The following is a 253343-nucleotide window of genomic DNA, read 5'->3' as shown; positions in this document are numbered from 1 at the left end:
GCTGATTTATCAAGAAGACATAACAATTACAAGGCCAGGTGTAGTTGCTTATGCCTGTAATCCCAGCACTTTGGGAGGCCAAGGCAGGTGGATCACTTGAGGCCACTTAGAGATCAGCCTGGCCAACATTGTGAAACCCCATCTCTACTAAAAATATAAAAATTACCCAGGCATGGTGGCATGAGCCTGTAGTCCCAGCTACTTGGGAGGCTGAGGCGGTAGAATCTCTTATACCCAAGAGGTGGAGGCTGCAATTAGCTGAGATTGCACCATTGCACTCCAGCCTGGGTGACAGAGCAAGGCTCTATCACAAAAAGAAAAAGATATAACAATTATAAACATTTATACACAGCTAACAACAAAGACCCTATGTCCATGAAGTGACAGAATTAAAGAAAGAAACAGAACATTCAATAACAATAGTTGAAAACTCCAATATCTCACTTTCAATAATGGATAGAACCACTAGGCAGAAGATCAAGAAGGAAACTGAAGACTGGAATAATACTATAAACCAACTAGACTAAGAAACATCTATATAATGTTCACCTAACCACAGCATTATAGACTTTCTTCCAGAGTGCATATTGATCATTTTCCAGGAAAGACCATATGCTTGACCATAAAACAACACTTAAATTTAAAAGGGTAGAAATCATACAAATTATGTTCAACTTTTAATAGATTGAAACTAGAAACCTGTGACAAAGAAATTTGGGACATTTATAAATATGTAAAAATTAAACAACACAATCCCAAATAATAAGTAATCCAAAAATGAAATCACAAGGGAAATTAGAAAATACCTTGAAATAAATGAAATGAAAATACAACATACCAATACTTACGAGATGCAGGTAAAACAGTAGTTAGAGAGAAATTTATAGCTGTAAGTGACTATGTTAGAAAGAAAGAAAAATCTCAAATCAATAGTTTTTTTCCACTTGAAAAAAAACTAGAAAAAGAAGAGTAAACCAGGTTGGTTATTTTAAAAAGATCAATAAAATCAACAAACCTTTAGCTAGAATGACCAAGAAGAAAAGGGAGAAGACTCAAGATACAAAAATTAAAAAATGAAAGAGGGGACATCACTATTGATATTATAGAAATACAAAGTATTCTAAGGGAATACTGTGAATAACTGTATATCAACAAGTTAGACAGCCTAAATCAAATGGACCAATTTCTAGAAAGACAAAAACTATCAAAATTGGCTCAACAAGAATAGACCTATAATGATTAAAGAGATTGAATTAGTAATCAAAAAAAAAAAAAACTTCCTAGAAAGAAAAGTTCAGGATCAGATGGCTTCACATGGGAATTCTACCAAATGATTAAAAAACAATAGCAGAAGAATAAAATAAAGAACAAAACCATTTTCTTGGTGTTGTTGTTGCTGTTTTTCCAAGATGAAGGAATGGAGGCAATGTGTGCATGCTTCCCTGACTCAGAAAGACAAAATCGTGTGTAGATATTTACATTGTGAACTTTTTTTCCAAGAAGCAACACAGGCACTAAACAGGAAAACTGAAATCCACAGATCCTTTGAAAGGAGGAGGCTGCAGCCTACATTGTAAGCCAGGCAAAAAACTGTTAAGTCCCCAGAGAGTGACAGAGTGATATACAGCCCCACAAGGGAACCTGGAAATACAGCTCACAAGGGAAAGCCTTAACCCTGCCCAGTGCTGGAACTGGTTTAGTGAGTGGTAAAGAATTTAAAAGTAGAAGTGGCAGTGAGAAATACCTTGCATGTGTTCCCAGTCTCCAGCACTAACCAAGAGAAGCCATTCCTTATTCTGCCTCACAGGGGACTTCATAGAAGTCTCCCAACTAACTAACTCAGGCAGTGGTTGCAGGTTAAAAGAAACTCCCAACTGAATTTCATGACATAATCTTGAGTAGAGAAGAACTCCCTTGGCCAAAACCAGGGAGTAAGTGGGAAGTGTGCTGCAGCCACAAGTGTAGGAGCTGAGTGTCTGGGAGGGGTGTGGTCTGAAAGCTTTGGTTGCTATCTCTGTGGGGGAAAGTTTATGGCCTGAGGTAGTTGTGAGTTCTGAGCGTAGACAACCTGGAACTTAGCTCACTGCTACTAGTGGAAAACTGCGGGTGTGAGACTTGCCTTGCCAAGTGTGTAGGAGCATGGTAGGGCTTACTGACACCTGCTACTCCCAACTCCCTGTGCAAACTCTTCTGCGCAGCAGAAGCAGCTAGGCTCTTGGAACATTACCCCAGCGGCCAGAAAACCTCCCCCCAACTCCAACAGGAACCACTGCTTGTCACAGAGCATGAACCTGACTGACCCAGCCCCAACCTGGCTTTGCCCCTCCACACACTCTGGTAGCTTAACACAAAGAAAACTAACTTTTGAGAGCTCTATGGCCCCACCCATTGCCTGAGAAACCAGAGTACCTTCCCGGGGTACTCTTATGTCCCTGGGTAACATAAGGCAAGCACAAATCTCACCACTACTACCATAGTTGGTGCTGTTTTGCAAGTGCCACCTCTTGGCTGGAAGCCAACCAACGCAATCCATTATAGTATCTCCAGGTATAACAACACAGCACCCAGGAGGCAGAAAACTTGTGTGTGACCTCAGCTATCACCTTTGCCTGCACCACCCTGGCTAACCAGGAGGTCCTGAGTCTGTCCATATGACCAGTTCATCACATCTACAACTGGCATTTGAGAAAGCCAACACATCAAGGCTATCTATAACAAAAGAATCTTGCAGAGTCTATGTCACTCCCCTGCCACCCCCAACAGAGCTGGTGCTGGTATCTGCTGCTGGGAGACTTGAGGACAGGTCACATCTCTGGGTCCCTTGTGGACATTCCCCAACACCAGCCTGGAATGTGGCAGCCCCACTGGGTGGCTGGACCTAGAAGAGCAACAACATTTACAGTAATCTGGTTCTCAGGGACTCCCACACCTAGGGGAAGGGAGAGGGCACCACATCAAGGAAATACCCCATGGGACAAAATAACCTGGATGGCAGGACTTAAGTCCCAGATCTTTCTGCTTCTGGGAAGTTTCTTTCAGTAGAAGCACAGTTGCAGTGCTGGGTTTAACAGGGAAAGCCTGAAAGTCTACCCCAACACTCAGGCAGCCCTGGTGCTCATTAAGGATCTTGGAGAAGGAAACTTCTTTTCCCCCTCATATACCACTGCAGACACAGCTGGGGCTTTTCCCAGAGGAGACGGGTGTGTGCACCTAGAGGCAGCCTTTCTGGAATACTACAGAGTAACTGCATCCCCACAGGAGGAGTATCCTCCAAGTACAGGTTTACATGAGAGGTAGAGTCACAATTCTTCTCTACTTGAAACATCAACATTCCTGCATATGCAAAAAGGTGTCTGTCTGATCTGAATAGTTGAAACACTGGGTCAGGTGTGTGTCTGGGTGTGGGATGGCGTTCCTGCTGGCCTAGTAGGGGAGCTGAGGTAGATCCAGTCCTTCCTTATGATACGACTTCAGTTTGTTTCACTGAGAGCTCCCCCAGCTATCTCTGTCAAGGCTGGGACCTCTGCCCACCATTGAATTTACCCACCTGCTTTAACTACAGCTAGCTTTTATCCATGGACACCTCCCCTATTGGCATAAACTGAACTGTTCAACCCAGTAAGTAAAACACTGGGAAAAAAATAAATAAATAAGAAAGTACACACCACAGGGGAATGAGATAAGCTTCAAGTGACCTCTGCCATTCCAGTGTGATAGGAGATAGTGAACTTGCTCACACACTGATCACATCGCTACTACAATCAGCATCTGAGGAAGACTCTCCATAACCAAGGAACAAAGACTCTCTGTAGCCAAGGAACTCATACAGAGTCTTCACCCCAAAAGCACCAAGAGTTGATTTAGGCTATAATAAACTATAAGCATTAAAGTTACATCCTTAAGGGGAAAAAAGAAATTTTTAAAAAGTCAAATCAAAATTAAACTCAAAAATAATTATTAGAAATAGCCTAACTAAATGAGAAGGAACCAGAAAAATAATTCTAGTAATATGACATAACACAGTTCTATAACACCCCCAAAAGATCACACTAGCCCTCTAGCAATGGATCTAAACCAAGATGAAATCTTTGAAATATCAGATAAATAATTCAAAAAATTGATTATTAAGCTACTCAAGGAGATACCAGAGAAATGTGAAAACCAACATAAAGAAATTTAAAAAACAATTCAGGATATGAATGAAAAATTTCTAAAGCGATAGATATCATAAAAAACAGTCAGAACTTCTGGAAATGAAAGATGCACTTAGGGAATTACAAAATGCAGTGGAACATTTCAACAATAGACTAGAACAAGTAGAAGAAAGAATTTCAGAGCTCGAAGATAAGGCTTTCAAATTAATCCAACTAGACAAAAAAAAAGAAAGAAAAGAAAAAAGAATCAACATAAATGAACAGTCTCCAAAAAATATGGGATTATGTAAAACACTTAAACCTAAGAATAACTGGTGTTCCTGAGGGAGAAGAGAAAGCAAAAAAGTTTGGAAAACTTATTTGAGGGAGTAACTGAGGAAAACTTCCCTGGCCTTGCTAGAGATTTAGATATCCAAATACAAGTAGCTCAAGGAACTTCTAGGAGATTCACTGTAAAAGATCATTACAAAGACATATAGTCATCAGGCTATCTAAACTCAACATGAAGGAAAGAATTCTAAGATCAATGAGACAAAAGCATTAGGTAACCTATAAAGGGAAACCCATCAGGCTAACAGCATACTTCTCGGCAGAAACCTTTCAAGGCAGAAGAGATTGAGGTCCTATCTTTGGCCACCTTAAATAGAATAACTCAGCCAACAATTTTGCATCCAGCAAAACTAAGTTTCATAAATGAAGGCAAAATGAAGTCATTTTCAGATAAACAAATGCTAAGGGAATTTGTTACTACCTGACCAGCCCTATAAAGAAATGATAAAAGGAGTTCTAAATCTTGGAGCAAAAGCTTGATATGCACAAAAGTAGAACCTCTTGAAAACATAACATTCACAGGGCCTATAAAACAATAACATAATGCAAAAAGAAAAAAAACCAAAGTAGGTAACAACTAACATGATGAATTGAATAGTACCTTATGTCTCAATATTAATATTGAACATAAATGGCCTAAATACTTCACTTAAAAGATACAGATTGACAGAATGGATAAAGAATCACAAACCAAATATCTGTTGTCTTCAAGAGACTTATCTAACATGTAAGGATGCCTATGAACTCAAGGTAAAGGTGTGGAAAATGATATCCCATGCAAATGGAAACTAAAAGTGAGGAAGAGTAGCTATTCTTATATCAAATAAAATAGACTTTAAAGCAACAACAGTAAAAAGAAAAGAAGGTCATTATATAATGATAAAAGGATCAATCCAGCAAGAAGATAGTACAATCCTAAATATATATGCACCCAACCCTTGAGCTCCCAGATTCATAAACCAATTACTAATAGACCTAATAAATGAGTTAGATAGCAACAAAATAATAGAGGGGGACTTCTATACTCCACTGGCAAGCACTAGACAGATCATTGAGACAGAAATTCGACAAAGAAACGATGGGCTTAGACTATATGCTAGGACAAATAGACCTAAGATATTTCCAGAACATTCTGCCCAAGAACTACAGAATATACACTCTTCTCACCAGCACATGAGACATTCTCCAAGATAGGCCACAAGTCTCAATAAATTTTTAAAAATTGAAATCATATCAAGTGTCTTCTCAGAACACAGTGGAATAAAACTAGAAGTGAACTCTAAAAGGAAACCCCAAAACTATACAAATACATGAAAATTAAATAATTTGCTCCTGAATGATGTTTAGATTAACAATGAAATCAAGATGGAAATGAAAACATTCTTTGAAATGAATGATAATAGTGACACAAGTTATCAAAACCTCTGGACTACAGCAAAAGTAGTGCTAACAGGAAAGTTTATAGTGCTAAATGCCAACATAAAAAAGTCTGAAAGATCAAAAATTGACAATCTAATGTCACACCTCAAGGAACTAGAGAAATAAGAACAAACTGAACCCAAAGCTAGCAGAAGAAAAGAAATAGCAAAGATCAGAGCAGAACTAAATGAAATTGAAACACAAAATACAAGAGATCAATGAAACAAAAAGTGGTTCTTCGAAAAGGTGAACAAAATTGATAGAACATTAGCTAGATTAACCAAGAAGAGTGAAGGTTCAAATAAGCTCAATTAGAAATGAAACTGGATTACAACTGACACCACAGAAACACAAAAGATCATCTGAGAGCACTATGAACCCTTCTATGCACACAAACTAGAAAACCCAGAGGAAATGGATTCATTCCTGAAAACAGACAATTCTCTTAGATTAAATCAGGAAAAAATAGAAACCCCAAACAGACAACAAGCAGTGAGATTAAATTAGTAATAATAAAAAAATTTTCCAACTTAAAAAAAAAAGAAAAAAAAAGTCCAGACTAAATAGATTTATAGCTGAATTCTACTAGACATTCAAAGAAGAATTGGTACCAATCCTATTTAAATTACCCCTAAAGACTAAGAAAGAGGGAACCCTCCCTAAATCATTCTATGAAGCCAGTATCATGCTGATACCAAAACCAGGAAGTTACGTAACAACAACAACAACAACCAAAAAAACTACAGACCAATTCCTGATGAACATATCTATGTTCATCTATGCAAAAATTCTCAACCAAATACTAGCTAACCAAATCCAACAACACGTTAAAAAAGATAATACACCATGATTAAGTGGGTTTCATACCAAGGATGCAGGAATGGTTTCATCCCAGGGATGGTTTAACATACACAAGTCAATAAATGTGATACATCACATAAACAGAAATAAAAACAAAAACCATATGATCATCTCAAAGGATGCAGAAAAAGCATTCAATAAAATCCAGCATCCCTTTATTATAAAAAGTCTCAACACACTAGGCATAGAAGGGACTCAAATTAATAAAAGCCATGTATGACAAACCCACAGCCCACACCATACTGAGTGGGGAAAAGTTGAAAGCATACCCTGTGAGAACTGGAACAAGATGAGGATACCCACTTTCACCCCTTCTATCCAACATAGTACTGGAAGTCCTAGCCAGAATAATCAGGCAAGAGAAAGAAAGGGCATCCATAATGGAAAAGAGGAAGTCAAATTTTTACTGTTCACTGATGATATGATTATATGCCTGGAAACCCCTAAAGACTCCACCAAAGACTTCTAGATTTGATAAATGAATTCAGTAAAGTTTTAGGTTACAAAATCAAGGTACACAAATCAGTAACACTGCTATACACCAACAAAAACCAAGCTGAGAATCAAATAAAAAACTTAATCCCTTTTACAACAGCTGCAAAATAAAATAAAATGTCTAGGAATATATTTAACCAAAGAGGTGGAAGACCGCAACAAGGAGAACTACAAAACACCACTGAAAGAAATCATAGATGACACAAACAAATGAAAACACATCCCATACTCATGGATTGGAAGAATCAATATTGTGAAAATGACCATACTGCCGAAAGCAATCTACAGATTCAATGCAATTCCCATCAAAATACTCACATTGTTTTCACAGAACTAGAAAAAAAATCCTAAAATTCATATGGAGCCAAAAAAGAGCTCAAGTAGCCAAAAAGAATCCTAAGCAAAACAAACAAAAAAAACACACACAAAACAAAACAAAACAAACAAACATCTGGAGGCATCACATTGCTGGACTTCAAGTTATACCACAAGGCTATAGTTACCAAAACAGCATAGCACTGGTATAAAAGTAGGCACACAGACCAATGGAACAGAATAGAGAATGCAGAAAGAAAGCCAGATACTTACAACCAACTAATCTTCAGCAAAGCATACAAAAACATAAATTGGGGAAGGAACACCCTACTTAATACATGGTGCTGGGAAAACTGGCTAGCCGCCTGCTGAAGAATGAAACTAGATTTCTATCTCACCCTATACAAAAATCGACTTAAGATGGATCAAAAATTTTAAGACCTGAAATCATGAAAAGTCTAGAAGATAACCTTGGAAAAAGTCTTCTGGCCAATGGCCTAGGCAAAGATTCTTGACTAACACCCCAAAAGAAAATGGAACAAAAATAAAAATAAATAAATGGTACCTGATTAAACTAAAAAGTTTCTGCATAGCAAAAGAAATAATCATCAGAGTAAACAGACAACCCACAAAATGGGAGAAAATATTTACAAACTATGCATTCAACAAAGGACTATTATCCAGAATCTATAAGAAACTCAAATCATCAAGAAAAAAAAATAACCCATTTGCAAGTGTGCAAATGACATGAATAGACATTTATCAAGAGAAGATACGCAAATGGGGAAGAAAAATGTGAAAAAAAAAAGCTCAACATCACTAATCACCAGATAAATGCAAAATAAAACTGCAATGAGATACCACCTTACTCCTGCAAGAATAGCCATTATTAAAAAGTCAAAAAACAACAGATGTTGGTGTGGATGTGGGTGAAAGGAGAATGCTTACACACTGCTGGTAGGAATGTAAATTTGTATAACCTCTATGAAAAGCAGTATGAAGATTCCATAAAGAACTAAAAGTAGATCTACCATTCAATCCAGCAATTGCACTAGATCCACTCAAAGGAAAAGAAGTCATTATATGAAAATGACACATGCACATGTATGTTTATTGCAGCACAATTCACAATTGCAAAGATAGGGAACCAATTTAAGTGCACCAACACCAATGAGGGGATGAAGAAAATGTAGTATAGGCCAGGCGCGGTGGCTCACACCTTTAAACAGAGCACTTTGGAAGGCTGAGGTGGGCAGATCACGAGGTCAGGAGATCGAGATCATCCTGGCTAACATGGTGAAACCCCATCTCTACTAAAAATACAAAAAATTAGCCGGGCATGGTGGCACACACTGTAGTCCCAGCTACTTGAGAGGCTGAGGCAGGAGAATGGTGTGAACCCAGGAGGTGGAGGTTGCTGTAAGCCAAGAACACACCACTGCACTCCAGCCTGGGTGACAGAGCAAGGCTCCATCTAAAAAAAAAAAAAAAAGCAAACAAACAAAAAAACCCGAAAATGTATTACATATACACCACGGAATACTACTCTGCCATAAAAAGGGGCAAATAATGTCTTTTGCAGCAATTTGGATGGAGCTGGAGGCCATTATTCTAAGTGAAGTAACTCAGGAATGGAAAACCAAATACCATATGTTCTCACTTACAAGTGGGAGCTAAGCTATGAATACACAAAGACATACAGTCAGGAGTCTGTATGTCTGAAATAATGGACTTTGGAGACTCAGAAGGGGGACAGTGGGATAGGGGTGTGGGATTTAAAAACTCCATACCAGAGTACAATGTACACTACTCTGGTGACAGGTGTACTAAAATTTCAGAATTCATCACTATATAATTCATCCATGTAACCAAAAACCACTTGTACCCCAAAAGCTATTGGAGTGAAAAAAAAAACAACTAAGAAAAGAACAAAACCAGCCAGGTGCAATGAATGGCTCATGCCTGTAATCCCTGCACTTCGGGAGGCCAAGGTGGTAGGATTGCTTGAGGCCAGGAGATCAAGACAGGACTGCACAAGCAAGAGACCATGTCTACAAAAAAATTTTAAAAAAATAGCTGGGTATGGTGGTACATGCTTGCAGTCTCAGCTACTCAGGAGGCTGAGGCAGAGAGATCATTTAAGCCCAGGAGTTCGAGGCTGCAGTGAGCTATGATTGCACCACTGCATCCCAGCCTAGATGACAAAAATTCATATGATCCACTCAGTAGATGTTTCTGTTTTCTATTCACATTGGACCAAAGGTGCCATACTATCCTTATGTCACAAATGGCAAGTGAATACAAATTGGAAGACTGAGAGCCAGTTATCCATAATCATAAAGTGAAGATGGGATATGTTTTACAGTAAGTAGATATGGGTTCTGCCAAAACCCATTAATATTCCCTAATTTGGAAAGAGAGGGTAGGATCCAGCCAGAGGAGAGGCATTTCACCTCTCTCAATTCACAGTTCATAGTTGGTGGCCACCAACCTCAGAAGTTGTTGCACTGGAAATTCCTAGACGAGATAAAGCCCAGACAGACAGTGATCCTTCTAGAACTGGGGAGAATAAATTAGTAAGAACCTAAATGTAGTCACATCAACCATTGGTATGGCAGCCAGGCCAAATAGAAAATTATGTTCTGCAAACCAGAGCCTGGTTCAGAAGCTTCTTCAAGCCTGAAGGAGATGAAGTTCCCCTGCTGACACAGCCTGCAGCCTCAGCCCTGCACCCACTCCCTTCAAGTCCTGGGACATTGAATTAGTCAGGTAAACTTTTATCAACAATCTACCAAAGTTAAAATCCAGGGAATAAGATTCTAGTATTCCAGGTGAGGGGTTTCAACAAGACTCCAACAAATTTTCTTGGAAGCATTAGGGTTGGATTTGTCATTTTGGTTCACAAATCAGTTAACAATTAACATGAAATTATGAAAATATTATATACCCTAAAAACATGGTGGAAAAAACCTCATTCAAAAGGTGGAGCATGAGGATACTTATGAAAGATTCACTCTAAGATTTAGGCAGCTTCCACTTCATGGTGTATATCAAAGCCAAGAAAACATGGAACTGATTAAATAAAAGGTGAATGATAACGTTCTATCTAAGGCAACAAAGAGAAACTTGGCTGAACTGAACTAAAGGAGTGTAAGGAAAGTAAAAATAATCAAAATGAATTTAAAGCAGAATTAAAAACAGAAGAAGAATCTATATTACTAAAATCATGTGGAAGTCACACTTGAGAAACCTCCGCTAATATAAAAGAACAAAAATATTACATTTATGAGATGATGAATATGAAGAACATCAGATGGAGACCTAGCAGAGAAAATTGTTGCAACAAACAGAGCAGAATCAATACTTATTTAAATAAGTAACAGAAGAAAGCTTTTTTCAGTGAAAAAAGACCTGAATCCACTGAATGATGACTTACATGTTCCATACAACATAAATGAAGAGACAATATTAGTTAGACATGTCCAAGCAATTCTTTAACATTCAAATGATAAGCAAAGAATTTTACAAATATGTAGGATGGAGAAAAATAAATAACCTAAAAAAGAACAAAAATTGGGCTGGCCTCAGTCTTCTCTATGGCAATAAATGATAGCCTACAATTAAGCAAGTTGACAACATTTTAGGAAAAAATGGTCTTTTGCATTTGTGAAGACAGCAAAAATATTATCAGCTATAAGAATTCAGAAAGCATATAACTACATACCCATCCTCCAAATTTTACTCAAATTCATGATGGGACAACTGGATTTCCACATGTAAAAGAATGAAGTTGGACCCCTACACCATCTACAAAAATTAATTCAAAATGAAAGAATGACTTAAATATATGTACTAACACCACAGAACTCTTAGCAGAAAACATAGGGGCAAAGCTTCATGACACTGGATTTGGCAATGATTTCTTGGATATGACATCAAAAGCACAGGCAACAAAAGTCAAAATAGATAAACCAGACTACATCAAAATTAAAAACTTGTGCATCAAAAGACGTTATCAAGAAAGTAAAAAGACAATCTACAGAATGGGAGAAAACATTTGCAAATCATATAACTGATAGGGCATTAAAATACAAAATATATAAAGAACTCTACAACTCGCCAATTAAAAAATGGGGAAAGGACTTGAATAGACATGTTTCTAAAGAAGATCTATAAATAGGCAATAAGCATATGAAAAGATGCTCAACATCACTAATCATTAGGGAAATGCAAATCAAAACCACAATGAGATATCACTTCACACCTGTTAGGATGGCTATAATTAAAAAATTGGAAACTAACAACTGTTGGGGAAGATGTGGGAAAATTTGAACACTTGTGCACTACTAGGAGGAATGTAAAATGGTGGTGCCACTGTGGAAACTGGTATGGCAATTCCTCAAAAATATTTAAACATAATTATCATATGATCCAGCAATTCCACCTAGATATCTGTACACCCATATTTATAGCAGCATTATTCACAATATCCAAAAGGTGGGAGTGACCACGTCTGTTGAAGATGATTGAAGAAATAAAATGTGATATATACATATAATGAAACATTATGTAGCCTTAAAAAGGAAGGAAATTCTAACATATGCTATAATATGAGTGAAACTTGAAAGACATTATACAAGTGAAATCAGCCAGTCACAAAAGGACAAATATTGTATGATTTCACTTACATTAGGTATTTAGAGTAGTCAAATTCAGAGTCAGAACATAGAATGGTGGTTCCCAAGAGCTGTGGGGAGGGAGAGTGGGGATTTAGTGTTAAACAGGCATAGAGGCCAGGCGCAGTGGCTCATGCCTGTCATCCCAGCACTTTAGGAGGCCGAGGTGGGCAGATCACGAGGTCAAGAGATCGAGACCATCCTGGCCAACATGGTGAAACCCTGTCTCTACTAAAAATACAAAGAATTAGCTGGGCCTGGTGGCGCACACCTGTAGTTCCAGCTACTCGGGAGGCTGAAGCAGGAGAATCACTTGAACCCAGGAGGTAGAGGTTGCAGTGAGCTGAGATCGTGCCACTGCACTCCAGCCTGGTGACAGAGCGAGACTCCATCTAAAAAAAATAAAATAAAAATAAATAAATAGGCATAGAATTTCAGTTTTGGAGAATGAAAAAAGTTCTGAAGATGGATGGTGGTGATGGTTGCACGACAGTGTGAATGTATCTAATGCCACAGAATTGTATACTTGAAAATGGTTAAAATGATCAATTTTGTTATGTGTATTTTATCACAATAAAAAATCCCACAATCCATACAGAAACAGAAAGCACATAATATGGCAAGGAACATACAAGCCAGAAAACATAAGAGGACAGAGGCCCAAAATATCAATCATAACAATAAAGGCCAATGGGTTAAACCCCATTATAGACTTTAAGATGGAACAAGATTATTACAATTTTCTGCTATCTATAATAAAGATTATGAGGTATATTAGTCAAGCCAAAATTGTTATATACCGTTACTAACATTAAGAATAATCACATTAAGCATAAATTACTAGAAGTACTAAAAGAAGTTGGCAAGAATACAATGGTCAGAGGAAGTTTTAATACATCCCTTTCAGTCCTTGACAGATCAAGTAGGCAAAAAATTATTAAACTAGAGACATGGACAATGGTATCAAGTGCTAATAAGTAATGTGGAAAAACCACAGCAAAGAGAACCTTATTCTTTAAAAAAAAAATGTACTTGCCACATCCTTTGGCCAGAGAGCAAAACAATTTTTAAAAATGATGATTATATATAAAATAATTCCAACTACTTGAAAAATTTTAAAGTTAATTGAAAAACAACAACAAAGACACTCAAAGACATTTTGGCTGATCTAATCAGGTAAAAAGAAAATGACAAAATACACAATAGGAATCAAAAAGATATAGTCACAGATAGAGAGCTATTACTCTGCTAAACCTTATGTCAATCTATTTAAAATCAGAATAAAGTGAATGATATCACAGAAGAAAGTTAATTAGGAAAATTGACTCAAAAGAAATAAGAATATTTTAAGGGAAACCACTATAGAAGAAATTATAAAATTGTTAAAGCATTGCCTCTTTAGAAGATTCTGGGCTCATTTGACTGGTGATTCTTTTAAGCTCCCAGGGAATACAGTTCCCATGTATGTATATATATTTTTTTAGAGCACCAGAGAAACACAGAAAATACTCCTGGGTGGCTCACGCCTGGAATCCCAGCACTTCGGAAGGCCAAGGCAGGCGGGTTGCTTGAGCCCAGCAGTTCAAGACCAGCCTGGGCAACATGAGGAAACCTCATCTCTATAAGATATACAAAAATTAGCTGGGTGTGGTGGTGTGTGCCTGTGTACCTAGTTGCTTGGCAGGCTGAGGTAGAAGGATCACCTGAGTTCAGAGAGTTTGAGGTTGCAGTAAGCTATCAGAGGGAAACCCTGAGAAAGAAAGAGAGAAAGAGAGAGCGAAAGAAAGAAGGAAGGAAAGAAGGAAGGAAAGACAGAGAGAGAGAGAGAGAGAAAGAAAGAAAGAAAGAAAGAAAGAAAGAAAGAAAGAAAGAAAGAAAGAAAGAAAGGAAGGAAATGGAAAGAAAGGGAAAGAGAAAGAAAGGAAGGAAGGAAAACAAAGGGGAAGAGAAGAGAAGACAAAGTAAAAGGAAAGGAAGGAGGGAAGGAAGGAAGGAAAGAAGGAAGGAAGGAAGGAAGGAAGGAAGGAAGGAAGGAAGGAAGGAAGGAAGGAAGGAAGGAAAAGAAAATACTCCTGGGCTCATATGGCCAGATTTCACAATGAAAACATTTGTCATTTTTGCTGTTGATCTTTTTTTTAAGTAAAACATAAAATGCTACTCATAAAGTTGAAGTCTCCTTATTGCCTCATTTCCTTCCAACCACTCCCCTTCTCCTGCCTAAACAATCATGGCCATCCCTGGATCCTTAAGGTTCTGAGATAAAGATGGCATTTTTAATTGGTGGGGACAAGATAAATGATGAAGCAAATGGTGGAAAGGAAAATGCTCTGCTGGTAGGAAAAAAGTAAAGCCAGGCCCCTATGTCATTCCACACACCAAAATAAATTCCATGTAAATTAAGAAGTTAAATATAAAAACAAATCATAAAAGAAACCAGAAGTAAAAGGAAGTGAACGTTTATCTCCACTTGTGTACATGAGGAACTTATGTTGAAGGTACTGAAAATGTTAGCTAAGTAAAAACTTTACACTTCAAGATTAGAAAACATAATTTTGTAACAGGATGAGGCAGAGAATCTGAAAAGGCAATTCACAAAAGAAGAAATACAAATGGCTAACAAGCATAAAACTATTACATCTCTAGTTACCAAAAACATGCAAATGAAGCCCTAATAATGAGATATCCCTTTCATTCAACCCTCTCACCCCCCATATTTTGATGATTTGGCAAAGATAAGGAAAAGGACACTGTGGGGAATCTGGTCCTATATATTAGCAATGACAGTCTAAACTGATATGAATATTTTCATTAAAATTGTCAAAATCATGCTCATTGACCCCATGAATCTGTATCTTAAAATTTAACTGAAGGAAACATGGGAAGTACGCTAACTCCCTGTATGCCTGATTTACAAGAGGGATAATTGGACACAAACTAAATATCCAATAAGTAAACATTGGGTAAATACATTATTATACAGCCATATAATACAAGGCTTTGCAGCCTTTAAAATAATAAGGAAAAATAATAATATCAGGAAAATATTTGTAACATATCAACAAATGGGAAAAAAGCAGGTCACAAAACATTACCCACAGATGGTGAAAAGGTTAGGTGTGGTTATCGCGGGGTGGCAGAATTGCATTTAAGTTTTCTTTTCCATGTTAGTCTTTCTTGTATTGTCTTTTTTTTTTTTTTACAACTGAAGCAGTATTATTTTTATAATAAAAAATAAATAATATACAAAATAAAGCTCAATATTCAGAGAAGATAGCATTAAAGTAGCTCAGGGAGAATATATAAAGTAGAAAGGAAAGAGGGCAAAGGATAGAATCTTTATGTGAACAACTAGGTAGAACTGAGTCTGGTAAAATTTATTTGTCCTTAAAACAATGAGACTTTCCCATCCACCTAAAGGGTGGTGTATATAATGTGCAATTCAATTTGCTTTCTGTTCATTCACCTAAGTTTTCCTTAGGTTTCCATAATTTAAACACAAATGTCACTCTGGACAGATCGCACTCTTTCCCTGAAGGCACCCTTAGCCAGAATCCTCAGGATCCTTCTCTCCCTAGATAATGGTGCAGCCAGCGCTCCTGGTTTCTCTCCTAGGTTCCCTTGTAGAGCTCTAGATGGAATACACAGACAGACAGACAGACAGACAGACACACACACACACACACACACACACACACACGAGTCCCCAGTTACCTTTCTCCCATACTCACCCCTGCAAAAAGATTCCAAAAACAGAAGAGAGAAGGTCTTTCGTTTAGGGTCAGAAAGTTGTTTTTTCATGTAGTCCCTCCAATTCCTCCCACAAGGAGGCTATGGCCTCCTCCCCAGTTTTGCTCGAGGTATTCTTCAGAAAAGTGGGAGGAGAAGGCAGATTACAGGCATTCCTCTATAGGAAATGAAAGATCGAAAGATCTTCAAGGACAATAACAAGAGAAATAATCTTACAAAAGTCACATTTCTTCAGTTATATTATTAGTTGGCAAATGAAGTGGATCAAGTGAAAATGTTTTCTTGAAACATTTCATGTCGATTTCATTTTTTGGAAAAAGTACAGCAATATGAGATGTCCCTTTAAAAAACAACACTTTAAAAATGTTTTTTTAAAATAAAAGGGACCTCTCTCATTGCTATTTACAAATACATAAATGCTACGCTTCTTCCAAATACATAAATGTGCATTAAATTCTTATTTTAAAATCTTTGACAGTTCCTAAGGGGTATAATTTATTGAAGCCCTATTACATAGCAGTTGGCATTTTACATACATGTCACTTAGTAATCATCACAGCAGTTATAATAAAGATGGTATTATTAACATTTCATGTTACATATGAGGAAAATGAGAATGTTTCTGATTCTAAAATTAATTTACATGATATTATGAAAACTTCAGAGAGTACTTACAATATATTTGGGGAATATTTTGAACTATTTCAAAGCTAAAAGTTATTAAGCATCAAATAAATTTAATGAGGAAAATGCAAAAGAAAAATTGGTGGTGATTGGGAAGCCCTGTTTGTTTACTCTGGGCTTTGAAACGTGGCTGATCTGATAATGGGCCTACTGTGTGTCAGGTAAGAGGATATGTATATGCATCCCTTTCCTGACAGCAGCAAGCCTACTCTCAGGTAACAGGTTTTAGCTAGTGACATAATTAAAGCGTGGGGTGAAGAATAATTTAGAAGTTGTGACTTGGATTTCCATGAAACTCTAGCAGAAATCCCAGCCTGAGATATCATTTCTTAAGAAATTCTTCCTTAAAAGAAATTATTTTCTGTTACTAGCTAGTTTCCAAAACTTGGATATCTGAGGTTCCCTCTAATTTCACTAAGGCTTTTACCTTTGAGATACTTCAAACCCCTCCCCCAATCCCTCCTACTTCCTATTCCCTATATCCTATTCAGGTCAGACTCTGGAAAGGCTCAGGCTTGAGGAACCCAGCTCACTGATCTTCGACAGCACCAAGCCTACTATGGTGCCTGAGACACAGGAGGCCCTCAGTGAATATTTCTTGAATGTACTTGGCAGAATGTCAGGGTAATATTTTCCCCAAAGCAAATAAAGTGATCTCAAATGGCACCCTAGAGATACGGAGAAGAATTTTGCCATCTTCTCTATGAGATCTTAACTGGATTCAGCCCATTAATGAATCTTGACAAACTTCTCAATTCATATTATTGACTGGCAAATATATTCCTCCACTAATTCTGGAGAAAAAAACTCAAATGTTTATAAAATACAGGGAGAATCCTTAACTAATTAGAATCCTTCTTTAAAAGGCCTTCGTCCAGAAGGAGCCTAATCAAAATGTCCAAGCCTTGGCTTCATGAGGATTCCACCAGTGTCTGTTCTCAACTTGCATTCTTGTCCTGAAAACTAGGGAGGGGTTGGAACAATTTCTAATTATCTTTGAAAAATAAGTGACACTATTTCTCTTGAATTAACTCTTTCACAGGAAGCAGGGCAGAAGGGGCAGATAAGTGCTAGGCTTTAACACATGAAAGATAGGGTCTAGACCTAGCACTGCCACTTACTGTGACCTTGAGAAAGTTATGTAATGTCTCTTAGCTTCATTGTTCTCATCAATAAAGTAGGGATTATAAAACCACCTAATAGAGCTGTGAGAATTAAATGACATAATAACCATGGAATGCATTTAACATGATGACTTGGTGCATGTACTCAATGGATGGTAGTGATGACCATCATGTCATCATCACCACCATTAAACAGAGCCTGAGGAAAAATAAGACATGTTATCTATTTTATTTTTTTAACTTTTTTTTTTAAGAAAGAGTCTCACTCTGTCGCCCAAGCTAGAGTGCAGTGACACAATCTCGGCTCACTGCAACCTCCACCTCCCGGGTTCAGGTGATTTCCGGCTAATTTTTGTATTTTTAGTAGAGACAGGGTTTCAACACATTGGCCAGGCTGGTCTCAAACTTCTGATCTCAAGTGATCCGCCCATCTCGGCCTCCCAAAGTGCTAGGATTACAGGCGTGAGCCATTTCTCTCTTTTAATCCAGCACCTAGAATACTTACCAAAATATCTAATGAATAAATAAATGTGATTTTTCCCTTAAATAATATCTTGAATACTAGAAAGTAGTTGAAGAAATCTTTTGTACACATCTACCTAAGGATAAACTTGAAGCTAATTGGGGAGGTTTGAAATGCTTGAAAGGAAACTGAAGATATACAAAGTCTAGGTTAGCACTCTGTTTCTCATTGGTGTGATTTTATGACGCCTTTGCTAACCAATTTTATTAGTGATTTTATTCCTCTACTTAATTCACTCTAATATTCCACATAACCAAAATAACACTAACTTTACTCTTTGGTGAAATTTCTTTTCCAAAATTCTTTGCTGTTGCTCTGGGTCTTCAATCTTGGCAATTCTTCTCCTTATCATCTAAATCCTTATCAAGGCCTTCCCTCTCCTGGTGGACTGGATTGGGAAAATCATAAATTCTTTCATGATGACATTAGTGAATCAATAACTAAGGAATTCAACAGCCCAGTGGCGTCCGAAGGCATTTTCTGGTCTTGAAGATGTTTTTGAACCTACTTAACAATAAATACCTTTTTCGAGGATGTGGCAGGATGAATACATAAATACAACCAGCCTGTCAAACTTTCCCCTTAGGCTTTACTCTCTGTTGTTTTCAGCTATTTATTCGTTCCTCTAGCAAAGCATTCCTCTGACAAAGGTGACCTATATTTAGTCAACATATGAGAGCCATCTTCTGAGTTATCTAGCAAACAGAAAAACCTAAACATTGATCAAACACCTAATGATTTTTTTCTTAATGTGTTTGATGATCCTCAAATGCCCAGAACCAAATAGATATCATTTCTCAACCTTTTATATGGTGTTTCCATTAGATGAATTATTTTAAAAGACCTGACTATTACAATATTGATGACTATGTCAAAAATTCATCCAAAGAATACCATCATAGGATAGACTGCCTCTCTGTTGAGACAGGGAGATATCTCAATTTTTAAAAATCACCAAATTCATTCATTCTACAAATCAGTAGGCTGAATGGTACTATGGTAATAAGTCTATAGGTACACGGACAAGATTATTATTTAATAATTAATCTTTCTTTGCCTACCTCCTTTCTCAAGGTAGACATCATTAACCCTATAAAAAAGGGATCAGTTCTCTCTTGAATGTATTCTCATCCTAACTACAACTTTAAACAAAATTGTGAGATTAGATAATGAGAAGGTTAAGGTGAAATGAAGGTTTTTCTAGTATCTATAAGCAGCTTTCTCAGACATAAATAATCAAAAGTCCTTTTCTCAAATTGATTTTGGGGAAGAGTATCCCTTTTGAGTACATTGCTGAATAGACTAGTTAAACTAATCGTGATTGCCTTGTGTCTGGGCACCCACTCATTCAGAAATGTAGTGACTACTGTGTCCCAGATACCATGCTAGTTTTTAGGGTTACTAAGATGAATAAGATAAGGTCCTTGCTTGCCTTTGAGTTCAATGTAACAATAGAGCTCATATGAAAGAGTGGTGAATATCTGAATGCCCATGATACATTGGGCCCAGAGCTATGGGTTGGAAAAAAGAAAGACATGTACCCTGTTTTTGTAGAGCTTATGGCCTAGTAGGGAAGACATCATCATTTATTAAATGACACAATAAGACTTTAATGGAAGGCTGAGGGCAATGGCTCATACCGGTAATCTCAGTACTTTGGGAGGCTGAGGCTGTCACATCACTTGAGCTCAGGAGTTCAAGACCAGCCTGGGCAACATGGCAAAACCTCATCTCTACAAAAAAATTAGCCCTGCATGGTGGCGCATGCCTTTAGTCCCAGCTGCTTGGGAGGTTGAGGCAGGAGGATCACTTGAGCCTGGGAGGCGGAGGTTGCAGTGAGCCAGGATCGTGCCACTGTACTCCAGCCTGGGCAACAGAGCGAGACCCTGTCTCAAAACAAACCAAACAAAGAGTTTAATGGAAAAGTATAGGTTGATTACAGAGAACATAACAAAAGTATAAGTAATAACAGAACTGATTAACTGATTTTGATAACTGCTAAAACACTGTTAAGATACAGCAACAAATGAAACTCAAAAACACTTATGAGTTTTAAATTATTTTGTAAGCAGTGTATTCTTTCAAACAACAAGTGACAAAATGTCTCAGTGGGAGACCTCAGGCTTAAATAGTTAGAAAAGATCAACAATAAATGCAGATTTGGGGCTGTTACCCATGATTTCTGTCTAGCTTCTCCAGGTGATGACTGAATTATTCATTAAATTAATAACATACACCGATGACTCCACTAGGTCTTGTCTACCTATGATCTTTTGACACACACTTTAAGACACCTGTGACAGGCTGAATAATGTTCCTCCCCAAAGCTATCCATATTTAAATCCCCAGAACCTGTGGATGTTACCTTTTATTGCAAAAAAAGAATCCAGAAACCAGCTCTGCTGACATCTTCATTCAAGCCCCTTAGGACTCATTTCGTAGTCTGACTTTCAGAGCTGTCATAAAATAAATTCATCTTGTCCAAATTACCACTAAGTTTGTGGTAATTTGTTATAGCATCAATAGAAAACCAATGCAAGACCCCATTACTTACGAAAACTGAGAAGGCCTTTGGGAGTATTCTTTAAAGAAAAGTTGGTTTGATTGGCATTTCCTAACCACTGGTCTTTTTGGCTGCCATTCTTCCTCTAAAAGCAAAATACTCTTCATCTTCTTGCTCTTCCTTTGTTATAGTACCCACTCAGAGGAAACTATCATGGAAAAATTAATTACAACAAATAATTTGGAAAGAATATTATTTGAAAGTAAATTGCTGCTCTTTGCCAATATTCTTCCCTGTCAACTTCGGAATTAAGTTTTCCAATCTAACTATGTTGCATCAGAGACAGGCATATTATAGCTATTACAATTTATTTCAGGTCACTGTTTTACTATTTTATATTATCAAGGAAATGGGGGGGGGTGTGTGTGTAAGTGTGAGGCCTTAAGGCATCTGCTGATCATAGTTGATCTTTGTTTTCCTCAAAAAGAATCACGAGTGTGGTGAGATGTAGTATTTGATGTAGTCCTCAGGTCATTCAGTACCCACTGAAAGCATCAGAGGGCAAAGGGAGTTGTTTGGCAAACCACACCCTAGTTGTAGACAGTGTAAGGCATGTTGTAGTCCTTCTTCTTTTACACTGATATGGTGACATGCATCTATAAAAGTGACTCCAGGAAGCAAATTAATCTGTTGTATTATCATCACCAAGAACTGCTTAGCTTGAACGCTTCTAAAGCTGTAATCATCTGATGTGACAGATATTCACCAATTTTTAAGGGTTTCCCAGTGGTGAGTGAATATCTTCTGTTTGCCTCTGCCTCTCTGGATCCACTCCTCCTGTGGTGCCGTGCTCCACAAGGCTGACCTTTACAGACTCTATTAATGGCTTCCTTTTGTATAATGCTTTATCTTCCATGGTTTCTAGAAGCTCTGCACACATACTGGTAAATCACTCATTAATTAAAGTCCTCCAAGTTGACTGTGTGCTTTTACATTCATGCACAATCATTTTATTCCATTTCTTAAAGTTATATTTTGAAGCAAAGCAACTCTATCAATCAATTCTATTCAAAATCAATTGTTCTGCAGAGTCTAGACTGAAGTTCTTTTAATACTAATTTAGCTACATCTGCCCTTCACATTTTTCAATAAATATGTAATCTTTTCTAAGCTTTATAAGACAGCTCTAGAGTCTTGGCTGAAAAGTTGTCTAAATGTTTCCACAAATGCAAAGCTCTTTTTCAAGAGAAATTGAGACTTGCAGGTGGGCAAGTTTATAGACTTTCTCCATAGGGAAGAGGGATAATTCTTCATCTGGGAGGAATAAGAGTGAGATTTCTATATTTTTGTAACAGAATATCAATAGTCTTGACTTTAAAGTATGACATGAAAAGCATTTAAATCCCTTTAATTAGCAAGTACTCCAATCATTTACTGGAAAATTTAAACATGAAAGGACTTTGATCCAATAAAAATTTGCCAACATTTTGTTCAACATTATTGAGATCCAACCACCTAAATCATAGAACTATGTTTTTACTTCATCCTATGCATATGAAATTATATACATACATTTCCCTACTGAAGGTATTTACCTCCATTGTTTTATTACAACTAACAATGCTGCAATGAACATTCTGTAAAAATCTCTTGTACACATGTATATCAGGCAAGTACCAAGGCAAATATTAAGGGTAGTATGTTTCACTTTTTCCAACTGCATGTTTTGATCCATTCAAAACTGTGAAATCATTTTTGTGTGTCTTCACTAGTATTCCTTATGAAATGAAATAAAACAGAAAATATAATGCAGTGCATATATTAAGTGAAGGTATTGTTTTATAACACCATTTCAATTATATATATGCACACACACACGTGGGTATGTATGTAGGTGTGTGTACTGTGTGTCACAGTATAAAACATTTTCTTTACAGTGGGTTATAGTAAAATTTTCTGAAAATACTCTTTCATGATACATACATAGAAGCAGAATTTCTGAATCCTAGACTATGTACATTTTCAGCCTTACTTGCTAATGACAACCTAGTTGATGAATAAATTTATGCTTCTATCAGGATGTCACTAAATTCCTTTTTCTTCATAGCTTTAACATTTGATATTCTCTTATTTTCCCAATCTAATGGATTTTTAAAGATATCTTCATGTGGTTTCAGTTTGCATTTCCCTGATCCTGTAGTGAGGTTGAGCATCTTTTCATCTGTGAATCGTGAATTGCCTAATCACAGTTTTTGTAAACTTTATTACTTTTATCTCTGATTTGCAGTAAATCTTTATATAGTCTGGATATTAATCCTTATTGCTTATAAATGTTGCCCTAATCTATTGCTTTCTTTTTTTTTTTTAAGATGGAGTCTTGCTTTGTTGCCCAGGCTATAGTGCAGCAGTGTGATCTTGGCTCACTGCAACCTCCGCCTCCCGGGTTGAAGCGATTCTCTGGCCACAGCCTCTTGAGTAGCTGGGATTACAGGTACATGCCACCACACCTGGCTAACTTTTTTTTTGTATTTTTAGTAGAGATGGGGTTTCACCACGTTGGCCAGGCTGGTCTCAAACTCCTGACCTCAGGTGATTTGCCCATGTTGGTCTCCCAAAGTGCTGGGATTACAGGCATGAGCCACTGCGCCCAGGCTGCTTTCCTTTTAACTTTGTAGCATGTTCAGTCATACAGAAACAAGTTTTAAATTTAGATCAAGTCAAATATATCAATTAAAAAATAATTTATAATTTTCAGTTCTTGTCTGATAAATCTATCCATCCTCCAAGGTCATAAGAATATTCTATAATTTTCAAATAGTTTTAAAGTTTTGCTGTTTTTCATTGAGGCCTTCAATCTATTTGGAATTTATTTTTATTATGGGGAGAAGATTTAGTATCAATAATTGTTCACTTTTTCCTCTAATGTGTCATGCTATCTTTAACAAATCTGTTATGTTCTATTGATCTATTTGTCTACTGCTGACCAATAATACAGCTTCATAAGTTTTTATATCTAGAAAGTCAAGTCCCTTCTGTTTGTTCTTCTTTATCAGAATTGTCTTGAATATTTTTGGATCTTTGCTTTTCCATTTGAATACCAGAAGTATTATTCCAGGTTTATTAAAAAATCTTGTTAAGATTTTAATCAGTATTGCCCAACTGACAACATCTCTGGCTGATACTGCCTCAGAGAAACCAAACGGCTCCAGCACTGTGAATCTGAGCAGAAAAAAGCATACTCATCAAAAGTATGGCCTCCACCTTGCTTCTACCTTCCAAGCTCCATTTGTATCTGATTGAAGGAAACCAAACTGCACCTGGCTGCAAGGGGTAAACTTATCTGCAAGAAATTCAGAAAATGTACATTTTAGCTTTAAAGCTTCTGTAGTATAAGAAGATAGAGTAGAGCAGTGGATTTCAAACTATGGGTTGCAACCTATTAGCGAGTCATGATATCCATTTATTGAGTTATAAATGGCATTTTGAAAAGTGAAATAGAACATAAGTTATCAGTATGCCTAGCAAGATTAAGTATTATTGCATAAAATATATACATTTTTATGATTCATAGATATTTTATATATACATATATATTTGTAGGTGGGGAAGTATGACACGATGAATATGTAAAATGCATTTCTTACTGTGGGTTATGATAAAAAAAAAAAGGCTGAAGGCCAAGGTACCAGGAAGGTGAAGAGATGCTGTGTGCCAGTTTACCATATCTACTATAGTATCTCTTATTTTATTAAGGAAGCATCCTTTTATTCCTACTCTGCTAATAGCTTTTATTTTGAATGGATGTTGAATTTCATCAAATAATGTTTATTTTTCTATTGAGGTAATCATAAGCTCTTTCTCCTTTGATGTACTACATTGATGGATTTTCCACAATGCATTGTCTTTGCATATTCCTCATTCTAAAAGTATTTTGATAGTTAACTTTTGTGTCCATCAGTCTACAACTTTCCTACAACCCCTGTCCCACATATTACTTAACTTTACTAGCAGGTTCTGCATTTGCCCAACTTGTCAAAGCTACTACTGTAGATTTTGAGACATTCTGGGAGAACAAAAAAAAGGTCTATGTTTTATGATTCTTTATTACATTCACAAGAAGCCAAAATATCTGCATTTTATTTAGCTTAAAAATGTAATCATTTATAGATATTTTTCCAATTTAAGAACCAATGATAAAGCATTTGTATGGAGAAGTCCTAATGTGAAGCTGGTTTTTAATTCTGATACAGTAGTGACAATTATTTCAATATGTATTTGTTATGAATATAAATCACCTACTAAAAGTATCTTCATCAATTTGCCCACCATAAAAATATCTGTCTGATTTATGGTTACCTAAACAGTGTCTCAGAAACTCATTTTCTTCATTTATTTGCCTCATTTTGTTTATTTGCTCATTTTTAAATACTAAAGAATATCTGCATTGCTTGAAAGTAGCCAAATAACAAGTATTGGTTTTACTGGGCTGTGGTTGTAACTCACAAAATCAGAAAATTTCAACATGGTTTCTTTCAAAATATTTGTGAGGTGTAAATATTTTGGACAAGCTGCTAATGTGAACTTTCACCCTGGAAACTCTGGGGTTTCTTATATATCTTACATTTATTTTTCTTGCTTTATTTTAGGAAAAAAAATTTTTAATTTTGAATAGAATTAAAAAAACAGGATACTTTTTACAAACCATCCGCACAACCAAAATACATTACCTGTCAATGAAAAGTTTTCCAATAATTTAATCAATGCAAATATACACATATACACATTCTCTACATCAATAGTATTCAACAGTTTTTATCAAAAGGAGAAAATTTTGATTTTATAAAGGCAGTGGAAATAAAAAACAGTAATTATTAAGTTTTGCTCAAGGACCATCTAGAAGGAAAATTTAGTGACACATCTGAAATAAGCAACTGATGGCCAGCCTAGCCTTATTAAGTAACACATATTCAAATTGTAGATCTCCCCCTCCTATCTTCCACCCCATAGCTAAGAAAGGAAACCCAGGGATAGAACTAATTGAACTCTATTAGCCAGAGGCAATCGAACCCAGTGCCAATAGAGAGATGGACTCCCAATTAGTCTTCAAATGGAACAAAGTCATAACACTGGTTTTCTTTCGATGTTGGACGTATGGGTGATACGTTTCTAAATTTATAGTTTCCAAATTTTCTGTAATGAGATATATTACTCTTATAATACAAAGAAAGCTCCAACTAATCAAAAATTATATATATGTTAGTTCACTGTTTTAAATGCCCAACCACCATTTAAGAATAACTTTTAAGTGTCTTTGTAAGTTCTTCCTCTCTTCCTATTCTGATGTTGAGAAGGGGTCTATTTTCCAGAGAAAGTTAAGCAGGACTTGACAATTTGGGAGTTTGGGTCAGATTTGCTTGGAGTTTGTAAAAATTATACTGGGAGGAGTTCCACAATCTCCCTGATGGCTAGAAACAGTAATATTTACTAGGTTCTTACTGTGTCTACGCCAATGTTCTGGGCACAGCAGGGAAAAATAAACAGTAGTAGAGATGGCCTCTGTTTATGAAGAGCCCAACTAATAATCAAGGGCATAAAAGACATAAAAATAACAATTACAAAGGTACATACTGATACAGTGGAAACCAGAAGTCAGTGTGCAAGAAAACATGACAGTATTTGGAGCCAATTGGGGTGATGCTTCCAGCACTTCCAGAAGCAGCCACAGTGACGTCTTCTATTTACCTCTAATTCAATTTCTTTTTCTCCAAGAGGTTAGTAGAAATGGAAATTCTGAAAACACAGAAATTTTCCTCACTGGGAAAGTGACCTAAATCAATGCTGCCTAAGCTTGTTGACTCCAGGTTTATATTCCTATTTGAGATAGTATTCAAGTTTCATGAGAAAACATGTTTTCAAGACATGATTTTAGGAAATCAAATACAAGATTCACTTGAAAGTTGGTAGCACTTAATGAAAAACCAAGGTTTCCCATGAAATTACTGAACCTTCCATTTTGATTAAACAGATTGGGGCTGATCTAGGACAAGAAGTTCTTAAATATTGTCCAAATCCCTCATGGCACAATGCTGAAAGCAAAACAAACAAAAATTTATCAAAGATAATTTCATTTTCTCTCTTATTAAAAACTGCACCTTTTTTTTCCTCCAGGTGCTCAACATGTCACTGTTTAACTGCCCTCTACTTAAAGCTTTCTCATTTACTATGCATGATTTTGAAGTACTAGAATCTCAGATGGAAATTTTTCTGGATGTGCATATTAGTGGGAAAGGAAGAAATCATACAATATAGTATCCAAGGGAGCTGACAGGCAGCCAGAGCTACACCCCTGACTCTGAGTAAACCGCTTTGGTATATCTGGCTTTTCCTAATGAATCATCTGTGGGACTCAAGGCACCAGCAGCCCAAGTCAATCAGCAGGCTGGGAACCAAGCTGAGGACTCATATTTCATCAGCTAAGAAAAAGCTGGAGGGTCTCGGGACACACAGATGACCTCTGGGTGCTTTTCCCTGGACACAAAATGAAAATGCTGATGTTAACCTGTACCAGAAGATTCCTGAGGAGCAACTGATAGGGGCAAATGTCCAACATGGTATAAGGATTAAATCTTAATAATAGCTTATCTTACCCCACCAAAATGGTGAGAAATTTTACATATCTGCCTTTATTTAGATCATGATGAAGGAAAAGCGACATGATGAAATCTCTAGAAACAAATGAGCCTACCACTTTGGAATGTGGGTTTGGGCTGTTCTGCCAGATGTTATGATTCTGAGTAGAACTTAAATTCTAAACAAATTAACAACTATTCTCTCAATGCAGTGATGTTGTCTTTCATGAAATCTCTTCTCCAACTTCTGTGCCTAAAAACATCAGTCCATGCCAGGTACCATCTATGTACATTCAAGCCAAGCCTCTATTTTTACAACTCTCTTAGGAGTCATGGAAGAACCTGCCTTAGCCAGAGGCATAAAAGACGATCCTTTGCTTCTTAGGGGGAATCTGGGGCTCTTCACTTGATCATCTGAGTCTCTTCATCTGCATCATAAAATTCTTCCTCTTCCTCACTCTCACTCCCTAAAGAGCTCTCCTTGTCCACACACTGAAACAGGAAAGAAGAAAAGGGCAGTGAAATGATGTTATGACATTTCTGAAATGGAAACTACCATCTAGCTATTCAACTGACAAATGTATTTATATGACATTCATTCCCCCAAGAAATAGCCCCTAAAATATTCTAGGAAAGCTAATGAATCATCGATCATCCTTATTTCTCTGAAAATCAGCTGCTGTTAGATCCCACTTTTGTTTTCCAGCAGTTTTACTCAGTTCTATTTAATTTAACGCAAACCTTCTTTTTTTCATTAACTGCCACTATCCAAGCGGTATAATAATTAAGAAAAATATCACACCTGTTGGGGGTCCAAAGCCTGTAAAGATAATGCTTCTTCTCCCAGCCTGCGATACGAATACACCTGAAGGTCGGAGAATGTTTCTAGCAGCGGACTGTTAAGGGTCTCCGGCAATAACAAACTCAGGAGGCCGGAGGTCAGACCCGTGGCTCCGAAGACAATGAATGGTAAAGACCATTGCACATATTTCTGCAGAGGCGGGGAGTGGAATGAAAATAAACCAGAGAATTAGTTTCCTTAGCATGTAATACAAGCAGTCTCATGACTGAAAAACTGTCATGTTTACCACCTAGTTCATGACCTCGCACTAGACAACACTATAAGCCACTTCTTTCCACATAAAGAATTATCCTGGGAAATCAGAGAATGATTCCTCAGGCATGTAGAGATGGGAGTGAGTAAATAAAAGGACAGCACTAGTCTGTACATTAGAAGCAGCAATTTCATGTCCGGGGTGGGTACTGTAGGAGAAGAGGCCAGGCTGCCTCTGAGCAGGCAGGCCTATATGGCCAGAGCTGACAGGACATCTTGTAGTTCAGCTTCCATTCCAGGTGAGCACACTTTGCACAGAGGCATCCCAAAATACTTGCTGATGATGAACTTTAAAGTTCTTAATCCTGGAATTGGCCAAACCATCCTATATACCTTAAGACCGTAACTGAGAGTTCCAGGGATTAAAGGTGTAAAAACTCTTTTAAAAAACCAACCCTACGACATACATATGGCTTATAAACTTCTAAACTGAACATGGTTAAGGGCTGGTGATACAAGCAATTGTTTCAGAGATCCAAAACATATTCTCAGGAAAACGGAAACATTTCATCACAAAGAGATTCAAAGAAAACATGAAAAACAGTTGCTTCCAGGGTGTTTCTCTGGGGCTTTTCTGAGCTGATCAACATTTTAGAATTCCTGCTAAGCTTTATGATCTTCTGGTTTAGGCTTCCAAATTTCGTGGGTAGGTCCACTACTAATTAGGATTTCCCCTCAGACAATTTTTTCCTGATTTTTCAAAGTGAAGAGATGATGGAGAAGGAGGTGGAAAAGGGAGAAGGGGGAGGAGAAGGGAGAGATGGAGAGAACCGAGCAGAAGACAGGGATGAGGAGGAAGAGGGAGGAGGAGAATCTCTCATCTCTAGCCATCTACACTCAAACATATGTCCAGCACTGTGGGCCTGTTGTTGAAACAAGGGGAACACACACTTTCCCTTCTTCTAACCTTGTAGGAAGCAACAGAGACACAGTGCTGGGTATTATAATGTTGTAGGATAGCTATCCAAAGTCAGATATCTCTAACAGTACCTATATTTTGCAGAATAAAACACAGACCTACATGACTCCTTTAGGAGAAGGGTCTTGTGAACTAAAATTAATCATGAGACATGGAGAGAGATACTCTGAGAAGGGAAATGTACTGCACCTCAGAAAATGAAAAGGTTATAATGGCATTTCAGAGACCTGCCTAAGTAATGAACAGTTGTCTACAGAACAGGTCCACAAGTCCCACATCAAATCTAGTTGCTTTCAAAAAGTCTTGGCTGTGGAAAGTCACAAATCAAACCAAGGAGAGACTTGCGTAGGGGTCCCCTGGGTTCTTTCACAGAATCTGAGCATTTTAAGATGAAGGATTTTAGGGCTGTCATTTAATCTGGTTCCCTTTCTTTGACTATACAAGTTAGAAAGTTTCAAAAAAAAAATATTAACAGACACAGTGAGAGACATATTTCTCCTCTAATGTTATTTTCCAGGAGGTGTGTTCTTGGGGGAAGGTATTTAACCTCTCTGTAGCATGTCTCATATTTAATACAGGGGTAACAACAATGCCTTCCTCTTATGGTTACTATGAGGACTGCATGTGATGATATGTAGAAAGTGCTTGGCATAGAGCCCAGCACACAGCAGAAGTGTCATACATACTTATTAGTTGACTAACTTTTTCATGGGGACAGGAATGGGGCACACTGGCATTAGCAGACCCTCCAACAAATCCAGATGAACAAAAAATCAGACCCACTGGAGGCAAATGAATCCTCGATAAGAGTCCATCTGCCCTGACGGAATACTATCTAAAAGGGCCAAGGTTCACATTTGTGTCAGCTGATCTTAAATGACATCTGTTCATCACCTCTTTCTACTAAAAAGCATAAGCATTTCCAAAGCAGAGAATCAAGAAAAACAAAACTAGAAGGTACAAACCAACCAGTGAGGGGATGAAGGGAGCAATAATCCCACCAACTCGGGAGAACATGGAACAAGTTCCAAGCCCAACATTCCTGAAAAGCATAAGTAAAAATACATCAGTAAGTTCTAGCGGAGGAATTAAGAGACCCTTGGGGGGCAGCAGCGGGCCTTGAATAACATGTCCTGAAGTGGAAGCACAGGATCCTAGAGAACAGTGGGTTCTAGAGCTGCCTACTAGATGTTCCTGAGATGCTAGGAATGTTCTATAATTACCCAGTCCAATGTGGAAGCCACTAGACACAAGCACTACTGAGTGCTTGAAATGCAGCCAGGAAGGATGAAGAACTGAATGTTTAATTTATTTAATTTTAATTAATTTACACTTAAATAGCTACATGAAGCCAGTAACTACCATATTGGACAGTGGATCCACAAAGGATGATATAGAAATGAGCATTTGAATATTTTTAAGTTAAAAGTTCTCATGGATTTTCATGCCTTAGATCTCCTACAGACTGCCAGGGTTTTATGATCTGAAAAGGCTGCTCATTTATTTAAACTCAACTAACTAATTAACAATTAACAGGTCAATCATATAAATAGAAATTGACTAAGCGTGTACTGTCAGGAAACCAAGAACACCTTTATGGGGAGTGCAGGCATAAAAAAGATAGGAAGGAGAGAGGGAGGGAGGGAGAGAGAATGATAATTAATGGTTTTGGGTAGAGGGATACAGCACTCTGTAATCCCAGCTGAAAAGTTCATACCCACATTTGCTCTCAAAATTGTCCCAGAGTGGACAAAATCATCATCCTAGTTTTATAGCCAGTAGCCAGGTAAAGTAGGTTATAGGACCAGCTAGGAAATTACTAGCCAATTGCAGACACTCTGCTCTCTTACTAGGAAAAATAATTTTAAATTAACAGGCAGAAAGAACCATGAAGCTTCTTGCATGGATAAGGGAAGGAGAAGGATTGTTTGGAATGATCCTCTAAAAGACTGAGAAAGAGCTGGCTGAGCGAATACCTGCCCAGGCCACAGAAGCAGTTCTGCAAAGCCTCAGCTGCACCCCCATCCTTCAAATTTGGGTGTGTTTCTTGCTTTCAGACTTATTTTATGAAGGGAAATTTAGGCTGGATATTTATTCTTTTCAATATAAACATATCCTATTCATTAAGAACCCAGTTTTAACAATTGCTGTTTAACTCTGATATTCACTTATTACTATATGAAATTATCTTCTAAAAATGTGTGTATTTTGTGTTAAAATGTAGGCTCTGTGAGAATAGGGAGCTTGTCCCCATGTCTGTGATGTGTGATGCAGGATGGGTGACTGAATAAATAAAATTCACCAAAATAATAATAGCATCTGTGCACTGTTTGGGTGACAGAATATGCCTAGCATAGAGTACTTCTCTTACAACTTACACTAAGGAATTCAGTCCACCATAAAGTGACATTTTCCTAGCAGAGCAGGCAGAGAGCAGTCTGCCAAGGCAAGCTCTCACCCTAAACTGCTTGCTGAATTACTGCTGCCCCAAACTAACTCCAGAAGCAGATGAAATGAGTACCACACCTCTGTTGGTGCAAGAATGGATGACAAAGTGTAGAATGTGTGAAGAATGAGGCTGTGTGAGACACGTACCTGATGACTGTAGGGTAAAGCTCAGAGGTGTAGATATAAACAATGTTAAAGGCAGCACTGATGGTCAGCTTCCCCAGCAAGGACAAGGAATGGCTGTTCACCACTGCAAACACACCTGTGTCTGAGGAGGACAAGGGCAATGCCTGTGAGACCCACAGTTGAAACAATTCCTCTAAATGGCACATTTCATTTTGATGGAGCAGGTGGCATTCATGTTGATCTCAAAGAGCAAAGAGATAGTGTAACCAAATACACATTCAGAAGGTTTAGTAATCACACAACACATGCATCTATTTTCTCAGTGTTTTGGCTCTACCCTTGGAAACTTACATAGTGGTGTCATTAAGTGTGATAAACTTTCACTCACTCCTGAATGACAGAGTACCCTGAAAACTTCTGTACTGTCATAAAGTAAGCTTCATGGAAATTATAAGTTTCATCTTCCAAGGGTGTAACTTGACTCTCCTTTCTTCCCTCTTACTCACATAATCAATGACGTAAAACAGTGGTCTGCACAACAAGCCCTGATAAGTACATGAGACAGAGGTAAGCTCCAGAAAAGCTCTTATATGCAGTTTGCATTCTCTGGTGTTTCATTGAGAAGGTAAGGAACAATGCCATTCAATTACTATCAGAAGATCAAAGACATTAATGTTCTTTCTTTCTGTTTTTTGAGACAGAGTCTTGCTCTTGTCTCCCAGGCTGGAGTGCCACAGCGCGATCTCACCTCACTGCAACCTCCGCCTCCTGGGCTCAAGCGATTCTCCTGCCTCAGTCTCCCGAGTAGCTGGAATTACAGGCACCCACCATTACGCCCAGCTAATTTTTGTATTTTTGGTAGAGACAGTGTTTCCCCATGTTGGCCAGGCTGGTCTTGACCTCCTGACCTCAGGTGATCCACCTGCCTCAGCCTTCCAAAGTGCTGAGATTACAGGTGTGAGCCACCACGCCCAGCCGATGTTCTTTAAATAACAAGAATCTAAATATGAAATTACTTTTACTCCTCAACTTCTCACTTGAATTACTAATCAATAGTAATATTTTAGTTTCTTAATGTAATGCTTTTATTTAAAATGCAAAAAATATATTTTATGTCAGTTCATTTCTTTACCAAAAATGCTAACAATTATCTTATTTTTTTTCCTTTATTAACATTATACTTTCTGGGATTCTACAATTTAATGATTTTTTTTTTTTAGAAAAGTTTAACCTCTCCCCTTCAATAATCATTTGCCTCTACCTTCAAAATAACAATTTACTTCTTATGAGGCAAAAAAGTTCTCACTGACTCTGTTGTACTTCCTGCCATTCCCTATCAAACGTCCCAGTGAATGACCACCACTCCATTTTCTCCAATGCACCTGTCCTGGCAACTTACTACAATCTGGCTTCCATACCATCCTCTCCTGAAATTCCTACTCTTGAAGGTCAGCAGCAATGTCCTCATCACCAAATGTAATTGCCTCTCATTCTCCTTGACATTTCTGCCAAAGAGAACACTCTCGTTCCTTCCTTTGGAATGTATGGCTCACAGAAACCACTCTTCCCCTAAGCAGCTCAAATGAAATATGCTCTCTTTCCTTCAACCTCCACTGCCCCTACTTTCCAATCCATTCAACTGGCGTGCCTCAGACACTGCCTTGTGGCTGCTTACTTTTCCATCTTGCCTGTCCAAATTGGGATTTCGAGTTCTCTCAGACCCAGGTTGGTAACTTCCTTGTATTCGTGTTCCTCAAGGCACCTCCCATAGCACTATGTACACTGGTGCTCATTAAATATCTGCTGAACTAATAAGTGGAAGGACTACAAGAGGGATTAATTTAGTGAATAGAACCTGTGTTCATGCTCTCTCAACTTGAAAGGAGGGAGGCATAGACATGCCCCAGTCCAAAAAATAAGTTTCACCTTCCCTGCTTAACTATAAAATAAATCTTCTTTAAAGAGTGTGTCTTGAACAGAGTAGTCCAGACTCTGCCAGACTCCACCTTCTGGAGCTGCTTTCTCAAACTCTTCTGCCAGGCTATTTGGAAGACGATGTTAGCTCTTCTAAGTCCTGGATATATATTTTTAAGCCACAAGGTGCTTCTGATAAAGAATCATGTCTTTCAGCATTTACCCTGAGATATGTTTCTCAACTTTTGAGATCTAACAACATTTTCACTTAAACCAATAATGAGGGCAAATTAAATTCATCAATTATTTTCCAGGAAACAGAATGAGTTGGGAAAAGGTATTGGGAGGCATTGAACCAAACAGAAATACGCACATATGCTTGATTGCAAATGATCTCTGGGACTGTTTTCAACCCATACAGAATGGTATCTTTCAGAACTGTATGGAGGCACTATACATCTTTAACAACAGGCTAAAGAACTGCCATCCTTGAAATCTGGATTCCAAGGGTGTGTCACAGAAAGTGTATCTTCTTAATACCCACAAGATCCAAAGCTAGATGAAGTTTTCCATGATAGGGTCAGGATAGCTCCAGCTGTAGCCCATTTGGGAAGCCTGGCTCCAGCTACATGTCCACAGAATGCGTGCATTAGTCCAATACCCCATCTGATGCTTAAAACTTCTCTCGTATGTGCCTGCCAATGGGGTCTGCAGTTGCCATTTAAACCAGGGTAATTCACTTTTTCCTCAAAATAGCCCATGTCCATTTCAGACAGTTTTGGTTATGAGAAAATTATTTCTTTTTCTTTCTGGGACTCCTGCCTGTGGGGCTGCTGGGCTGTTTGTCCTGGCAAATACTCAGGAAGGCTTTGCAGCCGTTAGACTGGTTCCCTGGATTCTTTATCTGAAAATCAGATATTATTGGCTGTTACCAATGAATGTCCAAAGTGATGGTCGAGAAAAAAGAGCGATTTAAAAGACATAAGCAAAACTAAACTATCTTTTTAAAAAAGGAAATCTCAAAAAACACTTGTATACTTCAAATACTAACTCAAGGAGGTTATACATTTATTCCAATGATGCGACTACTACAGACATCATTTTCAGAACTATTTTTCTGGAAGGTTTTCCAGATACCATTTGGGATCACCAGCAAAAAATGTCTTAGTATGATATAGTCACATTTCACTGACCCAAAATGGCAAAAAATTCAACTTTCACATCCACTCATTCACTGTGTGATTACAAGAAAATTGTTCATTTTGATTGTTCACATGTTAAAAATCTTTAAGACAGGTACAGGTCCTCTGCTATGATACATAAATGGGGTAAGAATCACAATGCATTTTGCTTCCCTCTGGCTTTTTATAAAAAGCATATACACACAAACTTCTGTCACCATAGTTTCACCTTTTCAAGGATTTCACAATAATATAATACTGTTTGTAGACTTTTGTGTGTGGTTTCTTTCACTCAGCACAGTAGGACATAGTTCTTTCCTTTTTTGTTGTTGACTAATATTCCATTATATTGATATACCACAATTTGTTTATCCATTCATCAGCTGAAGGGCATTTGAGTTCCATCCAGTTTGGGGCTATTATTAATAAATCCACTATGAACATTTGCATCAAAGTCTTTGTGTGGATCTAGGTTTCCACTTCTCATGAGTAAAGCTGGGTCATATAGTAAGTGTATATTTCACTTTAAAATAAGCTGCTAAACATTTTCTGAAGTGTCTATACCATTTTGTATTTTTACTAGCAATGTATATGAGTTACAGTTCCTCTTTATCACCAACACTTGCGGTCTCTGTAATTTTTGTCATTTTAATCAGTGTCCTGTGGCATCCCACTGTGGTTTCATTTTTATTTTTATTTTAGTTTCCATAATTTATTGAGGTACAGGTGGTATTTGGTTACATGAGTAAGTTCTTTAGTGGTGATTTATGAGATTTTGTTGCACCCATCACCCGAGCAGTATACAGTGCACCCTATTTGTAGTCTTTTATTCCTTGCCCCGCTTCCCTCCAAGTCCCCAAAGTCCACTGTATCATTCTTATGCTTTTGCGTCCTCATAGCTTAGCTCCCACATATCAGTGAGAACATACGATGTTTGGTTTTCCATTCCGAGTTACTTCACTTAGAATAATAGTCTCCAATCTCATCCAGGTCACTGCAAATGCCATTAATTAATTCCTTTTTATGGCTGAGTAGTATTCCATTGTATATATACCATGGTGTCTTTATCCACTCGTTAACTGATAAGCATTTGAGTTGGTTCCACGATTTTGTAATTGGGATTTGTGCTGCTATAAACATGCATGTGCAAGTATCTTTTTTGAATAATGATTTCTTTTCCTCTGGGTAGATACCCAGTAGTGGGATTGCTGGATCAAATGGTAGTTTTACTTTTAATTCTTTAAGGAATCTTCACACGGTTTTCCATAGTGGCTGTACTAGTTTATATTCCCACCAGCAGTGTGGAAGTGTTCCCTGATCACCCGCATCCATGCCAACATCTACTGTTTTTTGATTTTTTGATTATGGCCAGTCTTGCAGGAGTAAGATGGTATCGCACTGTGGCTTTCATTTGCATTTCCCTGATCATTAGTGATGTTGAGCATTTTTTCATGTTTTTTGGACATCTGTATATCTTCTTTTGAGAATTGTCTATTCATGTTCTTCGCCCACTTTTTGATGGGATTGTTTGTTTTTCCTTACTGATTTGTTTGAGTTTGTTGTAGATTCTGAATATTAGTCCTTTGTCAGATGTACAGATTGTGAAGATTTTCTCCCACTCTGTGGGTTGTCTGTTTACTCTGCTGACTGTGCCTTTTGCTATGTAGAAGCTCTTTAGTTTAATTAAGTCCCAACTATTTTTTTTATGTATTAGTCTGTTTTCTTTTTTTTTCAGTATTATTATTATTATTATTATACTTTAAGTTTTAGGGTACATGTGCACAATGTGCAGGTTAGTTACATATGTATACATGTGCCATGTTGGTGTGCTGCACCCATTAACTCGTCATTTAGCATTAGGTATATCTCCTAATGCTATCCTTCTCCCCTCTCCCCACCCAACAACAGTCCCCAGAGTGTGATGTTCCCCTTCCTGTGTCCATGTGTTCTCATTGTTCAATTCCCATCTATGAGTGAGGACATGTGGTGTTTGGTTTTTTGTCCTTGCGATAGTTTACTGAGAATGATGATTTCCAATTTCACCCATGTCCCTACAAAGGACATGAACTCATCATTTTTTATGGCTGTATAGTATTCCATGGTGTATATGTGCCACATTTTCTTAATCCACTCTATCGTTGTTGGATATTTGGGTTGGTTCCAAGTCTTTGCTATTGTGAATAGTGCCGCAATAAACATACGTGTGCATGTGTCTTTATAGCAGCATGATTTATAGTCCTTTGGGTATATACCCAGTAATGGGATGGCTGGATCAAATGGTATTTCTGGTTCTAGATCCCTGAGGAATCGCCACACTGACTTCCACAATGGTTGAACTAGTTTACAGTCCCACCAACAGTGTAAAAGTGTTCCTATTTCTCCACATCCTCTCCAGCACCTGTTGTTTCCTGACTTTTTAATGATCACCATTCTAACTGGTGTGAGATGGTATCTCATTGTGGTTTTGATTTGCATTTCTCTGATGGCGAGTGATGATGAGCATTTTTTCATGTGTCTGTTGGCTACATAAATGTCTTCTTTTGAGAAGTGTCTGTTCATATCCTTTGCCCACTTTTTGATGGGGTTGTTTGTTTTTTTCTTGTAAATTTGTTTGAGTTCATTGTAGATTCTGGATATTAGCCCTTTGTCAGATGAGTAGGTTGCGAAAATTTTCTCCCATTTTGTAGGTTGCCTCTTCACTCTGATGGTAGTTTCCTTTGCTGTGCAGAAGCTCTTTAGTTTAATTAGATCCCATTTGTCAATTTTGGCTTTTGTTGCCATTGCTTTTGGTGTTTTAGACATGAAGTCCTTGCCCATGCCTATGTCCTGAATGGTAATGCCTAGGTTTTCTTCTAGCGTTTTTATGGTTTTAGGTCTAACGTTTAAGTCTTTAATCCATCTTGAATTAATTTTTGTATAAGGTGTAAGGAAGGGATCCAGTTTCAGCTTTGTACCTATGGCTAGCCAGTTTTCCCAGCACCATTTATTAAATAGGGAATCCTTTCCCCATGTCTTGTTTTTCTCAGCTTTGTCAAAGATCCGATAGTTGTAGATATGCGGCGTTACATCTGAGGGCTTTGTTCTGTTCCATTGATCTATATCTCTGTTTTGGTACCAGTACCATGCTGTTTTGGTTACTGTAGCCTTGTAGTATAGTTTGAAGTCAGGTAGCGTGATGCCTCCAGCTTTGTTCTTTTGGCTTAGGATTGACTTGGCGATGTGGGCTCTTTTTTGGTTCCATATGAACTTTAAAGTAGTTTTTTCCAATTGTGTGAAGAAAGTCATTGGTAGCTTGATGGGGATGGCATTGAATCTATAAATTACCTTGGGCAGTATGGCCATTTTCATGATATTGATTCTTCCTACCCATGAGCATGGAATGTTCTTCCATTTGTTTGTATCCTCTTTTATTTCATTGAGCAGTGGTTTGTAGTTCTCCTTGAAGAGGTCCTTCACGTCCCTTGTAAGTTGGATTCCTAAGTATTTTATTCTCTTTAAGCAATTGTGAATGGGAGTTCACTCATGATTTGGCTCTCTGATTGTCTGTTATTGGTGTATAAGAATGCTTGTGATTTTTGTACTTTGATTTGGTATCCTGAGACTTTGCTGAAGTTGTTTATCAGCTTAAGGAGATTTTGGGCTGAGACAATGGGATTTTCTAGATATACAATCATGTCATCTGCAAACAGGGACAATTTGACTTCCTCTTTTCCTAATTGAATATCCTTTATTTCCTTCTCCTGCATAATTGCCCTGGCCAGAACTTCCAACACTATGTTGAATAGGAGTGGTGAGAGAGGGCATCGCTGTCTTGTGCCAGTTTTCAAAGGGAATGCTTCCAGTTTTTGCCCATTCAGTATGATATTGCCTGTGGGTTTGTCATAGATAGCTCTTATTATTTTGAGATACGTCCCATCAATACCTAATTTATTGAGAGTTTTTAGCATGAAGTGTTGTTGAATTTTGTCAAAGGCCTTTTCTGCATCTATTGAGATAATCATGTGGTTTTTGTCTTTGGTTCTGTTTATATGCTGGATTACATTTATTGATTTGCCTATATTGAACCAGCCTTGCATCCCAGGGATGAAACCCACTTGATCATGGTGGATAAGCTTTTTGCTGTGCTGCTGGATTCAGTTTGCCAGTATTTTACTGAGGATTTTTGCATCAATGTTCATCAAGGATATTGGTCTAAAATTCTCTTTTTTGGTTGTGTCTCTGCCCGGCTTTGGTATCAGGATGATGCTGGCCTCATAAAATGACTTAAGGAGGATTCCCTCTTTTTCTATTGATTGGAATAGTTTCAGAAGGAATGGTACCAGTTCCTCCTTGTACCTCTGGTAGAATTTGGCTGTGAATCCATCTGGTCCTGGACTCTTTTTGGTTGGTAAGCTATTGATTATTGCCACAATTTCAGATCCTGTTATTGGTCTATTCAGAGATTCAACTTCTTCCTGGTTTAGTCTTGGGAGGGTGTATGTGTAGAGGAATTTATCCATTTCTTCTAGATTTTCTAGTTTATTTGCGTAGAGGTGTTTGTAGTATCCTCTGATGGTAGTTTGTATTTCTGTGGGATAGGTGGTGATATCCCCTTTATCATTTTTTATTGCGTCTATTTGATTCTTCTCTCTTTTTTTCTTTATTAGTCTTGCTAGCGGTCTATCAATTTTGTTGATCCTTTCAAAAAACCAGCTCCTGGATTCATTAATTTTTTGAAGGGTTTTTTGTGTCTCTATTTCCTTCAGTTCTGCTCTGATTTTAGTTATTTCTTGCCTTCTGCTAGCTTTTGAATGTGTTTGCTCTTTCTTTTCTAGTTCTTTTAATTGTGATGTTAGGGTGTCAATTTTGGATCTTTCCTGCTTTCTCTCGTGGGCATTTAGTGCTATAAATTTCCCTCTACACACTATTTTGAATGTGTCCCAGAGATTCTGGTATGTTGTGTCTTTGTTCTCGTTGGTTTCAAAGAACATCTTTATTTCTGCCTTCATTTCGTTATGTACCCAGTAGTCATTCGGGAGCAGGTTGCTCAGTTTCCATGTAGTTGAGCAGTTTTGAGTGAGTTTCTTAATCCTGAGTTCTAGTTTGATTGCACTGTGGTCTGAGGCAGTTTGTTATAATTTCTGTTCTCTTACATTTGCTGAGGAGAGCTTTATTTCCAACTATGTGGTCAATTTTGGAATAGGTGTGGTGTGGTGCTCAAAAAAATGTATATTCTGTTGATTTGGGGTGGAGAGTTCTGTAGATGTCTATTAGGTCAGCTTGGTGCAGAGCTGAGTTCAATTCCTGGGTATCCTTGTTTAACTTTCTGTCTCGTTGATCTGTCTAATGTTGACAGTGGGGTGTTAAAGTCTCCCATTATTATTGTGTGGGAGTCTAAGTCTCTTTGTAGGTCACTCAGGACTTGCTTTATGAATCTGGGTGCTCCTGTATTGGGTGCATATATATTTAGGATAGTTAGCTCTTCTTGTTGAATTGATCCCTTTACCATTATGTAATGGCCTTCTTTGTCTCTTTTGATCTTTGTTGCTTTATAGTCTGTTTTATCAGAGACTAGGATTGCAACCCATGCCTTTTTTTGTTTTCCATTTGCTTGGTAGATCTTCCTCCATCCTTTTATTTTGAGCCTATGTGTGTCTCTGCATGTGAGATGGGCTTCCTGAATATAGCACACTGATGGGTCTTGACTCTTTATCCAATTTGCCAGTCTGTGTCTTTTAATTGGAGCATTTAGTCCATTTACATTTAAAGTTAATATTGTTATGTGTAAATTTGATCCTGTCATTATGATGTTAGCTGGTTATTTTGCTCATTAGTTGATTCAGTTTCTTCCTAGTCTCGATGGTCTTTACATTTTGGCATGATTTTGCAGCGGCTGGTACCGGTTGTTCCTTTCCATGTTTAGTGCTTCCTTCAGGAGCTCTTTTAGGGCAGGCCTGGTGGTGACAAAATCTCTCAGCATTTGCTTGTCTGTAAAGTATTTTATTTCTCCTTCACTTATGAAGCTTAGTTTGGCTGGATATGAAATTCTGGGTTGAAAATTCTTTTCTTTAAGAATGTTGAATATTCGCCCCCACTCTCTTCTGGCTTGTAGAGTTTCTGCCAAGAGATCCGCTGTTAGTCTGATGGGCTTCCCTTTGTGGGTAACCCAACCTTTCTCTCTGGCTGCCCTTAACATTTTTTCCTTCATTTCAACTTTGGTGAATCTGACAATTACGTGTCTTGGAGTTGCTCTTCTCGAGGAGTATTTTAGTGGCGTTCTCTGTATTTCCTGAATCTGAATGTTGGCCTGCCTTGCTAGATTGGGGAAGTTCTCCTGGATAATATCCTGCAGAGTGTTTTCCAACTTGGTTCCATTCTCCCCGTCACTTTCAGGTACACCAATCGGACATAGATTTGGTTTTTTCACATAGTCCCATATTTCTTGGAGGCTTTGTTCGTTTCTTTTTATTCTTTTTTCTCTAAACTTCCCTTCTCACTTCATTTCATTCATTTCATCTTCCATCACTGATACCCTTTCTTCCAGTTGATCACATCAGCTCCTGAGGCTTCTGCATTCTTCATGTGGTTCTCGAGCCTTGGCCTTCAGCTCCATCAGCTCCTTTAAGCACTTCTCTGTATTGGTTATTCTAGTTATAAATTCGTCTAAATTTTTTTCAAAGTTTTCAACTTCTTTGCCTTTGGTTTGAATTTCCTCCTGTAGCTCAGAGTAGTTTGATCGTCTAAAGCCTTCTCTCAACTCATCAAAGTCATTCTCCGTCCAGCTTTGTTCTGTTGCTGGTGAGGAACTGCGTTCCTTTGGAGGAGGAGAGGCACTCTGCTTTTTAGAGTTTCCAGTTTTTCTGCTCTGTTTTTTCCCCATCTTTGTGGTTTTATCTACTTTTGGTCTTTGATGATGGTGATGTACAGATGGGTTTTTGGTGTGGATGTCCTTTCTGTTTGTTAGTTTTCCTTCTAACAGACAGGACCCTCAGCTGCAGGTCTGTTGGAGTTTGCTAGAGGTCCACTCCAGACCCTGTTTGCCTGGGTATCAGCAGTGGTGTCTGCAGAACAGTAGATTTTCGTGAACCGCGAATGCTGCTGTCTGATCATTCCTCTGGAAGTTTTGTCTCAGAGGAGTAGCCCGCCGTGTGAGGTGTCAGTCTGCCCCCACTGGGAGGTGCCTCCCAGTTAGGCTGCTCGGGGGTCAGGGGTCAGGGACCCACTTGAAGAGGCAGTCTGCCTGTTCTCAGATCTCCAGCTGCGTGCTGGGAGAACCACTGCTCTCCTCAAAGCTCTCTTCAAAATGACAGGGACATTTAAGTTTGCAGAGGTTGCTGCTGTCTTTTTGTTTGTCTGTGCCCTGCCCCCAGAGGTGGAGCCTACAGAAGGAGGCAGGCCTCCTTGAGCTGTGGTGGGCTCCACCCAGTTCGAGCTTCCCGGCTGCTTTGTTTACCTAAGCAAGCCTGGGCAATGGCGGGCGCCCCTCCCCCAGCCTCGCTGCCACCTTGCAGTTGGATCTCAGACTGCTGTGCTAGCAATCAGTGAGACTCCGTGGGCGTAGGACCCTCCGAGCCAGGTGCGGGATATAATCTCCTGGTTTCCTAAGCCCGTCAGAAAAGCACAGTATTCGGGTGGGAGTGACCCGATTTTCCAGGTGCCATCTGTCACCCCTTTCCTTGACCAGGAAAGGGAACTCCCTGACCCCTTGCACTTCCCGAGTGAGGCAATGCCTAGCCATGCTTCGGCTCGCGCATGGTGCACTGCACCCACTGTCCTGCGCCCACTGTCTGGCACTCCCTAGTGAGATAAACCCAGTACCTCAGATGGAAATGCAGAAATCACCCATCTTCTGCGTCGCTCACGCTGGGAGCTGTAGACCAGAGCTGTTCCTATTCGGCCATCTTGGCTCCTCCTTCTTAGTCTGTTTTCATGCCGCTGATAAAGACATACCCAGGACTGTAAACAAAGCTACTGTTTGATCCCAGAAAACTCCCAGTTAAATCACAAATCTGCTGTTTTTCTGCAGTCTGTGAAGAGGATGTATCACCGCGGTGTGGACCTCGAGCAGCTGCTGGACATGTCCTACGAGCAGCTGATACAGTTGTACAGTCAGTCCCAACTATTTATCTTTGTTTTTATTGCATTTGTTTTTGAGTTCTTGGTCATGAAATCCTTGCCTAAGCCAATATCTAGAAGGGTTTTTCCAAGGTTATCTTCTAGTATTTTTATAGTTTCCGGTCTTAGATTTAAGTCCTTAATCCATCTTGAGCTGATTTTTGTATAGGTGAGAAATGAGTATGCAATTTCATTCTCCTACATGTGGCTAGCCAATTATCCCAGCACCATATGTTGAAAAGGGTGTCCTTTCCCCACTTTATGTTTTTGTTTGCTTTCTTGAAGATCAGTTGGCTGTAAGTATTTGGATTTATTTCTGAGTTCTCTATTCTGTTCCACTGGTCTATATGCCTATTTTTATACCACTATCATGCTGTTTTGGTGACTATGGCCCTATAGTATAGTTAGAAATCAGGTAGTGAGATGCCTCCAGATTTGTTCTTTTTGCTTAGTCTTGCTTTGGCTATGTGGGCCCTTTTTTGGTTCCATATGAATTTTAGAATTGTTTTTTCTAATTCTGTGAGGAATGATGGTGGTATTTTAATGAGGATTGCATTGAATTTGTAGATTGTTTTTGGCAATTTTCACAATATTGATTCTACCCATCCATGAACATGGAATGTTTTTCTATTTATTTGTGTAATCTATGATTTCTTTCAGCAGTGTTTTGTAGTTTTCCTTGTAGAGGTTTTTTGACTCCTTGGTTAGGTATATTTCTAAGTATTTTATTTTTTGGCAGCTACCATAAAGGGGTTGAGTTCTTGATTTGATTTTCTGCTTGGCTGCCATTGGTGTATAGAAGAGCTACTGATTTCTGTACATTAATCTTGTATCCAGAAACTTTGCTGAATTCTTTTATCAGTTCTAGGAGCTTTCTGGAGGAGTCTTTAGGATTTCTGAGGTAAACAATCATATCATCAGCAAACGGTGACAGTTTGACTTCCTCTTTACTGATTTGGATGCCCTTTATTTCTTTCTCTTGTCTGATTGCTCTGGTTAGGACTTCCAGTACTATGTCGAAGAGGAGTGGTGAGAGTGGGCATTCTTGTCTTGTTCCAGTTCTCAGAGGGAATGCTTTCAACTTTTCAGTATTATGTTGGCTGTGGGTTTGTCATAGATGGCTTTTGTTACATTGAGGTATGTCCCTCGTATGCCGAGTTATAATCATAAAGGGATGCTGGGTTTTGTCTAATGCTTTTTCTGCATCTATTGAGATGATCATGTGATTTTTGTTTTTAATTCTGTTTATATGGTGTATCACATTGACTTGCATGTGTTAAACCATCCCTGCTTCCCTGGTATGAAACCCACTTGATCATGGTGGATTATCTTTTTGATATGTTGTTGGATTTGGTTAGCTAGTATTTTGTTAAGGATTTTAGCAACTATGTTCATCAAGGATATCAGTCTGTAGTTTTCTTTTTTGGTTATGTCCTTTCCTGGTTTTGGTATTAGGGTGATGCTGGCTTCATAGAATGAGTTAGGGAAGGTTCCTTCTTTCTCTGTCTCATGGAATAGTGTCAAAAGGATTGGTATCAGTTTGTTAAATGTCTGGTAGAATTCTGCTGTAAATCTGTCTGGTCCTGGACTTTTTTTTGTTGGTAATTTTTAAATTACCATTTCAATCTCGTTGCTTGTTATTGGTCTGTTCAGGGTATCTAATTATTCCTTATTTAAACTAGGAGGGTTGTATTTTTCCATGAACTTATCCATCTCTTCCTAGGTTTTCTAGTTTATGTGTGTGAAGGTGTTCATAGTAGCCTTGAATGATCTTTTGTATTTCAGTGGTGTCAGTTGTAATGTCTCCTGTATCATTTCTTAATGAGGTTATTTGGATTTTCTCTCTTTTCTTGGTTAATCTTGCTAATGATCTATCAATTATATTTATCTTTTCAAAGAACTGGCTTTTTGTTTCATTTATCTTTCATATTTGTTTGTTTGTTTGTTTCATTTAGTTCTGCTCTGATCTTGGTTATTTCCTTTCTTCTGCTGGGTTTGGGTTTGGTTTGTTCTTGTTTCTCTAGTTCCTTGAGGTGTGACCTTAGAATGCCACTTTGTACTCTTTCAGTCTTTTTGATGTAGGTGTTTAGGGGTATGAACTTTCCTCTTAGCACTGCCTTTGCTGTATCACAGAGGTTTTGATAGGTTGTGCCATTACTGTCATTCAGTTCGAAGAATTTTTTAATTTCCATCTTGATTTTGTTTTTGACCTGATGCTCATTCAGGAGCAGGTTATTTAATTTCCATGTATTTGCGTGGGTTTGAAGGTTCCTTTTGGAGTTGATTTCCAGTTTTATTCCACTGTGGTCTGAGAGAGTGCTTGATATAATTTCAAATTTCTTAAATTTATTGAGGCTCATTTTAGGGCTTATCATATAGTCTATCTTGGAGAAAGTTCCATGTGCTGTTGAATAGAATGTGTATTCTGTGGTTGTTGCATGAAATGTTCTGTATATATCTGTTAAGTCCATTTGTTCCAAGGTATAGTTTAAATCCATTATTTCTTTGTTGATTTTGTCTTGATGACCTGTCTAGTGCTGTCAGTGGAGTACTGAAAGTCCCCCATTATTATTATGTTGCTGTCTATCTCATTTCCTAGATCTATTAGTAATTGTTTTATAAATTTGAGAGCTCTAGTGTTAGGTGCATATGTGTTTAGGATTGTGATATTTTCCTGTTGGACAAGGGCTTTTGCCGTTATATAATGTCCCTCTTTGTCTCTTTTAACCACTGTTGCTTTAGTTTGTTTTGTCTGATATAAGAATAGCTACCCTGCTCACTTTTTGTGTCCATTTGCATGAAATGCCTTTTTCCACCCCTTTACCTTAAGTTTATGTGAGTCCTTAATGTGTTAGGTGAGTCTCCTAAGGCAGCAGATAGTTGCTTGGTGAGTTCTTATCCATTTTGCAGTTCTGTATCTTTTAAGTGGAGCAGTTAGGCCATTTACATTCAATGTTAGTATTGAGACATGAGGTACCCTTGCATTCATTGTGCTATTTTTTGCCTGTCTACCTTGGGTTTTTTGTTGTTTTTGCTTTTTAACTCGTATTTTGTTTTATAGGTCCTGTGTGATTTATGCTTTAAAGAGTTTCTGTTTTGATGTGTTTCCAGGATTTGTTTCAAGATTTAGAGCTCCTTTTAGCAGTTCTTGTAGTGGTAGTTTGGTAGTGGCGAATTCTCTCAGCATTTATTTGTCTGAAAAAGACTATCTTTCCTTCATATATGATGCTTAATTTCACTGGATACAAAATTCTTGGCTGATAATTGTTCGGTTTGAGGAGGCTGAAGACAGGGCCCCAATCCCTTCTAGCTTGTAGCGTTTCTGCTGAGAAATCTGCCGTTAATCTGAGAAGTTTTCCTTTATGGGTTACCTGCTGCTTCTGTCTCACAGTTTCTTAAGATTGTTTCCTTTGTCTTAACTTTAGATAACCTGATGACAATGGGCCTAGGTGATGATCTTTTTGTGATGAACTTCCCAGGTGTTCTTTGTACTTCTTGTATTTGGATGTCTAGGTCTCTAGCAAGGCCAGGGAAGTTTTCCTTGATTAATCCCCCAAATATGTTTTCCAAACTTTCAGATTTCTCTTCTTCCTCAGGAACACCAATTATTCTTTGGTTTGGTCATTTAACATAACCCCAGACTTCTTGGAGGCTTTGTTCATATTTTCTTATTCTTTTTTCTTTGTCTTTGTTGGATTGGGTTAATTCAAAAACCTTGTCTTAGAGCTTTGAATTTCTTTCTTCTGCTTGTTCAATTCTATAGCTGAGACTTTCCCGAGCATTTTGCATTTCTATAAGTGTGTCCAATGTTTCCTGAAGTTTTCACTGTTTTTTATTTAAGCTATCTATTTCCTTGAATATTTCTCCCTTCACTTCTTGTATCATTTTTTGGAGTTCCTTGCATTGGGCTTTGCCTTTTCCTGGTGCCTCAATTTAATAACTAACCTTTTATCTGTCAGAGGGAAGGTCTAGGCTGAAGGCTGCTGTTCAGATTCTTTTGTCTCACGGGGTATTCCTTTGATGTAGTACTCTCCCCCTTTTCCTATGGATGTGGCTTCCTGTGAACCAAACTGCAGTGATTGTTGTCTCTCTTCTGGGTCTAGCCACCCAGTGAGTCTACCTGGCTCTGGGCTGGAACTGGGGGTTGTCTCTATAGAGTCCTGTGATGTGAACTGTCTATGGGTCTCTCAGCCGTGGATAACAGTGCCTGTTCTGGTGGAGGTGCCAGGAGGGTGCAATGGACTCCGTGAGGGTTCTTAGCTTTTGTGGGGATTTTTGTTTGTTTTTTGAGACGGAGTCTCGCTCTGTCGCCCAGGCTGGAGTGCAGTGGCACGATCTTGGTTCATGACAATCTCCGCCTCCCGGGTTCAAGCGATTCTTCTGCCTCAGCCTCCCGAGTAGCTGGGACTACAGCTGCGTGCCACCATGCCTGGCTAATTTTTATATTTTTAGGAGAGACGGTGTTTCACCATCTTGGCCAGGCTGGTCTCGAACTCCTGACCTTGTGATCTGCCCGCCTCAGCCTCCCATAGTGCTGGGATTACAGGTGTAAGCCACTGTGCGCGGCCAGTTTTTGTGATTTAATGCTCTATTGTTGTGCTAGTTGGCTTCCTGCTGGGAGGTGGCACCTATCCAGAGAGCACCAGCTATGGTAGTATGGAGAGGAACCAGCAGTGGGTGGGGCCCTAGAACTCCCAGGATTTTATGTCTTTTGCCTTCAGCTACCAGGGTGGGGAGGGAAGGCTGTCAGGTCGGGTCAGGTCTAGGCCACCCTCCCAAGGGATCCCTGTGGTGCCAGGCAGGAATGGCTTCCTTAGGGAACCAGCGAGCTCCCAGGGCCTTCCCTGCTGCTTCCTCCACCCCTGTATTTTGCTGGCTGTCTTAATTGACTCAGCTCCAGGTAAGGTGGGAAACTTCTCCTGCAGTTTCTCCAGTGGGGGTATGTGTTCAGGAGAGGAGGATCTCCCTTTCCCACTTCCGAAATTGGGGCACTCAGTATTTGGAATGTCTCCGGGTCCTGCAGGAGCAGTCAGCTTCCTTCAGAGGGACTGTGGGTCCTCTCGGGATTGCTGGTTTGTTCTTGCTGTCAATCTGGAGCTAAAGTTCATGATGCGAGCCTCCACACAGCGCTCTGTTCATCTGAGTCAGAGCAGCAATCTACTCCTGCTTTCTGTCCGCCATGATGATCCTGATATTGTGGTTTCAATTTCCATTTCCCTAATGTCTGATGATGTTGAACAACTTTCCCCATATTTATTTGCCATTTTTATATCTTTTTGGAGAAGCATCCATTCAAATCTTTTGCCTATTTTTTCCTTATTATTAGAGTCCTTTCTATATTCTGGATACAAGTCTTTTATCAGATACATGTTTTACAGATATTTTCTCCCAGTTTGTGTCTTACTTTTCATTTCTGTAATAGAGTCTTTTAAAAAGCAAAAGTTTTTAACTTTATGAAGTCTAGGTCATGAATTTTTTTTCTTTTTGTGCTTTTGGTGTCCTAGTTAAGAAATATTTGCCTAACTCAAAGTCACTAAGATTTTTCTCCTATGTTCTCTTCTAGTAGTTGTACAACACAGTTTTAGCATTTACATTTCAGTTAAACAACCATTTCAAGTTTATTACTGCATATAATGTGATTTACAGGTTGAAGTTATATTTTTTGTATATGGAGATCCAGTTATTTCAGCACCGTTTTTTAAAAAGGTTATGTTTTCCTCATTGAATTAACATGTCATTTTCATCAAAAATTAATTGACCATGAGCATTTTTCTGTATGTATATTATGACTGAGTAAAATATTTTTAAAAGGTGAATGAAACCTCAGCTCTGTCAAAAAAAAAATCAATTGACCATATATGTGGTTCTATTTCATACTCAATTCTGTTCCATTATCTATAGAGACATTCCTATGCCAATACTGTACTGTCTTGATTAATGTAACTTCATTATAAGTCTTTTTTTTTTTTTTTTTTTGAGATGGAGTCTCACTCTGTAGCCCAGGCTGGAGTGCAGTAGCACGATCTTGGCTCACTGCAACCTCTACCCCCCGGGTTCAAGCAATTCTCCTGCCTCAGCCTCCGGAGTAGCTGGGATTACAGAGGTGCACCACCACGCCCAGCTAATTTTTGTATTTTTAGTAGAGACGGGGTTTCACCATGTTGGCCAAGCTGGTCTCAAACTCCTGACCTCAGGAGACCCACCCACCTCAGCCTCCCAAAGTGCTGGGATTACATGCATGAGCCACCATGCCCAGCCTATTGTAAGTCTTATAATCAGGTAAGTTAAGTTCTTCAACTTTGTTTTTCCTTGATAAAATTATTTTGGATAGTCCAGATCCTTTGAATTTCCATAAAAATTTTAGTATTGGCCAGGCGTGGTGGCTCACACCTGTAATCCCAGCACTTTGGGAGGCCGAGGTGGGCAGATCACCTGAGATCAGGAGTTCGAGACCAGCCTGACCAACATGGTGAAACTCCGTCTCTACTAAAACAATACAAAAAATTAGCTGGGCATGATGGTGGGCGCCTGTAATCCCAGCTACTTGGGAGGCTGAGGCAGGAGAATCCCTTGAATCCTGGAGGCAGAGGTTGCAGTGAGCCGAGATCACGCCACTGCACTCCAGCCTGGGCATGACAGAGCAAGATTCCATCTCAAAAGAAAAAAAGTTTTAGTATTAACTTGTCAATTTCTATCACCAAAAGAAGACTGATGGAAATTTTACTGATATCACACTGAATGAAGATAAATCAGTTTGGGGAGTGCTGATATCTTAATATCTTCTGGTCCATAAGCATGGTAATCTATTTATTTATTATTATTGCTATTACCAATTCACTTAGTTCATCTTCTTTAATTTTTCTCATCAGCATTTTAAAGTTTTTTGTAGTCATATACATATTTCATAAAATTTATCCCTAAATTTTTCATATTTTTTATTTTATTATAAATGGCATTGGTTTATTTCAGTTTTAACTGTTTGTTGCTAATATGTAGAAAGAAAATTGTTTATACATGACTCTGCTAAGCTCATCTATTAATTCTTACAGATTTCTTTTTTGTATATTCCTTAGGACTTTCTATGAAGGTGATCATAATGTAGTCTGGTGAATAAAGACAGTTTTACTTCTGTTCCAATTTAAATCCCTTTAATTTCTTTTTATTGCTTTATTATATTCACTAGTACTTTTTGTACAATGTTCCATAGAAATGGTAAGAATGGACATCCTGGCCTTTCTCCTGACCTTAGAATATAAGTATTCAGTCTTTCACCAGTAAATGTGATGTTTACTGTAGGTTTTCCCTTAATACTCTTTATCAAGTTAAGAAAATTCCTGACCGCCTGCCTCGGCCTCCCAAAGTGCTAGGATTACAGGCGTAAGCCAAAGCACCTGGCCACTAATTGGCTTTTAAATGTTAAACCAACCTTGCATTTGTGGGATAAAACTTGCTTAGTCATTATGTATTGCCTTTTTTATGCAGTGCTGGACTCAATTTGCTAATATTTTGTTTAAGATTTTTACATCCATATTAATAAGAGAGATTGATCTGTAGTTTTCTCTTCTTATAATGCCTTTATTTTGTTTGGTTTAGGTACCAAAGTAATTGCAGGCCCTTAGAGGCTAAGCCGGGAGAGTTATTCTCTCCTCTTTATTTTCTGGAAAAGTGTGTACAATTGATGCTATTTCTTTTGCGTTTCATAGAATTTACCAGTAAAGCCATCTGGGCCTAGAATTCTTTTTGTGGGAATGTTTTTAACTACAAATTCAATTTTTTTAGTAGATATGGTGCTATTCAGGTTATCTATATGTTTTTAAGTAAGCTTTGGTAGTTTATAATCTTTCAAGAAATTTGCCCATTTTACCTAAGTTGAATTTATTGACATAAAAATGTTCATAATATTCCCTTATTAAATGCCTATAGGTTCTATAGTGATGTCCCCTCTTTCATTCCACATATTGGTAATGTGTGTCTTCTTCCTTTTCTCTTTATTATCTTGGTTAGAGGTTTAATAATTGTATTGGTCTTAAGGATTTTTCTCCATTGTTTGTTTTCATTCCATTGATTTTTTTGCTTTTATATTTATTATTTTCTTCCTGTGCTTGCATTGTGCTTAATTAGCTCTTCTTTTTTAAAATTTGTTATCTACTTTCTTAAGTTGGAAGCTTAGATCATTAATTTGAAAACTTTCTTTTTTTCTGATACTTAAAAGAATTATATAAATTTCCCTCTAAGCATTACTTTATTTGCCTCCCATAAACTATGATACAGTATACTTTATATTTTTTTGAGACACAGTCTCACTCTTTCACCCAGGCTAGAGTGCAGTGGTGCAATCTCGGCTCACTGCAACCTCCACCTCCCGGGTTCAAGGGATTCTCCTGCCTCAGCCTCCCAAATAGCTGGGATTACAGGTGCACACCACCATGACTGGCTAATATTTTTGTATTTTTATTAGAGACAGGGTTTCACCATGTTGGCCAGGCTGATCTTGAACTCCTGACCTCAAGTGATCCACCCACCTTGGCCTCCCAAAGTGCTGGGATTACAGGCATGAACCACTGTGCCGGGCTGATACAGTATATTTTACTGTTCAATTGAAAATATTTTCCAGTTTTCCTTGTGATTTTTTTCTTCAATCCACATGTTTTTAGAAGGATGTTGTTCCATATCCATATATTTGAGGATCTTCCATATATCTTTCTGTTGGTGATTTTTAGTTTAATTCTAGTCTGGTCAACTAACTTGTTTTTGTAAATTTTCAATTCTTCTAAACTTATTGAAACTTGTTTTATGGCCTAGAATATGGTCTCTCTTGGCAAATGTTCTGTGTGCACTTCAAATGGAATACATATTCTATTGGTTTAGGGTAAAGTGACCTATAAATCAGGTCCTATTGGTTGTTCAAGTCTATATTTTCTGTTTACCTTTTTATCAATCATTGAGAAAGTGATAGTGAAGTATTGTGTTTCTTGGATTTGTCTATTTCGCCTTTCAATTCTGTATGTTTTTGCTTTGTGTACTATAAATTTATTACAAGTATACACAAACACAGTTAGGACTGCTCTATCCTCTTGATGAACTGACCACTTTCTTATTATGTGTTTATAGTTTTTATCAAATTTGCAAAGCATTTGAGCATTTCTGCAAATACTTTTTCTTTATCCCCTCCTTCTAAGACTAATATTACACTTATGTAGGTCACTTAATATTGTCCCACAATTCACTGATGTTTTGTTAGTTTTTTATTCAATTTTTTTGTTTCATGTTGTATAGTTTTTTTATGTCTTTAACTGATCTTTTCTTCTGTTTAGTGTTTAACCTGTTGCTAATCTCATCTACTGTATTTTTTTCATATATTATATGTTTCATCTCTAGATGAAAGTGTCTTTTTCTTTCTTTTGGCCTCTCTGCTTGTATTCTGCTTGTATTCTTAAGCACATGGAGTACATTTATAATAGCTGTTTTAATATTCTTGTCTCTTAATTCTATCATCTGTGCATTTTTGGTTTTGTTTCTATTGATTTTTCTTCTACTTGTGGGAGGTATTTTCCTGCTTATTTGCATGCCTGGTGATTTTGAGTGGAGGCTACACACTCAATGTTTTTTTTTTTTGTTAATGTTATTTTTTGGGGTGCTGGACTTTATTGTTCCTTTAAGTCTTGTTGGTCTTTGTTCCGTGATGCAGTTAAGTTACTTGGAATCAACTGATCTTTCTGAGTTTTGTTTTTAAGCACTTTTATGGCAAAACAAACAAACAAACAAACAAACAAACCAGGGTTTTCCTAAAATGACTTTGACCTAGGATGTCTCTATCCAATGCTCTGCAACTGGCTGAAGAGAACACAAACCATTCATGGATTCAACAATCCAAGGATTGTTCTGCCTGCCACTTTCTGGTGGTCTCCCCCTGGCCTCAGTAGTTTCTTCAAATGCATGCTCAAATCAAAGACTAGGAGGTTTCTTCTGCAGACCTCTGGAGTTCTCCCTCTGTGTATCTTACTACTCTCCAGTATTTTGCTCAACAAATTCCAGACATCTTGGCTTCCCCAAGCTTCAATTTCTGTTTCTTCAATTTAGTAAGAATGCTATGATTTGTTGGGCTTCCCTTCCCTGCACTGTGGTTTGGCAACCATGTGCTAGGGCATTTTCAGAGCCTACTTTGTTTATTTTCTCCTCTCAGGGATCATTGCCTGTCCTATGCAGTCTGTTGTCCAATGTCTGAAAATCAATATTTCTTATATGTATATATTTTGTCTGGTTCTATTGTTGTTTAAAGCAAGTCAGCTGGTCTTCATCACTATCATGGCCTGAGCTTAAAGTTCCCATAGCATTTTGTTGTCAATTCTCATATAGTACTGATTTTTATTATTATTTTTGAATCCCTAATTACTCTCATTAGATTGTAAATTCTTTGAGACCAGGAACTAGATTTTGTTTATGAATAGTATCTTTTGTATCATAGACACTAGAGAAGTCAAATAAAGAAATGTGCAGACCAACATTAGGAAAAGAAATGAGATATGAAGGTTCCACTAGGGCTGAGTCTAAGGACACTCCTTCACTAAGAACCGTGTTTATCATGCCATGATCTCCTACTGTTCAGATTCTCTGGCAGGACCACAACTGCCATAATCCTCATCAATGAGAGCCCAATGCCACTCTGATAACCCAGGTTCTTCAACACTGGCCAAGTCCTATCAGGCCTGCACACTAAAGAGTTAAGAACTGGGTTTAATCAGGCAGCATTAATCCTCTGACTTCAGCTTCATTATTTACAACGAATACTTTGGTTCTAAAACTCTTATCTGGCCAGGCATGATGGTCATGCCTATAATCCCAGCACTTTGGGAGGCCAAGGCAGGAGAATCACTTGAGACCAGGAGCTCCCGACCACCCTACAAAAATAATTTTCTTTTTAATTTAAAAATTAGCCTGGCATGGCTGGCACATGCCTGTAGTCCCAGCTACTCAGGAGACTGAGGTGGTAAGACTGCTTGAGCCCAAGAGGTCAAGGCTGCAGTGAGCTATGACCACACCATTGCAGTCCAGCCTGGGAAACAGAGTGAGACCCTGTCTCAAAACAAACCATACAAAAAAATCTCTCTAAGAGTTTGAGAAAACAGCATACCCAAAAGAGGACTGACTTTAGAGTTGGAAAGAATCTGAATCCCGGATGTGCTACTTACTTGCTATGCAACCTTGGACGTGTTGCTTGACCAATCTGAGATTTTGCTTCCTTATAAAATGGGGATAATATATAATACCTTCTGCATATAAAGAGAATCCAGCACTTGATTAACACTTAATAAATGGTAGCAAGTGTTCTAAGGTTAATTAGAATCCTCCAGGCAAGCACAGAGTTCAGGTAAAATGTCTGATTACTAATCTGGGAAAAACATTAGTGGCCACCTGCTAATATTACTCCCAGAGGAGAACATTTACTTCAATGCCAACCAGCATGCAAATATATACTGGGCAGGACACTTCTGTCTAACAATTATAAACCAAAGGCTGAGGAATGCCAAACAATCTATTTTCTGGCTTACTGGCTATCTCTTCTAGAGATACATTGTCACAGTCTCCACGAATGCTTCTGACACAGAGAACCACAATCAAATACAGGTGCTAAAAAATAATGGTGGGTAGAGGGTCACCTGAGTTGGCAGAAAGGCAAGACTGAAGGCATGTTTGGTAAGGAAAAGTGAGGGCAAAGGAACACAAAATGCAAACAGAAAATGAGTAATCTCCAAACTAACACAAGATGCTACAGAATTTTTCAAACAGCTAGGTCATTTTCTTTATATGTACTTATTAGAACTTTTATAAATGTAGCCTAAAGCTTTGAAAAACTTGAGATAAAAAAAAGTCAACAAAATATTTTAAAGAGTAAATACAAAAGGTTTAAAGAAAGTTTAAAGAACAATTACTATTTATCTGAAAGAAGAGAAAATTCAGGCATAGCTGGAAGACTTTGCAAGCATAGAAAGGATTATACAAAAAAGGTGACCATATATTCTCTCTCTAGTGATGAATTAAATGAAAGACAATGGCTCAGTGGTAGTGGAAGAGGATAATTTTAATAGTAATGGTTATTAATTATAGAAATTATTTATTAAAATTAAATAGTAGAAATATTAAAAATAGAAATAATTTCCCTGGAAATCTTTTTTTTTAAATTGAGACAGAATTTTGCTCTTGTCACCCAGACTGGAATACAATGGCACCATCTAGGCTCACTGCAACCTCCAGCTCCTGGGTTCAAGCAATTCTCCTGCCTCAGCCTCCCTAGTAGCTAGGATTACAGGCACCCGCCACCATGCCCAACTAATTTTTGTATTTTTAGTAGAGATGGGGTTTCACCATGTTGGCCAGGCTGGTCTCGAACTCCTGACCTTAGGTGATCCACCCACCTCAGCCTCCAAAGTGCTGGGATTACAGGTGTGAGCCACCATGCCCAGCTAAGAAATCGTTAAAAATAGACAATACATCCACGTTTTCTAAGTATAACAGAGGCAACATGCTCCTGAGGCACATTTGTGGAGTGCCAAAGATACTCTGCTACGCTGTTTCTTATTCAGTGTCCATAAAGGGGCACAATCAACAAAGGTCCAAGCTGCTCTCTTAAAACAGATTGTAATTAAATAGAGTGGTACTTGCTGGTCTGGAGGGGAGACCATACATCTGCCTTCACCATGGATTTTTGTCTTGTTATTTATAAGGAGAGATCATTTCAAGAAAGGGCCACATGTAGAGTCCTAGGGGATAGGTTACCTGGAGTGTGCAAATAAGTGGGAGGGAAGGAAAGATATTAATTGGCCTGGCTTATGAAGGTGTGATAGGTTACACGTGTGTATATAGGACTAGTGACAAGTTTTTCTCTATGAGGCAATAAACAGAAAGCTGGACTATTATTGCAGCTTAAAAAAAAAATGAAACTGAATTCTCAAGGTACCTGTGCAAAACAAAATCTGCTGAATATAAAACTACAACGATTTGAAGTCCATCACAGTCTTACCAGAAGACAAACAAAACTGAGCACCTAGTTCTACAAGTCTATGTCAGGGCAATAGCTGGGGAGTTCCTCCTCTACTTAGCATTAGCAGGAGCACCCATTTGCTCAGAGAATAAAAAATGGGCAAATTTATTCAATTCTCTAGTTTCCATGATTCTATGAAAATCATTTTAAAGCTGTTCTAAGTATTGGGTAAACTCTAAGTAGTGAGCAAATTACACTCGAGGCTCAAGGTATAGAACTCAGGGGGCAATCAACAGCAGAGTAGATATACTGGAGGGTTATAAAACAGGGAGAACACATGGCCTTGGGGTCTTTAATGAGACACGCAGAAATGAACCACAAGAAGCAATTTACAAAAGGAGTATTTAATACCTGATATACTCTGACAAAAAATGAATTCTTCATGCATTTCCAGTAGTTATCAAAACTTTACGTCAAATCGTCTCACAATGATTGCCTACTGGAGTGCAAGCTCCATAACAGAACCCTATCAAAATCCAAAAGCCCCTAAGACAGGGCTCTTGTTATATCACATGCTCCAGCATGAGAGAGTTGTTGTGACTCACTCCTCCTTCTAGAAAATCACGGCCAAAAACACAGTTCCCAAGGCAATCACTGTCATACCTCAGGTGTGCTAGTGAAAAAAGAGATTGAAAACCAGCAATAGCTACAGAATGTCTACACAGGGGCAGTAATCAGGTTATATTAGAATGCTAAAGGGATCCTTCTTGAAGCTGTGTTTGCATAGAAAAGCTACACATATATAAAAATATCAGTTTCCTAACTAGGTGTTTTCACATTTATATAAGACTAAGAGACTATCCATTGTCACCAACAGTGAATACCATCCCCATTATTCTTGTTGTCGGAGTTCCTTGAGAGTCATGGTGGAGATTTGAGGGGTACCAAAGCCACCTTTGAGAACCAGTGGCTCTGCTCTGCAATCTTGTGGTTGGCTGTAATGACGAGTGCAATTTGCAACCTTGGATGAAGTTTCTTTCTGTGAAGAACTAATCAGTCCTCCTCATCATCAAATAAACAACTCTAACATCACCAATACTACATCTCAGTCACCCCAGATGGTAGCTTAATAGCCTGAAAGAATTAATAGTGCACCTCTACACACATTATTCACCCAGAGAATAGCTGAAGCAAAGGAAAGAATCTGGCCCATTATATCCCACACAATTGCTAAACAATATGCAATCACAGAAATGAAGCATGCCATATGGTCATCTCTCCACTATATTATGATTCATTGTAATGAAAGTACTGTTCAAAACCCTTGTAGAAATTTGAAAGGCATACCTTTCTTTTCTGGAAGAAACATTACAATAAGACAAGCCAGTCCTCCTAGGCACAGAAATGCTGATAATGTTCGCTTCCGACCAAACCTAAACAATAGAAAGAAATTACACAGTTCTCTTAAGAACCTTATAAATTCATCTGTTTCTTCCCAACCTTCTTATTTAAAAATCTTCAGTTTCATTATATATGTTCATCTCCTCTTAAGGCTAAGTGGCAAATGTGACTGATAGGAAACTGACTAGGACTCAAAATAAATAACCACTATAAAACAAAGGGAAAGTTGCTGGATGGCAGGATTAAGTGATTTGTGTGAGAAAAGGGCATAGTATCATTCTATCTATTTCCATAAATCCTAAGTTTCAGACACTGTTTTAAATGTTTACCATCTATTATCTTATTTAATCCTAATAAAATTCCTGTAGGCATGTACTATTATATTCTCCATCTTTTAGAGAATGAAACTGAAACAAGGAGAATATTCTAACAGCTCCCTTTATTTTCTGGTTACCTTTTCTGGTTTTATGCAGTTTAAAGTTTTGGCATTTTTCTTAAGTCTCTCTCTCTTAAAAATACACACAGAAAAAAATTTGTCAGTGGGTTAGAAATAAGTGAAATGCTATTTCATACTTTGTTGAAAGAAGCAATTTTCAAATAAAAGCCTTAGACTTGGAAGAAAGATATTAACATTAGAAAGTCTCCCTTTTCTAGGGGCTTACAACATGCTAGGTACTTTTACTAGGAACCTCAATAATTTTGATAATTTTGCCAGTGAATTTTACAATCCCTGGTTTGGGGATAAGTACGAAGGGAGGCTTAGTGAAGAAACTTGTCAAAGTCATAAAACGAACACATGGCAAAGACTAGATCTGAATTCAGGTCTGCCTGGTCACAAAGGTAGCATTCCTTCCCTCTGCTTCAGATTTCAATCCTAACTCTGGGGGGCGCTAAGAAGGTCTTGAGTGTTCTTTTCCAGGTCATTTTGCTTAATTTAACAGTCAATATGGAAGGCCTTTCAAGTAACACACACCATGCTAGGCAAGCACCAGGGATACAAAGACACATAAGATACCCCCATGGACGGCTTCCTTATAACACTTTTAAGTGGCCCCAGAGGTATGCACAGGGTGCTAGAGCAGCACAGAGGAAAGGCATCTGGCACAACTGGGGGTGCTGGGAAAGATTTCTGAATACAATACCTGATCCAGCTCTTGGATCATGATGAGAGTAAGCTGTAGCCTCTATCACAGGGATCAGCAGAGGCAACTGGGAACACTCCCTGGGAGACAAGCCTTCAATTTAACAGAATCCAAACCTGCCCTTCAAAACACTCTAGACTAAAACCTCATGACAAGGGCATTAAGCACAACACCAAAGAAATTCTGAGTTTGGCTGGAATGATGATTTTTGGAGAAAAAGAAATGGCATAATCCAACTGATTCCCAGCTCATACAGAATGGGATTTTTAAGTGGCCTGGTCAGGCACTAAGTAACAGAAGCAATCTCAAAAACTGAGGAAAGGGTGCTCTATAAAATAACGTTTAAAATCTATCTCAAAACTGTGCCCACTGACAATGAGTAGCAAAAGAAGGTTTTATCTTCTGCCTCCTCAACAAAGTAAGATGGGCCACAGAAGATAAGAAAAGTCTTTCTAGTTCCTTCAATTATTTGTCTTCTTGTAAGAACTTCTAAATATTTATTGCTAATTGGGTTTATAGAGTTTCATCTACACAGAACTAATAATCTCATCTCTGGAGACTAACAAATTACATACAGACTACTCATAAACCCTCTGATGGTAATATTCAATACTATCTTGGATTTCGATATTCAATATTGAATTGAAATCTATATAAAAACTCGTAAACATGAAACTCAAGAAATCCTGCACTAAGAAATGAATTCTAACTGTTTTTAGATGGAAAGAAACTCTAATCACCACAGAGCAATCAGCTGATACTGCATACAAAGACAACACCATATAGATATGCATGTGTATCAGAGGGCATATGTGTATGTGTGCATTCTCTACGGTGCACTTCATATTCATCCACACTTACTCACCATTTTTGGTTAATCAAGTAGATACAGAGAGGGTAAGATGGAATCTCTATGAGGCCAGACAGGGCCAGGTTGGCATAAATACTTCCACCTAGATCACCCGCACTCAGAGTTAGGCCATAATACACCAAGCTGCACACAAACCTGCAATTGGGAGTCAAAGGACCAGGAGGTAAAAGACAAGAAGGACAACAGAAAAGTACATAAGAATTTGCCAGAGGAGATTCAAATATTGGTTCAATATAATTGCTTGATCTGCTGTAAGCAATAAGCTTGTCTCTCCTACTAATTTTTCTATTTTAATCTAAATTTCAACACTAGGAAAAAACAAAAAAATTATGGGGGTTTGGAAATAATTTGAGCTATGTCTATATGTTATATAAATCAAATGGATGGCCAGCCCCTTAAAGAGGAAAGACATTGCATGTGCTTTCAGCAAGCATTTCTGCAATTAATAGAACACAATGACCCTATTCTTTATTTAAGGCAACAATTTATGGAACACTTGTTATAGATAGTTGTAATATTATTGAAATGATTCTAGAAAAGAACTCCCATGGAGAAAGCCAACAGAAGATGGCCTTAAGAACATGAGCTGAGAAGTGACTGGATCTTCAGTGGGTCACCTGCAGGCCCAAAATGACTGGCACTCCAATCCCCAATGATCCAGACACTTCCCATTGCAGGTTTTAACCCCATCCTGCATTCAGCAGGTGCACATGATACAGACTCCCAGAACAGGAAAGAAAAATTAAAGGTCACAGCAAAGGCAGGATCTTCTAGGAGGAACAACCGAGGAAGGGTCACTTAAAAAGCCATTAATTTATTTATGTACACCGTTCCTGAAACAAACAGGGAGCTCCTCTTGGGTGGCAGGCATAGTGCTAGGCACCAAGCCTCTCTCCTACAATCCAAGAACTAAAGAGCTGAGGAAGCCAAGTGCCAACCTAAAGATCCAAATCAGGGCTTCCTCAAACACAGTAATGGTGGTAGTAGGAACTTCTATGCCTAGGAAACTGCATTATTAAAATAAAACAAAACAAAATAGAATAGAATGAACAAAAATAAAACCCTGAAACTGGGCTTTACAAAAATATGAATATGTTTGGTAAACCACAAATTTCTATACAAGCAGTAAAACACCGAAGCTTTGTTAAGTTCATCAGGTTTTATGCTTTTGCAACACAGTTTGATCAGTGTTTATTAAGGGGACATTCTCATTTGCTTCCCTTTAGTTTTCCTTAGAGAAACTCTAATGAGCTGTGGCTATAATGAGATCAGTCAGGAAAGGGAAAGTTTTATTTCCATCTCTGCTTAATCTCAGAAGTGGGCCAAGTACCCCAGGCTGTAGTAATGTAAGAAGAGAGAGATGTAAAGAGAAGGGACCCTCAAGCTGGAGTGGTTAGTAGTCCAGCCCTCCCTAGCAAATGAGCCAGAAGTATTATGCATGATTTCTTACTGAGATGAAGTGTTATTCATATACCAAGGACAACGGGCAGGATTGTAGCCAGGACATCACATGTAAGGATGCAAGGTGACACTGCATTGTCTGTTCTCACTGTCTCCCAGGTATCTTGCATGAAAGCAGAAGGCAAAATAAATTTAAATCCATGCAGTTTTCTAAAACGTTTTTAAAATCCCTTACACCTGCAGAAACAGCATTTACATAATGCTGTTTCCCAGTTGGTTTTCTGTGTCTGTTCTGCATTTACAATAGAAATTCCAGCCACACACACACACATACACACACACACACACACACACACACACACAGAGACACCCCTATTTAAATCAAGCTGTGACAGTATCAAGTCAGGGCAAGAATAGACAAGCCAGTTCAGGACAATAGTGGAATTTAGTTCCCAGCTGGTGGTGAGAGAGAACGGGGAGAGCATGAAGCATGGAAGGCCCATTGTCCCCAGGGCTGGGCCTCTGCTCTGCAAGTTGCCTTCGTCATAGAGTTGGTCATTGGGATCCATAATTACAGCTATTAAAATCATTTCAATCCTCTTTATGTCCCCCAAACAAAATCTAAAATGCTTGCATAATATTTAACAGTATATTTAGAGCATCAAATAATTATTTAAAAAGGCACTATTGTGGAAAATAACTAAAGGAACAGATGTTTAACACAGAGGTATAATTTGAATCCCCAGTTAAGGCTTTCTTGAATGACAGATCCACAGAGAAGATTTTAGAATTTTATAGCATCTTCAAAAAGAACGGCAATATGTGGAGTGACTGTCTCTATTATCACATGTTTTAACATTCTCAGCCTCAGGGAAGAAGTTTATTTGGCTGTGTAAGAAATAAAATGAACAGGGACAGTTTCCCTGGCCCTAAGTCTAGGGTTTGTTTGTTTGTTTATCCATTGAAGGCCAGAACCCAGAAGTTAATATACATGGGGGAAAAAATAAAAATAGTGAATAATCTGCAACAAGTAGGTGGTTCCTCCAAGGCAGAGGTTGACTGACTGTCTATGTGATACACAAATGTAAAGTTTTATGGAGCCCTAAGTACCTGAACATACTTTGTAAGTATTTGCTTTTGAATGGGTAGAACCTCAAATTAGCAGCTCCTATGTTGTGTTGTCAGGTTTGGCTTTCAACGGTTTTCTTAATCTCCATGCCTCCAAGCCTCAACATTTATTATGCATCTGTGATATTCCTAGTGCTGTGATGGTTCTGTGGGGGAAAGCAGCAGTTGGTTAACATGGCCCCCAACCATACAGGTGGCAGCCACTGCTTGGGTAGAAAAAGAGTATATGATATAGAAAAATATCTTTGCAGCTTCTTATTCTAAAGCTACTATTCTTTGTAGCTTTATACATAAGATCACTTTCATATAAAATCACTTTCCTTTATCCCTGCATGAAATGTAGGGCTCCATGCAGGCTTCATGGCAAATACATATAAGCCACAGCACAACTGTCCTTTAGGCTAGTAGGTATGATTTTGCCCAGATAACACTTATGGCACATTAGCAGTATGTACAATATCAAAACACATGTGCAATCCACAAATTGTATGCACCCATCCATTTCTCCTCTTTCTACAACTTCATTCTTTAAATGAAACCATCTTGAACCGCTGAATGCAACTTACACTCACGCTGAGAGCATTTTGAAAGGTAGGTGGGAATAAGCTAAACAACCAGAAAAATCAGGTTCAGAAAGTGCTCATCAGTTCAATCACTGATTTACATATGTGGCTTAGGGTTCATCACTTCAAACTCCTGGGGTCCCATCTGTACAAGGGATCATATTTAGCCCACCTCAGTGAGTTAGTGAGTGGGAGTGCCACAGAAAATGCAGCATGGAGCACCGCAATCAGAATGTGCTAGCAAACTGCTTGATGCCAGTGCCAAAGGTAAGTATTTTTAAAGTCCTATTTAAAAACTCATCTATTTCTACCATGCTTATTTGCTTTCTTTCCTTTTTTGCAGGGGAAGGGGCAGGAAGGCTTAAATATTTATGATAAATACCTCAAAAGCAAAGATGTGCTTCTGATGTCTACTTACTCAAGCTCAGTGGACCTGCCCATCAGGCACTATCATCTGCTACTTGAGAAAGACGGGGCTGCGCAAGCAGAAAACCAGGCGCTAAGGATCAGGAGACTTGCTGTTGAGAAAACAACCTCAAGCTAACAAAAGAGGTAAAATTCCCTGTACCCTGAAGAAGGAGCAGGATATCAAGAGAAGCTCGAGCAACCTTAGTTAAAGAGCAACAGAACACGCCTTAGTATAATTACCAGATGAACATCAGGATCAAAGTGTGTCCTAACAGGACCCGGTAACGAAAGAGATCCAGGAAACTTCCAGTCTCCCTGCAGCTCCTGTTGGCTGGGTGTGTTAGTGAGAACGTGCACTTGAGTTTGCGGTTCCTCTTGGCAATGAGGTACAGCGCCTCTTCAGCCTCACTCAGTCGACCCTGGGAGTATAACCAACGAGGTGATTCAGGAATGAATCTGAAAGAGATGTCATTAAAGCCTGTATATTCATATAGGTACACGTGCACAGGAAGGAGACAAATCACCTACTCAGTACGTGGATTCCTGCACCACAAATGGGATTCCATGTTAGACTTAAAGTTTGACTCTCCCAATAACATATGAAAGGGCTACTTTCAACAGCATGCTAACATTAAATGGTAGTCTACTTTATCACTGAAAACCAAGAACATGCTTTACAATTGCAGTTTAAAAAGCAAACAGTATGCATTTATTTTTAAATAAATTTTAATATGTGAATTTTAATATGTTAAATATTAACATATTATTCAGTCTATAGGACTGAATAATGAAAATTCTTCATAAAGCACAGGTCAAAGATATGGCTCTAAATCCTAGCCAAGTGTTGTTTGAAAATACTGTAGAGACAATGGGTTTTTTTAAGTTCTAAAAAAGCCTGACAAGATAGAAATCTTTATTATCTCATCAGGAAAAAAAAATTTAAACTGAAATATTTTTAACATAGTGACATGTAGGAGGTAGAGATTATCTTAAGACTACACATAAAGATGAAACCAAGTTTACCAAAGCTACTTTTGAGTGTTTACTGCTTCAAAATACTCAAATCACCTGACACACTGGCTTTAATATGTCCTGAGGATATTTCCTGATCCCCCAAGACCTTAAAGAATAGAAGTTATTTCCTGACCAACTTCTAGTTACAAAACAACAGTTATTTTCTAATGTAACTACAAAGTGTTGGATAATTATATTGCCATTGATATATTCAAAGAGTTTCAAAACTTAAATATTATGTATCTTTTTGCCTCTTCCCCATTTTACCTACACTTTCAGAGGACTTTCCAAAGACAAAACCAAGGCAGGAATATGGAAGCCTTGTTTACAAGACACAAATCAAGGTTGTTTTTTTTTTAAATCTAATTTGACATTATCTGCCTAAAATGAAACTTAGATGAATAAAACTGGCTATTTACGGTGCTTTATAGAATTCACTGTGCCTTCTAATAAGGATAGTGAATTAGGAACAAACACTACAGGATTTGGAAACTTAATGGACAGCCAGTCTGTCAACAGCCATTTATTGAGCATTTCAATTTTGTACAGAGTAATGTAATGGTGCTGAAAGGAAAGATGCTGGAAACCAAAAGGCAGGAGTTTTCCCAGGAGCTTTGCTACTGAGGAAAGGAATATTCACGCACAATATTTGACTGTCAGCAAAAGCAGGAACAAAGGCCATCTATAACATCCTGAAAAATCCTTCCATTTACTTCTTCATTGCCATTTGATTATTATTACGGACAAACAAATAAATAATCAAGTAAAACATTGTTCTGTTGAAGTTAGGTCTGCAGGTTATGAGTAGGATTTATTGGCCCTATCCATAGGGGCATATAGGAGCTATTACGTAAAACCACTTGATTATGTCTAAATGAAAGAGGACTACTGTGATAAATATTGAGAGAAAATATATGATAATAAAAATTATTTTGGGGAGGATTGGGAGGAATAAAAAAGAAACAACAGAAAATACGCCAAAATATTCACAGTCATTATCTTTGGGTTATATGTCATTTTCTCCTACCCTTAGCCTCTCTGTGTTTTCAAAATTGTTTATAAGCAATAAAAATTACTTTTAAAACTTTATAAATCATTTTAAAGCTGGTATTTGAGAGACACGAAGGCTTTAGAAATTCGGCTCTGAGTTAATAAAACTATTTCTACCTGGCAAAGGGTTTATCTTGATCATGAAAACTTACGGTCTTATATTTCTTTGCATTTTGAGAGGCCAATAAGCTTGCTTCTAAAGAGGGTCACCTAGTTGCCAGTGGACAGATTTGGAAACAGAGTTCCAACACACGCAGATTATACGTACAAAACAGTAAGACACGTTTTTAAAAGAAAGAGCAGGCCTTTGAACATGCCGTCCTCTACATAGCAGCAGGGTCATCTGTGCCGTGGGCTCCTTTGAAAGCTAAAATGCTAATTTAACAATGTTGCCCAACTCAAAACCGCTCCATGAATATCATTAAAGGTGGCAAATCTTTGTAAATTAAGGGGACCCTGGTTTTCAGAAAAAAAGTAAATCTACTGAAATTGAAGTATTGTGAAAATAAGGAATTTTTAAGCTAGGTAAAAATGTTTCTGGTAAACAAATAAGGTATATAATGTGGCTTCTTATGTTGCTGATTACAAATTCTAAAGGTGATTCCAAATGTTTTTGTGCCAACATTTGTGCAATGTCCAAGGATCTACTGTGTGGAAACCCCTGGCTTTGGTACTGGGGAAAATGTTATCATGGAGCAAAGAGCCTGCTACTGTTGGAGAGCTCTCAGTTTAGAAAGAGAGAACATGGCTCCATTATGAGGCAGAAACATAAGGGCCACTCAAAGGGTATGGGTGAATGCCGTGGAATTCAAAAAAGAAAGACAATGACTTGTAGCTGAAGCTATGATCAGGAAAAGATGGGGTGGACGGCATTTGAGAAAATCAGGACAGTGGTGTACTTATCAAATAAGAAGATCTGGGCAGAAGATTGTTGAAAAAGCAGACACAGCACTGAGTAGCAGCATGGAGCAGAAAAGCATAAGGAACAAGTAGTGCAGTGTGCCTGAACATAGGATGGGAAATTAGGAAAGATAAATGGAGGCTGACTGTGGGAAGCCTTACATTCCAGGCTTAGTGGAATAAGTAAATATTTAAATCTCATGAGTTCTTTTCTCTCTGCTTTCTATTTTTCACGACCTGAACTCACCTCCCAGTGAGGAGATGTTTCCACCTAGCACTAAACAGTAACTAGTTCAGACTATATATTTTAAAAAAAAAAAAAAAAAAAAAAAAAGCAGAACAGCTCAGATCATCCAGTGAAGTGGTGCTACTATTATACTATTAACGGGGAGATGAAAGCCAGATAAGATGGAGAAGTAGGAAATTTACGAAACATTTTAAAAGAAAATTTATTTATTCATCAATATTTACATAAATGTTTATTAATTCTAAGTACTATAGTAGGCACCCATTTATTACTTTCAAAAATTGACAATATACAAGTTAATAAAATCATATTAGTTTCCTCTTCTAATAAAATTATCTCACTCAAATTCATATAACTAAAAATACATTTAATAAATTTTATTTTTAAAATATAGGCCACTTCTACTCTATTCATTTTTGCACTTAACATTCTCTTGCTTTCAAAAATGTATGAAAAATTTCAGTTTAGTCCCCACCAAATCTCAATTTAGACCCCGGATAAAGAGTAAATAAATTAAAGAGCTGTCAGAATTAAAACACTACTACAGGTCTCCTTCACTTTATGGCATAGATGAAGGCAGGAAATACTGGCTGAAAATTTTGTTTATGTCAAAGATTTTGATGATTACCATCAGAGATCTGATATCTCAGGGAAGAAAAGCCTTTCATATACCACTTAAAAAATTCTGCCAGGCGCGGTGGCTCACGCCTGTAATCCCAGCACTTTGGGAGGCTGAGGTGGGCAGATCACCTGAGGTCAGAAGTTCGAGACCAGCCTGACCAACATGGAGAAACCCTGTCTCTACTAAAAATACAAAATCAGTCGGGCGTGGTGGCGCATGCCTGTGATCCCAGCTACTTGGGAGGCTGAGGCAGGAGAATCACTTGAACCCAGGAGGCAGAGGTTGCGGTGAGCCGAGATCACACCATTGCACTCCAGCCTGGGCAACAAGGGCGAAACTCCGTCTCAAAAAAAAAAAAACTTCTGGGGAAATGGTGGCCTGCCTTGTAACATCTATGTGTCTTAGAGGGCCATGGTATGACACCCTTGGGCAGTCATTTATAGAGTCCTTCCCTGACCAGGGAATCATCCTGCCACTGCTATGAGGCCGTGCACCCTAAGGATTTCTCCTATATCTAAGACTCTTCCAGAGTCAATGTTTAGAGGCCCTGAAATGACACTAATCTGTAGGATGAACAGTTGTCACTACATATCCAATATGAATACACTGTTCTACAAAATCATACCTCAGTCACACACCTAGCACATAATGTGATCCAGTCTGAAGACCTTTAAGGTTGAGGTATTAGGTTAAAAAAGCAATTGGTTGCCTATGCCAACAATGTGAAGGTTACAATGCAGTGTATTGAGAGGTTACTTTAAACAAGGGATACCTGCATTCTGAATTAATTAAGCATCTCTCTTCCCAGGAGCTGCCAAGAATTGGAGCACTTGCAGAATTTAGTTCTTCACCAAAGTCAGTGCAGGCAAGCTCCTGAAAGGGAATAATGCTGCTCATTGACCCACATCCTCTTAAGACATTGCTTTGGCTTTTTAAATTAAAACTCTAAGAGGAAAAACTACTTACAAAGATAAGAGAAAGACCACCGTTCCCTGCAGGTTAACCAGAATGGCTAGGGTCCTCCAGGAGCGGATGAAGTATCCTAACAGGGCATATTGGGCAATGCCAACTGCAAAGAACAGGCCGCCAATCGATCCTAATTCAGGGAAAAGAGAACTGTCACTGGAGAAAGCACCATCTGCAGCACCATTTCCAACCCCAAGTTACAGAGCCAATTTCTTCCTGGTGAGATGTCAGCCCTATGCTGGCAACTATAAGAGGCACACCAGAAAAGAAAAAAAAATCTACACTAAGTTGAACATCAGAGAATGAAAGTATCATAGAGGCCAGAAAATTAGTGGAAATAAAGGGAAGATAGACAAAAAATACAAACTATATGGGGATATATAAATTTTAAGAATTTGTCTAAATGCTTTCTGCATTGCCTGTTGTACTGACATTTGCCTGAACCTCTGGCTGAGGCTTGGAAATATTTTTGCCATATGGGTAATACGCTTTTCAGGTCATGAGGTTATTGCAATACCAGAAACTTAATCTTTATCACACAGGCTGCCCTTGAAGTTTCTTTCTTTTCTTTTCTTTCCTTCCTTCCCTTTTTTTTTTGAGACAGAATCTCGCTCTGTCGCCCAGGCTGGAGTGCAGTGGCAAGATCTTGGCTCATTACAACCTCCACCTCCCAGGCTCCCGGGTTCAAGCAATTCTCTGCCTCAGCCTCCCAAGTAGCTGGGATTACAGGCGCCCGCCACCATGCCTGGCTAATTTTTTTTTTTTGTATTTTTATTAGAGATGGGGTTTCGCCATCTTGGCCAGGCTAGCCTTTAACTCCTGACCTTGTGACCCACCTGCCTCAGCCTCCCAAAGTGCTGGGATTACAGGCGTGAGCCACCTTGCCCAGCCGAAGTTTCTTAAATCACAACTCACTCTCCCAATTCTCCCTACTGCCTTCTCTACTTAATGTATTACTATAGGATACATGACATTTTGTATTTATTTGTTTCCTGTCTTTCCCAAGTAGAAAATAAGCTCCCTTAAGCATGGATTTTTGTCAGCACAATGATGGAAAAATATCAACCATGGAATTGTAAAGAACCTTACGCTTTTTGAAATAAATATTGAGATGGGTATTAAACCCACAGGCTTGCCCAATATTCTTGCAAATTCTATACCTCTGACACACTTTCTATAAGTGCCACTACTGCTATTAGTGGTAGTAATAGCTATTATTTATTAAGCATAATGGTTTCACATACATTGTCCTATGAAGTAAGTACCATTATCAACCATATACTGAAGTGGAAAATAGCTCAGAGCGGTTAAATGAAGCTGCCTAAGGACACAGAGCTGTAAGTAGCAGGGCCAGGACTTGTGCCCAGGTTCTGTACCATTCCTCTCTTCTATCTCCCCTCTATGGAAAGGCAATTTCTGTGGGCATTCCACAGTGACAAAACTTTGTTGATCTTGTTACAAAAATAATAATCTTGTAACACATGTGTTTTCTTTGATTCCTATCCATTGCTTATTACTTTATAACAAATAAGTGATGGCTTGTATACTGTTTGACCTAGTGAGGAAAGGGAGAGCTAGAAAGGAAAGCTGATGTGACAGCATGTTCAGAATATGTGGTCCAATGAGTAGTGGGATGAGGACAGTGTGAGTTTCCTGGAAATTTAAGACAGTCAATAGCTACTACTGGTTCACTGCTGTAGATCAAACAGCACCTGGCTTCCAAGAATAAGACTTCTTGTCTATCATTGCTCAGAATAGTCCTGAGCACTCAGTATCCCTTGACAACAATGTAGGCAAAACCAAGAAAGCCCAGAGGAGGGATGGTTTCAGAGGAACCAAGTTCAGATCCTAGTTCTGTTACATACTACTCTGACCTTAGGCAAATCACTAAATATCCCCGAGCCTCAGTTTTCTTATTGGTGAAACAGAAATAACAGTGCCTACCTCATGTTATACAAATGTTCGATATTGTCCTAATGTAATCTGGATTTAGCCCTTCTATTTATTAACCTCAAAAAAAAAAGCCATCTGAAAGCCTCCTGTTGAATCTATCACAGAATATTTGCTACCTGGTTCTCCTTCCTAATTCCAAGAATGTCCCACCCACTGTTGGAGAACCGACTTCCCTGACTTCATCTCTGTGGTTCAAATGGGGCCTGCCAAGTATAGTTCCTCTAACTGCAGGGTGACCCCAATCAGCTGAGCCGATCAGAGGCCTTACCCAAGACTTTAAATACTAGACTTGGAGCTGCTGGGCCCTGTCTGTGACTATGCAGAGGAAGCTTCTCAGAGAGGATGGGGAGCTGAAATGAGAAGCATCTGACTTCTGGTTCTGGGCATCTTCAACGCCTGGTTCTTCATGGTCTAGTTATCCTAACCAAATGATTTTCCCTTATATATGAGCTCATTAGAATGACAACAGGGAGAAGGCGTAGAGATGAATATAATAAGGCTCTATGTTACTTGGTTTAAAAAATTAATAAAAAATAAACATTTCAAGTCATCTTTTCTGGAGTATCATAGGTGGCTTTATAACCATGTATATGCCTTTAAGTACTATGCCTATTTTAAAATTTATTCTCTGCTTATTTTTAATTAATTTCAACTTCGCTATTCCTGCTCAGTTTGCACTAGTAAAAGCTAAACTTCAGCAGGTTAGAAAAGAGTATATAGTTATGACTTCATTTTTGTAAACGGTACCAGTAATCCATCTTCAAATACAGACCATGAAGTCTCCTTGAGTTATTTTGCTCTCCCCATCTCTACTGGTCCTTTAGCAAGTCACTTTCCCACCAAAATCCAGCTCAGACACATCCTCTTTCTTCTCCACTGCTTCCATCCTGTCTAACCCACCACTGGTTTCATGTGGCCAACTATAGCAGCCTACTAAATGATCCCTCAATTTCTGTACCTACCAGAGTAATCTTTCTGTATATGAGACCCTATCACTCCTGTATTTAATATGCCCCACTGGCTTCCCACTGTACTTCAAGTAAAAAACAAATTCCTCATTTGGCCCATCACAGGCCCTGTATCATCTGGTCCCTCTCAGTTACTTCACTCTTTCCTTAACTCTCTACCCTGTAGTCATGAGAACGTTTTCAAAACTTTTCAAAGAAGTTCCTTCCTGCTTCAAGGCCTGGGTCTTTGCCATTCCATCTAGCTAGAATATACTTCTCCCAGAATTTCACAGGCCTGGGTCTTCCTAATCATTCATGTCTTAGATCAAACACCCACATCGAGGTTTTCTCTAACTATCCTATTTAATATAGTTACTCCCCACAATTACTATCTAGCCCATTACCCTGCTTCATTTTCTTCATTGTACTTCTAATTTTCAGAAATTATCAATTTGTTCCACTTTTCCTAAGTAAAGCATCAGTTCCATGAGAGCAAGAACCTCCCCCAAATCATCCCTGTCTTTTCCACCTTTTTATCTAAAAAAAGCAGTGTCTGGTACATGGCAGAATCCGTTTAATAAATGAATGCTGTGGAATAGACATGCAAAGGAAAAGCTCTGGAAGCATACATAGCAATATGTTAACCATGGTCGTCTCTAGGGGAATAGGACTACATGTATTCTTTAGTTTGATGACGTGTGCATATATTTCTTAATTATTTTCTACAATGAACATGAATTGTTATATGAAGACATTAATATAAGAAAACAAATAATAAATATATTAATATGGAATTTTTCACAGCTTCAGTATTTTTTGTTTTTCACTTCTTAATAATTTTCAGTCAATTAGCCAGAAATCCTTTTTGTTAAGTACTACAATGCAAACTGGTCAAAAATGGATGCTTGCAGTTCGTACTTGTGTTTTTTGGTATATGTTTACATATTGTTTTTTACATATTGCAAATATTATTTTGTAATAAGCATAATTTTTCAAACTAATTTTCATTGCCAAATAATCAGGCTATTTCCAGCAAATCCCCTATTGCTGAACATTTAGGGTTTTCTCTGACTTCTTGCAATTCATAAGCATATTTGAAGCCACAGGTGTAGATAAAATCATTCTGGAAAGAAATCAGCTTGAAAAGAAAGACCAAGGACAAAACCCTGGGGAAGACCTCGGTTCATGAGAGAGGGAAGGAAGCTACTCAAAAAAAGTTCCAGGTGCTATCAGAGCCTTACTTTGTCCTGGGTGCAGGGCTGTGTACTGGTCTTCAGGGAACTCTCATACATGCTCTCAATTTCACATTGAATTTGGCAACCATGTGGTTTCACTGTTACAGTTTTTCTTCCTCTCTCCCTTTTCACTTTGCTACAGAAATTTTGATAGTCTCATCTTAACCCAGCATCAAGGATAAGAATGAGAGGTCAAAACACTCCAAGGGGACTCTTTTCACTGGCTTTAGGCAACTAGCAAGAGAGCAAGAGACCAGGGTTGGTCCTTTCCCCTAACACATGCAATATGACAGGAAAAATACTTAGATAATCTGGCAGGGTGGGAGTGGTATACGTTTTTTATAAAACAGCATCTTCATGCAACGACTAAAATCAAATATAAATACTATAATGGAGAAATGTTAAGAGGTACAAGAAAAATATGTATTCATGGTGCTCTACATGAGCACAATTTTGGACCTCAGGAAAACTGAAATCAAAGGAGAGAGTGCCTTTTTCCCTTCCCTGGATACAGGGAGCAGGCATGATCACCATCATTACCAACTTCTTAGAAAGTCCCAGGAAATTGGCCATACTATTCAGAAAAATGACCCTAAAGTCTCAATGCAAATTGAAGACTCAGAGGAAGCTTTTTCACTCATCCCAGCTTAGGACCAGTTCCAAAAAGGCTTTCGAAGTTGCTACAGACAAGGTGAATCCTAAGGCAACACTGTTTGAGACCAGCAGGAAGCCTGTCTGGAGAGGATGGAGCTGGTGTCTCTTCCTCTCCAGCCTAGTTCTAACTGGTCCAACCCTATGGATCCTTCCACTCGACAGCTGTTTAGTGGAGATGCAAACAGACCACAAGTCTACTTTATTTAGCCTTGTGTCTTCCAGCTCGATACAATAGCCCATACACTTCAAAAACAACACCAGTTAGAAATAACAGGTTGACCAGGCCAGCACTCACATGAGGTGACATGCTGAAGTTCCAAGAGGAGAGTCTTTGGGGAACAGTGGAAGATGACCTGGGTGTCATCAAGACCCAGGTTGCAGTTCTGGCCCTGTCAGTTATCAGCTGCTGAAAACAGGCATGTCACCTCATCTCTCAAAGGCTCAATTTCATCATCCATAAAATGAAGGTAGGAATCCTTAACTTGTAAGCTCCGGGAATATTACAGATGGATGTCAAATGCCTAGCATGGTAGCTGGTACATAAGAGATGGCTGGCACTGTGTATCAGGTTCTAAGAAATGGCCTTCTCATATAGATCCTCCCAAAGACACATTTCCATCAGTCACACGGTCAACCTGTTTCCCATATCCATATAAGAACATCCATGGGAAACATTCAACCATTGTCAAGTGAATGAAAGTAAAAGAAACAAAAAGTTATCATTGCAAACCTAAGTCTATAAAGTCTTAGACACAGTTACTTCTCTTATGACAATATTTGAAATTAAATAACCTTTTAAAATCATTTATTTTACTATCTATGTAGTTCTTGAGAAAATAATGGGATAGTCAAAAATAATTCAGAATACAGTCTCAATTTTGGAAATTAAATATCAATAAAGAAATGCTACAATAGTACTATGTTGACTTGAGAGCAGTAAAAACAAAAAAGGGCTGTGAAACAAAAATTTAATAAACTAGAATAAAAAGGCTGTAAGAAAGGAGTTTCTAATATTTCCTATGTCTGCACTATTTTTCAGTTTAAGTTGTAAAAATTTGCTAGTGTCCTTCCGAGGAAATCAATAGTCTCCACAGTAATCTGTAGGCAGTCCATGAGGCGGATGGCAAGCTCACATGTGAGGCAGGCCCCCAGGAAGACTGTCTACAGAGGAATATTAATAAAATGACTTGTTCAGGGTCATACAGAACCAAATCAGAAAAGCAAATCTAATAGTTGGATAAAGTACCTCAAGTCCAAATGCATTTCCAGACTCTAGGATTAAACTGGGTCCCTATAAAATTTTCTGGAGCTGCTCACCCAGTCCAGAGCTGCATGATTTAAGTAGTACCTGCAAGTGCCCAGTAGGCGGTGCCCACACATTCATTAAGCAAGACAAAGGCCACCAGCGACATCCCTCCATTCATCATGCCCACCAGGAAGCGAGTTACTGCAAAGAACTCATATGAGGGGGAAAATCCATTTGCAATTGCAAATAAGATGTCAAGAGCAAAACCTAGAAAGAGAAAACAATATTCAATAATCCAGAGGCAAAATAGCATTTGATGAAAGTAATAAATTATATTCATTAGCTTATAAAATAAATGTTTGTAAACTTAAATTTTCTGAGCTGTTTTTGTGGGTTTCTTTTTGTTTTTTTTTGTTTTTTTGTTTTTTTTTTGAGATGGAGTCTCGCTCTGTCACCCAGGCTGGAGTGCAGTGGCACAATCTCGGCTCGCTGCAAGCTCCGCCTCCCGGGTTCACACCAATCTCCTGCCTCAGCCTCCCGGGTAGCTGGGACTACAGGCGCCCGCCACCATGCCTGGTTAAATTTTTTTTGTATTTTTTAGTAGAGACGGGGTTTCACCGTGTTAGCCAGGATGGTCTCAATCTCCTGACCTCGTGATCCACCCACCTCGGCCTCCCAAAGTGCTGGGATTACAGGCGTGAGCCACCGCGCCCAGCCAGCTGTGTGTTTTTTTTTTTTTTTAACAGCTTCTCTTGGAAACTATTTTTTTAAAAAACCATAAGGTTTACTTTATTACATGATTTCTGTCAATCACAGACAGTTTTCAATTATTCACAATAATGCTGGAAAATGAAAAACCCTTGCTCATACTCAGCTTGTCAAGAGCACTATGCCAAGTCCTGTAGAGCTCATTTGAAATGAATCAACACAGAGAGATATAAGGAAATGGGCCTAGTACACTGTCACAGTCTTTTACTTCTCTCCTTAGCAACATGGCATAAACTAAAATTTGGGGGTTGCAGAAAGCACCATCACCTATGAACGGTTTAGAACACAAATATCTGACTTTAACTAGGTGGGCTAGTAACTTAAAGGTGCCTGGCCAGAAGCACTCAAGCTGCAGTTTGGCCTCTTGCCAGGATAATAAAGATCAGTTCTGTGTCCATATGCCAATTCCCGGAGAACCTTAAGGAAATAGTCCCCTTATTATTTCCCTAAGAATCTTAGAGAAATAAGCCCTCTCATCCAGTTTATGAATACTCTAATAGATTACCTGTGAGATAGACTTTTTTCCTTCCGAAGCGATCTGAAAGCTGACCAAAAGAGATAACTCCAACAAATACACCACTGAAGAAAAAAGAGCTTGCTGCACTGACTTTGTAGGATCTGTTGGCAATTAAAAACCACTAGAGGAAGATAAAACAAAAGAGAGACATGTAGGATTCAGTTAGCTATTAAAAAACCAAATGTGCAACAAAAACTTGTACACCAGAATTTCTATACTGCATGATCCACTATTAACCAGAATTCAGTAGAATTTGTCTATCTCAGACAACGTCCAATCAGATTTTATCTTCAGAAACACTAGAAATCACTATTATTATGATGCACTCCCACAGTACTCTATACATATCTTATTACAGAATTGAACACAATGTATAATAGCTAATTACTTATGCATCTATTGACTATGTCCCACATCCTAAGGCTCTGTGTTTCTTGAGAGGAGCCTTGTCCCATTTATTTCCATTCTCTGATGCCTAATACACTATATGACATATATGAAGCAATAAATACATGAACTTTTTGTCCAATTGGCTTATGGGTTTAAAATCTCTTGAGTATTTCCCTCAAAAAGATTAAACACAGAATTACCATATGATCTGGCAATTCCATTTCCAGGCATATACCCAAAAGAACTAAAAGCAGGGACACGAAAAGATATTTGTACACCCATGTTCATAGCACCTGTATTTGCAATAGCTAAAGGTGGAAACAACCTGTGTCTATCGATGGATGAAGGAATAAACAAAATGTTGTATGCACATACAGTGGAATATTACTCAGCTTTAAGAAGGAATGAGAGAATAGCCAGAGATTTGTTAAAGGATACAAAATTACAGCTAGATAGGAAGAATAAGTTCTAGTATCCATATCACTGTAGGATGACTATAGCTAACAATAATATACAGCTTCAAATAGCTAGAAGGAGGATATCAAATGTTCCCAATACAAATGATAAATATTTGAGATGACAGAAATGCTAATTACCCTTATTTGATCACTATACATTGTATGTATTAAAACATCACCATGTAGCCCATAAATATAATTATGTCAATAAAATTAAAAAAATAAAAAGGAAGAGGCTGAGGGGGGCAGATCACAAGGTTAGGAGATCAAGACCATCCTGGCTAACATGGTGAAACCCTGTATCTACTGAAAAATACAAAAAATTAGCCGGGCGTGGTGGTGGACGCCTGTAGTCCCAGCTACTTGGGAGGCTGAGGCAGGAGAATGGTGTGAACCCGGGAGGCGGAGCTTGCACTGAGCTGAGATCGCGCCACTGCACTCCAGCCTGGGAGACAGAGCGAGACTCCGTCTCAAAAATAAAAAATAAAATAAAATAAAATAAAAAGGAAAAAAATTCTGATTCATGCTACAACCTAAACTCTGAAGACATTATACTGTATGAAATAAGCCAGACACAGAAACACAAATATAGCATGATTCTATTTATATGAGGTACCTGGAATAGTCAACTTCATAGAGGCAGAAAATAGAATGGGTGGTTACCAGGCGCCAGAAGGAGGGGGGAACAGGGAATTATTGCATAATGGAACAGAGTTTCAGTTTGGAATGTTGAAAGCGTCCTGGAGATGAATAGTGGCAATGGTAACACAGCAATTTGAATGTATGCAATGCATCTGAAACTACACACTTAAATGTGAATAAAATGGTAAATTTTATATCACGTATATTTATGACAAAAGAAACTCCTTTAGTATCTTCTACTTTAGGGAAACTTAGGAACTTAAAGAGAAAGCAACCATTCTCTGGTTAAAACACCACTATCTCAAGTCTTGTCTAGTGATGTGTTAAAGATGATATTTGGTTATAAGAATAAAAGTGAACCCATGTCACAGAATAACCTCAGAGAACCAAGAGACCACTCATCCTTCCTCTTCCTGGTCCCCTTCGCTAGAATCAGTGCTGACAGGTGTGTGAAGGGCTCCTCCTCCTCGAGAACTTGCAATAAAGAATCTTCAGTTGCTCTCTCCACTTTTCAGATCACTCCCTTCTGATGCTTCCACAACCAGTCATCATGGCTCAAAGTACATCTAACTTCTCTCCTTCCCTCCTAGTCTTGTAAGACTGGATTGATAAAGGTCTTGACAAGACAGCTTCTGGACATCTCTATGCAAAACCACCCACCAAAAGGCTCAGGAATTGGGAAAAACAGATGAGAATAATGTCCCCTTACTAATGTATGCTTTACTTCTGAATTCCATTCTTCACATGCAATTCTTAACAAGGTAAATTAGCTGGTTTTCCTAGCCATTCTTGGATTTACTATTTCTTTCTTTCCTTTTTTTTCTTTTCTTTTTTTTTTTTTTTTGGCAGGGTTTCACTCTGTTGCTCAGGCTGGAGTGCTGTGGTGCCATCACAGCTCATTGTAGCCTTGACTCCCCAGCCTCAAACAATCTTCTTGCCTCAGCCTCCCAAGTAGCTGGGACTGGAGGGAGCCACTTTAAATACGTGGTTCAGGGGAGGATTCTGGGCGGAGGTGACATTTGTGACCTGGATGATGACAAGTAACCAACCACAAAAAAACTCTTCGGGGAAAATAATTGCAATGGCCCCAGGTGAAAACACACCAGTGTATCTCTAGTGGAGGTGGTATGAAATTAGGCCAGTGAAGCAGGTGGGCATCAGATCATGCAAGGTTAGGCCACAGTAAGGAGCTGAGAGATTTTATTCTAGTGCAAAGAACGAATATTGAATTACTAGGTTTATGTTTCTAAAGATCACTCTGGCCACTTTATGAGAATGCAATATGATAGCAAAGAGTGGAAGCAGGGGAGTTACAGTAATCATTTAGGAGATAATGATGGCTTGGATGAAGGTGGAAACAGTGGTGATGGAGAGAACTGAATGGACTTGGGATGTATTTTGAAGGCAGGACTGTCAGATGTTGTGATGGAGATGCAGTAGGAGTAGGAACGAATGGAAGAGTCACCTAAATTGTTCATTTTAGCCACTCTCTGGGTGGTTGTGACATTTATCAAGACAGAGAAGGCTGCAAGGGGTGTTAGGTACATGGTGGGAATTCAAGAGTTCTGTGTGAAGAAGCTCAGACAGAGCACGCATATAAAACATCTAAGTAGAGAAGTCAAGCAGGCATTTGGCTGGGAGTCAAGCTCATGGGAGAGGTTATGAAGGTTTATGAAACTACAGATACAGGCTGGGTGCAGTGGCTACGCCTGTATCCCAGCACTTTGGGAAGCTGAGGCCGGTGGATTGCTTGAGCCCAGGAGTTCAAGAGCAGCCTGGGCAACATGGCGAAAACATGTCTATACAAAACACACAAAAATTAGCTGGGTGTGGTGGTGCACACCTGTAGTCCCAGCTACTCTGGAGGCTGAGGTGGCAGAACTGATTGAGCCTGGGAGGTTGGGGCTACAGTGAGCCATTACAGTGAGCCTGGGAGGTTGGGGCTACAGAGTGCCATTGCACTCCAGCCTGGACAACAGAGTGAGACCCTGTCAAAAGAGAGGTGAGAAGAGGGGAGGGGAGGGGAAAGGAGGGGAGGGGAACAGAGAGAAGAGAGGGATAGAAGAGAAGAGGAGAGAAGGAGAGAAGAAAAGAGAGAAAGAAGGAGAGAAAGAGAGAAAGAAAAGAAAAGAAAAAGAAAGAGAAAGAAAGTTTCATATAAAAGAGATTAAAAGAGCTCCAGCATTTGAAGAAAAAATTTTGTTTTGTAAAAAATTAATTTATTTTGAAACATGGATAGTTCTGTGGTAGGATTTTTGACTCATGAGGAATGCTTACGGTAACATTTTACCAGGTCTAAAAATAAATCAATATGAGATATCAGGTTGTCCTAGAAAAGACAGGACTGTATCTGTCACAGGGAGATCCCTTCTTTTACAGTGGCCAATGTACACAGCTTAATTGTACTTGTTCTTAATACCTTGAAATTCAAACACTTGCTTTTTTTAAAATTTATGTTCTTAGTGTTTGTTTTAGTCTCTTCATGCTTTCAAAATCTGGCCTGCAACTTTAGTCTTCATTAACCTGCACCTCAAGTTTTGCTAGTCTGTTTACACGGCCAAGATACTGATCTTGGCCTGTTTTATTGATTAAACACGAAACTGATCTGTTTTGTGCTTAATCATTAAAAAATGGCTAATTTGAAAACTCCATAATCAACTATTCTGTTGCCTCATTTGCTGAACTTCTCAGATCCATGGAAAAGGCTACAATACTATCCTTTTAAGTGGATAGCTGTCAACTTTTGTGGCAATTTTAGGAAGAAGTAGCCCAAGGGATGTTTGAGCAGCAAATTCCAAATTCTGATTCTCAGGTTGCCATTTCCAAGTGTCAAAGTAACTGCTAGTAATTTTTCTTCATGTCAATGCTAGTTGAGCTCATGTGTCTCTCTATTACTCTTGGAATACATGCAGGAACTGACAGAAAAATGGAAAGACAGATTTTTCAAAAGCAAATTAGAGAATGTGAAGCTGGAACCCAGATCTCCCTGACAGATCCTAGTGAACTGGGGATGGTTGACACAGGGATGCCAACTCACAGATTCAGAACAATGGGTTGACAACCAGCCCTCTGCATCCTTCATCTCCCAACATGTGAGATATTGGTTTAAATGTTTTGTTTTGCCCAATTTTAAAAACTTTTCAAGTATTGTTGATATACGTATCACATACCTACTATGTGATCTAAGGAGTTTTATTTTGTCAAAGCCCAGAGAAGATACACTAGGATATTGATCCCTATAGTATTTGAGAAAATGTACTGGCGTAATCTATACTTAAAGTTTTGGAAGGAGCTCACTCAGCAGACTAGACTCAATTGCTAGCTCATTTTCTTCCCCCTTTGGTCAATACTTAGTACTAGGATAAAACCCAAACCAGGATATTACCAGGTCATTTTAAGTTAAACTATAATAAACCTAAATATGATAAGTGTGGCTCTCAAGAAATGTGTTTTTTATGAGTCTTTAGATTTTAAAAATCACTAATTTATAAGTCATTCAAATGCTGTTGAGTAGAGATTATTAAGGTGATGAATTTCGTATTATCTTTTGTTAATAATAGGCCAAATTCTAAAGCCACAGAATGAATGTTCTTTTTATGTTAAGGTACTTCAAATTGAAAAATCATTTGCAAATTGAAAAAGCAGGAAATCTACTTTTCTTTTCCCATATATTAATAGAAAAGGAGGACTATAAAGACAAAATATTTTCAGTCTCTCAGGCTGACTTACATCTGTTTTATAACCAGCATCTGTATTTTTGTTCTTATACACTAAATTGAGTTGAGCATTCAATATACTCTATTTTCAAAAAGGATTTGAGGGGCACAGCACTAAAAGCACTCGTATAATCATTCACTGATCTAAAGAAAGTGGACCTGAGAGAAAATCAGGCACAACTGGGGGCAGAACCAATAGCAGGTGCCTCTAACATAAAAGATGAAAGGAACATAAATATGGCAAATACAGGTGTGAGCACAGAGCCAGGGCTATGCAGTGCCTTCCAGTTCCTAAAGAGGAAAAAAGCTAGGTGAACAGAAGTGAAGGGGGTTGAGACAGAGACACTCTTGGCTGGGTACTAATGAAACATTTGGAGGTTTCTTTTTTTGATATTTATATTCTTACTGCTTAGATGCTGAGAATAAATGGCATGTCCTGATAAGGGATAAAGTACTGGCGTACATCAAGAAAAGCTGCTTTAGCTGCAATACAGAGAACAGAATGGAGGTAGCAAGCATGTGAGCGGGAAGATCCATCAAAGGCCATTACAACCGTGCAGGCCAGAACTGGAGACTTCCAGAAGAGAAAGGATTCATGCTGGATATAGATGCCTGGAGTTCAGAGGTGAGATCTGGGGCGAGTCATCCATGAACAGGTATTATTTGAAGCCACCAGGATGGATTAGGCCAACCACAGACTGAGTGGAGCTTGAAGATAAATTTTAAAGGAAGCAACCAAATGTATCTTTAGCATCTCTCTTAAAATCATAAAACCTTAAGCTTTATGGACATGTCACAAATCAAATAAATCATTTTCCTGAAATACAAATATAATCTGAAAAAACAAAATATTGCTTTAAAATGGACCACATGCTTATGTAATCCCCAAAACAAAATTAACATCTGAGTAATGAAACAATGTATATCAAAGATATGTCAAAGAGGAACGCTGCCATATCTTATAACCAGATAATAACCAACGAACTTTCACGTAATACTCTCCCCTCATCCCCAAGAGCCAGCCTTTGGTATGTAAATTACAATATATTGGCTAAGACTTTCTATTTTTTCACCCTCAGCATGTGTTCCATTCAGGAAGCTATGGAAAAAGTCAACTGAGTACTAGAGGGAATACTAGAAATAAGGGGTCCTTTTGACTTAGACAGGGTAACAGAATCAGATGTCACTAAAAAGGAGCGGGAAGGAAGAAAAGGAAGGTTGCATGTCAAGCATGAAGTGAGGGTTATGGCCTGTGTGCTTGGGGAACAACAGGGAGAAGGCTGGGGATGAGGGAGAAGAGAATATAGATGCCCCTCGACTTACGACTGGGCTGCCCCCAACCCATGGTAAGCTGAAAATATGGTAAGTTGAAAATGCATTTAATGCACCTAACCTACCGAACATCATACCTCATAGCCTACATTAAATGTGCTCCAAACACATTATCCTACAGTTGGACCAAGTCATCTAACACAAAGCTGACTTTATAATAAAGTGCGGACTACCTCATGTAATTTACTGAATACAGGAGAGCACTGTAGAGAATAATATCACTTGTTTGCCCTCAAGGTCACATGGCTGACTGGGAGCTGCTGCTGATGGGGAGCTGCCCAGCATCATGAAAGAGGATCCTTCCACACTTACTACTAGCCCAGGAAATGATCAAAATTCAAAATTGGAAGTACAGTTTCCACTGAATACTTTTCACTTTTGCACCATCATAAAGTCAACAAATCATATGTCAAGCCATCCTAAGTTGAGGACCACCTATAATGTGTTTTAAAATCAACTTCCAAAGTGGTTATTTTCATATTTGGCTGATCTTTTGTTTCAGCGTGTATCTTACTCCACAGTGTGTGTTTTAAATACAAATACCTAATAAATTTCCATTTTTTAATTGACTTGTATCATTTACACTTACTGTCTATCTGACATCCTAGTGTACCCATATGACACAAACAAGCCATCTCCAGGTTTCTTTCTTTTCCTTCCTCCACCGAATAGCCCTGTGCTGTTATTATTATCCTTCCCTACTGTATTAGAGCACAGGGATCAGGAGATATTTCTTTTTTTTCTTTTTAAGGGACAGGGTCTTATTTTGTTGCCCAGGCTAATCCATGAACTAGGAGATATTTCTTAAGTTGATCATGAATATTAGGAAGACCAAAGAGCAAGAAGGACCTCTGTCATACTGACTCCGAGAACTGAGACACATATCCAGCCTCTACTCTGAGCAACTTCTCCTTGGCTCTGCAAATGTGATAAATTTGTCTGCTTCCGTTTTTTCCTGTGACCTAAACAACCCATTGTAGGTTTTTTATTTCTTCTTCTAATTTATAGTGACATTTCATGGAATAATAGTTGAAAAACATGCTATAATCACAAACCACTCTAATGAAGGGAGAAGTGAATGGTAAAGAAAAAAATCATTTACTCCAAGCTTTTACAAGCAGTGGGTCATTTCCCTCCCACAAGTGGGCTTTGCCCTTTCTTGCCCTCCCTGTTTTGGCTCAGGGCAGGTGACTGACTCTGCATCTCCCACAGATGAATAATGTAGGACCACTGTCGTGCAGAAGTCTAGGTAAGGGTATGGTTACCCAAAGAAAGGCAAACAGATTTCTCATTCCACTTTTGCCATGAAGCATGACACCTGCCAAAAAGACCACTCTCAGTATGCACTGTGCCCTCCTCTCCCCACTCCCCACTTGCATCCCCACCTCCTCCCCCGTGAACTATTCATTCTCCATGACACACCTTAAGTCTCGTCTGACTTACCCCAGCAGAGCTTACCACTCTCTCCTTTCTGCCACATCACCCTATTTTTGCTTTACAATGATGCATGGTGAAGTGTGTCCATTTGTCTCTCCCCTATGATGCTGTGAGATTCTTAAGGGCATATTTGTATCCCCCATGCTAAACTTACAGTGTCTGTCAGCACTAATTAATTATTTGCTGAATTATTTATGTAAGAAGAGCAAGTGCCATCGTCTTATAGGCATCTTCACACACAATATCTCCAGGTCATGACTTCAAGCATCAGGTTGTGGGTTTACGGGCATACAGGGAACTACCTAATTGGTCACCATTTCCTTGGAGCCACCGAATGCCATTCTCTTGAAAAGGAGTGTAGACAGATTTAGAATTTGAGGGGGTTTCCTTCTTCCTATAGCCAATCTGACAGCTAGAATACTTGATTTTATCTTTAGCCCCTGAAAGCACTTTAGCTGGTCCACAAATATCCCCACTGAGAGAAGGATATACAATCATGCAGGGATAAGAAATGTGCCATGGATGATTCACAGTATATCAAGGAACCTGCAAGCCAGGCAGGGGCTGTGGCAGTTTAGACAGTAGTACCTAGCCCCTCAGCTGGCTGCTGTATCCCTTCTAAAAGGCAGACTTTTTCAGGGACCCACATAGTTCACTAGTCCCAACACAGCCTTCTCTGAAAGGAGGACGCACCACATGACTGTTCAGGGCATAGCCCACCTAATCATAAAGGAAAGGAAGACAAAGGGCAGGTCACCCTGGTTGTCCAAGCAGGTCAACCAAAATGGGCAAACAAGACTGGGCCCGTGCCTATTGATCGAGCCTCTTGTTGCTGGAGGTCATGCTTTGATGAAAACCAAGTCATATTATAACTGCCACAGCCCTACCCAGACTCCTAGCTTGTCAGTATTTCAAGGCTGCGGGGATGAAGCCAATAGCAGCTTCCTAGGATCCCTGCAGCACATCCATGAGGGCTCTACGCAATCAGAGAGTCGCTATGGTCTCCTGTGAAAAATTCTGAATGGCTCTGATAACAATTCCAACCAAACTTCAGCCCTCCCCTGGCCTGTATTTAAAATAAAAATAATTACAACTTTGTACATGAAAATCTAACTTCAGGAGAAAATCAGGTAATCAGAGGCCTCCTGTGACTAGGGAGTACTTGGACAGGGTATTTCAGGAACAGTTTCATGGTGATTAACTAACTTGCTTCATTTCAATGTAGTTGTCACTCTGAATTACCACTTAATGGGTGAAGTCTGCAGGCTATAACAGTCAGTAGTACAGGCGTAAGGAAGCAAGACATTAAAAAAAATTAGCCCCTAAAGCAATTAATTGCAGTGAATTTTTCAAATAGTTTTAATACTCTGTCTTTTGACCCCAGGGTATGGCTTGGGGAAAATATATTAATCTCAAGATAACAGTCAGTCAATTTCAGCTCTTCAATATCCACAGTGATATTAAGAATTCCAACCTTACACTTTTTGGTTGCAAACATTAATTAAGCATGATAATTGTGTGTCTCCGTGATATTTGGTGCTTTCTGAATGAGTCAGAGCTCAGGGAATAATCTGAATACAGCAGACAGCAATTTGCTACATAAATTCGCTCCAATAGCTATTAGCTCATTTTAGAATAGTCAAGACTCCTAGATTAGAGTTTTGCATTAAATACCAAGTTAATCACATCCACCTAACCTTTTATTTGCCCTTCCCAAAAACTCTTCTAAAGAAACTTCTGCAAGGCCTGACCCAAGTGTAATAAGGTGCAGGGTAGACGTTAAAAATGTGTGTTTTTAACACAGTATCTTTAAACTATAGAGTTTCGTAGAATCTCTCTTAATATTTATCTTCCAAAATTTTATGTGACGGGTCAACAGGGCTTCATATTTGTTTTTTAACTTTGATTTCAAACAAGATTATTTCAATATGAACCAAACATTACCTATATACCACAGATTATATATTAAGGATATTCACCAACTTAGTGACATGTTTAGGTACCAATTTCAATACTCCTTTAGAGATTTGCAGGAGCAAGTGAGAGTCTAGTGAAGTCATTGAAATTGACTTAATGCTAAGAAATTAAGTGGAGGTTTTAGTTTGGCACTGCACTTCATTGTAATAAGGATGAACTCAACACAGTGCAGAGACTAGTGGTTCCTCAAGAACACCGGCTAAAGTGTAACTGATGCCAACATGCTGCCTGGTGCTGCTGGCCTTGGCTGCCCCTTGATCACCATTCACATTATTCTCCATTCTGCTGCTGTCTCTCCTTGATTCTTATCATTTTGTTAGCAGCAGCAGGAAACTTTCAAGCTACCTATACCACACCAGCACTTGGAACAGCACCCAGACAGGCCTCTAAAGCACAAAGCAGAAGTACAGTGCGTGAACTAACATATAATTCACACTCTGAACGGTGGGACGGGAGCACACAGCACAGACACTTCATTGGTACCTCAATATAAAGGACTTCAGGAAAAACAAGAGATTCTGTGTTAAACATGTGAAACAGAGGAGGCCTTTGTTAGGTCTCCCTGAATCTATTCAGAGAGGAGAGACATAGTGAATGTTGTCACTGGGGCAGGTGGTTGCGGGGCTCTGAGAATACAGTGAACTGCTGAGAGTATGAGACTTAACTATTGTTCATTCTATTTAATTCTCCTTTGTTATTTTTTGTTCTGTTAGGAAACATGTACATTTATTTGAGCTTGACCAGCAATAAAGCTTAATGTAATCATTACTACTTCCACCGTACTTGAGTGGGTTTTGTGGGGGTGGAACACTGGCCAGGCTCCTCATGAGTCTGACACACATGCCCCAGGTCACATCACCTTGTAGAAGGCAGACGCTGACACCACTCACAGATGGGCTGCCTGCCTGGCCTCCTTCTTTCTGCTGGGCCCATGCCACAGTGGCCAGGCTTGTTTACTAACTGTGGGGCACTGAGGAGGTCACCCAGCTACTCTGAGCCCATGTCTTCTTCCCTTTTTAATTAGCAGACTAGTATTATTGCTTTCCCTTCTCCCCTAGAATTCACTCTGCCCAAAGCACTCTCAAGCAGGTGACTGCGAGCATCTTATTTAGCTTTCAGCCTAATGTGTTGGGGAAGAAATGAAACTTTTTATATGAGGAATGTGAGCTCTGCCTAAATTATTGGGCCCAGAGAGGCACTGGAATGAAGCAGCAGTCATGTCCCCATCTCCCCTTGAGCCAAGTATCATCTCTTGAAGCTGCTTGCTATGTGGACTCTAGATTGATGCCACTGGTAGCTATACATTAACCTAACAATGCTACACACTGGACACCATAACCCCTACTCTATAGTTCAACAATATAAAGCCAATTACTGATCAATGTTATTTATGTAAACTAATGAAAACTCCTAACAAACAATCTTGTATCCACCCACTCCTTGTTCCTCTTTTTGCCTTTAAAAGATTACTTGCCACAAAGATTGAAAAGAGCGCTTCCTACAGTAACCGGGAAGTGTTTCCTGGGCAGCTGTGCTCACCCTGGCTCAAAGAAACTCTTTAAAATTATATTTTGTGCCTCAGTTTCTTCCTTTAGGTTGATATTTCATGCCCCATACACTATCTCCCCACGGTCACTGTGCTAACTGTTCTCAAATCCGCCAAGGCATACTCCCATTGGCTCTTCCTGTCCCTTCACTGCCAGTGAGCCAAGGGGCCCAGGCAGAGTCGATCTTCACCCTGTTCTCATGGACATGTTTCTGGGGCTGCCACAAATGGCTGGCGGTGGCAGAGGTGCTGAGGCCCTGGACCCTACTCCTCTGCAATGACAACAGCAAAGTATCTAGCTCTTCTAAATACTGAAATGCCAACTAAGATACCATTTAAAACTAAAGGCTTCTATTCTTTTTTGTTTTTTAAAAAAGCTTGAAAATCACTAGTGAAGTGGAAAGAATATGAGCTCATTGAATCCCAGACTAGCAGCTTATTAGGTGTATGATTTAGGGAAAATTCTTTAAATTCTCTTCATCTGTTATTTCACTAATAGAGTGGGGTTGTTGGTAGGACTAAATACATAGCATCTATGGAAGGCCTCTGGCAGAGAGACTCCCATCCCAGAGTGCATTTTTAAAAAGTGGTTAGCTGCCTCTTCCCTCTCTCCTATACCTACCAGACCTTATATAAACTTATCTTCTTACCCACAAACTCAGTGCAAAGTATGGAATGATCTTGTCACAGCTGAGGATCCCATGGAGGTTGTGGAGTTCTGTCCTGTTGTGTGGGTCAGTGATGCCAACTGTACTCCTCCAACAAGTAGGCAGGCCACAGCCACCCTTGCAAAGCATCATGAACCCACTCAGGCTGAAGCAGCCAGTTCAGCATCTGGAATGCTTAAAAGATAATTGATCCCAAATCATGACCCCAGAGTTCCCAAAGAGCCCTGAGGGAGGGTGGAGGTGCCACGGGGTGGCAGTATGAGGATCTCATCTAACTGTGCAGCAGGGACAGTCCATGCCCTGCTCCCCATGTTGTTCTGGATACATCTTGGAGCACCTGCTGGAGACTGAGGGTCACTATTTGCACAGGTAATTTGTACCTTGAAATAAACCTCTGAGGGTGGATAATTTTTTGACACCCTGGTGGGATGAGGAATATAATGTGTACCTCTATATCATGGGAAGAAAGTACCAAGTATTTAGAAACGTATAATTATCAATAACTATAATCAAGGTGGATAATAACATATACATCCCAGTCTACGCATCTCAGTGGCTACACATGATGGGAATGAGAAAGAGGACAGATGAATAACACAGGAAGAGGGAGGGAGACAGGGTGAGGAAGCGAGGGTGAGAAACAGAAACAGAAAGGCACACAGAGGCAGAAATGATAAAGACAGACAGAGGGAAAGGCAAGACAGAGAGTGAATGCAATGGATACAGAAAGAGAAAGAGAAACAGAAACAGAGAGGTAAATACAGACAGACTGAGATGAAGAGACATGGGAACAAGCAGAAACAGACACAAACAAAATGACAGAGACAAGAAAGAGCAATAAGGACAGAAGGTGGGGAGAAGAGAAGGAAAGGAGGGAGGGAGGGGACACAGAGATACAGATTGACAAAGACAGGTGGCAAGGGAGACAGCGATTCTTAGATGCACCCCAGTGGGCTAAGATTTAGGTAACAGGAAGGAAAAGACGTAGCTACTATCACAGGTGGCAAGGTGAAGGCTGTCTCAGCCCTTAATTCTTTTCCTCTCAGAGCTGCTTTAAAGATCTTCAGCACTTGCCAAGGAAGCCATTTCATTCAATTTCTCCTGTTTCTAACACTCTTTATCTTGAGAGTAGTAGTTCCCTGGGTTCCCTTTAACTAATTCACCCTTCCTTCTGTCTTCCACCTTCAGTCGGGCACTGTTTATTGTGAGATCCTAGAAGTCAGCATAGGAGATACAGTGGGGACCAGGGTGCCTCATCCCTGTTGTCCTGGAGTGCAGGATCTAAGAGCTCTCTCTTTATAGCAAGCCTTCTCTAACATAAGGCAGGTAACAATTGCTCAGTGAACACTTGTTAATAATGGTATCCCTCTGGAAATATCTAAAAGGGCTCCTAATTATAGATTAGGATACATACAGTGGGATATTCTACATAAATGTTGCTTAGGTCAAGCTGTCACCCTGGTACCACAAGCATTCTAATCAAGATTGCATTGTCCAGTGGTGGTCAGCTGTCCTTCTCTTCAGAGAGCCCATTCGCCAGCAGGAGCTACTATAAGGGGTTGTCAGAAATGAGTGCTTTGCTTATTCTTGATTAAAATAGCAGCCTATTGACTAGTAATAATGAATACCAAAAGTGGTCTAACACTGTGAAATTGAAGGCATTCAAGATACATGGATTATGTCAATATATTAGGGGTACTCCCCACCCTTGCAGGAATTTGTGAGATAATCCAATGTGTAGGTACTCTACCTACAGGGTTATGCTCTCAGCTAAAACTCCTCCTTGGTCCTGAGCCAACATGGACTCTGGAAGCTTCTTTCTCCCTGATGCTGGCTGAGGAGTGGAGGTTGGGAGTAGGAGTGGTGGTATCAGTACCCTGCCTATGGAAAATTGGAGTTTACCTATAGTGACCTACCATGGAATCAGTGTTCAAAACATCTAGGAGACTAAAGAGCTAGGACTTCTCAAGCCTGCAAGACAGTTTTTTATGTGCTACTTTGATTACAAGAATTTAGTTAATAAATGTATATACTGTATATGTGGCAGAATTTGGTCTGGGATTTGCTTTCATTATAATGTAGTAATAGATTTATTGGAGAGCAGACCTATAGTTCTCACCCATTTCAAAATCCTATGGAGATCAATCCTAAGTAAAACCAGGGCTTTTTGGAGAAATGACTAATTTCATGCTTCAGGGGTGAGAGGTACAAGATGAACTTGGAATATCTTGTTATGCCAAAAATTTCTGATAGGCATATCAGAAATGATAGGCATGTCAAAAGGACACAAGAGGGATCCCACTTCCAAGAAGACTAAGTAGGCATGCTTTTCCTTATTCCTTCCACTAAAGAACAGAAACCAATAAAATTCAAAACAGAAAAACGATAGAGAAAAATCAATCAAACAAAATGCTCATTCTTTAAAAAGATCAGTAATATTGACAAATCTCTATAATGACTGAGAAGTAATTAAATAAGAAAAAAAGACACAAATGCCCAATACCAGGTAATAAAAGAAGGGAAATCATTTCAGACCCTGAAAATATCAAAACAATGATAAGGTAATACTATGAACAATTCTACACACATAGATTTGACAACTTAGATAAAATGGACCAATTCCTGGAAAAGTACAAACAACCACAACTCATCCAATACAAAATAGATCATTTGACAAAATAGCCCCAGAAAATTGAATTCATAATTTTAAAACTCCCCAAAAGGAAATCTACAGGTACAGATAATTTCACTGGAGAATTCTATCAAAGGCTTAAGGAATTAATACCAACTCTACACAATCTCTTCCATAAAATATAAAAGAAGGGAACACTTTCCAATTCATTTTATAAAGCTAGTACTACTTCGATACCAAAACCAAAGATAGTATCAAAAAAGAAAACTACAGAGCAATACTCCTCACAAATATAGAGGCATTAATCCTTATCAAAATGTTAGCAAATAGAAATCAGTAATATATAAAAAGAAGCATGTACCCAAAGATGCAAGGCTGGTTCAATATTTGAAAAACAATCTCTGTAATCCATCATATTACAAGATAAAGAAGAAAAATTACACAGTCATTGCAATTGATGTAGAAAAAGTATTTGACAAAATTCAATATACATTCATAATAAAAATTCTCAAAAATATTGGAATGGGGAGGAGAAAGAGCAAGATGGCCGACTAGAACACTCCAGCAGTCATCCTCCCCACAGGAACACCAAATTGAACAACTATCCACAAAAGAAAGTATTACCAAAACACCAGGGGCTTGCTCTAGGTCCTGCTGCTTGCCACACAGAAAACCAATCACTGAGACAACACGTATTGCCAGGGAAGAAGGCTTTATTGGGTGCTGCAGCCAAAGAGATGGGAGATCAGTCTCAAATCTGTCTCTCTGACCAACTAAAACTGAGGACTTATATAACAAGGAAGTAATAAGCTACATGCAGGAAAACAGGAATTAAGGAGAGGTAAGGAAGCAGTCATGATAAATGAGGGGTCTGGCCTTTCACTGTCTGGATGCAGTGATCTGCTGAGTTTCAGTTCCTTGATAATATCTGGGAGGCCTAAGGTTCAGTTTCCTGAGGAAGGAACTCCAATAAGACAAATATAACTTTCTCTAGTTTTAAGAATAGAAGGGTCAATTTCTATGTTTATTCAAAAGAAACCATAAACATCAGCTCTTTGGGACAATTGGGTGAGTTTCAAAAGGACCTTCTTAAGAACCACAAATCAGGACTGATCACAGTACCTAGTTTTAACATCACATCAAGGAAAGAGGCACCTAAGAGGGTAGGAAAGACAGTCTTGAATTGCTGACACTACCCTTCCCCCAACCCACAGAAATACCACACGGCACAGGAAGAGAGAATCTGTGTGCTTGGGAAGCAGAGAGCACAGTGATAATGGAACTTTGCATTGGAACTCAGTGAGTCCCTTCACACCACAAGCAACACAGGGCAGAATTCAGCTGGTGCCCACAGAAGGAGCATTTAGATGAGCCCTAGCCAGAGAGGAATCGCCCATCCCAGTGGTCAGAACCTGAGTTCTGGCTAGTCCCACCACTGCAAGCTAAAGAGCTCTAGGGTCTTCAATAAACTAGTTCTTGTGGCCTAGACTGCAATTACTGGGCAAGTCCTGGTGCTGGGCTGGGCTCAGAGTCAGTGGACTTGGGATGCACATGATCCAGTGGGACACCAGCTTGGGTAGCCAAGGGAGTGCTTGTACTGCCCCTTCTGCAATCCCAGGCAGCACAGCTCACAGCTCCAGGAAAAGAGGGAAGAGTGAATAAAGAGGGCTTTGTCTTGCAATTTGCATACCAGCTCAGCCACAGTAAAATAAAGCACCAAGCAGAGTCCTAATGCACCCATTCTAGGCCATAACTCCTGGATGACATTTCTAGACCAACCCTGGGCCAGAAGGGAACCTGCTGCCCTGAAAGGAAGGACCCAATCCTGCCAGAATTTACCACCTGCTGGTTAAACAGCCCTTAGACCTTGAATAGAATAAATACCAGTGGTAGCCAGGCAGCAGTCACCATAAGCCTTGGACAAGACCCAGTTTTATGTTGGCTTCAGGTGTGATCCAGCACATTCCCAGCTGTGGTTGCCATGGGGAGAGACTCCTTCGCTAGAAGAAAGGAGAGGGAAGAGTAAAAAGGACTTTATAACTTGGGTACCAGCTCAGCCACAGTAAAATAAAGAACCAAGCCAACTCTTAAAGTCCCTGATTACAGGCCTTGGCTCCTACATGGAATTTCTAAACCCATCCTGGGACAGAAGGGAACCCATTCCCCTGAAAGAAAAGACCCATGCCTGTCAGCTCACCACTTGCTAAGTAAAGAGCTCCTGGGCCTTGAATAAACATCAGTGGTAGCCAGGCAATAGTTACCACAGGCCTGGGGCAGTGTTGGCCATGGGCAAAGGCTCCTTCTGCTTGAGGAAAGGAGAGGGAAAAGTAAAGGGGACTTTGTCTTGCAATCTCGGTACCAGCTCAGCCCCAGTAAAATAAAGCATGAAGCAGATTTTTAAAGCCCCTGATCTCAGGCCCTACTGCCTGGATGGCATTTCCAGACCCACCCTGGTCCAGAAGGGAACCTGCTGCTCTTATGGGAAAAGATCAAGTCCTAGTAGGAGTAATCACCCACTGACTAAAGAGCCTTTGGGCCTTGAATAAACATCAGCAATAGCCAGGAAATAGTTGTCACAGGCCTTGGGCAGGACCTGGTACTATGCCAACTTCATGTGTGACCCAGTACAGTCCCAGTGGTAGTGACCAAAAGAGTGCTTATGTCATCCTTCCCCTAACTCCAGGGAGCTCAGCATGGAGAGAGATGCTGTTTGTTTGGAAAACAGTAAGGGAAGAGAACAAGAGGCTCTGCCTGGTAATCCAGGAAATTCTCCCAGATCTTAACCAAGACCACCATTGTATCTCTACGAGTTTGTAAGAGTCACAGTGCTACTAGGCTTGAGGTGCTATCTCATGCACTTATGGCTGCAGTGACCAAAAACTTAGATCATAACACTCAATTAGTTTTGAATATTTTGAAAGCCTTCTCAAGAAAGACAAGTACAAACAAGCCCAGACTGCAAAGATTAGAATAAGTACCTAACTCTTCAATGTTCAGGCATTGACGAACATCCACAGGCATCGAGACCATTCAGGAAGACATGATCTCATCAAACAAACTAAATAAGGCACCAGTGACCAATTCTGGAGTGACAGAGATATGTGACCTTTCAGAGAGAATTCAAAATAGATGTTTTGAGAAAGCTCAGTGAAATCCAAGATAACTCAGAGAAGGAATTCAGAATCCTGTCAGATAAATTTAACAAGGAGATTGAAATAAAAGGAATCAAGCAGAAATTCTGGAGCTGAAAAATTTGACTGACAAAATGAAGAACGCACCAGAATCTCTCAAGAGCAGAACTGATCAAGCAGAAGAAAGAATTAATGAGCGCTTAAAGACAGGCTATTGAAAATACACAGAGGAATCAAAAGAAAAAAGAATAAAAAATAATAAAGCATGCCTACAGGATCTAGAAAACAGTTTCAAAAGAGCAAATACAGAGTTATTTCCCTTAAAGAGGAAGAAGAGAAAGACATCAGGACAGAAAGTTTATTCAAAGAGATAATAACAGAACTTTCCATACCTAGAGAGAAAGATATCAATAGTAAAGTACAAGAAGGTTATAGAACACCAAGCACATTTAACTCAAATAAGACTACTTCAAGACATTTAATAATCAAACTCTCAAAGGTCAAGGATAAAGAAATGGTTCTAAAAGCAGCAAGAGAAAAGAAAAAAAAATTACATATAAAGGAGCTCCAATATGTCTGATAGCAAATTTCTCAGTGGAAACCTAACAGATCAGGAGAGAAAGATATGATATATTTAAACTACTGAAGGAAAAAGACTTTTATCCTAGACTAGTATATCCAGTAAAAGTATCCTTGAAACATAAAAGAGAAATAAAGACATTCTCAGACAAAAGCTGAGGGATTTTGTCAACACCAGACCTGTCCTACAAGAAATGCTAAAGAGAGTTCTTCAATCTGAAAAAAAAGGACATTAATGAGCAATAAGAAATTACAGGAAGGTCGGCCGGGCATGGTGGCTCACGCCTGTAATCCCAGCACTTTGGGAGGCCAAGGCAGGCAGATCATGAGGTCAGGAGATCAAGACCATCCTGGCTAACACAGTGAAACCCCGTCTCTACTAAAAAAATACAAAAAATTAGCTGGGCATGGTGGCGGGTGCCTGCAGTCCCAGCTACTCGGGAGCCTGAGGCAGGAGAATCGAAGGAACCTGGAAGGCAGAGTTTGCAGTGAGCCGGGATCAAGCCACTGCACTCCAGCCTGGGCGACAGAGTGAGACTCCATCTCAAAAAAAAAAAAAAAAAAAAAAAGGAAAAAAAAGAAATTACATGAAGATACAAAACTCACTAGTTATAGTTAAGTACACAGACAAATACAGAATATTATAACATTGTAATTGTCGTGTATAAACTATGCATATCTTGAATAGGAAGACTAAGAGACGAACCAATCAAAAATAATAATTAGAACAACTTTGTAAGAAATAGACAGTATAAGAAGTTATAAATAGAAACAACAAAAAGTTAAAAAGCAAGGGGATGAAGCTAAAGTGTAGACTTTTTATTAGTTTTCTCTTTGTTTGCTTGTTTTTGCAGAGTTAAATTGTCATCAGTTTAGAATAATGGGTTATAAGATGTCATTTGTAAGCTTCATGGTAACATAAAATAACAAAACCTACAACAGATACACGAAAAATTTCAGCAAGAAATTAAAATATACCACCAGAGAAAATCATTTTCACAAAAAAGAAAAAAGGAAGAGAAAACCACAAAACAACCAGAAAACAAATAACAAAAGGGCAGTAGTAAGTCCTTAATTATCAACAATAACATTGAATGTAAATGGACTAAACTCCAATCGAAAGATACAGAATGGCTGAATGGATAAAAAAACCAAGACCCAATGATCTGTTGCCTATAAGAAACACACTTCACCTATAAAGATACACATAGACTGAAAATAAAGGGATGGAAAAAGATATTCCATGCCAACGGAAACCAAAAAAGGGCAGGAATAGCTATATGTATATCAGACAAAATAGATTTCAAGACAAAAATTTTAAAAAGAGACAAGATAATTATATAATAATAAAGGGGTCAATTCAGCAAGTGGATATAAGAATTAAGAATATAGGCCAGATGTGATGGTACATGCCTGTAATCCTAGCACTTTGCGGGGTGGAGGCAGGCAGACTGCCTGAGCTCAAGAGTTCAAGACCAGCCTGGGCAACCCCATGAAACACCATCACTACTAAAATACAGAAAATTAGCTGGGCATGGTAGCACACACCTTTAGTCCCAGCTACTCGGGAGGCTGAGGCATGAGAATGAATTGAACCCAGGAGGTGGAGGTTGCAGTAAGCTGAGATCATGCCACTGCACTCCAGCCTGGGTGACAGAGCAAGACTCTGTCTCCAGAAAAAAAAAAAAAAAAGAACAAAAATATATATGCACCCAACACTGGAGCACCCAAATATATGAAGTAAATATTATTAGGACTAAAAAGAGAGATAAACCCCAATACAATAGTTGCTGGAGACTTCAGCACATCACTTTCAGCACTAGATAGGTCATCCAGGGAGAAAAATCAACAAACATTAGACTTAATCTTCACTATAGACCAAATGGACCTGCATTATAGATCAAATAAATATTTACAAAACATTTCATCCAATAGCTGCAGAATATGCATTCTTCCATTCTTCTCCTCAGCAAATGGATCATGCTGAAAGATAGACCACATGTTAGCCACAAAACAAGTCTTAAAAATTTCAAAAATATTAAAATCATTTCAAATATCTTCTCCAATCACAATGGAACAAAACTAGAAATCAGTAACTAGTGGAACTTTGAAAACGATACAAACACAAGGAAATGAAACAATATGCTTCTGAATGACCAGTGGGTCAAAGAAGAAATTAAGAAGAAAATTTAAAAATTCCTTGAAACAAATGAAAATAGAAATACAATATACCAAAATCCATGGAATACAGCAGTAATAAGAGGAGAGTTTACTGCAATAAGCATCTACATCAAAACAGTAGAAAAACTTCAAATAAATAACCTAATGATGCAGATTAAAGAATTAGAAAGCAAGAGCAAACCAAACCCAAAATTAGTAGAAGAAAAGAAATAATAAAGATGAGAGAAGAAATAAATGAAATTGAAATTTTAAAAAAGTACACAAGATCAACAAAATGAAAAGTTGTTTTTTTGAAAAGATAAAACCAATAAACCTTTAGCTAAACTAAGAAAAAAAGAGAGAAGACCCAAATAAATAAAATCAGAGATGAAAAAGGGGACATTAAAACTGACACAACAGAAATTCAAAGGATCATTACAGGCTACTATGAGCAACTATATGCCAATAAGTTGGAAAACCTAGAAGAAATGCATAAATTCCTAGACACATACAACTTTCCAAGATTGAGCCATGAAGAACTCCAAAGCCTAAATAGATCAATAACAAGTAACCAGATCAAAGACATAATAAAAAGTCTCCCAGAAAAGAAATGCCAGAGACCCATTGGCTTTACTGCTGAATTCTACCAAACATTTAAAGAAGAACTAATACCAATCCTACTCAAAGTACTCCAAAAAATAGAGGAAGAGAGCTGATTCTACTTCCAAAATGATCCTTCGAGGCCAGTATTACCCTGACACCAAAACCAGACAAAGACACACCAAAAAAAAGAAAACCTAGAGGCCAATACATCTGATGAATATTGATGCAAAAATTCTCAACAAAATACTAGCAAACCAAATTCAACAATACATTAAAAGGTCATCCATCATGAGCAAGTGGGATTCATCCCAGGAATGCAAGGATGGTTCAACATATGTAAATTGATGTGATACATCATATCAACAGAATGAAGAACAAAAACCATACAATCATTTCAATTCATGCTGAAAAAGCATTTGATAAAATTCAACATCCTTCATAAAAATCTGCAAAAAAACTGGGTATAGAAGGAACATGCCTCAACATAATAAAAGCCATATATGACAGACTCACAGCTAGTATCACACTGGACACAGAAAACAAAGTCTTTCCTCTAAGATCTAGAACAAGACAAGGATGTCTATTTTCACCCCATTTTTCAACTTAGTACTGTTAGTCCTAGCTACAGCAATCAGACAAGAGAAAGAAATAAAGAGTATCCAAATTGGAAAGGAAGAAGTCAAATTACCCTTGTTTGCAGATGATATGATCTGAAAAAAAACTAAAGACTCCATCAAAAAATTATTAGAATAGAAACAAATTCAGTAAACTTGCAGGATACAAAATGAACATATAAAATCAGGGGCATTTCTATATGCTAATAGTGAACAATCTGAAAGAGAAATCAAGAAAGTAATCCCATTTACAAAAGCTACAAATAAAATAAAATACTAAAAAATAAACCTCGCTAAAGAAGTGAAAGATCTCCAAAGTGAAAGCTATAAAATATTGATGCAAGAAATTGAAAAGGACACAAAAAAATGGCAAGATATTTCATGTTAATGGATTGGAAGAATCAATATTGTTAAAATGTCCATTCTACCCAAAGCAATCTACAGATTCAATGCTATCTCTATCAAAATACTGATGACACCTTCACAGAAACAGAAAAAAATCATTCTAAAATTTATATGGAACCACCAAAGACCCAGAATAGCCAAAGCCATCCTGAGCAACAACAACAACAACAACAACAAAACTGGAGCAATCACATTATTTGACTTCAAATTATGCTACAGAGCTATAGTAACCAAAGCAGCATGGTATTGGCATAAAAAATGTTGGAATTATGGGAGGCTTCCTCGATTTGATAAAGAGTATCTATAAAAACCTATAGCTAAAACTGCACTTAATGGTGAAAGACGGAGTGTATCCCTTCTAAGATCAGAATCAAGGCAAGGATGTCCACTCTTACCATTTTATTCAGCACAGTGCTAGACATGCTAGCCAGAGGAATAAGGTAAAACAAAAGGCATACAGATTGGAAATGGAAAAAAAAAAACTGTCCTTACTTTTTATATGACTGTCAAGAAAATCCCAAAGAATCGTCAAAAAGCACCTAGAATTAATAAGCGACAACTTAGATGAAATGGACTAACTCCTTGAAAAGCACAAGCTACACAACTCATACAATACAAAATATATCATTTGAATCACGCTATAACTATTAAAGAAATTAAATTCATAATTTTAAAATTTCCCAAAAGAAATAATACAAGATTAAGATCAAAGGATACAAGATTAACATATAAAAATGAATTGTACAATATTTATCTATACTAGCAATAAACATGTAGAAACAGAAATTTAAAATACAGTACCATTTATAATCCCTCAAAAAAAAAAAAGAAAAAGAAATATTTAGATGTGAATCTAATGAATGAATCTAAAACCTAATGAATCTAAAAACATGTTCAGGGTTTGCATAGTAAAGATATGAAACATTGATGAAAGAAATCAAAGACACTCAAAATAACACATAGTGTTGATGTATTGGAAGACTCAGCATAGTAAAGACGTTGATTCTCCCCAAATTGATATGCAGGTTTAACACAACTTCTATCAAAATCTCATAAATATTTTTCGGTAGATATATACAAAATTATTCTAAAACTTATATGGAAAGGCAAAGGAACTGAAATAGCTAAAATACTTTTGAAAAAGAATAAAGCGGCAATCTATCCCATTCCAAATCTGCTTATATAACTACAGTAATAAAACTAAGCCTAGATGAATCTGCAGATAATTATGCTGAATAAAAAAAGCCAATCTCAAAAGGCTTCTACAATATGATTCCATTTTTACAACATCCTTAAAATGAAAGACTCATAGTATAAGAAGGCAGATCAGTGGTTACTAGCGATTAAGAAAAGGGTAAGGGATGGGAGGAAAGTGGGTGTGGCTCTAAAAGGCCAACATGAAGGATCCTTGTGGTGATGGAAATGTTTTGTGTCTTAGCAGTGTCAGTGTTAATATCTCAGTTATGATATTATACTATGGTTTTCCCCATTGGAAGAAACTAGGTAAAGAGTACACAAAATTTCTCTGTATTATTTCTTGCAACTGCATGCAAATCCACAATTATTTCAAAATAAAAATTTTAATTAAAAATAAAAGGACACAAGAGGCAGCTTGAAGAGGTTCCCACTGGTAAATTAGGAAAAATTTGAGTTCCAAAATAATTCAGAGCTGTAATAAATTACAAATCATTGAAAAGAATAGGAATCCAAGATTATGTACATATGGTTGATAAATATATAGGCAAATAGGCAGACAGAGACAGACAGACAGACAAGGGAGAGAAAGGGCTCTTGTTTACAGTAGAAAGTATGCAAGCTAGTAAATGTGATGGAAGTGCTGGAGTTAAGAAATAACCATTTTGGGCTGGGCACAGTAGCTCACACCTATAATCCCAGCACTTTGGGAGGCTAAGGAGGGGAGATCACCTGCGGTCAGGAGTTCGAGACCAGCCTGGCCAACATGGTGAAACCCTGTCTCTATTAAAATACAAAAATTAGTGGGCATTGGTTGCAGGTGCCTGTAATCCCAGCTACTTGGGAGGGTGAGGCAGAAGAATTGCTTGAACATAGGAGGCAAAGGTTGCAGTGATAAGAAATAGCAAATTTATATAACCTGAAAGGGATTCCCCATAGTTTTCTATTCCTCGAAATGAAAGAAAGATAGTAACTGACAGGGACAGGGGAGAATATCAGACAATACCTGGAATGGCTAATCAAAATTAACATCACCACTAAGGGCAGATGGATATAGTGTGTCTTTTGATATGATACCCTGAGAGGGATACATTATTTATGTACTATTCTGACTTGGGATGCAAAACCAAACCGAATGAGGAATCATCAGACAGATCCAAAATGAAGAACATTCTTATTTTGAAAAAGAGAAAAGGTATAGATGCTTAAAAATATCAATGTTATAAAAGAAAAAAAAAGGCTGAAGGTCAAAAGATACTAAAGAACTATGACAACTAAATGTCATGTGTGATCCTGAATTGGATTCAATACATGAGAGGAAAATACAATGCTATCAAGGATGTTATTGGGTTAAGTGACAAAATTAGGTATGGATGGCATACAACTAGGTATAGTTTAAATAAAACTATAGTATCAATGTTGAATTTCTTGACATTGATAACTGTGGTGTGGTTATGAAGAGAACATCCTTGTTTTTAGTAAATACACGCTGAAGTATCTGGGCATAAAAGAGCACTAATATATGCAACTTTCAAATGGCTTAGGAAAAAACAGAGAGACAATAATAATGCTAATGAGGCAAACTAGTAACAATAGATGAAACTAAAAGAGATAAGGGGATTCTTTGTACTATTCTCGCAATTTCTTTCATTTGAAATTATTTCCAAATAAAAAAGGTTTTAAAAAGTATTTGGCTATAATTACTCACCAAAAAGAACCTAAGAGATATATATGCCAATTTGGATTGGATATATTCCTAAAAAGCACAATAATTAAGAGCACAGGCTTCTGAGTTAAGACAAATTTAGCTTCAAATCTCAGCTCTGCCATTATTAGCTAACACTGACCTCAAGGGGTCTCCATTTTTTAAATCTGTAAAATGGGGGAAATGATTCCTACCTCATAGAATTACTTTGATAATTAAATTTTACATATATCACAATCCCTGGCATATCATAATCATTAAACAAAGCTGTTTGTTATTTTCATAGGTTAGGAGTGGTAGCAATGGTGGTGGTAGTGGTGGTGGTGGTGGTGGTGGGGCTGGTGGTTGCTATAGGCCACGGAAATACAAAGATGACCAAAACATGGTTTCTGACCTCAAAGAACTTTTAGAGCTGAACCACAAACAACAGTCTGTAACATACGTGCAAATAAATTAGTACTGGAACAGGAACAAAAGCGTATTTTCTCCTGGGGAGTTGGCTGGGAAGACTCACGGGGAAGGTGACACTGAAAGTGAGCCTTAGAGGGTAGATAAGGATTTCACCAGGTGGAAGCCAGGGCAAGCGGTGAGGGCTTTCCTGACAATAATAGGTTATGCTGAGAGCTTGGGTCATGTGTGGGAAATAGTAAATATTTCCATAGGGGTGAGAGCAGGGTAAAGTGCAGAGTGGGGCTGGAAAAGTACACCTGGACCAAGCTACGAAGTGTGAGAGGTCCTGAATGTAACTCATAGGGTCTCTACTGTGTTCTGTGTGCTGTGGGAGAATCATTGGAGGTTTCTAAGTGAAGAGTAACGTCAGGAATTGCAATCAGAAATGCTGCTTTGGTGGTCCCTCAAAAAGTTAGTATAGTAACTTTTAGGAGTGGGGCACTCCACGGAGGACTCCTAAGAAAAGGCCAAGAAAACATCATCCTTGGCATGTCTCCCCTTTTTTTAGTATGCCTCATCCAAAGCAGGATTATCAAAATAGTCAGCAACAGGTAAGGCTGGCTAGGCCATGGTGCAGACATATATACAGACAGACAGACAGACAGACACACACACACACACACACACACACACACTCTCACACACTCACACACACAGGAGAGTGGCTTCCAGGAAGGAGTGGTTAAGGAATTTTGGGAGAGCTAACTAGCATGGCAACCAGAAGTGAGAGCTGGCAAGGGTCCCAGAGGCCCCCTGTTGTACCACCCATTTACCCCATTAACTGGATCACAGGGTCCAAGGATGGGGCCAGGGTGTCAACAGTGTCAACAGACACATGGGTAGCTTCAGAGGAGCAGGCAAAGGAAAGGAGAGTATTTCTACATTTTAACAACCAACACCAGTGCCTTCCAGCTGACCATGAGATCTGCCCCCATCCAGGGTTTCTCTTCACCAGACCATCTACCCTCAGATTCTTTACCTCTGGCTGGCTCAGAAGGACCAGAAACTTCTCTCTGGCCAGCAAAGCCCCCTTGAAAGTAAGGCTTCCTGACCATACTAAGTGGTACTGTCTTTTACATTGTATAGTCAAGGTGCCCCATATGGTCTACACACAGGACTTGACTTAAAAATGAACTATAGGCCAGGCGCGGTGGCTCATGCCTGTAATCCCAGCACTTTGGGAGGCCGAGGTGGGTGGATCACCTGAGTCAGGAGTCCAAGAGCAGCCTGGTCAACATGGTGAAATCCCGTCTCTATTAAAACTACAAAAAAAAATTAGCCAGGCATGGTGGTGGGTGCCTGTAATCTCAGCTACTCGGGAGGCTGAGGCAGGAAAATTGCTTGAACCCGGGAGGCAGAGGTTGCAGTGAGCCGAGATTGCGCCACTGCACTCCAGCTTGGGCAACAAAGCAAGACTCCGTCTCAAAAAAAAAAAAAAAGAAAAGAAAAAAAGAACTATGGGTGTTATATATGAATCGTTACATTTCCCTGTGTTAATTTTTGCATATTTAATAAAGAGAGATTAAAGTTTTAATTCACTTTTTAAAAGGACATCATAATCAACATACTGTTCTTTTGGAGTTTGTATCTTTTCATCTAACTAGTTTGGAAAGATTCAAGCTTCTCCCACGTGTAGTAAGAGGAAAAGGAATGTGTTCTCATAGAATGTTCTCCTTTGATACATTAAAACCTTTAACTTTTAAATTTACTAGAAAGTTATTTGAAAATGTGGCTGATATTTAAATCAGCAAGACAAAAAGAGTAGCTCTATGTGGACAAAGAGAGACATTTATTTAGTGATTGAAACAGCCTGTTGTTACCTCCGAGGCGATGGAGGTGAAGCTGCTGCTGAAATGCACGTGCTTATGGATCTCACTGCCGTTGGCTGTCAGGAGCCAGTCCCCAAAGGCCTGGTCTTCACCAGCTGACTGGTTACCGTGGCTCTGATTTGGCAGGAGCTCTGCCAGGTCCCAGTGGTAGGATGGCGTGGCCCCAACCAGTGCAATGAGGATGGCCTCCGTGGCCACGTAGAGCTGAAAGAGCAAACACACAGAACCAAACACTGCAGATATTTGCCATCAATGTTGAAGACACTTAGCAGGCTTGCAAACCTTGAAAGATCAGTGTCTTGCTTTTGTATTTTTATGAGCTACAGATATAAGCCACATCAGAAACAAAGGAAAAAAACATGAAAAAGAACCTTTGTGATCTACCACGAACAGAATCATTGGCAATCCCACTTGTAAAACACTTTATACTTTTTCAGAGGTTTTTCTTTCTTTGAGATATTTCTGATGCTAAAGACACTGCTTATATGCTTATATGCTTATATGGTTCAAAAGTAGAAGGGCAGGGAAAACATTATTTGCTCTGATTTAAAAGAGTAACATTCCAGCTATTATCTCTTCAACACTATATCTTCAGGTCAGATAAGCATTCACTAGGGGGCTAGGAGCATCTTGACCTTGGATTCATGATCTAAACAAGAGACTTTCTGTAGTATAATTGTCTCAGAAAACAATATATATTGTATTGTTTTACTAAAGCAGGTAAGCATAATATGTACTAGAGTAGGCACTATTTTAAAATATGATATACAGTTCATAATAAGATTTTAAGAAATTCAAAGTCCCAGCTATAGATATTCATTTTGTAACCCTGAGTTGTACCTAGTCTTGGTTTGATCTAACCATAGTTGTCCCCCTGCAAAGAAAATATACTTCACGCATTCATTCAAGAAATATACTTCACACATTCATTCAAGAAATATTTATTAAACATATATGCCATTTGTCACTGATTGTTCTGGGCTTTACAGCTACTTGAAATTGGGTTTATAAGTCAAGCCCTATTGCAATCTTTTTGTGCTATGGATTTTTAGTATTAACTCCCATTGTTGGACGATTATTTCAAGTTTAACATTTATTAAGAAAACACATAATTAGTCTGCTCCAGAGTAAGACAATCTAAATAAACTATCCCTATTAACTTAGAACTTGATGTCTTAAAATACCTTTAATCATCGCTCCTGCAGTCCCAGCACTTTGGGAGGCCGAGGCAGGTGGATCACTTGAGGTCAGGAGTTTGAGACCAGCCTGGCCAACATGGTGAAACCCCATCTCTACCAAAAATACACAAATTTTCCGGGTGTGGTGGTGGGCACCTGTAATTCCAGCTACTCGGGAGGCTCAGACAGGAGAATCGCTTGAACCCAGCAGGTGGAAGTTGCGGTGAGCTGAGATCACGCCACTGCACTCCAGCCTGGGTGACAGAGCAAGACTCCGTATCAAAAAACAAAAAACAAAAAAACAGATGTGATGTTTCCATTCTGGGTAAGGCTGAGAGGATCTAAGGCATTCTCAATCTACTTTGAGTCCATCAATGGTGGGCCTCTCTGGAGAGGTACAAAGCTGCCATGGGTCAGGATGCTGGGTGATTTATTATACAGGGCAAGGGAAAGTAAGCTCCTAGACTTATATGTTTCCTGGCTCCTATTTGCATACTGTTACAGAAGTTTTCGAATAGGAGGTAATCAGCTTATAAAAATAAAAACCTTACTAATTATAAGAACAGATAGATTACACATTTAGCAGCAGCTATAATTACAAAGCCACTTACACCCATTTAGTAACTGCCCCTGATTATTATACTCTGCTGAAATTTAATTGATGGGTATAAAGCAATGAAAAACATGGGGCAAGGGAACTCGGGAGGAGAGGACTCGAAACACACGTTCTAGTGAATGCACAGCCTTCAATTAGGCAAAGCAAACTCGTCATGTTTTCTAAATGTACCCTTTCCTACCTTTATTCATACCATTCGCTTCGCCTGGAAGGCACTTTCTCCTGCTGCAAATGTTTGAGCTTTCCCCATCCTCCAAGACGCAACACAGATATCACCTCCTCCATGAAGACTTCCTTACTGTCTTGCTTGTGTCTCCAAGCCCTCCAGAAGTCCTCTCCTGTTTCTTGCTGCTCACTCCTAAAGCTCCATCTAGACTTTTGAGAGCATGAACCATTTCCTTCACTGTATTATATTTATGTATTTGCTTATTTTATTTTGTTCTATTGAAATATACTCTCCTTAAAGGCAGGATCTAAGTCTGATTCACCTTTGAGCTTCCAAAGCAAATAACCCAGGGCCTACACACTCAACATGTGAATGAATAAATGACCAGGATGGAATACCAATAATAGCACATGCCTTTATAATGCTAACTATGTGCGAGGCACTATTCAAAGTTTCTTTTGAATATATGTTAACATATCATTTTTTTTTTTTTGAGACTGAGTTTCACTCTTGTCACCCAGGCTGGAGTACAATGGTGCGATCTTGGCTCACTGCAACCTCTGCCTCCCGGATTCAAGCAATTCTCATGCCTCGGCCTCCCGAGTAGCTGGGATTACAGGTACCTGCCAATGCATCCAGCTAATTTTTGTATTTTTAGTAGAGACGAGGTTTCACCATGTTGGCCAGGCTGGTCTTGAACTCCTGATCTCCAGTGATCCACCTGCCTCGGCCTCCCAAAATGCTGGGATTACAGGCATGAGCCACTGTGCCTGGCCAACATATCATATTTTTATCTGGATTGTTCTAGGATAAGCAACCTTACAGATAAAAGAAGAAATGCTCCAAAGGGTCCTCTAATCTGAGGCATGGTCCATTATGAAGGACACCATTCTCAATAAAGCCAGTTTGGAGAAAACAACTCAAAAATAAAGTGATGTTGCTATATACCCTTATTCATAATGTAGGGAATAGTGAAATCTACCTAATCAGTATTATCTGTATTAATCAGTATTAACCAGTTTTCTTTCTAGCAACCTGCAGGCAGAATAAGCACTTTCCACTTTTCTCATCTTCTCTGTTCTCCTCCCACTCTTCACAATGTCTTCCTCACCCACCTCCTGCACATGCACACACACCCACACAAACACACACACACACACACATCCAAGGCCCTCACAGAACACACAGGTCCACAGCTTTATGCCACCAGAAGAGTCAGAAACTTGCAACTCTTCTATGCAGTGCCAGCCTCAATAAAACGGTGTTAGCCTTTTTGTCTCCTCCAATACCCATAGTCATGCTTACTTTTGCTAACCATAAGGGAGCCAGAAGAGGCAAGCAGTAATGATACTGTTTCATAAATGCTATGAAAGGGGTACTATGAGAAATTAGCTCAGAGAGGCAATGCTTAAACACTGCATTCAGATTAATACTAGGTCCTCAGCCCGGTGCAGTGGCTCACACCTGTAATCCCAGGACTTTGGGAGGCCAAGGTGGGTGGATCATTTGAGGTCAGGAGTTCAAGACCAGCCTGACCAACATGGTGAAACCCTGTCTCTACTAAAAATACAAAAAAAAAAAAAAAAATTAGCTGGGCATGGTGGCACATGCCTGTAATCCCAGCTACTTGGGAGGCTGAGGCAGAAGAACTGCTTGAACCCAGGAGACGGAGGTTGCAACGAGCTGAGATTGCACCACTGCACTCCAGCCTGGGTGACAGAGAGAGTCCCCCCCCAAAAAATAGATCCTCTATTCTGCAGTCACTTACACAAGGGTCATATGGTCATAGAAAGTCAAAGATGGCTTAGCATTAACTAGCCATGGGGAAGAATCACCTACACATAGAATATGGGGGTGGTTCTCTTTGGTTTGCTATCTTTGGCTGTGACAAATTCACACAGCTCACATAGTATTCCTTTCCCCCCCAAAAAACAAAAATATTCGCTCGTTCTTCTCTCCACTGTTATCTACAACTACCATGCACACATTCACCCACATATTTTTGCCTAATAAAATTGCACCCATCAGCAGATGGGCCTTAAAGCCACAAACAGCAACCACTATCCATTGTCTACCAGAGTGGGAATAACAACATCTCAAATAAATCATTATCTTCTCTAGCTCTACCTCTAGGGAAGGAGAACAAGTGCCACAGATGGCTGGATTTTTTTCCCCCTTTCAATGTAATTATAATTAGAAAAATGACTAAAATGCACTAGGGGATTGAAATTTTTAAAGTTTCAAGAAGTGAAGGTTTTTAAAGTAATTTCATATTAACACCATTAAGAGCTCTTATAATACTTCTCAGGAAACCAAAAAAGTCTCCTATAAATTATCTCATCACAATACCTTGTGCTGTGAAGTCATGGTTCAGTACAATGTTTATTTTTTTAAGTAGGAAAAATGAGATACAGAACGATTAAGTAAATTGTTCAATGTTATATAAAACACTAATTGCAAAACCAGGATGAGAACGAGAACCACTTAACTTTGGGGCCAGAGCTTTTTTCGGAGAAAATAAAGGGAGGGGAGGAATCAAAGATTATTTTATTGTTGCCATTACCTTTAGTTTTTTTATGCATTTAGTACTCAGTTACCTAATTGACTCAATCAAAAGCATTACATAAGCAAGACCATAATCATGAAGACAGGATTATATGCCCAGTGTCCAGCACAAAGTGGGTATTCAATAAATATTTGTTGGTTGACTTACTAATACTAGCTATTTTTTTTTGTGTAAAATTTGAGACACACTAACACACCCGGAGTAACTGGTGCCTCTAAATACTGTTTCTTCCTCATTTTAATCTATCTACATTGGCTGGACTCATGCCAGTAATCCCAGCACTTTGGGAGGCCGAGGCAGGCAGATCACAAGGTCAGGAGATCGAGACCATCCTGGCTAACACAGAGAAACCCCATCTCTAATAAAAATACAAAAATTAGCTGGGCGTGGTGGCAGGCGCCTGTAGTCCCAGCTGCTGGGGAGGCTGAGGCAGGAGAATGGCGTGAACCCGGGAGGCGGAGCTTGCAGTGAGCCGAGATTGCGCCACTGCACTCCAGCCTGGGTGACAGAGCAAGACTCCGTCTCAAAAAAAAAAAAAAAAAAATCTATCTACATTATGACACCAGATCAATCTCCCTGAAACTCCTCATGAAACTCTTCCAGTCAAAACGTATTAATGGATAAATGATAAGTTTTCTAGCATTCCAGATCCTCCACCACATGGTCCAGGTGCTAACTAATCTGCATTCAAGCTTCCTCTACCAGCCTATTCAATTCCCCTAACATGACTTATTCACTGTGTGGTGTGAAAGCAGTGGAATCTGTTATCCAAGTCTGAACCTCAGCTCTAATTAAACCTTGAGCAAATCCAAACCTCTCTGTTTCGTTTTCTTCCAGTTAAGACCAGACGCTAATGGTACATCTTTATCCAAGTCATTAATATCATATTAACCCATCTTCAGTGTCAAGTGGGATTCCTCCATAGTCAACAGTGAATTGCATAGCACTGTACAAATAGCATATATTAGTGCTTCCCAAATTTAATGTGACTCCCTAAGTCTGGGGTGGGGGTAAGAGTCTGCATTTCCAATAAGCTGCAACAACCAACAACCATACTCTGTGTAGCAAGGGCATAAGTTATTCCCTCTTCCACACTTATTCCAGTTTTATGTTTTTCTACCTGAAATGACCTTCCCATTTCTCCCTAAATCCAAGCTTCAAAGTTCAGCTCAAGCTCAGATATCTCTCTGACGGCTTCAACAAATCACTCTAGACCACACCGTCTCCCTTCTTAATTTCCAAAGCATTAGTTGGCTGTATTATTTACGGGGGAAATATTGCTTTGTATCATTATATAATGTGTAGATAATAGTTCAACTCTAATTTTCAATGATTTGTCACCTCCTGAAGGAAAGAAACCCTAATTTATACTGCTATTTCCCTCTAAAGAACCCAACACACTGCTATATACATAAAAGTCTATCTCATATATATATCAAATATGTATAGTCTATCAAATACATTTTTTAACTAACTCCTTGCATAATGGTATAACCAAAAAAAAAGATGAAAAAAAAACTAGTAACTCTGTTAGCTAATTTTTGCTCCAATCACTAATTAAGACTAGGCCAGGTGTGGTGGCTCATGCCTATAATCCCAGCATTTTAGGGAGCCAAGGCAGGAGGATCACTTGAGTCCAGGAGTTCAAGACCAGCCTGGGCAACATAGTGAGACTCCACCTCGATTTAAAAATAAATTTAAAAAAAATTCTGAACAAAGTATTTAATCGCATCTGTTTCTCTCTCTTTTTTTTTTTTTTTTTTGAGATGGAGTCTCGCTCTGTCACGCAGGCTGGAGTACAGTGGCGCGATCTCAGCTCACTGTAACCTCTGCCTCCCGGGTTCAAGCAATTCTCTGCCTCAGCCTCCCGAGTAGCTGGGATTACAGGCACCCGCCACCACACCCAGCTAATTTTTGTATTTTTAGTAGAGACAGGGTTTCACCATCTTGGCCAGGCTGGTCTTGAACTCCTGACATTGTGATCCACCTGTCTCGGCCTGCCAAAGTGCTGGGATTACAGGCATGAGCCACCGCGCCCGGCCTTCTCTCTCTTTTTCAAGTAAAATGGTAACACCACCAGCTGACCATCCCTTCTTCTTCAATGGTTTAATTTTAAAAAAAAAACAAAATTGTAACAAGCACCAAAACTTTGCAACACATTATATTATGCACCTCAGATGATAAAATGGATAAAAAGTAGTCTTTTCCTTCAAGGCACATGCATTCAAATGAGGACAACAAACAGTCATATGTCATGCATCACTCAACAACTGGGAAACGTTCTGAGAAATGTGTCCTTAGGCGAGTCCATCATTGTGCAAACGTCAGAGTGCACTTACACAAACCTAGATCTATAACCTCCCATACACCTAGGCTATATGGCATAGCCTATTCCTCCTAGGCTACAAATCTGTAAGGCATGTTACTATACTGAATATTGTTGGTAACTACAACACAATGGTGAGTATCTGTATTTCTAAACATACCTAACATAGAAAATATACAATAAAAGATTTTTTAAATGGTACACCTGTAAAGGACACTTACCATGAACGGAGCCTGCGGGACTGGAAGTTGCCCTGCGTGAGTCACTGAATGAGGAGTGAATGGATGTGAAGGCCTAGGACACTACAGTAGACTTTGTAAACAATGTACAGTTAGGCTAAATTTATTTTTTTAATTATTTCTCCAATAATAATTAAACTTACTGTAGCTTTTCTACTTTTTAAACTTAAAATGTTTTAACTCTTTGACTCTTTTGTAGTAACAGAGCTAAAAACACAAACACATTATATAGCTGTACAAAAATATTTTCTTTCTTTATATCCTTATTCTATAAGCTTTTTTCTATTTTTAAAAATTTTTTGAACTTATTTGTTAAAACCTAAGACACACACACATTAGCCTAGACCTACACAGAGTCAGGATCAATACCACTGTCTCTGCCTCCACATCTTGTCCCAATGGAAGGTCTTCAGGAAAACAACATCCTGAAGACATGGAACCCTCATCTCCTATCACACCATGCCTTCTTCTGGACTGTCTCCCGAAGAATCTGCCTGAGGCTGGTTTACAGTTAACTTTTTTTTGCAAGTAGAAGGAGTACACTCTAAAATAACAATTAAAAATATAGCACAGGAAATACTAGGCAATAGGAATTTTTCAGCTCCATTATGATCTTATGGGCCCAGTGTCGCATATGTGATTATTGACAGAAACATTGTTATGTGGGGCATGACTGTATATCCAAAGCTGTAAATACAAGGTGGATTGTGATGAATGCTATATTAGCCATACTGGGAATGAAGTTCATGAGAGCACAAAGAATGGAGATGTGAATTCCACCTAGGAGAATCAGGAAAAGGTTGTTAATATGATACTTGAGCAGGTAGTAAAGGCTGCTAAGGAGTTAATGAAAACAAAACTCAGGAAAAGAAATTATTTGGTAAAGCAATAGCCCAATCAGAGTCAGGAAAGTAAAGAATATATCTTTACATAACTGGGAAGAATTATATGGCTAGCTCAGCTTTTCCCTAACTTCAGTCATCTGAGTACCCCTTGCTAGTTTTCACATGCCCATTTTCTGTCTGCTAGTATTTACTCAATAGTCTTCTTTAAAATCAATTCAAATGTTTTAATTTTAGTAAATTAACATAAAATAGAATTTTATATCAATTCAGACATCACTTGGCAGGTGGAACTACAAAAATATGCACAATGTTAGAATGCCAAGTGTTAGCTAGTATGTTTTTATTTAAGGTGGGCCACAGGAGACATTTTCAGGCTAGATTTGGGAGAGGGGTGAAAGTGAAAGAGCAGCTGTTTTTGCATTTTATGCCCAGGTTGGGGCAGGTGCCTTAGTGCCTCACATAGCTTACCACTTATGTGCTGGTCCACCTCATTGGCGTGGCACAGTCACGAGGCTGCAACCACTCCACCTTCCCATGGATCCTCCTTCAGCTGCTCTGACTCCTTGCCCAGGTACATGTTTAATTCTATGATGAAAGGCAGCCACTTCATCAAGGTTGGAGGCAGGGAGAATGACACAGATTCCAGTCACTTCTGATGGGCTCCAGATCATATCTTCCCTTCTCGACTGCCTGTCCTGCAGACTTCAAGCTCCAACATCACACACGAAGACAACAGCCTTACAGGGCCTGCTGAACGAGCTCCCGCAACAGTATACAGTCAAATCTCCATAATGAATGATGCATCGATTATACATATATAATCTTACATAAACACACATACACACACATGTGCGCGTGCACACACACACACACATCTCCATCCTAGGGGTCCTGCTTCTCCAGTAGAACTATGACTGACACAACATTAAACAAATAAGGCAAAATATCTGCATTTATTAAATCTGGAAGCAAGTACATGTGCGTTTGTCATATTACTCTCTGTATTTTTCCATCAGAAATGTCTCATAATTTTAAAAGAAGTTTTAAAAGAAAATGAATAAATACAATAAAACAGAATAATATTAAGTTCCAACTAGATAATGTTTTCTACTGAAGCTCCTCTAATTCTTTCATGCTAGCTCATTCCCTTTGTTAAAACAGAAATATTTGGAAATGTTTTTAGAAGTGCTAACACCAAATGAGACTTTCTCCTTAGATAAACACAACTAAAGAAGGCTCCAGAAGGGCATAACTCTATCACTTATTAAGAGTTAATGCTATTTAATACAATTTCCATATATCTACCATGCAGGCTATTCTGCAGAGAATGCAGAAAGAGATAGGATTAGAAATAACTGATGGATTACATAGAATCAAAAACAAAAGTGAAAAGATATCCCTAGCAAGAGGGCAGAAACATGTCTTCCTCTTGGACATGTTCCCTAACAGAGAAGGTATTTAAGATAGGTGAGGATGAAAAAAACTTTTGAAGTAAAAGGAAACGATGTTTAGAAAATTTACACCAGCTAACCTCTATTTTATCCATGAAGTTGGGACAAAAAGCATCTAGGTAGAACTATATGAATGGAATCAGGAGAAGTCTGGGCTTGAGAAGACTGATAAACAATCAACTGGCAAGAAGTAAAGGTCAGAACAGAAGAAAGAACCAATACCATGGGCTGCGTGGGTTTGTGAACTTGAAAAAGAGGAAGCATAACATATGCAACACAAGAGAACTGAATAGCAAATTATACTATGGCCATATATTGAAATACCATGCTACAGCCACTAAAAAATATGTAGTTGTTCCTTTACATGCATAGCAACGCATTCACAACATTGCTGAGAGACAAAATGCAGTTATGATACACATTTCTGCAAAAAAGATGGATATACAATATTTATATAATAAAGAGTCTGGAAGGCTATACACCAAAATGTGAGCATGCTTTACTTTAGGGTGGTAGAATCACTAGTGATTTGTATTAATTTCTATATTTTCTCTTTTTTCTACAATCACCATATGCCATTTGTTGAGTACTATATGATGTCCCATGAAGGCAGATATCAATTTGCATGAGTGTTTGGTCAAAGAAGTCAGAGAGGAGAGTCCCGAGCTGTGTGCATCTTTGGATTTGAGAGTCTTTTTCTTCTAAGGCAACCTCTAATTGTGGTTATGAACCAAGCTGGTATTCTGAAACCTAGGGTCAACACTGCCCCAAGGCCAATTAATTGTTGGGCATTGGGAAACTCTGAGAAATCCTAAACTTGCAAAACAAATTAAACTTTCGTGATCCAGCCATTTCCAAGTGCACAGTAGAGACTGATGGGTCATTTGCCTAATAACAATTGCCTAATAATGCCATCTTGCAGCAGAGTAGCACAACATTCAAGCCTAGTGTTCTTTCTGCCATATTCACATTGCCTGTCCTCGTGACTTTAATGACTATTTTTGTGCTATCTTGGAAGATAATACCTTCACTGTCAAGGCACAAGTCAAACAGCCAGGGATGGCCTTGGAAGGCATTCGGCTGGGGGTTTGGGTGCTGCAGAGGTATCAGTCTAGTTGCTTTCCATGGAATGTCCTAATTCTTGAGACATCCAGGCTCAAAGGAGCTCCTTAACCCTTCTGGAGGCCTCCTGTATCTCTACAGCCTCCCTGGAGGAAAATCTGTCTAATAGATCAACAACTTTATCTGCTTTACACTAGGGGGCAGTGTCTGTCTATGGACAACAACAGTTTTCCTGAGGGTGTGGGGGCCAGTGTGGGTTTGGTTTCTTTGACCAAACCACTGTGTTTGTCTCTTTGCCCCACCCACCTAAACTGGTGAAAGGCAAAAGTTCCCAGATCACCATAAACCCTCAGGAGACCCAACCTCCAGGCCACTGTGTGAGGGCTAATTGAAATAAAATTTGACAGTAGGAGCTGCATAAAACTTGCTCAAACTGACAGAGAGCCCTGGTAAATGGCCACATGTTTTGGACTCATGAAAGGGTCTTAGTAAGACCATAGGTTCTCATCATGGCTGAAGCCTCAGTGATGGTGAGAACATCCTGGGGATGACAGTTAGTCTTTTATAACTGAACAAGAGCTTCACTAATGCTTATGGTGTGAACTTCATCACTTGCTTATGCCAGGGAGGTTAGAAGAACCAGCTATGATCTCAGCCATATCTCATCAGACCTAAGAATTTCCTGTGGAGGGACATGGTGCCACGTATAAGCAGATAGGGAAGGTAAGCTGTGATAGCATTCTACATGAAGTTTAACAAAACAGGCTGAATAAAACTCACTCTACCCCACCCTCCTGTGTTTAAAGGACCACAATTCACAGCCATAATTGATCAAAGGAATATTGATTTTTAAAAAAGAATGAACCATTATTCTCATACAGCAAACTATAGTATTCTCTCTTAGATATGCATATCTTCTTCCCTTTACCATCTTTTCACTTAAAAATATTTAATATGGAAAAGCAAAAAATAAGATTCATGAAACTACTATCACAATTAACAAATGATAACAGATGCAATCTCCTTTGTACCCTCCCCTAAGCCCACCCCTTCCCTTCCTTCCCAAGAGGCAACCAATCTCATGAATTGGGTGTGGATCTTTCTACTCCATGTTCTTATATTTCTATACTGTTTATATATATTTATGAAACAAATATAGCATTGGTTTGTGTGTTTTTAAAATTTGTATTAAGAATATGTGTCACATAGTATACACTGTTCTGCTTTTTTTTCACTTAACATTGTGTTTTAGAAATTCCTCCATATAGTCATATATAGATCTAGTTCATTTATTTCAGACGTTGTATTCTATTAAATTTATACCACATCTTATCCAGTCTTGTTTTGAAAGTCAGGTGGTTCTAACTTTTGTTATAATAGACAGTGTTGCAGTAAACATCTTACACATATCTCCCTATGCACGTGCTCAAGGGACAATGTGGGATGTGTACCTAGGAGTTCAATGCTAGGTTTTAATTCTACTAGATGGTGCCAAATTGTTCTCTAAATGGGGTATAGTTTCTATTTATCATTTCATCACACTTGTACTGTTAGATTGTTTAATGTTTGCTAATATAGCAAGTGTGAAATGGTATTTCATATCCATTTTAATATGCCTGTCCCAGATGACCACTGAAGTTAAAACATCTTTTCGTGTGTTGACTATTACAGTTTCCTCTTCTGCAATCATTCTACTTTCTAAAATGCTGAGAAAAGCTATTTATTGCATGGATAATATTAATGCACTGGTCATTCCAGGATCTAAAAAATAAGGTTATTAAGTATATATATATACTTAATATATATATAAAAATAATGCATTCCTGAACACCAGAATCTAAGATGAGATTCATAGCACAGCATCACAATTTTGCTGGTGAATGCTTGTTATAGATTACATGTTCCTGATAGTAAATGGGGGCTTTAAATTCTGTGCAAATTATAATATAATGTACGATTCATGATTTTGAGGAAAATGACAAAGCAGGAGCCTCTGGCTTAGAACAAAGAAGTAACGTCCATTTTCATTGCATGTCTAAAGGAATCAAGAAACAATGAATTGTATTCCAACCCTCCTCCTCCAGAGAGCCTAGACAACAAGCAAACACATACACAAACACAAAATAGTGACGATGGCAGCAACTCGGAATCACCATCAGAAGAGAAACAGTAATATGCTAAATAGAATTATTCCTATTTAAATATCGCAGATAGCTCTGATCCTAGGGAGAGCAAGTACATTTTGATGGTAAGAATGTTTCTAACTGTAAAGCTTATTGTTTATTCATAAGTCAACCATTTTTACATAGGCAATCTTTTTCCCTTCACTTTTTGTTTATGTACATTAATACCACATATCACCATTTTCAGGGCATTTGCATCTTACGCTGAGGAAAAATCTGCAAAATCTGCATCTGTTCTTTAGTTATCTCAAAGTTGAATGCTATTGAGATTCCAAAAATTGTGTTTGCAAGGAGTATGAGGGCAAGTCTCCTAGCCAAAGGAAACTGGATAGTGAAGTAACTTTTGATGATCTACATGATGGTACCAATAATTCAAGAAAACAGTTAACCAAAAACCCTTTAGAATTGGCTTTGCTATGTGGTTTTGTCCTCTTAGTTTGAACATAGATGTGTTTGGGGTAAAGGGAAAATCATTTTTAAAAATAATAATAATGGTCCCAGAAGAAGGAAAATGTTAAAAGGCCTGTAAAATTTCCACCTCTGTCCTTCTGGTTTTGTGCCTCTCAGCTGGGGTTAATCATTATCAAATCGCAGATGGGGAGAAGGCTCCCACTGAAGCAGAGGCTCCCTCTCTCTGGCCTTGTTGCTGTGTTGTTGGTCTGCCCCTTCCTTGGGCAATGGTACGAAAACTCCTTTGATTTTAAAAGCAGAAAAACCCCCTTTCATTTAAGGCAACTGTGTAAAAAGGGCTTCTTACTCTGCTGGGGGAAGCAAAACCTCATCCCCAAGAATGATGAAATCACCTGTGATACAACTGAGCAATGGGACTCCACAGTACTCCCACTCCACAGACCAGCTGCCGTAATACAAAACATCTCCAACAACAGACTTGGTAGAGAGGTCTTTGGGGATATCCACTCTCATACCCAGGGTAGCTCTGGGTGGCTCTACAACCCCCTGGATCATGTATCTCAATGGGGTAACTGAGTCCTTAAAAACACGTAGCATGTGAAGGATTCACTTTTGCCTAGGCTGGCATCTCCTCCACTGGTATAAGCACAGCTACAGGGCATCTTCCCACCCACATCTATAAGATAAACAATCAGTCACTCATCCCCAACACTCTAAGACCTGGTCCTTGTACCGCAAATACTGACCATAAATCATCCAAGGTTTAGTGAACGGTCATAGGCATGGGCTTGGAACTTTTTGATAGCAAACTCTAACTAACTGGGTCAACCATAAATAAAAGTAAGTTAGAGAAACTTAACAGGTCCTAAACCGAGAACACTGGCCTTTTTAGAACCTCACTCTACTGAAGACAAACTTACTCCAAGTTAGTGGATACTTGGCTAGGCAAATAAGAAAATGATAACAGGAAGTGAAGGGTAGGGATAGAGGGATGGGGAGCTGGGATTGTTCAAGAAAGGATGTATGTTCCTGGAATTCATGGCTGGAACAGAAAAAAAGGGTTTTCTCAAAGAAACTGTTATAAATAAAGATCAGGCATCATGGTTGCAATTCTTCTTTCTCGGTATTAAATACTCTTATCATTTAGCTTGAACGTTTTTTCTCCCTGGGGAAAGCTTGTTTAAAGCTAAAACAACGAGCTTAAAAGAACTTCAGAATACCACATATTCGTGAGCTGAGAACTGTTCGGCTAGAAAAAGAACTGACTCCATCATTTGAACCGTTTCTGGCTGATGATGAAATCAACTGAACTTCCAAACATTTTAATCAATAAGTCAACCCCTACCTTCCCCCATCTTCCTGTTGAGCCACTGTCTTATGCAAGCTTTAAGCAACTTGTGGACTGGTGGCTATATCCATGACCACTCTGTACTTCCTGCAGAATAACTATCATCACATGCTAACTAAATTACTTAACTGTCTGCCTGCCCCACCCGCAGCCACTGGAATGCAAGCTCCTGAGGGCAGTCAATGATTTGTCCACCATGGCATCCCTATGTTCAGCACATCCTAGCCCGTATTAAACCTGATGACTGAAGGAAAGAGTAAAATGGCTGGCTCACAGCAAATACTAAGAAAGGATTTGTGAATGAAATGCCTCTGGCATATTGAGAGAAGCGACTAATGTCAAATGAGCCATTTAAGTTGGTGAAGGACTAATCCTTGCCTGGCGCAGTTAATCTGTAGTGACCTTTCGCATATGGAATCGATATTTTGAGGCTGGGGTGTACAAGTAGGTTCTGAGAATTCTTTATAATGAAGAAGTGATTCCATTTGATAACCACACATGGTAGATGGCACTATTCGGCTCACGGGAGTCTCAGCCCAAGGCTGGCGCAGGGCCGAATGAGCCAGCAGAACTTAAACCAGAGGGAAATAAATCCTATGCTTTGAAAGCCCCTAGAAGAGTAAGCCCCCTCAAGCCCAGGAAAAGAGGCAGAGGACACCCGGCGCAGAGGGAGGCGATCCTAGACACAACCTTTTGTCTGCAGATTATCAAGACTGTGTCCTAGATTCCAAGGTGACAGTGCCACAGGTAGGGTAACAATTCCCTTCATATTTGCAGCGTGTTATAGGCAACAGCGTAGGGCAGGTAACACAATTTTGCATCCCTCCTTAACCAGCATAGCGGCTGAGAAACCTCCCCCAACACGCTCCTTCCACCACTCAAGGTGGCGGGGTGGAGGGCCCAGCAGAACCCAAGAGGCTCTGAGGCCGGCCGGCGACCTTGACGCTGCCGGCCGGGCCCAGGCCACCGCGCGGCGCCTCGCCCCTGCCCCACCCCGACGCTCGCCACACCTCGGTGTTTGCAGAGCCTCGGCCTCGGCCCCGGCCCCGGCGGTCTGGGAGCGGACGCCTAGCCCTGCGCCGGGCGGCCCTGAAGAGGGAAATGCGGCTGCGGGGCCGCGGGGACTTACCTGCAGCAGCACGGCCAGCAGGAAGCACAAGTACATCTGGTAGATGCCCATCTCCCCCACCGCCTGGAACGCCTCCTCCACCTCCATGGCGGGCCGCGCGCAGGAACCCCGCCACCCCACCGCCCTCTCAGGCGCTGCCCTCCCGCCCAGCGCGGCAACCCCTGGGCGCCCGGCACCGGCTTGGACCCGCCGGGGCGGGGATGGAAGCGCTGGCGGCGGGGCCGGGGCGGGCCGGGCCGGGGCGGGGCGCCTGCGCGGGCGGCGGGGCTGTCAGGCTCGAGAGGTGGACGCCGGGCGGGGAGCGGGGAGCGCAGCCGGGCTACGCGGGGCGAGGGGCGAGGAGGGCGTTCGAGATCCGGGGCTGGATGCCCTGGACCCGGGCCTCTGGACTTCCTGTTTAAAAAAAAAATGGTGTTTTGGTGTACGTTTTGTTTTGAGAGGGACCGCTGTCTGCGCCTTAAAGTGAGGAAAGAGGAAGTGGGCCGGGCTGAGGGCCTGAGAAGAAACATCGGGACCGCGTCCGCGTGTGACCCAGGGCTCTGCCTACAGGGGACCCGCAGCTGGCGGGCGGCCTGGCGGCTCTCAGCAATGCCTGTCGTTTTGCCCAAACCAGTTTAATGCGGGGGCTTGGGGAGCCCTAGAGCCTTCAGAGAAAAGTGCTGTCTGTGCAGCATTTCTTTCCAGTCCTATTCTGTGCTAGCCATGGGTTAAGTACACTGGTAGGCAAGCAAATTCTTGTAAAACCGTCGGATACATTTGCTTATAGAAGTATGCACGAGGTACAAAGGAAGTGCAAAAGACGAAGGGGCAGGATGTGATGGCTGCCAAGGTATTTAAAGGATAAACGGCAGTTTGTCAGGTGGAAATTAAAAAAAAAAAGCGTGGCAGGGCCAAGGGACGCTGGACACCTGCGTTAGTCCCCTCATGCCTCCACCTCCTAACCTCATTTGCCTTTTTGTTTATTATGTGTTGTCTTTTTAACAGCTGCATAGTATTCCATTGTCTAGACCATGACTTCTAGTTTAACATTGAATAGAAATGGCGACCAGCTAGTGTCCTTGACCTGCCAGTATCCTTCTTATGCTTCCAAAATTTTCCGTTAATTGTGATGTCTGTTGCAGCGTATTGGTAGCTAGGCTTTACTGGTCAGCTGCTTTCTTTTTTTAGCAATTAAATGAATGCTCACTGTAATTGAATTTATCAGTGGGTTGGAAACTGTAAACTCTATAAACTCTTAAGATTTTTTTCTCTCTCTTACTTAAGGAAACGTTTTCTGTATAAGTACTATTAATAGTTTAAAAAGTTTCCTTCTTTGGCTGTTTCCTACGAATCCTCATTATTAATAAATGCTGAAGTTTAATAAGTGCTTTTTGCATTTATTGACATGATCCTATTGTTTTTCTTCTTGAATCTGATAATCGGGTACATTATGGTAATAGTTTTTTTGATATTGAACTTTACTGGAATAAATCCTATTAATACTTGCTCACGATATTGCTATTTATTGCCAAATTTAATTTGCTAGTGTTTTGTCTAGGGACTTTACATCTGTGACTAGCGAACTAGGCCTATAATTTTCTTTTCTTCCTGATGCTTATGTCTAGATTTGGCAGTAAGATTTTATAGTGCTTTCATAACATGAGTGTGAGTGTTTGGTAAAACTCTCCTGCAACCATCTAGACTTAGCTTGTTTTGCAGGGGGAGCCTCTTTATTACAGATTTATAGATAATGGGTAAAGATAAATAGGTGTGTATAACTAGATATATTCGTATGTCTTTGCATTTCTTCTTGAACCACTTTTTTTCTAGAAATGTTTCTATTTTATCTAGTTTAGAAATTGTTTTTGGAATAAACTAGTTCATATTGTTTTCTTGGGATTTTTAAAAATAAGGGTCTAACTGTTTATGTCCCATTTTTCATTCTGAATAGTGTTCATCTTTATTGTTCCAATCTTATCAGTCTTGCCAGAGGTTTGTCTACTTTATTATTTTTTAAAAAGTTTTGTGAATTTTTTTATTTCATTGATTATATGAATTCTTTCCTTTTTTTTTTTTTACTTTTGTTACTTTGTAATTCTTTTACTAGCCACATGACTTGAAGTTTAGCTTCTTTGCTTTTAATATTTCTTTTTGAAGAATAATTATGTGTGGCTGGGCTCAGTGGCTCACGCCTGTAATCCCAGCACTTTGGGAGGCCAAAGCTGGTGGATCACCTGAGGTTAGGAGTTCAAGTCCAGCCTGGCAAACATGGTGAAACTCCGTCTCTACTAAAAATACAAAAATTAGCCGGACGTGGTGGCACAGGCCTATAGTCCCAGCTACTCAGGAGGCTGAGGCAGGAGAATCACTTGAACCTGGGAGAAGGAGGTTGCAGTGAGCTGAGATTGTGCCATTACACTCCAACCTGGGCAACAGAGCAAGACTCTGTCTCAGAAATAAATAAATAAATAAAATAATTATATTTAAGGTTGTACTTACCTTTCTATAGGACTTTGCTCCATCCGACAAGTTTTGTCATGTGGTACTTTTGTTGTCTTTACTTTTAAATATTTCATGACATTGTCATTTCTTCTTTAACCAATGAGCTATTTTTAGTGCATTTTTTGTTTCCAATTAAAGGTTGCTATTTTTTTTACCATCTTTTTAGTGTTGTTTATAATTTATATGCTTTGTAGACAGAGATTATATTAAATCTTGGAAATTGTTTTAATTTTTTGTGACCTAATATGTGATTTTTCTCTTTTTATTCTTTTTTTTTTTTTTTTGACAGTATCTTTCTCTGTCACCCAGGCTGCAGTGCAGTGGCTTGATCACATCTCACTGCAGCCTTAATCTCCCCAGCTCAGGTGATCCTTCCACCTCAGCCTCCCAGGTAGGTAGAACTATAGGCAGACACCACCATGGCTCATTTTTATTTTTTGTAGAAATGGGGTTTTGCCATGTTGCACAAGTTGATCTCAAACTCCTGACCTCAAGTGATCCACCCGCCTCAGCCTCTCAGAGTGCTGGGATTACAGGTGTAAGTCACCATGCCCAGCCCGTAGCCTTTTTTTTTTTTCAATGTTCCACGTGTATTGAAATAACATATATTCTCCACTTGTTGTGTGCAAGATTCTCTAACTATTAATCAAACTTGTTGATCTAATTTTATTTAAGTAGTCTATATTATTACTTAATTTTTCTGTGCTGAATGTATCAGTTTTTAATATATCAAAATTTTCCAAAATTAATATCATTTTTGAGTTTATCAAGTTCTCTTTTTGTCTCTGTGTGCTCATAAAGGTACTAGTTGAATCTTTTTTATCGTGATGAAATAGCTCTTTTTAGTGCTTTTGGTCTTTTTTACTTTGTCTCATATCAATATTGTTGCATCACCTTTTCTGTTGTTTGTATTTTCCTTGTAATCTTTTTATTCTTATATAGTCTTTTTATGTTCATCCTGTAAGTTTCTTTCTGCTTAAGGCATATGTCTTAGTCTATTTTGGCTCCTATAACAAAATACCTTAGACTGGGTAATTCATAAACAACAGAAATTTATTGCTCACAGTTCTGGAGGCTGGGCAGTCTAAAATCAAGGCACCGGTAGATTTGGTGTCTGATGAAGGACTGCTTTCTGCTTCAAAGATGTCACCTTCTTGTCGCATCTTTACAGTAGGAGGACAAGAGAGCTCTCCAGAGTCTTTTATGGGAGCATTAATCCCATTCATGAGGATGGAGCCCTCATGATTTAATCACTTCTCAAGGGCCCTACTTTTTAATACTATCACATTTGGTATTAGGTTCCAACACTAATTTAGGGGGACACTGCTGTCATTTGAATGTTTCCCCTCCAAAATTCAGATGTTCTCAATGCAAGAGTATTGGGAGGTGTGCAGTGACCCTAGCCAGTGAGAAGTGAAGTGGGGACTGCTGCTAGCAAAGCAACCAGACAGGGTTTCCCTGTTGGGTTTTAGACTTACTTAGGACCTGTTACCCCTTTCTTCTTTCCTATTTCTCCCTTTTGGAATAGCAGTGTCTATCCTATGCCTGTACACTATTGTTTTGATAGCACATAACTTGTTTGATTTCACAAGTTTACAGCTGGGGAGGAATTTGCCTCAGGATGAACCATGCATTGGTTCCCATATCTCTGGACTTTAGACTTTATAAAGTTGATGCTGGAATGAGCTAAGATTTTAGGGGCTATTGACATGAAATAAATGTATTTTTGTGTGAGAAGGACATGAATTTGGGTGAGGGGGCAGGGGCAGAATGCTATGGTTTGAATATGTTTCCCTCCAGAATTCAGACATTTCCAATGCAACAGTATTGGGAAGTGTGGCCTTTGGGAAGTAAATTACTCATGAGGGTTCTGCCCTCATAAATGGGATTAGGTGCCCTTATAAAATGGCATGACAAGGGAATTTGTCCCGTTTGCCCTTCCACCTTCTGCCATGTGAGGATATAATGTTCCTCCTCTTTGGACAGTGCAGCCCTCACCAGACAACAAACCTGCTAGCACCTTAATCTTAGGCTTCCCAGCCTCTAGAACTGTAATAAACAAATTTATTTTCTTTATAAATGACCAAGTCAGTGATATTCGGTCAGAGTAGCACAGATAGACTAAGACAGACACTAACATTCAGACCATAGCAGCATGTTTATGAAAGGAGGACTTCTTTTTTCCATCCAGGTTGATAGTGTCTATCTTTTATTTATTTTATTTATTTATTTTTATTTTATTTATTTATTTATTTAATTTATTTATTTATTTATTTATTTATTTATTTATTTTTTGAGACCGAGTCTCACTCTGTCACCAGGCTGGAGTGCAGTGGCACGATCTCGGCTTACTGCAACCTCCAACTCCCTGGTTCAAGTGATTCTCCTGCCTCAGCCTCCTGAGTAGCTGGAATTACTGGCACACGCCACCACGCTCAGCTAACGTTTGTATTTTTAATAGAGACGGGGTTTCACCATGTTGGCCAGGATGGTCTCAATCTCCTGACCTCATGATCCACCTGCCTTGGCCTCCCAAAGTGCTAGGATTAGAGGCGTGAGCCACCACGCCCGGCCATCTTTGTCTTGTAATAGATGAGTTAAATCCGTTTGTATTTATTGGGAGCGGTATATCAGAAATTATTTCTACCAACTTATTTTGTTTTCTGTTTATCATCTTCTTTTTCCTTTATGGCCAACTGTTAGATTGTTAAAGCTATTTTTATACCGCCTTTCTCTCTTTTGCTTTTTTGAAGAGCTACAGATTATTATTATTTTGATAGCTATTCCTACATTTTTAACATCCACAGAACTATGCACTTTTCCACAGTGTTTATATTATATAAGATATATATCTCCTTTTCAAAGTGGATAAAAACGTACACAAGATCCCAAGGGTACTGTATCTGAGAAAACTTAGAAGGACCTAAAGATGTTGTGTTCTGGAAAACTTTGTTAGTTGACCCAAGAAGAGACGATCATGATGCCAAAAACACTGATGTAGAAGATTCATGTGAAGTTTTACTTTCATTGTTAAGCAAAATTATCCTAAACTTGGAAATAATAAGACAGCAAGAAGAGGTGGGTGTGGTTTTTTGTTTGTTTGTTTGTTTGTTTTCTTGAGATGGAGTCTCGGTCTGTCACCCAGGCTGGAGTGCAGTGGTGCCATCTTGGCTCACTGCAACCTCCGCCTCCCAGGTTCAAGCGATTCTCATGCCTCAACCTCCCAAGTAGCTGGGATTACAGGCACATGCCACCATGCCTGGCTAATTTTTTATTTTTAGTAGAGACCATGTTGACCAGGCTGGTCTCAAACTCCTGACCTCAGGTGATGCGCCTGCCTCGGCCTCCCAAAGTGCTGGGATTACAGGCGTGAGCCACTGTGCCCAGCCGTGGGTGTGTTTTTTAATGCAGTAATGGAGCATTGTTTAACAGATCTGCCCCCAGGATTATTTAATGCTGTAGGAGAATGCTCCTGCATTTGACTTTACTATTTACTCTATTAATAAGAGCTCAGGCACTGTGCAGTGAGTTGTCAACTTACAGATTTTTTTAGTATGTGGTAGAGATGTAAGTGATTATCTTCAGTTAGAAGGATAATCTATGATTTCATTACCCTGTGGGACATTAACGGGTTTTGTATCTAATCTAACAATCCTGTTCTAGCATTCTTTTTTGTGTGTAAATAATAATTTCTTCAAATGCTCTTAGAACCAGTTTATCATCCTGCTGGTTCCCTCATCAATTATTGAAGGCAATAAAAGCTTTGACATAGATTAATTCTATATTGGTAAGAGAGTCATGTTTTTAACTTTTGAGGATTTTTCTTTGACATCATGATGCATTTGAGTGAAAAAATATATAAATTAATATTTTATATGACATACAATTAACAAATTAAGTGTTAATTAGATATTAGATTAGTTCGTCTTACTCCCTAAAAATATATGTTTTTAAGTGGGTCAAAAACTCTTCTACATATTCAGTGTTTATTTACCTTGTATTGGGATCTATATGCCAGAAGTAATTGATGATTGTGAGAACAGAAAATGCAATCTGAAATGACGTCTGATGAATTGACAGAGACCAGGAAGGGGCTGGAACTTTTTCCTACAGGTGATGGGAACCACTGAAGTGTTTTAAGTCGGAGTGATGTGAGTTTTAAAAGATGATTTGGCAGCAGCGGAAAATGCATATAACACCAGTTAGACATTATTGTAATGGCCCAAACAGGACCCAATGAGGGCTTAAAACAGAACAATGATAACAGGAATGGAAAAATGAAGTCAAATTTAAGGTAAAAATCAGCAAAATTGACATTTTGCAGGTGCAAAAAAGGGAGAAATCATGAACAACTCCCATGTTTAGTCATTGTAGCCAGACTTGGGGAGTGGAGGTGCTATTAACTGAGACAGGGAACACAGAAGTTGAATTAGGTTTGTGGTGGCAGGTTGAGGAGCCTACAACAAGAACGGTGGGGCTGACAGGCATTGCTCCTTTAAATGGTCATTGCCCCTTTAAGATTCTGCCCTTCCCCCTTAACCCACCCAGGCCCCTGCTGGATTTCCTTGCCCTAATTTACAGTCAGCACCAAAGCTTCTGAGCATGCGCTCAAGGAAGAGCTGGACTAATTAAAGCTCTCCTGAGGTTCAAGGTATTGCATCTGTGGCTCTTAGCAAAGAGTTCCATTTTTGAGAGCATATTTTCTCCAGCTTACCATTTTTTCTCATTTTTCTTTTTAAATCTTTTTCCTCCATAACTTTATATTATCTGTATCTTTTTAATCACTGAAGAATAATTAACATCTAGGTTTTTTCTTTTAATAATAAAAAATTAAAATAATGTTTTCAATACAGCGTCTATCAAAGATACTGTTTGATCCATGAAAGAAAAAAAAATTATTTGGTCAGTTACATAAATCTTGGGAGCAAATATAATCAATCATGATCATGTTCCTTTTTTTTAATTACAAAACCTGTGCACCTTACTACTGTGTCGTGTCTTTTGTTTCATTGGTAATTTGGCGTCCCAGATGGCTACTGAAATTTGGTGTGTAAGATAATAGACTTTCTGGATGTCACATATTGTTAGAAATCCTTGGAAATCAGTGTTCTATCCCAGCCTAAATGCACTGCCTTTTAAAGAAAAATCTGAAGAACATTTCTCCCTCTTCATAAGCCTTCATTCATGCTGAGATAACACTTTATAGTTAGAATGTCACAGCACCATACCTTAATAAAGATATCTAAAGTACATATACCTCTGTCAACATTAAGTTGATATAAACATAGCAAATATGACGGGAAGAAACAAATAACAAGGGAGTCAGGAGATTTTGTGGGTAGATGCCTGGGAAGAAGGAGCAAAAGACAAAGGGAAGAGAAGTAAAAAGAAAATGGAGTTAGCAGTGAGGTGGACATCATCTGGTCTTCCAAACCAACAACGGTCATTCAAAAAGATTGTTAAGTGGGTGAAAAACATATTTAAAAAGATCTACATTTAATATGGAGAAATTGGCCATTTCCATGTCTCAAACCTTAGCAATAAAACAAAAGAGTATAAATAGAGTTAGGTGTAAAATTCAGGAAGTTAAGGTAGAGAGATATGAAATATGAGGAAAACTAACCGTTAATTATATTTGAATTTAGATAGTAGAGTGTATTGCTTGCTAAGAGTCCAATTTTACATGTTGTCCAAGAGGCACTAAGCTTAGATAATAGTGCATTCATTTAATTCAACAGGTTCATTCCTGAGTGCTCATATTTAATGAAAATGTCAGTGATGTTACTGTTTTTGTTGCTGTTGCTGATGCTATTTCTTACATGGAAGAGTTATATAACTAGGGAATACTGAGTGACATGATGAATTTGCTGTATTCATGGAGTCAATAAATAGAGTGATTCAGTAGAATGGATGAAAAACTTGGCCTATGCAGGCACAAATGCCTCACAGTTTCTCAGGATTAAAATATAGATGCTTATTGGAACTTCCAGAACCACTTCTATTGGTTGAGTATTGCATAAGGATGACAATGACGTATATCAAGAGTCTCAAAGCCAACTGGGCTTTTTAAATTAAAACCAGCAATTTGCATTGCTTTTATTTTTTTCCATTTTTATTTATTTTTATTTCTGTTTTTTATTTTTCCATAAGGTATTGGGGTACAAGTGATATTTGGTTACGTGAGTAAGTTCTTCAGTGGTGATTTGTGAGATTTTGGTTCACCCATCACCCAGGCAGTATACACTGCACCCCATTTGTAGTCTTCTATCCCTCGACCCCCTCCCACTCTTTCACCCCAAGTCCCTAAAGTCCATTGTATCATTCTTATGCCTTTGCATCCTCATAGCTTAGCTCCCACATGTCAGTGAAAACATATGATGTTTGGTTTTCCATTTCTGAGTTGCTTCACTTAGAATAGTAGTCTCCAATCTCATCCAGGTCACTACAAATGCCGTTAATTCATTTCTTTTTATGGCTGAGTAGTATTACATCAAATATATACACCACAATTTCTTTATTCACTCATTGATTGATGGGCATTTGCATTGGTTCCACGATTTTGCAATTGTGAATTGTGCTGCTATAAACCTGCCTGTGCAAGTATCTTTGTCGTATAATGACTCCGTTTCCACTGGGTAGATACCCAGTAGTGGGATTGCTGGATCAAATGGTAGTTCTACTTTTAGTTCTTTAAGGAATCTCCACACTGTTTTCCACATGTAGGTGGGGATGTACTAGTTTACATCCCCACTAGCAGTGTAGAAGTGTTCCCTGATCACTGCACCCACGCCAACATCTACTGTTTTTTGATTTTTTTATTATGGCCATTCTTGCAGGAGTAAGGTGGTATCACATTGCGGTTTTGATTTGCATTTCCCTGATCATTAGTGATATTGAGCATTTATTTTTTATTTTTTTTTTATTTTTTTTGAGACGGGGTCTTGATCTGCTGCTCTGTTGCCCAGGCTGGAGTGCAGTGGCGCGATCTCCGCTCACTGCAAGCTCCGCCTCCCAGGTTCACGCCATTCTCCTGCCTCAGCCTCCCGAGTAGCTGGAACTACAGGTGCCCACCACGACGCCCAGCTAATTTTTTTGCATTTTTAGTAGAGACGGGGTTTCACCATGTTAGCCAGGATGGTCTCGATCTCCTGACCTCATGATCCGCCCACCTTGGCCTCCCAAAGTGCTGGGGAGCATTTTTTCTTGTTTGTTGGGCCATTTGTTTGTCCTTATTTTGAGAATTGTCTATTCATGTCCTTAGCCCACTTTTTGATGCGATTGTGTTTTCTTACTGATTTGTTTGAGTTCATTGTAGATTCTGGATATTAGTCCTTTGTCAGATGTACAGATTGTGAAGATTTTGTCCCACTCTGTGGATTGTCTGTCTACTCTGCTGACTGTTCCTTTTGCTGTGCAAAAGCTCTTTAGTTTAATTAAGTCTCAACTATTTATCTTTGTTTTTATTGCATTTGCTTTTGGATTCTTGGTCATGAAATCCTTGCCTAAGAATGTCTAGAATGGTTTTTCCAATGTTGTCTTCTAGAATTTTTATAGTTTCAGGCATTAGATTTAAGTCCTTAATCCATCTTGAGTTGATTTTTATGTAAGGTGAGAGATGAGGATCCAGTTTCATTCCCCTACATGTGGCTAGCCAATTATCCCAGCACCATTTGTTGAAAAGGGTGTCCTTTCCCCACTTTATGATTTTGTTTGCTTTCTTGAAGACCAGTTTGCTGTAAGTATTTGGGTTTATTTCTGGGTTCTCTATCCTGTTCCATTGATCTATGTACCATTTTTATACCAGTACCATGCTGGCTTGTTGACTATGGCCCTACAGTATAGTTTGTAATCAGGTGGTGTGATGCCTCCAGATTTGTTCTTTTTGCTTAGACTTGCTTTGGGTATGTGGGCTCTTGTTTGGCTCCATATGAATTTTAGAATTGTTTTTTCTAATTTTGTGAAGAATGATGGTGGTATTTTGATGGGGATTGCAATGAATTTGTAGATTGCTTTTGGCAGTGTGGTCATTTTCACAATATTGATTCTACCTATCCATGAGCATGGGATGTGTTTACATTTGTTTGTATCATCTATGATCTCTTTCAGCAGTGTTTTGTAGTTTTCCTTGTAGAGGTTTTTTGACTCCTTGGTTAGGTATATTCCTAGGTATTTTATTTTTTTGGCAGCCCTTGAAAAAGGGGCTGAGTTCTTGATTTGATTCTCTGCTTGGTCGCTGTTGTATAGAAGAGCTACTGATTTGTGTACATTAATCTTGTATCCGGAAACATTGCTGAGTTATTTTACTAGTTCTAGGAGCTTTCTGGAGGAACCTTTAGGGTTTTCGAGGTAAATGAGCATATGGTCAGCAAACAGTGACAGTCTGACTTCCTCTTTACTGATTTGGATGCCCCTTATTTCTTTCTCTTGTCTGACTGCTCTGGCTAGGACTTCCAGTACTATGTTGTAGAGGAGTGGTGAGAGTGGGCATTGTTACCTTGTTCCAGTTCTCAGAGAAAATGCTTTCAACTTTTCCTCATTTGGTATTATGTTGGCTGTGGGCTTGTCGTAGATGGCTTTTATTACATTGAGGTATGTACCTCATATGCCAGTTTTGCCGAGAGTTTTAATCATAAAGGGATGCTGGATTTTGTCAAATGCTTTTTCTGCATCTATTGAGATGATAGTGTGATTTTTGTTTTAATTCTGTTTATGTGGTGTACCACATTTACTGACTTGCATCACTGCATCCCTGGTATGAAACCCACTCAATCGTGGTGGATTATCTTTTTGATATGTTGCTGGATTTGGTTAGCTAGTATTTTGTTAAGGATTTTAGCATCTATGTTCATCAAGGATATTGGTCTGTAGTTTTCTTTTTTGGTTTTGTCCTTTCTGGTTTTGGTATTAGGGTAACGCTAGCTTCATAGAATGAATTAGGGAGGGTTCCTTCTTTCTCTATCTTGTGGAATAGTGTCAAAAGGATTGGTACCGATTCTTCCTTGAATGTCTGGTAGAATTCTGCTGTGAATCCATCTGGTCCCAGGCACTTTTTGTTGGTAAATTTTTTTTTTTTTTTTGAGACAGAGTTTCGCTCTTGTTGCCCAGGCTAGAGTGCAATGGTACGAACTCAGCTCACTGCAACCTCCATCTCCTGGGTTCAAGCGATTCTCCTGCCTCAGCCTCCCAAGTAGCTGGGATTACAGGCATGCACCACCACACCCAGCTAAATTTGTATTTTTAGTAGAGATGGGGTTTCACCATGTTGGTCAGGGTAGTCACGAACAGTAATTTTTTAATTACCATATCAGTCTCACTGCTTGTTATTGGTCTGTTCAGAGCATCTAATTTTTCCTGATTTAAGCTAGGAGGGTTGTATTTTTCCAGGAATTTATCCATCTCTTCTAGGTTTTTTAGTTTATGTACGTAAAGGTGTTCATAGTAGCCTTGAATGATCTTTTGTATTTCAGTGGTATCAGTTATAATATCTCCTGTATCGTTTCTTAATGAGGTTGTTTGGATTTTCTTTCTTCTTTTCTTGGTTAATCTTGCTAATGGTCTATTAATTTTATTTATCTTTTCAAAGAACCAGCTTTTTGTTTCATTTACCTTTTGTATTTTTTTGTGTGTTTCAGTTTCATTTAGTTCTGCTCTGATCTTGGTTATTTTTGTTTTCTTCTGCTGGGTTTGGGTATGGTTTGTTCTTGTTTCTTTAGTTCCTTGAGGTGTGACCTTAGAATGTCAGTTAGTCTCTTTCAGTCTTTTTGATACAGGCATTTGGTGTTATGATCTTCCCTCTTAGCACCACCTTTGCTATATCCCAGAGGTTTTGATAGGTTGTGTCATTACTGTCGTTCAGTTTGAATAATTTTTTAATTTCCATCTTGATTTTGTTTTTGACCCAATGCTCATTCAGAAACAGGTTATTTAATTTCCATGTATTTGTATGGTTTCGAAGGTTCCTTTTGGAGTTGATTTCCAGTTTTATTCCACTGTGGTCTGAGAGAGTGTTTGATATAATTTCAATTTTCTTAAATGTATTGAGACTCTTATGGCCTATCATATGGTCTATCTTGGAGAAAGTTCCATGAGTTATTGAATAGAATGTGTATTCTGTGGTTGTTGGATGAAATGTTCTGTATATATCTATTAAGTCCATTTGTTCCAAGGTATCGTTTAAATCCATTGTTTCTTTGTTGACTGTCTTTCTTGATGACCTGTCAAGTGCTGTCAGTGGAGTATTGAAGTCCCCCACTATTATTTTGTTGCTGTCTATCTCATTTCTTAGGTCTATTAGTAATTGTTTTATAAATTTGGGAGCTCCAGTGATAGGCACATATATGTTTTGGATTGTGATATTTTCCTCTTGCACAAGGCCTTTTACTGTTATATAATGTCCCTCTTTGTCTCTTTTAACTGCTGTTGCTTTAAAGTTTGTTTTGTCAGATATAAGAATAGCTACCCTGCTCACATTTGGTGTCTATTTGCATGAAATGCCTTTCCCCCTGCTCTTTACTTTAAGCTAATATGAGTCCTTATGTGTTAGGTTAGTCTCCTGAAGGCAGCAGGTAGTTGGCTGGTGAGTTCTTATCCGTTCTGAGGTTCTGTATCTTTTACGTGGAGCATTTAGGCCATTTACATTCAATGTTAGTATTGAGATGTGAGGTACTGTTGCATTCATTGTGCTATTTTTTTGCCTGTGCACCTTGGATTTTTTGTTTTATGTTTTTGCCTTTTAACTTGTTTTTTGGTTTTATAGGTCCTGTGTGATTTATGCTTTAAAGAGTTTCTGTTTTGATGTGTTTCCAGGATTTGTTTCAAGATTTAGAGCTTCTTTTAGCAGTTCTTGTAGTGGTGGCTTGGTATATCGACGTCTCTCACCAATTGTTTGTCTGAGAAAGACTGTATCTTTCCTTCATATATGATGCTTAGTTTCGCTGGATACAAAATTCTTGGCTGATAATTGTTTTGTTTGAGGAGGCTGAAGATAGGTCCCCAGTCCCTTCTATCTTATAGGGTTTCTGCTGAGAAATCTGCTGTTAATCTGATAGATTTTCCTTTGTAAGTTACCTGGTGCTTCTCTTTCACCGCTCTTAAGATTCTTTACTTTGTCTTAACTTTAGATAACCTGATGACAATGTGCTTAGGCAATGAGCTGTTTGTGACGAATTTCCCAGATGTTCTTTGTGCTTCTTGTATTTGGATGTCTAGGTCTCTAGCAAGGTGAGGGAAGTTTTCCTCGATTATTCCCCCAAAATGTTTTCCAAGCTTCTAGAATTCTCTTCTTCCTCAGGAACACCAATTATTCTTAGGTTTGGTTATTTAACATAATCCCAGACTTCTTGGAAGCTTTGTTCATATTTTCTTAGTCTTTTTTATTTCTCTTTGTTGGGTTAGGTTAATTCGAAGACCTTGTCTTCGAGTTCTGAATTTCCTTCTTCTACTTGTTAATTCTATTGCTGAGACTTTCCAGAGCATTTTGCATTTCTATAAGTGTCTCCAATGTTTCCTGAATTTCTTATTGTTTTTTCTTTAAGCTATTTCTTTCCTTGAATATTTTTCCCTTCACTTCTTGTATCATTTTTCGGATTTCCTTGCATTGGGCTTTGTCTTTCCCTGGTGCCTCCCTAATTAGCTTAATAACTAACCTCCTGAATTCTTTTTCAGGTAAATCAAGGATTTCTTCTTGGTTTCGATTCATTGCTGGTGAACTAGTATGATTTTTGGGGGGTGTTAAAGAGCCTTGTAACCAGAGGTGGTTTTCTGGTTCCTTCTCATTTGGGTAGGCTCTGTCAGAGGGAAGGTCTAGGGCTGAAGGCTGTTGTTCAGATTCTTTTGTCCCACAATATGTTCCCTTGATGTAGTACTCTCCCCTTTTTCCTGTGGATGTAGCTTCCTGTGAGCCAAACTGCAGTGATAGTTGTCTCTCTTCTGGGTCTAGCCACTCAGCGAGTCCACCTGGCTCCGGGCTGGTACTGGGGGTTGTCTGCACAGAGTCCTGTGATGTAAACTGTCTCTGCGTCTCTCAGCCGTGGATACCAGCACCTGTTCCAGTGGAGGTGGCAGGGGAGTGCAATGGACTCCGTGAGGGTTCTTAGCTTTGCTGGTTTAATGCTCTATTTTTGTGCTGGTTGGCCTCCTGCCAAGAGATGGTGCTTTCCAGAGAGCATCAGCTATGGTAGTACGGAGAGGAACCGATGGTGGGTGGGGCCCTAGATCTCCCAAGATTATATGCCCTTTGTCTTCAGCTACCAGGGTGGGTAGGGGAGGACCATCAGGTTGGGTCAGGGCTAGGCCTGTCTGAGTTCAGACTCTCCTTGAGGGGGTCTTGCTGTGGCTGAGTATTTGGGGTGTCTCCTGGGTCCTACAGGAGCAGTCAGATTCCTTCAGAGGGTCTGTGGGTCCTCTTGGGATTGCTGGCTTGTTCTTGCAGTCAATCTGGAGCTAAAATTCACAATGCAAGCCTCCGCACACTGTCTGTCCATCTGAATCATCTAGTTCTGCCTCCCGTCTGGTCTGCCATAATGATCTCTCTCCCTCTCCATTGCTTTTAGAAAATAGGAAACCAAAGTAGATTACAGGGAATCAAATTTGATACACTTAATCTACTCAGGCTCAGAAAGGAGAGGTCACAAATCCTAAACCATTCTGAAAATCATCAGTATTAGAATGCATTCAACACATGGTTGCTGAGGACCTGCTTTGTACTGAGCACTGTTGTAGAGATAATACAGTGTTTAAACCAGACAAAAATTCTAGCTTGTGGAGCTTGCATTCCAGTGAAGACTTTTCCTTCTTGGCAGCAGTTCCAGATGGGATGGGTGGGGTGATGGCAAGGAGAAAGAGAATGAAGTTGTAGATTGTGGAAATTGCACCCTTGCTCTATTTTGTGATCATGAAATAAAAACATAAGCAATGTGATGTCCAGGCCTTATGACTCATGCCTGTAATCTCAACACTTTGGGAGGCCAAGATGGAAGGATTATTTGAGTCCAGGCATTCAAGACTAGCCTGGGCAACATAATGAGACCTCATCTGTACAAAATATTTTTAAAAATTAGCTGGCACGGTGGCATGCACCTGTAATCCCAGCTACTTGGGAGGCTGAGGTGGGAGGATCTCTAGAGCCAGGGAGGTCAACATTGCAGTGAGCCCTGACCACACCACTGCACTCCAGCCTGAGCCACAAAGCAAAAATAATAAATAATAATGAACAAAATAATAAAATAATAAACAAAATAATGAAATAATAAACAAAAAAAATCCATAGCAATGTGAACCAAATAGATTATAAAGGAGGATGATATCCATTAAGTCTTCTTCATTCTCATGGCTCTTGTCCCTGTGTTTATTTGCCTTAAGAATGTAGCCAAATCTTATCTCCGTCTAGTGAAAATCACTTGATAGAAAGTTACATTAATGCACAAATTCACAAAGAGAATTTGCATGATTTTCAGAACCAAATTAATCCCTAATTACTGGCATACAGCTATTTGAGCCAAAAGATCATATTGCATTTTAAACAATATAAACTCATCCTTTATCAGTCTTCATTTGCATAAGAAGCATCTTATTCTCAGTCAAACAGAGCAAATCAAATCCTGAAAGTTATTTGTTCCAGCACAAGACTTTGAATATTCTGTTTCCTTTTCTACTCCTACAGTTAATCTGCCAGAGCCAAGATTATTCCTTCACCCTTTTTTAGTCCCTGAACCTTTTGCAAAGCTAATGAAAGTTATAGGATTTCTCAGAAATATGAGGGTACAGGAAAATGTGCACTCATACACAAACATATTTTGAATGCCGCTTTTTAAAAAATCAAGTCCAACCCCTATGTGATCAAAATGATAAATTAAGGCTATGGGAAGTTAAAAAGTATGCTAAAGATGGTTAAGAGACATACTGAAAGTCAAACAGTCAACAGAGAAGTACATGAAACCAAGTTCTCAAAAGTTTGTTTTGTTCTGCCAGTACCTGAGACCACTCTCAGATATATAGGTCCCCAGCTCTGAAACACTTTGTCAATATTAATATAGAACAACATTATCTTTGTAACACATTTGCACTCCGATTCCTTTGTGAACAGAGTTAATGTGTCCTCTGACCCACAGTGATTTTAGGGTTGCCACTTGAGCTGAACAGGGCCTTCCCTCCCATCTTCCAATGCAGAAACTCTGGTTGGGCATCCAGAGTAACTCAGCAACATAACTGCCATCACAAACATGTGCAGAAAGAGTTCTGACCTGTTGTGTTGGAAGCCAGAGAATGGAATAGTTTTGTAGCTCTCCTTTGTGGCTTATTCCTTACTCAACAGCCATTCTGCTTTTGACCTGAAAAACTGGGCCAGGGAGATTCTGTACCATCAGGCATATTTCTTATTGGGCTGTGTAAGTCTAGCATATGGCTAATTACAATTTACACCTCCTTAAGTGCTCTAACAATCCACTAAAGACTGTTTTGTCTCTTTGGTTTACTGTTTGTAGCACTTTTTGCAGGCAAAGCAGTAAACAATTCCTTTGGAGGTACTTTTTAATTTCAAATGATGATGGAAGATGATGGTCTTCTGTCTGGGTTGTTAATGATATATTCTCAGCCTGATCTGTTAAATGATTGTGTTCCTAATGATATGTCATTTGCTTTCTACAGTGTCCTGGTGACCAGTTTTCTATTTCTTCATCTTCCATGGTGGAGACATGCCCATTGAGGATAAAATAAAGAACTAAGGTAGGTGAAGGAAAAATAAAGAAGATGAGATTTTAGGAACAAAATATCTATGGCATAAAATGCACTAATAGAAGTAATAACTAATAAAGATATTTGAAGTGAGTTGTTTCATTTTTGTATTCTTATTTTTGTCGCTGACCTTTTTAGCTGTGTGTTTGAGAGACAAAATTGTGCTCTGTTGCAAGAAGATGGGTGTCTCTTAAAATAACATAGAATGGAAAAATATTGCCTCAAAGTTAACGTAGTTTTTAATTTGTTAGATATTAAAATGCAAGCTGATAACTAGACATCACTTAAACAGAGAGGTTTTCTATTTAATGAAGTGGTTTGCATGGGGAATAGACATTCTGACAGAGATGGTCTACTGATGTTGGATGTAGAAGGCAGGATGAATTTAGTCCCATGGCTCTCTACTGGCACTGCCAACAGGTGACCAGCTGGCACCAAATATGAGCATGACAGCTTGGTGCGCTCAACTGAGACACACGTTTCTATTTTCCTTCATCCAGGGAGTAGCTAAAAACATGATCTCTAATTCCCTTACTGGCATGGAACAGGGAAGAAATAAATGAATTTCCAGTTAATGATTCTAAGTAAAAATGTGTCCAATAATTTATAATTTTAAAGTTTAAGCTTAGTAGTGTTTACAAAGTGATCCATGGACTTAAGTAATGTGAGCCTCATGAGTTCTCTACCATATGAACATATTTAGAAAAGCTGATAATATGAGAGATTTCAAATTTGCAAATTCATCTTTGAGATCAATGTTAATGGGATGAATATCTTTAGGTAAAACTTATACCTCCTTGATGGGGATACACAGCAAGGAGAGAAGACTCAGCCCTTCTCCTTTAATCTTAAATTGTTTGATTTGACTTAAGCCCAACTTATCTGTGACAAAGATTTTCACAAATATTTCATATGAGTTCTTGAACTTTAATGTTTTCCTTTTCATTAACATTTCTCCTTTAATTTTAAGGATACCTTAAAAGGTGCCCTTAAAGCTCCCAAGGAAGGGTTTAAAAGAGGAAAAAAAGAGTTATGAGAACCTGCTTCAGTGAGACTCAGGATTATTACACCTCAGGGTCAGATGCGCCAATCAGACAGATGGACCTGAAACACCAAGGTGTATCCTTTGAGCCCTAGCCAGCTGCTCTGTGGGAGACCAGGAAGTCTCAAACTTCCTACAAACAATGGCTGTTTAGGGCAGAGGGGTATCTAGAGTTCTATCACAATCATACCCACCTCCCTACTTCTCTGGCACCTTTCAAGAGAATATATATTCTTTCTTTAGGAATATGTATGATATGTTCCCCAAGAAAATTTTAAAATACATGCATACAGAGAACCAAAAGTACAAAGTTACATGAAACAAAATACTTTACAGATAAGAAGCTATGGGGCTGGTTATTGCATTGGTTGGAGGGGAGTCTTATGAAAAAAGAACTTTGATATGATTGCTTGTAGTATTTTTTAAATATCTTCCGCTGCTCATTATATTCATTTTCCTTTAAATACATGAACATATTTACAATAACTAACTTTAAGTCCTTGTCCCCTAATCTGCTGTTCTATCATCTCTTCATTTCTGGGTTTGTTTCTATTGACTCATTTTTCTCCTGGTTATAGGTCTCAATTTCCTACTTCTTCTCATATATAGTAATTTTTTATTGGATACTATAAGTTTCTTACAAGATACTGAAAATTTTCTATTGAGCATTGGAATTTGTTTTCTTAAGGGGTGGTAGACTTTGTTCTAGCAGGCAGCTAATTTACTTGTGCATTAGCTTGAGTCTTTTGAAACTTGTTCTTAAGCTTTGTTGGAGTGAATTTAGAGTAACCTTTACTACAGGGCCAGTTTACTTCTCCTAGAAAGGCTTGATTTCTGAAGTTTCTGTGAATGCCCCACATGCTCAAAGTAGACTCTTTAACCTGGCTTTTGCCTCTTTCATACCTTGGAACTGCTTTTTTTGAGATAACCAATAACTTCTAAATCCAAAGGATACTTTTCAGTTTTCATCTTACTTGACCTCTTGGCGGTGGCATTTAACATTGTTAACCACTCCTATGCTCTGGAAGCACTCGCTTCTGTAGCTTTTGTTTCATGACATTCTCCTTGTTTTCCTCTTACCTCCATGATTATTTTGCAGGTTTTCCATCTCCTAGCCAATCCTTAAACATTACTCAGCTATTTCCTCAATCCCTTTTCTCATTTTGTTCTATATTCCCTTTCTCCAGGGAATCCCACGATGTCTGTCCCATGGCTTCCATTACCCCCTATTTTACACTGAAAAAAAAAAAAAAAAACAAACAACCCTGTGTATTCTCAATCCCAGACCTCTCATCTAAGCTTCAGATCCCTGCCTTCAATCCCAACTGCTTCCTCAGTCTCTCTTTTTGGATATCTCACACATACTATGTTCAAAAGTGACCTCATGATTCCAGCCCATGCACTACATCTGCTCCTCTTCCAAGGTTCCTGTCTCATTAAAAGGCATCATCCTGTTCCCCATAAAAAAAAAAGGTGGGGTGGGGGGGGACTCATTCCTGAAACTTCATCTCTGATATATATGAATCATCAAAGATAATCATTTTTCCTTCTAAATATCTCTTGAATCTGTTCCCGAGATCCAGTAAGAAACTATTGGTCCTGCACACCAGCTGGGTTCTAGAGAAGAAGAGGTATACTTGGCATGTTGATGTAGCAGGGCTGAGACAGCCTCAGATGTTATCCACAGCCAGATTGTTTTAGAAGAAGTAGGACATTTTCTAAGCAGTTAGAGAATAGTTTAGACATGGTGTAGGGATCAGTGGGCCTGAGAAAGTATCAAGATGGGACAAAAAGGGTACAGCAGAAGTCTGGGTAAGCCATAGGCTCCATGGGACCAAGGGTGTGTCAGTGGATTCCAGAGTAGATGCATGAGCAAGGAGACCAGAGTATCCACCCCCACCCACCTTGTACAAGAACCAAACAGACCTCCCTCTTCAAATTAAGCTGTAATACTGAGGAAGGAATGGAGAGACCTCAAATTGACTAAAATCAAATGTTCAGCTTCCAGAAGAATGGGGGCTTGAAGTTGAAATTAGCTTCACTTATATAAAAAATAAAATACTGCTTCTTGAAAAGGAATAAAAATCACACCCAATATATGAACAATACCAAATACCATTGTTAAAGACTTTATATTTAACCTGAATTGTGAATAAGCATAGATGCAAAGATCAAGTAGGTTCTGCAATTAGTAATCTCCACTGCCATCATTCTCTTCTAAGCCACCATCATCTCCTGCCTAGATGCCAGTAATCATCTCCTGAATGTTCTCTCGAGTTCACTCTTCTTTACCTCCAGTCCCCTTCTCCACACCAACATGTAATGATTTTTTTTTTTTTTTTTTTTTTTTTTTGAGATGGAGACTCACTCTGTCGCCCAGTCTGGAGTGCAGTGGCATGGTCTCGGCTCACTGCAACCTCCACATCCCAGGTTCAAGCAATTCTCCTGTTTCAGCCTCCCAAGTAGCTGGGACTACAGGCACATGCCACCACACCTGGCTAATTTTTTGTATTTTTAGTGGAGATGGAGTTTCACCGTGTTAGCCAGGATGGTCTCGATCTCCTGACCGCATGATCCGCCCGCCTCGGCCTCCCAAAGTGCTGGGATTACAGGCATGAGCCACCGCGCCCGGCCTATGATTTTTTTTTTTAACGCGAACTTGATCCTATCACTCCTTTGCTTATAACCTGTTAACACTTTCTCTGTTCCTAGAGTCCAAATGCATTTACCAGCACCTCCAAAACCCTGCACTCCACTGCAGTTACCTCTCTGATTCCCTTTCCTCCATTCTCTCCTTCACTCTCCCCACTCCAGGGGTAGTGCACTGGACTTCTTGAAGCTTCTCTGGTATGCTGAACCTATAGGACCCTTTCTTCCTGGAATACCCCTCTTCCCTCTCCCTCTATACCCACACCAACCTGTTAATCAACCTGGCATCATTTGCTTCCCTGCTTAAGTGCTACTTCTGGCTTGAAGCCTTCTTCCTTTGCTCAGGTCAGGCCAGAACCTGTGACACACTCTCATTGGCTCCCTGTCATTTTACCTCATAGCACTTTACCATACCTGGGCTCCATGAGAGGAGAGATGGGGCGTGCCAATCCTCAACACCCAGAACACATACAGCACCCCAAACAGGGTTGTCTGGCACAAATTGGGCATGCAATAAATGTTGAATGAATAAAAGGAGTCCAGAAAACTAATTCTCACCAAAATGTTAAATGATAGTGGTTTAAAGTACTTCTTAGAGGGTAGAGGATATCCAGATAAACTTTGCAAACTTTAAGGAGTGCATCTCTACTGGCAAAGATTCAATTATTAGCATATTTCTTGCTAGAGGCTTCCTAGTTACTGACATTTCAGTCTGTTCACTAGGAAGGAAGGGAACAGAGATGTACCTTAAATCCCTATGTCATCTGTCCCCTGCCTGCCTCTCTCACTTCATCTTGTCCCACTGCTCTTCCCCTCTCCTGTGCTCTGCCCAGATGGGATTTGTTTCAGTTCCTTGACTGGTAAGTTCTTTCCCTACCGGTCCCTCTGTGTGGGATGCTCTCTCCACCCCCATCTTGCTCTTTACAAGGTGAGCATCTTTACAACACAAATGCCACCGCCCAAGAGAGGCCAGCTCTGTTGTTCCCTGTTGTTGCACTCTCTTTGTGCCTGTCAGAGCATTTAACCACAGTTGGTAATTTCATGAATTTATTTGTAAATAAAGGCAGGGACAACATCTACTTTGTTCACTGTTGTTTGCCCAGAATCTAGCACAGGGCCTAGGACATAGTTGGTAAATACTAACTATATATTGAATAAATGAATATTTACAATAAAGCAGAGCTGATAAATTTATTGACTGTCACACCATACGTATCTTGAAGGGAAACTGGAATGTTTTTGTTAACATTATGGAGGTTTGGCAAGCCAGACATAAAAGTAAATCTAAAGTTGCATCTGAAAGGTTACTTAGCTGAAGGTGGAGGGTGTTGGGAAAGGGAAGGAAAGAGGAAAGAAAGGAATGGGAAGTTTAGAGAATGGGATAAAAGATAAGGAAAAGTAAGGGAGCAAATACAGATTCGAACATTTACTCTGATGTGTTCTCCCAAGAACTTTGTCTTAGAGATTTCTTTCTTCTATGCTTTAAGCCTATATGAATTAATGTGAAGGAAAAAAATATTCAGCCTATAGATTAATTTTGCCAAGTAAGTCACTGGGGTCCTGTATTCATTTCCTATTGCTGCTATATGTAACAAGTCACCACAAATGTTGTGGCTAAAAACAATGGAAATTTACTCTTCCTACAGTTCTAGAAGTCAGAAGTTCAAAATTAGTCTTACAGGGCAAAAATCAAGGGGTCTGCAGGGCTGGTTCCTCCTGGAAGCTCCAGGGGAGAATTCTTCCCGGCCTCTTCCAGCTTCTGGGGCTGCCAGCATTTCTTGGCTTATGTTACTTCACTCCACTCGCTGCTTCTGCAGTCCCATTACCTTCTCTGTGTGTGCCTTCTCCACTTGTGTGGTCAAATCTCTTTCTGCTTCCTTTGATTACACAGTTACATTTAGGGCCCACCTGGATAAGCCATGCTCATCTCCTTCTATCAGGATCCTTAATTTAACACATCTGCAAGGCCCCTTTTGTGGCTGTGTACTCATAGGTTCCAGGGATTAGGATATGTATAGCTTCAAGGCCCATTACTGAGCCTACTGCAGGTCTATTTCAAATGTGAATTTCTATCTCACTGCCTCCTCAAACCAACATGTGCTTTGTTTGTTTGGGGTATTGGCTTTGTTTGTTTGTTTGTTTTTTAGAATTCTAACAACTTCTTTATTTTTTTTTCCTTCAGAGCTCTAGCAATTTTCCATGCTAATCAAACTTCAACTCTAGGTTTAATGCCTCATATTTCTCCTAGACCCAAAACTTGGTTTTTAGAAGGGAGAGAAAGTATACTGTAAGCCAACAAAACAACTTCAACTTTGTTTCCTCTCAGGCACCTGTAAAGAACTACCTGAGACTGGGTAATTTATAAAGAAAACAGGTTTAATTGACTCACAGTTCTGCAGGCTTAACAGGAAATATAACTAGGAGGCCTCAGGAAACGAACAATTGTGGTGGAAGGCAGAGGGGAATGAGGCACATTTTCCCATGGTGGAGCAGGAGAGAGAGAAAGAGCAAATGGGGAGGGGCCACACACTTTTAAATGCCACCAGATCTCATGAGAATTCTATCCTGAGACAGCACTAGGGGTATGGTACTGAACTGTTAAAAACCACCCCCATGATCCAGTCACCTCCCACTAGGCCCCACCTTCAACATGTAGAGATCACAATTCAACATGAGATTTGAGCGGGGACACAGAACAAACCGTATCAGCATCTCTTTCAAAAGGGGGCTCCAGTGAAACTAAAAGTAAATAAGTCTTTACCTGATTAAAGATCTGTTTTAGAGATGTCAGAACATAAAACTTCCAGAGATTTCTATTTGGCAAAGTTCTGAGCAACACCCTTTAATTTGTTTGGGGTCTTATCAGATCTAGTCCTATTTATCTGGAGGCAGTAGAAATTCACTGCAGGGACTGTTGTGTTTTTCTGCTTCCACTCCACAGAACTGGAACTTGAAAATCAATTTGAATGGTGTTTGTTCATTAAGCTGTTATTTAATAACCCTGAAAGCCAGCCAAGGTACATAACCCCAGGTAAAAGTCAAGTTACACTTAAGGAAAGAACTGTAATGACCACTCCCTGAAGATACATAAGCGTCTGGCCTTCATTGAAAGCCTGAGTGCAGAGTCTGGAGCTGCTCTTTGAAGAAGACCTTAGTCTGTGGCCATGCAGGTAGGAAGCTATTTCTGTAATGAGTCCTGGCCTTCTCAGCTCAGTTGTTATGGACATGTATTAGTTACTCTCAGACCAGTGCTGTCCAATAAAAATACAATGTGAACATTATATTTAAGCATGTAATTGAAATTTTTTCTAGTAAAAGCAAAAAAGCAAGTGAAATTAATTTTAGTAATATGGCTTATTTAATTCAATATGTTCAAAATACTGTCATTTCAACATGAATCAATAAAATGAATAACTATTGAGGCTGGGTGCAGTGGCTCACGCCTATAATGCTAGCACTTTGAGGCTGAGGTGGGTGGATCACCTGAGGTCAGGAGTTTGAGACCAGCCTGGCCAGCATGGTGAAACCCCATATCTACTAAAAATACAAAAAATTAGCCGGGCGTGGTGGCAGGTGCCTGTAATCCCAGCTATTCAAGAGCTGAGGCAGGAGAATCACTTGAACCCAGGAGGCGGAGGTTGCAGAGCGCCGAGTTGGTGTCCTTGCACTTGAGCCTGGGCAACAAGAGCAAGACTCCGTCTCAAAAAACAAACAAAAAAGAATAATTATTGAGAGAGTTTATATTATTTTATTTTTTCATATTAAGTCATAATTCTGGTGTGTATTTTATACTTCTAGTACCTCTCGATTTGGACCAGCCATCTTTCATGTGTGCAGTAGCCCCAAGTGGATAGTGGCTACCATATCAGACAGTACAGTTATAGCCTTTATGGTTGATTAATAAAACTAGATTTGGTCATTAGTTATTCTTCTGCCATCATAAACTCTTTTACTCCTTTATGTACTTTCTGGTTTTGTTGTATTTTTTGCTTATTAGGTTTCTTTTTAGCTGTTTTTATTTTCCTCATTGGGAAACAGGAAGTTGAAACAGGAAGTTCCACCCCTTAAGAGAAGAGAACACCCCTTTCTGTTAAGGGGTGGAAGTTGGAGGGTAATCCATGTACTAAAAATGAGATAAAATGATTTTTATTCCCCTAGTTAGCTTCACAGATGCCCTCTGAGCCCTTCAAAAAGATATCCTCCAAGTTCCAGAATGTGGCCTTGGCCTGAAAAACAGCACATGGGAACAGGTGATGAAACTATACTTCAACTGCTCTAGCAAAACCCAAATGCCTCCCAAGATAGGAACAACACCTGTCAACATGAGATCGGGAGAGCTCAATCTCTGTATGAAGAAATAGTCTTGAACTGGGATGGGATTCTGGAAATCTGGCTTTACTAGCTAGTTGGGAGACCTTGGGTAATTTATTTATTTAAATTATTTGAACCTCAGAGCACTCTTTACTAAAATGATGAAGTTAAAATAGATCAGTAGTTTTCTAACATTAAGCTGTGAACTCATTTTTCAAACAAAACTACAGAGAATCCCAATACTTCGAATAGATCCAAGTAGAGCGGCTCTGATACCAGTAATGACAGGAAGTTATATAGGTTGGACCAGCGATCTACTGCCTCTGTCTTCCTTTTGCATCTGAGGCACAGTTTGAAAATGTGGATAGATGCTCTCCACTGTAGCTTTCAGCATTAAGCATTCTTATTCTCTGCCATTCTCCATTGGGCTGTATCAGCCAATACTCCCGATTAGCTCAAGTTGTAGACTAAGAACAAAGTAGATAGGAGATCATTTCCCCAGGTGACTTGCATAGGTTCTAAGCACATTTTCTTTGGAGTCCCACTACCCTACCCCACAGCATATTAAATACATTATTTTCTTTTGTTGTTTTAGAGACTTTTTTTTTTAGGTCTCAAGTATTTGTATAAGTCCTTAAAAAACCCATGGGCTAATGTGCAAAATCCTCAGTTTCCTTTCTGTCACTTTTTTTTGAGACAGGGTCTCACTCTATCACCCAGAATACAGTGCAGTGGCTCCATCATGGCTCATTGCAGCCTCGACTCCTGGGCTCAAGCAATCCTCCTGCCTCATCCTCCCTAGAAGCTGGAACTACCAGCACTTGCCACCATCTCCAGCTAATTTTTAAATTTTTTGTAGAGACGAGGTATCCCTATGTTGCCCAGACTGGTCTCCAACTCCTGGCTTAAGCGATCCTCCTGCCTCAGCCTCCCAAGGTGCTGGGATTACAGGTATGAGCCACTGTTCTCAGCTACTTTTTGCAACTCTTCTTTAAGTAATTCCTATCTTACAGCTAGAATATAAAGATAACTAACCTACGATATCAAAACCATGAGTGAATGAGCAAAGGGATATATGTGTTGTATAAAAATTGCAGTGGAACCAAAGCTTAGTAAACACAAAAATATCTGATCTGAACCTGGATGTTTTAGGATATGTGGCTGTTGACATAATAAATAATATACGACTTTGATACTACTAAGAAAAAATATGTCTAATTGTAGGACAAATAACAATCATTAGAAGATAAACTTTTCTTGTTTTTTTTTTCCCTAATCTGCTGCCTGATAATATTATTATAAATTTAGGCAATATTTCACTTTCTAGCACTAACAGAGAATGAAGTATTCTACTTGAACAAAAACCCAAATAATCCTTTTCCTAAAACCATGTAGATTCTCCATTTAATTAAGCCTTGTGGTAATTTCCTGAGGTTTTCACTGAAGACTGTTTTCTTCAAAGCATTCCTTACCCGAAGATTACAGGTGAGACATGGGAGGCAAATTTTCCTATATCTGATGAGGTGGTAAACTTTGTTTCTTCCCCTCAATCTCAGCCCCGGAGATGCCAAAAAGGGAAAGAGAGTGATGAATTGCCCAAACTATCAAACCAAACAGGCAACAACAACAAAAATCAAGACAGAAAAAAACAAACATAAGCAAAGGTCTTAAGGATTTGGGAAAATAACCAGAAGAATGAAAATAGAGTGTGTAACTTTTTTGTTTGTTTGTTTTGAGATGGAGCCTCATTCTTGTTGCCCAGGCTGGATTGCAACAACGCAATCTCAGCTCACTACAACCTCTGCCTCCCAGGTTCAAGCGACTCTCCTGCCTCAGCCTCCTGAGTAGCTGGGATTACAGACGTGTGCCACCACGCCGGGCTAATTTTTTGTATTTTTAGTAGAGACGGGTTTTCACCATGTTGGCCAGGCTGGTCTTGAACTCCTGACCTCAGGTGATCCACCCACCTCAGCCTCCCACAGTGCTGGGATTACAGGTGTGAGCCCCTATGTCAGGCCAATTTTTGACTCTTAATTATGGTTTCCATCTCTCTGCTGAAATCGCTCAATGCCTCTTGCTCTCCTTCCAAGCAGATCTTTTAGCATGCTACTCATAGTTATTTAAAGTTCCTGCCTGATAGTTTAAACGGCTGAGTCATATCTGAATCAGATCTTTGATTGTTTTATGTCTTCCCCTTGATTTTTCTGTCTTATGATTTTTGAAAGAATGCTAGATGTTGTATGTAGAAGAGCAGTGGAGACTGAGATAAATAACATTTATGTCCAAAAATAGGTATGCTTCTTTTTATCATTAAGGACAGTTAAGTCAATCTGATCAGGTGTTTAGCTGAGTTTGGTACCTTCAGTGCACCACGGGATTTCTGTTCAATAAAGAAAATCTGAACATTGGTAATAAAAAGTGATAAAGTGGGCTGGACATGGTGGCTCATGCCTGTACCCAGTGCTTTGGGAGGCCAAGGTGGGAGGATTGCTTGAGGCCAGGAGTTTGAGACGAGCCTGGGCAATATGGCAAGACTCTATCTCTACCAAAAAACAAAACAAAACAGAAAGGCTCTTGTGGCATCTCCAAAGTCACAAACAGAAAATAAATTAATTAAAATAAAATTAAAAGGTGGTAAATTGGGAGAAGATACTCCCAATATCCCAATATCTAACACTAGCAAGTGCTACATATCTAAGATATATACAAAACAACTTTAAATCAACAAAACGAAGTCAGGAAATTCCATAGAAAAATAACATATAGGCAATAAAATAGACATATTGGCAATTCCTAGATGAGGATATTGGAATAACTAATGATATGAAGACATACTCAATCTTTCAATAGACTTGAGAATAAGATACCACTTTTCACAAATCAGATTTGCAATTTTTTTTTTTTTTTTTTTTGAGATAGAGTCTTGCTCTGTCACCCAGGCTGGAGTACGGTGGTGCAATCTTGGCTCCCTGCAATCTCCACCTCCCGGGCTCAAGCGATTCTTGTGCCTCAGCCTTCTACACCACCACGCCCAGCTAATTTTTGTATTTTTAGTAGAGATGGTGTTTCTCCATGTTGGTGAGGCTGGTCTCAAACTCCTGAAATCAAATCTTCCTCAGCCTTCCAAAGTGCTAGGATTATAGGCATGAGCTACCATGCCCAGCCTAGATTGGCAAAAATTTTATGTCTGATAACACTGAGTGTTGTTAAACATTTGGGGAAACAAGAGCTGCTAGCACACATGTAAATTTGTGAGCAGATAGCCAGCCTATGGTGAGTAAGTAACCCGTTCCTGGGCATAAGCCTTGGGTAAACTCTTGCACAGGACTGAAAGAAACATTGCCCAGCAAATATTAAGCACTGAATGAAATGCTTTTTTTTTTGTTGAGACAGAGTCTCACTCTGTTGCTCAGGCTGGAGTGCAATGGCGCCATCTCAGCTCACTGCAACCTCTGCCTCCCAGGTTCAAGCAATTCTTCTGCCTCAGCCTCCCAAGTAGCTGGGATTACAGGCACCCACCACCATACCCAGCTAATTTTTGTCTTTTTAGTAGAGGCAGGGTTTCACCATGTTGGCCAGGCTAGTCTCAAACTCCTGACCTCAAGTAATCCACCCTCCTCAGCCTCCCAAAGTGCTGGGATTACAGGTGTGAGCTACTGTGCCCAGCCTGTATAAAATGCATATTAAACAAATGCATGAAAATATTAATCACAGCATTGTTTGTAGTGAGTGGACTTGAGGCAACCCAATCGTCTATTACTAGAAGCACAAGAAGATAAAACAGATGTGAGGAATGTATTTGACAATAGCTAACATTGGTGGAAATACTGCAGTTTGCCAGGCAGTCTTCTAAGTGCCTCACGTGTATTAACACAATTATGCTCACACCAATGCTATAAGGTGTTTCTTTTAGACAGAAGAGATTAAGTTAGATTAAGCTGGGGGTCATGCAAACAGTAAGAGTCAGAGTTGAGTTTGAACCCAGGCACTTGGCTTCCACAGGCAAGCTCTGAATCCTCCATGCTGAATGGCTGCCTACCTTCTGTACTGCATGTCCCTGCAAGAAGGTGGTCTGATCTGTTCAGGAGTTGAGCTGAGTTTAGTACCTTCAGTGCACCACAGTGCATCTGTTCAACAAATAAAATCTAAACATTATTAATAAAAATGTTTCTACCTAGCCCTTTCTATTACTTACCTTCTTTTCCTCTTCAAAGGGAAACAGTTTCAATTTTTCCTCCAGTAGCTAGAAGCACACCTGAACTAGGTTCCAAATGTTTCTTCCTCTGTATAGTCAGTATAAGGTTATCCTTCCAGGCCCTTCAAATCTCTGAAGATCTTGTAAGAAGCTGGGACCTCAAGCAGCCTCTCTTTCTCTCCTAGTCTTCCTGAAGTTCATTTCCAAATAACCTGAGATAATCTGGTGCTTTCCTCCTCCAAGTCCCTTTCTCCTGGGGTGCAGGCACATTCCACCCTACCAGGATCTTTCAGACTTGAGTCTGAATGATCTCTTGGTGCCCAACAGGCTTGGGATCATGTGAATGCCAATCATTGCACTGGGCTGTGATGTAGTAATCCTTCAGAGGAGAGCATGGTCTACACTAAAAGACCCCAAACTATTAAACTTTGGATTTGTTTTTTTTTTTTGAGATGGAGTTTCGCTCTTGTTGCCCAGGCTGGAGTGCAATGGCATGATCTCGGCTCACCGCAACCTCCACCTCCCAGGTTCAAGCAATTCTCCTGCCTCAGCCTCCCGAGTAGCTGGGATTACAGGCATGCACCACCACGCCTGGCTAATTTTGTATTTTTAATAGAGACAGGGTTTCTCCATGTTGAGGCTGGTCTCGAACTACTGACCTCAGGTGATCTGCCTGCCTCAGCCTCCCAAAGTGCTGGGATTACAGGCATGAGCCACTGTGCCCAGCCTGTTTTGTCTTATTTTTACAAAATGTTCTACCTTTTCTTTCTTTACGTAATTATTGTCTCTTTTAGTCCTGTCCCCTTTATCACTTGCTAGTCAGTGTGTTTTTCCTTGCAGTGTTCTTGAACTGCCCATCATCTCAGCCAGTTGTGGGAAACCAGATGACCCAGCTTGGTAGAAGAAGTGTGCCTTAAGAGGTTGTTGGGTCCTCAGCCAAACTCTGAAGGACTCTGTGTATGAGCTTGCTGGAAACTGTTTTCAAATGTAAATTCTAACACTTGTTGAGTCATTAAGTGCATAGCGTGTAGCCTCCACTGTGCCACATTATCTTACTTCATCCTCAGGACCTCCTTGGGAGACAGGTACAAGTGTCCCCATTTTGCAGATACTGAAGCTGGCGGGGCGGGGTAAGGGCCTTGCCAGAAGTAAAATAGTTAAAAGGCTGCAGAGCTGGAATTCAGCCCAGGTCTTTTGGCACAACTACCTCAAACTCTTTCATTCTTTTTTAATTTTTGCTGATTTCCATGCCCAAAATTGGCAGTAAATTAAACTATATTTAAACAGTACATTTCTGTTTTTAATGTTTCTTTTTTCCAAAAGCACATTACCTATTATTTGAAATACCCTCTTACTTTAGAATATTCAGTGGCATAGTAGAGATTAATTATGAAATGGAAATTTCCTGCAAAGAAAACAAATCACTATAGCAAGAAGCACAGTTCATTTCTTTTCAAAGAAAGCTCTATTTCCACCAGCCTGTCTTTCTTTTGTGGAGGAGTCTCCTTTCCTTGGAGCAAGTTCGTTGATTTAGCAAGCACTTATTATGGTGCACTATGTGCTAGACATTATCCTGGACCCCTACAAATAGTACCTTTTAGTCCTACAGGTAGAAAGTAATAATATCATCTGCGTTTTTACAGATGAGGAAACTGAAGCTCAGAGAGATCAATCTATTTGTAAGTGGCACAGGCAAGGTTTGAACACTAGAGGTTTGTCTCTAGAGCCCAGAGGCTTAAGCTTTGCACCACAGTTTCTTCATTGCTAACCTATATTCTGTGCAATGCTGAGCAAGGAAAAACAATAGCAAATAGGAGGAGATAAAAACAGAGGAGCCCAGGAGACCCTTCTCTGCAGGTTGGTGGAAGGAGCTTTGAAAGCCAAATGGCCTGAGATGAAACTATTCTCAGAGCCTCCATCAACTCTTCAGCTGCTATAGGGGATTATTATCATTGGGTCACAAAGGAAGAGAGGCCCTCCCTTTCTTTGCTTTGGTGTGAAGTAGATTCATGTGGATGAGGGGTGTTAGTCTTTTAGCTAACCTATAGCAAAAATGACTGCCCCCTCTGGCTTTTCCCACTCAAACCATCTGCCTGGCATTTTGGAGGTAAGATCCAGGTATGTGTTTAGAACACCTTAGACTTAAGTGGGGGAGGTTGTTGAATCAGGAAAAAAAAACACATTTTTTATAAGGAAGTACACTGATGTTTTCATTTCATAGTCATGAAAAAAAAGTCATAGAAAAGAATTTCATTTTGCTTCTGCTTTTGGATTTTATAGAATGAAAAATCCTCTCATTTCTGCCTTTATCCACAGAGGGGAGCAGAGGGGTTATAAAAGCCTAGGGTTTAGCACAAAATATCAAGTTCTACCCTTCAGTGTCTGATTTTTATGTTTGTGGATTATCCAGGCTTGCTTTCTATTTCACTTTTCTCTTGGTTCTAGCTATTGGATTAGTTAGGCCACAGGAGGAAGAATGGGGGAAAACTAAAAAGATGAAAGACAAATTAGTTCACAAGTTTCCTTTTTAAAGGTTGATGAGAAAGAGAGTTTCAAAAAGTATAGTGAGTTTAAGGAACAGGGATCCACGAAAGTTTCCTGGAAAATTCAGAAAATCCAGGAAGCCCCAGGCCCTTCTCTCCCTCCTCTTCCTGTTTTTCCTTCCTCTCTCAGAATATCACTATTTATCTCTGCTCATTTTTTGCACCCTCTTCTCTCCACCAAATGGCTTCCTCATCTTCTGTTTCAGAGAGCATAAACTTTACCTCCTCCTAACATTAGCTTTCATGTAACTTTTGAATCAATTTTACATCAAAACATGCTTTTACCTTCACCTCTGCTGCAAACACCCTCTCTTTCTCAGTTTCCCAATTCCTAACTTAGATAAGACCTATCTGAATGACCCATCTTTCTAAAACAGGCTGCATAAGCCACAGGCCAGTCTATAAATTGATGACCTTCAGGCAAGTAGTTCCTTGCTCATTAATTATGGAAATTACTATAAAACATGCCTGCTTCAGCTACAGGGACTGGATGGAGGTGTGAAGTTTCTCTTAGAGGAGTATATGGGTGATCCAGCATGATAAACAAGTCCAGTGCAAGGCAGGTCCAGCTTAGGTAACGCCAAGCCACACTTTAAAGGTAACCTCAGGGTTTGTGCCACTGACCTTACTGTACATTAAAAAGCTATCAATGTCTTTATGGTCCTTTGGCTAGACAAAATCCTGCGGATAGATTCCAAAATAGATGCCTTTGATATCAACTTCAACTTCAGTTGGCTGAGCAGTATTATGGAGACTTTGGAAGGGCACAATCTATTGCTTTAATTTCTGACAACATAAGTAAAAGAAAATAATGATCTAGTACACTGGAAATATCCCAGGCCTTTGCAGTTGGGTAGCACGGGGTCATTTGCTATTGTACCCTGTGTGACTGATCTACATACCGACTTCCTTATCTGTAAAACGTAGATAACACAATGAGAATTAAATCCATATTAAATTACTTTTTGTATACCTAGCTCATAGTAAGTCCTCAATAAATGGTATTTGTGAACAGCTATGCCTCTTTCCCAGAATATTTTTCAGGACTTGTGTGGCCTGAATTTCACTGACAGGAAGCCGTTAAAATAAACTAGAGACTTGGTAAAGCCTACATTCTAGTAAAGGTGTATTTGCCCTCTGGCAATATTTGAAACCCACTGAAAACACCAAAAAGAGGCAGAGTAAGGTGGTTCATGCCTGTAATCCCAGCATTTTGGGAGGCCAAAGTGGGAGGATCACTTGAGGCCAGGAGTTCAAGACCAACCTGGCCAACATAGCAAGACCCCCATCTATTAAACAAAATACATGAATAAATAATTTTAAAAAATTTTTAAAACACGAAAAAGAAAGAAAACTTCACTTTCAACAAATCAATTAAACAGCCATGTTATCAATCAGATTTCTTAGCTACAACATCAGAAATTGATTCTTGCTGATATAAACAGGGAAAAGAGAACCAAAGAGATATCAGGTAGCTCACTGACTCACTGGGAGGGCTTAGAGAATCAGGGTCAGAAAATGACTAGGAACAAATGGAGGCAAGGAAGTGAGAGCCACAACCATAATCACACCAATGGGACTACCTGGTGAGAAGACTGCTGCACAGCTGAGTCGTGGATATCCTGGCGGCACCACCACCAGCACTGGATGGTTGATGCTGCCACAGGGAACTGTTGGCCTGGAAACTGCAGGAGCCAGTCACAGAAATAGATTCCCCACTGTCCCTAGTCCTTTGCTTCACTCACACACTCACTCATTTCAGGTTCTGTTGCAGCCATCTCGGCACTGTTAGGGGTGGCACCACAAAGCAGCCAAGGGAGGAGGGTGCTGGGAAGAACCTGGTTCTTGGATGATTTTTTTTTTTTTTGAGATGGAGTCTCACTCTGTCACTGAGGCTGGAGTACAGTAGCGCGATCTCAGCTCACCACAACCTCCGCCTCCCGGGTTCAAGCGATTCTCCTGCCTCAGCCTCCCAAGTAGCTAAGACTACAGGTGCATGCCACCATGCCTGGCTAATTTTTGTATTCTTTAGTAGAGATGGGGTTTCACCATATTGGCCAGGCTTGTCTTGAACTCCTGACCTTGTGATCCACCTGCCTCGGCCTCCTAAAGTACTGGGACTACACGCATAAGCCACTGCACCCAGCCTGGATGATATCTTTGAGCCATGAATCCACCTGTGGACTGCCTTCCTCCAGACCTCTATGATTTAGGTTGGTATGATTGGGTTATTTTTAAATGTATTGCTGTCATTGTTACTCAAAGCCGGTTGCAACCTAACTGATATATTCCCTTGAAATAGTTGAGCTCAAGCAGCCTGATCTATTCCAGAGCTCCCCTTTTTCACCACTGTCATGAGAAGCCTAAAATAGGCCAATAATTCAGCTGCTAATTCAGTGGAGCCATTACCTTATTCCCCTTGATGATTCCTCCTTTGATTCTAAATCCTCTATATCAGTGGAGCCCTGAGTTATGGAGAACGTAAGCAAAATTTCCCACGTGGAAGTGGGCATAACTCCAGCTTCCATCCTCTTGATTCACATATGAGTATATTCTTGCTGTGGCAGAAATGGCACCAGAGATTGACCACTTGTTCAAAAAATAAACTTCACCCCCACACTGTAAACTCACCTGCCTTTCTTTCTAATAAGACACCATAATGGGGCCTTTGAAGGGCAGTTCCATTCCTCTGTTGTAGGCAGTGTGGTTATGGGTAGTAGCGGTTATGAGTAGCAGCAGTTACAAGCACAAGCTCTGGAGCTGGACTGTCTGGGTTCAAGTCTCAGACCCCACTTACTGAGTGACAAGAGTCAGTCTATTAACCATACTTGCTTTAGTGTCCTCTTCTTAGAAATTAATATAATTATGGTAATTATCTCAAAAGGCTGTTTTAAGGGTTAAATAAGTTGTCATATGGGAGGTTCTTAGAGGAGTGCCTAGCATGTAAATGTGAGTTGTCATTACTGTTCTGTAAGGCCAGTGGCTTCAAGTGAGGAGGAACAAGTCCTGTAAATTCCATTTATTGCCTTACTTCTTTCAGAGAGCAGTCAGTTCTTTGGTCAGAACCAGGCTGGTGGGACGCCTGTTGGTGTCCTCGGCATGCATTGCTTCTACAGATCATGAGGGCAGAACCATGAAGCATGGTGGGCAGGGACAGCAACTCTGAGCCCAGGGCATAGATTTGTTCCAGAGAGGATGGACTGCTGCCTTCCCACTTGCAGTAGGAGTCCAGTGTTACTGAGGACTAGCTGGGTGCCTAAGGAATATGGTTGCATATTCAAACACCAGGATTAGTTAACAATGAGAACAAGTTGGTCGCTCAGAAGTGGTGATAGCCAGTGACAATAGCACCTCTTTCCCAAGGACAGAAGCAAAATCCATGATGGTAAGCCTATGAATATACTTGCTGTATCACTGGGGCCCGTGATGGTTATTCATGAGCCTATTGAACAAGCCTTGGGAGAGAGAAACATTTACTCAGATGACTGAGTAAAGAAGATCTGTCCTCGCCAATATGAGTAGGCATCACCCAATTCACTGAGGGCCCAAATACCACAAAAAGGTGGAGGAAGGATTGATTCTCTCTCTTTCTAAACTGGTACATCTATCTTCTGCCCTTGGACATCTGCACTCTTGGTTCTTGGGCCTTCAGCCCTGGACTAAATTATACTACCAGCTTATAAATGGCAGATCAGGGGACTTCTTGGCCTCCATAATAGCATGAACCAGTTCCCATAATCTCTGTCTCTCCTCGTGTGTGTGTGTGTATTATATAATATATATATTATATATATATTTATATATATATATATATGTATGTATTTATCCTATACTAGGATATATAGAGATATACCTTGATATAGTTTGGGCATTTGTCCCCACTCAAATCTCATGTTGAACTGTGATTCCCCAGTGCTGGAGGTGGGGCCTGGTGGGAGGTGTTTGGGTCATCAGGGTGGATCCCTCGTAGTTTGGTGCTGCCTTCGAGATAGTGAGTTCTCACAAGACCTGGTCATTTAAAAATGTGTGGCACCTCCTCCCACCCTCTCACTTGCTCCTGCCTTTGCCATGTGGTGTGCCTGTTCCCCCTTCGCCTTCTTCCATGATTGAAAGCTCCCTGAGGCTTCACAAGAAGCTGAGCAGACATCAGCACCATGCTTCCTGTAAAGCCTGCAGAACTGTGACCCAATTAAACCTATTTTCTTTATAAATTACCCAGCCTTAGGTATTTTTTGTAGCAATGCAAGAACAGCCTAACCTATATCTCCTGCTGGTTCTATTTCTCTGGAAAACCTTGACTTACACACTTGTGTAGAGCAGGGGTTGACAAATATTTTCTGTAAAGGGCCAGACTGAAAATATTTTATGGGCCATACTCAACTTTAACATGGTAGTGTTAAGACATAAGATAAGCTATAGATAATAGGTAAACAAGTGAACATTTATACTCATTCATTTGGACACTGAAATTTGAATTTCATACAATTTTCACATCATAATATATGCTTCTTCTCAACCATTTAAAAATGTAAAAACTATTCTTAGCTTGTGGACCATACAGAAACATTCAGTGAGATAGATTTGACCTGTGGGCCAGAGTTTGCCAACTGCTGGTGTAAAAAATTATAATTTTATTCCTGAAAGGTTTTCTCATGCCCAAATGTTCCTCACTTGTTTCTGAGATTAACCTTCTGAGGCAGGTAGGGCAGAAATTATTAGCCCCATTATTAGCCCCATTTTGCAGAGAAGCAAAAAGTCTCAGTAAACTATAACAACACTCTAAAGATCATAGTTAATAAGAAATGGAGATGAGCTCTAACCATTGTCTCCAGGATTTTGGTACTCTTATACCATGCTTGCAGGGAGATACTCACCTTTATGACAAATTTCTAAAAAGCTATCAGCTCTTGACTATGTAAACCCAAGGAAAGAACTGCTCCCACACATAAAGCAAGAGCTCTCATAACTAGGGACTTAATTAGCACTCTGTCTATCCAATGCTTAGGGTTGATTTGTATTTACTATGAGAGAGATATCCAGCTCTGAAGTTGCCAGCAAGGCCCTGTCCCCAGATACAGTCCCCGAGGGCTTTGAATCTCCACTGAAAGCCCTAACGGCTCCCCCGTATTGCATCCAGCACACCCCAGGTCGTGGCCACTAGCCTCGATTAGTTTTCTATCATTATGTGTCCCAAGGGAGAAATAAAGAGAGAGACAAATGAAAGTGAACTATGAAGTATGGGTTTGTGCCTCGCCTATACTCAAGAGACCTAAATTCCTCCCTTGATATGCTGCTTACAGGTTGAATATTATAGCACCACATTAACTGAGGGGCCCTAGGTATGGTCGCATGATTTGAATACCAACTTCTTCTTGGATGTAGTCTTCTGAGTCATAGGAAATAGTACAATTTTCATTCAATTGGGAAGTTATTTTACATTCAAAAGTAACTTATTTTTAGAAATTAAAATGACTAATATTTGTATGTACATATATTTACAATGTATAATCTATGTACAGTTCTATAATTATATGTGTACCCAAGTAGCACAAACTTTAAAGATATATGAGGACTTAGGTATAGGTGTGATCTCAGCCTGTGTGGGCTGCCATAACAAAATACCACAGACTGAGTGGTTTAAACAACAGAAATTAATTTTTTTTTCTTTTGAGATGGAGTCTCACTCTTGTTGCCCAGGCTGGAGTGCAGTGGTGCAATCTCAGCTCACTGCAACCTCCACCTCCCAGGTTCAAGCAATTCTCCTGCATCAGCCCCCTGAGTAGCTGGGATTACAGGTGCCCACCACCATGGTGGGCTAATTTTTGTACTTTTAGTGGAGATGGGGTTTTGCCATGTTGGCCAGGCTGAGAAATTAATTTCTAACAGTTCTGGAGTCTGGGAAGTACAAGATCAAGGTGCTGGCCCATTCAGTTCCTGGCATGGGCATTCCATCTGACTTGCTGTGTCCTCACATGGCTCTTCCTCAATTTGTATGTGTAGAGTAAGAGACAGAACAAACACTCTTGTGTCTCTTCTAATAATGGCCCTATTCCATCGGAGCAGGGCCTCACCCTCATAACCTCATCTAATCCTACATACCTTCCACAGGCCCCATCTTCAAAGACCATCACACTGAGGGCTAGGGATTCAACATCTGAGTTTTGGGGTAACATAAACATTTAGTCTATAACAGGTACTATGTTCAATAATATTTACAAATATCAAACTTCCTCTTTTCTCAAACTTAGGGGAAAAATCCATCCATCCATTCATCAATTAGCTGGTTATTTTAATGATGTTTGAGCACCTACTGTGTGCTACACCTGTGACCTTTCAGAGATTAAAAACCTCAAGGCTCACAGAGTTCCTGAAACCCAGATTAAACATCCCCTTACCACTTTTCTTACTGGCTTTCATTATTACCCATTTTTTTTTTCATGCTTGGTTATTAAATAAATTTCCCAAGGTGTTTTAAATACTTTTTCCTTAGATCTCTACCTTTCCTTTTAATGTGGCTCAGAAAATGGAAAATGACAACTGCTACGGGCACTCCATGCCTCCCAGTGTGACTTCTCAGCATCTCTGCTTTTGCAATTAGTTTTCATCTCCTCAAAGGAGAGGGCCTCTCTGCCCACAGGTGCTGCATTTGGCTGTTAGGTGCTTAATAATTAATTGCTTAGATTTATAATTTTTTTCTTATTAAATCCAATAGGCATTCTAGCTCACTTATAAGATTGACTCAGATTTTAAAAGGGCTATACTTTTTTTTCCAAAAAAATCCATAAATTATAAACTAATGTCTATATAACATCGAAAGTTATGTTTAAAAGGGAAATATAAAGTGGTTTCCCATAATCACTGCCAGCCTAATAGAAATAGGATCAGAAATTCTGTGGCTTTGGCAGGAAAATAATAAAGGTTGTTATGTTATTCAGAAGTAGCTTAAAAATAAACAAATTAATTAAAAGGTTGTTACGGTCTTCACACACACACACAAAAAAAAAATGAGAAAAAGGGGAGTGTGTGTCCATACCAAAGCTTTTCTTTTTTTCTTTTTCTTTTTGAGACAGAGTTTCGCTCTGTCCCCCAGGCTGGAGTGCAGTGGCACGATCTTGGCTCACTACAACCTCCACTTCCTGGGCTTAAGTGATTCTCATACCTCAACCTTCAGAATAGCTGGGACTATAGGTGCACGCCACCACACCTGGTTTTATTTTTAGTAGAGAAGGGGTTTCACCATGTTGGCTGGGCTGGTCTCGAACTCCTGGCCTCAAGTGATTTGCCCACCTCAGCCTCCCAAAGTGCTGGGATTACAGGTGTGAGCCACCATAACCAGCTTCATACCATAGCTTTTCTTACCTACACATTCTTTCCCTCTATTTGTACTCGTTAGTCTCTGTGTGAGTGGTTCTCAGGAGTGGTGTGGTGGCACACTGATGGGCAGAATCAATTGTGGGGGAGTGCCATAAGTACTTTGTTACTTATACAGCTTTTAAATGTGCAAACAAATTACTTTGTCCATAAATTAAAGCAGAGTCAAGGTTTTTCCTTCAATATCATCACTATCAGGAGACAGGAGGCAATAAGGCATGGCAGGTGAAAACACTCTGATTTCATACTGCTGAGGTTCACAGTCCACCTCCGCTAGTGGAGCTGAATAACTTTGGTCAAGACACACTTAGGCCAGGCTCAGTGGCTCACGCCTGTAATCCCAGCACTTTGGGAGACTGAGGCGGGTGTATGGCTTCAGCCTGTTAGTTTGAGACCAGCCTGGGCAACATGGTGAAACCTTGCTTATACCAAATAATATACAAAAATTAGCTAGACATGATGGTGCACGCCTGTAGTCCTAGCTAGTTGGGAGGCTGAAGTGGGAGGATGCTTGAGCCTGGGAGGCAGAGGGCAGAGATTGCAGTGAGCCGGGACCATGCCACTGCACTCCAGCCTGGATAACAGGGTGAGACCCTGTCTCAAAAAAAAGACAAAAAAAAAAAAAAAGACACTTAAAATTAACAAGCTTCAATTTTTTTCATTTATAAAATGATGGTTATAATAGGGTTTAAGCTGTAAATTATGAGAATTCAGATATGAATAAGACAGCAGAGTACTTAAAGGCATATAATAAGCACTCAGCTAAGATAATACTATTTTCAATACTACTACTACTTATTATTATTATTAAGAAGTCATCTAATGTACTTGTTAAGAAACTTTCAGTTCAAATAAACCTAGTCAACATCTAACTCTGCCACTTGGTAATTCTGTGACCTTCGATAACTTGCTTAACTTCTTTCAGCCTTAGTCTCATCATATCAAAAAAGTGTATCGGGTGTTGTGGAAATCAAATTGGCAATAAATCATGCAAATAAGAAAATATAAGGGCTCAATAGATAATAATTGTGTAATAAAGGTTATCAATGATAATGATGACAGTGCTTGCTTAAGTGTTAAAGGGGGAGAGGAATTGTGAATTGTGTTTAGGAGTGTTGGATCCATATTCATTTGGTCAGGAAAATATATTATTATCGATAAAAGAGCTAAAACATGCTTTATGAGAGGGAGTGGTTATCCTAGCTTATTTGAGAACTAACAAGTACATAAAGACACAGGGTCAACTCTTTTTACACAATTTCAGACCACTAGCGAAGCCCAGAAACCAGTGATAAACTTTGACTGCATATGTATAGGCCAGCATTGGGAGGTAATTGCTTAGTGGTTTAAAGAACACACAGTTTTGAAGCAAGGAAGGAAGAAGTCTTAGAAATTACGTAAATCCAACTCCTTCACTTTATAAATGAGGACACTAAGGCCCTTAATGAAGAAACTGAGGCAGTAAAATGCTTTGCCCAAGGTTAGGATTAGGCACTTATTCTTAAAACATGATCATAGTCTTTGTTAAAAGGTGATTAAGAATAGGATGCATTTTGCATTTCTGAATCTATTTCCATGTTTGTATATTAGTGTGACTGGAAGTTTTTGTTTAAAGATTGTGTTTACATGCCAACTAAACATTAAGAGAGAGTCAGAATCTTTAAAAACATCTGGAGGTTTCATCTGTTATTTTGTATATAAAAATTATAAGAGAAGGAACATTAGTATTTACTAAGTAAGCACTTCCCAAGCATGAATCAAGTTTACATAAAGTGTCTCTAGTAAACTTCACAATAATCTTGGAAAGCAACCTATCCATCAGGGCTCAGTCCAGAAAGCAGAAACTACTCTCAACACCTTAAGGAGAAAGGGAATTTGATGCCTACAAAAGCTCTGAAAGGTCTAAATGAAGCATCTTTAGACAAGACCTCCAGGAATGGCTCCCAGTTCACTACCATAGAACTAGCCTGCCCAGGGACCAGGCGAGGTGGCTCACACCTGTAATCCCAGCACTTTGGGAGGCGGAGGCGGGCGGATCACCTGAGGTCGGGAGTTTGAGACCAGCCTGACCAACATGGCAAAACCCTGTCTCTACTAAAAATACAAAATTATCCAGGTGTGGTGTCGGGCACCTGTAATCCCAGCTACTTGGGAGGCTGAGGCAGAAGAATCGCTTGAACCCGGGAGGCAGAGGTTGTGGTGAGCCGAGATGGCGCCATTGCACTCCAGCCTGGGCAACAAGAGCAAAACTCCATCTCAAAAAAAACAGAATTAGCCTGCCCAGGGAACTTCTCTCTCTACTATAGGTGGAACACTAGGTGTCCAGAAGGTGCCATGCCTACTGCAGACTCGTAGATTCTGATGTCAAAGCCATGTAACTGGAACGTGACTCCACCACCAGCACCGTTGGCCCCAGAGTTGTGCTACAGCTGCTATATCCTTCCAGCAAAAGTTGATGCCCTTCAATGCCCTTCAAGCCACTTCATATTTTCCCAATTGATTCAGTTTCAAAGTCAGTTCTCATAGTACATATTTAATCGGTTGATCTAAGTCACATCAAGAGCTTTAGCTGCAAAGGAGTCTGATAAATACAGGTTTTAGCTTTTCAAGCCTCTGTATAACAGTATGTCATATTAGAAGGAAGTTGCAATAAATATCAAGTAGGTCTTATACCCATTTTTAGAATCATAAAGCCACTATTTTGACAGGTTAAATAACTTACCTAAGGTCACACAGCAGTTAATAAAAGGAGAGAGGTTCAAAATAAGACCTCCTGGCTCTAATGCTGTCTGTACCTATATCCTAAGCAGTTTGTTGTTATCTCTGGCATAACATTTATTTCATTAGGTTTGCTGTATATTCACTCATCTGCTTTGATTAAGACAAACTTGTCCAACCCTCAGCCTGTGAGCCACATGTGGCCTAGGATGGCTTTGAATGCAGCCCAACACAAATCAGTAAACTTTCTTCAAACATTGTGAGGTTTTTTTGCAATTTTTTTTTTTTTGAGATGGAGTCTCACTCTGTCACCAGGCTGGAGTGCAGTGGCGCAATCTTGGCTCACTGCAACCTCCACCTCCTGGGTTCAAGTGATTCTCCAGCCTCAGCCTCATGAGTAGCTAGGACTACAAGCGCGTGCCACCACGCCCAGCTAATTTTTGTATTTTTAGTAGAGGTGGATTTCCACCATGTTGGGCAGGATGGTCTCAATCTCTTGACCTCATGATCCTCCCACCTCCGTCTCCCAAAGAGCTGGGATTACAGACATGAGCCACAGTGCCCAGCCTTTTTTGTGATTTTTTTTAAAGCACATCAGCTATCATATTAGTGTTTTTTATGTGTGACCCAAGACCATTCTTCTAATGTGGCCAAGGGAAGCCAAACGATTGAACACCCCTGGATTAAGAAATCCCTTAAGGTAGAGACATTTGTGGTTCATTATTACACTCAGGGTCTCCCAAATACAGTATTCATGCCCATGTGTAATTTCTTCCCACATTTATTCTAGGCTTGGCTAAATGATTTGCTTTGGCCTAAGAGATGTCAGCAAACATGATGTGAGTTCAGTAAGTGTTTGCACATTGGCACATTGCTCTCACCACGTTAAGAAGTCCAAGGAGCCAACTTGAAGATGAAAGACCTACAGAGAGAAATGTCCAGATCCTCAGCTTTCTCAGCTGAGCTCAACCCCCTGGAAATCCCCCAACTGAATGCAGCGCCATGAGTGAACTCAGGTGAAACAGCAGAAGAGCTTTCCAGGCAACCCACAGAATCATGAGAAATAGTAAATTATTGTTATTAGTCTCTAAGTTTTGGAGCTTTTTGTCATACAGTCATAAATAATTAAAACGCATGCCTTATTTATTTTTTATCCATGTATTAATATATTTGTTTATTCATTTATTTATTTGGCAATTATTTAAATATCACAGGCACTGGGATATATAATGCCTGTAATAATGCTAAGCACTGGGAGATATAATGATAGACAAGACAGAGACTGTGCTGTGAAGAAGCATCCAATAAGGAGTATGAACAAAAAAAGATATGACTATATACCATGAAGTACAGGCTATGAGAAGAGTAAACACAGGGAGCTATGAAAGAATCTAATAGTGACATCTTACTCAATTTGGGGAGAGGGTGTCATAAGAAAATGCCTGATGTGGATATTCTGTGCATACTTATTTTCTGTTGTAATAGAGGAAAGAGAAATTCAGCAATTTGTTCAATGTCACTCGGTTATTGGACCGATATAATTTCTCCTGAATCTCATTTGATGGCTCTGTACTTAAAGGTTGTTTCTTTCCATAGCTGGTTTTTTTTTTTTTTTTTTTTGAGACAGAGTCTTGCTCTGTCGCCCAGGCTAGAGTGCAGTGGTGCGATCTTGACTCACTGCAACCTTCGTCTCCCAGGTTCAAGCGATTCTCCTGCCTCAGCCTCCCAAATAGCTGGGACTACAGATGCCTGCCACCACACATGGCTAATTTTTGTGGTTTTAGTAGAGATGGGATTTCGCCATGTTGGCCAGGCTGGTCTCGAACTCCTGACCTCGTGATCCACCTGCCTCAGCCTCCCAAAGTGCTGGGATTACAGGCATGATCCACCATGCCCGGCCTTTCATAGGTATTTTTTATTTTTGTTTATTTAGTTGGTTTTGTTTTGTCTACAGTGGAAATCCATTCTCATCAATAAAAGCTGGGTTCTTGTGATCCAAACCACTAGCTTTTCTGCAAGCATAATTTTTAACAACAAATTAGCCTGCTTTCCCACCCAATAATTGTTTACTAAAAATTAAATCGTAAAATAATGATTAAATAATTTTAAAGTAGCTAAGTTTAAATATAAAAAATTATACTGGAAAGATATATTCATTTACAGAGCAAGACTTACCTTTTTTTTTTGAGATGGAGTTTCGCTCTTGTTGCCCAGGCTGGAGTGTGATGGCGTGATCTCGGCTCATCGCAACCTCTACCTCCCAGGTTCAAGTGATTCTCATGCCTCAGCCTCCTGAGTAGCTGGGATTACAGGCATGCGCCACCACGCCCGACTAATTTTTGTATTATTAGTAGAGACGGGGTTTCTCCATGTTGGTCAGGCTGGTCTCAAGCTCCCGACCTCAGGTAATCCGCCCCCCTCGACCTCCCAAAGTGCTGGTGTTACAGGTGTGAGCCACTGCGTCCGGCCTAGAGCCAGACTTAAAAACACCAAATATTGAGATACAATTTGGTACCTTTTCCACTTTAATTATTGCCAGTCACTGTGTCATCCAACTGTTTTCTTCCCATCAAAATCTGAAGAAGCTCACAAACACAGTCATGTGCTGCACAATATGGTTTCAGTCACCAACAGACCACAGCTCTCATGGTGGTCCCATAAGAGTATAATGCTGTATTTTTACTGTACTTTTTCTATATTTAGATACTTTTAGATACACAAATGCTTACCATTGTATTACAATCGCCTACAGTAGTCAGTGCTGTAACATACTGTACAGGTTTGTAGCCCAGGAGGAAGGAGCTAAACCATATAGCCTAGGTGTGTAGTAGGCTGTGCCATCTAGGTTTGTATAAGCACACTGTATGGTGTCACACAATGACAAAATCACCTAATGATGCATTTCACAAAACATATCCACGTCATTAAGCAACATATGGCTATACTGGGACAAAAGTGATTTGGCCCAATAAAATGGCTGCTTTGAGATTATAACTGCCCTTACAGTTGTTCTTGCCTGTTGCACTTGCACAGACAGAGCCAATTTACTGAGATAGCATTATTACAATAGAGAAATAGTTTAATAAATGCAGAGCTGGCTAAACAGAAGACCAGAATTTTATTACTTAAATTGGTCTCCCCAAAAATTTGAAGACTAGGGTTTTTTAAGCGTAATTTGGTGGTCATGGGGCTAGGGAGTGGGGGAATGCTTTGGTTGGGTTGGGGCTGAAATCATAGGGGGTTGAAGCAGGTTCTTCTTGCTGTCTTCAGTTTCTGGGTGGGATGGCAGAACAAGTTGGGCCAGTTTACCAGTCTGGGTGGTGCCAGTTGGTTCATCAGGATGCAGGGTCTGAAAAATATCTCAAACACCAATCTTAGGTTTTACAATAGCGATGTTATTTATAGGAGCAATTGGGGAGTATATTAGTCGTTCTTGCATTGCTCTAAAGAAATATCTGAGAATGGGTAATTTATAAAGAAAAGAGGTTTAATTGGCTCATGGTTCTGCAGGCTGTACAGGAAGCATTGTGGCTTCTGCTTTTGGGGAGGCATCAGAAAGCTCACAATCATGGCTGAAGGCAAAAGGGGACCAGGCATCTAATATGGCAGAAGCAGGAGGAAGAGAGAGTGGCGGGTAGGGGTAGGGGGATGTAACACACACTTTTAAACAACCGCATCTCATGAGACTCACCATCATAAGAACAGCACCAAGGAGATCGTGCTAAATCATTCATGAGATGTCCACCCCCATGATCCAATCACCTTCCACCAAGCTTCACCTCCAACACTGGGGATTACAATTTGACAGGAGATTTCGGTAGGAACACAGATACAAACCATATCAGGAAGTTTAGAATCTTGTGGCCTCTGGCTGCATGACTCCTGAGCCATAATTTCTAATCTTGTGGCTAATTTGTTAGTTTTACAAAGGTGGTCTGGTTCCCAGGCAAAAAGGGGGTTTGGTTTGGGAAGGGACTATTATCATCTTTGTTTCAAAGTTAAACTATAAACGAAATTCCTTTTATAGTTAGCCCGGCCTACGCCCTGGAATGAACAAGGACAGCTTGGAGGTTAAAAACAAGATGGAGTAGGTTGAGACAGATTTCTTTTGCTGTCATAATTTTCCTATGTCACAGTTTTCTCACTGTTATAATTTGTGCAAAGGTAGTTTCAAGATGGTTCTAGGACCTTGAGGAGTCCTCAGTATCACAGATGGAAAAATCGGTATGTTAAGAAAAGTACAGTCATAATCACTAACCCTTATTTTAGTTAAAATACAAGCTTATACATAGAAACAAGGCTGCAGTATAGAAGAAAGTCCGCAAATAGGCAGTGCAGTTTTAATTAGTTGAGTACGGAGACTAATTAATATGCAAATGAGGAGCTTACCAATATTAATCATCTGTTTTACTAGGCGGCTTTTACTAAAGAGTTTGCAAATTAAGTTTCTTTGACATTAAAAATCAGCTAAACGCCTGTCTGAGAATAATCTCTTCTAACTCAAGGGCGGGAAGCGGGAATTTTTTTCTGGACGAAAAACAGCAATGTTTAAAACCAATTCCCATGTTGGCAAGCACTGTGCAAGAGTTCTGTATCAACCCTTTCCAGGCTCTAATTGAAACCATTTCAGCAAGAGAGACACCAGAAAACAGTTGGAACAGAGACAAATATGAGTCATGGTGATTTAAAGATACATGACCTAGAAAGTTACATCAAAAAACTTGCTTAAGTTGGTGACTGGCATTGTTAAAGCACAAAAGAGGTTAGAAATATTTGCTTAAACTCCCTTTTATGGCCTTTAACATACCCCTGTGGTTCTCTTTACTTGGAAATATTGAAGATTGGGTTGAGTGCTGACTTATCAGGGGTGATCTGAGTATGAGGACAGATTACAAAGTGGTCACTTTTGTTTTGGGATTCATTTTCATTCAAATTTGTGAAAAAGTATATAGGCTTCAGTTCAATTATGTTCATTCTATTTTCATCCTATTTGCAATGTCAATTGATTCCATTATCGTGCCACTTGGCTATTAATACAAAATTATACACTACAAATTAATACAATATTTTTACGTTTCCTACTTCCAGGCAGAATGTCAGCAAAGAAATTCTTTTGAAAGACAATAGATTGGATGCAACTCTTCTCTGATCCTCTGCTCCAGTAATTGAAATTCACAGTTGCCCTTAAAAATATTTTCTCTTTCATCATATCCCTATGGAGATTCAAAGGAAACTTTGAAATGATACCTTTTCAATGAGCTCACAATCTATGTTTCTTCTCAAATTTTGCACCTCTCCCCCCCGCCACTCTTCTATACCTATCAGCCAAAACTTACCACAATTAGGCTAGACAAATTTGTTACCAGGGTTCTCCTTTATGCATTCATTCATTCACTTGTTCAGTGAATATTGATAAGGTTGAACCAAGGTACAGAGCACCTCCCGCTGTATAAGATACTTTGGGATGCAAATATGTATAATTAGCAGTTTCAAGGGATTTACAGTCTACCAAGAAAATAAAACACGTGCCCAATAAGGCCGCTTTGAAGAATTATGTGATAAAAGCAATGAGAGTTGTATATCTCATGTGCTTGCTGCACATGACTTTGAGCAATCTTGTGAAAACATTCTGCCTCAATCTCTTTCTTAATATAGCAGAGTCCTAGTGAGATAACATCAGAGAACAGAAGATGATTGGTGATTTATTACTTTTCAGTTTTTACAAGTTTAAAGTGGCTTATATGACAAATATCGAAGAATGGTCCCACCTTTCCCAGAGTAGGGAGAGACCTTACTTTAGTCTGTGGATATGTTTACTTGCTGACTGTCAATGAGAATGAGACAATGACATTCACTTAAAGTGTTCAGCGGGGGGCCGGGCGCGGTGGCTCACGCCTGTAATCCCAGCACTTTGGGAGGCCGAGGCGGGCGGATCACGAGGTCAGGAGATCGAGACCATCCCGGCTAAAACGGTGAAACCCCGTCTCTACTAAAAATACAAAAAATTAGCCGGGCGTAGTGGCGGGCGCCTGTAGTCCCAGCTACTTGGGAGGCTGAGGCAGGAGAATGGCGTGAACCCGGGAGGCGGAGCTTGCAGTGAGCCGAGATCCCGCCACTGCACTCCAGCCTGGGCGACAGAGCGAGACTTCGTCTCAAAAAAAAAAAAAAAAAAAAAAAAAGTGTTCAGCGGGGAGCTCTGGACTATATTTTTCTTTTTCTGTTATGATTCTTGCTTGTCTGAAGCCTTATTTCTTTTGGTCAATACCTGTGCTAAATGTCCTGGTTGGTGGAAAATACTGTTAGGTTCAGATTCATTGAAATTCATGGCAAAAATGAAAGAAAGTCCTTAATCAAAGGCACAAGATAGATTTTGCAAAGAAATTACAGCCAGAAAATTAATCCAAAATGTGCTTTGGTTTGGGCTTCTGTACAAGCACGTCTTGGCGGCAGGTCTGGACTCGAGGTTGTGGGAGCTGCAGGAGTGGAAAATGGAAATGGCTCATCTGCACCTGCCCTTTCTCCAGAGATTTGGCTCATCATCCTCTCCCATGACACACAGGGCCAGTCCACACTCAGAGGGAAGTCTGCAGACCATCCTTCCTTGATGCCCAAGCCCCAGCAGGATGGCGCTCCAAGTCACTGTCACTAAACTGTATATGGTGTTTTACAAACAACTATATGATTGGATATAGAATGTATTTCTGTGGTATGTGTGAATTCCAGTTGTTTGCTCTAGAACAGCACTGTTCAATAGAACATTTTGCAGTGACAAAAATATTCTATAAATCTCCATGGTCCAATACAATAGCCGCTAACCACATGGCTATTAAGGATTTAAAATCTGGAACTGGATTTTTAATTTTATTTAATTTTGATTACATAATTTTAATTTAAATAGCCACATATGTCTAGGAGCTTACCATAATGGACAGTGCAGCCCTAGAAAATAACTTCATCCATTTTGATTTTATAAGTGGAAATGGAATATAACCACCCTATGATAATGACACAATTCTGACTTAGGCGCATGAACTAATTCTCTTAATTTTTACATAAATATAATGAATGAAATTTCAACACTTCTGCTATTGATGAAAAAGTAAGGCTTTAACCTTAATTGTCTAGATTGAATATATAACTGGCCAACTGCTCACTTTGATTTTTTTTCCGTTTATTATACATCTTGCATCCCACACCTAGCCATAGATAGGTAAGATTAAATTAGTTGAAGGCCGGGCGCGGTGGCTCAAGCCTGTAATCCCAGCACTTTGGGAGGCCGAGGCAGGCGGATCACTAGGTCAGGAGATCGAGACCATCCTGGCTAACACAATGAAACCCCGTTTCTACTAAAAATACAAAAAAATTAGCCGGGCATGGTGGCAGGTGCCTGTAGTCCCAGCTACTCAGGAGGCTGAGGCAGGAGAATGGTGTGAACCCAGGAGGCGGAGCTTGCAGTGAGCCGAGATCATGCCACTGCACTCCAGCCTGGCCAACAGGGCAAGACTCCATCTCAAAAAAAAAAAAAAAAAAAAAGATTAAATTAGTCTTCCATCTTAAGAGCACATAATAGGACCTTCTAATTAGGACACAAAATTATAAAAACATAAATAAAGTAAATGCAAATAATATGAATAAACTCTCTAGGTAATTCAAAATGCTGTTTGAATCAGACTTCTGAACAACTTGGTGGCATGGCTACACTGGAGCTAAATTTGCTATTATTTGAAAATTCTGAAATCAAGTACTCTAAATGATGTGTTCTAATAAGAAATAATCACCTCTTAAGAGTATGGTAACATGTGTGATACTAAGCACAAGTAATACAAAACAGCATATAACCTGAATTTTATGTATAGTTCACGTCTGGGAGGAAATGTTCCCAATGTTTGCACCAGAATTAGAAGCAACCAGAGACTCAATTGGTCTGATTCTTATAACTATGCGGGAGCTTTTCTGAGATGCTGAATGTGCACTTCTGAACCCCCTTCCACTCACCGATCTGTGTTGATCAGCCCAGATACATACAACTAACTAGAATTTCGTCACTTTTAAACCCGCACCATTGAGTTGATGCCACATCCATGAATATGATTGATTTAGACAAGACTGAAAAACATAGCGTTTTAGATAACCGGGGGTTCAGCCAAATTCTAAGGAGAGGCTTGAGAGCACCTGCTCCTCTAGTGGCATTAATATGGCTCCTGGAGGCTGGGCATGGTGGCTCACGCCTGTAATCCTAGCACTTTGGGAGGCCAAGGTGGGCAGATCGTGAGGTCAAGAGATCAAGACTATCCTGGCCAACATGGTGAAACCCCATCTCTACTAAAAATACAAAAATTAGCTGGGCATAGTGGCATGTGCCTGTAGTCCCAGCTACTCGGGAGGCTGAGGCAGGAGAATCGCTTGAACCTGGGAGGCAGAGGTTGCAGTGGGCCGAGATTGCACCAGTGCACTCCAGCCTGGGCGACAGAGCGAGACTCCATCTCAAAAAAAAAAAAAAAAAAAATGATTCCCGGAAAAATCAACCCACTTGTTTATACAGCCTGTCTTACTTCATAGGATTCTTGTGAAAATTAAATGAGATCCTGGGAGGGTTAGATGACTACAGCAGAAAGAGCAGTCAGATGATTAAAAAAATCTGAATTTTAATCCTGAGACTTTACTTAATGTCTTTGAGTTTTAGCTTTCTTACCTGCAGAATGAAGGTAGGAATGTCGGCTCCATATATCTCACAGAGTTTCTGCAAGGATCACGAAACACTCACTCTGCATGCTTTTTTTTTTTAATTCTGAGTTTGTTATAGGCACAGAGATTTCTGAATTTCTGGTCACTGTTTTTTAGATTCATTTACTTTTATCTAGTCCCTTAGTCACCAGTTGCACATATCTACAAAATGATTGGCTGGGATTAGTGGCGTGGTCTATGAAGGTGAAATTGAGTGAAACAAGAAGAACCATAAAAGGCCCCAAATCCGTGGCCTTGACTTCATTAAGCAAGCGCAATATTCATCTGTGCGATCCATCTTCAGTGAAATGCAGCCTCCTGACCTTTTGCCAGCTTAGCCCCGCTGTCAGCAGCTGGGGGGCCCTGCCACAGGGCTGGGGAGGGAGCCCCGGGTTGCCCACATTGCAGATCATCTCAGGAATATTCAAGAGGGACTGTAAAATAAACCCCCAGTCTTGTAATTTTATTTCAAAAAGCAAAAATTCTCCCAGATAATGAGCATTTTGCTCTAATAAGAACTGTAGGATTGATTAGGTTCAAACTGTTAACAGACATCCTTATGGTTAATGAAGCAGCACTGAAAATGCCTCTGGATTTTTTTGAAACTTAAATCATACAAAAGCAAGCAAAGAACTGGAGGTAGGGTGGAATAAACTGTCTGTTAGTTAATATACTCAAAATAATGGACCCAAAATGTTCTTTGAAAAGTTAATATGTATCAAGAGTTATTTCCCCAATGGGCAAGCAATAAACTTTGATGATTATTGTTGAAACATTCTTTGGATAACATATTTTTCTGTGAATCTTGAGTGGGGGACTGAAGCTTCTGCCATTTTAATTCCTTTGTTAATGTCTTTATGAATGCAATTAACACTTCATTCACGCTTCTTTGTTTCTGGATCCCATTAGGATGTGGTTTATGCCAGTTTCTCTCTCCCAGGAGACAGCCCGCATCACACAACATTTCACTCAGCTGTGTCGCTGAGCACTGACAAACTCAATTTACGAAAGGCAAGAGTGAGTTGACACCATGCTGTGGCAGTTGTCCTGATGGGAGGAAACGACTCATTTCCTTCCAAGGTAGAATCCACCTTCTCTGAGAAGCATGCTTGTGCACAAGAGTACTGAAGACAAGGAGGTAAGGAAAGCCTCTTGGCTGACACAAAGTAAAATCCCTGCAGTTGAAGAAATGCTAAAAATCAAATTTGGTTCCTGGTCTTTAAAGAAAAAACAGCTATCGCTTGCCCTGTAGGCACAACAGGCTGCTATTATCTTTATCAAACATTTAGTAAGAGCTAACTAGGTACAAAGTAAGGGAGAAGCCCAGAAGCAGAGGAAATGGTCTCTCTTTTCTGGAGCTTACAATGTAAATAAGAGGCAACAGATAAACATGACAAATACATAAGCCGGGGTGAAAGGCAACACAGCTAAGTCCTGAATGAGAAGCACAGACCAAAAGAACACTAGGAGTTCAGAAGTCTGTGATGGGGAATTTGGGGAAAGCTTTTCTGGGGAGGTGAGAATTAAATAAAAGCAGTTCCCCCAGCCATTCAATGATTGAACTCACCAGTAAAGAGGGAGAGAATAGGAGGAATTGCAGAGAGGGAAAGAGAGGCAAGCATTAGCTAAGATGCAAAGGTCCAAAATGAATAAGAAGGTTTTTGTTCATGATACATTATTTTCCCTTTATATTAAAGTCTCTCCTCCAATTGATGGCATCATTTCTATTTCAAATATCACTGTGCTATTTGCTTAACAGCCAAAGGCACTGCAAATGAATATATCTGAATCTTACTAGGAACTGTACAGAAGAAGATGCAGGAGGTCTGAAGGGAAGTCAGAGACAAAAGAAGGAAGGAAGCAAGCAAGCACTGCTCATGGTTTGGCATTATATTTTTTCTTTAAATGAAAAAAAAATCACCTATAGATAGGCCTTGTACCTGTGCTATAATTTTAAGTTCGGTTTTCTCTGACAAACACAAAAAAAGGGGAGAATTTCTAGTAAGTGTTATGAAGCATAACATATTACCAGAAAAGGAAGTAAAGCAGCTTATAGCCCAAGTCATCTGTGCCTAATATTAAAGGCGTTTTAATATGCCAAGGATGGTATTCCTTATGTAATTTTAACATTATTTAATGGTATGATAATTGGTTGTTTTCTTATTTCTGAGTTACTCCAGAAATCTAGCCCTTTTCCCATTAGCTATATATCCTTATTACCAAGATCTTCCTCACGTCTCTTTCCACCAGATCTGGGCTGTCAACGCCATCATATTCTATTAGAGTAAGGCCTGGATGTATTTCTGCCAGACTGGCCAGCCCCTAGGCATTAAAGCATTACAGACCACAGTCATGCCTAAGCACTTTTTGCATTAAGAATAAGGGTCATTTTGTTTACATTTTATCATATGAAGCTGCTCTTTGTGGGAAAAATGGCTTCCTATATTACAAATGCTTGGCCAAAGAACAACTAACATTAACATTAACACTGATTCTAATCAAAAGTGAAAGTGTTGGTAATTTTATGAAGGTTATTTCTTTCCCTAAAGCAAATAGCTGTCAATTGTCACTTTTAGAACTACCATGATTTATTGGAAGAATAACAACTCAGTAGAATTACTGAATTAATTCCCAAACATTTAAAGGGAAAAGAAAAAAAAATGATAAAAGGGATGGTCTGTATGGAGCAGGGAGGGGAAGGGATGGTTCTGAGGCTAAAAAACAAAAAAACAAAAAACCCTTTACTTCTGTCCTTGTGCATTTTTTTAAATAGAAAAAAGCCACTCTGCATTCCCTGGCCTCAAGCCACTAGGTCACTATGTAAAACATAAACAGGGTCTGTGTTTTGCTGCATTTGAGAAAGATGTAAAGGTGTAAATATGATGGAAGGGGTTTTATTTCCTTTCCCCTCTCAGGAATGGTCTGACAGCCCCAGGCTCGAGAATGTGTCTCTCCCAAGTACTCTGTCACCCTGGTAACCATGGAGACCATGACGATCGATTAGATGCCATCTGATCTCAACCTTATAAAAAAAAAGGCAGCAGATGGCAACCAGGCCACTAGACCTGTCTCAAGAGAGACGAAGAGGAAGAGCGAGAAAGAAAAGGAAGGAGGGAGAAAGGGGAGGAGGTGGGGGTGGGTTGGCGCAGGGAGAAGAGAGCCCAGAAGCAGCTCTGGAAATGAAAATTTTAGAAAAGAATGAAAATAGAAAACAAGGAAAGCAATGGAAAAAAAGAAACTAAAACCCATTGTGTGATAGACCTCTACAGTGAGTTGTGGGAAGATAATTCTACAGAGAAAGCGAATCAGCTGTCTCCTAACTTTCCACTTTTATACAGAATGGTGTGGAACCCGGGCCCCAAGGCTTCTCTGAGGGATACGCACCAAGTTGGCTCTCAGAATCGGTTGGACTTTGATGCATCCAAAAGAGAATTCTGAGACCTGGTTCTCAGAATAAATGTCCCTAATCAGATGAGACCTTTCAGGGGACTGTATGCATCAATACCTGGTATGTTTGTCAGCCCATCCCCAGCAGTGTTCTAATACTCCTTAAAGGAAGAAGCGATAACCAGGTCAGTAGATACCTAAGGTGAAAAGAAGACAAGAGCAGTTAAGTCAATTCTGGTAACCTAGGGGTCTTAGCCAGTGTCCCAGAGTAATGTAATGGCTAATATTGATGAAGTGTTTATGATATGTCAGACACTGCTAAGCACTACATACAGAATATTTAATTTAATCCAGATAACAATACCATAAGTTAGGTGCAATAATTATTCCCATTTTACAGAGAGGACCTGAGGCTTAGAGAGGTTAACTACCTTCATCAAGGGCATACCTAGAATGCAATATGTAAATGTTCAGAACAGCTTACTTATATAGAGAGTTGATTTGCTCACTCTTGTTCTTTCTTTTTCAATCCCCTCCCCTACCTTTTTTTTTGAGATGGACTTTCACTCTGTCACCCAGCCTGGAGTGCAGTAGTGCAAACTCAGCTTACTGCAACCTTCGCCTCCTGGGTTCAGGTGATTCTTCTGCCTCAGCCTCTGGAGTAGTTGAGATTACAGGTGTGCACCACCACATCTGGCTAATTTTTGTATTTTTAGTAGAGACAGGGTTTCACCATGTTGCCCAGGCTGGTCTCGAACTCCCAACCTCAGATGATCCACCCACCTTGGCCTCCCAAAGTGCTGAGATTACAGGCATGAGCCACCGCGCCTGGCCTTCTCCTCCTTTTTATTTATTTATTTTCATTTTTTATTTTTTGAGATGGTGTCTTGCTGCATCAGTCAGGCTGGTCTCAAACTCCTGGGCTCAAGTGAGCCTCTGCCTCAGCCTCCCTAGTAGCTGGGACTATAGGCATGCACTACCACACCTAGCATTTTTCCCTTTTACATTTTATTTCAGATTTTTGCAGATTACAAAACAGGACATGTCCAATATAGAAAACTGCTTAAAACAAGAGAAAGAAAGGGAAAATTATCTACAATCCCATTAGTCAGAGATACGTGTGATAAGCATGTGGATTATGTAATATACATATATATATATAGAGAGAGAGAGAGGGAGACAGACATGTATATTTTAAGCAAATATAGTATTAAATCTTAAATACTGTTTGGTTAACCTACTTTTTTTTGGAACATTATATTATGAAAAACTTTCCATATTTTTGACTCTTCTATTTTATCTGATTTAATGATTATAGCATTCTACTATCTGATGTATCATAATTTTATTTAACTACTTCCTTATTATTGGATTGTATTTCCAGATTTTTGCTACTATAAATAATGCTATGGTGATCATTCTTGTATGTAAACCTTTTTTGTACTCCTCTGACTTTTTTCTTTAGAATGAAAACATACTTGCTAAGTCAAAGTGTATGTTTTCTCAAAACTTCTAAATTGAGGTATAGCATATATACAACAAAGTGAATAAATCTCAAGTGTACTGCGATTTGAATTCTACAAGTGTATAGACAATGGGTACAACCACCACCCAGATCAATGGATTAAACATTTTCCAGAATGCTTTTCATGCCTCTTCCCAGTCAATAGCTATCCCCTGTTCTTGAACTTCATATAAATGGAATCATAGAGTGTGTATTCTTTGGTTTCTGGCTTCCTTCACTCAACATAATGTCTGTGAGATTCATCCATGCTGTGGAGTATAGCAGTAATTCATTCTTTTTATTGCTTCATAGTATCCTTTAAAAAAAAAACTACAATTTATTGATTTATTTTTTTCTGATAGACATTTAGGCTATTCTGAATAAAGCTGTTATGTATATTCTTATACATGTCTTTTGGATGACATATTTATACTTCAAAAAATATAAACTAGGAGAGGCATAACTAAATCATAGAGTAAGGCATACTTTCAGCTTTAAATGCAGAGTAAACATTTTTAAAGTTTTATTTTGCTTTTGGAGAGGGGGCCTACTTTTAAATTGATCTCCAAAACAGCTGTACCAATTTGAACTCCAACTATCCAATGTCATGAGTGTACCCTTCCCCTTCCCGCCTTACCACCAGCTAGTGGGCATTTTCATTCTTCTTAATCTTTGCCAGTGTGAGAAACAAAATGGTATCTCATTGTTTATATTGTGTTTGATGACCAAGAAAATGTTAAAAAATTCTTGCTATGTTACCAGATATTCTTGTTTCTTCTTTTGTAAATTGCCCATATACATCATTGCCCTATTTGCTATTAGCTTTAAGATAAGGCAAAAAGCTTAAATATAATCCATATAGTATGTATAGATCCATTGGCATTGTAAGAAAAATTCATTGGTATTTATAACCAAAAAATATTTACATTCTTTCCATAAGTTGACATCCTGCTCTATATATTTCAGAACGAAGTTAACATTTACAGAACACCAATTACTGAGCACATTTACTCTTTAAAACAGCCCTATTTATTTCATTCTTACAATTTCATTTAACTTCAGAGGTAGCATTTAGTTTTCATGAAAAACTCTAAAGGTATTTAATATTCTGCCTATTTTTACAAGTGCAGAAATCAAAGCTCACGGGGCTCAGGGTCACAAATGATTAAGTGGTGGGACTGGGATTTAAACCCAAGACACCTCAAGTCAAAAGTAAATTATTTTTCTCTTTTCTGTAGATGCCATTGCCTAGGTCAGTGCTCTGGCCTATCATCTGAATGTTTGTATCCTCCTAAAATGTATATGTTGAAATCCTCACCGCCATAGGTGATGCTGTTAGGAACTGGGGGCCCTTGGGAGGTGACTGAGTCTCGTGAAGGCAGGCCATCATGAATGATCAGTGTCCTTATGAGAGCTGCCCCCCAAATTTCCCTCACCTCTTCCACTATGTGAGGACACAGCAAGAAGGCACCATTTTTGAACAAGGAAGTTAGCCCTTACCAGACACCAAATCTGCTAGCACCTTGATCTTGGGCTTCCCAGACTCCAGAAATGTGAGAAATAACATTTCTATTACTTGTAAGTCACTCAGGTATGGTATTTTGTTACAGCTACCCGAACAGACTAAGATAAGCAGTGATTCTCTTTTTTTTTCCCCCACATTTCAAACCCTAAGAGGGCATCTGAATTCTAGAACCCCATCCTTAACTCCCTTCCATTCTCAACACACATCTACCATTCCACTACCAAAGTCCAAAGAGTATCAGGATCTCTGGGCTATCAAGAAGATGGAGAATATGAAAAAAATCCATGTTAGCTCATTTATTTTAGAAACTTTTCTTTGTGTGTGGTGTGTTTTAAAATCTGAGTAATGGTTTAATAAATCCAGAAGTAGAATAAGTAGAAGCAGAAGTGAATCTAGGATCTTTTCCTCTTGATAAGTTACTCCTTTTGGGGTCTGAAGCTTACATAATTTTAGAGGCTTTTTAAAAGAAAAAGATGACAAGAATATTTATACAAAATTAGGTTTGAGTGTTGATTTAAAGTGAGAAAAGAAATTGCTATCAATTACACATTTTAAAAATATTTAACTGCCACAAGAATCACAAAATTAAAAATATATATATATACATGGTACTTAATTGCCCTGACACCCCTATATAATTATGCCTTCATTTTTTGGCTCTATATATTCTTGGGTCACGACTTCATATAACAAAGATTTTTGTAGTATTTTCTATCAAGAGGGTACATATAAAGATAGATTAGTCTTTCCAGTAGCATGGTTGATCAAATTTGTTTTTCATTAAGAATTTGGAAAAGTTTCTGTGAGCTTCATAACTCATTATTTGTACTATCACATAAATGCTTGGGATCACAGTTTTAGGAAATTTCCATCAAATTTTTGTCATATGTGAACTCTAAGATTTCAGAGTATCTCTAATTTGTTTTCGTTGTTGTTACTGTTCAATGACTAATCTTTTTTTCTCTTTGAATTTAATGAATTTACATAAAAAAATTAGGTAGTCATTTTGCATTTAAGGAATAAAAATCTTTAAAAAAATACAAAGAATGGAAGGATTTTAGCCAAGTTTACACTTCTTTTTGCTATAATTTGTAACAATTCAGCTCATCATAACTTAATGCAATGTGCAAATGCAGCACGTATTACGATCACTTAACTAAATTTAAGGAAGTACATTGTTAATAGTGGCCCTCAGAGGAAATAGATTTATCTTCTTGTAAAAACTCCATGGTATATAAACATTACATAATAATGCTACTTAACCACCTCTTGTCTCAAGAATCATTACCCGGCGAGGTGCGGTGGCTCATGCCTGTAATCCCAGCACTTTGGGAGGCTGAGGCGGGCAGATCACGAGGTCAGGAGTTCGAGACCAGCCTGACCAACATGGTGAAACCCCGTCTCTACTAAAAATACAAAAATTAGCCAAGTGTGGTTGCGGGTGCCTGTAATCCCAGCTACTTGGGAGGTTGAGGCAGGAGAATCACTTGAACCCGGGAGGTGGAGGTTGCAGCCGAGATCCAGCCTGGGCAACAGAGCAAGACTCTGGTCTCAAAAAAGAAAAAAACAAAAACAAAACAAAAAAACCACAAATGCTTTAATAGTTTTAAAGCAAAAGCTGTTAGAGTCTAGATAGCTAAAACTATACTTGTGAGTTCAAGCTTACAGATAAGTAGCTCTTAATAAAATATATTTTGATATATGTAGTTCTTTTTTTTTTTTTTTTTTTTTTTTTGAGACAGTCTCGCCCTGTCACCCAGGCTGGAGTGCAGTGACATGATCTCGGCTCACTGCAAGCTCCGCCTCCTGGGTTCACACCCATTCTCCCGCCTCAGCCTCCCAAGTAGCTGGGACTACGGGCGCCCGCCACCACACCCAGTTAATTTTTTTGTATTTTTAGGAGAGACAGGGTTTCACTGTGTTAGCCAGGATGGCCTCGATCTCCTAACCTTGTGATCCGCCTGCCTCAGCCTTCCAAAGTGCTGGGATTACAGGTGTGAGCCACCGTGCCCAGCAAGTAGTTCTTTTAAGTAGTTCTTAATAAAATATCCTTCCTCCCCATGCCCCTACCCTAAATCTTATATTGTTCTTATAAAACTTTGGTCAAGAGTAAAAATATATCCAGGCAGATGTATATGTCATACAATAGCAAGAACAGTAAAGCCCAACTAATGACTTTAAAATATAAGACAATTATAATGTACTCAAAGGTACATAAAAAAAAGCTTTCATGGGGGTAATATTGAAACAGTCACAAAGGTTAAGAAAATAGTGATGTCACCTGGGCACCGTGGCTCACGCCTGTAATCCCAGCACTTCGGGAGGCTGAGGCCGGCAGATCACCTGAGTTCGGGAGTTTGATACCAGCCTGACCAACATGGAGAAACCCCATCTTTACTAAAAATACAAAATTAGTTGGGCGTGGTGGCACATGCCTGTAATCCCAGCTACTAGGGAGGCTGAGGCAGGAGAATTGCTTGAACCTGGGAGGCAGAGGTTGCAGTGAGCCGAGATTGCACCATTGCACTCCAGCCTGCGTAACAAGAGTGAAACTCCATCTCAAAAAAAAAAAAAAAAAAAAAAAAAAAAAAAAGAAAAGAAAATAGTGATATCAAAGTACAAATGGCTGCAATGTTAAAATAGACAAAAGCTACTATGCAAGAGCTTCTTTTAAAATGAAAAATATAGAACACAACACATGAGTCGGTGATTTTCCTGTTCTACTCATGAATTTTAGGTTGGTTAGGTTGACATTTAGAAGAGTTTCTTATCACATCTGATGGTGTCATTCCAACTTCGTAGGGTGGGTCTTCCCCAAGGAACCTCTAATCTTGGTTATTGTACAATTTCAAAGTAGTGCAATATCGCCATGATGTGCTGGGTCATGAAGATGTATCCTGCGTATCAATGGAAACCAGCGTGGAATTGAGCACCTTCCGCTCCTCGGGCTCCAGCATGTAGAGCATTGTGACCAGCAGGTGTTGGTAGTAGAACCAGGACATCTACTTCCAGGCCCGCACCAGCTCCATCCCTGCCAGGCGCCTCCTGCGATGAGGTGGCATTTCAGTCTCTCAATGACTAATCTTAAATATGCTATGAATTGATGGCATTCACTATTAACTAATTTGTGATCTATGTCCTCCTTCTAATGGTGTATTATGGTTTATATTATCTTTGTCAATATAAACATTCCTGTCTAATTATAAATTTAAATATTTTACAAATATATTCGTATAACTCATTCTTTTTTATTGATTAGATCATTAAATAATATAAAAGCCTATTTATTATTTCTATTGGCAATTTATCTCTTCCTCTTAATGATTTACTAATTTTGAATTTTTTTTTTTGAGACGGAGTCTCACTCTGTCGCCCAGGCTGGAGTGCAATGGCGCAATCTCGGCTCACTGCAACCTCTGCCTCCCAAGTTCAAGCGATCCTCCTGAGTAGCTGGAATTACAGGCACGGCACCACGCTCAGCTAACTTTTGTATTTTTAGTAGAGATGAGGTTTCACCATGTTGGTCAGGCTGGTCTCAAACTCCTGGCCTCGTGATCCATCCCCCTCAGCCTCCCAAAGTGCTGGGATTAGAGGCGTGAACCACTGTGCCCGGCTGGAAATGATACTTTTTTAAAAAAATATTTTTTAGAGACAGGGTCTCATTCTGTTGCCCAGGCTGGAGAGCAGTGGCAAAATCATAGCTCACTCCATCTTCAAATTCACAGGTTCAAGTGATCCTCCTGTCTCAGCCTCCTGAGTAGCTGAGACTACAGGCACACACCACCGTGCCAGGCTAATTTTGAAATTTTTGGTAGAGATAGGGTCTCACTATGTTGTGCAGGCTGGTCTCAAACTCCTGGCCTCGGCCTCCCAAAGTGTAAGAATTACAGGCATGAGCCACCACACCCAACTGTTTTTTGTTACAGTTTACTGCTAGATATCAGAATTATTTCTATTGACTTTATATGTAAATCTATGAAAAATAGTTTTATTGTATAGTACAAAAACACAATCATGTACACTGCATCTGCATGTGCATTCCCAATAGGAGAGAACTTCCTTTCAATTAGGTGTCAATAGAAACTAAATCCTCTGCTACAATTGATTGGAAAGAATTTTCCACAGACCAGCTTCTGGTTCCAATCCATTTCAAACCTTGCATTTCCTCTACTAGGGTCTCGGATGTATTCATATTGTGATTTAACCTTTAGATATGCCCCTTTATGTTATGACACCAGGTGAGTTTCCACAGTGGGCTGTTGGTATCTTCCTGAAAGCCATTCCTGTAACAGCATTCAGCCCAAAAGAACGTATCTCCAATTCTACTTGCCTTAGCTGCCCCCCCTCCCCAGAATGTCTGCAGCCCCTTGGATGCCACCTGATATAAGGAGAAGTTGGAGTACAAAGAGACAACAGTCTCACCTATTGTGACTACAAAATCCCACTTGTACAAGTTTTGCCAAAACATATGGCAAGTAAATACACTGCTAGGGTTCCTCCTATCAATTTGAGGTGCAGTGAAGCTTGAGCTTTATGATAAATTCACCTCTGGAGTTTGGGGAGGGAATTACTATTTGGAGAACAAGAGACAGGTGGGCCAATGGAGAGTGAAGATGCAATCTGGTTCTGCTGCATGGCTCAAATACTGTGATTCTCTATCCTTAGAATGTCAGAGTCTTCCAACTCCTTGACACGGGATCTAGTGTGGGAACTCAATCAGGGCCTGTCTTAGACTAAATGAAGTAAGAAAAAATATAATCTTTCCCATCTTTTGTTCATTTTCTTGCCCCTTTCACTTCTTTAGGGTTCACTTTTCCTTTTATCTCTTTCAGTCATATAGTGCTCTGTGGAGATTTTCCTTCCTTCCTATAAAAGTTTGCTCTTGGTAAAGGCTCAGATATTTGCCATTCATTCATTCACAAATGTTTATTTTGCATATACAAAAGACTAGGCACCATTTTAGGCACTTAGTCCTTTACTAGGGATAAAGCAGTGAAAAGGACAAAAATATCTCTGCCTCACAAAGGTTATAGTCTGGAGATATTGAGACAGAAAGTAAACAAACGTTCACATTAGCATGGCCAAGTTTTTAGTACCATATTAGTGCTCCTGTGGAAATTTGCATTTGAGGTCATTTACCTCTTGTTAAAGGAGTGTCTTTATTCCAGAGTTAACATAATTTCAGTCAGCAGGCATTTGGGGAAGTATTTCAGATGGGGAAAGGACATTTTCCCAATTCCTTGGAGCTTTCCATTTTTATTTATGTACAAAACTGGTCTTGGTGTACACAAATTAGGCTGACCATCCTCCAGCCCATGCCGCTCCATTTGAAACTGTATTCTTATTGTTAGAACCTCTAGAACAGTCTCTGGTCTCTTGACCAGGGCATCTTGAGGACTGTTTTAAACTGTACCCCATGTCGTATCTACTTATTCTCTTCAAAAGGTCACATGCTAAGTTTAAGTATGACCATGGTAGATCTCTGTTTCTAATAATTTAGATCATTTTTCTTGGTCTTATTCAAACTACCCCATATGATGACAGTCTCTTAGGCTTAGTGCTCAACAGTTTCATAATATAGTCACTCACACTTTAGAGGAAGTCCTCTTACTTCTATTACAATACAGTTGATCATCTTTTCACCCATTTGTCAATATTACATTCTTTTTTTATAAAGGCAGTGTTTAAAATTTTCATTATTAGCACTATGTAGAAGTTCTTCGTTGTTGACAACTTGTATGAGTTACGATTTCTTTATGTGTATGCAACAGAAAATTCAAACTGGCTTCTAAAATAAGATAATAGATGGCTCACAAAGCTGAAGTCCAGAGGTATTTCAGGCTTTCAGGTTGATGGAGTCACGTACTGCGGCCCCATTTCCCGGTAGTTCTCTTAGCTCATCCATTTCCCAACTCACAGCTTCATCCTCAGCCAGGCAGCTGTAGTAGATGGCCTCACATCTGTGGATAGCAATGTTCAGAGACTGTTCCCATGGCTGTCCCTGATGAACAAGGAAATTTTCCCCAGAGGCTCCTAGAATACCTTTCCTTTTGCCTCATTGGCCCAAAGTATCACATATCACATGATCATTTCTGTTCTTTTTTTTTTTTATTCACATGATCATTTCTCAACCAACCACTGACAAAGCACTGAGATGACCAAATCAGGCCTCCCCTGGAATACAGTCTAGGTGGGAAGAAGGGCTCGGGACAGATTCTCCTGAGGCACATGGGCTTCCTGGGGGAGGAAAATGACAGACATAATCAGACTCCTCATAAGAAGGAGTAATGGAAACAGATCCTATGTATCCTTTTACTTCAGTAGTCATGTCATTCTAGTTGCCTCAGTGATATTTTGTTAGTTTCTGAACTTATTTCTCCAGCCTGCAGGTAATAAGACAAGTCTCATGCCAATCAATAACCATAAAAAAGAAGTTAAAATTATGTTCAGTATCTTCTGCCTAAGAAAATGAGCCTGAATGTAGTATGTAGGTGACTAAATAAATAATTTGTTTAAGCTAAGGGAGTTAAATTTTAGTTACTGAAAACATTCCACAGGACTTAGCTGCCAAACTTCCCACTGAAAGGCCTGAGTGATTTTACTGAGTATACTTTCCATACAGAAGGAGCCTTTGCCAATCCCGTCCCATGATAGGATCACCGTTATTGGGTTTAACCTGCACCTTGAGGTGTTTTGGACAGCTGAGGCGCTTGGTCATACTCTCATTCTCTGCTGTCTGCCTTCAGAGGCATTTTCTTTCTTGAGTTAAACCTCAGAGGGCTCTTAAAGTTTCAAGGAGATTTGGTGTTCCCCCTCTCTTTTCTTTGAGAGGAAGGACAGAAACGGGGTATACAGAAATCCTTAACTTTATGTAAATGACCCACCTTTCTTTCTTTCCCTGGAGTGTTATGAAAGTAAGTGTTCTGAAAACATTTTTCAAACTGCTCCCTTGAGGTGTGAAGAAAAGTGCTATCAGTCCCACAGGTTTTCTACAAAAGCTTTTAAATCGGAGGAGGGAGGAAGGGAAAGTAAACACATGCCTCCAGCATTTTTCAGATATTTTGGAATTTAAAAAATATATATCGTTACAGAGATTGTTTTGGTTTTTCACCATCAACTAGTTCACAGGCTGGGCCTGTTGCTGGCTATTGACTTAAGAGGGGCACCTCCTGGGAAAAGGTTAGCACATCAAAGTGGTGTTTGTTAAAACTGACAACGTGATAAACTAGGTTTGTATTTACTCTATCATTACGGAGGATACTTTTAACATCCTTTTGATGTGCTAATAGTCCTTCCTGTGGAAAATTATGCAAACAAAGAAACTATTAATTAGATCAAGAGCAGCAGTCTCTGTAGAACTACAACATGCAGATTTGCTGATGTGGATGGACTTGAGCCAGGCAGTGGCCTTTAGCTGCAAGGGATGCTCTCAGAGGCCAGCTCTCTGTGCACATCTGTACACCCCCGAGTAAGGACTACAAGTCCGCTCACCCATTACAGATTTCCGAGACCTCCATCCTTCAGGGTGGGGCCAGAGGAGGGGTGCTCTGGGTACATTGTTCCAATTCACCTGGGAAGATCAACCACAGGTGGCACTTGAGGAACATGGGGGACTTAGGAAGACAATGTAGAATTTTCCAAAAATCTTATGAATTCCTAAATGGTCATAAGAGCTTTTGTATGGGTTACAGCTTTCTACAGAGGTCAAAAAAGTTTTATTGGAATGAAAAACCAAGAGCCACAAAGATTATGTGGCATGCGGCAGCCCAAGTCTTGGCTGGCTGAGTGCATTTCACTGGTCAACATCTTATGGTCATATGAGCTACCATCTGTAAGGGTAGGGTAACCATTACTATTATCAGGTGACTGATGCTAATTTTGCTCCAAGTTGGGCCTGACAATTTGTATGCTGATGCTCGAGTCACACTGGGAGGGACTATGCTATTCCTTGGTCCCAGGTGTGCTCCAGTTTTATCCACAGCCCCAGTCAGCCCTGACTCTCACTGATGCTTTATTGCACTGGCAGTTTCCATCTCGCTGGCTGCCTGCTCTTCCTGTTGGGTGACTTTTGGCAGCACAGCTGCTGACAGACATTGTGTCACATGCTTTTTTTTTTCTTCTCTTTAGCTCTAGGTTTTATTCTCCCTCCCAAGAGTCAACCCTGCTTGCTTTTTCTTCTGCCCAAGCTTTGAATTGTTCAGGTAAGTCTTCTCTCTTTGCAAAGTTAACATTGTAATGTGTATAGTAACACTCAGTGAAATTTTAGGGAGGAAAGGGAGAAAAAGTGCTTTCCCACAGAAAACCTCATGACTCCCAAGTCTGGAGCAGTCTGACCCCCAGGTAAAATTCTGTATCCTTCTCTTTCTACTCCATTCCAAGCATGATCCAGCTATATAAACTGATGGAAAAAGGCTCCTTTCTCTTTCCATGGGGTATGATTATAAAAGTGCCATGGAGACTTTCTCTCCAACCCCGAGCCATCTTGTTACCTTGAGAAAGCCTTAAAATGCCACCACTTGAGAAGGATTCCTTTGGCCTAAATAAGGTGTTTATCTGGTTAAAATGAATTTTTAAAAGACGGGTCACTTTAGTGTAAGTTAGTCATCTGGGCCCCTTGAGGAGAAAGCTCTGAAGAGGTAAAGGATGTCAGGAGAGCACATTTTGAATAAGTTCTGGAGTGAGGCAAGAGTGGGGATGAGGCTGGGGGAAGTGGATGGCACAGGAGGGAAGGACGTGTTCTCTGTTGATAAGTCTCATCTGCCTCACACCTTTGCCGAGAGTCCACCCTTGATACATTGGCTTCCAAGAACAAGCAGGGCCCTGAGACTCACAGCAGGGGCAGGACTCACCCTGGGTCCTGATGACCTCAAGACCTCAGTAGGATTCTTGGATTCTGCAAAGTAATCAGTTAACTCAATGAAAAAATACTGGGCTCTCTGCTTTGGGGATTTTATTTTATTTTTTAAATTTTAGTTCTTTGTTGAACTGACAATTATTTCTTGGAACTAGCTAAGTATGTCACTGAGCAGTCTGGCTGCTTTGCTGAAGAATCGCAGATGAATGACATGACCAGTTCTTTTGTTCGTGTGTAACCACAGCCTTGAAAAACCAGGCTCTCTTAATGCACCAGCAGGGCCTCTGGGAATATGGCCTAGTCCTAATTTTTTCATCTGCAAATGAAGATCATAGTAACTCCTACCTTGTAAAGTTCTTTTTTTGTTGTTGAGACAGGGTATCACCCTGTCATCCCAGCTGGAGCACAGTGGCATAAACATGGCTAAATGCAGCTTCAACCTCCCATGCTCAATCAATCCTCCCAGCTCAGCCTCCTGAGTAACTGGGACCACAGGCATGCGCCACCACATCCGACTAATTTTTTTTTTTTTTTTGAACCAGAGTTTCACTCTTGTAGCCCAGGCTTGAGTGCAGTGGTGTGATCTCAGCTCACTGAAACATCTGCCTCCTAGGTTCAAGCAATTCTCCTGCCTCAGCTTCCCAAGGAGCTGGGATTACAGGTACCCACCACCATGCCCAACTAATTTTTTGTATCTTTAGTAGAGACGGGGGTTTCACCATGTTGGCCAGGCTGGTCTTGAACACCTAACCTCAGGTGATCCACTGGCCTCGGCCTCCCAAAGTCCTGGGATTACAGTCGTGAGCCTCCACGTCCAGCCCATCCGACTAATTTTTAATTTTTTTGTAGAGATAGGGTCTCCCTATTTTGCCCAGACTGGTCTCAAACTCCTGGGTTCCCTCCTCCCACCTCAGCCTTCCAAAGTTGGGATTACAGGGGCGAGCCACTGTGCCCATTCATAAAGTTCTTTAAGGATGAATGATAGTGCATGTGAAGGGCCTACACAATTCCTGGCAAATACTAAGCACCCAATAGATGCCAGTTGTTATTTTTAATATTAGCGTAAGGCCAGCATACCAGTTATTTAATAACTAGTATCTTGACAATCAGGAAGACTTACAGCATCTTCCCAAGGAGCCTCATTTATCCCCAGAGAGTAGTATCTAGGGAGGAAGACCCATCTGCAGCCTTTGTTACCCCACCAGATATAAGAGTAAGGGAAAGAGGAGAAAGTTCCTTCTCCCCAGTGTTCTGCAAACTACCATTGTACATGCAGAAAACTGCACCCATATTGAGCATGGCCGTCTGGGGGAATGCACAAAGACTGGGGACTTTGGAAAAGTCTGAGCCTGATTGAATTCTAGTCTGTTCTCAGGAAAATGATTTGTGTCCTCAATGCACACATAAGCGTATGGCTTCAGCACGTGCACTCTCACACACACACCCACTTACAGGTTAGAACATCATCGCACTGGGTGTATTTTTCCATGTCTTCCTTCTCATCTCTTGCATTCTTTTCAGCCCATTTGGGCATAATTATTATTGCTCTGCTGGCTTGGTTCTGCAGCTCTCTAGAGTGGAGCAGATGTCGACAGCTCTGAAAGATCCCATGCTATTACACAGCAGAACAAATGAGAATGTCAAAAAAGGCTCTTCAGTCTAACAAGAAAACAGAGGAAAGAGACAAAAAGAATAAAGCCTTTGGAGACCAGCAGACTCGCTCTGATTAGATCTTATGCTAACATGATGCCCACTCTGCGTACTAACAGTGATTTAATATGTTTAAATGATACAGGGGAAATATGTCTTGGGGAAAAGAAAACACAGAGAGAAGAGAATTTCTTCCCTGGCAGGCATGATTAAGATGGTGTGGGCTTCCTTGAAAATGAGACTGCAGCATGAGACTGTTGAGTGCAGGCCCAAGCATATTTACTTACAATGCCTGACATTGTCTCATTATACTGGGCAGTGCCGGCTTTCTCAACCACTGGGTGAGTGATAGGAGCTGTTCAGATGGATTAGCTGGCTAGGTGCATAACAGAATGTCAGCCTCACTGCTGGGTCATTGTTTCTTCCCTTAACGTGGGAAGCTGTAATTTATAAACATCTTATATATGGGGCCACAAGTCCACAAATCCTAATTATCCAAAACAAAGATTAAAATACTCTAGAATTTTGAAAGCGAGAAGACGGAGGTCTCTCAGCAATCAAAGTGGATGAACCGAAGTCCATGTATTATGGATCACGTAAAGTAACTCCTGATTGAATATGTTCTCAGCTCCTTGCTTTTAACCAATTTACTCTACTATCTTCTCCTTATAATTCCAACTATTAATGTTATAGGTCTCTCTTTCACTAGACCACTGCAGAATAGAAAAACTAATTTAGAAAGGCCAGCCTTGGGATAAGGAGGATGGAGTGAAAGACTGTTACATATATATAAAATCCTGACAGTATCAAAATATGATATCTGTTGACAGTGAGAGGACACAGATACTACAATGAAGTAGAAAACATTATATGTGTTTGTTTCTTTTTCTTCTTTGTTCCTTTAATCCTTCCACAGTGGGTCTGAGGCAGCTTTCTAGGGGCTTTTGTTATATGGGTAAAGGCTAGCACATAACTCAAAAATCCCTAAGGAATAAAAATTAAAAACCAAATAAACAATTCTATGAAGAGAGCAGGTTATTAAAGCTCATTGTTTAAATGCAATAAATGGAAAACCTCCTGGGAATTTCCCTTATACCTAAAAATGCCCAGACTCTGCACTCCAGATGTTAGGATCTGTCTAGAAGCTCAACAACCCTTAGTAGGATGAGAACTCAACAGCTACCTGGTCCAGTGTTTGTTGCTGACACGTGATCAATCTGCCTGTGCTTAAGGCCATCTCTTGACAGGGCCTCATTCCCTTGTAAGACACCAGTCCATTGTCAGAGCACTCTCATTATTAGAAAGTTCAGTCTTGTTGGAACCCAAATGTACCTCTTTGTCTCTTCACCTCATTGGCAATGGCTCTGCCCTCCAGGACGGAGCATCTGTGTGCAGTCAGAACACCTGTGTCCATATCCTGGCTCTAGTAATGTGACTTTGGACAGGTAACTTAATCTCTCTGAGCTCCAGTTTCCTACTCAAAGGCCAGAAGTGAGAATAACTGAGAGAATCCATATAAATATATTTGCCATACAGAACTCACTCTGTAAATATGAGCCGTTATTTTAGACTATGAAAGGATTGCTGCCTTCCTTATAGTATACTCCACATTTCTATTATAGCCTGAGCTTACAGTGCACTAGTGATTCATTCTGGGCTTATAATCAGCTGAAACATCTCTATTATTTTCACACAGGCTCCTATCAAACCACATCTTTCCCATCTGCTGCTTATTCCATCTTATTTGCCTGTTTATTTTAACCAAATGTTAAGACTTTACATTTATCCCCATTAAACATAATCTTGTTAGATCTGGTCCATTGTTTCAGCCTGTCAAATCTTTTTTGCATTGCAATTCTACTGTCCAATGTATTAGCTATCCCTTCCAGCTTTGTGTCACCCACAAATTTTATCACTGGGCCGTCAATGTCTTCATCCAAGACATTAATAAAAATGCCTAACAAGGCAAGACAGAAGCCAGAAAACTGTGGTGTGCAAGATCCTTTCTGTAGATCCACATCAACTCATTCATTAGTACTCTGAGTCCAATCAGTTACTCATCTACCTGACTTGGTTGCCATCAGCCCTTGTCCATGGGTGTATCCCATTTTCAAAGATAGAGACTTTATCTGTCAAATGCATGCTGCAATCCAAATGCACTTCATCCACACAATACCTGGAAAACCAGTCTAGCAAGTCTCGCAGAAAGAAACATGGCAGGTCTGTGACAATTCACTGACTCCTTGCCTCTCACCTGGGAACAGCATCCAGCTCACCAGAAAAAGATCATCCAAACTGCCTGACCTTTATTTGAAAGGTCAAAAATTTCCACCTTTTCCCATGACTGGGCTTCCAGCACCTTTCCTCAAAGTCTCAGTGCTTCAAGGCAGACAGCAAGTCTCCTGCAATATAACTTGTCTGGCCAGGCCGCTGGGCACCAAGCATTCATTTAGAACCTTCTCTCTTGGGCTTCCATTATCTGTCACCAATATCTGTGGGAACCTTTTCCAACATGAAGTTGCTTTCCTTGATAGGAATTATGGAAGGGACATAAATACTGAAAGAATCTGTTTTCTGCCATTTGTTAATATTGTGCCAGTTACAATATTGATCTCAAGCAATGGACATATTTTTCATCCTGTGCCAAAGATAACTTAAAGTCCCTTTATGTTTTGCCTTAAAAGTACAGGTGCCTTTTAGAAGTCCTGGGAGCAGTATCAACAAAGGGTTAGATGGATCAATAGAAGCCAGCCTGCAATGGCACCTGGCTAAACAAGGGGAATCAGTCCCAGTCACTAGGTTCCTTTCCTAACTGTCCCCCACCCCCATGTCCCACCTTTGGGTCCTGGTCTATAACATCCAACCACCACTGGAGAGAAACAGTGTTTAAGATCTTGGAATTCTATGTTTACCTAATGCCGCTACATCCTATATATGTGACCTTGGGCTAATCTCTAAGAGAGGGACAATAGTAATTATCTCATGAGTGGTTGTGAGTATCACATGATATAATGACTCCACACATGCCATGCACAGTGCCTGGCACATGCTCAGGGCAGAATACTGGTGGTCTGTTATCACCTTCTGGTTTCTTCCTTGGTCGTGTCCCCATTTGGTTCTGCTCTTCTCATCAGTCCCTTGTCCATCCCGTCTCAGTCCACGTTAGCTCTGTCTCAAACTTTAATTTTCAGTTTGCCCTTTGAAAACTGGCTGCTCCCCGATCCACCCCAACACATAAACATACTGGTATTTGACAGTATATTGTGTACATTGAAAAATCTCTTGCTGACTCTACTTCTGGAAAAACAGTCAAAATATGAGTGTAAAACCTATCTCTTACCTGTCAGGGCCCAGGCCCCCATCTAAGACAAGTCTCAGTGAATAAGGAACACTCCTCAATTTTTTCACAATTCCAACCCTGACTTCTTTACTTTTTAACTGCATAATCTTGGGCAAGTCAACTAACCTCTCTAAGTCTCAGTTTCCTCCTCCATAAGGTAAGCGTAACACTGTAGGGTTGCTGGGAGCATAAGCTGCTTAGCACCATGCCTACAAAACCTTAATTACTCAATAAATGTTAGGTATTATTATCAGCACCATTATCATCATCCTTCCCCACTTCACCTTTCCTGATAGCATTCATTTTCTTAATAGATTCTTTTATATTTGCTCTTGGTTTTGCACCCATCTTTCCTTCTTTTGTTTAAGTTAATTCAATTTATGAACTCAATAGTGGAGTTCCTAAAAATCATATGGATCATTCTATATTATTCCTTCCCTTCCTTAAGAAAAGGCTTATAAATTATAAACAGTAAAGCACAATGAAAATGATAGTTACTGTATCACTACAAATTGAGATACATTTCAATCATATTTTTCAGATTCCGTGTTTAGATTTCACACCCTTCTTCTGCCTTTCTACAGTTCCTTTAAAAATGGTAGGGAAACGTGTGTTTACACATTGCCTTCATCTGACACCATGAAATACTTGAGGGCAAGTCCATGTTTTAGTCATAAGCCTCCTTTTGTACAATTTTCAGCATAAATAAATAAATTCTTACATTTATAGAATTTCTGTTATGTGGCAAGCACTGTCATAGAGAAACTAGTATGATATCATTCCTGCCTTGAAGAGGCTAAGTTAGTTGGAGTAAAGGGAGTAGAAGAGCTGTTTCTGGTTAGCAAGCAAAAGATTCTAGTAGATCTTCGTTCCCATGGTAACACCAAGAAAACTTTGGGTAACATAAAAACCATACAGATTATATTTTCTGGCCACATTAGAATTGAATTATAAAACAATAACAAAAAGATACCCAGCAAATATTTAAACATTTGGAAATTAAGCAATATACTTCTAAAGAAAAACTCTAGGAGAATTAGATATCTTTTACTGAATGGTAAGTATAGCATATCAAAATTTGTGAGATGCAGCTTATGTGACGCTAAGAATACAATTTAGAGTTTAAGTGCTTGTATTAGAAAATAAGAAAGTGCTGAAATCAATGAGCTAAGCTTCCACATTAAGAAGCTAGAAAAAGGCTGGGCGCGGTGGCTCATGCCTATGATCCCAGCACTTTGGGAGGCCAAGGTGGGCGGATCACCTGAGCTCTGAGGTCAGGAGTTCAAGACCAGCCTGACCAACATGGAGAAACCCCGTCTCTACTAAAAATACAAAATTAGCCAGGCATGGTGGTGCATGCCTGTCATCCCAGCTACTCGGGAGGCTGAAGCAGGAGAATAGCTTGAACCTGGGAGGTGGAGGTTGCAGTGAGCCGAGATCACACCACTGCACTCCAGCCTGGGTGACAGAATGAGACTCCGTCTCAAAAAAAAGAAGCTAGAAAAAGAACAGTATAGTAAGTCCAAAATAGAAGGAAGGAAATAAAGACAAGAGTGGAAATTAATTCAATAGAAAACAGACAACAATAGAGAAAATCAATGCAGCCAAAAACCGATTTTTGAAAAGATCAATAAAATTGATAAGCTCCTAGTTAAACTGAAGAAGGAAGAAACAAAAAAAGAGAGAAAATGTGAATTACCAATATAAAGAGAAAAGAAAGGCTATTCCCACAAATCCTACAGACATTAAAAGGATGATGAGAGGGTATTGTAAACAAATTTATGCCAACATGTTTGACCATGTAAATGGATAAATCCTTTAAAAAACAGGACTTTTCATAACTGGACAAAAGAAGAAATAAGTAACCTGAATATGTGTTAAAGAAGTTAAATTCACAATTACATTTTTTTTCACAAAGAACATATCTGGCCCAGATAGCTTTAATGGTGAAGTCTATCAAAGAAAGGGATAATACCAATCTTAAACAATCTCTTATAGAAACAGGAGGAAGGACCACCTCTCAACCCTTTTTGGAAGCTGACATATTCATAATACCGAAACCTAACAAATACACTACAAGAAATGAAAATTACAGACCAATATTTCTCATGAACAGAGATGCAAAAATTTTTAACAAAATATTAGCAAATTAGATCCATCTATATATTAAAAAATATAACACATCACAGCTAAGTGGGTTTTATCACAAAAAATGCAAGATCAATTAAAATATGAGAAAAGCAGTCAGTGTAATTCATCCCATTAACAGTATAAAAAAGAAAAATACAAACATCTCAGTAGATCCAGGAAAAGATTTTGAAAATTTCAACACTATTCCATGATAAAACCTCTAGACAAACAAGTAATAGAACAGAATTTCCTCAATTTGATAAAATGCATCTATAAAAGCTTATACATAACATCATATTTAATGATAAGATATGGAACACTTTCTCTCTAAGGTCAAAAATAAGGTAGGGATCCACTCTCATGCTGCTATTCAACATTGTACTTGAGGTCTTGCCATTAGGTATGAAAAGATAGAAGTCATAAAGACTGAGAAAGAAGTAAAATTATCTTTCTCTACAATGACATGATTTTGCAGGTAGAAACTTGAAGGGAATCTACTCCCTAATCCTACTAAATCTAATAAGTAAACTCAGCAAGGTTTAAGATACAAAGTTAATATAGAAAATTTTTATTTTATTTTTATATACTATCAACATACAATTGGAAAAAATTAAAAATCATTATTTATAACAGTATTAGTATAACAAATACCTTCAAAATTTTTAAAAAAAAGTTATACAAGACTTCTACACTTGAAACCATAAAACAGTGTTGAGGGTGATTAAGACCTAATAAAGAGATGCCAATCAGTATTGTACAGATGCTGATTCTCAGAAAATCGATCCATAGATTAAATGCAATTGCAATCAAATTCCCAGCAGGCTTTTTTTTTTTGGTAGAAATTGATTTTTTTAAAAAATAAAATAGTTGGAGGATTTACATGACCCAATTTTAAGTCTCACTGTAAGTTTCATCTTTTTTTTTTTTTTTGCACAGAGTCTCGCTCCGTTGCCCAGGCTGGAGTGCAATGGCACGATCTTGGCTCACTGCAACCTCTGCCACCTGGGTTCAAGCGATTCTCCTGCCTCAGCCTCCTGAGTAGCTGGGATTGCAAGTGCATGCCACCATGCTCGGCTAATTTTTGTGTGTTTTTAGTAGAAACAGGGTTTCACCATGTTGACCAGGCTGATCTCGAACTCCTGACCTCAAGTGATCCACCCGCCTCAGACTCCCAAAGTGCTGGGATTAGAGGCAGGAGCTACCGCCCCCGGCCAGTTTTATCATATTTTTAAACACCATTTTGGTCTTTTACATTTCCATATACATGTTAGTATTAATTTATCAGTTTCTAAGAGTGTCTTATTGGTGTTAAAATAGACAAATAGATCAATAGGACAGAAAAAAAATTACAATCAAATGTTTTCTGACAAAGGTGCCAAGACAAATTGATGAGAAAAGGACAATCTATTCAACAAATGGTGCTGGAATCTGCTCAGCAACAAAAAGGAATAGACATGAATGAATGTCTGAAATATTATAGAGTAAAAGAAGGAGTTAAGAGACAAAGGAATATATACTTTAAAATTCAATTACTATGAAGTTCAAGAACAACCAAAACTTGTCTGTGGGTTCTGTGGGTACAGAAATTGGAATAGTGGCTACCTCAGGACTGGGCAGGGGGTGATGACTACAAAAAGAACAAGCAATTTTCTAGAATAATGGCAACATTTTATGTCATGTTTGAGGTGTGTGTTAAATGAGTTTTCACATTTATCAAATGGAGGTATAATAACATTTAGTAAACTGCATAGAGTTAAGTGTATTTTTTTTCAAATGAGAAAATTAGCTACTATCCATTAATAATTTTTTTAAAGCAAGGAGCAGGATAGAGGAAAAGAAAAAGACACATAACACAAAATTAGAATACGACGTTGTAATGTGCTGGAGACATGCAGAGAGTGCTGTGGGAGAATATACAAGTGGCACAAACAGCTGGGTGGCCAACAAGACCAATCTATCTGACAGTTGTACCTCCTGTCCCTTCTGGCATCCCTTTGTCAACTCGATCTGTGAATATCTCATTTTCTGTTGGTTGATTGAGGCCTTGACACCAAGAAACAATTCTGGGACTGCTCTGACTTTTGGCTACTTAAATTTAGGACAGTTCATTTTGGTAAAGGGAGACCCCTTTATTATGGAGAAGGGGAAAGGGGGCACAGTTTAGAACCTTCCCAGTGGCTGTTGAATACTTGTCTGTCCTGACAACTTTCCTGGTACTCACCCAACAATTCTTCAGTGTTCTGAATACGCCAAGCTTATGAATGAATTTCTCCAGCACCAAATCCTCTCATTGCCTTTTTAAAAAATGTTGTCCAATTTAACATCAAGACACTGTCCATGCAATCTGTTGAAAAATCTGGCTATTTGCAAACAAAGAAAAAATGTATAGCCTCCCACACTATATATCAAAATAAACCCAAGTGTATAAAAGAGAAAATTTTAAGTGAAACCAAAACTTGAAAATATTGAGATGAATATTAGTTAGAGCTTTGAGTAGGAAAGGATTTTTTGAACAGATAACCAACAGAGGAAGTCAGAAAACAGTAATCATTTCCTTAATGAAAATACAAAACTTAAGTACTTCAAAAAAGTCATTACAATACTTAAAAACCTTACAACAATCATGTGGAAAGCATTTATTACAAATAATTCAGAAAAAGGATTTATATCCCTAATAACTAAAGAAGTGAGGAAGAATGCTAAGATCACATTTTTTAAAAAGTAGCTAAAGGATAATATAAATGACTAACAGACCTGAGGAAAAAAGCTAACCTCACAAGTATTCAACCAAATAAAATAACCTCGAGATACCACTTAAAAACCTATCGAAATAACGAAGTGTTTGGAAAATGACAAGATTCAAAATCTGGTAAGAGCAGCATTTTTCCCCATTGTGGAGGGAGTGTGTAAATTGGTGTGGTCTTTCTGAAAAGCAATTAGGCAATCTTGTATCAAAAATCTTCAAAGTGTTCTTACTCTTTGATGAAGAATTCCACACGTGTGAATCCTAAAACAATTAAAAGTATGAACATATTTTTATGCACAAAGATGTTTAGCCAAAAGGAAAACGACCTAAATGACGAATGATGTGCAACTGCATGGATAAATTGTTGTATATCAAAATGATGAAATATTTTGCAGCTTTGAAAAGGTAATTTTGAAAAAACTTTAAAGACCTCAAAAATGCCCAAAATATATTAATTGAAAAGGATACAAAACTTTATTATTTCACTACGTAATGAAACAGAATACAGTTGATCCTTGAACAACGCTGGTTTGAACTGCACTCGTCCACTTACATTCAGATTTTTTTCTTTTTGCTTTTTTTTTTTGAGACGAAGTCTCACTCTGTCACCCAGGCTGGAGGGCAGTGGCACCATTCTGGCTCACTACAACCTGCGTATACCAGGTTCAAGCAATTCTCCTGCCTCAGCCTCCCAAGTAGCTGGAATTACAGGCGCCTGTCACCACGTCCAGCTAATTTTTGTATTTTTAGTAGAGACGGAGTTTCACCATGTTGGCCAGGCTGGTCTCGAACTCCTGGCCTCAAGTAATCCACCTGCCTCAGCCTCCCAAAGTGCTGGGATTACAGGCATCAGCCGGGTGCGGTGGCTTATGCCTGCAATCCCATCCTGGCTAACACGGTGAAACCCTGTCTCTACTAAAATACAAAAAATTAGCTGAGTGTGGTGGCACATGCCTATAGTTCCAGCTACTTGGGAGGCTGAGGGATGAGAATTGCTTGAACCTGGGAGGCAGAGGTTGCAGTGAGCCGAGATCACACCACTGTACTCCAGCCTGGGCAACAGAGCAAGACTCCATCTCAAAAAAAAAAAAAAAAAAAAAAAGAAAAAGAAAAAGAAAAAGGTATGTTATGAATGCAGAAAGTATATGTTGATGCTAGTCTATTGTGTAATTTACCACCATAAAATATACACAGGTCTATTATAGAAGTTAAAATGTATCAAAATGTATACACAAACACTTAGAGATAGTACATGGTATCATTCCCAGTTGAGAAAAATGTAAGCAAACATGAAGATGCAGTATTAAATCATAACTGTATAAAATTAACTTAGTAATACTGTACTACCATAATAATTTAATAGCCACTTTCTGTTGCTATTGCCGTGAGCTCAAGGGTTGTGAGTATCCACTAAAAATGAAGTGTGACCCTAAAAATCTCCACGTGAGCAGTTGGTCTTTCTGGTAAATTGCATATCGCAGTAAAAAGTGATCTCTTGTGGTTTGGGTCTTACATATTTTTCATCATGTTTAGTCTATATTATAAACCTTGAATAACACCATGGGACCCATAGGAAGTGCCACTAGTGATGCTGGAAGTGCTCCCAAGAAGCAGAGAAAAGTCATAACATTAAAAGAAAAAGTTGAATTGCTTGATAATGTACCGTAGATTGAAGTATGCAGTTGCGATTGCCACCCTTTCAGATAGATGATTCAGCTTGTAAACAGATGACTTAAACTTAATGGTATCGATAAATAAGTACTGTAAATGTATTTTCCTTATGAATTTCCTAATAACATTTTCTTTTCTCTAGCTTGCTTTATTATAACAATACAGTAGATAATATGCATAACATACAAAATGTGTATTAATCACTGTTCTTGCGTTTGGTAAGGCTTCTGGTAAACAGTAGGCTATAGTAGTTATGTTTTGGAGAATCAAAAGTTATAGCAGGCTGGGTATGGTGGCTCATGCCTGTAATCCCAGCACTTTGGAAGGCCAAGGCAGGAGGATCACCTGAGGTCAGGAGTTCAAGACCAGTCTGGCCAACATGGTGAAACCCCATCTCTACTAAAAATACAAACATTAGCCAGGCATGTGGCATGCGCCTCTAGTCCCAGCTACTAGGGAGGCTGAGGCAGGAGGATGGCTTGAAGGCTTGAAGCCGGGAGGTGGAGGTTGTAAGGAGCAGAGATCGCACCACTGCACTCCAGCCTGGGTGACAGAGTGAGACTCTGCCTACAAAAAAAAAAAAAAAAAAAATAGCATATTTTTGACTGTTGTTAGGGGTTGGCACCCCTAACTCCCTCATTGTCCAAGAGTCAAATGTACATACATACATACATAGAAAAATACTGAAATAAAATATACATGTTTACTGAATCCTGTCTCAAGAGAGAGCTAGAAGTCCCGGATTAGGACACTATCCCATCTGGGAAGCTGATTCCACACGGCCGTGGGTTGACATAGAAGGGAAGGCTGTTTATCACTATGGGGTGCAGAAGGTCTGGTGATGGAGCAAGGGGGGGCATCTCACTCACAAATCCAGAAGGCACTTAGGACCACTCAGGGACAAGTGCACTGCCAGGTTTTCTCCCAGGGCCAGAGGATGCTAAAGGCATTCCTACGTGACACTCCTCTTCCAAAGTACAGTGGAAAGAACCCTGGTCTTAGAGAAGACCAGGTGGAATTCTGCCACTTTAGAGCTGTTGGATTCAAATAATGCTTGTAAAGAAGAAATCTGAATTTAAACTGAGCAAGAAAATGTTACAGCCAATGGTTGTCAGGATTCTGATGGTGGGGGCTATCTCATTCAGTTGCTTCTCTGCTTTAATAGGAAATGAACCCTCTTTTGAAGCAGCAAATCTGAGGTGTCAGGGAATGCCTTTCCCTGGGTGCCTTGGAATGTCAAAGCTTCAGGGTAGGAAACAAGAAGAGGTGAAGGCAGCTCCGGGCTGAAAATCTGTCTCCATAGACCTAGTTGTAGCTCTTATTTCTCAACTGCACTGTGACCTTGGACAAGTCACTTTCTCTGCATCTCATCTTCATTTATAAAATGGGCATAGTAGCACCTACTCCATTTGCTTCCCAAGGTTTAGGGAAGATTAAATTAGCTAGTTATGCACTGTGAAATTGTTTTGCAATGCAAGTCTCAGGGATGATTATGTGTCTACTATTCTGGCTTGTTATTACGGTAGGATTTAAATCTTGTGTGACTTTGTGTTTCCTCTGCTATGTAGTTTTGGAGTGGAGGGCATATCACACTCACAAACAAAAGCATTCCCTTGCTAATCACGAGGCTGGCTGAATTGTGTGTGCCACATTTAACATATGATCAGTAAAACCACATAAAAATAAACAAAGCAGAACAACTCTCTCTGAGAAGAAATCAGATTCTGGGAGTCACAGCCCTCTCCTTAACCCCTCTTAAATCATGGGATCTTGATTATAACAGGGACAGACTGAAATATGTGGAGGCTGTAGCCAGTGAAGAATGCAAGGACTGATCTATTAAACAGACATTGGAGACCGTACTCTTAGAGAACCAGTTTTTCACACCTTTTATAGATGGTCAATGTAAACCACATTTAAGATATCATCTGTATATGGAAGCTCTAATTGGGAGAATAGAAAATGCTGAGAAATGATGGAGTGGTCGATGTTTGTTTTGTTATTATTGTTTCTCCTGAAACCTAAGGACACTGTCATAACCTGTATAAATTAAGAGTGAACGCTTTAAAGTCAGAATAGTTTAAGATTGAATCCTAGTTACTAAACAGTCTAATTGTATGATGTTAGATAAGCGCTTCATTTCTCTGTACCTTGGTTTTCTAATCTGCTAGCTATTTTCAAACTCACAGGCCTGTGTTAAGAATAAAGGAGGAAAATGCACATAAGCACTTAGCATCATGGCCAGCAGAGAATATGTACTAAGTAAATGATAGCTGAAATACTGAATAGATAGTTGCTATCATGATCATTATTTTCACCAGAATTGTTTTAATACAAAGTCAACTGCATTCTTATACAGTAGCAAGTAATACCTAGAAAATGTAATCTAAAAGAGGGTTTAAAAAGTTATGTGGAAGAATAAAGGGATCAAAATTAGCCAAGAAATTTAAAGGAGTAAGAATGAGGAAGATGGACTTATACTACCAGATATCAAGACTCATAAGCAGCTATATTAAGATAGGGTGTTACTAGTGTAGACACAAACTGGTCAATGGATTAGAATAGAGAACCCAGAAAGAGACCCTTGAATATATAGAACTTTGATATTTGAGATAGCTGGTATGGAAGGTCAGTAGGGAAAAAAGACAATTTAATAAATTAACCTGGGGGACGGGGGAAAAGAATAGCTACGGGAAAAAAGTGAAATTAGTTCTTAAGTTCACACCACACACAAAAATAATTACAGATTACTCAGGGATAACTAACAAAAGCTAAGCTTCTATCTTTTTTTAAGGAGCGAAGATAAGTAAATATCCTTCTAATCTTGAGATAAGAAAAAATTTAGCAACAAAAATGCTAACCATAAAATTAACAATTGATAAATGTTATTATATTAAAAACTTCTGTTCATCAACAGAACCTTATGAATGTGAAAGACAACTTACAAATTGGATTAGAAAAAGATATTTTCAATACATGTAACTGATGATGAATTTATATCAGGATCATATTAAAAACTCCTTCAAAGTTGTCACAAACAACAGACATTCCAGAAGAAAAATAGCAAAAGCCATACATAGGCATTTTACAGAAGAGGAAATAAACATAAAAAGATGTTCAGTCAGAGGGAATTACCTGTCAAGTCCACAGTGAGATATATTTTATATCCATTTAATTAGCAAAAATAAAAAAGCCCAACTATATTGAGTATTGGAAAGGATATGGAACCACAAAATCTTCTCTACTTTGCTGGTAGAAATGTAAATGTGTACAAACTCTTTAAAAAGCAGTAGTTTCATGGCTGGGTGCAGTGGCTCACACCTGTAATCCCAGCACTTTGGGAGGCCGAGGTGGGCAGATCACAAAGTCAGGAGTTCGAGACCAGCCTGGCCACCATGGTGAAACCCCGTCTCTACTAAAAAATACAAAAATTAGCCTGGTGTGGTGGTGCACACCTGTAATCCCAGCTACTTGGGAGGCTGAAGCAGGAGAATTGCTTGAACCCAGGAGGTAGGGATTACAGTGAGCTGAGTTCATGCCATTGCACTCCAGCTTGGGCCACAGAACAACAACAAAAAAAGCAGTAGTTTCCAGATATATATATCTGGCTATTTGTCTTACATATATATTTAGATATATGTAAGATATATAAATATATAGATATATCTTAGATATATATCTGGATATATAAGCATATCATATATATAAGATATTTACCTGGAAATATATTTATATTTTAAATGTATGTAATATTATGTATCATATATTTATCTAATATATAAAAGATATGTATCTGTAAATATATACATATATTTAATATATAATATATGCATAAATTTCCAGATATATATCTAAGACAACTTGTTGAACATGTACAAGGATGTTAATAGCAGCACTCTTCAAAATCGTAAAATCTGGAAACAAGCTAAATATTCAATTACAGTCATGCATTTCTTCACAACAGGGATATTTTCTGAAAAATGCAGAGTTAGGCAATTTGGTCATTTTGTGAACATCATAGAGTGTACTTACACAAAGCGAAATGCTATAGCCTGCTACACATCTAGCTACATGGTATAGCCTATTGCTCCTAGGTTACAAACTATATGCATGTTACTGTGTTGAATCCTGTAGACAACTCTAACACAATGGTAAGTATTAATATTTGTGTATCTAAACATAAAAAGCTACAGTGAAAATATGGTCTAAAAGATAAAAAATGGTACCCCTATATAGGACACTTTCCATGAATGGAGCTTGCAGGAAGGAATAGAAGTTGCCCTGGGTGAGTGAGTGAGTGAGTGGTGAGTGAATGTGAAGGCCTAGGACATTACTGTACACTACTCTAGACTTTATAAACACTGTACTCTTAGGCTACACTAAATTGATAAAAAGTACGTTTCTTTCTTCAACAATAAATTAACCTTAGCTTACAGTAATTTTTTTTTTACTTTACAAACTTTTAAGTTTTTAAAAAACTTTTGGACTATTGTAATAACACTTAGCTTGAAACACAAACACATTATACAGCTGTACAAAAAAATTTTCTTTCTTTATATCATTATACTATAATTTTTTCTATTTTTTATATTTATATTTTTATTTTTTACTTCTTAAATGTTTTGTTTTTTTAAAAAATTGAAAGTTTTTTTTTTTTAAACTAAAACAGAAACACACACATTAGGGTAGGACCATGCAGAGTCAGGATCATCAATATCACAGTCTTCCACCCGCACATCTCGTCCCACTGGCAGGTCTTCAGGGGCAATAATATGCATGGAGCTGTCATCTCTTATGGTAACAATCCCTTCTTTTGGAATACCTCCTGAAGGACTTGCCTGAGGCTGTTTTACAGCTAACATTTGTTTTAATAAGTAGAAAGAGTATATTATAAAATACAGACTAAAAATATAGTAAATACATAAACCAGTAACAGTCATTTATTATCAAGTAATACATACCATACATAATTGTATGTGTTACACTTTTATATTTTTATTTTTATTAAAATTTTTTTTTGAGACAGGGTCTCACTCTGTCACCCAGGCTGGAGTGCAGTGGCATGATCTCAGCTCGCTGTAGCCTCTACCTCCCAGGCTCAAGCGATTCTCCCACATCAGCCTCCTGAGCAACTGGGACTACAGGCACACATGACCATGCCCAGCTAATTTTTGCATTTTTGATAGAGATGAGGTTTCACTATGTTGCCCAGGCCGATTTCAAACTCCTGAGCTCAAGCTATCCGCCTGCCTCGACCACCCAAAGTGCTGGGATTCCAGGAATGAGCCAGGGTGCCCAGCCTGTGCAACACTTTTACATGACTGGCAGCGCAGTAGGTTTGTTTACACCAGCATCACCAGAAACACGAGTAATGCGTTGTGCTATAGCGTTACCATGGCTACCACACATCACTATGCAATAGGAATTTTTGAGCTCCATTATAACCTTATGAGACCACTGTTGTATATGAGGTTTTTTGTTGACCAAAATGTCGTTATGCAGTACATGACTATGTATAAATATACCACAATGTATTTATCCACTTTCTTAGTATATTCACATAATTAAATATTATGCAGCAGTCAAAACAATGAATTTCAATTATATGCAACATGTGAATGTTGCTTTTGTCCAGGTTTCTGAGAAGAAGATGACAAGGTGAGATTAAACATAGAAAATTTTTTTAAGGGCAATGACTATGAGAGAAAATGGAGACGGAGCCCTGGAAGGGTGGGGGAATCATCAGACTACCATGCAAGTCTGACCTAGATTTAGGCAAGAGGAAAAGAAGGTGGAATGGAAGTGAACTACATTGCTGTTAGGTCTAAGGAAGACTTGGCAAGGCCACCTAGGTGTCCTTAAGCCATCAGGTGTCAGGGAGCCCCATCTCTCCCAGGAATGGGGCTGCCCTATGCCTCTGCCACACTCAGTCATTGGCTGGGAGCAGGGCCCCAGGAGCAGTGGGGAATGTGGCCTTAGGACAACTCAGCAATGGGGGACGCAGCATAGAAGTGGGGCTCTTGTCAATTACACTCCCAGTAGTTAGAGATCTCTGAGGAATTCCAGCGGCCACAACAGATGTCTTAGCAACAGAACATTGAGTGGGAAAAAATAAGAAGAATGCATTCGGGATAACATTTTTTGTATAAGATTAAAAATAGCTAGGCACAAAAAACCTAAAACATCTTTCAGGAATATAGATGGTGAAACTACATGTTGAAAAGTGAATAAATGATATACACTTGAGTCAGGAGAGCGGGTGGGCTTCACTAAAGGACAGGATGCAGAAGGGGCACATAAGCACATGTAAGCTACTGCCAATATTTTATATTATTTAAGAAAGTTAAGTGATGCAGAAGGGGCACATAAGCACATGTGAGCTACTGCCAATATTTTATATTATTTAAGAAAGTTAAGTCAATAAATTAAAAATGACAGTATTTTATGAGAAAAAAGGATTATGATTAATGTAATTCTGTGACTATAAGGCCCAAAATGCATTTATTTTCTCTCCTATGCTCCTATACGTTTATCTCTAATTGTTAGTGATTGAGCTATTGATGGACAAGAAATTGCCTCTGTGTCACTGATTAAATAATAAGTTGGTTAGGGTTTGTCTCAATCTGGTAACCTGGAATTTGGATGTCCTGTTATAGAATCTTAAATGGAGTATTCAAACTCCAAGTGCTCAAATAGGAGAAAGAGAGGACAGTTGATGTACATGAACCTTCTCCAAGGAGTATTCGGTTATCTCCTTCTCAGACAAGCTAGGAGCCTAGAGTTCAGAGCTCTAGGAATGAAGATAGGTCATTTGCAGCATCAAGTCCAAGGGTGCAGGAAGACAGCAAAAGATAGCAGGCCAGAGGGTTATCAAGAGGAACAGGAGCATCATGGTCATGACTATAGGCTCTGAAGCCAAACTCTCTAGGTTTGAATCCTAGCTCTACTACATTTTAGATTTTTCATCTAATCTCTTTATGCCTCGGTTTGTTTTTTTGTTTGTTTGTTTGTTTTGTTTTTTGTTTTTTTGAGACAGGGTCTCACTCTGTCACTCAGGCTGAAGTGCAGTGGCACAATCATGGCTCACTGCAGCCTCAGCCTCCCGGGCCCAAGCTATCCTCCCACCTCAAGCTCCTGAATAGCTGGGACCATAGGCATGCACCATTATGCCAAGCTAATTTTTAATTTTTTGTACAGATGAGGCCTCACTGTGTTGCCCAGGCTGGTCTCAAACTCCTAAGCTCAAATTATCCTCCCACCTTGGCCTCCCAATGTGCTGAAGTTATAGGTGTGAGCCACTTTTCCCAGCCTGTGCCTTGGTTTTCACATGCATAGAATGGAGATACTAGTACCTTCTCTGCAGTGTGTTTGTAAAAAGTAAATGACTCCATATACCTAAAATGTTTAAATCAGACCCTGAGACATAATGTATCAATCAAGATGGGCTCGGATATGTTTCAAAAACAGGCAACCCCCAAATACTTGTGTCTCCTAAGGAAAAGTTTTATTCTCCATGCATACAAGGTCAAGTAGCACAAGGCTAATCATCATGAGCTCTTGCACTGAGATCCATAAATGCAGGGGGAAGAAACTGATGATACTCGCTAACAGCTTTGTCCACCCAACACTAAGAACTCTGCCATGTGTTTTTTTTTTTTTGCTGCTCAGCTGTAAAGCATCAGCACAGGGCTCTGTCCCATATCTCCTTACTGAAGGATTTAGGCAGATGGAACTTCTACTGTTTGGATAACTGTCTATTACAGTGGCAATGAAGGATACAAGACAAAATGTACACTGGTCTTAAAGGTTTCTTCTCAGATGTCACTTCCAGCATTTTGTTGGCTGAAGCAAGTCTCATGATTACACCTTACCTTAAGTGGGCAAGGAATTGCAAGTTTTCACCTTCCTGGAGATAGGAGAAGCAGAATATCTGTAAACAATCCAATCAGCTTCTGGGGAATGTCCCTAAAGTGACTCTGCCTGGGCCACTTCCAAGATTACTAGTTGAGGCCCCCACATGGGTTTCAGGGCATCGCTCAACTATGTACTTTCTGATGTCAGAGTCCCAAAAGGAAGAACCACCTCAGTCACCATTTCTGCTATGTGAATCAATTGCCTTGGGTTCTTTGCTGCTGCTAACAATAACACAGCCAAATGAAATAGCTCCAATGGTGTAACAGAAGTACACATGAGATAAAAGAGTAGACTCCTGTGGATCAACAGCAAATCTACAAGATCCATGGCATGAGCACGACACATGGCTGCAGTCCATTTTTCCATTGGCCTGTGGCTACTGTGAGCTGAGTTACCGGACTGCTTCAGGCCTACAAGGTTCTTTCTATTGACTGTGAATTAATCATTCAGAAGCCAACAGACACCGTTTGTTCACATTTAGCAAACATTGCTAATGGTGACAATGTATAATGGTGACTGACTAATAACATGTTCCCCGTTCTCATGGAGCTTTCAAACCAGTGCAGAGGTGGGGAGAGGACTAATATTAAACAAACACATAAATAAGCCTATAATTAAAATCAAGATGTGTGCTTTGAAGGGAGGGGATGTACCAGAGATTCAGGGGAGGCTTTCTGGAATTAATATTGGAGCTGATACCTAGAGAATAACTAGGCATCGATCAAATCAAGTTTGCGGAAAGGAGGAGAGTATTTTCAGGCAAAAAGAAATATGGGGGTAAAGAAAGGATCTGGAGCGAGAGGGTGTATAATGAATACAAAATTTTTTAAAAAATAAAATTTTGACTGTAGTGTAGAGATAGAGCAGGGAGAGTGGTCAAGACAAAGCTATGCTTTAGGTCATGTTAAGAATATTCGTTTTATGGCTGGGTGCAGTGGCTAACACCTGTAATCCCAGGACTTTGGGAGGCCGAGGCAGGTGGTCATCTGAGGTCAGGAGTTCGAGACCAGCCTGACCAACATGGAGAAACCCCATCTCTACTAAAAATACAAAATTAGCCGGGCGTGGTGCTGCATACCTGTAATTCCAGCTACTCAGAAGGCTGAGGCAGGAGAATTGCTTGAACCCAGGAGGCGAAGGTTGCGGTGAGCCAAGATAGTGCCATTGCACTCCAGCCTGGGCAACAAGAGTAAAACTCTGTCTCAAAAAAAAAAAAAGGAATATTAGTTTTATTTCAAGAGTAATAAGAAGCCATTGATGAAAGAAGCCCTTCCTAATATTGTGTGAATCATTGGATGTGGTCCAAGAAGGGAGAGCGTGTACATGAAAGGACAGCAATGACCTTCAGTAACTCGACTCTGGAGGACACAGTTCCTGATGTACTGTGCTAATGGGAAGGAGAAACAGTTGAGACCACTGTTTCCTAAAGAGAGTTCCTCTAAACACAAGTCCCTCGAGATGTCCCTTTCAAAAAGCATTGTGTTCAAAAAAATTTATGCAGCAGTTGTACAATGTCTAGAACCCTTGGGGAGCCACAGTACATGAGCTATATTCAAGGTTAAGTTCTACAGGAAAGAGGAAAATTGCTTAGCTTAATATTTCTAAAACTTTCTGTGATTGTGGAGGCATTTTATTTTCAAATAAACCCTATTTCCAACCTGTGGTGCTAATGTCCAGTGAAATACTTTCAGACTTGTGTAGACAAACTAGACTCATACATAGTCATACATAACAGTTTAAAAAATGAAAAGAAAACATTTTGTATACACCAGATTTTAAATATGGATAGTAACAGGTAACCAGCAGAAAAACCAAAATTGGCTCCAGAACACCAATGTGTCAAAATCCCACATTGGAGAACCACTGAATCGAAGGCCAATAAAAAGGACAGTGCTGAAAGATTCTGGCTAGGGAACAGCTTAGAAATTCAGGGAACCTATGGGGATATGCTCTGATGATTCCAGGCTGTTATCTGACAAGTGTGTCAGGAGAAATCACCCAAAGTGGTAAAGTTCCACACAGCGTAAACCTTCAAGAGAATGGACTTTGACAGTCAACCTCATGTGGCCTGTATCCCTGAATTGTGGGTGTGACTGCACAGTTTGCTTAGACTAAACCTCCTTTGCCATTACTAAGTTCATGAAGAAAATGAAAGTCAAGATTCTTAACAGAAGAAGAGCTAAAGCTTGTAGTTCAAAGAAGAGAGATTCAAGAATTGCATAATGGACCCATGTTGATGGGTACAGAGAGCTGGAGCAGGGGGCAAATCTCATAGATCTTGGGGCAAACAATATACAAGAGGAAAGGAGCATAGTGTGTCCCAGGCTGGAGAGAGGAGGTGATGGTAACATCAGGCTTACCAAGGGTTGGAGGTGTAGAATGGGAAGACTGCAGGAAAACCTAGGGACTATCTAGTCCTAGTCATTTGTGCTGTGGACAGAGCTCTGAGTTATTAAAGAATTTTTCCAAAGTCACACAGCCAGAGAGTTGCTGAGCCAGAACTATAACGCCATGCTCTTACCCTCATTCCAGGCTATCTGTGCCAAGTAGAAAGAGCAGTGGTAACTCTGGCAGTGCAATATTAGTCATTTAAATAAAATATAAAATTAATATCCCTGGAGCCTAAATTCTAAATAGATTTTTTATCTATAAGAGACAAGAAGAAAGGCTAAAATTTTTAGATATACACAGGTCTGGGAATTAAAAATGGGCAGCTTTCCAAAAAGTTAGATATTATAATAGATATTAAGCATTTTCCTTTTGCCCATTCATTCTTTTTTTTTTTTTTTTTTTTTTTTTTGAGACAGAGTCTCACTCTGTCACCCAGGCTGGAGTGTAGTGGTGTGATCTTGGCTCACTGCAACCTCTGCCTCCCAGGTTCAAGTGATTCTCCTGCCTCAGCCTCTCAAGTAGTTGGGATTACAGACATGCACCACCATGCCAGGCTCATTTTTTTGTATTTTCAGTAGAGACAGGGTTTCACCATGTTGGCCAGGCTGGTCTCGAACTCCTGACCTCAAGTCATCAGCTCGCCTCGGCCTCCCAAAGTGCTGGGATTACAGGCATCAGCCACCACGCCTAGCCTCATTCATAAATATTTATATGAACTTTTGGTTCTAGGCAAGAACAAGTAAGCACACTCAGCCATATCTCTCCTGGTAACTACAATTAAAAACTCTGGATCAACACACATAATCCAACTATCAAAAGGCTCTGAAAAGTGGATGAAAGCAGTCAGAGTGGGTAAGGATAACTGGACTCCAAGCATGATTTGGTGGTGATTTCTCTAAAGACATTTTTCTTGTGTCTTTGTGTCTTTTTTTTTTTTTGACCTCTCATAGATTTTGTTCTGGGTACTGAAGCAGCCTGAAATCTGGACACAGACAGAAATAAGCCCTTAGGAAGCCAGAGTCTCTGGAAAGGGAGGACCCCATCGGTCTAAATCCTTTTGTCTTTATCGGCCCTACTCCAGGCAAACACCAGCAAAGAATTGGTTCCCCCTGCTACTCTCACTGGTAGCTGAGGTGGTCCCTGAGGGGCAGAGTCCTGTTGAGTCTCTCTGCCCTACACCAGGCAAATGCCAGCAAGAGGCAGAGCTTCTTCCCTTCCTCACCAGTACAGCAGACCCTATAGGTAGGATAATGCCTCAGCTTTCTAGCCAGACATCAGGAAGGGGAAACCCTAAAGGCCAGAGACTGCAGGATAGAGTGGGGAATTATGAAGAAGGTGCTGGAGAAAAGGATCCTTTAAAGCTGTGTATAAGAAAGTGTTGAGCTTACTCCTGAACTGAGCATGTGTGAAGCTGAGCGGAATTAGCACAGTAAGGACTTTAAGCGCTGAACTATGGAGTAGACCATTGCCCAGGTTTCAGACGGGCAGCTGGGTGATGTATAGGCAGAGTGGACCAGAACATCACTGTAAATGCTTTAGAAAGTTGGCCAGGTTGTGAGTCTAAACCTGAGTTGCCCGACTGATTTTAAAAACAAGTCAATGCTTTTCAGAAGATTTAAATAGGACTCAGGGTTTTATCACATTACATTCAAAATGTCCTAGATACAACCCCAAATTATTTGATATGCAAAGGACTATGAAAACTTAAACAAGTGTCAAGAGAAAGGGCAATCAACAGAAGCCAGCATGGAGCTACTTAAACATTGAAATAGTCAGATAAAGACTTTAAAGGAGCTATTATAATTATGCATTAATAAGCAAAGTAAATATTTTTTAAATAAATGGAAAGAAGTTCTCAGCAAAGAAATAAAAGCTATATAAAAGAACAAAATGGAAATTTTAGAATTGAAAAATTCACTGAAGAGACTCAATAGCAAATTGGAGATATCATCAAATTATACCTCACACCATATACAAAACTTGACTCAAAATGGATCATAGAATGAAATGTAAAACTATAAAACTCATCAAAGGAAATATTTTAAAAATTTTGGGTTAAGCAAAGAGTCTTTAGATATAAGAAGACAATCCATAAAAGAAATATGGCAAAATTTGACTTCGTAGGAATAAAAAAGCCTTTATTACTCTACAAAATATACTGTTTTTTGTTTTGTTTTGTTTTGTTTTGTTTTTGAGACGGAGTCTCGCTCTCGCACAGACTGGAGTGCAGTGGCACTATCTCTGCTCACTGCAAGCTCTGCCTCCCGGGTTCACGCCATTCTCCTGCCTCAGCCTCCAGACCAGCTGGGACTACAGGCGCCCACCACCACTTTTTTGTATTTTAGTAGAGACAGGGTTTCACTGTGTTAGCAAGGATGGTCTCGATCTCCTGACCTCGTGATCCACCCGCCTTGGCCTCCCAAAGTGCTGGGATTACAGGAGTGAGCCACCGCGTCCGGCCTCAAAATTAATTTACTGTTAAAGCAATAAAAAGACAGGTTATAAGCAAGGAGAAAATATTTATAATCACATATCAAATGAAGGACTTGTATCCAGAATATATAAAGAACTCAAAATTCAGTGATTAGAAGCAACCTATTTTAAAATAGCCAAAAGATTTTGACAGACACTTCACCAAAGAAGATATATGGATAGCAAATATAATGCTTAAGATTAATAAAATTAATAAGATGAATGAAAAGATGCTTAAATATAATCAATTAGTGAAATGCAAATTAAATGACAATTTTAAGTGCTGGTGAGAATGTAAATCAACAAAAACTCTTCTATACTGCTGACAGGAAAGTGAAATGGTACAGCCATTCTGGAAAATTGCTTGGGAGTTTTTTATAAAGTTTGATGTACATTTACCAGATGACCCAGCAATCCCACTTTTAGGTATTTATCCTAGAGAAATAAAAACATGTTTACACAAAAATCTGTGCACAAGTGTTTATAGCAGCATTATTCATAATCACCAAAACACAGGAAACAACCAAATTAGCATTAATGTCTGAATGGATAAACAAACCGTGTTCCATTTATGCAAGGGAATACAACTTAGCAATAAAAATGATTAATTACAAATACAGACAATAACATAGGTGAATCTCAAATGCATTATGCTGAGTGAAATCTCAGTATCTAAATGTTACAGATTTATTCCATTTAGGAATCATTTTGGAAAAGGCAAAAGCAGACAGATCTGTGGTTTCCAGGAGTTAGGAATACAGAAAGGGTTTAACTAAAAAAAGGCAGCTGGAGGGAAATCTTTGGGATATTCAAATTGTTCTCTATCCTGACTGTGATGCTGGCTATAGGAATCTATGCATGTGTGAAAATTTATAGACGTGTACATAAAAAAGTGAATTTCACTCTTTGTAATTTTTATAACTAAAGAAATGATTAGGCCGGGCACACTGGCTCATGCCTGTAATCCCAGCACTTTGGGAGGCCGAGGCGGCTGGATCATCTGAGGTCAGAAGTTCGAGACCAGCCTGGCCAACATGGTGAAACCCCGACTCTACTAAAAATACAAAACTTAGCTGTAAGTGGTGGCGGGTGCCTGTAATCCCAGCTACTCGAGAGGCTGAGGCAGAAGAATCACTTGAACCTGGGAAGTGGAGGTTGCAGTGAGCTGAGATCATGCCACTGCACTTCAGCCTAGGAAACAGAGTGAGACTGTCTCAAGAGAAAAAAAAAATGTTTACAGTGTTCCTATTATGTACCATAAACTCTAAAAATAAAAAGATGATTTAATGCTTGAAAGGGGATTTAAACTCTGTAATGTAAAAATGTAACTTTTAAGATTTCCTTGAGTCTAATTTTCATTTCCAAATGGCCTCTCTTTCTAACAGATTTATTCTAAGACTTTCTATATCTGCTGGCAAGGGAAAAGAAGGATGTTACTTGTGATGCTAATGGGAGTAAGAAGTAGGTGAGGACTCTAGAAAAGGTGTTTGATTGGAACATTTAAAAATATCTCTTTCACCCAAGGTTGGTGCTGAGAACTAACTTGACATCACTGAGCAGATGCTCTGTGAGTAGATACAGCTGGGTCGACACACCATCCTGCCCCAGAGCAACAGGGGCAGAGTTTCCTAATCCTGCAGTTGCTGACCACCCTGCATATTAAGTAAAAATAATATTCTTTTTTTTTTTTTTTTGGAGACAGAGTCTCGCTCTGTCACCCAGGCTGGAGTGCAGTGGCACCATCTCAGCTCACTGCAGCCTCTGCCTCCCAGGTTCAAGTGATTCTCATGCCTCAGCCTCCATGGTAGCTGGTATTACAGGCACCTGCCACCACACCAGACTAATTTTTGTATTTTTAGTAGAGATGAGGTTTCACCATGTTGGCCAAGCTGGTCTCGAACTCCTGACCTCAGGTGATCAGCCCGCCTCAGCCTCCCAAAGTGCTCGGATTACAGGCATGAGCCACTGCACCTGGCCAAGATTCTTTATGTCTAGAATGACCAAAAGGGGACAGATTGGTGGTACTGACCAGCTGTAAGAGAATAGATGGATATAAAATAACTGAGTAATAACGAATTTATGGAACTTAATACCCTAGTATACATTCCTTTCTATCAAAGGTGCTCAGACTCCAGGGCAGAACTCCATGAAGAAAAGTTTCCTACGTGGAAACCCAGGTGGGGCCAGGTGGGCTGAAAACAGAATGTCTTGCTTTCACTTAGAGTCAGACCAACTCATTCACCAAGAAAAATTCGCTTGGAAAATACAGGTGTGCTGTCCAAACAACGCACAAACAGTCCCTTCCCTCCCAAAACGAGGGGAAGCAAAGTCCCAAATGACCAAAGAGATTAACACTGCTGTAATTATTTTCATTTCAAAAAGGGCTCACTTAAAATATTTACTTCGGCAGTTCCTTCAAGTGTGGACCACCTCTGGGGCATTTAGATTTCCTTCATAAATCATTAATCACTGAGTCAGGGCTTGCAGAGAGGGAGAGTTATGGAGTTCTTGCCAATTGAAGATCAATAGAAGTAAAGGTAAATCATCTTGGAAATGATGATGTGAGCCAATGGGGGAGATGTGATTGTGATTTACGCCCAGTGCTTCAGGAAATGCGTCTTTAGAAAGAAGGGAGCCGTCCCTAGAGTGTGGAGGTGGGAGACTGCTCTTCCCAAAGCCGACTGGGGGTGCCACAGAGAATTGGGAATGTGCCCATGTGTCCTCTCTCCACTGGAAAGGCCTGAGACTGGACATGGCAGGTACCAGGGAAACTCAATCCATCCTGCCTTCTGGGCTGCACTTGCTCATTACAAAAGGCTGCAATTTCATTTCAGATAGGCAGTGTAAAACCTGTTGTCATATTTTATGAGATGATGTTAACTCTGCTATGAAATTATACCCTGAGAATACCCCAGAGCCAGCTCAGTACATATAAATAGCCATTTATCAGATGCAACCCATAATCTTCCCGCTGCTGTGACCCATTCTGTAATTTTCCCTCAGCTGACAAGCTACAAATGAAGAGTGTACTTAGATTTCAGTTATGAGGTTTAAAATATGGATGTGGATATAAAAAGCTAAGTCCTTCAAGAAGAAACCAGGGAATTTTCCCATTAAATTCTGAGGACTTTCGTCCATCTCCTTTATAATCATGTAAGAATCCCATGATCCCTGCATTGACCTCCCACACAATCTTTTATCCACTGATTCCCTGTCGTGCCTCTGTCACGTGCTTTCCTAACTGGCCCATTGCCCCTTTATGTGTCATCCCTCTCCCATCACCAACACAGGCACTTCTTTTCTACATGCTTATAAAACATGTGTGTAAGCTGAGAACCACATTATGTTTGTGGACATGATGATGTGAGCTTTAACCACTGAAACTTTTTTTTTTTTTTTCACAAAAAACATGTCATGAACTATTACTATGTGCCAAACACTACATAGTACACATCTTACACATATACTTTCATTTTATATACATTTGGCCCTCTGTATCTGCGGGATGGATGTCCGAGGATTCAACCAACCTCAAAAAGAAAATATTCAGAAAAATATATAAAAAATACAATATCACGATAAAAAATAATACAAATTTTAAAATCTAGTATAACAACTATTTGCATAGCATTCACATTCTATTAGATATTATAAGTAATCTAGAGATGATTTAAAGTACACAGAAGGATTTATGTAGGTTACATGCAAATACTACCATGTTTGATATCAGGGACTTGAGCGTTCTCAGATTTTAGTATCCACAGGTTGTCCTGGAACCTATCCCCCCGCAAATACTGAGGGACAACTGTTTGAAGAAACTGTGGTTCACAACAAACTAAGATCATGAGCAGTTAACAGTTTGAACCAGGATTTGAATCTAGACTATTAGTTTCCTGTGGTTGCTGTAACAAATAATCAAAAACTGGGTGGCTTATAAAAACAGGGGTGTATTCTCTCACAGCTCTGGAGGCCAGAGGTCCAAAATCAAGGTGTTGGCAGGGCTGCACTCCTTCCAGAGTCTCTAGGGGAGAATCCATTCCTTGCCTCTCCCAGCTTCTGGTGATTGTTAACATCTTTCAGCCTGTGGCCACGTCTCTCTCTGCTCTGTCTTCTCTGTGTGTGTGTGTCTCTCTCAAAACTCCCTTTACCTCAGTCCCATGAGGACACATGCTACACTGTATTTAGGGTCCATCTGGATAATCCAAGGTAAGTGCCTTCTTTCAAGATATTTTACTTAATCACATTTATTTGCCATGTAAGGTAGCATTCACAAGTTCCAGGGATTTGAAGTGGATATCTTTTGGGGAGCTGTTTTTCAGCCTACAACAGCCTCTAAAGCCATCAAAGTCCCAATGGGTCCCCATCACCAATCATGCATAAGAAATCTTTAGACTGTGGGGAACTAGAGGTAGGGGCTGCCTAATTCGTGAAATGCAAGTTGCACCTTTGCCAATCTCCACTTACATGAAGTTTCCAGGGACCGAAAATTCACAAATTCATTTTGTTTAAATCACGAAAAAAACCAAGATACTTGAATATAATAATAATCACCTTAATACAGGTCAGTTTACCAGATTAACCCTAGTCACTCACAGCCCTGCAGAAGCAAGACAAAGACAAGCCAAGTCTGATGGACAAGATGAGCTATTCACACTTTTTTCAGGTACGTTATGCTGACATAAACAATGGCTTTGAAATGCCCCTTGAGCTATTTTTTTTTTTTTTTTTTTTTTGAGGCTTTATCTGCTAGCCACTGGAACATCTGGATGAAAAAATGCAGTACTTAATTATATGTAAGTTTTATTGATGTAACAACTTTGATATGCTTGATTATTCACAGAAGTTATGCAGTGATCTCTTTATATGTTGAAATTGTTTGCCCAATTGGCACTTCTTGACCCATTTGTTTGTTGTCTCCATGACCTCATGGCTGGGAACTCTCCAAAATATTCTGTTTCTTCCTGGAAAGACCTTTTCATAACCTTTTAAAAATGTTTATTTTAAAAGGAATTTTATGTCAAGATTAAAAAAATTTTTTTGAAAGAATAATAAAACCCACCCATAATCCCACCTGCCTAGCAAACAAGAGTTTTCATGAGTAGCGTCTTCTAACCTTAATGAACATCACAGTGCTACTCCATCAACACTTGAGACTGTATGCAAAAGAAAAACAGGAACTATTTGGTTTTCAGTTGTGAGGCATAGAACTATTACATGATTTGACTAAAGCATGTAGGCACCCCCACAACAGTCTTATGAATAAATAGACACTCATCATGCCCCAGTACCTGAACATGTTAACAGATGTTATAAAATCAGTAGGCAATAGCCTGGCAAATTCAAAATTACTGGAAATTTTCATTGTGATTCATTGGTGGACCAGTGCTAGAACTTTATCATAAGCAATCAGACTAGGTCCTTGTGGAGATTTTGGATTTTCCCATGCAAAATGCTCGTTTTTGGTTTCTCATCAACTTTCCAGCCATCTCTTTCTACCATCTGTTGAGCCCAAGGAATGCACACTTTCTTTTAGAACCACTAGTAAATACTAGGGAAACACTAACATGGAATATAGCTCAAATCCAAATGATTTTTTTTGGTTCTGTTTTTTTTTTTTGTTGTTTGTTTGTTTGTTTTTGAGATGGAGTCTTGCTCTGTTGCCCAGGCTGGAGTGCAGTGGCATGATCTCAGCTCACGGCAACCTCTGCTTGCCGGGTTCAGGCAATTCTCCTCCCTCAGCCTCCCGAGTAGCTGGGACTACAGGTGTGTGCCACCATGCCTGGCTAATTTTTTGTATTTTTGGTAGAGGCGGGGTTTCACCATGCTGGCCAGGCTGGTCTCGAAATTCTGACCTCATGATCCGCCCGCCTCGGCCTCCCAAAGTGCTGAGATTACAGGCGTGAGCCACTGTGCCCGGCCCCAAATGATTGTTTAATACTTTATTAAGGATTGTCTTGAGAACATGAATGAAGATAATGATGAGTTAACTGCAGGGAAAAAAATGTAAGGTTGGTGAAATCTGCTTAGTTGATCCTAATATTTCATCCTTTCTATTTCCTGAAATACAACCCCCACCATACACTCCTGTGGTACTCTCATGGTACACTTGGCTGTCACAAAGAAGACTGGCAGCTCACAACTTAAATTGGTTGTGAAGACTTCAAAGAGGAACTCCCCCCAGGACTCTCTGGGGAGCCAGGAGGGGGCACTCAAGGGATGATTCATGAATGGTAGCGTTGGATCCTATGACAAAAGAAGTGGTTTTATAAGATTGGGATAGGGGTAGCTGCTTTCCTTGGTACCTCAACCCTCAAATCACACTATAGAGGTGACTCCTTCCTTTGTTTAAGTAAAAACTAGATCTCCTTGTTGGAATCACTGTGCTTGTGTGTGTGTGTGTGTGTCTGTGTGTGTGTGTGCATATGTGTGTGTGTGTGCATGTAAGTGCATGTGTATGCAGGCCGAAAAAAAGAGGCTGAGGTCAGGCGCAGTGGCTCATGCCTGTAATCCCAGCACTTTGGGAGGCCTAGGTGGGAGGATTGCTGAGCCCAGGAGTTCGAGACCAGCCTGGGCAACATAACGGGACCCCATCTCAAAAAATAAAAGTAAAAGAAGCTGAAAAGCAGAATATAAGTAAATCCATAAATAATTGTACTGAAGGAAATTACCATCAAATAAGTCTTGTAGTAAATACAATTAAAAGAAAGTTGCTTTATTTCCCTGTTTTTATTCGTGAAGCTGAGCAAGACAGAATGTTTAATGGAAAATAGACTGGACTAAACAGGCAACAATTTCCCTGTAGGTCAGAGAAGCCTGTTTCTCCTTAAGTCTCCTAACACCTCTTATACCTCTCTCTACTTCTTTCAGATATTTGAAGTTCTTTGTACTACAAATATCTGTTAAGAAAGGAAAGAACACTTAATGATTATGATTTATTTGTGTCTCTATTATAGCAACTGTTGATTTACCCCCTGTATTAGTTGTCTCTGGGTCAGACAACCCCTCTCTATTAATAAACTTCTTGAGGTCAGATAGCATTCTTTCTCATTTTTCAGTCTCTCACAGCACACAGTGCTCCTCCTTTCATGTGGCAGGTACTCAGTAAATGTTTCTTGATTTATGAATAGTATCCCTTTAAATACTTGAAGGCTGCTATCAGTTTTCCCCAAGCCTCTTCAGGCTAAAAATTCCAAATTCTCCACTGCTCGGTGTACAATAAACACCCTTCTTTTAACACCTTGTGCATGTCAGAGGACTGCCCCCAACCCTGGCACTTTGGTCCCCTAGACAGAGTTAAATGATCAACGTGAGGTTGTTTTATCCAGCCCCGTATTCCTTGACCGCCCCAATTACCTCAGCACCTGGGGACTCAAGAAAGCTGGTGGAGACCAAAAATCCTGTGCTTTCACAGGAACTTTGGTTAATCAGGTCTCTCTCACCCTATCCTTGTGGAGACTAAATGTTTAAAACTGAATTCAGAGCTTCACATTTATTTCTGTTAAAATTCATTTTGTGATAGTTTCATCCCCGTTCTCCAAACTGTAATGACCTTTCTGTATTGCAATTATCTCACTAGGTATCAATCCCAGCTATGTGACATCTGAAAATGGTCCAACAAGCACTACACACGTCCAGGTAAAAGAATATGAAAAAGTATTAGGCAAGAGAGGATAAAGTATTAGGCTGGAACACGTAAAACTACCATTTTTATAGGTCAAAAGTGCTCACATATCACCAGTATTTAATGCTGCAGCCTAAGGTATTGTTCCAGGACTTCCAAAATGGCAGGGAGGCTTCACTTGAACTTCTCTTCCTGCGACTGCTTAAACGAGTGCTACTGTGCCTCACTGCAGCCTGTGCAGACTGCATTTCCTCCTGTTGTCATGAAAGGCATGTTGATGCTCATTATCCATTGCTTTGCTGAAAGCCTCTCAGAGTCAAGGGGAAGAGCAAAAGCTCCAGAGCCAGCCTGCCTGTTGAGCTCTGGCTCTGTTACACTGGCTGTGTGACCTCTGGCAAGTTCATTGACTCCCCTGTGCCTCTGTTTTCTCATCTGGAAATAGAGATAATGGTAGTACTGTTGCTGAATTTTACTCCTTAGTTCAGCTAAAACCTGGCTTCTTGTCACACAACCAGGAAAACTTAGGCACGTGGACACATCAAAGGGTGTGTAGAGCAGGATTGTATTGGGTGAAAGGTGAAAAATGAAAAAGAGGCCAGGCGCAGTGGCTCACGACTGTAACCCCAACACTTTGGGAGGCCTAGACGGGCGGATCACTTGAGGTAAGGAATTCGAGACTAGCCTGCCCAACATGGCGAAACCCCGTCTCTACTAAAAATACAAAAAATTAGCCGGGCATGGTGGCAGGCGCCTGTAATCCCAGCTACTTGGGAGGCTGAGGCAGGAGAATCGCTTGAACCCAGGAGGCGGAGGTTGCAGTGAGCTGAGATCACGCCACTGCACTCCAGCCCGGGTGACAAGAACGAAACTCCATCTCAAAAAAAAAAAGAAAAGAAAAAAAAGATCTCAGCAATGTGTGATGGACCCCTGCTAACAGGCCCTCTACCTCACTGATTGATTCCCAGGTCACCGCAGGAGCTGAAGAGAGCAGGCTCTTCCCATGCATAATGTGTGAATTTCCTGTGGCTCCACCCACTTCCCCCAGTGCACACGCCAGGGTCTAGTCAGCTGTGTGCATGCACAGACAAGCCCTGGGCATCTAGCCCTCATCTGCACAAAAGCATCTGATGTAAACACTTTTGAAGCCGGTCAGAGATTCTCTGGGACTCCTTTTTATCTGCCTAGGATTTGACTGTCTCAGGACCTGCCTCACAGGATTCTTTGAGGCCTGAAGAAATGGAGTGCTTGGAGACACGCTGGCAGGTGGTGCTCAGTATATTATTAGTATAACATTTTTCCCTGGAAAATCAGGCTGAGTGCAGGGCTTTTCACTCCTTTATTCCATCAAGTATTCATAAACTACCTAATTTAATTAAATCAACCCAGAATTTTCCCGGGTATCAGCATCAAGCTCACAGGGTGGCAGATTCTGAAATATGTATTTCCCCACGTTAAAAATAAGCACACTGGTCCTTCTCTCAGCTTTCAGGCAGGTTCTTGTGCCCTTTCACCCAAGGTTGAGGTAAGGGTTTCCCAATCACATCTGCACATTTTTCATCCAGCAGCAGATTTGAGCCCATGAAAAACAAGGAGGGGGCTCTTAGTATTTATTCAACTAGTTAGTGCTCAAATTCTTTCCTAGCCAATATGATGGTATCCATTATCATTAGAAAATCATTTTCCTTGATAGAGAAAATTAAAAAAAATTATGAAATGAATTGTTCTGCCTTCTTTGTGCTGCTGTTAACACTAAATTGACAAATGGCCATATGCTTCCTTGTCTTTCCAGCACCAAGCATAGCTAAAAAGCTTTTTCAATTGTCGTTGGCATGCTTCACAAAACCTTGCCTAGTTCTGACCTTTACCATGCAGGAATAATACCTACTTGTGTCATTCTGTGTTAGCCCTCAGCTCAGTGTTCTTCATTCACCTACGCAGATCCTTTAAATACCTGAGATCATCTGGGAGCTCCCTCTATGGACACACTGTTTCCCATTTTTCTCTCTTATCACGATAATTTATGACTAAAGAGTTAGAATTTCTGTTTAGAACCTGCCATTCCTCTTAAGTCACTCGGTCTTTTTGAAATCAGACTACATGGTCACAGCTATTTTTTCTCCAAACTTTTTTGAATTCTATTTTCTTAAAACCTAAATTAGATGTTAGCACTTCAACAAACATTTTCTTCCTATACTATAATATGATGGTCCCTTGTATATGACATTGCTGTCAATTTCTCATCTTTCTTCCCAGTTCCTCAGTTTTGGTCAGTGGAGAGCAAACTGGTCAGTGGAGAGTAACTGTCCTTCATTGCATCTTTCAACTTCTGAGAGATTGAATCACTGGCAAGGAAAGTCAAGAATTTATTAAATATCATGGGGCTTTTTGAAGGCAGGCAGAATGAGACTCCTATTAATCATTTTAAGTAAGCTTTTTAAAAGTTATAATATATGTACAGAAAAGGTCCGAAATCATAAGTGTAGAGCTAGAGCTCAATCTATTTACTTAGTTATTTATTTATTTTTGCAACAAGGTCTCACTGTCATCCAGGCTGGAGTGCAGTGATGCCATCTTGACTCACTTCAGCTTCAACCTCCCGAGCTCAAGTGATCCTCCCACCTCAACCTCCTGAGTAGCTGAGACTACAGGTGCGCTCCACCTTGCCTGTCAAATTTTTGTATATTTTTTGTAGAGATGGGTTTCACCATGTTGCCCAGGCTGATCTCCAACTCCTGGCCTCAAGCGATTCACCCATCTTGACCTCCCAGAGTGCTGGAGTTACAGGCACGAGCCACTGCATCCTGCAAGCTCAGTGAATTTCTGTGAAGTGAACACACACATCTAACTACCTAATTACAAAACCTATCAGCTCCACGGAAACTTTCCTCTTGCCTCATAAATTAGTTTTAATGGAATTATAATCTGTACTGGGAAGGTAACAATTACCATAATAGGAGTAACCATTTCTTGAGAACTTAACTATGTGCCAAGCACTGTGCTAAACAATTTATATGTATATAAGCTCCACAGCTCTGTGAGGTGGGTCTCGTTATTTTCCCCATTTTAAAGATAAGAAACTGAAGCTGGGAGGAAATAGGGGGATACTGGTTAACGTCAGAGACCATAAGTCTGTGAGATCTATTGCAGAGCAGGGTGACTACAGCTAACAATATATTGTTTATTTCAAACTTGCTAAGAGAATAAATTTCAAATGTCTCACCATGAAAAATAATGTCAGGTAATAGATATGTTAATTAGATTGATTTAATCATCCCACATTGTATATCAAAACATCACATTATACCCCATAAACATATACAATTATCTTTCTATTAAAATAATATTAATTTTAAAATAATAAATTAAAAAACACAAAGAAATCACTCTCACAAAAAGGCTCTGGCTGTTGAATGGTATATAGTGGCTGCCTCAGCTACTGGGAACATGAAAATTGTTTCCCACGATCCAGTAAATTTTATAAAAGCCATAATATGTAACAATAACAGAATGGGAGCAAGAAAATTGTTTCTACATATATTATGAGACAGGAATGAACACTAGTTTTCAACCGGAAATGTCCATGACTCAGAATGTCCTGTTTCCTGGGAGTTCTAGCTAACTTAAATGTTACTGTGATCATTTGTACTTGCTGACCACATAGTGTGACGTGGCATAAGGGGGTGTTCAATAGATCTTGCTTGAAAGCTGAAAAGAACACGAAACTGAAGCCTAGAGAGGTTAGATTACTTGCCCAACATCACTAGCTGGAATTCAAACTCAGGTCTAGCTAATTCCGGAGACTGCATTCTTAACCATTATAATAGACACATGGTCCACAGCTTCCACTTGGCTGGCCAGGCCGTAGATCAGGGCTTCTCAACTTCCACACTATTGACATTTGGGGCTGAAAGTTTCTTTGGGGCTGTCTTCTGCATTTTAGGACGTTTATCAGCCTTCCTAGCGTCAACCCACTAGATGCCAGAAGCATCTTCATCTCCAACCAGTCATGATGTCAGAGGTGCTTGAGCCAGAGCGACTCCATCTTGAATAGGGGCTGGGTGAAATAAGGCTGAGACCTGCTGGGGTGCATTCCCAGTAGGTTAGGCATTCTTAGTCACAGCATGAGATAGGAGGTTGGCACAAAATACAGGTCATAAGGACCTTGCTGATAAAAACAGCAAGAAAGAAGCTGGCAAAAACTCACCAAAACCAAGATCCCAAAGAAAGTGACTGCTGGTCATTCTCATTGCTCATTATATGCTAATTCTAATACATTAGCATGTTAAAAGACACTTTCATCAGCACCATGACAGTTTACAAACATCATGGCAACATCCAGAGTTACCCTATATGGTCTAAAAAGGGGAGGAACCCCCAGTTCTGGGAATTGCCCACCACTTTCCTGAAAAACTCATGAATAATCCACCCCTTGCTTAGCATACAATAAAGAAGAAACTGTAAGTATACTCAGTTGAGCAGCCCATGCTGCTGCTCTGCCTATAGAGTAGCCATTTTTTTTTTTTTTGAAATGGAGTCTTGCTCTGTTGCCCAGGCTGGAGTGCAGTGGTGTGATCTTGGCTCACCGCAACCTCTGTTTCCTGGGTTAAAGCGATTCTCCTGCCTCGGCCTCCCAAGTAGCTGGGATTACAGGCGTGCGCCACTGCGGCCAGCTAATTTTCATATTTTTAGTAGAGACAGGGTTTCACCATGTTGGCCAGGCTGGTCTCGAACTCCTGACCTCAGGTGATCCACCCGCCTCGGCCTCCCAAAGTGCTGGGATTACAGGCGTGAGTCACAGCGCCCAGTCTGCCATTCTTTTATTCCTTTACTTTCTTAATAAACCTTGCTTTCACTTCACTCTGTGGACTCGCCCTGAATTCTTTCTTGTGCAAGGTCCAATAACCCTCTCTTGGGGTCTGGATCAGGACCCCTTTCTGGTAACAATGATAACCAAAAACATCTCCAGACATTGCCACATGTTTCATGAGGGGTACAACTGCCCCTAGTTGAGAAGCGCTAGTATAGACAGTCCCATACTTTCACGCCTCCCTTCTCCCTCCTCATTCATTAGCTGAGTCCATCCTCAGTCAAATGGATACTAAGATAGGTGTGCACCTTTCTGACAGCCGGTGCTATTCCAAAACCCTAGGATTCATCAGTTTCTTTTGAACTCCTGCCCTGCAGTGACAAGCTTCACTGCTTGGGTTGTATTTAACAAGCTGAATTAAAAGTTCTGCTTCATTTCATCATCCAAATACATTCATGGCCGTGCAGTCTTCTGTAGCCACAGATATCAGTGCTCCTGCCAACAACTGGCACAACTCCTGTCTTGTTTCCTTTTCACCTTGTTATAGAAAATCACCAGAAACTTCCTCCCAAACACTTCCTTCTTTTCCCTTGCACTCACCATCCTCCATATAGATAACTGTATGTTAGAGTCATGGAAGAAACAGCTGGTATACGTAAGGGCAATTTGAGAAGCAGTTTTTAAAGATCTTACTTACAAAGTGTAGAGATGATTAGGGGAAACTGAGGCTGGATAATGTAGCAGCTTTAGTGGCAACCACACAGAGTTGTTACAACTCCTTGGTCTGAAGGGGAAAGAGGAAGGTGTGGTTACTTGAACCCAGAGTTTCTCCATGGTGGCTCTCATTGGTACAAGCCAAAGAAAAGGGATGGGAGCCCCATGACGCAGTCTGTACTGTGAACTTCCCAGGCACGGAGCAGGGGGAGAATGGCAGAGAGCAGACCTGAATGTGAATGGCAGTATCTTCAGAGCATTATATAAGCACATTTCCCTGCCCCTTGCCCTAAATTTCATTTTGAAGTCCTCTTCATCAGATCATACAGCTTCTTGCCAAACATGTTTATCCTGGTTTTTGAGAGACGCCTTCTTCTTCTTGCCAGAAGCCTATCATTCTAATATCATCAGCCCTGTTTAGAAGACCAAATCCTGTTTTTGGATACCATCTATGTAGCCAGCTGCTCATTTCTTCTCTCCTCTCATCTGTTCCAAAATTACAAACCTCAAGTGGAAGCAGAAATGAGAAACCCTGATCTGCCTTGGGAGATTTGGGTGGGTTCCTTCATCCGATTCAGGAAGGAGGGAACCATTTTCCAGTCATTGCTCTGCCTGATGTCCAGGTCAGGATTTCTTACACCTGTCAATACCTGGATATTCTCTTGATTATTCTTGAGGGCAGTGCTGGTGCTTTTTCCTCAGAAGATCTGGATTCATCCTAAGCAGGAGGGTCATCAGGGCTGGGGGAGCCAGCTCCAAGGCTGAAAAGCTTCTTCCTTTACTTTTGACTCTAAGCCATACAATTGTTAAGATGTTACCCTGCCTTCGTAAAAACTTCCCCCGACTTTTACTACATTCTAGGTTATTTTTCCTGGAATCTTTTTGTCCTCTCTGCTAAAGGCAGCAATAAGTTTTTCCTCAAGCCCTTTGTCTTCTCCAGAGAGATCAGTGGCATTTATGGCACATCTGAGAGAAAGAGAGACCAAGTGAACACACTCCAGAATGCTTCCTTGATGCTCCTACCACCTGAGAATCAAGTTCAAAACAAACTTCTCTGGTTACTCTCCATTTCCGCTCCTGTTTTCTTCTGAGTTTCTGGTTTCTTGGGGACTCTTGATAAGAGTGCCATTAAGTTGACATGGCTGTTTTCCACCCCGTCTCACCTAACTTCTGCTAATCTGCAAGGCATTGGTAATTAACAGTAAATTGCACTAGCTGTGAACCAGGTACAGTCTCTTTTGGTTAACACGGTAAGGCAGGAACAGCTGTCTGTCCACACACTCACAATGGCAATGCTTCATCCTCATCGTTCTACCTTTTGCCTTGCATGGTATTTTGTTGCTGGGCTCCTAGTCATAATTGTAGATTTATATTATGCATACGTTAAGACTTTTATTCTTGGTGCAGTAGTAAATTTAATTAGTGGAGATACATATATATACATATATATGCACACACACACATATATGTGTACACACACATATATGTATGTTTTTAAAATTAAAATAGCCTAACACTTTAAAACAATGCTTAAAATAATTATATTTAAGAGCAACCACCTTCTTACACATCAACGATAAAATTTATAGAAAATGATTATGACAATATTTAACTTACGCAACATTTTTGTTTTCCAAAGTACTTTCAGCATTTCCTTAATGTTCATAGCACTTTTGTTGAGTATGTAAAGCAGGTGTTAGTTTCTTTCTTTTTTTTTTTTTTTTTTTTGAGACAGAGTCTTTGCTCTGTCGCCCAGGCTGGAGTGCAGTGGCATGATCTCTGCTCACTGCAACCTCCGCCTCCTGGGCTCAAGCAATTCTCCTGCCTCAGCCTCCCTAGTGGCTGGGATTACAGGCATGCACTTCTACGCCCGGCTAATTTTCGTATTCTTAGTAGAGACGGGGTTTCACCATGTTGGCCAGGCTGGTCTCAAACTCTTGACCTCGTGATCCACCCACCTTGGCCTCCCAAAGTGCTAGGATTACAGGCATGAGCCATCGCACCTGGCCCAGTGGGTGTTAGTTTCTATATCACAGATGAGACAATTCAGGTAAATACATTGGACTTATTCTTAGTTTTTTCTTCAGTTTTAAGTTTATTATCTGATCAGATTAAGTCAAGATCTTTAAATTCTGCTGTCAAAATCAACATTAACTTCTCCGATTTGATAACTGTACTATGGCTATGTCCTTGTTCTTAGGAAATATACACGGAAATATTTAGGAATAAAGGAAAACAATCTGCTACTCATTCTCAATGGTTAAAAAAGATTATATGCATATGTGTATACATGTGTATGTTTGTATGGATACACGCACATAGAAAGAGGGAGAAAGCAAATAAAATCTCATTATATATATATAATAAAAGTCACCTTTAGAGGTAGATAGAACACAAACCTATTACTCTGAAAATCAGGAAATGAAATAATTTTTAAAAGTCTGCTAGCCAGGTATTAATGGTGAAAAGGTCATTTGCAAAACATAATCTTTAGGTGTTTTTCAGACATCTTGGTCACATACCACAATCAGTTAAAAATTGAACACACTCCCTCAGCATACGCTTATTTATTTATAATTTACACATAAGTACTAATATACTGATACATTATATGTATTATAAGGCATCCATATTCCTGAAAAGGGAATATGTAAATGGTAAATAAATCACGTTTTAAAATAATATTCTTTTTGTTTAATAATTGTTTAAAATATCTTTTTATTTATTTTTATTTTTGAGACAATCTCACTTTGTCACCCAGGCAGAGAGTAGTGGCATGATCTCAGCTCACTACAACCTCTGCCTCCTGAGTTCAAGCGATTCTCCTGCCTTAGCTTCCCAACTAACTGGGACTACAGGTGCATGCCACCACCACACCTGGCTACTTTTTGTATTTTTAGTAGAGATGAGGCTTCACTATGTTAGCCAGGCTGGTCTTGAACTCCCGACCTCAAGTGATCCACCCGCCTTGGTCTCCCAAGTGCTGGGATTAGAGTCTTCAGCCACTGCTCCCCCCCTTAAAATCCCTTTTTAATCTTACTAAAATTAATGTTAACAAATGACAGAGTAATGTGATTGAATATGCCTAGTTAAATTTTTTAAATCTTGGCTTAATACCTTGTGATTTAACAATCCAAAGTTCTGGTTCCCAGCTTAGTCTATCCAGATTCTTGGTTTTAAAGAGTGCTATAAATGAGAAGATATCTTGCAATATGTCTAATCCAAATGGAAGAGGTGTATCCTTGCCTGCACATGCCGGTTTTCACTGAAATTTGGCCAGTAAAGTTCTATTTTCCCCAGCTCTGACCACTTTTCCTTGCAAACAAATCAGAAAACATTGACTTTTAACTTTAAAATATCTGGGTTTAAAACTCATTAAAAGCCTTTGTTTTGGAAAAATTTTAAGGAGACTAAAAAATTATTTCTAAATTATTTTAAGGGCACAGATATAAGGGTATTTTTAAAAATAGATGACACACATTTTTTTTTCTGATGACCAAATCATGTTTCTATCCTTCTAAATGATTTCTCAAAGCATTAAGTTCTTTTGAAATATTGTTACCTTCTCATTCTTTGTTACTTTGAAGAAGCAGGTTGTGGGGTTTTTTGAAAATATAAAATATATGCTTGATTATGAACAACTTAATGTCATATGTTATTAAAGAAAGGTTGGTCACTTTGGAGCACTTCCTTTTTTGTAACAGAAGAATGTTAAATTCCATCTCTAAGTTAACAGCTCTTCAAAGTAATTTTTTATGCATTCATCAGTAAATTTCTCTGAGATACAAAAGATGTTCATAGTCACTCCTTATGTCATTAAAAATGCATTGTAAAGCTTCTTCCGTGTTTTAAGTCTTGCTTTAATAAATCCAGCCATACCAGTGACATCCTATAGCACTTAGACTATGGTACATTACAATTCGCTGAAAGCAAAATGACACATGAGGTTTTCACTGCCAGCCCATCCTTGCTGCAGAGTATACACGTGGTTTGTGACCAACAGACACTGGTACGGTGAAGTCATCACTGTCAACCTGTGTATTAAATAATAGTAACACATCTCATTTTTAGCTAAAACTTAAATATAAAATAAAGTTTGAATATTTTCTTTTTTTTGAGACGGAGTTTCCCTCTTGTCACCCAGGCTGGAGTGCAATTGTGCGATCTCGGCTCACTGTAACCTCTGCCTCCCATGTTCAAGCAATTCTTCTGCCTCAAGCTCCCAAGTAGCTAGGATTACAGGCACATGTCACCATGCCTGGATAATTCTTTTATTTTTAGTAGAGACAGGGTTTCACCATGTTGGCCAGGTTGGTCTCGAACTCCTGACCTGGGCCTCCAAAGTGCTGGGATTACAGGAGTGAGCCACTGCGCCTGGCCTGAATATTTTCTTTCTGTACCCTAAAGGATTAACTTGTACTTCCCTTGGAGTACATATTCTCCTGATGGACCACTGACTAAAAGAATATATTCCAGTTCATCTGCCTTTCTTTTCATTGCTGTATCCACCGTAATGCAGGGCGATTTTCCCCAAAGTGTGGCTTTTCCATCGCTAAGTTTGAATTGCACACTGCTGCCCATTTCCCAATGTCTTCTATGCCTTTCAACATTTTCCCTCTCTGGACATCAAGATTTATAAACCAACTCAGAAAAGTATGAAAAGAGAGCACCATTTTATTTTTTTAACTTGATATTGCTTAAGATATTGCTTATAATTGCAAGATACTGGAAACGACCTAAATGCCCCTTCACCGGAGACTGGTTGAGTAAACTATGGGACATCCACATAATGGAGTACTATGCAACTATAGAAAAGAATGAAGAGGAGCTTATGAACTGGAGTAGAGTGATTTCCAGGATATATTGTTATGAAAAAGGCATCTATATTATGCTCTTTTCTGTAAGAAGAGAACATAAGAAATATACATATATCTGCTCATTTGTGTCAAATGAAAGAAATAGAGAAAGTGTATACCAGAAACTATCGGGACTGATTACTTACAGAAAGTGGATGGAAATAGAGTAGATAGAATAAAGGGATGGGAATGAAGCAGAAGGGATGAAGGATGAGTGACTTTTCTGGGTATACATTTTTGTCTAGTTCTGATCTTTAAACCCATGTTTTTAATATACTCAAAAATTAGATAAATAATTAAAATCAGCCACAATATAGGGGAAGGCAAAATGGAACCCAAACACTAACAAATGAACCTAACTGAATTACAAATGAGTAATATAATTACACTGAAGGGATTGGGTGAAAACTAAGTGATTTTGGAAAGCAGAAAACATTATTTTGTTTGGCTAATACATCAGTCAGGATTCACCCAGAGAAACAGATCAAAAGGACATATATACTAAGGGATTTACTGTAAGGAATGGGCTTGCAATGTTGTAGGGGCTGTCTAGGCAAGTTAGAAATTCACAGGGCAGGCTATCAGGAGGGCAGGCTGGAACTCTAGGGTGTGAGCTGAAGCTGCTATTCACAGGTAGAATTTTTTCTTCTTTAGGGAAGCCTCAGTTTCACTCTTAAGGCCTTTCGATTGATTGAATCAGGTCTACCCAGATTATCTGGGATAATCTCCCTTACTTAAAATAAACTGATTATAGACTTTAAATCCATCTACAAAATCCCTTTACAGGTTTGATTTCTCGAATAAATGAGGACTGTAACTTAGCCAAGTTGCCACATAAAACTGACCATCACAAATACTATCAGGCTAAAGAAAAAAAAACCTCTACACAGATACTGTAGTCTAGTTGGTAAGTTTTTTTTTTTTTCCACAAGGGTATGACTTGGCAATATTTGTGTGTATTCTAGGACTCAGCAAATTAACAAGTTTATAGTGACTAATGTGAGTCAGGTTTCTTGCTGTCAGAGAAAGGAATTACAAATAAGGAAAGAGAGAAGGTTGGAATGAACCAGTTTTTAATACAGAGAGAGAGAGAGAGAGAGAGAGATACATGATTATTATGTGTGTATATTCATACTTATATTTTTAAATTCTGTCCACCAAGAAAACTAAGAAACAGTGAACATACCCAGAGCCCAGATCTTTGTTTCTAAAATTCATTCTCCAAGAACAGAAACAGGGATCCTTGGAGAAATGACTGATTTCATGGCTCGGGCTGGGAAAGTACAAGATAAGCCTGGAACACTTAAGGTTGAAGAAGGTAAGATAATGCTCAAAAAATGATAAGAACGTGTTGAAAAGACATAAGAACCAACTTGAGGTTGTCCCCAATGGCCAAATCTGGAAAATCTAAGCAACAAAACCAATAGTGATAGAATGGATATAACCCATAGAACAAAACAAATATCCATGAATCCGTACTTACATAAATACATACTTGAATAAATGAATAAGGAAAAAACACTGTCTTACCATAGAATTCCAACTAGTAAATGTTGTAATTACAACTAGGCCAAGTTATAAAACAGAAAATCTCTACTAGATATTTGGGAAATATATTTCATGATTCTTTATACATTTGGCACTCAGTCAAAATTAACCCCTACTGTGACCACTCAATCTAAATTAACCCCTACCCCCGCAACATATACACTACAGTAATAATTGCTGTAGGCAAGAATCATCAATGTATACACAAATTGGAAGGAAAAGGCTTGAGGAGAAACAGGATATTTGCATAGTCTCACAGTATCTCCCCATAAGACACTTAATAATTACAAAAGAAAATGTAATAACTTTACAATGGGGAAAACCGGCAGGTACCTTTTTAACCAAGTGACTAAGTTAACATCACCAGTGATACAACAAGTAGTTATCATGGGCCTCCTGATATGATGCAGTAAAAAGAGCCTAGTATCATTCTTGTGTAACTTGAATATAATCATTGGGAACAGCAGACAAACACAAATTGAGGGGTGGTGAGCAAAACAGCTGGTCAGTATTCTTCCAATTGTCAAGACTGTGAAAAACAAAGAAAGTGAAGAACCACTGTGGATCGGAGAGACTAAGATGACATGACAATGTGTAATCCTGGATCAGATCCTACACAACAAAAAAGAAAATTGGCAGTTTATGAATAAGCACTGTAGCTCAGTTAATACTACCGTATCAATGTTAAATTCTTGGGTTTCATAATTGTGGTTATGGAAGATGTTAATACATGCGGCTGCTGTGTAAAGGGTATAAAGAAATTCTTTGTGCTATTTTTATATTTTTGGTAAGTCTGAAACTGATTCACAATAAAAAGTTAAAAAAAAAGAAGTTAAAAAGAGACACGAGTGATGCCTGCTTGTTGATCCATAAAACTTACATAGTCCACCATCATCTCTCACTTGGAGTATTGCAACACCCATTATCTGACCTCTTTACCTCCACTTCCCTTTTTCCAATCTGTTCCCTGCATAGCAGTTGAAATGATCTTGTAAACAAAACCAAATCATGTCACTTTCAAGCTCACATACCTTCAGTGACTTCCAACTAAACTCAGAATTAAATCCAAACTCTGAATAGTACCTGCCATGGTGTCCACCACCCAGCATCACCTGGCCTGTCCTCTTGTCACTCATTTACAGTATCTCTTTTCTTCTCACACACCATGTTCTAGCCAGGCTGATTTCCTTTCAGTCCCTCATAAGCACTAAGGTCCTTCCTTCCTCCGGGCCATGCATTTACAGTCTTCTCTCCGGGGTCACTCTTGCTCCAACTCTGCCTGGCAGACTCCCTTCATCCTTCAGGGCTTATCCTAAATACAACTTCTGAAAGAGGCCTTCTATGGCCACTCAATCTAAATTAACCCCTCCTTCCATCACACACCACCCAAAGAAAGACTGATATTCTCCATTTTGTCATTCTGTTTGCTTCTTTCATTTATTTTTTCTCAACTTATAATTTTTGTTTGTTGGTTTATTGTCTGTTTCTGTTTCTGCCTCTAAACTCTAAGCTTCATGATGGCAAAGATTGTGTTTTCCTGTATGCTATGCCCCTAGTTCCTCACTCAGAATCTGGCAGGTAAGTAGTCAATATTTTTTTAAGTAAATAAATAAAATCTGGCAACATGGGCCAAGCTTCCAATTCTGGAAGAAAGCACAAAGTTCTCTGAACAGCAAACAGCAGTCACAAAGTCTAAGTGGGTGATCCCATTAGAGAGGCAGAATTACTTTCAGGACTTTACCTAAACAATGCTGTGAAGAATGAGGCAACCATTAGAAGAAGCAGGGAAGTAATGAGCGCAGTCAAGGAGGCAGCAGAACAATGACGACAACAACAAAGTGGTCCAAGAGCCGGTTTTTAGGGACTGCTTAGTAACCACAGCATAGAGGCTGCTACTAGTCTGTCTCAAAAGACCCTGAGCATCAACATATTATAACAGGACATGTAACTGATGTCAATAATGATGACCATAGTCATCATCATTCACTTATTTATGTGCTACGTCTTTTCAAAACAGACACAAGGCCCCTTAATCATTACCAAAAAAAAAAAAAAATCGTATTTAAAATTGTCCTTTCACAAACAATGCCCATTAAAAACATTTCTGTCAGAATTGATGATTTAAAAAAAATTTCCTTCCTTCCTTTTTCTTTCTTTTCTTTCTTTCCTTTTCTTTCTTTCTTTCTCCTTCCTTCCTTCCTTTTCTCTTTCTCTTTCTCTCTTTTTTGAGACAGAGTCTCACTCTATTACCCAGGCTGGAGTGCAGTGGCGTGATCTTGGCTCACTTCAACCTCTGCCTCTCAGGCTCAAGCAATCCTCCCACCCAGGCCTCCCAAGTAGCTGGGACTACAGGCATGTACCACCACACCTGCCTAATTTTGTTATTTTTGTAGAGACAGGGTTTCACCATGTTGGCCAGGCTGGTCTCGAACTCCTCACCTCAAATTGATCCCACCGTCTCAGCCTCCCAAAGTGCTGGGATTACAGGCGTGAGACACTGTGCCTGGCCAACTTGGCCAATTTCTATCAAAAAATTTTAAAGTATGAAATTGATTCTCAAAAGACTGAGTTTCTATCATCTGGAAAATGGGCTTACATAGACACTCTTTTTTCCCTTGGTAGTGCCAGTGTTACAAAGTGCCATGGCCCCAGGCTGGGGATATGCTGAGGGTCGGGGAACAGGTAAAAAGAAAAATCAGTGTGGCACCATGGAGGCTGAGAAGGCCTGGGGGCTAGGATAGCAGCATGTAGTCATCCTCCTGGCCTCTTTCAATAGCCTCAGTTCCTATGGCCCTGGGTCTGCAGCTGAAGCCTGTGCTCCAGACATGTGGAGCTTCCCCAGCCACAGACTCCCACTCCCTGGCTTGGCGAGGCCTCTGGTCCCACCTTAGGGACCTCGGATCACTTCCTCACTCACAAAAGCAGCTCTTTGTCCAGCCGAGTCGCTTGGACCACTGACCCCAGCATCCTGCCCCCAGCTTCAGCTCCTAGCCATCTTCCTGTTGCAGCCTCTCCCACACTCTTCCCAAACTGCTCTGTGCTTTCTCCTCTTAGATTCTCAGACCTTTTCACTGAGTGTCCTGAGAAACTCTTGCTCATGGTAGGCATATGAAAGTTCATGTCACAGTTTTCATGGCCTTAAGGAAAATCTGTCTCTTCCTTGAGGACACTGAGGTCTTCCCCTGGGGCCCTCCCTCAGGGAGACTGCTTATTCTCCACATCCCCAAACCTTTACCTGTCCTCATTTCCCAAGGCTGCTCCAGACTACTTCCTTCTACTCTCAGGTAAATATCCTGGCTTCTCTCAGGTAGGTGTCACAGTGCTCTGCCATCTTCCACCCTTTTCATCTCCATCACTTACTGACTTCCTGTCCTTCCCCAAACTCACTGAAAACTGACCAGCCTCCCAGTATCCCTGTTCATTTTCTAGTGACATCAGTTTCCATGTGGACAGCCAGTCCAGCTCCCAGCCTGACTGCTCCCTGACGTCCTCAGTGTCACCACTGTTCTCTTTGGTTGCCCTTCCCACGGGGCAGGGAGAGCTCACTGGAGCAGCCCCGCTCTCTGGACACAGCCCTGCCTCTCCTTCCCACTCTCCTGCCAAACTTTCTCCTGAGTCTCAGAGCAGACTCGATGCCTGAGAGTTGTTGGGATCCTTCTTCCTTTCCTCAGCCCAGACCTGAGAGACTCCAGATCCTGCTTCCACCACTGAGATTGCTGGTCATCTTGACACTGCTAAACTCAAGGAACATTCTTCTCTTTCTGAAAGTCTCTGCTACACTTGACACCAGGATCACTCTTTCCTCCTTTTTGTTTTTTGTTTTTTTTTCAGAGACGCAGTCTCCCTCTGTCACCCAAGCTGGAGTGCAGTGGTGCAATCTTGGCTCACTGAAGCCTTGAACTCCTGGGCTCAGAAGATCCTCCCACCTTGGCCTCCTGAGTAGGATTACAGGTGCAAGCCACCATGCCTGGCCTACTCCGTCCTTTTTACAATGTTTTACCATCTTGGCTTCTGTGATCCCACCCTCTCATGCTCTTTATTTTTCTCAAAACTTCCTTTGCTGATTTTTTGTGGACTTTTGTCCTCCAAGCCTATTTTAAATGTTGCGGGTCCTTCAGGGATATGTCCTTGGGTCTTGGCAGGATTCCTGGGTCACTCACTGGAATATGGCTCATTTATCCAGTTGTACTTGCCCTACTGCTTTTAACCGTGCACAGGGTTCTGGGGATGATCTCATCCACATCTCATGGTTTCAGCTATTACACGTGTATTGAGAATTATTTCCAGCCCAGCCTACTCACCTCATATCCGGGCTTTGTGGTCCGACTGCCTGATGGAAACTTTCGCCTGGGTGTCCCACTGGTCCCTTAAACTCATTATCTTCGAAACCAAACACATTATCTACCTAAAAATCTTTTCTTCTTTTCATTATTTCCAACTTGTTTCAAGGTAGAGATTTCAGATTCATGTGGTTTCATATCCAAGTAGTCATGTGCTGCTGTCACCATTGCTATATTTTTGTATCTGTCCCCTCTTCTCTACCCTAACTCAAGTCACTATCATCTCTCAGCTAAATCACTACAGTTGTTTTAACATGTTGTTAAAAGATACTTCAATGCACAGGTCCCTGCTTAACTCTCTAGACCAATTTTTCTCTACTACCTGCCTTTTATTAATACTTCTTAATCTAGTAGCATTTATTTTTCTTCTGCTTCAAGTAGCTCTCTTATTCCCTCATTACCTAAATAACTCTTACTCAACCCTGAAGACTCAGCTTTCTTGTACCTTTCTCTAAGAAATTATCTCTATTGCACAATTTCTCTTCATCCCACCTCCCTTTCCCCCAGAACTGGATTACTTATCCCTCCTCTGATCTCCTATAATGTGTTGTGTAAACTCTATGTTGGTACTTAGTGCATGACATTTTAAATATTCACTTTATGTCAATGTCTCTCTCATAAGACTAAGTTCCTTAAAGGCAAGAATTACATCTTATTTTCATTAACTTTGATGCCTTGTATAGTACTTGCCTCATTTTAATAACTAAGTAAATATTTGTTTTTTAAGGTAAGCAAGCTAAGCAAGGACAAATTCATGCAGCAGGGAGTGATATGGAGGGAGAAGAGGCCATGGCGATATCCATTTCTGCTTGGGCTTCTGTGGTTCTGTGGCTGCTCCAGTGCATTGGCTTCTGCTGAACCAGCTAGAAGGCACTGAAGACCAGAAGTGACAATCACAGTTAGGGCCAGTGAGTGTGTCTCTGCCTGAATAAATTTCTCAGCCCTCCCAACTCCCATGCTGCTGGTGTGGTCAAATTGCAGGGACGGCTGCTCCCACTCCTTATGATCTGAACTCTCCAGACCCTGCTTATGCTCTACTTTGCTTGTGTTGTTCTCTTTGATGGAAAACAACATTTTTATTTCTGACTACTGCAATGCTCCCCAATGTCAAGGCTCAGCCCAAGTGGACTTTTTCTATGTACTTTTCTCCAAGATATCAATTTGTATTTAACTGCCTTTTTAAAAATCAAATGGATGTCATCACTATGGTACAATTTAGTTATAATATATCATCTTAGATAGGTTTCTATTTTTTTCACATGTTCGTCATAATTGACCGGATGGATCCATTTGGTGAATGACAAGGCTTCCTGATGTCAGGGACCATGTGTTCATTTATGCATCAAGTAAGTATGCATTGCCATCGTATAAAGTATCAGGCCTATACAAGGCATTGGGAGGAACAAACAGCGATTGAGACAGAAGTTCTACTCTATAGAAGCATATACACGAGTGCAGCATCGCTTAAGTCGGGGATATGCAAGCCAGGGAGTATCTAAGAAGATCTATTAAAGTGAGAAAATATTAGAATTCCTAATATTTCTAATTTTTGTTTCTAATAGTCTAATGTTTCTAATATTCTAGCAAACTTTTTATCTAAGGAAAGAAATTAAGCTTTATAAATATTTAATATGTGGATTGATCCTGATTCTCTCAGTTGGTAACTATGTCATACAGTCATATATCATGTATAATACAAAAGGATCTTTGAGGCAGAGTGGGAGTTCTCAAACTCATAGGGGCTGACAGTACAAACCTCTGCCATTTAATCACTTTCAGTGTAATGTGATGTATTGCAGTTTGAGTGTGCTTGGTTAAGAGGTTTGCTATTATCTAGCTTTAAGAAAATTAGCCCTCACAAAGAGACTAGTGGCCTAAAAAAAATTCGTTTAAAGATACCATCATTTAAAGGTAATACTAATAATGCAAGCACGAGCAAACAAGAAAGTGTCAGCTGACATTCTCTCCACTCTTAATAATGAACATTTCAGCCATATTTCAATAAAAAGCAATGTTTGTCTAAACAGATCTAACAAGAACTTGTCCAAAATTTTAAATGATCTAGAATATTAATTAATTAGGAAACTCAACCTAAGAACACCTTTTACCTTGAGATACACTTACTAATAGTTCGATGTCATCATTATCATAGAAATTTTAAAAATTAAGCATGAATTTTCACTTCTGCTTTGTGTTAAAAAGCTGCAAAGACTATTGTTCTCATCACAACAATGAGAAAAGTCCAGAAAAAAGCAAAATCATAACTTTATTGAACCAATCAGAAAACTGAGGAAAATAGAGTTATCTGAGTTTGAAAGAGAGATAAACCCTTCTAAGGAGAGATAAAAGACATAAACTCTCTCACCTGTAGCAAACCACATGAGAAAAAGCTGTAGGCCACAATACAAGTGGGGAAGAAGAAACCAATCACATTTTAAAGGAGCTTCCAAAGGCTAAGTGTGGGTTAGTGTGCCAGTCTAGAATAGTGAGGGCACCAAAAGGGAGTTAATATTCATTCACCAACTCCTATCTGTGGACTCTACTGAGTGCTCATGAAAAAGTCAGTGCGTGGGCCTGCATCCACTGTGCAGTGGTTTGGGTATAGACCCACCCTGTGTGCTGCCACTAGTATATGTGAATGCTGTCTAGCAGTATAAGGACAGGACCACCCCACATGCTGCTTGTGCCCATATGCACCTCCTAAAAGCAGGGGTACTTGCCTGTCTACACTGACATTGCTGCTACCAGCCCCTGCCCACATGTACCACCCAGGAGACTGTGGTCCAGCACACCCAGACTGCCACCACCACTGCTGGTGCCTGTGTGCACTGCTTGGTGTTCTGAGGGTTGGCCTGCCGCTGCTACTGCCACCACCAACATCACACATGCTGTCTGGGGACCAGAGGACCTGCCCTTCAGGACCTGCCACTGCTGGCACCACGCACAACATCTGGGGGCCCCAGGCTCTGCCCTCCTGAACTTGTCACTGCTGGTGCCCACATATACTACTTTGGCACCTGAGGACTGGCATGCTCAGCACACCACCACCACCACCACCACTGTTGCCCGAGGACTGGCCCATCTGGCATTCGCATCATCAGCAAAGTGTCACCACAGCCTCCACTAACAACTGCAGCCTAAGCCACTGAGGAACTCACAGATGCCACTGATGAGCTGATTACAGCTGAAGAAATCATACAAAGGCTACGCTACTACCCCCACCAAGAATCAATGCCAAAATGCCTTTTCCAACCAACACTACAGAAACATCTACAGGAAAAATATTTCACTGCAAAAGCCAACCGATAAAACTGGAAGAAGTGACTGTTACAATAGATGTGTAGATATTAAGGTAAGGACACAAAAACATGAAAAAGCAAGAAAACATGACACCTCCAAAGGAACATTATAATTACCAGTAACAGAGCCCAAAGAAAAGGAAATTTATGAAATGCCTGGAAAAAACTTCAAAATAATGACATTAGAAAAAGTCAGTGAGATAGGACAACCCAAATGAATGGTACAAAGAAATCAAGGAAAGAATTCATGATCTGAATGACAAATTCAACAAAATAAATGATGAGGAGCTTAAGGAAATCCTACATCTGGAAGCAAAAGAACTACATCTACATATATATGAAAACACACAAAAAATAAAACTCGTTGATAAAGCAGACACACAAATGAGAAGAAAGGAGTCAACTGTTATTACCACAAAACAGACCAAACTGTAGACGTGAACAATAAAACAAAAAATACAAAACAATCAGAAAACAACGAGATGATAATAACATGTCGTCACCTATCAAAAACAACCTTCAATGTAAACAGCTTAAATTCCTCAATTAAAAGCTATAGACTGGCTGCATAGATCAAAAAAAAAGACACAATTATATTCTGCCTAAAAAACTTACTTCACTTGTAAAGACACACATAGATTGAAAGAAAAGGAATAGACAAAAATATTCCACACAAACAGAAGCCAAAAATATGCTTCTGTAGCTATACTTATATCAGACAAAATAGACTTAAAGTCAAAAAACATAAAAAGGGACAAAAAAGGTCATTATAAAATGATAAAGGGATCAATTAAGCAAGAGGATATAGCAATTGTAAATACCTAACACTGGAGTACCCAGGTATATAAAACCAATATTGTTAAAGAGGGAGACTCCAATATACTAACAGTTGAAGACTTCAACATCTCACTTTCATCATTGCACAGATCTAGACAGAAAACCAGCAAAGAAACATCATACTCAGTATGCACTAGAGACTAACTGAACCTAACAGACATTTACAAGACATTTCATCCAACAGCTGCAGAATGCACATCCTACTCATCAACACATGGAACATTCTCCAGGATAGACCATATATTAGACCACAAGACAAGTCTTAACAAACTTTTAAAAATCAAAATCATAACAAGTATCTTCTCAGCTCACAATGGAATAAAACTGAAAATCAATAACAAGAGGAACTTTGGAAACTGTACAAATACATGGAAATTAAACAACATGCTCCTAACAATTGGGTCAATAAAGATATTCAGAAGGAAATAAAAAAATTTCATGAAGCAAATGAAAATGGAAACATGTTCTTTCTGCCCATGGATGCCGCCGAGGAAGCATTGTAAAGTCTCTCATCCCCCTGCCGTCATGTCTAAGTCAGAATCTCCTAAAGAGCCCTAACAGCTGAGGAAGCTCTTCATTGGAGGATTGAGTTTTGAAACAACCAACGAGAGCCTGAGGAGCCATTTTGAGCAATGGGGAATTCACGGGCTGAGTGTTAATGAGAGATCCAAACACCAAGCTCTCCAGGGGCTTTGGGTTTGTCACATATACCACTGTGGAGGAGGTGGATGCAGCCATGAATGCGAGGCCACACGAGGTCGACGGAAGAGTTGTGGAACCAAAGAGAGCTGTCTCAAGAGAAGATTCTCAAAGACCAGGTGCCCACTTAACTGTGAAAAAGATATTTGTTGGTGGTATTAAAGAAGACACTGAAGAACATCACCTAAGAGATTATTTTGAACTGTGTGGAAAAATGGAACTGATTGAAATAATAACTGACCGAGGCAGTGGCAAGAAGAGGGGCTTTGCCTTTGTAACCTTTGACGACTATGACTCCATGGATAAGACTGTCATTCAGAAATGCTATACTGTGAATGGCCACAACTGTGAAGTTAGGAAAGCCCTGTCAAAGCAAGAGATGTCTAGTGCTTCATCCAGCCAAAGAGGTCGAAGTGGTTCTGGAAACTTTGGTGGTGGTCATGGAGGTAGTTTTTGGAATGACAACTTTGGTCATGGAGGAAACTTCAATGGTTGTGGAGATGGCTATAATGGATTTGGTAATGATGGAAGCAATTTTGGAAGTGGTAGAAGCTGTAATGATTTTGGCAGTTACAACAATCAGTCTTCAAATTTTGGACCCATGAAGGCAGGAGACTTTGGAGGCAGAAACTCTGGCCCCTATGGTGGTGGAGGCCAATACTTTGCCAAACCATGAAACCAAGGTGGCTACGGTGGTTCCAGTAGCAGCAGAGCTATGGCAGTGGCGGAAGATTTTAATTACTGCCAGGAAACAAATCTTAGCAGGAGAGGAGAGCCAGGGAAGTGACAGGGAAGCTACAGGTTACAAAAGATTTGTGAACTCAGCCAAGCACAGTGGTGGCAGGGCCTAGCTACTATAAAGAAGACATGTTTGAGACAAATACTCATGTGTATGGGCAAAAAAACTTGAGGAGGACTGTATTTGTGACTAATTGTATAACAGGTTATTTTAGTTTCTGTTCTGCGGAAAGTGTAAAGCATTCCAACAAAGGGTTTTAATGTAGTTTTTTTTTTTTTTTTTGAGATGGAGTCTCGCTGTGTTGCCCAGGCTGGAGTGCAGTGGCTCGATTTCGGCTCACTGCAACCTCCACCTCCTGGGTTCACGCCATTCTCCTGCCTCAGCCTCCCAAGTAGCTGGGACTACAGGCACCAGTCACTACGCCGGGCTAATTTTTTGTATTTTTAGTAGAGACAGGGTTTCACCGTGTTAGCCAGGATGGTTTCGATCTCCTGACCTCGTGATCCGCCTGCCTCGGCCTCCCAAAGTGCTGGGATTACAGGCATGAGCCACCACACCCGGCCAGTTTTTTTTTTTTTCTTTTCCACCCATGCTGTTGATTGCTAAATATAATGGTCTGATTGTGATGCTGAATAAATGTGTCTTTTAAAAAAACATGCTAAGTTAGTCTACTCTGAAGCCATCTTGGTAAATTTCCCCAACAGTGTGAAGTTAGAATTCCTTCAGGGTGATACCAGGTTCTATTTGGAATTTATATACAACCTGCTTGGGTGAAGAAGCCACTGTCTTCAGAAACCTTGGTGTAGTTGAACTGACAGTTACTGTTGTGACCTGAAGTTCACCATTAAAAGGGATTGCCCAAGCAAAATCATGGAATTATTGGTTATAAAAATGATTGTTGGGGGCTGGGCACGGTGGCTCAGGCCTGTAATCCCAGCACTTTGGGAGGCCAAGGCGGGCGGATCACCAGGTCAGGAGATCGAGACTATCCTGGCCTACATTGTGAAACACCATCTCTATTAAAAATACAAAAAATTAGCCAGGCGTGGTGGTGGGTGCCTGTAGTCCCAGCTACTTGGGAGGCTGAGGCAGGAGAATGGCGTGAACCCAGGAGGCAGAGGTTGCAGTGAGCCGAGATTGCACCACTGCACTCCAGCCTGGGCGACAGAGCGAGACTCTGTCTCAAAAAAAAAAAAAAAAAAGTTTGTTGGCACATCCTATGCAGTGTATCTAAATTGAATAATGGTACCAGATAAAATTATAGATGGGAATAAAGCTTGTGTATCATCCATTGTCATGTGTAATCAATAACCCATTTAATTCTCTTGGGAAAAAAAAAAAGAAAACACAACTTACCAAAACCAATGGGATACTGCAAAGCATTGCTAAGAGAGAAGTTTATAGCAATAAATGCCTACACCAGAAAAGTAGAAAGATTTCAAATAACCAATTATGCACCTCAATAAACTAGAAAAGCAAGAGCAAACCAGACTCAAAATTAGTAAAAGTAAAGAAAAGATAAAGATCAGAGCAGAACAAAATGAATAGGGACAAAAAAAAGAAAAAAAGAATCAACTAAACAAAAAGTTGGCTTTTGAAAAGATAAACAAAATTCATAAACTGCTGGCTAGACTAAGAAAAAAAGAGAGAAGACCCAAACAAACACAATCAGAAACCAGAAGACCTTACAACTGTTACCACAACAATATAAAGATCACTGACAACTATTACAAACAATGACCAATGATGTGGCTAACAAACTGCAAAACCTAAAGAATATGAATAAGTTCTTGGGCAAACACAACCTACCAAGATTGAACAAGGAAGAAATAAAAAACCTGAAAAGAACAATAATGGATAATGAGATTGAATCAGTAATAAAAGGTTTTTCAGTAAAGGGAAGACCAGGACTGGATGGCTTTACTACCAAACCTGTAAAGAACTAACGCCAATTCTCAAATTGTTGCAAAAATAGAGGATGGAATTCTTTCTAAATCATTCTACAAGGACAGCATTACCCTGATATCAAAACCAGAAAAGGATACAACAATAGCAACAACAACAAAAACCAGTGGTATGAAACACACTGGTTTTGGTAAATTGTGTTTCCATTTTCATTTGCTTCAAGAAATTTTTTTATTTCCTTCTGAATATCTTTATGGACCCAATTGTCATTTAGGAGCATGTTGTTTAATTTCCATGTATGTGTGCAGTTAAAAAAAAAAAGGAAACAGACCAATATCCCATAGATGCAAAACTCCTTAATAAAATACTAGCAAAACAAATCAAACAACACATCAAAAATATAAGACATCATAATCAAGTGGGATTTATCTCAGGGATGCAAAGGTGTTTTAATACAGGCAAGTCAATAAATGTGATACATCACATCAACAGAATAAAAGACAAAAACCATATGATAATCTCAATAGATGCAAAAAATCATTTTATAAAATTCAACATGTCTTCATGGTTAAAAACTCTCAACAAATTAGGCACTGATGGAACATACTTCAACATAATAAGGCCATATATGACAAACCTACACCTAACTTTACATTAAATGAGGAAAAGCTAAAAGCCTATTCTCTAAGAACTGGAACAAAACAAGGATGTCCACCTTTCACCACTCTTATTCAACATAGTACTGGAAGCCCTAGCTAGACCAATCAAAAAACAGAAAAATAAAAGGCATCTAAGTTAGAAAAGAGGAAGTCATCTTCCTTTGCAAATGACATAATCTTATATCACGAAAAACCTGAAGAATCCACCAAAAAACTCTTAGAACTGATAAACAGATTCAGTAAAGTTGTAGGATACAAAATCAACATACAAAAATCAGTAGTGTTTCTATACACCAATAACAAACTAGCCGAAAAGGAAATCAAAAAAGCAATCCCACTTACGATAGCTACAAAAAATAAAATACCTAGGAATGAATTTAATGAAAGACCACTACAACAAAAACCACTGATGAAAGAGATTGAAGAGGACACAAACAAATGGAAAGACATCCCATGCTCATGGATCAGAAGAATTACTATTGTTAAAATGGCCATACTACACAAAACAATCTATAGATTTAATGCATTCCCTATCAAAATACCAGTGACATTCTTCACATAAATAGAAAAGAATTCTAAAATTTGTATGGAACCACAAAAGACCTCAAATAGCCAAAGCAATCCTAAGCAAAAAGAACAAAGCTGGAAGCATCATACTACCTTACTTCAAAATATACTACAAAGCTATAGTAACCCAAACAGCATAGTATTAGTATAAAAATCGATACATAGGCCAAGGGAACAGAACAGAGAACCCAGAAATAAATCCACATATTTACAGCCAATTGATTTTTGACTAAAGTGCCATGAACATACACTGGGGAAAGAACACCTTCTTCAATAAATGGTGCTGGGGAAACTGGATATCCACATGCAGAAGGATGAAACTAGACCCTTGTCTCTCACCATATACAAAAGTCAACTTAAAATGGATTAAAGACTTAAAGATAAGATCCAAAAGAAAACATAGGGGAAATTCTGTAGGACATTGGACTACGTGAAGATTTTATGGATGAGCCTTTATTTTTTAATTTATTAAATTTTGTAGATCTGGGGTCTCCTCTGTTGTCCAGGCTGGAGTGCAGTGGCATGATCATGGCTCACTGCAGCCTTAAGCTCCTGGGCTTGTGTGATCCTTCCACCTCAGACTCTTGAGTAGATGAGACTACAGGCGCACAACACCATGCTCAGCTAATTTTTTTTTTTTTTTTTTTTTTTGTAGAGACAGGATCTCACTATGTTGCACAGGCTGGTCTCAAACTCCTGTCCCCAAGTGATCTTCCCACCTCAGCCTCCTGAGCCACTAGGATTACAGGCATGAGCCACCATGCCCTGCTGTAACTAAGACTTTAAAAGCATGGGCAACAAAAACAAAAACAGACAGAAAAGACTATATTAAGCTAAAAAGGTTCTGCACTGCAAAAGAAACAATTGATAAAGAGGCAACTTGTACAATGGGAGAAAATATTTGCAAACTATTCATCTGACAAGGAACTGATATCTAGAATATACAAGGAACTCAACTCAACAGCAACAAAACAAAACAAAACAAAAGCCAGTAATCCCATTAAAAAGCGGGCAACAGATGTGAATAGACATTTCTCATAAGAAGACATATAAATGGCCTACAGACATGTGAAAAAATGTTCAACGTTGCTAATCATTAGGGAAATGCAAATCAAAACCACAATCAGATATCATCTCACCCCAGTTAGAATGGTTATTGTCAAAAAGACAAAAAATAACAAGTGCTGATGATGATGTGGAAAAAGGGACTCATACACTGTTGGTGAAAATGTCAATTAGTACAGCCATTATGGAAAACAGCATAGAGGTTTCTCAAAAAATTAAAAATTGAAGTACCATATGATCCAGTAATCCCACTACTGGGAATGTATTCAAAGGAAAAGAAATCAGTATATCAAAGGAATACCTGCACCTCCATGTTTATTTCAGCACTATTCAGAATAGCCAAGATACAGAATCGACCTAAGTGTCCATGAATAAATAAAGAAAATATGGTATATATACAATGGAATACTATTCAGCCATAAAAAGAATAAAAGCATGTAATTTGCAGTAACACGGATGGAACTGGAGGACATTATGTTAAGAGAAATAAACCAGGCACAGAAAGACAGTTATTGCATGTTCTCACTGCATATGTGGGAACTAAAAGTTGATCTCATGGAGGTAGAGATTAGAATGATGGTTACCAGAGGCTGGGAAAAGGTAGAGGTATGAAAAGAGGTTGGTTAATGGATGAAAACATACAGTTAGAGAGAAGGAATAAGTTCTAGTGTTTGATAGCACAGTGGGGTGACTATAGTTACTAATAACTTATTGTCTATTTCAAAACATCTACCAGAGAAGATTTGAAATGTTCCCAACACAAAAAAATGATAAATATTCGAAGTGATGGATATTTTAAACACCCTGACTTGATCATTACACATTATATGCATGTATCAAAATATCACATGTACCCAATGAATATGTACAGTTATTGTGTATCAATTAAATCAGGAAGAAAAGACCATGGGTGTAGCAGGTATACAGAAAGTAACTGGTAGGTCTGTGTGGCCAGACACAAAACACCATACACTTCCCTCCCCAGACTCTTTTCTCATGTGAAGCAAAAGCTTTAAACTTCTGGAAGAGTGGCAGCAAAGACTGTTGCCCAAAGCCCAGGAAAAGATGCATTATGGAGAGGGGTTAGGGGTATAAGAAAAGGCTATCTCTGGGGAGATGCACAAAATCATCTTGGACCTAACATCTCAAACTGATATAAGGCAGAGGTTTTCTACCACTAGGAAAGGCGAAGAAAACTCTTGTTCAAGATCAACTATTATTAATACAAAGCAGAATTTGGCTGCCACAAGACGGAGTGACAGGAATGCAGAGAGAGGCCCAATTTCAGAGGCCCTCCCTAAGACATAGACTGGAGTAGAACAACAGATAAATCCATCTACCCTGAACACAAACCTGGCAAAAAGTAACAAGCAACAGTAGTCTAAGACTGGGGATGGGGAAAATCCATGGTGAGAGATCTTCCCTGTGGTACAGGCATTCAGGAAAGCTGAAAGCTGATGGTAGAACAATAAACCTGAGAGAAGACTCTGGCATACCAGTGTCCACTCTAGGCACAAGGCAAAGGCGGCCCACCAATGGAAGAATTAGAAGCCTGTGGTGCACTGATGGTAACCATAGCAACAACAAAACCTAAACCCAGCTCAACTCCTGACAGATCGAGTCAATTCTCCATATTAATGGCCTTACACAAGAAGAGTCATTCTCATTTTCCACTGTTAACAATATTTTAACAATATTTACCCCAGGTCTCTACTGTTCATGCAAAGTCTGGCATTCACTCAAAAATTACATCACACACACACACAGACACACACACACACACACACACACACACACACACACTACCTACGATCAAGAAACAATGAAGTCAACATCCAATACCCAGATGTTGAAACTAGCATACAGGAATTTTAAAATAACTATGATTAATATGTGAAAGGATATAGTAGAAAAGGTAGCATGTATAAAAGATGGGGAATTTCTCCCATCTTTTTGAGAAGAAGAAAGATGTATAAAAGATAAGGAATTTCTCCCATCTTTTTCAGAAGAAGAAGCATGTATAAAAGATAGGGAATTTCTCCCATCTTTTTCAGAAGAAGACATCTTTCTTCTGAAATTCCCCATCTTTTATACATGCTACCTTTTCTACTATATCCTTTCACATATTAATCATAGTTATTGTAAAGTTCCTGCATGCTAGTTTCAACATCTGTGTACTGCTAGAAATTAAAACCTAATATTGGCCAGGCACGGTGGCTCATGCCTATAATCCCAGCACTTTGGGAGGCTGAGGCAGGTAGATGATCTGAGGTCAGAAGTTCGAGACCAGCCTGGCCAACATGGTGAAACCCCTTCTCTACTAAAAATACAAAAATTAGCCAGGTGTGATGGTGGGTGACTATAATCCCAGCTACCTGGGAGGCTGAGGCACGGGTGCTTGAATCTGGGAGGCAGAGGTTGCAGTGAGCCGAATCACGCCATTGCACTCCCTCCTGGGTAACAAGAGCGAAACTCCATCTCAAAACAAAAACAAAAACAAAAACAAAAACAAAAACAAAAACCAAACAAACAAAAAAAACCAAAAACAAAACTAATAGTGGAGATAAAAAATGCTTTCAACATACTCCTTAGTAGAAGTATGAACCCAGCTAGAAAGAATCAATTAACTGGAAGATCTGTCAACAGAAATTACCCAAACAAAAATACAGAAAGAAAGAAGAAGAGTGGGAGAATAAAATCAGAACAGGGCATTCAAGAGATGTGGAATTATATCAAACATAATAATGTACATATAATTGGAGTCCCAAAAGGATAAGAGAAAGAAAATGGGGAAGAAGAAATATTTGGAGACATAATGAATGGCCAAGAATTTTCCAAAAATAGTGAATGACAGTAAATCACAGATCCAAGCTCAAACAACCCAAAAAGGATATACACCAAACAAACAAACAAACAAAGAAAACCTTACACATGCCTAGATACATCATAATCAACCTGCTAAAAATCTAAAATAAAGAGAAAATTTTGAAGGCAGCTGGGGAAAAAGGATGAGGAACACATTATATACAGCAAAACAAAGAGACTACTTAGTGTAGACTTTTCATCAGAAACTATACAAGCCAAAAAAGAAATGAAGCAACATTTTTAAAGTACTGAAGAAAAAATAAAAACCACTGTCAACTTAGAGTTCTATACACAAAGAAAAGTTTTTGAAAAGGAAAGCAAAGACATTTTCATAAAAACAATAGGTGAGAAAATTCACTGACAGCTTACTTGCTTTGTAATAATAGTTAAAGTTCTTCAGGCAGAAGGATTACGTTACCACATAGAAATTTGGATCTACACAATCGACTGAAGAGCTCTGGGAAGGATAAATGAATACTATGTAGCAATAAAAAGGAACAGCTAACTAATACATAACAACATGGATGAATCTCAACATAACGACTGACTAAAAAAAAGCAGACAAAGCCAAAACATATTGTATGGTCAATATATAAAATTCTAAAAACACCAAATAACGTCTAGCAACAGAAAGTAGAACAGTGGTTTCCTGTGGGCTGAGGAAACATACACTCACCATACAATCCAACAGTTTTATTCTTGGTTATTTACCCAGGAGAACTGAATGCATGTGCCCTCATAATACCTGTATGTGCACGGTTATACCAAATTTATTAGCTATATTCTTAATATCCAAAAACTAGAAACCACCCAAATGTCTATTAGTTTGTGAGTGAATAAACAAATTGTGCTACATCTATGCAATGGAATACTACTCAGTAATAAAAAAGAATAAAGTACTGATACGTGCAACAACATGGATGAATAATAAAAAAGACTTTGTACTAAGTAAAAGAAACCAGACTTGAAAGTCTATACTTCCTATACTAAGCAATTCTATTTTTATGGCATTCTGGAAAAGGCAAAACTATAGGAACGGAAATCAGATCTGTGGTTGTCTGAGGTTGGATGCAGGTAAAAGGATTGGCTACTAAAAGGTACAGGGAACTTGCCAGGGTAATGGAAATGTTCTATATTTTGAGTGTGTTGCTTACACACTCAATACGTTTGTGGAATTTGTAAAACAGGGCACCTCTGAAGGATTAGTTTTACTGTATATAAATTATACTTCAGCAAACTGGTTTTAAAAATTAGGCATCCAAAATAGGAAAGCAAATCTCTCAAATTTTCCAGTGATATGTAAAATTATACCACACTCAATCCAGTACTTTAAAACATTTCACTAAATATAAAGATAAATGTTTAGAAACCTCTTCTAAAGTTTCTTATTTTATAGCAAAAGCCAAACTGTTGGGGAAATAGCTGAATTAATACTCAGAAACCAGTAAAGTGATAAACTAAAATCCTTTCTCATATTGACAGATTCCATTGATAGACACCTGGGAAACACTCCTGAACATTCCTGAAAATTTGAAGAAACAAGTATTAGATCAATTTATGCAGTGTTGTAATTATGTAAGTTTGCTATTTATGTGGATTAAAAAACAGCAGCTATTTCTAACATGTTTGAACTTGTGGTACTTTATAGATTCTGTCTCAGAATCTTTTGAAATACATGAAGAACTCTTTTTAAGGGGATATAAATGGAAAAATGTATGGGAGCAGATATATTCACAACTGAAATGATCTTCAATAGAAGGAATAATTTATGGAAAAATTATGGAAGTGTAACTACTGAGGAAAAGGCTGCTTTAACTCAAATAAATATAAACAGCCTGGAGTCAGAGAGACCATCACAAACAAAATTTATTCACCAAGTAATTACTATGCAAGAAATGTGCATAATTTGAAGCCAAAGTATGCAAGATGTACCCATGTAGTTAGTTTTAGAAATATGAGTCTTTTAAAATATTATAGAATCTTTGCAATAAATGAAACTGGAAAATGCCATAAAATTCTACTGTTCCACACGAAAAGTGCTGTTTGGCAAGTGGTAAAGTATGTAAAGAGTACTTAAAGAGTTGCTCAACTTTAAGATAAGTGTTCCAAAGTTATTTTTTATGACAATGTCAATGGTATGCTACCAGCAGATTAAAAAAATGAATGCACACGCAACGTGTCTCTTTAAGTACTATTTTTAAATGAATTAAATGGTAACTTTTAAAAACATTGTGCAATGGAGAAGGCATTTTGAAGAGATTTAATTTAGAAATTTTTCCATTGTTATGTGATTTTTGCTACCCCAAATAATGAAAATGTGACATATATTAAAATCTGTTATATCTGAACACTTGAAACACTTGGAAGCATAAATATCTAAGCTGTTAAAAATTTTTCCAAATCAAGAGTTTTATGGATTTTAAACCCATTGTTAAAAGAAAAACTAATTCACATTAGAAAGAGACTTACTGTCCAAATTTCAATAAAACTTTGGAATATTTCATAGATAAGTAAGAAAAATGAGAATAATAATTTAGTTAACACAATCAGTGATTAACTTCTGTTAGACTTTTGATTTTTTTTCTTATAGCACACATTTTATTCTTTCATAAGAAAAATGATCTCCCACAACAATGTGTATATGTCTGAATGGGTTGAGGGATTGGAAACATTGTTTTATTAATATATGTTTAGTGAAAATAAATAGCTCTCAAATTATGTCCTATCACTTATGGTGTTTATATAGATGCTAAAATACTTTTGTCACAAAAGAGTTTCTGTTTTTTCCCCTGTAATTATTACTAATGGGATAATATTGGCTTATATAAAATAAATTGGAAATTTTACTTTAATTTTAAAAAATTGGGAATGGTTATCCACCACACATATCAGCTCACCAGCACAAGTGGACCATAGATAAGTACAGAGCAAACTAGGGGATACTATTGTCTATCTTTAACCTCTGACTGTGCTCACTCCTACCACGGTTCGGGTCACATAGATGGTAAGTTTTCAAAAGTACTGCTACAACTGGTGGTAGTCTCTTCTATTCCTTTAAAGAAAGCAAACAAATAAAAAATGATAAAAACCCTCACCATTTATGATATAATCAATAACAATAAATAAAAATATATACTAGATAAAATAATAAATAGAGAAGTACAGTGAAAATAGGAATTGTTGGGATTCAGAAAATGATAACTCAAAGTATGGCACTTTGGCATGCTGAGTACTTTGAACAAAAGGTGATTGAAAATCCCTTAAAAGCAAAGTCTCTCTCTGAACTTCTCATGCCCTCCTTTCTCCTTGCTCCCTTTTCTCCCCCAAGGGCAAGCCATAGAAACTAGAATTTCTCTTCCCCAAGGTGGATCATAGAAACTAGAACCCCTCTCTCCAAAGCCAGCCATAAAACCTAGAAATAGTATTCTAACATTCTCCCATTTTTCTGTGTAAGAGCTGACCATACAGAAATTCTCTGACCTACTCTGTCTGCAAGTAGATTATAAGACCCTCATTCTAAAAGGGGTCTTGCACTATCCCTGGAAAAAGGAATGCCACACAGAGAGACCAAGTAGAATCTTAACAGGCAGGCTTTCCTGGGTTTCCTCATTCAGTCTGTTGCTGTAAGATCATTCCCTTTTTGTCCAGTCGCATTTCTGCACGGCTATCCACTCTGCATCAAATCTAGGCATAAAAATGGACAGTTTTCCTTTGGATCTTTGGGTCTTCATTCTGAAGACTCCTGTGTCATGTAAAACTCTGATTAGATAAATATGTTATGCTTTTCATGTTAACCTGTCTTTTGTTAAAGGAGTGTCAGCTGTGACCCTTATGATGGGTGAGAAAAGACATCACGCCCTTTACCCACTACAGTGACATAAATATCACACATTATGTCTTCTGAATTTTCTAATAGCTTTATTGAGATATACTTAACATACCATAGTTAAGGCACACAGCTCAATGTTTTTTAGTATATTTACAGAGTCATGAAATCATCACCAAAATCTAATTTTAGAATATTTCCATCATCCCAAGATGAAACTCTGCTGATTAGCAATCACTCCCTGGTACCTTTCTTTACCCGATCTTATCCCTGCACAGCCATTAATCTACCTCTGTTTCTATAGATTTGCTCATTCTGTACCTTTCCATATGAATGGAGTCACGCAATATGTGGTCTTTGTGTCTGGCTTCTTTCACTCAGCATAATGTTTTTGAGGTTCATCCATGTTGTCACATGTATTAGTACTTTGTTTCTTTTCTTGCCGAATAGTAGTCTATTGTATGGTTATATCACATTCTGTTTATCCATCCATCAGTTGATGGACCTTTGGGATGTTTCCACTTTTTCTTATTTTTTTTTAAATTGACAAATAAAAATGGTATACATTTATGATGTACAATGTGATGTGTTGATATATGTTTACACTGTGGAATGAGTAAATCAAGCTAATTTACATATCCATCACTTCACATGCTTATCATATTTTGTGATACCATCTGAATTTTTGTATTACATCTCTTTCTGCTATATCAGCCAAAAAACAGATTCTAAATAAATTGATCTTAAAACCAGATGATCAAATCATTATCTCAAAGGGTTAAACAATGAGTTTAACAAAATTAAGCTTATTGCTCTCAGAAGTTATACATGATCAATAAAACCTTATGCTGTTAATTGGTTTTTGTGCTGTTAATAAATAAAATTAATTAGTTTATTAATATTATTTTTAAGTTTATCATATATTTAATAATAAATATGAATATTTAAATTTATAAATGTATCTATTGATAAATACTTACAAATTTTAAAATAAATATTTTTATCATATCTTTGCTTATCTTTTGTATATCATAATTATATAATATACTAGTACAGTAGTACATGTACAAAGCTTATACATGTACTACTGTACTAGTATATTATGTAGTTATAATTGGGTATATACATATAAATATACATATACTCAGTATGTATGCCCTAAATTTTTATCTATGGGGTACAAAATTTTAAAAAATAGGTTGGAAACAGATGTCTCATAAAAGTAACAAATAATTACAAAGCCTTTGTAGTCCAACAGTATCTGGCAAAGCACTAGATGTGCAGTAAGTATTTAAACTACACTGACACTGTGTTAGTCCATTCTCATGCTGATATAAGAACATACCTGAGACTGGGTAATTTATAAAGGAAAAATGTTTAATTGACTCACAGTTCCTCAGGGCTAAGGAGGCCTCAGGAAACTTATAATCATGATGGAAGGGGAAGCAAACATGTCCTTCTTTACAAGGCAGCAGGAGAGAGAAGAATGAGAGCTGAGCAAAGGGGTAAGCTCCCTATAAAACCATCAGATCTCATGATAACTTACTCTTTTCATGAGAATAGCATTCAATTACCTCCTACCCGGGAATTATGGCAAGTACAATTCCAGTTGAGATTTGGGTGGGGACACAGCCAAACCATATCACTCACTAACCACCCCTGAATGCAAAGGTGGCCATTTATCTAAGTTTTGTGTGTACGTGTATTTCTCCCTTGCCATATGCATTTTGGTGAATAGTTCTGTGTGAGTATATCTGTGTAGGATACAATGACAGAAACAGTAGTACTTTGTGTCTGAGAGTGCAGTTTCTGAATTTAGACCACCTGAATCTCTATCTTAGCTCCATAATTTATTAGCTATGTGACCTTGAGTAGATTACCATCTTTTCCATGTCCTAGTTTTCTTATACACAAAATCGGGACAACAGTACCTACCTACCTCACAGGTTTGTGGTGAAGGTTAAATAAGTTAATATGAGCAAAGTCACTATACCTAGGTCTGACACATGGAAAATGCTCATTGTAGTTTGGCCACCAGAGCTATGGACAGACACACACACACACACACACACACACACACACACACACACACACACACGGGTGAGTATATCTGGATATGTTTATTTTTCTATGTCAATATATATCTGTTCCTCAATATGTATTTATACTGAATAATAATAATAATGATAGCCAACACTTACTGAACATGAGTTCTAGGCATTAGTTTAAGCACTTTACATATATTATCTTGTTCACCTTCAGAAAAAAACATGACATAACATTACATAACATGCTTTGATTATTCTCATTTTACAGATTAGAAAACTAAGGTCCAAAAAGGTTAAGTAACTTACAACTAAATTCACACAGCTAGCATATGACAGAGCCACAAAGCCGGACTTTTTAAGTCACTACTTATCACCTCCCCATTCATTTAATAATATTATTTAATATTACTCTTATAGTCTATAATATCATAATTTGTATGGTGCTTACTATTTCATCAAATATTTTCAAATACATTGGGTCTCATAGCGAGCCTGTGAAATGAGAAGTGCAATATTATTATTCTCATTTTTACAGGAAAGAAAATTGATAGAACTGAACCATGGGTGTCCTTTAGTGGAAGCGTTTCTATGTTACAAATATCTGGGGTACCTCTGTACATAGAGTCACATCATAAATGAACTGAGTACCTATAATGTGTCAAGCTCAGACATTAGTGCTGGGGATATAAGCTACAGACCTCCCCTGGAAGCATCATAGCCTAGGAAGAGAGACCAGTGTGGTAACCAAGAACCAAGAATCACGGTACACAATATGTAGTCTCTAAGGGAGACATGAAAGGAGTGCTTATGGAGCACAGAAGGAGGGGCCATCTGTGCCAGGGAGGTCTTAGAAAAGGCAAAGGGGTGGGGGAGGGGGAGGCTTTGATGGAAGAAAGAATGTGTGTGTGTGAATGTGAATCCATGTCTGTGTCTATGACAGTGTGGCTAGGCATCACTAAGTATGGATCTGAGTGTGTACCTGTTTATACAGGCTTACTTCTGTAAGCATTAATTTTTGTGTATGCTGGCTGCTGGTATAGAATGAGTAAGCCTGAACATAAAAGGGAATTTGTCTGGTATCACACACACCATAGCAGAATTGGACCTGCCCTGATAGGCACACCCTGTCATGACTCCCCAACACCAGGGGAACCAGAGATGCTGGTCCTTTCCCACTGTAGCAGCTGCCCACTCTAGAGCTATGGTGATTAGACCCACCAGTTTTTTTCAATCCATCAGTATGGATGTGTGGTGGTCTAATAGAGCCAGCCAGCTTGTATGATGAAGGGGGAGGAGGTACAGGTGTCTGTGGGTGTGCATCTGTGTGCACACTTCTGGTTGTGTGTGAATGCTTAGCATTGGCTGTTCCTAACTAGAGTGAGAAAACCTCCCTTCTCCCTTCATTGTCACCACCTTGGGGTGTTTATCCACTCACCCATTTCCATTGCCACCTGTATGGGACCGGCTTCCATCTTCACTTTAACGTTCTGGGGATATCTAAAATATACCTCTGTGCTGGGGTTAGGCAGAAGCAAGGCTGGGGAGTGTTGGTGCCCTTATTTGTTGGAGGCACTCCCTCCTTTCCCCGACCCCTGCCCCATTGTGGTCCAGGAATCTCTCAAAGGAGCAAAAATGTGGGCAAAGGCAAATAGTACTTGTGGAAGCCATGAAAAACCCGGAGGGTCACTCCCAGGGGTGGGCTGCTCAATGTGCCTCCCCTGGTGATAAAATCTGCTTTTAGGGCAAAATTAAGGAAGACAAGTGAGGACTCCTCTCTCCACAAATGTTCCCCTAGGAACTGGCGGGGTGGGAGTAAGGCTGTAATGCTCTTTTATTTCTTTAAGCTTGTATGATCAAAACAAGCTAAAATAATCACAAATAATATGTTATTGATATTAACTATGAGTATCTTCATAAAGTGGCAAAATAATTGAACTAGATTTTATTTTTTATTATAAGGTATACAAATTCAGGGCCATGGGATCATGTAAGGCAAAGGCATTATGTACTGGGACACACTGGTAATTTGTGTTTACATCTTGGCACAAGCACTGCCACGCAGTACAATATATTAGCATGTTAAGATGGGCAAGAATGAAGTGCAATAATCAACACATGTAGCATGTCATATTTCAGCTTGAATGAATGAGTGGGTGGAGAGAAAAACAAACATACAGAAAAGTAGAATTATCTCATGTCGTGGTCCGTGAATATGTGGATTCTCTTTCTAGTTCCACCAATGGCTTAATCTATTGAAAGGTTCTTACCATCTATTGATAAGTTAGTCTCATAGCAGATCATTTCTCAAAAATGTTAATATGCTTAATCAAACCTTACTGAAGTA

General features: G+C 39.3%; 1 protein-coding gene, 2 long non-coding RNA genes and 2 pseudogenes across 27 annotated transcripts, besides 8 other annotated features; 2 read left to right on the top strand and 3 right to left on the bottom strand.

Annotated features, from left to right (window-relative positions):
- Nucleotides 1-24916: 24916 nt before the first annotated feature.
- SLC22A15 (solute carrier family 22 member 15) lies at nucleotides 24917-118458 on the bottom strand. 25 transcript variants are annotated; one of them, XM_047424416.1, is made up of 13 exons: nucleotides 118257-118458; nucleotides 111141-111431; nucleotides 102728-102940; nucleotides 75257-75389; nucleotides 74086-74250; nucleotides 67949-68078; nucleotides 63390-63605; nucleotides 59644-59784; nucleotides 57583-57668; nucleotides 32089-32209; nucleotides 30463-30535; nucleotides 28263-28451; nucleotides 24917-27952 (listed from the first exon to the last, which is right to left on the bottom strand). In XM_047424416.1, the coding sequence occupies exons 5-13, from the start codon at nucleotides 74162-74164 to the stop codon at nucleotides 27863-27865; spliced, it is 1125 nt and encodes a 374-aa protein (XP_047280372.1). In that variant the 5' UTR covers nucleotides 74165-74250; nucleotides 75257-75389; nucleotides 102728-102940; nucleotides 111141-111431; nucleotides 118257-118458; the 3' UTR covers nucleotides 24917-27862. The 25 variants fall into 25 exon arrangements, 17 of the variants coding, with proteins under 17 accessions (XP_047280372.1, NP_060890.2, XP_047280373.1 ...); NM_018420.3 differs by lacking the exon at nucleotides 111141-111431; XM_047424417.1 differs by lacking the exons at nucleotides 111141-111431; nucleotides 118257-118458 and adding an exon at nucleotides 98051-98097 and having other exon boundaries at nucleotides 102728-102814.
- Nucleotides 27072-28271: an enhancer, noted in NCBI's record as "MED14-independent group 3 enhancer chr1:116609321-116610520 (GRCh37/hg19 assembly coordinates)". NCBI's record gives its function as "activates an origin of replication core promoter dependent on BRD2, BRD4, P300/CBP and CDK7 cofactors, and independent of MED14, by STARR-seq in HCT116 cells {active_cell/tissue: HCT116}" and the evidence as "EXISTENCE:reporter gene assay evidence [ECO:0000049][PMID:35650434]".
- Nucleotides 46421-46922: an enhancer, noted in NCBI's record as "NANOG hESC enhancer chr1:116590670-116591171 (GRCh37/hg19 assembly coordinates)". NCBI's record gives its function as "activates a minimal SCP1, AML or CMV promoter by ChIP-STARR-seq in naive H9 embryonic stem cells {active_cell/tissue: H9 hESC(naive)}" and the evidence as "EXISTENCE:reporter gene assay evidence [ECO:0000049][PMID:30033119]".
- Nucleotides 106291-106452: a silencer, noted in NCBI's record as "fragment chr1:116531140-116531301 (GRCh37/hg19 assembly coordinates)". NCBI's record gives its function as "represses an EF-1alpha promoter that drives an FKBP-Casp9 reporter gene in an ReSE screen in K562 erythroleukemia cells {active_cell/tissue: K562}" and the evidence as "EXISTENCE:reporter gene assay evidence [ECO:0000049][PMID:32094911]".
- On the top strand, nucleotides 117695-172398 carry LOC101928977 (uncharacterized). Its single transcript, NR_125970.1, has 5 exons — nucleotides 117695-117874; nucleotides 135381-135458; nucleotides 169961-170158; nucleotides 170819-170900; nucleotides 172359-172398. It is a non-coding gene; the product is annotated as an uncharacterized LOC101928977 (long non-coding RNA).
- Nucleotides 118072-118321: a silencer, noted in NCBI's record as "silent region_1225". NCBI's record gives its function as "represses an Ori minimal core promoter by ATAC-STARR-seq in GM12878 lymphoblastoid cells {active_cell/tissue: GM12878}" and the evidence as "EXISTENCE:reporter gene assay evidence [ECO:0000049][PMID:35858748]".
- Nucleotides 118382-118611: a silencer, noted in NCBI's record as "silent region_1224". NCBI's record gives its function as "represses an Ori minimal core promoter by ATAC-STARR-seq in GM12878 lymphoblastoid cells {active_cell/tissue: GM12878}" and the evidence as "EXISTENCE:reporter gene assay evidence [ECO:0000049][PMID:35858748]".
- Nucleotides 153292-153793: an enhancer, noted in NCBI's record as "NANOG hESC enhancer chr1:116483799-116484300 (GRCh37/hg19 assembly coordinates)". NCBI's record gives its function as "activates a minimal SCP1, AML or CMV promoter by ChIP-STARR-seq in primed H9 embryonic stem cells {active_cell/tissue: H9 hESC(primed)}" and the evidence as "EXISTENCE:reporter gene assay evidence [ECO:0000049][PMID:30033119]".
- Nucleotides 166342-166843: an enhancer, noted in NCBI's record as "H3K4me1 hESC enhancer chr1:116470749-116471250 (GRCh37/hg19 assembly coordinates)". NCBI's record gives its function as "activates a minimal SCP1, AML or CMV promoter by ChIP-STARR-seq in naive H9 embryonic stem cells {active_cell/tissue: H9 hESC(naive)}" and the evidence as "EXISTENCE:reporter gene assay evidence [ECO:0000049][PMID:30033119]".
- Nucleotides 169063-175595, bottom strand: LINC01649 (long intergenic non-protein coding RNA 1649). Its single transcript, NR_125969.1, has 3 exons — nucleotides 175412-175595; nucleotides 172526-172604; nucleotides 169063-170195 (listed from the first exon to the last, which is right to left on the bottom strand). It is a non-coding gene; the product is annotated as a long intergenic non-protein coding RNA 1649 (long non-coding RNA).
- Nucleotides 175596-178271: 2676 nt separating this feature from the next.
- LOC101928952 (serine palmitoyltransferase small subunit A-like) lies at nucleotides 178272-178468 on the bottom strand (annotated as a pseudogene).
- Nucleotides 214531-215070: an enhancer, noted in NCBI's record as "NANOG hESC enhancer chr1:116422522-116423061 (GRCh37/hg19 assembly coordinates)". NCBI's record gives its function as "activates a minimal SCP1, AML or CMV promoter by ChIP-STARR-seq in naive H9 embryonic stem cells {active_cell/tissue: H9 hESC(naive)}" and the evidence as "EXISTENCE:reporter gene assay evidence [ECO:0000049][PMID:30033119]".
- HNRNPA1P43 (heterogeneous nuclear ribonucleoprotein A1 pseudogene 43) lies at nucleotides 237093-238341 on the top strand (annotated as a pseudogene).

This window comes from Homo sapiens, chromosome 1 (assembly GCF_000001405.40).
Source record: "Homo sapiens chromosome 1, GRCh38.p14 Primary Assembly".
Taxonomy (NCBI): domain Eukaryota; kingdom Metazoa; phylum Chordata; class Mammalia; order Primates; family Hominidae; genus Homo; species Homo sapiens.
The sequence above is the reverse complement of the archived record's forward strand: the minus strand, read 5'-3'. Positions and strand labels throughout refer to the sequence as shown.

Coding starts and splice junctions, on each gene's coding strand:
- SLC22A15 (NM_018420.3), bottom strand. CDS start 118,343: ATGGAGGTGGAGGAGGCGTTCCAGGCGGTGGGGGAGATGGGCATCTAC. Junction 28,452..30,462: donor CTCCCTTCATCCCCTCACTG/GTTGGTTTGTAC, acceptor CCGCCTCTGCAG/AAATATGTGCAATGGTCTTT. Junction 27,953..28,262: donor AGGCTTTGGACCCCCAACAG/GTGTGATATTTT, acceptor TTCCTGTTTCAG/TGTGTGGACAAGGAGAGCTC.